The following is a 288,358-nucleotide window of genomic DNA, read 5'->3' as shown; positions in this document are numbered from 1 at the left end:
TCCCAGTCGTCAGAATACAAGTTAGCAGTGGAGACAATCACCCTGATTCCATCGTCTTTGTATTGCAGAATCATGATCTTCGTATGATGACAACTAAACTTGGTCGGCATATCTACTTCTATCATGGTAATGTTGCTACTTAATTTCTCACGATCCACCCGATCGCCGTACAGAATCATCATATCTGTACGTTGGCCAGCCAACAGATACTGCAAACACAGCCACCCGACGTCTACCATAAAATTTAAATGAAGACTGTTAACAATTTCTCCAAGACTCCGGTCGAGAATCTCAGGGAAAGTTATGGAAAACTGTTGATTGTAAGTCTCCCTGGAATTTTCCACTCTCGTGTAGAATAAGTGATAAGGTGCTGAAAAGGCATATTTTATCGCAAACTCTCCTGGTTCCACGACGGAGACCGTATACCCAGATTGTCTCATCATCTGAATGGCCTTTTTTCTAACTTCCTTTCTTGACTTTTCCGAATCGCAAGCTTCATACATATCCATGATAGACGTCCCACGATTTGCATCTCGCTCATTGTTTCTAGAACTGCTTTGAGTGTTGCTGATGCTCTGCTGACTATCCTTAGTGTGACTGCTGCTTTCTATGCTCATCTGTCTCATCTTCTTCGTAACAGAAGAACCAGTTTCTGTTGCTTCCTGACTTCTCTTCTTTGGCTACAAACAAACTTACATTTATTACGTTTACCCTTTATAATTTAATGTTCACAAACTTATTCTCATGTTCACTGACCTTTGTACTTTCCGAGCTCTCCTTCCGATCCTCGCAAGTCAAAGCTCTAGAGAGTGCCTGAGCTTCTGCATCCATTTGCTTGAGTTTATCTTGCCTCTTCTGTACAGCTGCCTTCTTATGTCTCTCTACTTTTTCCTTCAAGTCTTCTTGTCTGTAATCTTCTTTACTTGATGTAGCAGCAGACAAAGATTGTGTTTTAGAAGAAGATGAACTACTGGTTACAGACATCTGGTTGTCCTTATTTCTGTCCCTCTCCTTCCTAAGCACCATTTGCAGTACTTTCAATTGATCTAACAACTGCGAACGATCGTTACACGCAAAATGGAGCACTTCTGGTATTTCTATCGTACCATCCAGCTGATCCACTAGTAATTCCTCCACTAAAATTAAAGTGACAGCTATTAACCTTCAATAATTATATAATTCCACGTAATTAAGGAATACAGATAGTTACGATGAGGATGTGACATTTCACCGAAGTGAATCGGATTTTTTCGGTAACATTTCTCCATGAAAGGACAACGTTTCTTTTCTGCAACGTTAAATAAATTTTATTACTCCAAAATCCGGAGACTTGACAAGTAATGTATCTCTATAAATCATCACCTATTGAATTCATCGTAGTAAATGACTGTGAGCGAAGTAATTTACACAGGAAACGTTTGATTTCGATGGCACATACGAACGTCTAACTCCAGATTTCTTTAGTTAGGTTAGTTCTGTAAAAAAAAAACAGCGTTCTGTAAACGTATAGCGTTCTGTAATTCCAAAAATGCAATAAATGATTTCACGACATGTCACTCGTCCTAGAACTCCACGAACGTGCGTGAAAAACGTACTGAAGCGATACGCCATCTGTATTTTCTTTAGAGGCGGAACTTCGTAGTCACGGGGATGCTAAAAGCTATAATATGTTAATTGTGATATCGTTTTTTTGTCACTGGATTGTCGACAGTCGATAAAATAATGGTAATATCGTTTCTTCGTCGACAGTTGATAAAATGGAGAACATCCTTATATGGTTATCTGGGTGTATTTCGACACTTTATCTCCCATATAATTCTTTTTCCTATTTTATCAACTATCGACAATCCAGTGACAAAGAAACGATATTTCAAAGTATATACCTATAATATTTCGAAATTTCTAAAATGCCGCGAGTTTTCCGATTGTAAATCTATATAATTAAACGTATCTCCAACCTCTCGTGACGTCGTTGCTGATGCTGATGATGATGATGATGCCGCGATGTTTGTCATCCTGGGCGGCGGTCGCACTACCGTTTGTCATATTTTAAATACGAGAAACAATTCCATCAGAAATTGTTCCATCAAACGATCCGATATTTGCATCCCATAGGTAGAAAAATCGTGACTAAACTGTATATGGACTATAGTTGGACATGCTTAAATTAAAACGAAAGAAAACGTTGATGACCTAATCAGATTCGAGATGAACTCTATACAAATCAAAACATTTAATCATAGCAATTAAAAAAAAAAAACTAAGTTCTAAAAGGGCTTCCTTATACTTTATTTGAGGCTCAAGTTAGGAGTCCACCTTGGCCCAAGTTCGGAAAGCAATAATTAGCGTTACGAAAGGTTTCTCTATTATTAAATTCTTTTCTTTATAGGAACACCCGCCTAGCGACGGGAAAAGAGAAACTGCCCACGCGCGCGCGCGCGCGCGCGGATACAGCAACGTTAAACAGCATGCAACGCGGGCTTCCGGGTATCCGGGTGATATACCCTCAAAATGCGGTAAGTGGTCGCATCACTGAAAAAAATATTGTTCGTAATATTAATGAATGAAGCTCATTGACTTGAAATTCATTGATACAATGGACTTTTAATTGATAATATAATATAACATTAATAATTTTTCATTAACAAATAATTGGATTCATTAATATAACAAATCACTCTTTATTAATATACTGTACTCAAGTGTATCATAACTTAATGTAACAATTAATTAAACCAATGAAAAAGTTCATTCTTCCAATGAACGTGTTCAATGGAATAAAAAAACTCATTCATTAAATGTGTACCATAAAATTTCATAGAAGTGTTAAAATATAATACATTCATCATATTAACGTATTATTTTATAAATTAATAAAGTTTGTACATTGGCTCAATAACCAAATTCATTGAATCAATGTATCGAAATATCGAAGAAGGATTTATGATCTGTCCATTATATTAGTGAACTTTTTTTATTAAACTATAAAACTCAGTTTTTACTTAATAACGCATATGTAAATACAATGAATTCACATAATTATATTAACGTATTAGCTTTACCGGATTCATTTGGATATAATATCAATGTATCACATAATTTACTTCAATATATATAGATATATGAACATATATATATGTATGTATAGTCGCAGTTTACCAGCACAACGGCAAATAAATTAATACAATAAATAACGAAAAAATATTCAGTGTCTCACAATACTTTAATACAGTGTATTCTAAAGGTAAAATTATAGAGTCAAAAACCCTAATACCAAAATTTTGAGGTTGCATCAGTAGTTTTTGAGTTATGAGCGATTGTCAATGATATCGCGTAGAATTTACGCGCTTAGATCTGATATAACTATATAGATATACATATATAGGCGCGTACCGATCTGTCATATCTGTTATTGATTTCTACAAATCAGGTGATATTAATTTTTATTGCACAGCTGATTTATTGTTTCTATGTGCCTGTGTGGGTATTACATACGGCGGTCAACTAATATTAACGAGTTATAAATGTTGTACGTAAAATATTTAATTCTTTCATAAATAACAATGTAAATGTTTGATTAATTATTACATTCAAATAGAATTATAAAGTTTATATTTTGATACATTTAAGAAACAAAGTGTTTATTTTTATTTTTATCACGCGGAGAAATATTTGTGAAAATCAATTTATTTATTATCTATCTTGTAAAAATTATATATATATATATATATATATATATATATATATATAATAACAGATGACAAATCGGTATAAATGTAGTTACGAGCCTGAGCGCGCGAATTGTACGCAATATTATTGCACAATATTGTAGGCAAATTTTAATCACTAATTATAACTAAAAAACTATTGTAGAGCCTCATATTTTCGTATTATAGAATTTTTTTATTTCATTTTGCCTCTTAGTAAATAACGTTTATTAATTTGAAATTCATTGATACAGTGAATTTTAATTGACTTTACGGTGGTTACATATGATATACTGACGCTATAATTTCGAAGCCAGACACTTTTCATGCGTTTGCTCTGATTCACTCTGCGGTTGCCATGGTTTTCAGCGAATTAAAAGTACGCTGTTTCTCAAGCAAAACGTTATCAGTAAAATGGCTTGTTGTCAATAACTTGCTGCTTACGTTTCACTGTATACTCTTGCTGCCATTGTAGATGACGCTTTAGCGAAAATGTAAATATCCACGACTTTGGATTTCTTCGATATCTCGAACTGCACGAGTCACTTGATTTCTTCCTCGGAAAGGTGAAAAATGTCAAAATCAAAATCTTTCACGTGAAATAACCAACTCTTGCGCAGATAATGGTAAAAAAAATATAATTTATGTCGTAATACGTATAAATAATGTCTGACGAGAGATTCGCCATCGTCGCCGCGAGGCACGACTGCATATCCTCCATTCTGTCGATTGAAGATTATAAAAGATAGGTGAATGAAAAATAAATGTCGATAGAAATTTCCTGCGGATTGTTAAACTGAAATCGGGGGAAACGTCCTCTCGACGATCATAATATTCTACATCTCATGCGAGAATGAATTTCTTTTCGCGCGTGCCTCGCATTTTACACACGGTAAAAAAGTTTTGTGTAAAGTTTCAAAATTACCCACTATAATATATGGTTGTAAATTTCCACGCATTTGTAATTTTGCAGTACGGAAGGAAAAAGTAATTTTGTAACAGCAATAAAGCAGATTGTGTTCTTTGTGTACTTCTTGTGTACAAGACATTCTTTGTGTTTTACATCTATTTTTGGTGTAAATTTACAGACTTTTTCTTACAGTGCAGAGACGCGCGATTCCAACGCGTGACACGGTCTCGTTGATGGATACGCGATCAGACATGGGCGCGTTCCTCGAGAATCCGATGTTCCTCTTTGTGGACGACGCGGATCCCATCGTGCCGATCTTCCGATCCACCGTTTACAGCGATGCAGGCAGGATTGTGGAACTGGCGGACGTCGGCTGCGACACGGATACCACGTTTCCCATACATTTTCCACGCGGCGCGTCCGATCGGCGTCGCGGTGGAGCCGAGAGCTTTAAATCGACTCGCAGGATCGCCAAGTGGCTCAATGATAAACCGAACGAGTTTGCTCGAACAGCTGCAGATGTAAATAATGATGAAGTAAGCAAACGCGATCGCGAGTCAACAAGCCAACGCTTCAGATATCATTCTCGATTGATCATAGGGCAGAAATAGAATAAATTACGTTCGAGGAACAACGCGGCAAGATGATTACGATGACATGTACATCGACGACCTGGATTACGATGATTCGTATGCACAGAGCCCCTATAACAATCTCGAGCTGCCAAGAAACAACTTCCCCGTCGAAGAAGATGACTACTATGCCCAATTCGTTAATCCGCGAAATGCAATCACGCGTTCTCGTAGGGAACGTATACCGCGGTGTGACCACTCGAGAGATCTCGAAGCTTCGTTTACGCAAAGTATTCGCGTACCTCAAAGGGAGAGTACTTCTCCGCGATGGTTTGCCGAGAACGACGGGAAGAATATCCGTGAAATGCGCGGTACCAATGTTCATTTAAGCGAGCGCAGGAAACGAACGAAGATTCTTTCGAGGCCCAATAGAAGCTTTAACCGAGAGGCGGGTGCGTTTTTTTTTTTTTTTTTTTTACAGATGTTAAGAATTTAAAGTGATGCCAACGAAAGAATTTCTTCTATCGATTCGTATTAATTTGATCATCCTTTTCTCGCAGAATTCGGGAAACCTCATGAAACAGTAATGCACCGCGAAAGAGATAATCTTCCCAATGCCGCTGATCCCATTGCGCCTACGAAAAATACTTTCTGGGACTTTATTTCATTTGAAAACGATGCAGAATGTGAAGAAACAACTTTCTGCAATCCAACGAGGACGAAAAATCATGAGAAATTACAGAAAATGGCACCGCATGGGAAAAGATCGTATATCTTCGATTCGCCGCCGAAACGCGTAGATACTGTTGATTCGGAAGGAGAAGAAGAGTTTAAAGAAACGCTAAAAGAGGACCGCCGAGAAAACTTATCGCCTGAGATTCCGATAAACAGCGCGCGGTATCGAACTTCGAAAGGCGACACAGTGAAAGAGAAACCCAAGCTCTTGCGATTAAACACATCGAACGCGTTTGCTTCACGTGGTCAATCGATGAAGGCGCCAATCGACAAACGAATTTCGAACATGTATCTTGCAGAAAAAAGTAAGAATTGCAAAGAAAAAAATATTAAGAAATAATTTTTCTCTTTCTTTTTCTTCCCCTTACACTGACCATCTTTATACCGATGTTGTTTGTAAGTAGTTTACACAGCACCAGTAGATGTTTCAGCAATTACATAATTTATGCGTTTTACATCACATTTTCTTCAGCAAACATTGATCTGCAGTTATGAAAGAGAATTAATCAATCTAAAAATATAGCAAGAATATGTAATATTCTTACATTAATCAATTATTTCATTTATGTGTGTATAATAATAGAAAAAAATGCATTAAATATTTAATTATTAATTATTATCTAAATATACACATAATTCTAAATATAATATATTCAATCACATTGAAAATGTTTCTTCCAAAAAAGCGCATCCTTAAGACATTTCTAAATACGCCGTCAATTTTAATCTTATCTTGTATCACAAGACAGTATGATAAACGTTTGGCATTGTATTTGTTTACTTGCAAGTTACACGTTTCTTTTATTAGATTCAATTAACACGAGGCCGTATTCGGCGACCGAAGGGAAGAAGATCAAGTCTCAGACTATTGAAAGGAGAGAAGAAATCACGAGTGCTACTGTCGACGAGCATCGGTACCGCGACAAATTCGATAAACTTTCCAATAATCCTCCGAAGGAAACGAGTCGATCGACAAGAACGTTTAATCGCATCGCGGACTCGAAGAGCAACGGACGGATATACACGGCGAACGAAAAAAATAATACGAATCCTCATCGTGGAAATTCTGGAAATAGTAAAATAGACCGGATCAACGTGACTGTCTCGCGATTCGCGCCCGATGAGGAGAAGGTAACGAAGAACGAGAGGACATTCGCTTTGAGAATGACAGGTGCTTTTGCGCCGTGCACGGATTTGGAAAAGAAGAAGGAAAAGAAATTCTTCTCCAGATTACCCATAAGAACGTGGAAACGCTCGAGAACGAAAGAACCCGCCACATCGCGTCCTGAGAACGACGCGACGAACGGAGATGTTAACCGAAAGCTGCAGCAAGTGGAAAACGAGACTGCGAAGTCGAACGATCATTCGGAGAGGGTGGAAAACGATGACGTCCGCGTAAAAGATCGCGCGCCCGCAAATCGCAACGATGTAAAACGAAGCCAGGCTTTCGGAACAGGATCGCTCAGTGCCGATAAACCAGGATTGATTTCCTCCAATTTAAAGGGCGTAAGAGGGATCAAGGGCTTGAACACGGCGAAAGGGACGCACGAGCAACGGAAGAAGAAAACGAACGTCAAGTAGGAAAGGAATGAGATATCTCGGAATGAAACACAAAATATAATTTATACTTTCAATCAACGTTTGTATTAAAGATTTAATCTACTTATTTGATCTACGTTTCGTCGATTTATGTCACAAATGACAATCGCGCGTGCGGTATATAACTGAGAAAGATAAAGCGACACGATTTGATCGCCCTCCGCTGCGCTTTTCGATCGGTATCGTCCTGTCCCCGCGTCTCGTCGGAGTAAGAAAAAGAGAGAAAAAAACGGGTCGATCGAGAAAATGTAACCGCATAGAACGAGACGCGCACATAATTGTGCGCGCGTAATGGGGAGGGAGGGGGACCTCGTTGGGGGGTCACCTCAAAAGAAGACTCCCTCCCGAATGATACCAATTATGCCATCAACGTACCACGCGTACGTTCCCCCTGTCGACGGATTCTCTCTGTCACAGCACAGTCAACCTCGCCCGCATGTCACACAGCCCCCGCTTGCGTAACCACCCTAAAGTGGAGCGCCTCGTATAATACCGCGTCACGATTCTCGCTGGGGTCCGTCGCGCGCGCGATCTCCAGGATCGAGGCTAGAAGGAGGGATGGAGAAATATGTAATTGTCCATATTTACCCTTGCACCCGGCAGCGTACTCAAACAACAACACGAAACACCCCCCCCCTCCCCCGTACGGACGCGCGACGTCGATTTAATCCGGACACGCTCAAATATTTTCGTTCTGTCGCTTTCGCGACGGCACCACCCGCTCTCAATCTGTCCCTCCGGATTAAATATTATTTCCACTAATTTGAACTTTCATTCTAACTGAGGGAACCGACAAGCGCGACGATGATATCGACGGATATCTATAATATAAATTGCCTTCCATGTTTGCGATATCGTACGTAAAATTCGCTGAAATTATGCCAATCGACGTTCTTATTTTTTACGTTTCACCCCAATCGCTTCAATCATCCATCGGAGGGAGAGAGAGAGAGAGAGAGAGAGAGAGAGAGGAGAGAGGAATGCGAGGACGACGGCGCGGAGCGCCGAAAGACTGAGCGACGACAGGAGAAGCGCGCGCGAAAGGAGTCGGCGAGTCGCCCCGGCGCGCGGTGGCGCGGGCGAGCCAAGCCACCCAGCTGGAGGCGGATAATCAAATAAACCTGCACGCACCGTATAAATTATCAATCAGGGCGCGATTGTGCAACCCCAACAGAGGGAGCCATCCGTGTCGGTAAGGGTTGTTACATCGACGTCGCCCGCCGAGGGTGAGGGACGAAGAGGGGAGCGACGACGGCGTCGACGTGCGTGCGTGTGTGTGTGTGTGTGTGTTCGCGTCCGACGCTCGTCGCCGTCGTGTCGAATGACCCCGCAACAGTTATCTTCCCCGCGTGCGTGGGCGTGAGTTCACGCCCCGCAGCTCCGGGAGAGGAAGGCGGGAAAGGCGACTATAGGGAGGACGCGTGCACGTGCAAGGGAGAAAATCGCCGCCGCGTAAGGTGTTTTTGTGTTGCACGTGTGCACGAGATCTCCGGACCGCAGATACGCGGTCGCGAAGCCGAGAGCGGCGAGACCCGATGAGACGTCGAGTTATAGATCGTCCCATCGAGGGAGACGGATGCAGACTCGTCGCGCGAGATACGCGCATCTCGGATTTCACGTTGCTTTTTAACCCCTATTTGCGGGACTATAACGAACAGAGATGATACGAGATGATAGTCACGTCTCGCGCACGATCAATTGATCGCGCCGCGCGATCGTTCGGTTCTTATATACGATCGCACGAGTCTCCTCTGGGAGCTCTCCGTGTTGCAGCGCTCGCGCTCGGGTTCGTATAAAGGAATGTTTGTTACGTTGACGAGGCGCCTCGATCACGCACGACGGGAGCGAGAAACAAGCGTAGCCGAGCCCAATTAAGCGTTGAGGGGGATCAACCGCCCCGAGCGCCTGCGGCATCGACGTATCGAAATTAATCGGCGCGTCGGCTAATTCTCCTCTCAAGCTCCACCCGGGATACTCCGTTGCCGGCGTATACACGGTGTATACTTTAGATTCGTCATGGTTAGCTTCACCGATTTCACTTACTGATGCGCCTTTCAATTTCAAGCCTTTCCTCAGAGAGCATTTTTCCGCCATTCATCATCATTTATCACCAATCATCGATTCGGTACGTGCCGATTTCGCCCAAAGCGGAGGCATCTCGTCCCCGCGCGATTAGGGGGTGAGGAATAAATAATTCGGGTCGCACGTTCCGCTGTGCCGCGAAGCGGAATGCGCCTATTAAATGACGCGGCCACGCGCCCCGAATAGACAGAATCCCGGGGGAGGCTAAATAGTTTTCTATAGCCGCAGGCAAAGTGCGCGATTGTGCATCGGGCTGTGTGCTCGACTGTACGTGTATATGTACGTATGTACGATGGAACGAGATACCGTTCGCGTTCTCACGTTTCGACGTCAACGCACATGCAGATACGATCGTCGGGAGCGCGGATAGGTATGTATCGAGAGGAGTGCAAACACCTCGACGTACGGCGAAAACGATAGTGGTAGCAGCCCGATATCGAGTCGCGCCGATAAATGGCTCGATAAACGAGAACTAGAGGAGATTCAGTCCGCGCTGTTTATTTATCGCGACCGATATCGACGCGCCCGGCGGCCGTTTCGCCTTCACGAGAGTCGCGCGTAAATGGCCGCGGGCCTTTATTTAATAAGTTGTTATAAATTAAAGGGCTACCGCATATTAAACCACCCTCTCGGCATATTTATAGTCATTCTTAAGAGAACGTATATACCGGGCGTACGGTTATTGTAAATCATCGCCGAGACTCGGTGCGCCGCTGCGCGCACGCCACGCACACGCATACCGCGACGTGTATTCGGGGCGTCCCCCTCTCTGTCCTTTCCTTCTTTTTTTTTTACGCGGACTCCCTTATGAATTTATCTTCGGCGATGAAACGACAAACGGTTTTAATTGCCGCTTCGGGCGTCGCGCGCTCCGACGATCTGGCGATCTCCTTCGCGGTTACCGCGGGATCCTTCGACGTCGTCTCGTTATCTTCGCCTCGATTCTGGTCCGACGATAAGCGCACCTCCAGTTACTATTTCGAGTAGCGATTTGTTCTAGCAAAAAAAAACGAGTTCGTGTCTCTCGGTTTCCCAATATTAAGATAATTATACATTTCGGAAAAAACTCTACACACTATTGCTCTTGATGTTATCCTCTCAATTTGACAGATGCAATACTAACAGGCATCCAAATAGCGTATATGAATAATAATTAACAAATGAAAAAGGGGAAAAAGGTTTTTTTTTCATGGAATGAAGGAATCGAGCTTTTCTAGAATCGATCGTGCCACGTATTCGCGGCGATAATGATCGTTCGGCATCCAGATAGGGTAACGTAATGCGCTTAACCGGGAGAAGACGACGGTATCGAGGTATAGTTCGATAGTTCGCGCTAACAGCATTTAACCCCGGGGCCGAGGGCTTGTTCTCGGTTTGTTGGAGACGCTAACAATGCCTTATGTCGGCGTTTCGCTACTCGTGTCACGCGCGTACGCGAACGGCGGAACGTATTCCTCGTTCCTGGCGTTTCCGCTATAATCTGATCATCTCTTGGGACCCCGGCTCCCCGATCTCTCCCTCCCTCCCTCTCTCTCTCTCTCTCTCTCTCTCTCTTTCTTTCTCTTGCTCTCTCGCTCTCTCACTGCGAGAATCCACGGGCTCCATTGTCGTCCTTAGAATGGCACGCGGCAGGGTTTGGTACCGTCGCAAACGATACAAACGATCTAATTTCGCCGTCGTGATAAGGGGGAGAGGGTGGACTCGGGGGAAAACCCTTATTGTCTATAAACAGCATATCTCGAATTTGACTGAAAGCATCTTTGCGCGTACGAGAGACACGCCATCCTTCACCCAACACTTTTGGATCTTTCTTTTCTTGCCTCGAATCGTTATAATTCTGCGGTTTAATATAATCCCGCGCACACATGCGCACACACGTAACAAATACACGCGCGAGAATGGAGAATTTAAAGCGCGCCGCTCGTCGTAAGTCATCTCGAGGCGAGGAAGCGAGAAACGACGAGTATACGGTTGAGGGGGAAGTGTCCCCGAAAATCGTGAAACCCACGCGGCCAACACATAGTCGCGCAGTCTCTCTCTCCCGAGAGGTGGGTTAATATATTTTATCTACTGGCCGGGGATACGTCCTGCCGAGGTGCGGGCTTTTATACACCGCGTACCGGTATTTATGTGTCGCCGCCTTGCCTAAGCGTTTGATATATGAACTATGAAAGGGGAGAAGGAATGATATAGGAGTGGAGCAAGGACGAGGAGGACGGAGGACCGCTCGTCTGCCTTTACCTCGCGATATATGTTCTTTTGACAATGAGAGAGGAAAGTCCGCAAAGAAGAGGAGAGAGAAATATGTTTACCTAATACTCCGCGGATGTATCTGCGGAAAAAAAAATCACGTCGCTTAACTCTCTCTCACCCCCTCGTTTTTAACTGTAAATTCCTGTGATTTTCATTGTTATCTACTAAATGTCTCGAGAAAATATACTGAGGAAAAATCGCCGTTTCTCGTGACGACGAACGTTCAGGTGGAGGCATAATAAGGGAGGATGAGGCTCCTTCAAGTAGGCATCGTGAAAACTAGGGGGAGAAAAGAGAGAGAGAGAGAGAGAGAGAGAGAGAGAGAGAGAGAGAGAGAGAGAGAGAGAGAGAGAGGAACGGAAGCAGCGAGAGGGCGGTTGCTTGATTGGGTTAGTACTTAGCACCGTGATTGCCGTTTGTGACTCCTTTGCCATTTCGTTTCCAAGTACCCTCCGCTCGAGATTGCGAATCAAGGGGGACAGCCTCGATTATTCTCCTCCGTGTCCTCTTCTTCTCGCGCGAGTTTCGGGGAAATTTTCTGTTTGGGCGAGCCAATAACTTTCTCTTCGCGCGTCGCGTCTTACGCGAGATTTTCACCGATCTCCCCCCGCGACTTTCATCTCGGTCGCGATTTTAAAAAGAAGAGAGGAAACTCGCGGCCCTTCCCTTCTGAAGCCCGTCAATCGCGGGGTATACGCGCGCTCGCGCGTCCGCTCTCCGTTTCTCGTAATCAGCTATGCAAACGATCTTCAGGCGCAATAAAAATGGAAGTATCTATAATGGTCTCGGTGGGTTTTTGCTCGTAAACGTTTCCCCGTGAAATACGCACTTAATAACGGCTCGGGAACGGCTTCGTAGATGACCGGCGCGGCGTCTTGCCGCGGTGTACGCGCGGATGTACGCACGGGAGCATTAATGCCGTCCGGTGAGCGCACACTACGCATGGCGCTCGATTTCTCCGTGATACGTTAGAGACGTACGTTTCCGTTCAAAATGCAATAAAAAAACGGTATAATTCAGTTTTACTATGCTGCGTCTTACGCGAAGGGGCGAAAAGAATCGCGCACACGGAATATTCTCATCTCATGAGGGCGAGCGCGTTATCATCGGACGATATTAATCCTCCCGATCGTACTATATCGCCGCGTTACTTGGAACCGGGTGAAAACGAGCGACTCACACAGCAAGCATATGTTGTTAGTTGTCATTGCACCATAGTCTCGAGGAGCGCACGTTAGTTTCCTTATGATCGCTAATGATAATTGCGACATGCCCGGCGTCGCCTGATCAACGCGATTCCTCGCGAAGCCTGTTCTCGTGCCGAACTTTATATATAGCAACGGAAAGCGCGGTCTCGGAAGAAAGAAAATTAATAGGCAAAGCGAATTGTTTATCGTCCCATCCGGTCCCGTCGAGTAATCAATTTAAATTTCAATCTCCGCGCAAACTTCCTTCGCGCGAGGATCGCCGCAATTATTACTCGAACTCGTAAATGTAAAATATTCGCAAAAGGGTAATTTATCCCGTCCACGAAGGAATCCTTCTCGAACCTATATCTCCTTTCTATTATACAAGTATACGTATAGCTGCGTCATCAAAATCATCGACCGTTCTACACGCATGCATGTGTAACGCGTTCCACGTACGTGTTTGAAGAAGCGCGCGGTGACCACAAGAGAGGCGAAAGATAAAGAAAGAGAGAAAGAGAGAGATGGAGAAAGAGAGCCATAATAAATTACCTATAAATCAAAAAGGGAGTAAAAGGATATAGCGGCGAGAAGCGGCAGCCGCGGCGAGTTACGGTTTCGCGTTAAATATGAAATACTGCGAGTCCCTGCCCCGTAGTATATTATATGCACATACACGTGCATACACCATATTAAGTAGCTGCTTAACATATTTTAATTGACGGATTAAAATTTAAAAGGTCGCAAGGCGGCGTCTGCACCCCGGTTAATAGTTGCCTCTCTTCCGTTCGTAAAAGAAATCCCTATAAAGCCTAAGGTTACAATAATGAAGGAATGGCTGTTACAGCATACAAGACACCTCTAACTCTATTTTATTGTAGCACAAAAATCAAAAGTCCAAAGTTGTACGTCCAGGATAGACGTGCAAAATTTTTGTTTTGGCTGGTTCTCTCGCGAAGAACGTCTGAAAGAAGTAGTAGTGCGATCGATTACGCAGAGACTAGCCCATATCGTCTGTATTAACGAGAGACGGAGAGAGGGAGAAAGAGACAGGGGCATCACATAGTGATTTTTCCAAGTGTGGACACGAACGGAATGATATATCGCCGGCGTGTGAATAACGATAAACGATATTTCCGTCGATATTTAGGTACGCGCGGCTGCTCCGTTCCCGGCATTAGAAAAACCCCCCTGAAATCGTAACGAGTTTCAAAGGAAGGCGAGGATCTCCTAGCCGAGGGCTCCGACGGTTCCGAACATGAAGGCCGCGCGCTCGCCCATTAAAAAGGCCTTATTAATATTGTAATTCCCTTTTTTAATACGCGTAAATCTAGAATCAAGACAAGGCCACCTCGGAGATCTATTTTATGGCTGCTTAGATTTTATAGATCTCTTTGAATGTGCGCCCGTCCTGTGAGATAATGCTCCACATATTGAAACTGGCCGTCGTCAATCGACGGGATTATATACCAGCCATACCAGGGTCTAAATAATCGGTGAACAATTACTTAGATCGTCATCTCTGCTATAAGTAGTTTTTTCGTCCATTTTTTACGAATATGTATTACAGATATCGATCGATCGTACGGACATTGCTTCGCTGACGTGTACGAGACACTCGAGGTGTACAGAAAAAAAAAAGTGTTAAATCAAGACTTGTATACTCGTATATAAGCAAGAATCTATAATATAATCTTGAAATGAGATATAAATTGCGTTAAACGAAGAAAACTTGTTTGAATGAAGGTATTTATATAGTTTAATTAAAAAAAATTGGAATTCTCTTACAAGAAGATTATAGGTTCTTATACTTATATGCAAGTTCCTATATAAGTCTTGATTTAACACTTTTTTCTGTGTGGTACACTGAGAGAAAAGTATTTGGTATTTGCGACTATATGATTGCATATAGTAAAATAATTATGGTTGAGGTTCTTATTTTTATATAGTTATTATTGCTATAACATTAGTGAAAATAATCTTACATGTATAGATGTTTAAATTATGGTCATTTTCATTGTATATTTACAGTACGACTTACTATGCATAAATTACAGGTTATAATGTATAAAATCATATCATGGTTAAATGAATGCGCGTTAAAGCTATGACAACAACAATGTAATATTGAGTCAGCTCTAATTCGCTATGTTAAAATAACTATAAAAATGTGGTTGGCACCGAAAATAACTAAAAATGATAGTGAAATTGTAGTAACAACTAATTTGTTCTCTCGCACAGTGTATACCTATACATAAAAGAATTAATTGAACATACTCAACCAGGTAATATAACGCCTAATAACGCGTGATTTTTTGTAAGAATGATATCTCGCGGAAAGCGAAATCCCGATCGAGAGACGGTGCTGTGCTCGGTCGGGGGCACAAAAGCGGCGCGCATACGAGTCGATTGTTAAGTAGGCGCTAATTATCGTCGTCCGAGATAATAATCGTATCGAAGGAGGATGCGGGGTGGCAGGAGGTTGCGCCGTACTGAATCGAAACTACCGATCATGCTTCCAAATAGTGACCGCGACCGCGGTCAGCTTTCGTCCGTATATAGGCATGCCGCGCGTAACCGAAACGACGCGTATTCACGCGCATACGCAGATATATACGTATACGTATACGCAGGTAGGCAGGCAGGCCTGGCAAGGCAGACGGGCACACACGCGAGCCCCCGTCCGATCGCGTTGATGGCCCGGTCTCTCGCGGTAAAGGAGATAAATCGACCGTGCCATTCAAAGTCCGCGGCTGCCCGGGCCCTCTCGACGCGCATATCGAACCGTCGAACACCGCATCGACGGCCGAGAAGATCCGAGAAGAGACGCTCGCGTCTCTACACGCCGTATATCGTTTCCGACGATGTGGCTCAAGAAGAGACCGAATCGCGCGCATACTTTTATTATCGGTAAACACAAAAGGTTCGGGGAAAGGGCTCGGCCGCCGCCGCCGCCGCGAAGTCGGTCCTCTGATGGCCGCTGGTATGACGAAGTAAATTATTTATTCATCGGCGACTGCACGGGTGAATAATGGTTCCCACCTTCGGCGCGAACGGCACCGCGAGAGAGCCGCGCGTTATTGATCACCGAAATATCAAGAGTAGGCGTATCCATCATCCCGTGGTCCGTCGATGGACGCGGCGCTCGACTGTCGAAACGTTACATACTCTCGCGAGTTAACCGCGAGAGAGTACGAGCGCGGCAGAGCCGCTTATGGGAAGAATGCCTGCGAGAGAATGCATCGTGTATACGTATACACATATACGTACACGTGTATACACGCGTACGTATACACGTACTGACAATAAAATCGATTTTTCACACCGGACCGTTTATCATACGGCCGCGATAATGGGGCGTGCACGGAGATACGGGATAAATATTTCGAAGTAAATAATCGTTAGCTCTATGGTATCGGAGTGTCGAGGGGGCATTAATAATACTGCAATGGGTGCCTGTCTTTACGCTGCGCGCCACGTCCGAACCGAACCCCAGAGTCGGCGAGCCGCGCGCCGTTTGCGCTCCTCTCGTATCATTCACCGGCCGGCGCGACCGTTCGATCACCGAGTGCCCCGCCGCCGTTTAACCACTTCGCGCGATTCTCGAGTCGCGGTCGTTTGCAAAATTGCCGCGTCGATTTGACGGCGAACAACGCGAGCGGCGACGAAGAGCGGCGCGCACTTCGGGGGATTCGCGAGGATCCTAATATACTTCTTGAGAATCACCGGGATACTAATTGCGGTTCGATCGCGGAACAAATAAGACCTATAACACGTCGAGAGAGAACACATCGCGCGACATTGCCTCGTATATACAAGCCCGTATCCAGAAAATTAATTTTTACCACAAGAAAGTCGCCACGCAAGTTTTCGTGATGTCAGATCGTCGGATTTCGCTTACCACTTTGGACACTTCCCGAGCTAACTGTCCAAATACGAGCTCGTTAAACTGCCGTAATCCGTGACGGGATCAATGGACGGGATTGCAACGGAGTAAGATTAATTATCGTTGAAAATTGTCTTCTCGACCCGACGGCTGTCGACGCGATCACTCCGGAACGCCGTTCCTCCCGAACGAGAAAAAAAAGGGGGGAGAGAGAGAGAGAGAGAGAGAGAGAGAGAGAGAGAGAGAGAGAAGCGGCCGTTCCCGCAACGATGCCCGTGACAAATCTACGGCGATTAATCTCAGTTGAATACCTTTCCGTGTTGTACGCGCCAGCGAGCCAGCCCAGCCAGCACGAGTCGGCTCTCGATCGCGTTTATTGCTCGGTCCGCGCGGTAGACAGTGACCGTTTACAAGGTGTAACTATGTGCGGCCAGGTGGTCGATCGTTCGAAGCCCCGAACGAAAATCGACCCCGTCAGGAATGACCCCCAGCTGGGAATTCCCCCGGGCTCCTTATTTTTATTTCTCACCTCCTACGGCGTTACCTCTTCATCCTCGCTCTCTCGGCTCTCGCGCGCGCGCTGAGCTTATACCGCGGGCCCGAAATGAGCTCCGTTGCCTCCGGTTGCGGGCCCGGCGGCTCGCCTCGATAATTACGTGATCGATACGCTAAATACCCCGCGGGCCGATTATGTAAATAAACAGACGCGCGTAGCTAATTGAGTGACGCGCGCAAGCGCGCAAACGCGCGCGTAAAGGGAGGCACCAGCCGAAAGCAAACAGGTGAGAGTAACGTGAATTTCTTACAGCAGATACCTAACACTAAACAGATCGAAATTTTTCTCGTCAACATGTTGAAGAATGTAACGATGACGTAGAAGTGAAGGAAACGAGAGTTTTGTCTTTGCCTCCACGGAGAACGCTCTAACGTTATGTTAATTATTCCGATATCCTGGACTTTAGTATTAAGAAGAGATCAAATTATACTGTGTGTGCGTCCAATGATGTTATTACCAGTTACGTTTGCAGGGTGCGTTCGATCGATAGCTCGTTCGCGCCCGCAATTTGCACCGGGAGAGCAAAAGAGAGAATAACACACGTCTAAGTTTAATCTACTAATCTACCAACGTCGGACGCACACAGACATTAGCTGACTAAAGAGGATCGGGGATAAGCGCGCGCGCACCTTCGTATAGGGCGCGAGAAGGATATTCGCGCGAACCTCGGGGCTCCGCGCGCTTCGGATTCTTATTTCCTCATAAATAATTTTAATGACGCGCCGCGGCAGTTCAGGTATAAGGCCATAGGACCTATATGCAGATCCCCGTATCCGTATAGGCAGACTCCGTATTGTTATTTATTATGTTCGCCGTGCAGGCTCTCGTATACGGGGCCCCGCGCGCACGCGGGAGTGCCCGCCGACCATTTTTCACATCAACGTTCCCTCTACGCCGGGAGACGCTGCATCTCCCTATACGTGCTCGCGGTTTGTAGATTTTACACGTGTCATCGAGATATGTAGTTTAACTTTGCTTCTGCAGCGTCGACCTCGCGTCGCGATAAAAGCAGCTCCGAAAGGCCAGAGCGCGAGCGCGCCTGTCAATTCGCGAACCAACCCCTTATGTCCATTTCTATCAACGCAGATTAACTTTAATCTCGGTTTAATTTACCTTTCATCTTTTTCTAATTTTAAAAGAGTTAGATAAAGATAGAAAGTAAGTTAAACGGAGATTAAAGTTAATCTACATTGGTTATAGAAATGGACATTATAGGGTGACTTCGCCTAAATACTGATTAACTCCATCGGCGAATTTTTCAATTCTAAAACATCCGTCATTTCCTTATCTAATCTGCTTTTCCAAATGACTTAATAATTCAGTCCAAGTTAATGAGATATTGCGAGTTTTATACCGCTCGACAAGTTAATCGAGTTTTGGCCGAAATTAACTGTTTCCATGTTCGATGTCGGAGAAAGGGCCGTACTTCACAAGAGCAGGAAAGAGGAAAATACATATTTTATACGCGCGAATTATAATAATATCGATGGTACACACGCGTAATACGTATCATTTTTTTTTTTTTTTTTACAAATTAACGTGAGCACCGGTACGGAGTAACTGCCCCGAGGTCCGCGTTTCTCCCCCCCCCCCTCGTTTTACCCGTCGACGTCGTCTCTTTCGCTAGACCGATAGGCGAGAGAGGGACAGCTCTCTTCCGCGGATCGAGACAAGATCGCGGCCAATCAGCGCGACGCGGCCGCCGTGCCCCTATCACTCTCATCCACGCTGACACGCTCGGCGATTCAAGTGGGGGAGAGACGCGTGCGAATTGCGACCGCGTGGCAGCGCCACCTTCGCGCCCTCTCTCGCTCTCTCTCCTCTCTCGCTCTCTCTCCCCTCGCGGCGACGGTGGGCCGAACGCGGCCGGGCGAATCGCAACCACGGGGGTTGGTGCCCGCGCCCGCCCATCGGTGCCCATGCCGCCCATTCGACGACGGCGAACGTACGCCGTGCAAGGTAAAAACGGTAACGGGAGAGAGTGAGGGGGTTTACGATCGCGTACCGCGTCGCGTTCGCTCTTATACGCCTGTGCGGCGTACACAGCGTCCGGGCCGAGCGCGCGCGCGAGACCGCCGGGAGTTACGTTATTATAGCGAGAGGGCCCGGAGCGCGAACCGACTCTCCACCGTGTGTATATCATGGTGCTCCTCTCGCGCGTCGCTGTCGCTGTCGCTGTCGCCTCCTCGCATGGCGCTTAACGATCGCCGGTGCGGCTCGCGAAGTTGATAGCTCGGGTACCTCTCTCGCGGATAATTCTTCTTTTGTATATTCCGTCGTCGCGATCACATCCGTCCCGCGGTGCAATGTCGCAGACGTCGAAAAGTCGACGGCAATCGTGAACGATCGAGGGTTTGTTATCTGCGCGCGGCGGTGCATCCACGCAAGCCACTTTATACGTCGAGCCCTCGCGGAGATCATGAAGGTACGTACCGCGAGTACCGCGGAACCGTAAACGTAAAACAATTGTTCGATGCGTGGAGGAGAAGATAGAGATAAACACTGTGTTTAAAATTAAAGGATGAAATTTAAACTATTACCTGCTTGAGTTGAATAACAATAATGTTTTTAACTACTATGTGTGTCAAAATTTGTTATTCTAACACAAAACAGTATTATTTTAATTCCATTGATTTACAACAATGAAAATATTAATCGACTCTACTGGGTCATTATAATCGCCAAGACAATACGACCACGATTTGGTTCGATTATCGTCAAGACGCTCTTTTAACGCCATTGTTTTGCCGATTATAATGACCAATAGAGTCGATTAATGTTTATTATTTGACTGATAAAGTAAAAGTGATTTATTCCATTGATTTAGTTAAATTAACATTGTTTTGGTTAAATTAACGACATATTGAGAATAGGAATAACAGTAGCGATCTATAGGAAGAGTTAAAAATGAGTATAATTTAACACTACAAATTTAACAGTGCACCAGTGACTCACGAAACAATAATCAAATATACTATACACAACAATTAATTATCTGATTCGAAAAAGGCAATTGACGAAAGCGGCCTTTCAATATCAACATATAGGTACATATAAACAAACACACGTTTACGATCTTGCTACAGATATTTTTGCTTATGAATTTTCAACGGTAACAATGGTACAAAACTTCGTGGAAAATTATTTTATTGATGTACTCAATACCCAGGATAGATATCGGCCTGACCGTACCTATATAATAGAATTCGGAAGTATATTTATAAGTTTCTGATTTTTTTGAATATTTTAAAAAACCGGAAAGATCAAATCGCGTCACAAATTGTTCGTGATTTTTTTATATTTAGCGCAGTTAAAATGTTGAAAAAACTGTCTCTAATATATCCGTTACTCAATTATACTCCAACAAAAAGAAAGAAAACAGACGAACCAAAATGCAGTTTCATTCAAATTAACGCGAAACTTGATGAAGACGATGAACGTCGAATAATCAACATTATTTCGCATTTTTGCGTGCTATAGCCTTTTAAAAATAATCGTATGGCGAAGGCGAAAGCGAAAATCAGTAAACTAATTTTTATCCGAGTCGCGAAATCAAATAAAAGATCAAACAGATGCGATAATATCGATATCACGATAAAAATTACATCAAAATATTGCAAAAATCGAGCGAACAGGCGGTTGCGGTAAAATAAAATCATCGGCAACCTGGGATACCTAGACATCGAATTCAACGTACGATTACACCTGGACACCGAAAACTATGAAGCGCATTATCTGGATCCCGTCATCGGCAACCTGGGACTCGTGGACATCGAATTCAAGATATTAATACACGTAGACACCAAAAACTACGGAGCGCACTATGTGGACCTCGTCATCGGCAACCTGGGACACGTAGACATCGAATTCAACGTATTATTACACCTGGACACCGAAATCTATGAAGCGCATTATCTGGATCCTGTCATCGGCAACCTGAGACACGTGGACATCGAATTCAAGATATTAATACACGTAGACACCAAAAACTACGGAGCGCACTGTGTGGACCTCGTCATCGGCAACCTGGGACACGTAGACATCGCATTCAACGTATTATTACACCTGGACACCGAAAACTACGAAGCGCACTGTGTGGACCTCGTCATCGGCAACCTGGGACACGTGGACATCGAATTCAAGGTATTAATACACGTAGACACCGAAAACTACGGAGCGCACTATGTGGACCTTGTCATCGGCAACCTGGGACACGTGGACATCGAATTCAAGGTATTAATACACGTAGACACCGAAAACTACGGAGCGCACTATGTGGACCTCGTCATCGGCAACCTGGGACACCTAGACATCGCATTCAACGTACGATTACACCTGGACACCAAAAACTATGAAGCGCATTATCTGGATCCCGTCATCGGCAACCTGGGACACGTGGACATCGAATTCAAGATATTAATACACGTAGACACCAAAAACTACGGAGCGCACTATGTGGACTTCGTCATCGGCAACCTGGGACACGTAGACATCGCATTCAACATATTATTACACCTGGACACCGAAAACTACGAAGCGCACTGTGTGGACCTCGTCATCGGCAACCTGGGACACGTGGACATCGAATTCAACGTATTATTACACCTGGACACTGAAAACTACGAAGCGCACTGTGTGGACCTCGTCATCGGCAACCTGGGACACGTGGACATCGAATTCAAGGTATTAATACACGTAGACACCGAAAACTACGGAGCGCACTATGTGGACCTCGTCATCGGCAACCTGGGACACCTAGACATCGAATTCAACGTACGATTACACCTGGACACCGAAAACTATGAAGCGCACTATCTGGATCTTGTCATCGGCAACCTGGGACACGTGAACATTGAATTCAAGGTATTAATACACGTAGACACCGAAAACTACGGAGCGCACTATGTGGACCTTGTCATCGGCAACCTGGGACACCTAGACATCGCATTCAACGTACGATTACACCTGGACACCGAAAACTATGAAGCGCATTATTTGGATCCCGTCATCGGCAACCTGGGACACGTGGACATCGAATTCAAGATATTAATACACGTAGAAACCAAAAACTACGGAGCGCACTATGTGGACCTCGTCATCGGCAACCTGGGACACGTAGACATCGAATTCAACGTATTATTACACCTGGACACCGAAAACTATAAAGCGCACTATCTGGACCTTGTCATCGGCAACCTGGGATACATAGACATCAAATTCAAGCTTGATTCATAAGAATCGACTTAAAAATTCCCTAGCGGCACTTTCTGCCAAGCATAGAGAACCTACTTTTCCGTTGACTCAATATTTATTATATATATACCTAATTTTTACTTAAATAGAAATCTTCCTCCTGACCGATAAGTTTATCGACCTAATTTTGAAATACGCGCGCGATATCGAAACTGGCGATACCTGCGCCGCCAGCGTCGAAAAAGTGAAAGTGACGTTTCTCTGATAGATCGCGGCGTTAGGAGGAGGAGGAGGAGGAGTATCTTAAAAATAAATTTTCACATTTGGACTTTGCGTCGCAATATCTCCGCTCGTAAGGCACGTAGCGGAATATTATGAGAGAAACCCCCCCCTAATTGGACCCCAAGCTATCGATCAAGCCTACTTAGAACTTGATCCGTTCACTCGTTATCGAGATCTCAACATCTCGGGTACTCGCAACCCGTCGCGTCGCGTAAAAGAGTCACGGTCGGTCTCGCTCCGCGTGTACTTGGCGCGAGACACTACCGTGTCTCTTGATTGATATTGTACAAAATCAATATATCAATAACAAATTACATAATTCAGCGGTTTAATATTACTGTCCGTTTTCACTGCGAGCGTAATCGGCGCATTTATAAAAAGCGTTTTTCGATTTGACATTGAAGTTTTACAATTCCAGAATTGTATAGAGGTGACATGGATACCGCGCGCGATGTCCGTGACCAGGATACCGTTTATAGCTGAAATAAAGCGAAAAACACGATATGATCAAAACTTGCGTGTCGCACGCTTTGTCTTATTGTTATATAAGTACTAAATTATTTGCAAAGCTTCGTATACATTTGACCCTGTGGTTCACGAAGATTTAAAGAAACTTTGAATATAAAACCCCGGCATCACAGTCACTATCAGCTTATTGTTCACGCTGTCATGTTGTGCGATTCGAAATCGTTCGCTTCGTTTGCACTCGAATATGGAGTTGCTTAATTCCTCCGCGTGCCGTGTAGTCTTTCGCGAAATCTTGACATTCTCGACAATCGCATTTACCACAGCGAAATCAATACAATTTGCATACTCAATAAATTATATTTGTATATGAATTATAAATATATTCGAGATTTCATATAAACACAATTAACCCTCGGACTTTCTTCGCATCCTCCGGCTCCATTTCCGTCGTGTTGCGAACGTTACATTAGATCAATGTTATATATATTATATATGTTATTTGTTAAAATCAACGGAAAACCGCGCGGTACATGATCCTGATGTGTTGACGGTATAAAAGAGATTCAAGATCTTTATTTATATTCCCTCCTCTCTCCGCTCCGGATATAAGTCTGTCGCTAACTCGCGCTAAGTAACTCACGCCGATGAATTACGCATCCGGTTGTGGGTAGACGCGCGCACGAAACATGCCTACTCGCGAGCGAAACTGCGTAAATTCGCGTAAGATCACATCGCGGGGACAGTCAACGTCCCACACGCCGCGCCAAGGGGCAGTGCAGGCAATGCTGTGAATTGTTGCGCGAGAAGACGATCCTTTCAGGATCCTCGGCGCGTCAGGATCCGCGGCGCGCGCGCGCGTGTGGTCCAGTAAATTGTCGGCGTAAAGCGCGCAAAATGCCGCATCAGCCTGATCCGGAGTTATATGCAGGCTTCGTTTTTTAAACGTCTCTCTCTCTCTCTCTCTCTCTCTCTCTCTCTCTCTCTCTCTCTCTCTCTCTCTCTCTCTCTTTCTCTCTCTCTTTCTCCCACTTTCGCGACGAGCGGAGTAACGCGCGAGCGACGAATAAGAGACGAAGCGGGGGAGACGCGGGAGCGACGAAGGGGCTGCAGGGAAACGCGAAACAGCGCGAGTCGCGAGACACGCCTCGCTTTAGAGCGGATTTATCGTTTAGCCAAAGTTACGCGCGGCGTATAATTCAGGATAATTAATATTTTACCTGATGTATATTCTTTTCGCTATGGCATGCGCACAATCATACTTTGACAATACATAAATTCAGAAATTTGGCGGTCGAACGTCGCTGTATAATTTATATAAATCATTGCGCGACCCGCGACTCGGTCGAGTGGTGATAAATCACCGACGCCTATTTACCGACGACGCGATAACGTGAATCGGGAGCGTGGCCCGAAAAACAGCTCGTCTCGATCGCGTGCCGCGTTCGGGAATTTTGCGCGTTTTAAATTCTCTACGGCTGCCCCCCTTGCGGTCACTGCTAATAGATCGAACGTAAAGAGACTTTCGATGATTCTCGGCCGCTGCGCGTGTCCGCAGAATACAATCGGAGCGCGCCGGGCTTCCATTATACGTAACCGTCCGGGGATGCACGACACGGCGCACGGCACGGGCGTGAGCGACAACGTCACGCAAAGGCACTTACGCGCGCGTGGGCAGCGTGAACCAACGGGCGCGTCGAGCGAAAGAGCGCGCGCCATTGTCACGGCGCTTTCGACATCTACTCCGAGAGGCAACTCCGTCGGCGACCCCGTCGCGTCGGCTTCGGGGTGTTCCAGCGCGCGGGCAATAAGCGGTTCCGAACTAATCGTGAAACGAATCTCTTCTTTCCCTGCCGCGTCCCGCGGCACAATGCCCCGGGGCCAAGATAGACGGCGGCGACGGCGACAATGTGGCGTGCGAAACCAGAAATCGGATGGCAATTTAAATGGATCTCGAGTGGCCGGTCGGGACCCCACGTCCCCCTCCCTTCCGCCCCCGGACGGATCGGTCCCCTAGGTCTATTGTACCTGCCTGCGCGCGCGCAACGATCCGTTTCCACGGAGAAGCGCTCCTCTTTTACGAAGGCGTGAAAGAGGCTCGTGCCCTTCCCTCGCCACAGCGCCCGATGCCGATCGCGTTTACAAGAGGCCCCGTACTTGAGATACACAAAACCCCTCGGAACATTTATTTCCGATCGCTCTCGTCGTCTCTCGAAAACGGGAGGACAGTCGGAGCCCTGTGTAGTCGGCCACTTTGTCAACTTGTCACCTGGGCTCCGCGTAGACGCGAAAAGAACGAGCGTAGGGGGGCGCCCCGCTCGGGGATCGCGTCTCTCGTTCTTCCTCACCCCGGGAAGTCCCGATTCTTCGTCGCGCAACATTCCGTTCTGTCGGCATTTAACATCGCCTCCCTAATCGATGGCAGATAAATAGATCAAGTCTGCGAGAGAGGAAGAAAGCCACGCTCGACGGAGGAGAGAGAACAACCCGTCCTCAGCCCGTCCCGGTAACGATCGGTACGTTCGGAGATACGTCGTCGTCGACGCGAATATTCGACGTCCATAATTCTCGCGCTGTCACGCGCGCGCACACGTTGCGTCTATCTCTCTTTCTTGTCTGCCCCCTAATAAATTCCTCTAACGAGTGTCCGTGTGTGCCGGCAAATTCTGTTAGATAGTAACGCCCGCTCGCGCATCCAGCCAGTCTACTACAAAGTGTTCGTTTCTAATTAACGGTCGTGTTCATTAGCGACTGAAAACGAATTTGCGTTCCGTGTGTGTGTGTGTGTGTGTGTGTGTGTTTGACAAGATATAGGAAACCCTGGGGCACACGTAATTCCGGTTACATCCAATGCGCACGCGACAATCAGTTCAAAGATTGCAGCGTTCCATCGTTATCTTTCTGCATTTTTCGAATATCTAATATTCGCTCGTGCCTAAATAATGTATAAACTATCTCTGTCGTCGATATTATTATTTACAAATTTGAAAGTAATCATTTATACTTACGGTATGAGTTGACTGAAGCTAAAGTCTAGCAATTGTATATAAAAAGAGGAAAAAAAGAGGCATCGATCGTCGCGTCGGTTAACTTCGGTTTTACGGTGCCAGATCGCATTATGATTATTATATGGACGAATGCATACCTACTGCGGGAATGGTTTCGCCAGGGAAAGAAGTATCGATTTCAATGGACACAACCATGTGTCCCAGACTGTCACGGACCCCGCAAGGGCCGATGAAGGCGGGAAGCTTGTAGTTGGGACCCCTACGGGCCCCCCCGTCGACAGGCTTTCAGCTTTGAAAGTCATACCCAATGGTAGTGTCTATAGTTCGGGAAAAGGGACCTAAAACCGAAACCAAAACCACTCGAGTTCTATAAGAATAGAACCTCACGGCCATTCTAAACAGAGGCGTGCACGAGAACTCAATATGCTGGATACGAAATATACAAGTTCACCATGGGTCTCCCCTCCCCTCCCCGTCTTCGCGATACCACACTCGAGAGAGCTTTCTTCCAGTGAGAGTCAATAATATCGTAAAAGCGGGATTACCAGAATAGGTAAATCTTTAGATCCGATTATGTGGGATTGAAGGGTCGCCAATGCGCGTTAATACGGAGAAATTACATATCTATTACTTTTGAAAATAAAATATACTTGGTATAACTGGAATAATTGAAAATAGATCAATTGCGATATGTATCATGTATCGAGCCTACGTATGATAACAATGATAACAACAGATATTAAATCACTATATACTAATGTGTTCTCAAAAGCTTCCTATTGCCGTCAGTTTACGTAGCGATAAATCTGCAGAGATCGTCTGCGAAATAAAAAGAAATTTAAGGCAGTGCGGCCTCGAGTCTATCCAAAACTGGACTTTAATTATGCAAATCTAACTGAACTCTCGGCCGGCATCTCAAGCGCCGCCCGGTTCACTTTCGTTGCCCCGCTGCAAGCGGCCTTTCTGCGCGAGCTCTCTCTCTCTCTCTCTCTCTCGAAGGCACATACATACATTAGACGGAAGAAGTCTAATCCCGCGTTTTACGCCGCTTCGCGCTGTGTAACTCGAAGTTATTATTGTCACCTATGACTCTCCCGACCCGCGAACGTGCGCACGCATAAGCGCACGGATTATAACCGCTGATACGTTCGCTATCCCGCGTAACGCGAACAGCGGATAGCGTTCTCTCATGCTGTCCGCGGAGACTCGTACACGCGGCGAGAGGCACCGTTGTACGTACATTGAATGTACACCGATATAAATTACACACGTCGCAGAACTCCTTGTAAAGCGTAAAACGCTCGAACACGCGGAACAACATCGATATCGTATCTCCTCGCGCTTTCAATTATATCTTCTCTCGAGTCGCTCCGGACGGAAGGAGCACTATAATCGGATTTGCAATGTTGTTAAAACAAATTAGTTCAACCGTGCTGCATGCGCTTGAAGAATTAGAATTTATACGAATCGCGCGAGCGTCGCGCGCGGATCGCGTCGGGAGATAACGATTCTTACATTTATTTGACCGCGACCGGTTTATTTATCACCCGTACACTTACTCCGATATACCTCAACCCCCCCCCCGCGCGACTTCCGCGCGAAGCGACTCGCGGATCATGCGTATATCCCAGAGTCGTAAACCCGGTAAACGATCCGCCAAGGCAGCTGGTCAAGCGCAAAAGGCACCCCCCACCGCGTGCTAACGTAACCGCGCAGCGATCGGCGGCAGCCAACGGCACTCGATTCGTGGGTCCTCTCCCCATATAGTAGACGACACGAACCGGCGGCGCTCCGTTCCTTTTCAATAATGGTGACACGCGTGTCGGTGTCTCAACCCCGAGTTGTGCTGGTACGCGCACCGCGTGTAAATGCGTGTTCTCGCCTCGGCACCTCTCACGCCCGTGGTAACGCACGTCACACCCCACGACACATTCCCCCAAATAAGGGTACCAGGGAGGCTGCGGTAACGCGCCGATGGCACGCATAATGGCCGTCCGGGTTAGCCAGTCGCCTCCGAATCTCTCTCTCGGTCATTATGTTACCGGTCTTGTTACGGTAAACCCGGGGGGTGTTAACGTCGTCGGCTACACACAACCCCTCAGCATCATCGGCGAAATGACTCTCGAACGAGGCGGGCGTGTCCTCGTAAATCAGGCTTGGGGCTTTATATTTGACGTTCTCGAAAAAAATTGCGTTATCAGTTGCTTTATTCTTTGTATTAGATGCACTGATACCTACCGCACTAACACTGGCGAGTTCAGTACAGAGATATAAGAGTACAGCTAAAAGACGTCACAATGCTGAAAAAAATTAACAATAAAATGAATAAATAAAATTAAAAACCAATTTTATTTTTCAGTATATTCATTCTTTACTTTATTATTATATCTTTTAGAATAATGGATTTAATTTTTCTATAACACTAAAAGATTCTGAATGTTTGTTCTTAAAATGGTTTAAGGCTGTGAAAATCATTTCTTCATCACTGGTGAATTTTTTTCTACGCAAGTGGGACTTTAATTTTGAAAATTATTTTTAATTTTCAAGAGACCTTCTATAATCCAGAAATTTTATTTTAGAGTTCCATAATCATGAGAATTACATTTTTTACAATAATTATTAGTAGCCAAAAAATAATAATTATAAATAAATAAGAATTTCAATTTTCACAGTAACTAATAATTTTGAATATGTTAGTTATAAGAATTAGAAGATAATATTAATAAAAACAGAACGCTTTAATCAAGATTTAAATTAATTAAAGATTCCAATAACTTTGAAGCGAATGACTCAATCTGAAATTGAGATGTAATATGAAATACATTTCGCGCAAATATAACAAGGTATTAAAAAACCATGCGAGTAACGTACAGTTAATTAATGTGTTTTTAACATCCGTTATTCTTACGGATGGTCCGTCATATGTTTACGGACTGAATCTGGATTTTGCCGTTTCGTTGCAGACGGAAGTCGAGGACACGAGCGGCGATGGTGCGTGCGACGGCAACGTCGGCGGTCCCAATCTCGCCTGTCCCGAGGGCAGCAGTGGGCTGGTCGTCGGCCCGGAAACGTCGCCGAGCGTAATGGAGTGCGGTGGATGCGGCGAGCGGGTACGCGAGCGGACCGTCCTCTGCGTGGGCGGACGTACGTGGCACTCCAGGTGCCTGAGGTGTTGCGCCTGTTCCAGGCCGTTGCACGATCAGCACTCGTGCTTCCTGAGAGGCATGCGGGTCTACTGCAGGCACGACTACGCCCTGTAAGTCCTATACCATCGATTGGCACTTTCACCTGATGAAATAATACTCGCGTTACTCTTTTGCTTACGCGATATGAGTGGACAATTAAATCGGCTCAACGAGTTATACGCGAGTGTCAACAGAAAGAGGGCGCGAGAGAGGTGGAGAGAGAGAAAGAAAGAAAAAGAGAGAGAGAGAGATGGGGGGGGGGGGAAATAGCCGCTTCTTTTTGTTCGTGTTGCTGAATGAATAAGTAGAATATTTTTGTTGCTGCGCGATGCGCATCGATAGCGATGTAAGACGTACGGTCGTGGAGATCAAAGTCGACGGGACTCGCGGTGACTGGTCGATTGTACGGAAGGCTTCGGGCGCAGCCTGCCCAATGTGTTTATCCAACTGTCAATCAGTTACTTCAGTCACCTGGGTCTCTTGCACCAACCGGGGCCGATATGAGACGTCCGTGATATCCGATCGCTGGCGCGCCGCATCTGGCGATGGCGAACGCGCGGTCTGACGTTTGGTTTCATATTAAATTCGTACACGCGCGTCGTGTCGCGCGCGGCGTATACTTATAGAAATTGCGAGCGAGGGAACAAATCGCTCGTCGAAATAAATCAATTTTCCGTTCTCGCCCGCGAGAATTGAATGAGATATCCTCATTAATTACGCGAGAATAACGGCTCCGAGATTAATTTTCAACGCTGGGCTATAACTTCGGACGAGAGCCGGGGTCCGACAGAGTGTGCGGGAGGTCCGAAGGAATCTGCCGCGTAATTTTTTTGATTCGTGCTTTCTGCCTAGTAACGCTGCCATACGATGACCCGGTCGTCGTCGGCGGGATCTCGACGCGACCCGTGGATCCCGTATAATAGACCCGTCGACAACCGCCGCCGACAACCGCCTCCGGGAGAATCAGAAACCGTCTCTTCTCTCCCCCCCCCCCGTCTCCTTTCGCGCGATAATGGACGAAACGTACGAAAAGAAAAGAAAGGAAAATAAAGTCAAGCGGGGGATCTACGGAGTAAAGCATCGGTCGCTTAAGATTTCACTTCGCCTCCGCGTCTGTCTCCTTCTTGTCTCCTCGCATCGACGTGTTGTAGCTCCCTTTGTGGCTCTCCTCGAGAACCGGCGCGGCCGGCGGCGTGTCGCAATCGCGGACAAGAGTTGCTCGAAATTCAAATCCTTCCCTATAGCTTCCGTCACGTGGGCGTGACGGGGGATCACCTTTAGCGCCAGGACAAGGAATTAGCTGCTTCTCTTAAAGGACAATGGGATTGAGGCGCGCGTATCGGCAGATCAGAAAAGTTTAATCTCGCCGGACGCGCGCGCGATAGAATCTACATCGCGTCTCTTCCCTTTGTTCTCCAACTCCGGTCAAAAGAAGCGTATACTTATACACAGGATTTCGAGGACATCGCGATGGCCGGCGCGCGCGCCTCTTTCTGCGAGCGCAAGGTGAATAAAGCTATTTCTTCGGTGCGCGCGGAAGCGCGCTGCTTACCCCACCGCGATCCGGAGCAAGGAATTTTTCGGGCAATAACATCCGCGACGCGGGGTGCAGCGGAGGAAGTGACCACCGTGATAGTCGCGTGGCAACCCCAAGATATATTCGAAGCGCGCCGAATGTACGTCGCATCGGGCATTCGCAAACACAATCCGCATAAGCGCGATGACGACGCGGCGCGGCGCGGGGAGAAACTCGGGCGGGGTAGTATCGGGTCGGATGCACTTTCCGTGTTCATGAATATGATAATGGGCTAATGGGCCGTCTGGTCGTTGTTTAATTATCGGCCGCGACACTCCCGGCGACACGGGCCGGCCGTACCACGACCGTGCCACACGGCTGTGTACGGCCACGCCGAAGGAACGAGCATCCTCTCGTTCGCTCCTCATTGCGCGTCCTCACGCTGATGTAAGCGCGAACCCCGAGCCATTCATCCGGTCGTGCTCGCTCCGTGTGTCCGTGGCCGTGGTACACGGCTACCGTTTACGGCGTCCGGAGTGTCCGAACACAGCGCGCGGGGCACCCCGTCGTACGCACGAACGCGCACATTTACCACGCTGCGGTATTATTAGAATCGATCCGGCGGATTTACATGCGAGCATGCGATACACTTTATTAGAGATCGCGCGACTCCGCCGCAAGGATCTCGACGGTGTGCAACCGCAACCTGTATAATTCCGGCTAATTAATGCACGGGGGACTATTGTATAATTCTCCGGTCGCTTTCTCGCGCGCGCACAACCGCGGTTAATTAAAACGCAAGAGATTCGAGCCTCGGATTGCCGGCGCGCTGATACGCGCGCGCGGGTATTGACCGGAAGGCGCGAAGGTGTACGGATATACTTTGCTCGCGCGTTCTCTCGTATAGATCCTCCTTCCCGAAGCTCGCGGGAGGCGAGATGGAGGGAGGGCGAAGAGCGAGAGCCGAAGAAATAAACGGCCGCGAAACACGCGCCGATGGAGACCACTCTGCTCGCTCCCCGACACGAATATCTCTTCTCTAAAGTCTCTTTTCTTCTCTCTTCTCCTCTTCTCTCGGGATACCCTTCGCGCGTCGGCCTTCGCCTCTTCTTTTCCTTCTTCGCCGTCCGCCGCAGATATATTCGAGCGGTTATCATTACACCCCGTGTACTCGTTCGATCGAGTGTCGAGTGAGTCGGCTATATTGGCTGTCGTTATAACGTATATCGCAAAATAAATCCGAGACGCCGCGATACACCTATATGTACGCTTATATATAAATGATATACGTCTGCGGCGGTTCACGCTGCAGTTAACGCACTCGAGCGAGAGTTACGCTTCTTGTGTGTTTTGCAGAACTTTCGGCGCGAAATGCGCGAAATGCGGGCGGAGCGTGGGCGCCGGGGATTGGGTGAGAAGGGCCAGAGAAAGGGTTTATCATCTGGCCTGCTTCGCATGCGACGCTTGCTCGCGTCAGCTGTCGACCGGCGAGCAATTCGCCCTCTTGGACGCCCGATTGCTCTGCAAAGCGCACTACCTCGACGTCGTCGAGGGCAACAACACCTCCTCCGATGGTGAGAATGTCGCACACGAATTGCATACGCCGAGAGATATTAACATGAAATAAACATTTCGCCAAACTTACATGAAATTTCAAAAATATATGTATAGGATATAAAGTCTTTACGTTCCTGCGAGCAAAAGTAATTATTCCTTCGTTAAATTTATTCTTCAGCGTTAACCCGCTTCCTCAAGTAATTGCCGCAATAACGAATTAAATTAACTTGGATGGATAAAAGAGTACATACTGTTCGTGATCTCCTTCGTTGCGTAAGACGCGCTTCCGATCGAGATGGATCGCGTTACGGTGTGGGAGGTAGGTACGGCTAATTGGTACTTTCGCAGAAGGCGGTGACTCCGAGAGTGGCCACAAGGGCGGTAATAAGGCGAAGCGAGTTAGAACCACTTTTACCGAGGAGCAGCTATCCGTTCTCCAAGCGAATTTTCAATTGGACAGCAATCCCGACGGGCAGGATCTCGAGAGGATAGCTCACGTAACCGGTCTCAGCAAGAGGGTAACGCAAGTGTGGTTTCAAAATTCGAGGGCGAGGCAGAAGAAGCATCTTCACACGGGCAAGATGAAGGGGCAGCACGGTAAGCGAGACATCGCGCCGGACGTCTCTCCACAATATTTCCGCAAAGTGTTCGTCGCGATTGTATGTAATCGATAATAATAGTCGCCAATTATCAGCATCGAAGGAATGAATTTTTGCAGTGCACCAATCGCCACCAAATTCTACCGCCTCGCCCAACGATTTCGGTCGCCACATCAACTTGCATCTGACATACTCGTTTCAACATCAGCAGCAGCATCAGCAGCAGCAGCAGCCGCAGCTTAGCCCGGCCACGTGCAAGAGCCCGACGGGCTCGATTTATCACAATCATGGTAAGAGGTCGTTCGCAACATCCCGGTCGTACGCAACATCTCGGGATGAGCCTCGCGTGAAAGATCGTCGCCGCGGTCGAAGGCTCCAGAACGGAGTGATTCGACAATTGATTAGAGATTGGACGGGATCGGGTACACGTGTAATCGCGATTCCATTAACTCTGTTCTCAGGATCGGAGCAGTCGATGGACGAGCTCTCGCAAGACTCGATGCTGCTGTCTATGCCGAACGAGGTTTAATGACGATTTCGATTATATATTTGTAAATAATACATGGCGTTGCTTTAAAAAGCGTCGAAAGATAGAGAGAGAACCACGTCTCGAGGAAGCACCGCTCAATGCCCGGGTCATCGTTTTATTTAATCCTCAAGAAAAAGTGGAAATTCACACTCGTCGCGCTATTACTCTTCGATGACGCACTTTCGAGTTACGCTCGCAACATATATCTCGCGCTCTCGGTGTTATAAACTTAACTGGAACCATGCCAGTATTGTTCCGCGTTATACGCGCGAAGAAGTGTGTGCATGTATGCGTGAGTGTTGTGTACACATGTGTAACTTTGCGTCCCGCAATTTTGAATCGATCTATCTGCCTATAACCACTTTCCCAGTTGTATGTGATGATTTTGTATACTCGTTCCTCGTTCTCTGTCCTTCGTCTTTCCGTCTTTCTTTTCCCTCATGCCTGCAGATACAACCAGGAGGAATTCGTTTTAACGGAATTTTTAAAGCGAAGGTAGGCGTAAAAAGAGACGGATTCGTATTCTGGGCACTTGTTTATATGAATCTATTCGGGAACAAATCCGTTGGGAATGATTCGGTTTCTCGTCACTTGTCGTATATTAAATATATTATATATATTTAAGATTGAAAAATAACTTGAAGTATGATTATTTTAATTTATATTTTACTGCATATTATAATTTTTACTTTTTTATTATAATAGATACAAAATTGAAAAATTAAATATAAATATTTTTACTTACTTTGTCATTCTGTCGCTGCTGTTGACATTTAAAACATGTTTTTCAAGCTATGTTTGATTAAGAAATAGTCCGTTTTACACGTTTTAATTATTTTTATTTCATACTTGACGAGACATACGATAAACCGATTCCGTTCATACACTTCGATAAGAATTCATATATATATTAATCAACACGGACGGAATCGCGATCGGAAACTTGTGAGTCGGAAACTCGTATTTCCGATCGGAATTTCGAATAGTTGCATAATAAGTGCCCTCCGAACGTCATCGAAGACGTAATTTGCGATTCGCGTCGTCGACGGAATTTCGTTCTCGTCCCGTAGCAATGCTTGAAATGAAAGTATCTTTCGTAGTAATCTCAATAGTCGTGTAAAATCATTCGATATGAATGTCCTGTGATGTAAATATTGTAAACTAAACGTATATAAATATATGCGATTGCACACGTTGAACAAAAATAGTGGCCTTCGTCTCTTGTCCATCATGACCATCTCCCTTCGGATATCTCCCTCGCGCGATATTCTGTCTAATTGTATTATTTGTAATCGGAGAATCGGATAATAAATGAAGGATAATAATTGCGACAACGGCGGTTAACAATAAAAGGCGTTTTATTAATAACAGTACGGTTTGTAATATTGCAGCGACAAGTATGCGATATTAAGTTCTGATCTCTCCACGCTTCTCTCTCACTTCGCAATACTTCTGTATTTACCTTATAGAAGACACATATGTACAAAAGCTACAATTCGCTCTATATACAATCTCGTACTATGAATAAAGAATGCCTACGTCCAAGTTTCGAAAGACGGACGCGACAATCTAGAGGTTGCGTTCTTCTTCCCCCTTCATCGCCTAAGAGATTCTATTCACCATTTCGCAAGTAGATGTAAATCGTTACAGTTCGGAATAAATAAGCTTAATCTAACTTTTAAATATGAAAAACTTGTACCTTTCATACGTTACATATCGTACTACTGATAAACGCGCGCTTATTTTACATCTCTTCGGGATATATGTACAATTAATTTGCCTTAAGAATTCCGTCGTGTGTAATTGTTAATTCTTTGCACTCGCGTGATAATTCGAAACTGCCGTATCAGTTAGCTCGCGATACATTTCTCGACTTGATTTTTTTGTGCATAGAACATAAGAAAGAAATGGATATAGCGAGTTCGTGTCACGATTTTTTTTTTTTTTTGTATTATGTCTTCGAATTATCTGCAACTAAAAAGCACACGTACGAATGCAAAAGATCAATATCAATGGCTTCGTGGAAACATTCACGTCGGATTATCCTGCCGGATGGCAGAATTGGGCCTGCAAGTGGTTCGGCGTCGTCGGTGTGAGCGGAGTCAAAGGTGTGAGGGGCGTTAACGGGCTACCTGGACTCTCGCTACCGGCATTGCTGGCCTGATAACCACCGAGATAAGCGCCGACCACGTTAATCCCACCGGGATACAGATCGATCGGATGATGGTGCATCGGCGGCGAATGATGCACTGCAAGCACACGAAAAATATAGAGGTTTTGAATCCCGTATATAGGGACACTTAATTCCCGTGAGAGGGTTTACAAGCGGACGCGCTTACTTTGAGTCTTGATCTTGCCGCTGTGTTTTTTCTGCCTCGCCCGGGAATTCTGAAACCAAACTTGCGTGACCCTCTTGCTGAGACCGGTCACCTGGGCTATCCTCTCGAGGTCCTGCCCGTCGGGATTGCTGTCCATTTGGAAGTTGGCCTGCAGAACCGCGAGCTGTTCCTCGGTGAAGGTCGTTCTCACGCGTTTCGTCTTGCTGCCTTTGCCGCCGTGCTCGGAATCGCAGTCCTCCGACGACGAGGTATTGTTACCCTCGACCACGTCCAGATAGTGAGCCTTGCAGAGCAGCCGGGCGTCCAGAAGCGCGAACTGCTCGCCCGTGGAGAGCTGACGGGAACAGGCGTCGCAGGCGAAGCAGGCCAAGTGGTAGACCCTGTCCTTAGCCCTCCGCACCCAGTCCCCGGCGCCCACGCTTCGTCCGCATTTCGCGCATTTCGCGCCGAATGTCCTGCAAAAGGCGCGAACGGCGGGGATTTCTCCCGTGTGAAAACCGTCACGTGACAAATAATTCGCCGTCAACTTTCCAACGCGCGCGAGCGTTAAAAAAAAAGTTAATCGACGACGCGCGTAATCAATGACAAAGGGAGTCGATTTTGGCCGATCGGTGTACCGGTGTGTACCGCCCATTTATCACCCGCTTACCGTCATTCGTCATTCATCGATTCGCGCGAGTCTCTCTTTCTCTCTCTTTTTGGACGAGGCGCACGGTCACGAATGTGAACGCGGATAATAAACGCGGTTCTCGCGGCGCGTATCGGACCACGGTCTCGATCGCGCGGACATAGGCGAAAAAACTATTTTTATCCCGCTGTGACGGCAGGTTCATCCGAGACCTCCGAGAGCGCGAGGACCCGGCGGCAGTCCTGTCCTCATTAACATATTACTCAGCCACTCGATGTCCTGCCGACGAGGCGTCGGAGCCTCCTCGATTTAAGGATCGGTATCGCGATTCGAAGAGTAGATTACGTCGAGATTATTTCGATGTCTCAGTCGTGCGGCTTCCGATCTCTATACAAATGGCTCGGGCTCTTTGAGACCATGCCGACGAGACACGCGAAGTGAGGATCTAGAAAGGACTCGGGGAAAGAGACGGAAGAAAACTCTACGGAGAGATAATTAATTATTGGGGACAACGAACAGGGCGAAGGAAACTGAAATGTGAATTTCTGCGAAGGTCACGCCACGCATGTGCCACGGGAATATATCGCAAAAGGAGAAAAGAAGACGGAACGGGAAGGAGGGAGAACGAAGCGGAGGAAAAGAACTGAAGGGTCGATAAGAAATACAGACATATAGGAAAGAGGGAAAGAAAAAGGAAGAGAGAAGCAAGAGGAAGAGCATAGAGACGACGAAGCGGAGGAAGAAGTAGAAGAATGCATCAACGACCGATCGACCACGGCGTTATTGTATGGAAAAATATGGTAAGCTCGCATGGAGGGATTAGTCTTCGCGTCTGCATAGTCATCGTCGCATGACGCGATGTTTTCGGGGGGATATTATTGGTTATGGTGATCGCGCAAAGGGCACGCCTAGGAGCTAGCTCCGTACCGATCACGATCGTTTTACGATCCATGATCCATCTCTTTTTGCCCGTCTATCTTCTAGAATCTAGATCGTCGAAGTTTAACGAGAAGTATCCCAATAATTTCGACCGATTTTAAAAGCAGCGCCTGCACGGCTTCTCTTGTGGAATCCTTTTCGCGTGTTTTCGCACAAGAAGCGAGTTTTGCGACGCCGAAAATGTTTCCCCGAACACGTGGGATCTTCCACCTTGGAAACGGCGGATCTGTCGCCATTCGACGAATGTGTCGCTTCAGGTAAATAGTAGCGCCCGCTGCTCTCTCTCTCTCTCCCCGCTGCTGCCCCTCGGTTTCGTACCCCAGAAGAAGAGCGAGGACAGGGCAGAGGGCGACGAGGGGAATCATCCCGTGTATCCGGCGGCGGCGAGAGAGGACTGGGTATTGGGTATCTATAAATCTTCAGGGCTGTACGCGCGCGTCGGCTACCAAACGACCCCGCCCTAATTTATTCATTTGTTCTTCCACATAGGCGGGCCCTATAAGTCAACGGGGGATTAAGTTGGGTGCTCGCCGGTATACCCAGACACGCTGCGAGAGAGCATGATCGAATCCCGCCGGCATGCGGATCGCGATCGAAGATCGAGGCGAAGTACGCGCATCGGCGATCCAAGTTAATTGCGTCTCGGTAGCAGCGTAGAACAGCTCGTCATAATTTACGCAGCGATGCTTATACAGTATATTTTCTGGTAAACGATACCGAGGAAGGATTGTCAGTGTTCGTCAATTGTGTAACGTTATCGCTGTAATATATAACGCGTTATTTCAGTCGAATGAACGCGTTATTTGGTCAACTCAAAGAATCGCGATTATTTTGCTTCGTCTCGAACGGCACCCGGCACCCGCGAGGTATGCGGTCTTAAGTGCCGGCGAGGTGGAAAAGATAACGCCGCGATTACGGCGACAGGTGGTCCCGATGTCGGGGACATGCGAGTCGCCGCTTCTGCGTTGACTACACCGAATTGAGAAAACCGGAATCTCGTGGCGAGGGAAACCGCGCTAATAGAGCGATTTTTGCCGCGCGCGGCCCACCGAATCACTTCGACGCCCGAGCTCTTCTTTTTTCGGTCGAAAGCGACGAAAGCGGGGAAAGGATTGGGGTGCCCGGCGTCGAGAAGGACAGGGGGGCGCGCGGGCCCCGGGGTCGGGTGAATATTTATTAATTTCAAAGGCCACTCTATTTCTCTCTCTGTCTCACTCTCTCTCCTTCTCGCCCTCCGCCCTCCCTCGCTCGCCCAAAGAAAAGAAGCACCGCGCGCGGCTCTCGCACTCGGATGAAGGCGGGAAGAAGGAACGGTTCGAGGATCGCAGCTGGCTTCGGTGCCTTACGAGGCGAATTCCTCAGTCCTTCGGAACACTGACACTAGGCAGTCCCATCTCGAGTGACTCGGCACCCACATACACGTACGCCGTATATTTGGTATACGGAATCACGAAGCGCGAAGTAACCCGCTTTCGGGACATTGATAAATTAATGATAGCCGGGCGATTCCTTCCCCGCCAGCTATATCGTGTACCATCCTAACGTGTTATTTTTCGTATCGTCGGACCTCTTTCGGGGCCCTCTCTCTTTTTCCTCTTTTTCTCCCTTCCCCCCCTCTCTTTTCGCCCGAAGAGAATTGGAGAAATACTTTGTGAACATCGCGTATATAACGCAAAAGCTACGTCTAAGGTCTATAAGGTCTAGTCTATAAGGTAATATAAACGGATTACGCGCGTCTTAGGGGAGGGCAAAAATGGCGCGGCGAAACGTACAGAGGCGTAAAAGCCGTAGCGAGGGGATCTCGCGAAAGAGTCGGACGGGACAGAGGGTATTTATTTTTTTCCGCGTTCTCGCCGGCGCGCGCGAGACAGTGAGACGTCGAGACGTCAACGTGACTCGCAGCTCGTGCTGTGCGTGAGCATGCGTGATACACGAATGCACGGTGACGTGAATAGCCGGCTATACGTGAGGTCCGCACCGCATGTTTAAAAGGGGGGAGGGGGAGGAAGGAGAAGACGAGGAGAGGCAGAACTACATTGGAAGACATTAATCACCCAATGGCGACTCTCTCGCGGGCGCGCATCTCGTACACCCAATACGCGCGCTTATGGATGTCTATCGATGTAGAAATACCACATCCGTATGCCCAACACGCGCGCGGACGTAGCCACGTGACTCGGGGAGACGGTTATTCGCGCGATCGACGATCCAGGCCCGTGGCTCTTTCGCGCCCAAGAACAAAGGATCCTCGAGGGGCTCAAGGGGTCAACGGCGCGCGATACCGAATATTTCGATAATATACCGATTCGCCGTCGACGACTCTTCGACGTGGGGACATCGGAATCGAGCGGATTGCGGTATTGAATTTTTCTATATGTGACAATCTTTTCTAGGTGGACGGCGGGAACGGGGGTGGGCAGGGGGTCGCGCGGCCACGGTAGCCAGTCGCGTTCTCTTAAGCCGGGCTTTAGACCGACTCGATCTCGAATCTCGCGTCAGCGGGGCGTCCGCGTAAGTTGCCCTCGACGAAGCGGGATATTACTGGGCTCATCGATAACGTCCGATAATCCTTTCCTCTACCCCGCCCTTCTCTCCCCGTCGACTCGCGATAGCAGCACGCGGAATGCGGATCCGCGCACGGAGGACAGGTTGACCCCCCCTTCCCCCTCGCCTCCCGCGGATCGAACGGACGGCCCGTCGGATGAGATATACGAAGCGACGTTCGCGTCCAGAGTGCGCGGGAATAGATTTCCGGGATAGATGAGCGAATTGAGGGGCGCGCGGATTCTATAATTGGCAGTCGCTTGCCGTGAACGGCCGACTATCCGCGCGGCCGGCGAGAGGTGCCGGAGAATCGGACGAGGGCAAATTCGGCATGCAAATGTTTGCACTTACAGGGCGTAATCGTGCCTGCAGTAGAGCCGCATGCCGCGCAGGAAGCAGGAGTGCTGATCGTGCAGGGGTCTCGCACAGGCGCAACACTTTAGGCATCTCGAGTGCCAGGTACGACCCCCTACGCACAGGACGGTGCGCTCGCGTACGCTCTCCCCGCAGCCGCCGCAGTCCATCTCCATAGCGTCATATCCGTTATCGCTGCCGCTCTTTTTCGTCGCGACCGCGACGTTGTTGTTACTGGTGTTGTTGTTGTTGTTGTTGTTGTTATTGTTGTTATTGTTGTTGTTATTGTTGTTGTTGTTGGTCTTCGGGCACAGAACGCCGTCCGTGCACTCGGACTCCGTTTCCATTTCAGTCTGCAAGAATGTGGAAGAAACACGCATTAGCGGATATAACACCATTTTATAATAAAGAAATTATTGTGCGCGTGAAGTTGCTTTTCTGCTCATGTCGCACATAAGAGGACAGGTTTCCCTAAACGGTAATTAACGAGATAGTGCAGTTTGCGGTTCGCCGCAAGTGAATCTCGCGAGAGGAGAGAAAGTCGGCTCGCGAAAGACGTAAAAGATGCGGAGCTGATACGGAGCGTCATTCCCGAGTCGGTATAAGAGACACTCGACTCCGGCTAGGGGGGACTTCGAATCTGCCGATTAATGCTCGGCAAAGTGAAATAATGGACGATCCGCCGCTTCGGGGACCGCCGCCGGGGGCGCGCCGAGTGATAAATGATCCCCCGTGCCTCGACGACGCATATAATCGCGTATACGCGAATTCACGCCCGCGCGCGCGCGCGCGCGCGATGGTCTAATTATTCGCGGGTCCGTGTCGACGCGAATCTTGAAGCGAGCCGCTGGGAGACCCCAAAATCTGGCGCCAGGTTGTCGGCAAAATTTTTCATCGTTACACACATCTGGATCTTATCGAAATGAAGCATAAAACACCCGGCATCGATGCGCGCGAGACGCGTTATCTCGAGCCGGCTATTAGAACTACTTGGACGCCGCGATTAATAATGTTAATATCATCGTTAATATCATCTACGTCGGCGATACTCTTTTTTCTTCGCTGTCGCTGCCAAGTCGACGGCGACGGCGCTCATTGTGCGCGATGCGTCGCCGGAGATAAACGCAGAGATACCGTCTATCAGATCCGCGCGCGGATTTCTTTCGCCGAGCCCCGTCACGGCACGCGCACGGCACGCCGGCTCGTATGCAGATCATATATGATACCCGATAATATTAATTGACGCACGAGCGGCGCACAAGGGGTATTGTTCGCCCCGGGAGGTGTGCGATGAGTTAATTACCTCGCGCGACCGGCAGTACCGGCACGCTCATTCGCACGATTCCTACGCCGACGACCGAACGCGCGGGGAACGTGCGGGACGCCGAGAGAAACGATAAGCTTCCGAGCTGTTGGTAGAGTTCCTAATCAGAGTTTGGATACCTCGTTGACGATTTTTGATTGCTCCGCCATATGTTCCAGCCCAGTTCCAGCCGAGAAGTTAGTGAGAATGAGATAAAGCTATAAGTGGGAGTGAGACAAAGCTATATGCTAATTGATCGCTATATGCTTCAGTCAAGAAGTCGATGAGAGTGAGACAAAGCTAAACACGTGTCCAAACTATGATTATAGGAACTCTCTAAGCTGTTGGGAGAGCGGAGAGCGGCGGAGAGCGGCGGCGAGCTTCTCGCGACGCGAACGCGAGAACGTCGGGAAAAACGCACGAAAACCCGCGCGTCGCGGCCGTCAGACATCTGTGAAGCTGACGCGGCCGCGACGGCCAATTTCGAGGATCCTTCCGCTTCTCCCCCGTCTTCGTCCCCGCCCCGTCGCCGTCACGTTGGAACTCACGTTCTACGCACGATTCTACACGCGCGGGACCGGTGTAATCATTTCACGTGCACAACCGGACAGCTATTGATTTATGACTCGCCCGAAGGCGAAGCTGAACTTCCCACTAGTGATTTATGCTTTTCTCTGTCTCCTCTCGCGTGTGGAAACCACCTTCGCGTATACGCTGCTTCGCGTCGCGCCGCGTATACCGCGCGCGCGATACCTCGATTTATTAGTATATCGTCGCACCGAGCGATGAGTTTTAAGTGTCGTGCAAAAGCTCTCGAAAGGGGAAGCGCTCGAGCGCTTCCAGTCGCGGGCTGACCGGATGGAAAAATCGTCGAAACGAGTTATACGAATAACGGAAGGCAAATACGCTCGTACGGACGTCTCCAAACGAAACGTCTAACGTTGATCAAGATGGATTTATGCTGATTCCAAGCGTTCGAATTAACGAGCGAATGAGCGTGCACAATGTACATATTAACGGCAAATAAATGGCGGCTTAAGGAGGGAAGAGAATAGCGTGGGGCACACGCAATTTTCTGGAGTGTTAATGAACAGCACGGCGCCGCCGCTTGTTGTTAAATAAGGATGTCTACCAGAGATATATATACGCCAGGGAGTCCTTTTTGTGCTAGAATAGGCTTTGACCGTGGGACTTCATTTGTACCTGCCCGAATTTATGATCGCTCGACTAAAACCCCAGCCGTCCCCGCACTCAAACAGGTAATTTTTACAACAGCCTATGGAATCTAAGGCTTAAAAGCGTCCGTTTGGCCGCACGGCTGTCCGCAAAGGAAACGACACACAATATCGTTTTCTTTTTTCTTTCTTTTAATGTAATTCGAGGGCACAGAGAGTTATTTTTATCAACGTGATAAAATTCAAATAATAGAAACGCGCGGTCAAACTTAACGAATTTATTCTGGAGAATTCGCTGTTCATAAATTATCACAAGGTCCATGAATGCAGATACACGTAGCTCGCGCCACGTGTGTGCGCGCACCCTCTCTCTCTCTCTCTCTCTCTCTCTCTCTCTCTCTCTCTCTCTCTCTCTCTCTCTCTCTCTCTCTCTCTCTCTCTCTCTCCGTCCGTTTAAAGAAAAGATTAAGATCTGTCAAATATTCTCCCACGCGCGAATCCGAACTGACGAGTTCCCATGTTCGTGCGTCCGTTGCTCGTTTTGGAACAGCACTTTCTGCAATCAGCGAGCGAGAAAGAATAATAGGTTCCATTTTTTATTCGTCAACGAGCCGGGACGAGGTGGACGGTAGATGAGCTGACAAAGTGAGAAATGCGGAGGCAAAGCCGGGCCCGGGCGCGCGGACCTCGGGACTGTCGGACTACCGGACACTCGGCGTGCTACCGGACGTCCTTCCTGCGATCTTGCAATTTCGGTGTCACGTGTAGAACGATATACTGTCCAAGCCGAGAGGTTAATCCGACGAGTAAATGCAATACTCCTTTTAGATTCAAGCTATAATGCTATTTTTAATTAATGTTTTTCTTCACAAATCGTTTGTTTTTTTAAAAACAGTCTTGCCAGAAATAGGAACGGAAGAAATTCGACGTATTTATAGCGCACATTTGTAGACTTTGTACATCACCACACCACAATAAACTGTTCAAAAGAACTTACCTTCATAATTATGCCGTCGCGATTAATCCAGACGCGATTACGCGCTTCTTCTTTTCTTCATTTCGACCGTCGGATTGTAATTTCTGTTCCCACTTGTTACTCGCGCGATCTTGCCGTCTCTCCTCACCCTCCTCTTCGCATATACTACGAAATTCGCGAACCAAGTTCTCCACCAAGCTCTATCCCACGGATTTGTGCCGCGACTCGGCTCGCTCGGCCCGATCATCCGTCATTCGTTTGACGCAGATGCGTGAACTGCGGCTCTGGCAAAGAATCGAACGACACCCTACTCCGGTCGGTGCTAAGAGAAGACTGACATACTCGGTTCTGCCCCTACCACCGCTGCTCGATGGGCGCAGGGATGGGCGATGGAAGTGCAGCGCGTGGGGATGCAGGATGGTCCGGCACTCTCCGCACACTCACACGCGCGTGCCCAACGCTCGTGTGTCAATGACGACCGGACTGTCTACCATAATAAGAGTGCACACTCTAGGCGAGAAATATTGCCGGGATCCATTGCGCTTTATAATCGAAATTCTAGACAGACGTCGCCTCGCTACCCGCTACAATAGATAAAAAAAAAAACAGCATTGTGATACGGTATATCTTGCGCAGAAAGAGGGAGACCATCGGAACTGTCGGCGTACATCGATGCAACAACACGCAACTCGCGGGCTCGCTCTACATATGTGTGTCGGGTACAAGGGGGGTTGCGAGACAGATAGGTGGTGATAATAGGTGACAGAGCACGGACGGAGAGGATCGAGGACTCCGGCCAGGACGTTGGGGTGAGCGTCGGATAAGCTCCGCCCACCGTGCCCGCCCATGGTTCCCTCGGCGTGGAACGGAGTCCGCACGTTCACGGGAACGGGACGCGTGTGAGTAGAGACGGGATGTAGGTACACGTTGCTCGCGCGCGGCGCGGTAGACGGTGGGTCGCTTCGCGCGAGCTGGATGAGTACCTTATTGTCGGCGGCCCAAACTGCCGAATGGAATTTCGGCGGTGATTTCGCAAACTCCACAGCCCGAGTCTTCGCGCAAACTTCGTTTGCGAGTCACAGGGGCACATCCGATATATCGCGCCGCGCTCCGACGATGTATTAGGTCGTAGGAGTATGCGTGCGCTCCTGCACGTTTGCCGAGAGTCACCGCGAAATATCCTTCGCGAATAGAACCATTGCGCGCTATGCTCTAAATCTAAAACCTCTGATGTGACGACGTCGCCTACTACCGTTCGTCTCGTTTTCTCACAAAATTTAACACTTCAACCAACTTAATAAAGAGATAGCAACTTTTCGATCAAGCTGGATCTTTATTGTAGCTTAATAATATTTTTAAGAATGTTTTAGTATTTTTAAAAATATTATTAAGCTACAATGCTTGATTGTAAGTTAAGCCATATCTCTATTTACTTGAGAATCACCTATCGCGCGCGCGCGCGCGCGCGGTCGAAAAGTTTCACTAATTGTTAAAATTTCCACGAACTTTTCATCCCTCTCTCCCCTCGAGCGAGACAAAAAGGAAGAACGTTTAATATAATTTTATGTTAATCACGTATCGAGGATACGAAATGGATTCTCTCCTCTTTCGTCCGGATAAATATGAGTTTTCGAGGAAGTTCCAGCACCTGTTTGTATTTTCACCGCGCCGAAGCCCGAACCGTAAATCATCCCCGAATAGACCGGGCGGCTTTTATCGCCGCTGTCCCTCCCCCCCCCGCCCCGCTTATACTATTTTCTATCTCTACATGCGTTTTTAGCGTCACCACGCACACAGGCGCAACGCACGCGGCGCGCTGCGGACGCGCGTATTATCCACGTCCACGCCCAAAATGAATATGAATTTCTCGCTCGTTGTGGAAAACTGTCAAACGGGTTTTCGGGTTCTGTCGCCCGTGTGTTTTATTGCCGGGCGACCGGTGATCCGTGAAATGAAACGTCTCGCTTCTTAAGCGCTCAGCTTCTCTCCGGAAAGATGGACGATCAATGAACCTTGTATAAAATCGAACGGATCGTGTCCCGCCGCTGTATTAATCGTTAATCGTTACGTAATTCTACCGAGATATATCGTCGCACAAAGTATTGCGGTATCCCGGAGACATCCGCGTGCTCGATGCACACGGGGGATGCACGAGCGTGCATTTCCGCAGAGTATACGCGCCGCGGCGCCTTTATTTATTAACTCGAAGCAAGCGCGTAAAAAACCGTGTAAATTTACCTACGTGCGCCAAAGTCTCTCGTGTCGCCTCGCGCTCGCTTCGAGAACGGGCCATTAGTAACGCTTACCCGGCATAAAGCGAGAAAAATGGCGGTCGAATTATTCCGGTGGCGAAGCCAACTGTGAACAAAGGTCCTTCTTCGCGCGAGGCGCTCGGAGGATTCTCTCTCTCGTGGCGCAAACCCGCGGGGTTCCACACCCCGTCCCCCCCGTCGTCGGTGCCGAACAAATCGAAGGCGACAACGCGACGGTGTCCGACGCATCCGGCGATCCACGAGCCGTTCGTACGTGCCCATTAATCGACGCGATCGAGAGCCAAGCCCGTCGACGGTCACCGAAGAGCATACCAAGGCGATGCGGCAATCACGTGCACACACATCCACGGAAAAAAATTGGATAATTAATAACGTACCGCGTACAGTCGCGGGTATCTGGAGAGTACCAATGCCGCGACATTTACATATACATATAGCGATCCGTATATCAGTAGGCTTTTTATGTTAGTGCCAAGTACTCGGATACTACGCGGCGGACTGTAATACTGATGGGCGTGATTATTAGCTATGACGTCGCACAATATTTTGATCCAGATAATCACCCTCGTATTTTTTATCCCCTATTGACCGCCCCTCGCTCGCTCTCCGCATTTTACACGCCGAGTTAAAGAGGCTCTCGCGGAGTTTCCTAAAAATGTGTCTATGGAGAGGAGTCCCCGGTCACGAGGCCGGGTGTATATATAGGACACCTATTATTATCATTAAAATGATCGCCCATCGCGGACCTGTTCGCGTTCGACATCGGGCCGGGATGTGCTGCACGAGACCCCCGAGCCACGGAACCCGTGACTCTATTGTCGCCCAGGTCCCCGGAGTTTCTCGTAAAAGAATACAAATTCGAGAAAGCGAGCTAGCGTGTCGCTCGCACCGCTAACCACCTGCTGTGCAAACAGCGGGAACGTTATAAAAATCCGGTTCGCTGCCTCTCAACCGAAGACGCGAGTGTTTAACAACGCGCGCTATCTGTTTCGCCTCCGCGTTTATATGTGGATCACGACGAAACAGTTGCACAAGCGATAAGGACAAACCTGTAACAGCGCGGCCTTGGCCCGATAAATCTTGGCAGTTGCCGTGAAACGTCGCGACACACCTCGATCTTTAACCCTTTGAACATTTTCGCTCAACATATAGGTCTTTACGCGAAAGGAGTAACGGAATATCCTCGAAATAATCGAGTTCGAGATGCCGTATTCATCTTTTTTTTTATCCGCACAGAAAAAAAATGATGTTGTATGAACAGCATCAGTGTAAATTGAGATAAAACCTATTGATGCAACATCAATATTAATGAACAAAAAACATCAGATAATTGTGTGTGTGTGTTTTAATAATTTAAATATTTGGCCCAATAATATCCAATTGAATTAAATATCTATGTTTGTGGCAGCCCGTGACGTCGACGTTTAATCAAAGCAACTTTATTTTTTTTCCGTGTACGAATTTTCTGATTTGTTGAGTGTCCTACAAAAAAAAAAATTATTGGAGTCGCGAACGATCGGAAACCGCATGTTTTGTCACGAATTGAACTTCAGAGATACGAAATAAGGAGAAAATAATTCTCCGCGACAATTTCGCAGATTTGAAATTCTCAGGGTGTGCCTGCCGCGCAGCAGACGCGAGCGATTGCGACGGTAACGGAGAGCCGACGCGACGCGACGCTCTCCCATCCTCCCCGTCTCCGCATCCTACATTCAACTTCCTCCTGCCCTGTGATCTCAGAGCGCCAGTGTTTCATCCCTCTTGAAGTTGGCTAACAGCAGGATCCTGCACAATATAGTCGTGATTGCAAATCCGCTCGTTATCGCCAAAACTGATGTGCTCAACCCTTACGAAAACCAGCTCCGCGCCCTGCGAACTTCCTCGCTCTCTCCTTCCTTCTCTCTCTCTCTCTCTCTCTATACCTATTTATCTATCGTCTATTTATCTTTCTCTCACAATATGTGCCGTCGTTCGCAATTTCTTTGATGAAACAAAAAACTTTTTTCGCGTATAAATCATCGCCTATTCGGCGTCGCGAAACATACTCGGGGAAAACAAAAGGATATTTAGTTTATTTTCGGTCGCAAAAACTCAAAAAACGATTTTCGCGAAGACTGCACGCCCGTCAAGAGGATTTTAATTTGAGTTGCAAATGAAATATAATAAAAACACAGATTATTTATCGCTGAGAAACAGCAACACACAGTTGTCGAACGACGCGCAATTAAAGGCGGCCTTACGTACTTATCATGCGTTCGGTCGAGTCAAAAATTGCGAGGATAAATAGCATATTTACTTACACACGAAAGGCAGAATGTGTACGCCGTGGTGCAGGTCGAAACACACTTCTGTCAGCAAAGGCGATCAAATATTAACCGGCGAAACACTCCGATGATTGCACAGGTGCGAGAAGATCGATCTCCGAAATTATCGGCCCACGAAATTATCTCTGAATGTTATCGTCGAAATCATTGAAATCGAACGTAGCGTTTCTGTATCTGTATACCAGTTGGCGCGAAATCAATTGAAAAATTATATTAAATTCGATGGATCGTAAATCCCCACGTAGGCGCGAAACTTTTTTTGTATATACGCTCTCTTCGCTGCTTCTAATAATGATTCCGAGTTCGAGCTATGAGATCACACGCTACGAAGATCGCTATTCCTTTCGGTTCCTCGAGGATGATCGACGACAAGGGCCGCGGAACAATAACGGGTGAGTTTTGGTAGCGCATGCCGACGATTCCCGCTCACCTGTAATAGCACACAGGTCGTTTCGTCATCGAACGGGAATGCCGTGGGGTTTCGATCTAAGTGACGACGACGTTCGGCTCACGTTGCCTTCATTCCTTCCCCGGAGGACGATCGACCGAAGCTATATAACACGCACGATTACGTCGAACGTTTTGTTAGTCTAGCACGGGGGATAGATACCGAAAAAATAGCGACGACGAACGGGATTAAGACTAACGCGCTTATAGCCGCCAAACAAACACACGGAACACGGCGTTTCTTCTCTCTCGTCGATGTGTCCCTGAATTCTCTCTCACCCCGCATGCAGTTAAATCCCCGCGCGCATCCTTCGAGAGCCCCGTGTACACGTACGTGGACGGTGTTTCCTACGGGTGGCGGGACTTCTTCATGGGAACGCATCGCTTCCGCCTCGCTCGCAGGTGCATCGGGGCGCTAATAAAGCCGCTCCGATGATTCAGCGCGATGCGCGTCGGCTCGGCGCGGCGCGGCGCGGCGCGGCGTATACCGATAATATTCGCGATAATTAGCGACGCGAGAGATGCGACGCCGATAAAATCGTCTTTTGTCGATTGTCAGTTTCCATCGTGGGACCGCTAACTTCAGAACTCGAGTTATGCTGCATGCGTGCTGTATACGGGAAAACAATTCCCCTTATCATCCGTTCGTGTAGGGACGCGATCCTTTTTTCGCCGGGCGCGCGAAAGTAGTCGAAGAATAGAAACTTGTCCGGATATCGCGGGTTTAGTTCGAATCGTAAAGGAGGTCGAAACACCGCGCGCCTCGGGCCGTAATCGTATCGTTCGCCCTCATCGCGGATGATCATCGATAAGATCACAGTCGACGTGCTCGCGTGGGATCGCCCGGTCTGCGCGAGGCCGAAGTCACTGACGGTTCCAACGGGACGGCAAAGATCGCGGGACACCGCAGACAGGAGCGTGCGAGATCAATATTATATTATGTAATAGCGTATAAGGTCACGTGTCGGTGTTCGGAGCCCCGGAATGAGATTCATTTGGTCCCACATCGCCCGGATCTCTCGATTGTGTTGGGTGAGCACAGTGCTCGAGGAAGAGAGAAAGAGAGAGCGAGAGAGGGGTTCGACGGCGTCTCGCCGAGAAACGCGCCGCTACATCGTAGCGCGGTACACGTGGTTTCATCCCTCTCGAGTCAACGTTCAACAATGAAACGACCGCACCCCGCGCACGCGGTGGCACTGAGCTGTAATCCGATTATTCCTCTCGAATCAACGAACACGGCCCGCCGCGAGCCCACTTCCGCCTCGCGCGTCGACAATGTCTTATATTGTATGTATATTGTCGTTGATGCCACGAGATGTACTGCCGCTGCATCCTTTTTCTTCGTATGACAAAGAGTCAAAAGTGAACGTGTAAAATGAAAAATAAAAAAGAAGAGAGAGAGAGAGAGAGAAATTATTAATATTGCAGATGAACTCCTCTAAGAAAATTAAGAAAATGACCAGAAAAAATAGAATGATAATTAAATAAGATTTTAAAAAGTTGAATTTGAGAACAAAAATATATACATAATAGAAAAATAGAAAATGAAATAGCAAATGTGATATGAGCAATTGATGTCAAAAAGGCAGAGAACTATAGTGAGAGAGGAAGAAAAATGTTAACAGGAGAAATAAAATGTATCTACATATACGAAGTATATCGAAAACTCTAAACACCATGCATGCGGTCTCCTTATTGAGTCATTTGCATGGATCGGAGTCCGGAGATCAGCGATTACTTTGATCCGGGTGTGCTCCCGTCTCGTTTTCGCCTCGTGTCGTCGAGGAGTCGCGGATAAGGCCGTGGAGTAGCCGATCGCGCAATCTGAATAGGGCTTATACAACGCAGGCTCGTCCTGTATAAATGAACAAAGAGGAGCGCGCACACCGAATTAAGTATTTAAAAATATGCGCGCCGATAGATGCGGTTTTCGTGTCGCGCGCTCTCCGGCACCACCCATAAATATGATAACGCCCTGTACGGAGATACGCAAGAAACTATAATTCTTAACCAGTCTCTTTTAAGGGTCTAATACGATACGTATTCGCGAACGGTAACGATAGCGACCGCCCCCTTTTTTACTCGCAACCATGTTACGTCGACGACGGCGCGTTAAAAATTTATGCATTAACCCAGGTGGAAACTTCAAGCTTCGGGTTGCCAAATTATCAAGTCTCAATCCTCTCGCCCGGAATTGCCGGCCATACTTGAAGACGCGTTATATCGTTTAGAACGCAGACACCGACAAATTACAGTAGATTCCCATATAACACGACGGAAAAATGTCAATATTTGTTTGTTTTAAAGTAAAATAAAAAATATTTTGCTCTGTGTTACGTCTTTAATATTTATTTTATATTTTTTTATAGTAAACCATCTTTGATAAATGTGTTTCCATATGCGTAATTCACATATGTATAATCTACGTGACTCGTATATAACACGGAACGCATCCTTCTTGTTATATATGGGAGTGTAATGGCTCGTCTATATAATAGCCGTAAGAGTATGCAGTAAGACGTAAGCAGTAAGCTATTGACTAATGGGATTTTTACAATTCGAGAATAATCAACCGCGGTTGGTCAATAGCTTACTGCTTACGTCTTAAATTACTGCATACTCTTTTATATACGGCTAATTGTAGACGAGCCATAATAATGTATACAAATTCGCGCTCAAATCCGACTCCCGTAATTATTATTAGTATTATTACAACATTTCGAACTTTGTCGAGAACAAATTTGTAAAAATGATTTTCTTCCTTGTTATATAAACATCCACATAATATCGTCAATTGTGCCTCGCAAAATTTTGGCCCGCAAGATATTTACTATCTGCATACTTTACAGAAAAAGTTTACCCCCCGCCTGGCTCGGAATAAAGAAAAGTCCATGGATTATCCTTGTTAAAATATCGTGCGGAATCGCTCGATTCGCCTCGCAGGGATTCCGCCTCCTCAATCCTCTCCCGCGTATCAACCGGCGGAAAAGTAAAATGGCCGTTGGCGCACATCGGCCGTGCTCTTGTTGATCGATAAAAGCGTCGCGACGCTGGGCGTGTCCGTTCCATGCCGCCTCCGCCAACGCCCCGCGAATCGTCGCGAATCTCCCGGAAATTTTACGGATAAGTGGCCTCGGCGAGAAGGCTGGATCCCACCGACGACAAGGTGCCTTATTCTCTCAAAGGAAGACGTTGAGATCCATGAAGCTGACGAAGTTGACGCTTCGCAAAATGTCACGTTAATCGTATATATTCGTGTCATCTACATGACGTAGAGACACGATCGATTGAGTTGGTATCGTATACCATTAATTTCTTTCGTTCTTTAATTACGGATCAGAGAGCGATCCATTGGCGTCTCGTTCCGGATGGCAAAACGCTGGCGAAAGGACGATTCCTTTGCGTCTAACCGGCGACAAATCGCACGACGTCGGCATTTTCCGGAAAGCGGATATTATTCTCCTTCGCCCGCATTTAATTTTATCTCCATTGAACCGATATTCGTAGACGTTACCCCCACCCACCCCGTCTCAATGAAGCGATCCCTCTTTCGCCTCCTTCTCTTCCTCCTCCTCCCCCTTCTCCTCCCGTCCACGTTCCGCGTTTTCTCTTTATTTCTCTGTCAACGTAGCCGCGGAGACGCAGACGGCAGGATCCCGAACGAAGGAGCGTAAACGGATTAAGAGGGTCCTGCCGGATGACTAAGTTTTAGCCAGACCAGCGCCGGCGCCAAATCCAATTTGATCTTAACGTTAACTCGATCCCGCGTACGGTTACACGCTGAATTAACCGTCGTTGACAACCGTGAGCTGCTCAAAAGTATTCCTTACGGACCTAACGATGTGTGCCAACAAGTGCCATCGCGCATATCGATACCGATCGTGTTACAATCTCTGCGAATAATATATGGACTAGATTCACAAAAACGCGAGCGATCCGTAGCTGCGAGCTGCGACCGACAATCGCGCCAAGTCAAGATTAATCAGGCTCTGTTATCGGGGGAAAAGTTTTATTCGCAGCGATTAGAATCGAGCTAAGATTAAGACGAGTTAAGGAAATCACTTCCCGGACTGCACCCTGCACCGTCGATCGTACATACCTTCGTCGTCTTCGCGAAACGGGGTTTTCTTCGAAACGATTATCGGCGAAGGGAAGCGGATAGGCTGGAGGACCCGGCGGAAAATTGGGGAGAGCAGGATGAATTCGGTCCGAGTCCGGGTCCGGTTTATCGAGCTGGAACAACAAGCGGCAATCAGGCATAACTCGATCATTTCATTCTTCTGTGCCTTCCTCCCTTCGTCGCCGATGTTACGACGGTATACGCGACGCCCGCGAGATACACAGGCGCCGCACGTATAACCAATCCGGCAGCGGCCGAGGATTCACCTCCCCGAACAGAAGAGTGTCTCTCCCTCTGTCTCTCCCTCTCTCCCTCTCGTCAAGTCCCTCGTATATCCCTCATCCTGACGAAATCGAGAATTCCAAATCCCAAATCCCAAACATCTCCCGAGCGGAGCGCGGTACACGCGAGCGGAATATTTTTCGGGGGGGTTGCGACTGGGAAGGGTCGTTATTGAAGACGCTGCTGCAGAACGGCTCGCCGAATGCCGGCGCTGGTCGCGCACAAAGACCGGGATAACAATTCTCGCGGCACTTGCTCGTGATGCAGGCCTGTGCGTGCGGGCGCGCACACGTATAGATACGTCACATTACATCTTGGAGCGTACACAGGTTTATGGTATATTATTACAGGCGTTGTCCTGTCCGTATCCGCTAAATATGCACCCTCGACTGGTGCGGGCGATTGATCAATTTCGGGCGAGTATACATCGGTCGCGGGTGGACTAACGGGAGAAAAGTGCGCAGCCTCGTAATTTCCGAAAAGACAATTGCAGTCATCGACGGTGATTACGAGTAGGGTTACGATCGTTGATCCCTGGATAAGGCCAACGAGATTCAATTTGAAGCTTCCATTCAGATATTAAAGGTGCGATCCACTTGGCGCTCTTGGAAACATTTCATCCTTGTTGTTTATTAAATGTTAAACAAGGACAAAATAATGCTCTGAAGCGTTCGAAGCATCTATACTCCAAAGTTCAATGAGAAATCATGGTTGATCAAACATAACGATAGGGCACAGAGCCGCAACAAGGTGTTCGCGTTAAATTATTTTTATTTTTAACAGATATTGTCCAACACTATTAAAAATAAAAATAATTTTACGCGAACACCTTGTTGCGGCTCTGTGCCCTATCGTTATTGATCAACCAATCTCTCGTTGGACGGAGTCCCGCATAGAAAATTATCTGGGATCTGATTGGAATCTATTCCGATTTCCCCAAAAAAGATTGGATTCTGATTGGGTAATCTATGAAGATTTAAAAATAATTTTACGCGAACACCTTGTTGCGGCTCTGTGCCCTATCGTTATTTATGTTTAATCAACCAATCTCTCGTTGGACGGAGTATAATGGATCACATTGCACCCTTAAGTACTTTGGTGCCGTTTACGATAAAATTCTCACAAATTCTGTTCTGTTAATTTCTACTTCTTCTTTCCTTTACAATCTTTTTTTTATAATTATTTTGCGTGATATTCCGGATTAATTCAATTCCACCCTGCTCCAAGACTTCTTTAATCCTCGCGTATCCGCGCGACGTTAAATGAACTATCGACGATCGAGTTAGATGGATACCGAATGACCTCGGGCTTAGGATCCGCCACGATTCTCCTTTTACACGGTTCCCTCGCACCATGCAATATTATTCGGTCCACTTGTCGGCACCCCTCGGTCGTAGGGCCTGCTGCCCCTATGCCGAGCTTCTCCCCGCGCGGACGCCCCTCGTAATCCTGTTACCGACCTCCACGCACCTACGCATTCGCGTAACCCACGCGAGCGTCCCTGTTCCCTCACGCTTTGTGCGCCAAAAAATAGCGTGCCCTTGCGAATGCGAACTCTGCGCTCGATGTGTATTCATCGAAACGAATCGACGCGCGACGGGGTGACGAAGATCGACGACTCTTCTGTGTTGAAACTGAAGATCTTCAGTGACCAAAAATTTAATCCACGCTGCATATAGGCGACTCTCGTTTCGATAATTGTCTCTCCGCGTTTGAGGCCCGCGGTAACTACGAGACAATTGATAGACCGTCGTCGATGCGATTGGTAAAAAATTTGGAGAGATACGCGCGCGATCGTGCGAATCAAGCCGCGATCGGCGCAATGGCATCAAAGGGCGTCCGATCGTATTGGAAATTCATTGCATGCAAATCACAAGGAGAGAAATTTATTTCCTCCTTTATATCCGAGCGATCCCTCCGCTTCTCAATCGTTTCTTTCCCTGCCTCTCTCCCTCCTGCCCCACCTTCCTCTCCACTCTCCGCTTCTTTCTTCCTTCCTTCCTTCCTGTCAAACCGAGCTCGTAGCCGCAAATTAGCTGCTCACGCGGCGGCTAAAAGAAAATTAAAAGAGGGTTCCCGCCTCCCGGCAACCCCTTCCTCTTTCTCTCTGCCTCTGCTCTCGTTCTCCCTTGTTTTTAGCGTTCTCCCGAGAGAGGCGCGGCTTCCTCCTCGCGAAATTTCAGGATCCTACCACCATTTTTGCGTCGCGCGGCTGCCGTGCTCGAAACGTGGGTGGGGTAGGAATCGGACGCGGGTGAATTCATAACGTCGAATTATCCCTCGGATAATTCTGGATATCAAGAATTAGCAAGGTAACACCGTGCGATATGTACCCTTGATGATTCATCATGATCGTCCGCGATTCACCGCGACGCGCGACAATACGCGTATATACAGGCATAATTCACACGCGAGAAACATGACAGTAAATATATATATACAAAGGACTCTCGCAACGATCATTTTCATCTTCCCTTATCGCGGCGATCGAAGCACGTGTTAATTACGCGTGTCGCGACGGCGGCGGCGCAAGCACGAAGTCGCCGTCGCCAATGCCTAATTAAGTAACGCGAGCGACATGGGATAAAAGTAAGATCGCGTGAAGCGACCGCGACGGTTCGATGAAAATGACCGATTGTTCGCGGTCTCACATATGTCTCGTGCAGCGGTTTAGCTAATGCGAGCCGTGTCAAAGCGGAGAACACGATACGCTACATACACGAAGACGGGAGGAATCAAAGAAACCAGGACGGGGGGGGGGGACCAAAGCTCCGCGCGGGGCACCGATGATCACGAGGCCCGCGCGCCGATTCTGTCACGCCGATTCAGCCGGGTGGTCTGTTATTACAGTTGTAAGCGTCGAACTTAATCCGCTCCCGATCGTCATCCCCCCCCCCTCCATTGTGCCCCGTTAATCCCGTAAAGATGCAAATTCCCGCCGTCTCACAGTCTCACCGTCGAGCGGACGGGAAGAAGAGTAAGCGGACGACGTATATGTATATGCGCGCGTGGTCGGATTTAACCGCGGCGTATTCCGCGCTGCACGCGTAACGGGGGACGGGGGAACCAGGGGGATGAAAGGGGGCGGGCGCGGTCCAGAGGGAGAAGCGGGAGAAGGAGGAGTAGTTGGTAGTTACAAGCGCCGGGGGTTGCAGTCGGGTACGGGGGTGTAATGTGCTACCCACAGGCAAATATTCGCAGATGTGAGCCGAGAGCAACGAAAATTCGGCTTTGCAGCGCGCTCGTGCCACGACGTACCAGCTAACAGGATTTATTTGTATCTACGTGTACGTGCCGCGTTCCGCATTTCAAAGCCCTCTCTCTCTCTCTCTCTCTCTCTGTCGCTGTACCCGTCGGGGTGGATTATATGTGGTATATATAGCATAGCAGGTACACCCTGTACATCCGCAACATACATAGACACAGTTGAAATGGAGAGAGAGAAAGAGAGAGACGGACAGAGAACTGAGCCAACTAACGGGCTAGCAGTTCATTAGAGATCGCTAAACTCTATATGGGGCACCTCCCCTTCCCCGAAAAGGGGAATGAGGATTTCGTTATTACGCGATATGCGTTTTGTTCGGGACGTGAGAGACGCGGTCTCTCGCCGAATTTTCGCTAAGAGCAGAGATAGACGCCGAATTCTAGCACACACACACACACACACATACAAATTATACACCCCCGCACTCGAGCAGGTATTAGAACTACCTAAGGGAGGCAATATCGATTCCGTTGAATTGAGAGGATACGTTTCCTCGTACCAATATCCGTGTCGCACAGCCGGAAACGTCGCGAGCGGAAACAAGGCCCCGCATTCACGCGATGGGAGGGATGAATGGCGGCGAAGACCAAAGGATCATCCCGGAGGATCGATCGGACGGTTGTCGGTGTAGACTGTAGACGTCTATCGATCGAATGCCGATAATCTAAGGATCGGGCTCTCTCGGCCGGATGGCAGCGAGTTATTATGTAATGGGACAACGTACGCGCGGCAATATACAAAATCGGCTTCGTAACGTCGTGACGCGTCTCTCCGCGCGGCATGAGAGAGGTAAAACCTCGCGTACAATGCACGAAACGACAGATAGACGCGCATGCTGAGTGTATCGACCGGCACAAATAAATGATTGAAATCTTTGATACGTTGGACCACCAACGAATAGGAGATAGCGCGCCGTGCCACGGTACGGTAAATTAACTGTAAACAGTGCCCGATGTGTCGCGTCGCGCGGCTCAAACGGTTTTGATGAAGAGACCAACAAACACCAAGTATAACATGCAACTTACATGCAAGCTATAATTTCAATGACATACGTATTATAATTAAATTAGAATAAAGGCCATTTACGGTCCGAGTTTGGAGATCTTATAGTAGCCTGATAATATTTCTGTGTGTATTACACTTTTTTTTCAACCTTACAGCAAAAACTGCGCGCCGACTGAATTATCAGGCTTACAACACAGTTCCCGTTGGAGTAGTAAAATCCCCTCCCTCCCCCTAATTAAATCAATTCGATTTAACTTAGATGCTAAGCATCTAAAAATAACTATATAGAATAATATATTGCGAAAAATATAAAAATGACTTCAAACAGGGTTCGAACTTGGAACCTCCCTCGTTCCGTGAAGGGTACACGTATTATGTTGCATTTACATTGTTGAGTAGGAACTCTGATGGAAAAATGTCTCAGAATTTTTCATGTTATTAATCAGAATGTCTAGACAAATTTTCAGATTTCCTCAGAATGATTAGAACTTATCAGATTTTTTTTTATACATACTGGAACATTTTTCCCGAACCGGAACAGGAAACTGAGACAATAATAATAAAATATTTCAGATTTTTCCCACCAACACATCTTTGTGAAAATCTGAATAAATATGAGAAAACCTGAAAATCCTTATCTAATTATTTCTGAAAATATCTGAGAAATTTTATATTTTTTCAGAATTTTTCGTAAGTTTTTCAATTCTTATACTGAGAAAATATGAGAAATTTTGTTCACACCATCAGGGAAATCACAACTTGCATGTAAGTTGCAGTTATAATTTCTTCGTATTTGCCGGGCGCAGTCAAAACAGCTCGAATAAAGAATAAGCTATGCAATCGTCGGAAGACGCATAGAGACGCTGAGATTTTTCGGACGCTGGGAGACTCGAGAGCTTTTCACGTTTCAGCGAGAGCGAGACGCGAGATGGATCGGCGGTATTCCCTCTCGCGATTCCCAAGTCCGTATTAGGTCGCGCACGAATCTATCATATCCCGAAAGGCGTGCCGCAGCCCTCCTTTGAGAGGTCAGGATCCATCAATCCAAGCTGTATGCAGGCGCACCGGGACCACCGCTGGGAACGCTGGCGAACAATCTGCCGAGTCATCCTCGGCCGATCGTGTGGCACATTCGTCAACCCCGTGGCTCCGTGTGTCACCTCCTCGAGCTGACGTGGGAGAAGTCCGGTAACCCGCGTGTATTCGACACAAATCCGAGGCCCGCGCCCAATGGCGTAGCCAACCCTCGCGTGGAACTCCACCTCGCAATCGTACGTCGAATAAGAGCATCAGTTACATTACGTCTATGTTATAATGTCACAATCAACAATGCATAAACGTAATATAGCACATTGTTGAAATTATAATATAGATAGGGGGTAAACGCGGTACAGTTGTTGGTCACTCTACAATGATTGGCCTGTGGCCACATCTTAAAAAATTAAAGATTATAAAGAAATAGGCTATATATATTAAAATGTTTTTAATTATAAACACAAAAATATTATAATTATTAATTTTTCTTATAATTATAAAAACACTTTAATAGTATTTCTTTATAATCTTTAATTTTTTTTAAGTGGCCAATCATTATATAGAGTGGCCAACAACTGCACTGTTTACCCCTATAATATAACTAATGCTCTGTGACGATTGGGATATACTTCCATATTTCCCACGCTTTTAAAAAAGCGTCAATCGCAATTAACGGACGGTATTTTTGGTAGATTATTTAGACGCCTCTCTATTATTTTTTTCCGTGTCGCTCATAAACGGAATACAGTGTAATCACCGAGAATTGCTTTCATTTCGGACTGGGTTTTACCTTAATAAGAAGAACTCGAGGGTCTATCCTCGACCTCTGATGAATCCCCGACGTCGCGTCGTCCCGACTACCAGGAGGCAGCCGTCTGAAGTCTCCCCCCGGCGCGTATATCCTTTAACGATCGCATCAACGATCATAAAATCCGCGATCTCTGATTAGCCGAGAGGCAGCGACGAGAGGGATGGCCGAGGTAAATTTCGAGCTTCCGACCCTAATGACGACGGGCGCGTTTACGGTAGGTATATCCACTCTGTCGCCTAGTTTTTGTGCGGTTTTATACAACTTGCCCGCTGCTCCTGGATCCTCTTCGTTAAGCCCTGATTGCCATCAGGTGGCTATTGCGGTCGCCCTACTTGTCGTCCGCGCGCATCAAAAGATGAACACGCTTCTTCCGATATTGGAGAACACTCGCAGCGCCGATGCTTTTGCCTTGGATTCTAGCCAAGTATCGATACTCGGCTAGAGTGAGGGTCGAAGAAAGGGGTATCCTCCGTCTCCAAAACGCGACGATGATTTGCGGGCTCGATCGGGGGACGGGGCCCGACCGCCGTCGCCAAGCCTAGCTCGGACGGGCCCCCGCGCGCGAACTGAGATTATAAATCAGGTAATCAACCGCCATAAAAGTCCACCCACACGAGCGCGGGTGCTTTTTCTCCGGGACCTCGCGCGACTTTTATACACGGTATTCGGATCGCGCCCATCCTCGAAATCACGAGATACGGCAGCGATTCGCCACGCCGGGGGTCCGGGCCGCGACGACTGGATGTCCCCCAACAAAGCGTGTGTCGGTGGTCGTTGGTGATAAAGAGGAAGGCCGGTCGTACCGCGGCCTCTGTAATTTTCTATGCTGTTTACACGCAAAGATATCATTTTGCGTTATTTTTAATTTCGCGATATAAAGGGATATAAGCTTTCATAGTTTATGCACGACACATTTTCTTTTCTCAGTTCTTCATTGTTCTTTGATAATAATTCCAGTCCATCTCTATCACGCTATTACGCGATCCGCGATGGAAATGTTCGCGTAGCTTCGGCGCGAGAATAACCAAGATGTATTCTGATTAATATTCCTGCCGTCGTTCGGGTCAATCATTCTACTCCGCAGAGAGTGAGACGAGATGAAATAAAATCTGGAAATTCGGTTTACTCTGCTAGGGAACGCGGTGGCTTTATTAATCCAATAATGATCTCGTCGCTCTCTCTCTTTCCCTCCCTCTCACTCTCTCTGGCTCTCTCGCGAGTAGAATATGAAGAACGCTCTGCTTCTATAAAGGCTCGAGTTGTCGTCGACCGCTTGCAAAGTAATCCAATTATAGAGATACGTATAGAATGGAACTGATAACGTTTCCCTTTATTTTATAAACATAGTTCGAACGGCGCGTTTTATTACAAAAATAAGATTACAAAATGTAATTTCTCCTCTTAACGTATCGTGTAATTATTATGGCGCATATAGATGGTACTAATCTATTGTGATGCGATTATTGCGAAATTCATATTGTATCGGACAATCGGGGGAAAGCTTAAATCAGATTTCCCTCTTCGACTTAACCCTCATCTTATCATTACCTGCCGTTTACGAAATGATTATCGTACCTCTTGTATAAATTTATACTTTGATACTCCTCAGCCAAACGTTACATTTCAATATTGTATGTATATATGTACACAAATACGCTTTAAATATATAAAAAAATTTAACACGTGGCAAAATGCTGTATATATAGATCTCGGTAATCGAGAGCGTGTATCAATATATACAACTGTTAAATATTTGATATAAGATCGGCTATCAGCTTGAACATCTACATGATATTATATTATAATTGATATTTTATTGCATTTCTTTCCTCGGGAATGACGAATGGTATATAAAATTACGCTTCACGATATATCACGCATGTGGTCGTAACTCGGGAGAAAGAAGAAAATGATACTCGACATGTCGAGAAATCATTGCATCCGTATTCTTAATTAATAATTTAAAAAATTACAAAGTCTTGCCTGCCAGGGCAGCGGCTTTAGAGAGCACAATCTGGATGTCCATCGAGGGAAAATTCTAGACATAGAACATATTATTTTTGACATAGCACCTTATATTCTAATAATAATAATAATAATAATACAAAATATAAACACACATATATGTGATAAAATATATATATCTCACCTGCAAGAGTTTAACGTTTGTAGCAAAATCGCCGGCCAATAACTGGTCCCTCAGTAATCTAAAAATGCATACACATGTGTTGAGAGAACAACAAAGATTATTGCTGAAAAAACGATAAAATTTGTTTACTCACAGGATCATGGCACAGCAGATATGTATGAGGAAATTGAATCTGTTCTCATCGGCAAACAAGGAATCCCATATCCTCATAACATCCGGCAAGGGAAACTCTTGCGAAAGGAGAAGCGTCAACCATCTTGTTCACAGCATGGGAATAATGATAACAATGAGAATTATAAATACTAATGACAATCATATCATTATACAATACGTGACGTCATATACTATACCTAAAGCTGTAATATTGCGGACATAGCTCTTGCTGATGTAGACGCAGCCAAACCTCGGGATCGTTAGCTCGTACTTGATTGGTCAGCTTACTCATCATCGAATTAATTCCAAATTCAGCCTCATCCAACGTCTTTATAAAGAAATCACGTATTTCGGCCATCAGATTAGTGAAACAGAAAAAAGTGTCTGCCTCGGCGTGTTCTACGAAACGAAAGATACATATATCGCTATCAGCTGATATCGTTTATGCATCTCAATCGCTCTCAAATCGTGATACACACTTCTCCATGTAGGATCCGGGTCGCAAGCGAATGCATGATATATAGGTCCGACTATCTCGTTCATTCCCTGCACGTAACCTTGGCCGGGATTCAATTTGGCGTATATAAAGAGTATTCTTTCCAAAACTTCCCAGTGTGCTTCACCACCTTCGGCCAATGGCGCGTAATCTTCCGTAGCCTTTCTGACGGAAACCGCTATCTAACAGATAAAATATATAATAATGTAGCGTGATAACGCGAGTTGTACCGTATCCGCAAAATGTTATGAAACTATCTCACTGACACACTGACTCTGTTTACAAGAGCAAAATACAAAAATATTAAAAGGACTTTTCAATACTATCTTAGATAGAACATATTACTTTACTTGCATCGTCTATAATACCTGCTGCTTTCCACGTCAACGTAAGGGCAAAGACAAGTAAAATCTATTAATAAATTTAACAAGGAAATTAGCGACGGAAGCTTTGATCGTTTGCAGTTTTTTACCTTGGTCACCCCTAAGCCTTTCCTTTCAACGTTCGCGCTTTTCAGAACCGTGTGCTGAACTCTGTGATGTAAACGCTGACCATTAGCGTTCACTATTTTCTGACATGGATAATCGGTGCCTTGTTGGAAAAATGATATGTCTGGACATAGCCGCCTGTGTAAGTAAAATTTATTTTGTCTCAATTTTCTGTTTTTATCAATGCTTCAGAAAGAAAGCTTTCAGTGTTTACACGATTCAATTTACTCACCTAACATCTTTATCAATCTGAAGTAGAACCTCGTTATCTTTAAAGTACGTTTGCCACTTGCTGTCTGGATTTAAATTGAGTGGATGATCGTGCAACGTCACGTCGACTCTTTCCTTGTCGTCGGCATTTGATTCTCCAGGATTAACAATGAGATCCTCTGCGAAAAATCGCCAAATACAAAAACGTCGTACACAAGTTTCAAAACTTCAGTCTAAATTATCTTCAGCGAACAAACGGTAACAAAGTATCCTCTCACCGATGAAGGTATTGTACAACTCCCTTTTGCGCTTCAGAGTCTCTAACCAACTGGACTTTGTCGGTGGCAGGTAGTTCAACAGCAGCTTCCAACACAGGGGCCTCAGGCCGCCAGGCTCGTCAGGTATGCCTGAAACAAGAAAAGCTGCGTCGAGAGAGGACCAACGAGAGAGAGAGAGAGAGAGAGAGAGAGAGAGAGAGAGAGAGAGAGAGAGAGAGAGCTCGTAAACAAGATATCAGATATCAGAATCGTCTCCGCGAATGAGTGGACGAAGCGGGGAGTCGATCTTACGTGGCGGACTCACCGTGGAAACATATTTTACTGAGGCTGGCCGTATCTATCTCGTCCGCGTCGAAAACGTCGTCGAACTCGGTCAATCTGCAATCAACCCACGGGTAAAACGAACGATCGAAACAGGCCGCAGGCGTCGCGCGCGCGCGAACACCTCACTTACTTCTTTCGCAGGATGCTCATTTTCCTCGCGCGTAGCCGTGGCACACGTGAGACACCGAGAGCGGGGATCCAGCGGCGTGGAATCTAACCGCGGCCTCTTATCAGCATTCGGTGGGCGGACGACGCAGCGGCTGCGGTAGCGCGGGCGGGCGGGCGGGCGGGCGCGATGCGGCGATATCCCTTTTTCTCATTATTGACAGCGGCACGTCGGCACGACGCGCGCGACGACCGCCATCGCTTTCGAATCGCTCCGCCAGACTGCCAGACTCACGACCAGCGACCAGCTGTAGCCGGCGGCGATGGCCATTGACTCCGACTACTCCGAGTACTCCGACGCGACGGTGGATGCGTATCGATGCCTCTCCCTCGGCCTCTCGATATCTCGGCATCGATGCTCGCCGCAGCCGGGGTGAAAGTATCGATACTCTCGCGCCGAGACAAGCAAAGCAAGCCGGAGCCCGGAGCCGCTGCTGGAGGCAGGAGCAAGCTTTCCCGTCGAACGCCGGGAAATACCATTATACCATTATATCGAGAAGGCGAAAAGTGGACCGCGAGGCCGAACGAGTGCTTCAAAGAGGAATTCGATGTTCCGTCTGATATCGGCTGATAGCAACTGATATGGATGCCGATAGCGGAGTCGCAAATTGCCAAAATGCACACGTATATCTCGCGTGCGTGACGTGACGTGCCTCGCCGAGTGGATGTTTACCCAGGGGAGTGATGAGTGTACGGTATTTTAAGACATCGGGTGAGTGTGCGCATTGCTTGAAACGTGTATCGTTATCTTGACTCGTTGTCACAACGCCAATCTGTTGTTGCGACGCTTCATTCGTAAATCGGAATCGTAACCCCACTTTGCCGTAACGCCGCGAAGTGATTATAATCGTTAGTTTCTCGGAATTTCTTAACCTATAAACCTGCTGTATCTTGAGACCTTCCTCGGATCGAATCACGTATTATGTGTTCATCTGCCGTATTTTTTTTTTTTTCAGCTACTTCGCAGCTGCCAAAATGCCATTCAAGTTCCACTTGAAGAAGAGCAGGCAGTACAACGTCGTGTCCAAGAATCAGTATGTGATCTGTGTCGAGTTGTTGGACGCCACTTCGATAGAATGCACCCTCGGTATCGACAGCGTTGGCCAGGAGTGCCTGGACAACGTGACGCAACGCTTGGGCCTGGGACAGCCCGAGTATTTTAGCCTGCGCTACGTTTGCCGCAGCACGTCGTCGCTTAGATGGGTAGACATGGACAAGCCTCTGAAGAGACAGCTTGAGAAAGAGGCTAAAAGCCTTACGCTTTATTTAAGAGTTATGTTCTATATCGTGGACGTACAGCTTATTCAGGACGAAATGACAAGGTTGGCTTTATCGTTTGCTCAAGTGAGATACAAGCCTCTTAGCAAATATGGGGAATATAATTTCGCGTGTCTCTCCGTTTCTTCCACAGATATCATTATTATCTTCAACTGAAGAATGACGTGCTGGAGAACAAGATACATTGCAATTACAGACAAGCTTGCGTGTTAGCGAGCTATTCTATGCAAGCCGAGTTTGGAAATTATAGCCCGGAGAGACATACCCTGGAATATTTCCAGCAGTGCACTTTCTTCCCAAATGTAACGCCAATTGTCAAAGCTGCGTTACTCTAATTGCAAATGTCGTACAGATCTAAATTTGATATTTCTATATTTAGGATGTAAGCAAAACGGACCCAGGCGGGCAAGATTCTCTTTTACACGCAGCAATATTCCAGTACAAGGGTTTTGTTAATATGACGCAAGCTACTGCGGAAGAGCTATATATTTCGCTTGCCGTGCAACTAGAGGGATACGGCACCGAAACGTTTACCGCCAAGGTATAAATAGCAGAGTATTGATGGTAGAGTAGCGTGATAACTGATTAATTCTTATTGCTTCAAATGTTGCAACTATGGAAATGTATTTCAGGATAACGGTAACAACAAAGTTATACTTGGAATTTCTATCAACGGAATTATGGTGGCCTATCCTAATACACAAGCAACGCAATGTTACAGGTTATTTTACTCTTTACTTTACTATGCGTGATTTTAGATGTGATCTAAAAATTATTGCGGCATATTAAAAATGAATTAATTTATACGTTGCAGGTGGAAAGACATCAATAATGTCATAAAAGAAAAGAAAACGTTTATAATAGAGTATAAATCGGAAGGAGCGAAGCAATTTGTATTTAACGAGTCGCGCGATACAAAATATATATGGAGATTATGCATAGCTCAACATCTATTTTATATACAGTATCAAGAACGCCATCCGCAAGAAAGATCTAGTGGCTGCTGTGTGCGTAAATTAACACTTATTTCGTTATACATTGAAATATGCACATATGGTATTTTATGTAATTAAAATTGTTAATGTATCATTTCAGGATCATGATACAAACGATTCTAGTGAGCAAGCAGTGTCCGTGAATTCGGATAACTTCGCACATCGGACATCGGACACGCCGCATACCCGGTGGACAAGCTATAACGATCTTTCGATACCGTCACCGTGTCCCGTTGTGTCTGTTTCATCAAGCGATATAAATAGCTTGCGCGCGTTATTACCGTCGTATAGACCGGCGCCCGATTACGAAACGGCGGTCCAAATGAAATATAACGGTGGAAACGCTTCTCAGCCTTATTATGCGAATCAGTCCGCGATAGTTGGCTCAGATATTTCGTGCCTGCTGGGTGTAAATCGTAATAGATATTAACCCTCCATTGCCCTCGTTCGCCAAACGAACGTCAGTACCCTCGTGTTAGCCCTGCGCCGCGCTTGTATGTTTGTCACTGTATTAAGGTGATATTGCCACATGGTTGTCTCAAATCAAGAGCCACTATTTCTAACATCCGTTAAACTCGAACCAACTATTAACTTTTCAGAATAGTCAATCGAAGTTGGCTATTTTGAAAGTTAACGGTCGATTAGAGATTAACAGACGTTGAAAATAGTGGCCCCAAGCAGTCTTGTAAGAACGAGAGGTTGAAACAACGATCGGTACATCAATCTAGTACAGTAAAACTTGCATTTGGCTACAGCAGTCGCATTGACTCGGAGTATTTGCTCTTGACATGAGTGCTGCGCATAGATATACGTTAGATATATACGTTAGTTTAGATTAGACTTTTCAAGTCTAGTCTAAAAATTATATCAACGAAATTTTGGAAAATAATTGTACAAATATAATCTAAAAGGTTGTAAATGAAAAATCAAAATGTTTCAGAGTTAACTTATATGCCACATCTATGTAATTGAAGAAATAAGATGTGATGTTAGCGCTCGCCTAACACGAGGGCAGTGGAGGGTTAAGTTTTAATGAAATACATAATCGGCTAATATTAAAAATTCTACTGATGTTTGTGATATACAAAATTTAGACTAACATGCAAAAAAAAGATCATGTATTATATATAATTCATAAATATTACATATAAAATATTTATAATTATATATAAATATATTTTTTTTATATCTAGATGTATTTGTAATTTATATAAAACGTGTATTAAATATATATTATATATATATATTTAAAAATATATATTATATATTTTATATTATTTTATTTCAAACGACTATAAAATATCTAATATTTTATTCACAAATATATACTATATTATTAAAATTACTAGCAATATAATATATGGATGTACGCACAAATTTGCAAGATTTGATGCTTTTTTATCAATGCAATTATTATACGTATGTTATAATCAGATTTTCTGAGTAAAAAGAATAAATGTAAGAAAAACACCCAGATATTAATCCCAGTCAAAATTATAATTATGAGAATTACATATATGTACATGTGTAGGCACAATTTTATTACATACATATCTTTACAGCTCTCTAGAATACTTATCCTTATTATATATATATATATATATATATGTATATATATATATATATATATATATATATATATATATATATATATATACATTATTTACACAATTATTATTAATAAACACCGCGCGCGTGAAAACTGGAGGAAAAAATTATTTAATTAAGAAAATCTTATTATGAAAAAAAAAATAATATTTGAAACATTTATATGCATTAAAATGTACGTGTTGCAAATATCAATATATTAAAATGTTGACAAGTTATGTTGACTAATACATATTTTCATGAAACATTCTCACTTAAATTTTCCATAGTCTCGGCAGCTCTGATCGCGTACATCAAAGCTACTGGTTCAGGCTTGTCTGCAGTGGCACACACATTGAAACCAGAATTAATTAACGCATCTCTCGTTACAGGTCCTATGGCTACCGCTTTTATATGTTTGATATTATAAAAATATCTCTTTAGTTGCGTTTTAATATGTTCCACTGTAGACGGACTGAAAAAAACAAATATCCTAGGACATTTGTCAATCATCTTTGGCAGCTCCTGCTCCAGCGTTTCGCTCTTTAACGTCCTATAAACCACGATCTTTTCGATTGGAATCCTATCTTCGACTATACAAGATATACTATCGCGCGCAATTTCACTGCACGGGTACAATAGTGGTTTTGAATCTTCCTTCATGTCAAGAACAATCTTCTCAGCCAGTCGCTTCGAATTACCGGAGTCGCTGCCCACGCAATGTAGCAAATTAAGTTGACTTCTCGCAAGAGAGTCCGTCGCGGGTCCTATGCAGTACGCTGGCATCTGTTTCCAATGATACAGGATACTAGGGTCTTCTTTTGCTGCCAGTGCAACAGCTTCCACCGTACGAGGACTCGTCAATATTAGACCTGCAATAATGTACATACAAGTAACATGTAAACTTAATCGTGTTAAAAGTAATACTATAGGTATTACCAGGTAACGTATTACCACTATATCCATCAGCTACTGACAGACACGCTCGCAGTTCCAAGACATTCACAAACTCGAATCTTAGAGTTTGTAAACATTCACAACTATAACCAGCCGATTCCAATGTTTCACGATATGTTTCCTGCCTGTCGCTCTTTTCGGACAATCCTTTGCACAGTACTACCATCTTGCCACTTCCGGCCATTAGATGGACAAAAGCGTGTTGCGTCAACGTGTGTCAACCTAAAATTCTGGCACAACAAGGAAGAAAAAGAAAAGTAATTCTGCCGTTAAAGTTAATCGCCGATTAAGATTGGAATTTGATCGAAATTCGCTCCAAAATATTTTATACTCCGATTTATGTGACGTATCTTTAAATTGTGCTTAAGATATTCTGCCAAACACGTGTCAAAAATTGTGATTGCATCATAATAAGAAATTGTTCAATCCTACTACAACCGCGATCTGCTATGCTATTGACAAGTCACCGTTGATGTTTGCTCGCATACCATCACATACTAATTGCGTGCACATGCAGGAAAAAAAGTGTTTCATTGATATATTTTCTTTCTCTTTGGTACCTATGTCTTTTATGTTAACGCTTCTAATGTTAGTGACATGCCTACACTTTTCTTTAATTAATTGGAGATCTATCTCAGATTGAGGCACAGTACTTGCACACAATGCACACTGTTGCACACTGTCACGAGACTCACGACTCACAAGAGTCACAAGCTTTCGATAGTTGTAAACATACTCGCGGCGTGCGTGTCGATAAAAAAATCGCAGGTTGCAAATTTAAAACAATCTCTTTGTGAAGTCGTATACGAAGACCTTCGAAGTGTTAAAAGTATATAAATTCATCCAGAAAATTTTAATTTAATTAATTTTAATTAATTTTGCACTACGCAGCTAACCGATGACGCAGTTATAAAATGAATATAATTTTTATGTGAAATTATTCGTATTTTGTATGAAGAGTCACAAAGTGTAATCGAAAGGATTTGACAGTCATTTGCCTAATTTAAATTGTAACAAATCTCGACCGAGTCGGGGTTCGGAGTTGCAATTTGCACAAATTGCAATCGACGCAATCGTGCCACGTCATGCACGTGCATAGGATCTAGGACCTCGCTTGATTTTCAGTTGGCGCCCCTGCACAGGAAGTGGAACACTAGGGAGGGAGGAGCGGACGGCCGGAGGAGACGGCTTTTCCTTTAAAGTCGTGGTCTCGAGAGGTACGTATCAGCCGATTTGTTGTCTTTTTCAAATCCGCTCGCATCTGGCTCATCGCCGAGATACTTGTTTCGCGAGAGACAATTTCTCGAGTAAGAGGTTTCGCGCGGCGACGCGGACGTGAAAGATATCGCGTCCGTTCGCGAGAATCGCCGCGAAATCGGGCGAGAAGCGCGGGGCATGACGCCGACAGGTCGGAGGCCGTCGCTGGTCTCGAAGAGAGTCTGTTGTGATCGGCATGTTTGTGTTTTCAGGACGCAATGGGTCGTTACTCCCACGAGCCGGTCAACCAGACCAAGTCGTGCAAAGCGCGCGGCTCCAATCTTCGCGTGCACTTCAAGGTAAGTGTGCTTGCCCTTCGAGGTGGTATAACTTCAAACGCGACATTTCCCTCTCGGAGATGTTTACAGCTACGTGGATACAATCCGTCGTCTCTCATGCGTTACAGAACACCCATGAGGCTGCGCGTGCTATCAAAAGTATGGCCCTGCGCAGGGCGCAGAAGTACCTGAAGAACGTCATCGAGCACAAGGAGTGCGTTCCTTTCCGCAGGTTCAACGGCGGCGTCGGCAGGTGCGCTCAAGCTAAACAGTTTGGCACCACGCAAGGTATGTCGGCACGCAATTTTTATGTATACCGTTTCTAATGTCCATTTCTACCAATGTAGATTAACTTTAATCTTGATTTATTTATTTTTTTATCTTTTTCTAATTCTTAGAACTGGAAAAAGATCAAACGTAAGTTAAACCGAGATTAAAGTTAATCTATATTGGTAGAAATGGACATAAGTCGATTTGTGGAAAACATTGACGATCAAAATTGAACTATCGGAAAGTTGGAATCTAACTGAATAAAATTTAACGTGAAATTTAAATTTTAGGTTTGTGACAGCTACTAATTACTAACTATATACTCTAATTACTTACTTTCTAGGTCGTTGGCCCAAAAAGTCTGCAGAATTTCTGCTGCAGCTTTTAAAGAACGCAGAGAGTAATGCTGATTACAGGGGACTTGACGTGGATCGTCTTGTAATCGAGCATATTCAAGTAAATCATGCGCCTTGTCTTCGTAGAAGAACATACAGAGCTCATGGTCGTATAAATCGTAAGTGTTTATAATTTTATAACAAGTTCCAATGCTTTAAAAGTGCATCTGGGTATAGCAGAGATGCTCAGACTTATAATTCTTTACAGCTTACATGAGCTCGCCATGTCACATTGAAGTGATACTGACAGAGAAGGAGGATGTTGTCGCGAAAGCTACAGAGGAAGAGCCGTCAAAAAAGAAACTTAGCAAAAAGAAGCTCGCTAGACAAAAGGAGAAGATGATGAGGGAATAATTTCATACCTTATATGGACGTATACCGTGAATATATCGTGAAAAATAGATTGCTTGGTCTCTTTAGTTTTACTTTCACGTCTTTTACATCCTATCCCGAACATCGTCAGATCAGCATATATACTGAAATGTATCATATTATAAATGAAATATGGATTTCCGAAACGGATTACTATTTACTTTATACTTCTTTATTCGTAATCTTCAACTTTTCAATTAATCTCATAAAATCGAGACGTATATGGGATTAAAATTGAATTTGGAACTCGCTGACTATGGCTGCGGTCCACTTGACGCTACAAATGCTTCAAAGCATTCCTCTTCTCTTTTCTTTCAATGAAGAAAGAAAGAGAAGAAGGACGCTCCAAAGAATTTGTAGCGTCAAGTGGACCGCAGCCTTTAAGTCGATTGCTCTTATACAAAGCTCCCTCCTATTATAGATGTATCATATATTTTGTCTGCTATTTGGATTCAATCTTAATATAGGGGTAGAAAATTGGTAGAGTATCAAAAGCTTCGAGGAGAATATGTTGCTTTCTTTTAATTTCTTTTTACATCAGTACGTCAAGTTACGTTCGTTGCGACATAAAGCGATAACAAATTTATTCGTTCTCGATCTTCAATCGAGACTCACAGAGAATAGGAAAATATATATTTATTTATTATATATCGCAATTATATCATGTATTTAATTACTTAAATACTGCTATTAATGTCAGTACATGTATAAAATTCGACTAAGGCACCTAATTTGTGTATCATGTATCAAACTAGACGTTACGCTCGTTTCATCGCTTTCGCTAAACTCTCGCTACAACGTTCTACGCTTTCTTTTTTTTTCTTTTACCTATAATAGGGATTATTATAAACAGCAGAGATTCTAGTTTTCTACTTGCAAAATGAGAATAATTTCGAGCTTTCAATTTCTCTCTGCAACGCTACTGTGCAATCGTCGTGTGATGCTCAGGATTCAACGACACTTGTGCGTGTTCGACGAAAGTAATATAAATGATAGATATAGATGATCGATAGCCTGTTTGCCCGATTGGGATGAATTTTTCGTTGAGGTCAGGAAAGTGGTTCGCGCGTTGTGTTCGGTAGGAATAAACAGAGCAAGCCTCCTCCTGCAAAATGAAATATGAGAATATAGAGTGAGAAAGTTCAAGAATCGAAATTAACGAAATTGAAGAAAGATATTAGACGCGCTTACCAATCAGAAGAGCGGCCACTATGAAAGTCGGTGCCGGACAATACATGTCCAACAGTTGGGCAATGACAATATTACCAATTATCCCGCCAAGGCGGGCGGCGACCATCGATATGGCGATACCGGTTGCACGCAGCTGCGTCGGAAATACCTCGGTGATGAGACAATCCAACGCCGCGTTGCCGCAACTTATCGCGCCGCTGAAGATAGCCGACACGGTCAAATTCTGATATTTGTTGTACACGAAGTATAAGCCAATTGAGCACAGTCCTGATGAAAACGTGCTGAACACTAGAAGGAAATGCATATGTATGAAATAATGTTGGAATAAATATTTAAAAAAGGTGTAAGATGCCCACATTTCGTCGCGATAGTCTGGATTATTTTCATATTAAAATAAATACCTAGAAAGAATTTACGGCCAAGGCGATCCATCCCCAAAACAGCGACGATATTGGCGGGTATGGCGGACGCTACCGTGATGAGGGACTCCATAAATACGGACGCTCCGATTTTGTCGGAGCAAACGTTCTCGATGCTGTGCGAACCCTTGTTAACGACATAATCGGTGACCTGGCATATCGAGGCCACCACGCCCGGTTGATCGCGATGAAACTCGTCGAAACGGTTAAACAGCTCCGGAAACCACATCATCAGACCGTAGTAACCGATATGGAAGGTGAAATTAATAATGATCGATATTATCGTGAAGCGAAGGATGGGCGTTACGAATAGCAGTCTGCTGTTCTCCACGATGTCACTCAGCATAGTCTTGCATTTACTCTTTTCTTCGACTTCAGCCTTTATCGGGTTCGATTCTTGATAGTCATCGAGGATCAATTCTTTTACCTGTTTAACAAATTAGAAACTTTTTTTAAAATTAATTTAAAAAGCTTTACCATTTACACAATGCCGATTGCGTTAACCCGTAAATGCTCGCGTGGGGATCAATTTGACCTACATTTTAATTTATTTATATCTCGTACATATAAACACAGAATTTTTAATTTTTATTTATAATTAATTATAAATCGAGATGTTTCAAATAAAATGATAAAATTTGGAAGCATTAAAAATGTTCATGCGTCAATTTGACCCCAAGGCGAGGCACTTAAATTTCTTTAAGTTAAATTAGTCGAAATCTAATTACCGTGTAGGTGTCTTGTGGCTTGCCGGTGTTAATGACGTATATCTTACGAAAAATTTCGAGTGCCTCCTCGTATTTTCCGGAAGACAAGAGGTACTTGGGGGATTCGGGGAGCAGCAGAAGCAGCCCCGTTACGACGAACGACGGAAAAGCGCAGATCAACAGGAAGATTCTCCAGGAATTGTACGTGAACGTTGAGCTCGTGAAACCCAAGTCTCTCGGAATGATCAACCATGCTAAGCCTGCGGATGAAAAATCGAGATTGCAAATATGTTTGGGCGTACAGAGAGAGAGAGAGAGAGAGAGAGAGAGAGAGAGAGAGAGAGAGAGAGAGAGAGAGAGAGAGAGAGAGAGAGAGAGAGAGAGTAGGTATATATTTGTCAACAAAATACTGAAACTTTTGCCTTACCAGCCACGAAAAGATTCCCCAACGTCCAGAACGCCGCCATGAACGACAGCATGGAGCCGCGTTTGGACTTCGGCTGAAATTCAGCGAAGTACGACCAGATGACCGGTCCGCTACCACCTAGCCTGGAACGTCACTAAATTATTCAACTTTTTCGTTGCTGAGCGAGCACACGTAACGCGGCTACGTCGCGGCTGCGGTCGCGATTACACAATTAGATACACTTGGATACTTACGCCGCGCCATTCAGGAAACGAAACAGCATGAAGAGCTCGTACGTCTGGCTGAAGCTAGAGGCGACGATGCACAGGGCGTTCATGAACGAGATGGCGATCAGGACCTTCCGACGACCGAGAGCGTCCGCTATGGAGCCCCATGCGTACGCCCCGGCCATCATCCCGATGAAGATAATCGAGTTGAGCCATCCCTTCGCTTGGGTATCAAGCTTCAGGTCACATTGCGCACTCGGCAGGATGAAGGACATGGAGATCACGTCCATCTCCTCGCTCGTGCTGACGAAGCCGCACACCGCGAGTAGGAAGTAATGAAACTTGCCATATTCTGCGAAAACAACGACAATGAAGCGACATAAAACAAAAAGAGGCGCTTCAATGCGAATAAAGTGAACTCACCGCTTAGTTCGATGGCCTTCTCGAAATCAGCTTGAACATAGGCTCCCTTCTCTGGATCGAGTGTTTTGCCTTTTAATCCGATACCTATCCGATGATAACAAAAATAGATACAATTAGTAACGGTAGATTCAGCATGACTACACAACGGAAAGACCGTTTTTTTCTTTAATTTCTATCCCTACAGGCAAGTTCGAGGTCCTTGGAACCGCAACCGTTCAGCCGCTCGTCTTTTACATCACACTCTGCAACGTGAAATTGAGATTTCGGTTAAGAACCTGACGCAAATTATCAAAAGGAAGCCTAAGGAGATATTTTACGGTCGCACGTACTGATATTGCGCTTTGTGTCGGGTTCACCTTCTACCATTCTACGATGTCGGCGCGGGTGGGTGAAGCTGCCTTGGTTAAAACAATCAGATATCGAGCCTTTGCGTTCGACAGGTAGTTTCGTCGAGTGTCAGGCCGGCGTGGTCGAACAGTGGGTCCGGGTGAAGTCTTCCTGCTGAATCTGCGCTGATCTGCTGCTCGTCGGCGGGGCTGGGCTTCGCGCTCGCTCGTGAACTGAAACAGATCGACGCGGCAATGAAAATTTTTTTCAGCTCGCGCAGGCCTCTGTCGAGGAAGAGCAAATTTGTCCTGTCCTACAAAAAAAAACAACGAAATTCCGTTTTCATCCGGTTCTCGTCGCTACGTCGTGCAACGACGTTTATTCGTAATGGAGCTCGGAGAGGCGAGGACGAAATTGTACGAATTCATCTAACAACGTCGAGTGTGTGTGATGCAATATTCGTAAAGTACTAGTTGTTAGTTCGACACACACAGTGGGTCGACATATTCCCGCGTCTGAACCCGTAATTTCGCGACGAAGCGTTATCGCGTGTTGTCGTTAGCGCGAATTCGCCAGCCTCGAGATTAGCCTCGAGCGAAATTGGATTAATCAGGGTAAATAGGACCTCGGTAAATCCGAACGGTGACCTAGCGTTAGATCTATACGAATGTGCCGAACGTCCCCCGGGACCAGTGGCTGCCTCTTGATCCCACAGCCTCCTTCCTAATGACAATGTTATCAAATAAGTTGATCCCAGGATGAGCGGCGCGTTCGATTTTAAGTAACGTTTACATTTTTTCTTCAAACGCATCTCTCGAATTGCGTACTTCGTTGGTGATTATAAGTCAGCGTTATTTTGCATCATAAAAATCTATAAGTCATTTTGCATTGCATTTATTTCTTGCTCTTCGCCGTTGCTGATCGCGCGCGATATACGTTATTATTGCGAATAATATTACCACGTTCGAAGGCGATTATTACCTTTGAAGTTGTACTTCGAGTGTCCTTGATGCACTCGAGGGAAAGAAACATTGAACGCGTTTTAAATCCGCGCTGTTTCGCGATCTCGTTTGAATTATTTCTTAGTTCCCACAATTCTATTATGAACATAGCGTTACAAGCGATCGCACGTAACACCTCTCGCGCGATTAATCTGTGCTTGGTACACATAGTCAACTGCCAGTAGTGGTTACTGCGGTCATTAACTATAGACACGAAATGATTGATGGCGAACCAGAACGTTGTAAATTTTGAGCGAGTCACCATTGTGGAGAGATAGCGAAAGGATGAAGTTGCAGAAGACGATCCTAGATATAGTAATGTTAAAATGTTTACGACGGAGCCAATTGTACAAGCGACAAAATGAAACGAATCAGTTTGTTCGAAGGACAGAAAGCGCGCGAGCATCAACGCGCTCTTATCAGAAGGATGAAAAGCAAAAAATATAAAAAGTAACGACTTAATTATCCGATAATTTAGAAATTTAGATTATTCGATACACGGAATCGTTCGACCATCGATATACGCAAGTAGAATACGAAATAAAAAAAAAAGAGAATATTTTGACCGTGACAGGACTCGAACCTGCAATCTTCGGATCCGAAGTCCGACGCCTTATCCGTTAGGCCACACGGTCTCGTTGAAGGGTTGTTTCCCAGGACAAGTATTTCATATAGCTCGGCATTTCAACCCCTCTGCCGTTGTCGATCTGATTCGGATGTTCGATAAAAGTTGATGTTCGAATTTCTGGAGCTTAAATACTTTTGCGTAGCGAAAGTAAACGAATATTTAGGTATAAAATGTATGTACCACGTTTACTGATAACGACAACTTGTGCGCGATACAATTAAACATTTTATTCATTAGAGAAGTGAGATATTTATTGAGATCTTTATCATTCTCGCACGCGCGCGCATATTCTGACTCATTAAAAGACTTATTTAATATACCGCGTACGTAGACCGTATATATCTCTTCAGATGCTTTAATGCGATAATATTGTATGTTTAATGACTGTAGGGGAATTGCATTTACTCGAGGAGTTTGGTCAGCCGTTTAGACCGCCCGATCCTGAAAGAGAGGAGCTCAACGATGTAATTGCGAAGGAGGCGTTTCTCGGTTTAACGCCATTCTAGAAAACGACACGACATCCTGACTCGCTGATGAACGAACATCACGCGCGTTCCTTCGCGACGTTCCGCTGCGGCACAGAATCGTTTCCTCCGCGATTAAAATTGGCTCTGTTTGCGAGGCTGGCTATTAAGTTCGCGTTGAAGCTTCGGATTACAAAAATAGCTATTTTTTTTTATAAAACAGCTAATATCCAGTAAACAGAATATTTATGAGAGTGTCCTTTGCAATAATTATAATGAGGCTATGTGCATGATTATCACACTAATTCATCTTATATCATCATACATCATAATTATTATCGAGAACGACGAGGTTACGATCGATATATATAATTTACATTTGATTGGAAAATAAAAACATGTATATGCATGTAGAGAAACTGTCAAGCCGGATGGCCTTTTAATAATAGATTCTTTGATTAATTCAAAATTTATTTTTTCTTGGCGAAAATGTCGAGAAAAGCCATCGTTTATTATAAATTTTCAATTTTTGCGTCGTGCATTTTTGTAACTGAGCTTCAAGAAATTCTATTAATAGAAAAAACTTAATCATAAAATAAGAAGTGGAAAACTCTTTTTCAATATATCATTTGCAATTTAAAAGTCGATTATCGTTTTTGTTGACGAAAAATTGAGAGGGTATTCGATGGTGTTGAGCCACCTTATAATTGCAGATAATTGCAAATGTAAATTATATCAGAAATTGCTGTCAATTTTGAAATTATATTTGTAAGCCATTAAGCAGCAATGTAAAACGCAGTTTTACTAAATATTACTTGAGTCGCATTAAATCATTTACTTTTAAATTGTTATTATAGCGATATATGGAAGAGTTAAAACACAGATAAAAATATTTAAACGGCCAATGACTAACTAAATGACCGAAAAGGTAGAAAAGAGATCAATTATGTGTGATATAAATCCTCTCGGTTATTCGATTAACATTGAAACGATATTTATGTATATTGCAAAAATGGAATCGGGTCATTACGAGCTGTTATTTATGAAGAAAGATCTCGATACGAAATTAGAAATTATTATTTACATTTTAAACTCTCTTTAGTCTCTTTCAATTCTTCCCTCGCGATAAAAAAAAGTTGATAGTGTTTAACGCATTTCTTTTTCTCTATTTTTACTTATATTATACATATATTTATATTATATTATTTATTGTATACTATATACGTCTGTTTATACAGAGCTTCTGATATATTTTAGATTTTTTCCTTGAATATACTTGTACGATGAAGTGTTATCTTTACGCACGACATACAGGGGAGAGTGGGGTAATTGTGAACACGGGGTAAACGCGAACGATTACTATTGTTGTAAATTAGAATAGTGATATTCTCCTACTTCTCGGACCCAGCGATAGTCCGATATATACGCTCAGTGTGGTACGAGTACGAGACGTCGGAAAATATCACTTACTATACAATACAATAGTATCGTTCGCGTTTACCCCGTGTTCACAATTACCCCCCACTCTCCCCTATGTGACTAATACTGCGCGCTTATTGAAAATACAAGAGACGAGGGATGAAAAGGAAATAGGCGTAATAATGTGCATTCTTTGTATCTTACAGTCTAAAGAACAAAAAAAAACATTTAGATAGTGCAAAATGGATGGAAAGGATTTTGTCCTTCAAATTTTGTATGTGCTTATAACTAACTCATATACTTATGATACATATACTTATGATACATACAGTTATGTGCAAAATAATAGCACCGGCTGAAAAAAATGAAGAAAATTCTAAATTTTAACAAAATTCCATTTTTTCATTGCTATCTTTTTGTAATAATGAAATGAGATGTTTTATGTTTCTATATATATATATATATATATATATATATATATATATATATATATATATATATATTAATTGATGTATATTTAATAAATAAAATAAAGTAATTTTTAGTTAATTAATTTTAAATTTAGAATTTTCTTCGTTTTTTCAGTCGGTGCTATTATTTTGCACATAACTGTATACTTATTGCGCGTTGCGCATGAATTAAAATGTGCATTATCGCCAATACAAGCCAATACATGTTTCAAGATAGTTACCAATATTTAAATTAATTAAGATATTATTATTTAGTGTCTATATAATGTCTGTAAATATTTGCATAACTTATTAGCTTGAAGAAAACAAGATGTGCTTGTTTTTCCTCTTATAAAGATGCAGTTTATAATAATTTATTCTTATATATCGGTATATGATCTATATAATGCTCAAAGTTTGGTCATATCATAAACGTATATAATAGACTGAATTGGAGAGCTCTTTTCTGGCAAGATCTGCTTGCGGGGGCACTTTCTTTTTCTAATTGACACAATTAGAGAAGGAAAGAATGTCTCCGCAAGCATATCTTCTGTCCTTCAGATCTGGCTAGAAGCAATCCAACGGCAATGTTTAATCTATTATGTACGTCTAATACGATATAAACCAAACTCTGAGCGTTATAACGGTTTTAATATCGGTTTTAATAGAAATCGATGCTTTTAGAGTGAAAAGACGAAATATGTAAAAAAATATTTAATAATCTTAGCGGTATTTTTAGCAGCAGTTGTAGTAGTTTAGTATTAGCAATTGTAATATAGTAGTAGTTTAATATTTTATTTAAAAAAAAGACAAAGTAACACATTAGTACCCAGGTAGCACATTGAAAAGTAGGAATTTTAAATGTCTTTATCATTAAAACAAAACGTTTCTATAATAGTTTTTTAAACGTAATTTTATCAGAAAAGAAACGGTCCGTCGCGAACATTTTTCGAATGGACATTTTTACTCATGAGAAACGTTTCTAGAAATCGCTTATAAGACGTTTCGGAAAAACGCGGCTTATAAAACATTTCCGAAACGTGTATGTGCTATCTAGGTATCTTATTGTTTTCGCACAAGATTATAAAAAACGAGTTATTAATTTTTAAAAAAATTTCTTTTGAAACACAAAAAAAAAGATGAAAAACTTGGGATGTATCGTTTTAATGATTATTATATAATAGTAACCGTAAGAAAATACGTTTTATTTTATATAAGGCAAACTTTTTAGCGCACGCATTTTATGGTTATACATTTGTTAAGCAAAGTCCCGAAAACTTATATCGAAAGTAAAACTGCGTCTTATATTTTGCGTCAACATCTTCGAGCTTCCGGCTAATAATACTAATTTTTAATGCTAATAATACGCGAAGACGAAACGAGGTCGAGCCCGTTCTATGCAGAGCTCGAATTGGAGTCATGCACATTAAAGAACGTTACACCAAAGGATCAAGTGATTCGTAATTATCGTCAATCTCAATCAAAAATGTCGTGGTCGGTTTTACATTGCCGACGATATTCCGACGATCGGCGGAAGGAAGCGCGCGGAATACTTGAACGGCGCAAAACATCGAAATTTCTAGTAATTATTTATTAATTGAAAAGTGATTGATTAGATACCTGTGAGTTTGTATTTCAATGTTATATATGGACACGCGAGAATGATATACGTTCGCTCTTAAAAACTTACTTCAATATGGCGTTTGCAAGTCTCGCGCGCATTTATCTTCCCTCTGAAAGGATTCATTGGGTATATGTCCTTCCGTAAAAAAAGGACGCTTCTTATCTCGAAGGGCTCTATAAATCGTACAGATGACTTTTCCTATATATATGTTACCTCTTGCGCCAATGTTGAGTCCGCGACACGTGTTTCAATCACTTATCAATTCTCGCGAATTTTCGCCGTTTTGTGTGAAAGACGTCTCATTTCACTCAACTTATACTCGAGCGTATTATAATTGCGAAACATTTAAATATTCCTGGCAATGCATCGTTCACTTTTCGCGAGTTATTTATGCAAAAATTTTTGTTATTGATCAATTGCGGTCACAATTTGTCGGCAAGCGAGAAGATATATGCAATACTCGCGACGGTCCTTACGACAAATATTCGCGATGTGTTCCTAGATCGACGACGCGAGGACGCACCTGGGATGCATTTGCGAGATGTGACGGTCGCGCGGGTGAACCACCGAGATTATAGGATTTCGGGATGCTGGCTCAACGCTCGCCGTTCCTAGTCCGATCGTGTCAAAAGCGAGACGATGAGTCGAGGCTGCAAGTCGGCATTTGTGCGTCGGTCGCGGAAAAATGATGCTCGATCCGCGATGCTCGCCAACGAAATGAGTGTCGGAGCGTTGAAACGCTAAAGAAGAACTACCTGCCAGCTCCCACTAATATGAACCAATATAAGTACCCGGCGGTAGTGGCCATCGTCTTCCGAGCGCGGCGTACCGTTGGAGGGGCAGACGACGCAAGGATGAGCGTATCCTTCGCGGGGCTGCTGAGTCTTCGGAGCTTGGAAACTTTGCGGGCGAGCGCGAGCTTATTTGCGAAATCAATATCGTCCAATTACCAGTAAAGCAGCTGGCGCTTTAAGAGAACTCAAGAATGACCGACGAGCGGTGTGCGCAACCGATGTACGACGGACGACGACAGTCGTCGTGTAACATACCGACCTCGCCGTGACTGGAGCAAGGATCACTACTCCTCGGCGAGATCGAAGGTTATCGTAAAAATACCGGACGCCGCGACCCGATATCTACAGGATCAAGGCATCTGAATGTAGAAAAAAAAGGAGGAAAAAAAGGACATAACGAATTACGAGAGCGTGAGAGTTGCGAGCGTGTCGCCACGCGCGCGCATAAGTATAATCGAACGGATTATTGTCGCGAGCGCGATCCAACCCTCCGCGCTGAATGATATCAAGATCCTCGGAAAAGCGGTTTTAACCGGTTAACATATAAACGCCGGGGAATAAACTATGGCGGCGGTTTCAACCGGTTACAACTTAAAGAAATGAATCGTCTGCATCGCCTCCCTCAGGGAGGAGGGGGGAGGCGGGAGGGAGAATCACATGACGCGGTCTTTCGGCGCTGCAATCTTGTTTGCGAGACATTTTTAGATTTCCATGCTAAACGAAAGGTTTTCACCTAGGACTAGCGCCTAACGCGTTCGGTCAAACAATCGATGTAAACGCAGCCGGCGAATGGTCTCCGAATAAATGAGGCGACACATTATACTATTAGTATTTTCGACCTGTTTGATAGACCGCAGCTTATCGTTTATTAACCTTGCCGATAAAGAAGTGATTTGATTGGAAAGGTCTATTCACCGCGTCTATTATTGACTACTGTGCCTTGACTAGTATTAGCATGGCATGTTCTCCTAAATTCAATGTAAATTGTAGACGAAAATTCAAGATTCAAAGAACTCGTATCTTTATTTTAATAAATAAAGAATCGCGATGTCAATAATAAGAACTGGGATACCCGAAATTGCATGATAATTTTTAGATAATAATTTTACATGTTGAAATTTTTGTCATAATCGTAATAAGAGAGAGAAACTACAAGAGATTACAATAAAAATTCTAACATTCGAATCTTGTCAATTGTGAAGCGGATAACTATAAAAGTCCAAGCATTATTTAATATAACAGAACGATATTTTTGATTGGCAGAGAAAGCTCGATCTGAGAAAATTTTTTTTATATATGTAGTATAATTTTATATGTAGGGTAAAATATATGTAATTATATATGTATAAAATAAATTCATACGTGTTTTTCTTTCTCTCGTATAATCTCTGTACATACAAGAAAAATAATAACAAAAAGAATTAAAAAATAATTAAAAGAATAAGTTTGAGGAAATGAGAAAAAATTGCCTATATTTAATTATACATAAATGTAGTAATTGTAAATTATTATAAAATTATTAGATATAAAAATTATTGTAAAAATTATTATATATAATCATATATAGAATATTGTATAATCTGATCACAATTTTACTTTTTTGTAAAGAAACATTACAAAAATTATTTTTCTAATTATTTTTCAATATTCTTTTTATTGAAAGAATTCTAACGCTCGTTATAAGCTAAACTATATGACACACACAAGAACAAAAGCGTATAAATAAACTAGATTTTTTTAAACCCTACATCTTTTTTATTGCTCGATTTTAGCTGATGTCCTTTATCATGGTCTTCTTATTATTTTTCGTATATTTACGAATAGAGATTTTACAAGAGAAGAAAAACACATAGACATATTTTATACATAATTATATATAAAAATTTTTTGCCCGGACACAGTTGTCTCGGAATCCTTTTGAATTCGTCGTTCGCTGACGTATCTATCATGGGCGTGGCGCGTTTTAAAATTAAATAATAACGAAATGAGACTTACAGTGAGACGAGTTGCCAAGCTTCGTGAAGTGTTCGCCCGAATTGGGGAACTACCAAGGTGACACGAGAAATCACAAAGCTTATATAGGGTGGCGTTAAGACACATCGGGTACCCCCACTCGGGATCACAGCAGAATACACAACAGAATGATCTTCTATCACGCGTCATGTCATGTCGCAAATAAGAGAAGAAAGGAGAACTCGAGACACACTCTCGCGAGTAGGGTGAATCTTTTATCCCTCGAGAAAACGGGAACGTTTTCGCGCGTTGCATCGACAATTAAACGTTGATCTTCGATAAGGATGGCATCGTCCACAGAGATTCGCCGAATTTCATTTCGGACGGATGAATAAACCTGGTGGCGAATTATCAGGCCATCCCGCGTAACGTCATTTTATCGTCGCATTCGTCGTTACGTTCCGCGGTTGACGAAACGTGTGCTCCACGTGCGTGGACGCTCGTGCGTGACGGCCCGTGTTAACGGGCCTAATTTCACGTTTCCACTCTTTCGTTCTATTGCGCAATCCTTGCATCCCGCGAAGACATCCCGCGTTCACGCGCAGCCTCGTATTGCCACACGCACGATGACACACACGTGTAACGATATCGTCGTAACGTGCGCGCGCGTATGTGTGTGTGTGTGTGTGTATTTCGTGTGTATGATAACCGCCGCCGTTCGTGTCGATAAATTAACACTTGAGAAATTAATGTCTTCATCTGCCTTCGCCAAATCTCTTCGCTTATATACCTTGGCGAGCAATTATACCAGGACTATTCCATGTACATAATATCTCTTTGTGCTTAAAATTTATTTTCTAGTATAACTAAGAGTAAAACGAGAATATAACGCACAAAAGTTTTATATATGCACATTTTCTCACGGATTCGTTTGATGTAATGTGTTTATGGATATGTGTTCATTACCATTAAATGCACATATCATCACGCATGCATGGTGATATTACCATCGTATCGTGTTTTTGCTCCTCTCGATTCTCTCGAATAAACTGCGCCGCCATTTCATTTAACGAATTGCTATAAATAGCAAAACCGAAATAAATCAATGATAGCGCTTGATTAAGTGATTACATCGTATTTACTCCGTACGTCGTCAGAACTGCGCTAATTACTTCACGTTACCTCACTTTACATTGCTTTATATTTCACGTCTCTCGCCGCTTCTACACGTCCGGTTTAAGGAAGGCGATTTTGTCAGTTTGTATATTTACGAAATTCACGAGTTTACGCAATTCACGTTGACAGAAACAATTACAAAGAGCGTCGACAATTATAAAGTAATATCTCTTCCGAAACTGCATATAGCGCTCAAAACACGCGAGTGACGCTCGTGGGAAAAAAAGGAGTCGCAAAATACGGACAACTAAAATTTTTTGCTGCGACAGCTATATATTTTTAGCAACAGTAGCAAAACCTACTGTTGCTAAAAATATAGCTCTCGCGGCAAAAAAAATGTCGGTTGTCCATATTTTACGACTAGATTTGCTAATACGGTAGTTAATTTCTTTTCCGTGCTATTGATTTTATGATATCAATTATACGATAGGAACGAAGGAAAAAAAATGTGAGAATGAATTGAAATCTCGGAGGAAAATACGTAGTTAATTGCGTGTGCGCAGTAGCGGCATTATAATCATCTACGTTTACCGACTTTAAACAGATGTATGTTGATACGAGAGATTCGAAGGAAATCGCGATAATTGCGCGAGTGTTTGTCGTACGTCTTAACCGAGAGCGAAGCTTAACTGAGAGAGCTCAGTTTCTCGAGCTACTTCTTTGCTCCCCTCGTGAATCACGATTGGTTTTATAATTGAAATCGCGATTCACGCGCGAGGAAATAGGTTTAAGGGATTCTTCTTACATGGAGTGCGTTCGGCAAGCGATTCATCATCCTGTTCATCATCGATTGCATATCCGATTGCATTTATAACATATGATTACAATCGTCTTTCTCGATTAAACGACTTTTAACTCGCGCATTCGTTCGGCAAGCCAAGATAATGACGCGCGTGAAAATGGGTGCTCTTATCTCCAGAAAATTTCCATCAGACCGAAATTAAATACAGCCTCGCGAAATAGCGCTGAAAATCACGTCAATCATCAATTGCACTGTTTACCGTTGACGTCACGTGCTGATTGATATACGACAGTCGCATAACCGATTGTATATATATGTATAACCGTCGTCGTCTGTCGTTTTTCTTGTCGCTAGAATATCAACATACTCATCAATCCCCGTTATCAATCCATGTACGTATATCTTCTCCTCTTACATCCGACGCGTCTTCCGCGGCGTGCATCCTTCTCTTAACGTTCTCGATTCACGCGATTCTGCATAAAATCATAAAAATTATATCACCGGCATGATGAGCGGAAAGATCTCAATTTGCAATGTAAAGATGTCTATTTACAATGGCGTTATATAATAGATAGCGTATTATGGATGCAGCGTCTATCCTTGTTGGTTGCACGCGCGCTCTATAAGGATGTGGCGCATGAGCACGATATGCGTACGGATTGATACTGCCTCCCTATTTAAAAGTTCGCGCGAAAACGTGAGAGAAAAAAAGAGAAAGTGAACGAAAGAGACATTATATCGCTCATTTGCTACAATGACATAACTCAGAAAAGAAAATTTTTACCAAAAAATGAGTTTAAATGTTTTGAATCATTAAAATTTATTAATATTACTTTTAAATGCGATTTTGGTGCAATAACTGATTGTAGAGGAACAAAAATATCTAGTTATGTATTAGCTCTTCATTCGGTGCATTGAATTTTCACCCTTTTTTTGCAAACAGTTCAAAAATGACAATTTTTAGTTATGTCGTTGTTGCAAATGCAACAAATGAATGAGATATATGGATAGATGATTCGCGGCAATGCTTATCCCACATCTTCACGAGAGTAGATATTAAATAATTTTGTATAGCGGATCAATGCGCGATCGAGCTAAATCACACGCTTGACCACGCGCGATTTTCTCGCTTAACCGCCTTGTCCTGAAACGAGGAGAGGTTTTTCTCCTCGTTATACACCTCATCGCGCTTCGGTGCTGTAAATAAAAAAATATATATCACACGTGTCACGATAAAAGCGGCCGTATATCTTGCCCGGAGTCCCATCGTCGGAGCGGAGATATCGGTACGCGTCCACGTCGTCGCTTCAGCTGAAATCGGAAGAGCGCCTCGGAGGGAGAACAATCTGTCGCGAAGAATCGCCGAGATACATCCACCGACGATTTCCGTCTTCCCCATACTGCGTACGTACACGCGTACGCGCGAATACGGACCAAATTATGCGCGCATACAATCGTATATGTTAGCTCGTGCTGCGCGAATTAAACGCAATGACTCATCCAGAATGCTGACGTCATCATCGGCGTGCTCGAGGGGCAATCAACCGGCAAGAGATGCAAAAACGTGTTGCGAATCGAGCGAGCGCCGCGTAAGTGCCTCTCGCGCCGTACCATCGCGTGGGTATATCGCTGTTGATCCGCGAGTAGGTGCAGGAAATTCCTGGCACGGCGAAGAAGAGGCGCGCGATCGCCCGCGCGAGACGACCCGCTCGCGAGCACCAAGCTCCAATAAGGGGGCTCGGAGAGAAACCGGTGCTCTCGCGCACGTTCGCCGCGCGCGCGCCAAGACCGTGCGCCACCGTTCTTTGTCCTCGGACTTTGTCCTCTAATTTACTCGCGTTTTTTTTCGCGGATATAACCGCGGCGAGCGGTGTCTCTAATTGCGAGCAGCAAATATTTGGACTACCGATTTCACGGCCTTAACCATCTATCTAGAACTGAAATAGCTTTGTCATACGTAATTTTGTTCCGCTTAGCGAGGAGCGCGATGTCGAATGCCGTTACTAAAATTGCCGCTCGTTTTGCGTCTCCATTGAGGAGAGAAAATATGTTCGCCTTCTGTCGTAAAAATAAAATTTACGGCGAAGATTAACAAGAGCGCAGTCAAAGTGCCTAATAAAAATCGAAAAAACGTAAACAGCAAGCGATATCTTCAGAGGTACAACAAGGAGGGTCGCGAGATATTAACGAACGGACGACTTTTTGTAACAAAATATCTAAATTCTAAAAGATCTTTTTTTTTTAAGTATTAAATTGATTTTGAACTCTCTTTTAAAAGCTCCAAAATGATTCAATCACGTCCCGGAAACCACCGAAAAATATATACTTTACGGACAGATCCAGAGACTTGGGTTTCAATTCTTGAGAAAATGTCAGGCTGATATACCGCCCAAAGTCGACGCAGAGCATCAGTTACATCACATCTATATGTTATAATTTCGTATTGAACAAATGTAAATTTAACATATATTATGTTGTTGTATTACATTAACATTATTGAGTGCGAAATTATAACATAATAGACGCCATGTAATATACCTGATGCTCTGTGTCGACTTTGGGCGGTATCAGCCTGACATTTTCTCAAGAAGAAAGCCAAGTCTCTGGATCTGTCTGTAAAAGATCCAAGGATCTGTCCGTAAAGTATATATGTGTTTCGGTGGTTTCCGGGACGTCTTGGGATCTCGTTGCGGGGTATACCCGAGATTATGACGTATACAAAACGATATGGACTCACCTAATCATAATATCTCGAAACGGGACGACGTCGAACCAGCGGAAGCTCATTCAACGAAGGAGATACACGAGCAGGCGTGAGATCGGGTCCTCGGTGCACCTCGTCCACCGCGTCGGTTACCACTTCTACTTTCTACGGCGGTGTCAAACACGCGCGACTTGACGACGCGTCCATAGAGACGTAACTAAATCACGGAGGGGTCAGTTCGCGGTGAGTATGTCTGCCAATCTTTCAGCAGGGTTAGTACTACCGTCATCCCAGGGACGTCGAAATCGGGCGGACCAACCTCCTACCTTGCGCCTCGGCTGTAACCGAAAAATTTCCCGGGCTTTATTCGCAGTTTAGATGCGATTAAGAGCGAGCATCTCCTGGAAAAAAAAAACAATTCGCCGGGAAATAAATGTTTTTACATCGCGAGATGCCCGGCGCTGGTTTGAGAACGTCGGTCAAATCGAAGCGATCGGTTATACCATTCGGCCCTCGTTGGATCTTCGGCAGGGTCTCGGGGTGCCATCGATAGACGATCGGCACTGCGATCGACGCGAGAAATGACAAATTTATAAAAAAAAATAAAAAAAAAAGGAGAAGAAGACGTGAGCGAACGAGAATGGGCCCGGCCTCTGCGCTCCTGCGTCCTGGCTCGTGTTAGATTGCTGTAGAAGGCTTTATATCCACTTTAGTCACCGACCGTCAAGCAATCATCCTATTGCCGGATTGTAGTATCATGAATGACAGTAAGAAAACGCTTACCGGGAGGCAGGCGATCGCCACGCGAGTTCCCCTGGAAATATTGCGCGCCGTTCACTCCGCGCCCGTCGTATTCCCACGGTTCGTTCCGCGCGATGAAAATCAACGACGACGACGACAAAGCGCCAATTCAAAAGTTACTACGATAATAATAATAATAATTTATCATAGTAACGTGACGTGTGAGCGATAACCCTCCTCTCCCCATTAGAAGTCGTCGTCGAGTTCACATTCCCCTCCCGCCCGCCCACTGGTTTACCATCGCTCCAAGAAGCGACACACGGAAATAATTTGGCCCTATCAAATCTCATTTACGCTCATGACTCATTTCGTCAATTTATTCGCGTCCGGTGGCGATATTCCAACGTCTTCGACGCTCCGCTATCCTACTTCGCGATGTGAAAGGCGCTTTTCGCGGCGGAGAGACGCGCTCCGGATCGCGTCCCGGTGAACCGCAGACCCGGAGGATCGATCTTCTTCAGAACTCTTTGCAGACGCGTCGCGATCTGTCGCCAGCGATAATTTCTCTTCCTCTCTCTCTTTCTCTCTGTCTCGAGCAGTTCCGGAATCGAGCCGCTCGTTACCGTAATTAAAATGGGGAATAGCGTTTAGCTGTTCTGTAAAGGGGCGGAAAACGATCGCGGATACGGTACGTTAGTCCGTATCACCGGCAGCGATCTGAAACTGGTTTTGATCGACAGCGGCGCGGAACTTTGACGTAGAGTGTCGCGACGGTGACGGCGGCGGCGGCGGCGGCGGCGACGGCGGCGACGGCTCTCGCGTTTTCTTATACTACCTATAGTATGCACACATCCGGTCGATCTGTACTCCAGCAACTTTCCTACTTCATTCATGGACGCATTCAGTGGCCTTTGAAGGTTGCACCGCGGTATAAGGAGTGGTGGGCACGGGTCTCTCCGCGCGGCACGGCGCGCGGCATGGCGCGCGGTGAAGCGGGCGCAGGGACGTAATTAGGGGGGAAACTTCGCGGGAGAGGAGTACTGCCAACGACATGCATATGTGAGCGCGTATATGTGAGAAACCCGTACGCAGACACCTTCGTCGTACGCGGAATTCAGCGTTCACGGGCCGAACAGCCCCGCACACGTTCGCGGGAACTTTCCCATTTGATGCAACCACGTGAAAAAAAAAAAAAAAGATACAGACGAGAAAGAAAGGTATACTGGCCGAGCGGGGCTCGCTGCGCGAGCCAACGGAACGCTGGCTCCGCGCATTCTCTTTACCGATTCATTGATAACCCCGACACGGGTGCGCGCTCACCTGGTTACGTCACTGCCCGGCGCGGACGACCGGCTGACGACGCGGACCAGTTTCAGCATAAGCTTTTCGTGGAAATGTTACCGCGCTCGCGGTTACATTCACCGAATATGTCCCGCGTCGTCTCATTGCGCGTATCGCGTAGGGATGCGCCTTGGCTTGCGCATGCGGAATATATGAAAATGAATACATATATGTGCATGACACATATGGAAGAGGTATAAAAACCACAGTGGTGTAAGTCGAATTTTTAAAAATATTTTCTCGTGTGCATAGATGCAATTTATATATTGTACCAGATTGCATCTATGCACACGAGAAAATATTTTTAAAAATTCGACTGTGGTCTTTGCTTCTATATAATACCGATTTGAATCCAATTCGAACGCAAGAGTCGCTTCGTTATCGATACTCGAATATCTTCAATTCGCTTCCGATTCGAGGGACGACTCGGGGGAACAATTATCTAGCTATAGCTTCGTTGTGGACGATTTTGTTACTCGCAGGGTCCACGGTAACCGCGGCCGAGACTTTCACCGTTTCTCCGCGCCGCTCCGGCGAATAATGCATCTCTCGCGATATACGAGCATACGTGCGAGCGCGCGAGCGCGATCCTCTAAGGAATTCAGGAGGGAGAGAGGGGCGCGCGGAAAAGCTGAATGAATACAAATTTCTCGACGGCCGGTTGCGCAAGCGACCGGTGACTCGAAGCGAAGGAGATAGGAGATACCGAACCGACGCTCTCCAAGCCTGCAGCTCGCGAGCGAATGCGATCCCCAGGATCGGCGTTCGCTCCGACATTTCGAGCAACAAAGAATCTCGCCATTCATTCGAAGCTCTCTCTCTCTCTCTCTCTCTCTCTCTCTCTCTCGAAATAACTCTCGGCCGAAGTAATAATCGCGCACCGAGATGCCGCTCGAACAAACTCTCGGCGGTTCCGTCGAAAATTCCATTCCTTCGCACACAAGCGCACCGCGCGCGGATAGAGCCGCACGCACGTGCATGCGTGAGAAAGAACGCGCACGCCAGAAAGGGCCTGGAGCTGTCGGCGAGCGCCCCGGCGAAGGAGGAACCGAGACGCCATGGGCGCGCGGCGGCCGCGTGTGTATGCACACGGTGCACGTGTCGGAGCGGCCCGGTGGTGGGGCGGAAACGTGAATGATCCATAGAGAGTCGCTGCGCTTGTGTGCGATGGTGTAGCGCGCCGCGCCGCGCCGCGCTCGCGAGAGTGCCGTCGGCGGCGATCGCCCGGCGCTGCTCCGCGCTCACGCGCCACGGGCTCTCAACTCTCTCGACTGGCCCCCGCGCGCTCGACAAGCGCGAGGAGCCTGACGCGTTAACGTGGGGCGCGGTAATCGATGTAACGTCCTTCAATCACAACACGCGCATACGCAAAATCGTTGTTATACACGTTTCTCGAGCAGGCTATCAGAGACATCGGGTCGAGCGTCGTCGCGAACGGAACAAGTAGACCTTCCGTTCGGCGAGTCGGCTTCCCCGGCTCGATCGTTAACGCTGAGAAACGCTGAGCCATGTCATACAGTACTCGGCAATCGGCATTTTATGCGGCGCGGTGGGGTAGAGTCTCGAGATAAGCGGTAGTGGTAGTGATGTGAAACATTCGTGGGTCGGGGGGCTGGTTGGCAACGTCGGTAGGCAGGCAAGGCAGGCAAGAAGACAGGCAAGCAGGCCAGGCCGAGGGAGCGGTACGGTACAAGTTGGGTGCGAGACGCGGAGCAAGAGCGGGAGGAAACGGCACGGCGCGGCGCGGTTTCGGCTTCTCAGCATCGGCTTCGGCTTCGGAAATGGCCGCGGGAAAGTAGAGAGCGGAGCGTTTCGTCGCCGGGGCTGGCAGGCTGGTCGCTGGTCGGTTGGGTTGGTTCGGTCGGTCGGTCCGTCCGTCGCTCGGTTGGCCGGGTTGAATCGGGTCGTCGGTCGTCGGTCGTGGTCAAAGTTTTTTCGGAGCACCGCGCGCTCGTTCATCCGGCCGCACCATCAGGGGCGCGCGATCGATTCCCACGGCGTCGGACGATCTCGGAGAAGACCAGCGTGAGATGTGAGAGCCGACGGCGTCACCCGGGAGACCTGAGGAGAGACGTTGGGAAAACGGAAACGACCTCGACGCGGAACGGGACGGAGAGCAGAAACTCTCGCTCGGTCCGGCCACGGCGAAGAAGAAGAAGAAGAAGAGGATGGCCGGCGACGACGGGACGACGACGAACAATGAGATCCTCGACGCGGAGGGTGGGGAGGAGGGACAGGGTACGTCAGCGCTAGGGGAACTGCATTCCAGAGTGGGCGGCATTCTGGAATGCGATCCCCCCGGTAACAGGAATTCGTCGAACGAGCGAGTCGCTGCCGCCGCCGCCGCCGCCGCTGATGCTGCCACTGCCACCGCCACCGCCGTCGCCGTTGCTGTTGCTGACAACGAGGACGGTGTCTGCCGATATGCGGTCGGCGCTGCTAACCGCGCTATGTCTTTCTTCGAGATGTGCCAGGTATCGTACATCGGCGGTGTAACGGCTTGTCGGTCAACTCGCGCCGGTCCGATTGTCAATGTCCGCGATCGTTGAAATCGGTTGAAACTCCACTCGCGAACGTGCGAAAAGCTTCGTACCGGACTTCCGCTTATAATTTCGTGTTTCACGACGTGACTTTTGCGACGATCGCGAGAAAAGGAAAATCCGGATCAGTGTTTCATTAAGAGTGTCTTATCCTTTTAGATTCGACTCCAGTATCTGTTCCCGCAACTGGGTCCACCCCCGCGTTACAATATCCACGACGACTCCATAGAATCGACCGCGGAGATCCTGGCCAACGACGTGATACGGTACTTGCTGAAGGAGGATATCTATCTTATATCCCAGGATCCGGTCTCCCGCAGCATGAGGCACAATGTATATCAAATGCTCAACAAGCACAGCATTCTCTTCACGAGTATGGTAAATCGTTTGAACGTCGTCCCGGACACCGCTTATGAAACATTCATGGGGGTCGCCAACGAGCTGTTCCTACACGGCGTTATCACATGGGCCAGGATTGTCTGCTTGTACGCCTTCATGGGCAGATTGGCTTTGTGGGCCAGGGACAGAAGAATGCACAGTCTTAAAAAGAAATTGCCGTTGTACGTCTCTAGATACGTTGGTGAAAACATAACGCACTTCATCAAGGGCTATGGCGGATGGGTAAGTGCGCGCGATCGTTAATTATTGTTAAAAATGTTTCGTACGAGAGATACACAAACCTAGCGTTGCCGTTTTGCAGGAACAATTGTGCGTCGAGTACCCCGTGGCCGAAGAAGTCAGCGGCGCGGTTTGGCGGAGTCTGTTAATGACGGGCGCCACTCTCGGTTTGATCGCCACGATCTTATCGGTGACTTCTTGATGGAACCTCAAGACGGGATCGTGCGACTTGAGTACGTTTTGTTCGAGAAGCCTTCGCGTACTTACGTTCTACGGGAACACTCTCGAAAGAGATGCGTACCAATTTTTATAAACGTACGCACGACGTTGTTAACGTTTCACCCACGGACATCGGAACGATTCGATCCAAACGGAGCGCTTGCTACGTCTATACGAGAAACATGGAAAATTAACAAAAGATACATCAACGCGTTGACGCACATAATTTTCATATCAATGTCACTCGGCTTAGAGGATCATCCTACTTTTTATATAACTCCAGCGAGCATACATAGCATGGGCGACAGACAATGACGCTAGTTTCCTATTTACCTTATAACGGACTAGTGAAATTAGTAGACAGACTATCTTATTTAATTCTACAAGAATAGACATTTTATATTAAAGTAATTCCTAATAATAATACTCAAAATTGAAGAAATTCTTAGAAATTTACGGAACAAGAAACGAGAATCTCGAAATTATGTTGAATTTAGGTAGACGCAATCTATTTATTTATAATTTATTTTAGGTAGAGAATATATTAAATAATAAATTTTTTTCGAGTATCTTTGGGTCGCATAAAAAACCGATCGCAACCACACATTTTTAAACTTTAAGGCATATATGTAATACCGACGAAAAAAACGATGGCTACGAAGCTATACCGTCATGTATATTCAAATAATGGCTACTTTTTTATATGTTGATATATTCTATTACACTTGCAAAAATTTTATAAGCATATTCAGAATAAATACTTTTATAAAATAACGATCGTTCTCCTGTAATCATTACTGAAACAAGAGAGAGATTTGAAAAAAATACCTACTACAAAGATATAATTATCGATCAGTTTTCGCAATTCCACAGAAAATTTGATTTCTTATTTGTCGATTCCCATTTAGTATTAAAATACATGTAGGTATGCATTATTCGTGTTTGCTACAAAATTAATAATTTCTCATGTACATTATCGCGTATCAATGGAAATTTACAGGGTAGAGCACAAGTTACCGTTATGAAAATTTAAACTACAAATAAAAACCGCTCATAAAATAATATAAAGACTTATTTACAATGGTACAAGTACTTTTGTTTTCTGGGAAGACATCGAGTCAACATCGTTAGAGCATCTTTAAATGTATCATAAATTATAAGCGATAAGTATCAATATACTGTTGCGTATCGTGATAAAGGGGATCAGTCTTAATCACTACGAAAATACCATAAGCGACGTACTTTTGATGTATACGTTTGCAAATAATCAAAAATACTAACTTCATATAAAATAACGTTATCCATTCCTACTTGCAGTGAACACAATCCTCCTAACCGTATATATGTAATCTAAAACATTAATTAATGAAGAATAATAAAAAGATATTGACATTTGACATTCCATTCATATTAATAGCTTGAAAGTAAGAAATTCTTTTCTGTAGAATGTGTTAGGATGTGGTACAAATTAACGTTTTCGAATATCATAAGTAGCAACATTTGCATGCGGACAGTTTTGTTTAAAATAACACACCTATTTTAAAAGAGGCTACGTTGTATGTCAGAACTGCGGCTTATCGAGCCTTTTGTACGAATGTACGAATGCGGAAAACGATCTAAACTATAAACCTTTTTGTACACGATAAGTATATTGTATAATAGGGTGCTCTGGGATAATAACTTGCCTCTCTTTATTTCTTATAACCAAAGAGGAGGATACATTTCTGCCAAGGAAGTATATTAACTGTCGTTTTCAGCGTCGAAATCTCGTACATATTTTCATATCCATGAGACTACTGAGATCTAATTTCACTTAAGATTTACAGTGTATGTATGTATATATGTGGATGGATGTATGTATATGTATATATATATATATATATATATATATATATATATATATATATACATATATAGTATTTACAATATATATTTATAATTATATACGTTAACAAAAGGCAACACCGAACAATGATTAGAAATCTATCCCTAAGGGTCTCGTAAAGATGATGATGGATGATAATGTACGTATTGGTTTATAGCTACAAAAGTAAAGTCACGATTCTTTCTATATATTACAGTTCACTAGTAAAATAGTTTATTTTATTATCGTATAAGTTTTACCGTTGAAATACTCATAAATACTAAATATGAATGGATAATGAAATCCTTGACACAATATAGTTTGCAATTTATTTCAACTAAAAACCAATGCCTTATGGTGCTTTTTCAGATATGTCTGATAGTTTGACAGCTAAACATGTTAATTTCATATATGCACACATTATTTTTTAACGAATACAAAGACTTGACCTAGAATGCAAATTTGGATCATATACAAGAAATTTTGAATATTTACGAGTTTTTTTATTTTTATACAAGATCATCAAGTTCTTTAATACACCGTTACAGTTTACGAATTGAGTGTGAATATAGATTATAAAATCACAAACTAGAGGGCGAAATCTTGGCGAGTATATCTAACAATTTTCTTATATCTAATCAAATTTTGCGACTGTACAGAAAACAACTGCGTTTCAACTTTTATTTCAGATCCTAATGTGCATAATAGCAAGAATCAACAATTTCGGTTTAATAAATTTTCAAAATTCTCTACTTTGCTATTATCGATATTACTATATTTAATTGTATGTATTATGCATTTGTGTTGTGTGGATATATATACTATATTAACTGTACAAACGGAAAACTCATTTCGTCTGCCACTTTATTTATTATTGACAATTATAAGTGATTATTATATTTGTAGTCAACCTTTAATTAGTTAGCTAATTAAGCATATCGTCAGCGTTATGCAAATGAATATCAATCAGATCGAATAAAAGAAATAAGAAACAATGATAAAAAAATAGAATGACAGAAAGACAAGATAATAGATATTTTCAACTAATTTGAAAAACAGCTGAATAAAATTGATATAGAATTATTTTCATGTACTTGCCACATACAAATAAAAGTATTTAAAAAGATATATTATTGTGCATGTGTGAACAAAACATGTTAGATATGAATTTTTTACTATAATATATCTATGTTTAAAATTGAGACACAATACGACAAATGCAAGAAAAAATATCGTATGCAATTTACAACATATTCAAAATATTAATTTACGAAAAGGAGAAGAATGGTAACGATATGAATATTTTCTTTGCAAGTTGACAATTGTAGTGTGTTCTACTTTTACATGCAGAGATGGAATATGGTAATATGTGAAGGATATCACAAACTTGGCCCCCTTTAATCTGCACAATGTCAGTATGAGCAACTAACCGACATTTTATATAAATTTATCTGTAAAAAAAAAGATAAAATATACATGGGAAAAAAATGATATTCCATTTTCGCGATATTGAAAAAGATTAGTATATCTAGCTTTCTTGAAACAGTACACACAAGGATAAAAAAAGCTCAACTGTTAAATATAAATACATAGCACTGACGATACGCATGTAGATAATTTAGCGTTTCTTAAACATTGGCAGTTGTAGCCTGGACGTATTGTGGTCCAAAATAGGGTAAAACAATTGGGATGATCCATTTGAATTGTACCTGCCTTATTTTAAACAGCTGTTCTTAAAATTAAGGGGAAGAAAATAAGTCCTCGGGAAAAGCTTTCAATTCGACTAACGTCGTTAAAACATGATAATTAAAATAGTAAATTTTTGCCAAGTCATTTTACATCGCAACATGCTAATTGTAAGTACGTTGCGAATAATGACACATATCTTGCTCGTCTTAATGAATATAACTTTTCTTAAGATTTAGCTAAAACAATGGGGCATTTCCATTAAGAATCAAGAATCTACAATGATGATATAACACACAGCAAGCGCAAATCAAAATATTGTCCAATCTTGTTAGTGATCGGAATTGAATTTTAATAATTTGAGTTCAGTATTAATCATAAACGACATTATACGTGTTGCCACAGAGCATATTATGTATAAAGTGCATATAACACGTTTATCACTTTGTGACATGCTACATTTTTGTCTCTCGTTAACTCTTTCTTGGTTTATCACAGCTGGGGCAGAGGTGGGAAGGAAGAGGACTTGTGTCACCCCGAGAAATGAAACTAGCGAACTCCTCTATTCCTTGTAATCCCACCATTCCTTCTCATATCCTTCATGAACATGTTCTAAAAGCACTTTTCTCCGACTATCGCAGTATCTTTAAAAGCAAAAAATGTAACGTTATTTTAAAACATAAACATAACACAAGCAAGATATTTAATTTTTCTAATAATAATGCATAATCCTTACCTATATTTATCCTGAACCTTTTGCTTAATGTCTGCAAGATTTTCGCTCGTGATATCCCTTTCAAGATATTCAGAGAGGCATTCCGTAGCACTCTCCAAATCCTTTTGGTTATCCTCAAAAATCACAGACTGATTGTTCTTTTTCACGTAATAAGCGAAAACGTAAGTGTACATGAGAGTCTGTCTACAGGAACACAAAATGTCAACTGCTTTCTTTAAAAATTGTACCTGAAAAATATTGAAAAATAATAACAATGGTACATAAATTTGTATCCAATAAACTTGAGAAAATTAATTTGTAATAATTATCACCGTACCTCGATCCACGACATATTATGTTGCTGCATTTCTTCCATTTTCTCCTTCACGCTGGCATACAATTTACTTTCAAACTTTAGTGATTGCATGTGATTCATATATCTATTGCAATAAAATAAATATCTTTGTAAAGCTGATCTGGATTTTTCTTGCGCGTCCCTTGCCACTTTTGCTTCCTCCTCATCATAACGGTTACAATTGTACCAGCTAGAACCATGAGGCTCCCAAGGACCAAGACATACCCAACAAAATTCAGTTTTGCAATTCTGATTCTTGCAAACCATATGATTACATCCGCCATCTTTTTCGATCGTAACATTACACTTAGGGCACTCCTTCGTATTGGCAGCGATCCAGTTTGACGTTTCGGAATCGTCGTCACACTTTTTGATCCACTTACGGAGCAAATGACACTTTACAGGATCGTGCCAGTTTTCGCCACAGTGGAAACAGAAGGTATGTCCACATTTGCAAGTAACTGGTCTTGCTTCTACGTACTGCACCTTAATAGCATTGTTGCAATCGGGGGAAGGACACCATCTCAGTAACCTATTGCACTATACGAGGAAAAGAAATGTAACAAACACTTGCGACACATCCGATAAATTAAATTACTTTAATCAAATATTTACTTCGACAAAGCTATTGGTGATTAAGTGTTGATATTTTAATTTAACTTTGGAATCCTTGACAAGTCGCATAACGCTGGCGTCGTCGACTAAAATGTCACAAGCGTGAGCAGCACACGCTATTGTTTGTCCAACTCCTTCTTCCATGATTTTGGTTGTCAAATATTCTCCCCAGCACCCGGTGCAGAAACGATGCCCACATTCCAGACCAGTCATCATCTAATGGTGTTGTTATAGGTTCATTTCTTTAATATATTCCACTTCTATATATTACTACTCTTTAAAGAAATTTGATAGATAAAACAGACTCACTGAGGATGGCAAGGTCATAAAACAGATTCCACATTCCTCTGTTCCATTTGTCGGTCTTTTCGGCTGTTTAACACAACACATGTAATATATAATTCTTGCGCTAACTCGTCAATAACGAAATACGGTTAAAATAATTTGTACACGTACATTTACCAAAGAACTTTGAGAGGATCGATTCCTGCTTATCAGAGGACCCTTTCTGAACGGATTAATGACGCGTGCCTCGGCAAACAACTTTTCTTGATCACCATCGTAAAATCGTTCCATCAGTTTTTCTTTATCCCATTTAAAATGATTTAATAAAATACGTGTGGTGGTAGCCGGTATCTGTAGATTAACACGTGCGTGTATATATATATAACATATCTCCCTATAGTTTATCTCGAGAAACTACATCCTACTGATAAGTTACGAGGCTTACTTCAACAACAGTATTGACTTCCTTTATGGAGTCAACCATGTCCTGTACGATCTCTTCTGTGGAAAGCACTTCGAATGGATACTCGTCGACGTCGGTGGCACGCTCCCGTGGATTACCGGACTCGATTTCCATAGCGAAATCAACGTCGTCGCCACTCGACTCGTTGCCGGAGTCGACGTCGTCGTAAAGCGTTTCCTCCTCCGAATCCATCGTGTGTGGGTGTGCGTTGAATCAACAAACCTCTAAAGGGTTCTACACTGGCGCTTCTCTTTCCTCTCTCGGGCGGCAAGTTTTCCCACGCGCGATCAGATCGCACCAGCACGAGCAGCTTGCAGGAACGTTGATTCGCGCCGCGTTCACTCCGCTCAACGCTTCGTCCTGGATATGATTTTATACGTTAATACAAAATATGTGCAGAATATCGACAATCGCATCGGGGATTTAATGCATTTTAACGCGCGTTCGGCGGATTTACAAATTTACTCCGGAACTCGGATCTTTTCGGAGAGACACGAGGGGACGCGGGTGGTTCGCGTTACCGAGGGACTCGAGGGACGCGCACCTGCTGCGAGAAAACGGCTTATGTTTCCGTACGTGACGTCATCGTTCCTCGATGCTGCCCGAATAAAGCATCCGGAGCGACGGACGGTCTTCCGACGGGCACAGAGGCGCGCGATCCTGAGACGCGTCGCGATACCGATCGCCGCGTGGCGTGTCCGATCCTCTCGGCGGCGCGCGCGGAGGCTCCCGGAGAATTCGCCGAGGTTTCCGTTTACGGGGAGAGAAAAGGGAACAAAGTCAGCTGCCAAAACATCCGAGATGAACTCCGGCGGCGGGCGCGGCGAACGGCTAATCCCACGGCGGAGCGAAGACGTTCGCGCTCGGTCGGCCGATTGCGACGATCCCCCTCCTGGCTCGGGCGGACGCGGACGATGCGATTGACGGCGCCGAGCTGGGCCGAGCGACGCGCCAACGCCGCGTGCACGCGCGAGAATGACGCTCTCGCGTCCGTCGAGGTCGACCTCGGCGCGAAATTATCGGCGGGATCACGCGGCTATGCCGAGGCTGAACGAAAACGCGCGCCTAAATGCGGACGCGCCTCGGAGGAGTCGACTTCGATTTTGCATACGATATAAATATACGCGCGAAGGACGAGCCTGATGCGTACGCACGTGTGTGCGTATGTACGTGCGAATGTGCGCGCGCTCGCGCGCGTGTCGCAACTCGGATCTCGGAGATTCGCTAATTAGCACACGCGCGCGCGTTTATAATAAGGCGCTGGACGAGACACGTTAGTTCAAGGGCAATCGATTACCACTCGGAGAGACGAGAAGACGAGAGACTCGCGGCGAGACTGGCGGCGCGGGCGTCCCGTTGCAAACCGACTCGATAAAATTTCACGCGTCACGCGTCACTCCGGCCGCGCGGGAGGATGATAAACAAACCGGAGGGCACGTACGGTTGATGTGACGCCGCCGTTTATCTATCCCCGTCGTTGAGGCTGCGTTATATCCACGATGGACGGGGATCGCGTGCTCGATTTTTTTTTGTCGGGCAACCTCGTGTCGGGGTCGGTATATAGCTTTCCAACGCGTTTCGAGATGGACGATGGACGCGCGGGGAAGCACGAGACTCGGAGAACGTCGCACACTCGCGAGTTACACCACCGTACACTGGCCACCGAGGCTTTAACGAGGTCGGGTCGCGTGCAGCGGGCGTTTGTCCTCGCCCATCGCGACGGCCGCCGCGTTGTTGCGAGCGACAAAGAGGTTTTGTGGGTGCGCGATCACGGAGAACGCACCGTTTGCCATGAAAGGAAGCGACAGACAGAAAGAACGAAACGAGGAGCAAGGGATGCCGGATGGCTAGAGAGTTAAAGAAAGAGAGAGAGAGAGAGAGAGGTGATCTCGAACGAGTCTATAGCCCGAGCACTGCTGCCACGTCTGCGACGACGCGCGACATCGACTATCGAGTCCCTCGACGATCGAACGACGAGCGTGGCCACCGCTCTCCGTCGTCGACGTAGGGCCGTGACGCGGTGGCCGCGAGCCGTGAGGTCGCACCCGAAATTTCGCGAAACAATAAACAATCCTGCGGGTTACCGGGTGTCGGCGCGCGAGCGATTCGACGAACGGCCGCGAACTGACTCGGAATCGGAAACCGAAATCCGAAACGAAACTCTGAAGACCCGCGACGAATCCGTGACGCTAGCCGAGTCGCACCGAGAGTGATTCAGTGATTCGTCCCACCGCCGCGAAGTGAGCCACGCTCGCGCGCCGTATCGCGCGCACAGCGCACAGCTGACGGACGCGCAGGACCGTTCCGCGCGTACGTTCAGTACGTACGCGCGACGCGCGGGACGTGCCGCGTGCCGCATTGTTTACAACGGGCAGACACCTAAATCGCGAATATCGCGATACGGCTCCGACCTAACCAGGCCGCTGCGTCTCGTGCTCTTTCTCTCTCTTCTCTCTCGGCAGAGACGCGACGATTTTTTGCGGCACGCTGACGTCGAATCGCGTCAAAAATCGGAGTCGTCTCGATCGCAGTCACTTACGCATGAATCGCTTTAAGCACTTTATTATATTTTTATGCCGAAAAATCACACTCGATATATGCACCGAAATAAAAAATAAAACTGTCTCGTTAATCCTATATGTGCTCCGCAATAAATGTCACATTTTGTATAATTAAAAAGAAAAGCGCCGTGAAAAAAACTGCGCAAGTTTCCTTAACCTAGATAAAAAATCTCACCTATCTTCTCTCCAATCCACTTTCTCGACAGCGATATCAATTTATTCGTCGTTGATAAATTTCTGCCGATTACGCCTATGTGCGAGGAAACGTGCGCACGAGCGACGAGCGACGTTAAAAGTATCGTATCATCGTGTCCACCGTCCACCCTTGCGACGTTTCGCCGCGAATGCCACGTTGAATTAGCGTATTTCCGTTGGAAAAATGAGTCTACCTAACGTGAGAGACTATTGCATGCTGGAAAAGATCGGCACCGGAAGCTACGCGACCGTGTACAAGGCATTCAAGAAGGTAAGTACGTGCGGGGATTCTCGGGGGTTTTTTCTCTCCCGTTCGAAAAGATTCCAGGTTAGGTTTGTTCGACCGCCCCGAACCACCTATCAGGCATCGATCGTTTATTTGTCACAAAAGGAGACACGAGACACGAGCGCTCGCTCACGCGTTAAATTATACGTAGTGTTTTCTCTCACGCTTCTTCTCTTCCTCCCCCGCTGCCCCCCCCCATACACTCGCCCGAGGGTAAATACGCGTTATCGCCGGAAACTCGATAGCGTTTACATCGCGCTCGTGTGCAGGGTCGGACCTGCTTTCTCTCGTGCCCTCAACTTTAATCCGGAAATAGACACCGGATATTTTTACGTAAACGATCATTTGTGAGATAAACTTTATATTCCAGTTAAAAGTTATTAATTACATATCGTATATTATTGGTTGTTCTATATAATTTAGCAGTATTTGAGGATATTATGATTTCTAAAAATTTAAGATATTAATTAATAAAACGCTTTTATATATATGTATATTAAATTTTTTTTCGATGGGATTGCATATTTGAACGTTTTTAAAGGTTTGTAAAGAATAGTTATTAACACTAAAACTACTAAGGAAGTAAAATGACTTGACATTTTTTTATTACTTATTTTTTAAACATTTTAATTTCTAAAACTTTCCCTAACTTTTATTGAAATATACAGATAATCAATTTTATAAATTTATATTTTTTATCTTTCTCTCTTTTTTTAGATTTCTATATAGATACCTAGATATACCCGGATCATTAAAAAAATGTATATACACAAATATACATTTGTTTTTCTTGAATATCGTGTCTTTTCGGAAACGAGTCATTTTTATCCCTTCGGCAGAAATGCAAATGCAATGTAAAGCTATAATAAGTATATATATTTAGCGAACGAACAGCGAACGCAAACGTTCGGACACTCGCGTTTTTGCTCCTAGGTCGGTTCTTTTTTCTTTCGATTGCACCAAATACTAGAATTCGACTAGATTCGGTGTTTGCTGCATGTAGCAATTGGAAATTTTTTATTACGTCTGTTGAATAATGACAACGAACGTTTACGTTTGCTGTTCGTTCGGTGTTCGTTCGCTAAGTGTTATTACCCAGCTTAACACATGTGTTATATTGCAGAGTCGGATTTGCTTTTCCTTGAGCCCTCAACTTTAATCCGGAAATAGCCACCTGATATTTTCACGTAAACGTAAATGATTATCTGAGATCATTTTTACATCCTACATAATACATTTACATAACACATGTGCAATATAATAAAAAAAAATTACATTGTTGAGCAGGAAATTGTAACTTGCATGCAAGTTGCATGTTACTTGGTGTTTGTTGCGATAATTATTATTTCGAATTTATAACATAAACTCTTATCACGCTTTATTAACTTTTATAACGTAAACGATTACAATGGTAATAAATAAAAATTCGCCAGTAAATAAATAAAAATAATAAAATCCGAAATTAAGCGATCCAACTGGCCAGTTCACATTTATTGTAACTCACAACGTTTCAACCACAATCTGATCCTTCTCAAGTGAGATATTATAATTTATTACGCAACATTAGACATCATGCGTCACCAGACGTTGTATATGTAGTTAGGATACAACGTCTGGCGACGCATGATGTCTAATGTTGCGTAATAAATTATAATATTTCACTTGAGAAGGATCAGATTATGGTTGAAACGTTGTGAGTTAGAATAAATGTGAACTGGCCAGAGTTGGGTCGCAATCCTTCGTTGGTAACGTCTTTTTCGGCACATGTAACTGGTAACGTCGGGTCGCTCGTTTGCGACGCCTAAAAAATACTTTAAAGTGTTCTAAAGAAATTTGAAAAAATTTATGTTAAGTTATTAACTATCCTACTTTAAGGATCAATCGCGATATTGCCGATTTTTTCATTTGTTTAAACAATATATTTATATAAATAATTTCGAAGTAAACGATTAACTAAGGCGATTTCTACACTCCAGCAAGTTTCAATAAATTGGTTACAAAATATACAGGTCATAAACTCTTTCTATTATGCAGGTTGAATCGCAGAATAAAAAGTATATAAATATGGATGCCAGTCGATAAAAAGAACTACTCTGTGACATGAGTTTTATTTTTTCGACGCTGGGAAAATTACTCCAGTGGGTCTATTCTGTAACTTTTAACAGTTTCGTTATCGTTGTATTACCGTTATATTACCGAGCTTTTTTATCATATATAATATCTGCCCAACGCCAACGAAACTGTCGTTAAGAGTTACGGAATAGACTCACAGGTGATTATTCTCGGATTAAGATAAATGAGGGTAAAATCCCACTCGAAAACTAGATCTAAGTAGCCAGTCCACGGCATCTCGCAGATGCCAGATTCGTTTCCGAAAAAAAGTCTTTTCAGTAGAAATAAATATATAGCGAAACACATTTCTGATTTCATCGAGAGAAAGAACTACGCGACTTTTCTGTAGAGATTCTACGCTAGATTCGAAACGCGCTCCAAATTGCGAAGTTTTCTCAAAGTTTATCAACGTTCTTTGTAATAATCGTTCTCAGGACGGGAGCCGAGAGGTAGTCGCTGTTAAGTGCGTGGACAAAGGTTCGCTCTCGAAATCGGCGGTCGACAATCTCGTGACGGAGATCAAGCTGTTGAACGTCCTCAAGCACGAGCATATCGTGGAGATGAAAGATTTTTTCTGGGACGAAGGGTTCGTTGAGATTTTATAATATATACTATACTGTAACGTTATCTCGCTAAGCGTGAATGAGCGAATTAGAATAATCGCCGACGACTGATCTGATAAGAAATCACTTTCGATCGACGTATATATCTCTTCTCTTGAGAAACCAAAAATGCATACGTACATATGCACAACAGGCACATATACATCGTCATGGAGTACTGCGACGGCGGAGACTTGTCGAGCTTCATAAAGAAAAAGCACAAGCTGCCCGAAAGCACGTGTCGCAGATTTCTGCAGCAGCTCGCGTTAGCGTTGAGATATCTGCGCGATTACAATGTCTGCCACATGGATCTCAAACCGCAGAATTTGCTGTTGATGAGGAAACCGCAACTAGCGCTCAAAGTTGGAGGTTGGTAACCGACGCGTCTCATTTTCCGCCCTCTTCCTTTTTTCGAGGTGACTTCGCGGTTCTCGCGTGCCTTGACCGAGCTATCGCTCTCTGATGGCGAATCACGATTCATCTCCGCGCCGTTTCAGATTTCGGTTTCGCGCAGTATCTCTCCAATTCGGAGCACAAATTCACGATACGCGGCTCGCCTCTTTACATGGCACCCGAAATGCTGTTGAAGCACAAGTACGACGCTCGCGTCGATCTGTGGAGCGTCGGGGTGATCATGTACGAGTGCCTTTTCGGAAAAGCTCCCTACTCCAGCAGTAGCTTTCAGGAACTAGCAGAAAAGATCAAGGAGACTCGGCCAATAGAGGTGATTCCGTGTCGTTATGATTTGTTTTACTTACGTTCTGTAAATGGACCCGGCCTAACTTTAGAGGGGTATTCTGAAAGGGTTTGAACTATTGAATGGTCGTAAAAAGAGATATCTTTCCGGAATTTTTTGCGCATTAGGGAAACGAGAAGAGCGAGTAACGTTAAACTTTGCATGTTCTTTTAGCCTTATTTTAAGAATTTATATTGTCTTTTAAGTAACAAAAACGCTCTTCTTTTTTAAGTTATATCCTGGTCACTTAGAAACTCACAAGAAAACACGCAAACCAGGAAACATAAAGAAAAAGTTTTTGTTTCTTAAAAAAAAGGGAATATATTTTTAAAATAAAACTAAAAAAACATGAAAAGTCTACAAAAAAATTTTTGAAATATATTTCTTTTACGACCTTTCAAACCAGAATACCGCCTTAAAAAATTTCGACATAACTTCAGCAATTCTTTTTATTATAAATACACGAATCATATTAAGTTTCACGATTTTTTGCGAGTACTTAATGTTATGACTGTCGCGAGATAAATAATTCATTGACATGCAAAGATCGTTAACTCGGTGACGTATAATATTACGCATGGCACTTTAATTCGCATTCGAGTTCAAACGTGATCATGAATCACTTATAAATATTAGTATTATTCGCCGTAGATGCCGAAGGCGGCTCATGTGTCAGCGACGTGTAAAGATTTGCTTATGGCTCTGCTGAAGCATAATCCTGCCGATCGTATAACGTTCGATGAATTTTTCGCGCACGACTTTCTGGACTTGGAGCACGCGCCCACGAAAGAAAATTACGATAAGGCAGTCGCGTTGGTGCACAAAGCGATTGAAATGGATACCGAGAAGAATGCAAAAGAGGCATTTTATCTTTACTGCGAAGCGCTCAGATATTTCATCCCGATTTTGACAAGTAAGATCGTTTTGTAAATTTCTTTAAACGGTCAGATATATGTCTGGATTTAGATTTCTCGAATCTCTCTATGAATGTTTTATTATAATTATGTATCATTCAATTAGACGAAAGTGATCTAAAACGAAAGGAGGTGTTACGTCATCGCGTGAACGATTACATAAGGAGAGCAGAAACGCTTAAAGTGGCGTTTATAGATGAAAATAATGAAAAGCGTCCGGCGCCCGAAATTAAAGGAAATGTTACAGCCCTGCAAAGGATACCATCTTTAGAGAAAAGCAGCTCGGCATTCACGTACAACGAACTACGTTTGTATCGTGTCGAAATTTCTAGAATAAAATGCTTACCTCAAATAAAGTGTTACATAATCGCTTTTTATCATCTACGTCCCCCGGTGGAGAAATGTCTCAGAATTTTTCCTACTGTTAATCAGAATTTCTATAAAAATTTTTAGACTTTCTCAGAATGTTCAGAATTTTTTCGATTTTTTTATTGGAACGTTTTTCAGAAAAACTCAAACAAAATAAGAATAAAATATATCAGATTTTTCCCGCCAACATATCTGTAGAAATCTGAATAAATATGAAAAAATCTGTAAAATATTTATCAGAAATTTTCATACATATGATCCATATGATATGGATATTTAAATGCTCCGAAAATTATCATCCAATTATTTCTGTGAAAGTATCTGAAAAATTTTATATATTTTTTCAGAATTTTTCACAAGTCCCCCAATTCTTACAAAATTTCTGACGAAATATGAGAAATTTTTTCACCAGATAAGCTAAGGACATTTAAAATAATAAGCCGAGAAGCGCCAACTTATAGATAAAACGTAACACACTCTTTGTTTATTGATAGGAATTCTTAGCAAAAGTACCACGAGCATGGTGGACGCGCTTGAAATAGGAGAAGCTGCTGAGCAATATCTCGCTGAGGGCAGCTATGCTCTGGCTCTAGAAAAATTTCAGTCCTGTCTAAGTGTACTTGTGCCTTTGTTGGGTAAGGAACCGATAGGCCGAAGAAGAGATTTGCTGCATAAGCAGGTGATTGGACGAATCAGAATATATTACGCTAAAGTGTGAACTCATTTCCAAAGTCTCTCTCTTCGGGTGTTTTTCTGCGAATTTTAACGAAAATAAACGTATAGAAAATAAAATAAATTATTAATATAAATGGATCGCGTACTGAAAAATATGTCTAATGTATGCCAAGAGACTTTTGCAATGATTCGATGCACTAATAAACAATTGTAATTATTTTTTAATCTACGGATAATTGCGTCGGACAAGTCGACTTCGTCGAAGGGGAAGTTTGCTGCGCAATTGCTTAAAATGGTTTTACGCCGCTGTCCCTTCAAGGATATCTTCTTGTATACTTTCACAACTCAAATAGCCTGAACGAATAGCATAATAAGAATAGTATTGTACAAACGTGTAAAAATAGTATTGTACAAAAGGCTCGAGAGAAAAGCTCCCTGGAAAGCGTGTATTAATCAGACGGTGTGATAGATTCGTGAATATGTGTATTGTGAAAATAAGACGGAAGCATGAGCAGTAATTTACCCTGAGAATATCGCACAGTTTGAACGTTCGGCACACGTTACCCGAGGCGCCTGCACGAGAGGCGATCACTCGTGAGGCGCCTATATACTAAAAGCATATTTACCGAAGGGTGTTAAACTGCCATTACGTTATTATTTTGTCATTTATAAATTAAACTAAAGTACGATCAATGTTTATTGAAATTTTTACACGAGCATTCTAAGGATATTTTGATTTTTATATTGTTTTGTTGATCTTTCGAATCGATATATAGTGCGTGTTTGCAACAAAAATTCATAGCTCTCTGTTTTCAATTAATAGGTACAGATTTGGATGAAGGAAGCCGAAAGTACCAAGGGACTCTTGGCTACAAAGGATATAGACTCCTTGCAACGACCGTCCGACGAGCAATGTATATTACAATAATTAATGACTATATACAATTGGTGGCGTAGAATAATTATTTTGGCTGTCGATAGCACTTTGCACCATTGTACAAACTTTGCCATTCGTCACTCTGTATATCATGCATCATTTAATCAGTCAGCTAATAAATAATTTTATATTTGTTATAATATGAAGATTAATTATTACGGCCAATTAATTTAAGATATCAATAGTTCGGTTGCAAATAATAGTTCTTTCAACAATAAGGATCAATTAAAAGATCAATATTTTCCACAAACAAAGATGGACGACGATAAGCGATCGAAGCGACGTTTCCAGACGTTTCCCTCAGTTTCCCTTGCGGCAGACGAGGGCGCCTGCGTCGCGTATCGGCTTTACGATTTCCGGCATGATCACGTGACCAAAAAACGGTCGCCGCTGTTCCGACATTTCATGGAAAATTCCCATTTCTGAGCTGGAAACCTCCCCCCCCCTTTTTGTGTGTATATATATATATATATATATATATGTACTCCCCACCCTTGGCGTGACCCCGCCACGCCATTCGTCGTTCGAAGCGCAAAACCCCACCACGTGACCGTCGGCGCCTATATACTTCCTCCCACTCCTTCCAAATTCTCGGCCCCCCACCACGCGGCGATGCGATACCGGATGTGCGGCAACGTCGCAACCGTTAAGTACATAAGATGAAATAGGGGGACTGAGGGGGGCTGGGGGGAGAGAGAGGGAACGAGAGGGGACGAGCGAGGGGGAAGAGGAGAGAGCATGAGAAAGAACTGGCAACGTGTGCCACATTCAAATCTGATCCCCGGTCCCGGTCGGCTTCTTAGCAAAACAGTAGAAAACGAGGAACGAGAGAATCGCGAGCGAGAGCGACGTGTTGCTTCGCGTGTGGTACGCCCGTAACTATGTGATATCGCACCCGGCGAGGAGACGCGAGACGCGTAGTGCGCATCATCAACAGCGACATCGGCGGTGACGGCGGTGTCGAGGCGCGGCGTGTGGTATGTGAACGTGTGAGACGCGCTTGGATGTGTTAGGATACGTTCGGACACGTTGAGACTTGTTTGTGGCGTCTCTCCGTCTACATTTTCTCTCTCTCTTTCTCTTTCTCTCTCGCTCTCTTAATGTCCCTCACTGTCCGTCTATTACACGAGCTTAGTAATACGGAGCATTCGAAGTAGTACTTAACAAGATACAAGGAGCGTGTCTCTACGTATAGTGTTCCCTCGCGCGTGCTGAGGGCGACGGGGGACCCTGGCGCGACAACGGCGGCTCCTTCTTCCGGTTCCTCCGTACGAATTTTCGCGCGCGTCCGAGCCCGCGCTCGTTTGCTCGTAACTATCCAATTTCATGTAAATGTCACGGGTGCGCGGTAGCGTGGTGGCCGTGTCGCGAACAAAGTTCCACACGACGACGTGGAATTATGTGCATGGATATCCAGTTTAACGAGAAGATGGGCGACAAGAGCATCGACGAAGACGTACAGATCATCGAGGCCCGCATATACAAAGGTAAGCTTTGAGGTTAGGTAGATGGCGACCGTAGCGGCGGCGGCGGCGACGGTGGTGGCGGCGGTGGCGGTGGCGGTGGCGACGACGCCGACGGCGGCAATGGCAATGGCGACGGTAATGGCGGTGCAGGATCGCGCGTATCTTTATCTCCTTCTCTCTTCCCTTTCCTCGCTCGCTCTTCACGCGGGATTTTACTGCCCTCGTTCTTCGTAGCGTATCTCTCCTTACAGTACGATCTCCTTCCACGACTGTATCGTACTGCTCTCGTTAACGCTGGTATACCCAAGAACCGTCCACCTTTTCCAAGACGTGGTTTTCGCCGGTTTTCGCGCGGTACCGGCGAAACGTGGCGGTCAACCGTTCGTCGGATGATGACAAATCAAACGTCTGTGTCGTAAGGATGGTCGAATCGGAATATGATGTGTTGATATAGCAGCTGGGCACAATCTGCTAGAAACCTATGCATAAATATTAACGAGGTGTCACAATTGATGGCGCTATTTAATGAACGTAAACATCTTTGGGAACGTAAACATACCTAAAAAAATTTGTAGTTTCTAATACATTATCCATTTTTTTTCATTCTCGCTGTATCATTTTTATTACTTTTACGTCAAATCGCGCACGTGCACACATACACATAACACACGTGTGCGTATGCATATTTTTGATCTTAGAAAACAGTTTTTAAAAAATTGCGAAAACGAAAGTCTCTTTTTTATAGAACATTTTACTTGGACAATTAAAAATTGATTTGTGACGTAAAGGCAAGTAACACGTCGCGTGTTGTCAATACCTACGAATCAGATAGTCTCTTCTCGATTATACGAATTCACGAGACGTTGATAACGCGAACACGACGTCTCCTCAGAGATATTAAAAATATCGTTGATATTAAAAATGAGGAGGGATTCTCTAGTGTTCGAATACTGAAAGTCGCTGATAATATAAACTTGTCCACGTAAGAACTGTCCATTAGTTTATCGCGATTATGGAAAGTGGTTAAAACGATGTCGCAGTATTTTTCACGCCGAATATTTATATCTTATCTTATGTTGTTTTACATTCTTCGGGGATACTCGACTTATCTAAATTATTTCGAGCTACGAATAATTGCATTCGGAAGTTCGGAACAAGATCGCGCATTCCGGTTTGCGAAATATCATTTCCAGAGAATCATTACGTACTTCAATATTGATATCACTATCCGTATCAAGTGAATGCATAAGCGATCATGCGAAAGCGATCAGCTGGCCGTTTATTTTCGTTTTTATTGAGACGATGCGTGAAAGACAACGTGTAATTACAATCTCTGATTGATCACATTGATTTCTATTTGCATTCGAGTCTATTGATTGATTCCCCACATCTGTTCCTAATCTGAACAAGTGTGTTTACCTCATTGTTATTGTTGCATAGTTTATCTTACTGATACGTGAATTAAAGTACTATTCAAATATTCCGGGCATTGTGTCAAAGGTACATTTAGGTTACATTTATCATTTAAGTGTTGTTACATTTATTTCAAGGCAATCTCTTTTCGATTTGGCGTACTGCAAACTATATTCAGATATCTTTTTCTCCAGGTTACTTACAAATTACATTATCTAATTAATTGGATAATGTATTATTAATTAAATGGTAGTAAAAACATTACAATATGTACTGTTTTATGTGTCTCTTGGATTTTGATTCTTAATAACTTATTTTAAGGAGAAATTTGCGTCGGACACTTGAATAGTTTCCTTAGTGCTCTTTTTGTCATTTTCCTCGTATCTCGGATATCATAAAATCTTATCCCTTTCAACTATTTTTTATTTTACGAATCTTACAAATTAAAAAATCGCAAGGACAGAGATCGAAGAGAACAGATCGAGGAGAAAGAGACCATCGTATTATCAATAATAATAAGTGAAACAAGATCGATATATTATACAATCAGAGAGAAAAACACCATTTTACGATCCGGACTCGATCTTGGTAGTCTAGTAATAATATTGTATGAATTATGTATACTTTTTTTTAATTCAGTAAACTATGCGCCGATTTTTTGTCAGCCCGTCACGGGAAGTGCGGATTCGAACTTTGGCCGAGGTGATATATTTTGCAATAAATTCTTTACAGTGATTTAATAAGGACGTTTATTAAGCATACAAATTTAAATCGATTATCGATTTAAATGTGTGGATTTACTTTTTCAACGAGGAGCTGCGTTTTAAAGACTGATAAAAAAATCGGTGCGCATTTTATTGAATTCGGGAAAAGTATACATAATTCATACAATGTTATTATTAGACTATGAAGATTGAGTCTGGAACGGCGTTTTTCTCTCTAAATTGACAGTCATACGATATTTTTTGTCAAAAACTGACAAAAGGTTAATATACACGCCATTTTTTTTTATTCGCGAGTTATCGGCAAAAAGTAACACGGCTACAGTTTCCCACGCTCTTCCTTCGTATTCTCCTAGCTCTGTGCTTTTTCTCGCTCAAAATCGAAAATGCAGCTGAAAGAGAATAGATTTGCCGGATATCGAGATTAAAGTAAATTCAGGCGGCTCTTTCGCAGAAATAAGAAACAGGAGAGTTCGATAATATAATAGTTTACAGCGGTGGGGAAAACATTTGGAATCAATATATTTGAAATCAAAGGATGGCAATTTTGAAGAAAGCTGCAGTTACCTATAGTTCTATTCTATAACTCTAATGACAGTATTGTTATCGTTATATTGTCGTAGCGCAGCTCTTTTATCATATAGAATACCTGCGCAACGGCAACATAACGATAACGACATTGTTATTAGACAGATTAGACGATTATTAGACAGAATTAGGGCTACTGGTAAGTTTGACCTAAAGGATGATGTCATGATTTATTTCAATCAATCCGTAAGATGATCTTTGACTGCATAGAGACGTTATCGCGTCGTTAAATGTAATTGTGATATTGGCAAAAAAGGATCTGGACTTCAGAAGAACTTTCTGAACTCCCCGAGAGAAGAAAAATATAAAAATCTTTAGATTGCATATTGTACCGGTATATATTTTACATACATGCACGCGTATTTCTTTATGTGTTTGTGCATCGGAATCGATGCATGAAAAAATTATATATATTTTTGGCACATTTTTCAAGTAAAGAATCTTACACACACACACACACACACACACGAAGTGGAACACTCTAGATTTTGGAATATTTTAGTTGAAATACTACGAAACTTGTTCCATATTAATAGTACGATGGTAGGCAGCGCGAGTATGGTGTTGCAGAGTGACATAAAAAAATATGGCGCGTTATCCTGGGGAATATGATTTCCTTTTTATATTTGTCATGTGGAGTAAAGCGCAGATTATCGTTTTTAAATTTCGCCTCCCGCGCTATTATTACGAAAGCATGAATTTTCCATACGTCGTACCGCTTGGCCGTTAAATCGTGTCGCGCAGCGCCTATGTCTCTTTATGTAATAATAATAATGCAAACATGCGTCGGGGACGCGCCGCGCTTATTTGTTGTAACCGCGCATCGTGTAATGTGGAGCTCGGGCTTGTGCTCGCCGCGAGCGCGCCTATGTTATCCATCAACCAGCTTGCTCGCGCGCGTATTGCACATATAACGCGCGCTATGTGTGCGTTATGTACCACCGAGCGAGAGTTGGGGGGACATGTGCGGCCCCGCGCGCCCGCGCGCGCGCACTGTACATAATGTATCCGCTCGTATGTACTACATAAGGAGCGAGGAGTGATGTAACAAAGGGGCAAACTTCGCCGAAGAGAGCCGAGCGTCGCCGAGGGCAAGCGCGCTTATGCCTCCTCGCGCAAGTCGCACGCGTGCTTTCGGTGCCGCGTAGGAGCGCGCGGAGCCGCATGAACCTCCTCGTCAGCTGCTACAACTGCACGGCGCCATATGCAATTTCGCGTGAGCTACGCGAAAAAAAAAGGAATTACGCGTGCGTAAGGGACGGAGAGACGAATGGTGGCGGTCGCGACATTCTGCGCCGGATCTTTTTCACTCCGGCCACGACCTCTTTGCTCCCTTTACGCTCTATTTTACTTATTCCGCGATCAGCCTCCCCCCCCTCCCGCGGGAGGAGAGAAACGGGAAAGCGACGCGAGCGGCGCGCGTGACCTTCATCTGGTCTCGCCAACTCTCTTTGTCGACCGCGACCAAGAAAATGCGTCTTATTAACGCGTTCGGTTGCGAAATTTGTCCGTCTTGTATTCGCGCGCGTACTAGGGTGCCCGCGTGTTACGTAACTATCGTTCGTCATGGTCATACTTTCGTAAGCTACAGGAAATAGGATGTGCCACTATCGCGCGGCGATAGAGGACCGGGGAATGCGCGTGAAAGAGCGAGCGAGAGAGCGGCGACACGGAAGGGAGATAGGGGAAGCCGGAGTTATAGCAGAACGCAGATAGATTGGAGGAGAATATATATTCGTTCCGCCGCCATATTGTCCTTTTAGTAATTCCCCTCCTACCCCGCTCGCCGCGCACCACCTATACGCTCGCCGATCTTTTCCCCCACTCTGTTTGTCCCCCACCTATCTTTACCCCCTCCCGAACCGAATATGCCTTTTGTTCGGCATAGCAACAGCAGCGTTAGAGGGCTACTATAAATAGATCGCTACGACTTTCCAGCGTTGCCAAAACGACTGGCCCAACGTGCTGCGCAGTAAAACTAGGTGCCATTAGAGCCACGTCGCAACGTGGCAACGTCGCAATGCTCGATGTGATATGACCTAATCAACCAAGAATTTCTAACGTATACTCCACAACTCGATCGTTTCTTACATAAGGGGTTTCTATAAAATGTAACAAACTCGATATGCGTGTGCGTTTAATAAATAATAAATGCTCTCGTATCTGAGTATCGCGCATTTGCCAAATTTTGGAAATTATTCGAGGATGGATTCGACGGGAGTCATTTATTTGGATGGTTGGGAAAATCGCGTATAATAACCTCTAATTTATACAATTACGCGTGGAATTGCGCGAACAAAGGAATTCGTTATAGTAATTTTTTTTTATTGCAAGTTTCTCAAGTATCGATCAAGCGACGTTGCTTTTCCGCGCGCGCGTTTCTATGTATTCGCCTATGTGGCTGAAAAGTGAGCCGAGAGAGGGAATGGGCGTGCCCCCGGAGCGCGAGAACCGGCAACGCCGCACTCGTAAATCATGATTAAAATAATAAGTATAATACATATGTAGTACATAGGCGGCCGACGGGTTTATATACGTAAGAACTGCGCAATGGCGCGAGCGGGAGCTAACGTCTGGCTGGGTTCTGCGCAACTTTGCTCCCACTTTCCCCTATGTGCTCCCCCACCGTCCTGGCGAAGCCCACGGGTGAGCACCAGGAGTTGATGGTGAGCGACGAATCAACCGCGGGCGTTGGAGAGGGGCGGAGGGGAGGGATGGAGGGAGGGACGGCGAGAAGGATGGGGGGAGTCGGAGGGCGATATCTGGAAACCATGGACTATATACCCCCGCGTTTACCAATCTTGGCACTTTGCCTGAAAGAGCATATCGACCGTGCGACGTTGTCACATCGTCCGCGCGATCTTACGCGCCAGTCCTGGCTACTCTTTGAGCGGTATGTACCTAGCTCCAGCAACCGGTCCATGCTACACGACGCGCCGCGATCCGAGATGGGCGGTCGTTCAAGTTTAGCTATCCACGCATCACGACGCTATTGCGCGTCCCTCCCTCTTCCCTCCCCTTCCCCTCTCTACCGTCTTCCCCTTATTTTCTCAGAAAATCTGAGGCCTCGTGATCAAAAGTGAAACGTTCGCGCGTCAAATGAACGGGGTCTTTTTTTTTAGGGTCAACATATGCCGAATGTTTAACACATTTACTTCAAAATTGGCGAAATCTCATTCAAATTTTTATCGAAGTAGAGCCAACGACATCCATGAAGTTAGAACTGAGTTAACTCTATAGTCGATTTCCAATATCCTGTCCAATAATCGCTTCTAATGATATATATACATAAAATTGTCATATATGTGCATGTAGGATTGTCTTGTCATTCTACTTTTCTAGTTTTTTCGTTTCTGCGTGCAAAAAACGAATTTTGCACAGCAACGATTTACTCGTGTATACGTTATACATTGTCGTTAAATTTTACTTCTTTGGTAGATCATATACAATACTGTACAATGATAGGTACACAAATACGATCGTGTACAGTTCTATTATTATAGGCTAATTATAATTTTAGGCATTAGAAAAAGATAAAAAGTAAATTAAACCGGGATTAAAGTTAATCCGCATTGGTAGAAATGTACATAAGTGGTCAACCAGCTGTATTTAATGACGATAGTGTCATTTATCGTAAAGAAAAAAATCTTTAAATTTTAAAACGAGGAATTCAGTCACGGAGATATATCTGTATGCGGTGTATGAGGATTATAGGGGAACATTTATTTACTGGTCACTCGAATCGTTGTCACAGAGTTCACATGCTAATTATCCAAGATTAATAGGACCCGCATGAGATTGACGAGATTCGGTCTCATTCCGCGCGTGCTTTCCCTGTTCCATATAAGGCATTCCGTCTCGCGAGTCTCACGATTTACGCGAAATCTATCGATCGCTCGGCTCTATGCGCATCCTTCACCGAGTGTGCTCGTTTTGAACCGCGTCCACGCGCCTCACGGGGCAACAGAAAAAAAAATAATGGAAAAAAGTCTCGGGTGAGCGTCCCGTAGGCATCCTGTACCCATTCCGCGTATACAGGGTGTCGCGGAATCGGCGCGTCACCGGCATCACTTCCGGCCATGGACCGGCCACTCATCGATCGGCATCGCGTCTCGCGGGTCGAGTATCACATCCGGAGTATTCGAGCCGACGGCACCGCTCGGCGAGGACGTCGCGCCGACTGTCACTGCCGACTGCCGCGTGCCCGAATCGCCGACCGCGAGAACTGAGAAAGGCTCGCGCGCTAATCCTGAGAATGCCGAGGCCAGTTTGAGTGTGGCCCGCCGAGGACGACACTGGCGAGAGTGCGGCGCGGCGCGGCGCGGCGCGGCGCGGTGTATCTAGCGCGGTATAGCGCGGTACACTCCGCGCAAAGAGTATGGAGTATCGCGCGAAACCGCTCCCGCGTAGACGTGTATACAGCGGGGGGCTAGGCCGCGGAGATGCCTAGTGTCTCCGCGGAGCCGCGAGCGGTCAGCTCGATCCGGCTGCGACGACATCGAGGCCTGAAATCGAGGTTTCGCACCGAAGACCGGGAACACGTTAGCGCGCGCACGCAATAGTATGGCGCTGTCCTCGTTCGAGAGTGTCGCGATTCTTGGGATAGCCCCGGCGGCTCGCGGAGCTACGCCCGGACGACGAGCGTGTACGTAGTCGGCGGTGGAGCGATACCGTCTACGTTATCCCGTTCTTCCCCTGTTTTACCCTCGACGTATCGAGCGCGGCAGTGGCGGTGGTGGTGGTGGTGGTGGCGGCGGTGGTGGTGGCGGCAGCAGCAGTTGGCGGCGGCGGCGGTGGTGGTATTGGTGATGATGATGATGAGGATCTTTCGCGCCACCTGGTATAATCGTGTCGGCGTACAAAGTGAAACGTCGTCGTCGTCGTCGTCCTCGTCGTCAAGGGAAAGCGTGAAAACTGCAAAAGTCAGCGCGAGCACCGACTAGGGGGGCAACTTTCCCGTGTGCCGATCGCATCGCGCGATCGTTCACAATTCCGCTGATACGTCATCCTCGTCTTCGTCCTCTTTCTCCCGCTCCTCCGCCCGTCGTGTAACATGGATCGCGCACGGTACCGTCGGCGGTGCTCGTAGGTGGACGGGCTGCTGGTGCTGGTGCTGCTGCTGCTGCATGCTGTAACCTCAACGGGAGGAAACACTGTGGCGTGTCGGAACGCCTCAGCTGTGCCGCGAGATGTGATTCCGCGCGACCTACCCAAAGGCGAACCCTCTCGAGCGTCGAGGATGAGGAACGGCTTCACCGACATACCGGTCGCGAGTGCCGACAGCAGCACGGACGCCATATGGCTCGAGAAAAGCAGTCCGTCGCGGATGGCACCCGAGCGAATGTCACTCAGTACGTCTCTCTCCCGTATATACGTTGCGGTCGTCGCGCGCGAGTCGCGACGAACTCGGGAATGTCGTACCGATTTCACGGCCGACGTCTCCGAGCTGTTGACAGCTCGGCGCGATCGGCACGCGGAGATCGTTTCGTTGTCGATGAGCAGAGAAGAAATGTCGCGCGTCCTTTCTGTTTCTATGTCCGCGGGATTGGAAAATTGAGCTAGCTGTCGCGATCGCGATCGCTCGTACCGATCTCCGATGTCATTCCGGAATCGTTGGGCGAGGAGGTTCACCGAGCGCGCGAATTGACGTTCGGCGGCGGCGAGTTGACGTTGTATGACATCTCGACGATGGAGCCTAGGAATGTTTACGTTTACCCCGTTTACATTTTACATGTCGCTAATCGCGTCAACGCGACGCAGCGCCGTATCATCGAGCGCGCGCGCGGGATCGATCGAGGATCCACGATCGAAACTCGCGTCACGTGCGCGACGATTTGGCTCTATCTACCTGCCCGCTTTGCCTTTTGACACTTCAACGCCTGGGCCGGCGTGTTTAGTTACGCAGCACGCCGAAAATTCTGGCTTATTTTGACGCGCCTCGAACGGGCTTAAAATGCGTCCGACGGATCGATTTAATCGGAGCGAAACTCGATGAATCCGCCTGCCCTTCGATTGCCGCGCGGCGAAAACACTAATCGGCTTGTACGAGGAAAAAATGGTTGCGCTAAAAAATATTGTTCTTTTTCGAACTCTCTGTCTTTTATCACCTGATTTGAATGTGCGCATGTATTGTGGAACTTTACGGAATGGATTCCGATCGGAATTGTTTAGTTATTTTCTAATTTCTATTGTGTTATCAGGGAATTAATTCCCAGGCAGCACACATGTCTAAAAGATGTCTAAGATGTATTTTAGACACGCATGTCTAAAAAATGCCTTAAAGATATCTTTGCGATATCTTTTAGACATGCGTGCTGTCTGGATTCGGAATAATTCAAATAGTCCGAATAATCCGAAAAGTTCTATAACACGTGCCCAGATTTGATTTCTAAATGCGCGTAGTTCTCGGTTGAGGTATACGTAAAAAGTTGATGATTACTGAATTTTACTAATTTTTATTATCTAATGATTGTGTATTACGATTAGTTTTATGTTAGTTGACGTAATAGTGCGGACTAAGCAACACAAAAAAAGTTATTTTTGTACTGGCGCGCGAGAAATCGGCCTACATACTAAATCGATTTAGAATTTATCGGATATATTTAAAGATGTTGTCGTATAACGATTGTTAAATTTATGTGATAAATAATCGGGAATAAGATTTAGATGGTCTATTATTCACGTTGATCGGTCGATTGAATGTAATATTTTATAAACAGCACAATCGCGTATGTGTTGACAGAATTTCTCTTACGCAATGTTTATTATTGTAATCAATTTTCTCGACTTTCAATATAATAAGCAACATTAGTTTTCTATGTACACATTAAATTTTTTTTTATTCCAAATGGTCTCTTCGAAAGTCTATTTATGTATATCTAACGTTATTCTGTCATTGCCACGTGGCAATAATTAGCAATGCATAATTAGAAACTAATTGTAAGCGTTAAAAACAACTTTCGAGAATACGAGGCTTATACGCTTTTCGTTTTTCAGATTTCGAGAAAGTCGTTAAGCAAGAACGTCCAGACGATGCGGAAATCCGTGAACTGGCTGCCAAAATGGTGGAAGCACACAAGGCGAAAATGCTGGCGAGCATGCCAGCGGTGCAACAGCAACAACAGAGGCAGCAGTGCCTCGTACCGCAGCCTAATCTACCCGGTATTCTTGGATACCTGAACAAACGGCCAACCGACGGGCAGTCCGCTCCAAAACCGCCGACGGGTAATTTGGAAAGTAAAGTGCCGACACCCGACGACGATAGTCAGAGAGGACGATTCGGTTGGACGAGCTTCGACGAATGTCACATACCTTATATATTTCGCTCCGGCGAAAAGTATTGCGCCGTACGCATCCTAGAGTCTAAGCTTCTCAACAAGTACCTGAGCTTTCTTCATTCGGACATCTACAGTTGCACATGTATAAGGAGTTACTACATCACGGAGGCCGAGAGCAAGTTGTTCAACGAGATCAACACCAGGCACTGCGAGAATCAGTTCGGAAGGGACGCGTTTACGTGCAAAGACCTGGTGGTGCGTCTCTCGGACGCCAAGGAGTTTTATACGTTTCTCGATGTGTGTTACACCAAACTGACCGCCGGTACCAATCCGAGTGTGACCGGCGGACGCAAGGCGGAGAAATGTGGTTTCATACGAATAAACAAAGAGTCCGTGGTACCTTACACGGTAAAGGACGGTCTACAGTATGTGCCGCTGTTTTATTTCGAGGGCGAGACGGAAAATCTCAAGCTGAAGGCGGAAAAGCTCGAGGGCTGGGATTTGTCCTACTTGAAGTTCTGCTGCAAGGTACAGGGTATACGTAACGAACTGTTCGCGAGTGAAACGTGTTCGGTGATTAGTCTGAGTGATATTAAGAGTTACTTTCCACCGGGTACCGGATTCGAGGACTACTGGCCGACCAAGGTTATGGACTCGCAGTTACTGGTGAACAGCAACGGCAGTGGTTCCGGCGGTGGATGGACGAAACAACCGCCTACACCGCCGGCGACCAAGCCTCCCCCCGTGCAGAGCGCGAGTAAAGTGGTACCACCTTTAAACGCTCGTGCCGCCGTACCGATGCCTAACATAATGCCGCGGGGAGCTGTCGTCAGCACGGCACCGCAGATGCCGCGAATAGGGCAGCCGAGACCCGTGTCGACAACGCATCCCGCGCATTCTTCCCCATCGGGACTTCCCGTCAGTAGATCGAGCATAGTGTCGCAGCCTATGATGAATAACGTTCAAGGTGTGGTGAACGGCTGGTCGGGTCTCGTCGGCGGTCAACCTACCTTTCAAACGTCACTCGGCTCTCAGGCTAGCATTATACGAGCGACTCTGAATAATGTGATGCACAACGTAAGCTAATCTTCTTGCATTACAAATTATAATATGCGATGCGAAGTCTTAACCCTTAATGTGCATACGTTTTTTCGGTACCTTCTAAGTGCATACGTGGGTATGTCGCGTCCAACGCTATTTTTCCCTACCTTAAAGTCTACATCTAAAAAAGTATTTAAAAAAATATATAAAAAAAAAATATTCATGAAACATCTGTCTGCATTGTAGACGATTATATATAGTCATTTTGATATATAAACATCGTTTATTTAATGTCTTCTGACAGGCTTGCAAGTTTTACATTTACGAGCAGATTCACTTTGGCTCGAACGCCGTAGACCCACGTATGCATCTTAAGGGTTAAATATAATTTTTTTGTTACAATTGTAGCTTTATGTTTTTATATCACATATCAGACCAAATGTACAACTTTTGATTTTCAGCAACAAATGACCGCTGCTCCCAAAACCTATCCTCAGCAGTCTAGAAGTAGAGCGAGTAGTAGTGGAGCAGCAGCTCAGTATCCTGTATACCCGACGACAACCATGCCAGGGGTTGTTCAAGCCCAACCACCGCCTCTTATACGAGCAACTGTTCACTCCAATCTGTAAGTGTCAATAGAGCTTTCTAAAACCTTTCTGATATAGCTCAGTATGTATACACGTGTTATAAGCTTACAAAGCTTGAAATAATTTCAAAAAATATCATTGTTTTTCTTTTATCAATAGTTTTCTTGGCAACAATGTATTCTTATACTGTACGCTTGCTTATGATAAAGCAAACCAATTAGCATAGATTGTACGTAATATCCAATTAAACGCACCTACTTATTTTGTATGTGTATGGCGTTTGTGCTGTTTGTGAAAATATAAAACTCATATATTGTGAAAGATAATTTTGGTTTTTAGAACAAAATAAGATTGATATTTCTTTTTAATCAAACAAACTAATCTGTGAAAGTAAAGTTGTGAGAGAAAGAATTTCCACTTTTCGTATACGGCACATTAAGCATGAAATATTAGAGCATTAGAGTCATGTGCTTATTCTAGCTTGAAACATTATGTTTACATACATAAAGCGTAATTATAATATATTTAGAGTATCTGCACCATAGCTTTCTGCATTTGTACATACAACCTATGATTTTTTTTGTATAGTTATCCCACCTATGGGAAGGATGACTGGTGAGTCCTTGTAACATATATTATCGTCATATAGATTATTATAAGAAATAAGATAGCATGCATAAATTTATATTTCTATATATGATAAATCATATAGATAAATTTAATATTAATATTTATAATTAATCTACATGACTTACATGACTGTCCTTAAAGCTTCTTTGCGTGATAAATACATTGATTTAGTTGTGAATCTACTGTCACGTCGTAATTTATTAATGTTACTTATGTTTGTCACATATAGTAGTCATATATTCAAAAATTTATAATGATTAATGTATGATTTATTATACTGTTGTCAATGTATAAACAGAATAGTCCTGTATGTGTCTAGGTATCCAGGTCAGAAATATTTGTTACTTGAAAAGCTCATTTTTACCTGAAAAGGTTTTTTTTCACCTGAAAAGGTGTGACCTTTCAGGACGGGTGGTCCTGTAAAGACCAGGCTTTTTATCTCAGAAACTCAAATTTTTAAATAATGCAATTTATATGAAACGTTATATAGGTTTTTGAGGTCATTAAGTTCAATTCTAATCTCAGATCTTCGACTCGTTAGAGCAGTGCACAACTTTCTGCGCTACGATCGCAGAATAATAGAAAAACTACTTTAACACTATTCATGTCATTAGCTCGAGTATACGAAACAAGTTAAACGTATCCCGTTCTGAGCAAATTTATTATTTCAAATTTTGTAATTATAAGGTTATATTCGAATTTAGCGAGCTCAAAAACCTATACAAAATGAGTTTCACGCAAATTGCATCACTATTTGAATATTGGGTCCGCCATATTAGATGTTAAAATTTTGGAATTGCAAGGCCAGGCTCGTAAAAAGTGGGACTCAAACTTTAAGAAAACTATAGTTTTAATATTTTATTCCTGTTATATATAGAAAGCCCCCATTCTGAGAGGGTTAATGATCTCTGGTAATATTCAGGTAAAGACCGAATGCTCATTATGCGAATGGGAAAAGTCTCGAACAATATTGTATCTTAAGAGGATAGTCGATGGTTTGAAAGGTCGTAAAGAAAGGTATTTTTCAGGTATTTTTTTGTAAACGAAAAAAAGCGAGCAAAAATGCTTTTTCTTCTACATTATATCCTGATCATTAAGAGTATCTGAAACGCAAAAACTAAAATTTTTTTTATTCGGGAGAAGTGTGGCTATCGTCTGAATTAGAAACAAACCAATATTTCATTCTGGATGGAAATTTCAATTCTGGCCGTTAAAAGGACGCAAAAATGCTGGCTTTTTTATTAAATAAAAATATTATAGCTTTTCTCAAACTTTCGTTAATATTTTATTTAAAAAAAAAAACCACTAATAAATGTATAATATTTATTCTAGTTCAGACAATAGTCACACTGAATAAGAAAATTTTTGGTTTTTGCGTTTCTGATGCCTAGAACAGCTACAACAGAATCATTTACACCGTCTGTCATTCACACCTTCTAGTGACCAGAATATAACATAGAAAAAAAAGAGCCTTTTTATTACTTAAAAAATAAAAATATATTCTTAAAATAAGGCTAAAAGAACATGCAAAATTTAATGTTATTTGCGCTTTCTTCGTTTCCATACAAAAAATTCCTGAAAAGTACCTTTTTTCCATAACCTTTCAAACCAGAATATCCCCTTATTAATTCTAACGTAAAATGATGTGCTATATAGAAATTATTTATCAGGATGTCTAGGTAAAAAATATTCCGAGTAGTATAAGTAAATTATCTGAGATGCAAGTAATGGATGAAATAAATGTTGACAGCATTATTATAAATCTATTTGTAAAACTGATTTTTTTATTGAATTGATTAATAAAATATGTTTATATAATATACAGTGTCCAATAATAGGTGTAACATCGCTTGTGGGGAGGTAGAGCGGGTTAAATTGTATAGAAAAGTTCTTTTTGTGATTTTCCTAATAATTAATAAGATATTAATTAATAAAGACCAGTATGCATCCGTGCGATTGTAAGCGCGCGACCGCAAAAGGCCGCCTAACGTTATGGCGATTACGGTTGCTACGCGTGCAGTAAGGCATTGCGAGGAGCGGGCTTCTAGCAACAGCCAATGATGCGTAATATTTATAATTGGGCTAACTTTTACTGTATGTTTTTTAATCGCACAGATGCACGCTCCCTCGCAGAGTTTTATTAATTAATTTTTTATTAATTATTGCGAAAATCGCAAAACGGTAGAGAACTTTTCTGTTTAGTTTAATCCGCTCTACCTACCTACGAGTGGTGTGTTACATCTATTATCAGACAACCTGTATACACGCACATAGAAGTTATTTTTATATATATTTTATTTTTTACTCTTACAAATTAATAATGCAAAAGAATGTATTCATTAAAAATTAAATTATATTTTGTTTCATTTGTAAAAGCATAAATATAACAATATGTAATTTTACTATGACTACATAAGTTTTATATTGTTTTTGTGCGATGTATTAAATATTTTATTAACTTATGTAAATTTATTTAAATGCAACAAAGATGCAACAAATAAACGTACACGCAGAACAGACATTCATATTTATTGCCGAAAAGGCTAGAGACTTTAACGACAGAATAAATAAATAAATGATAAATTTAGTAACAATTATTTTTAGAAATAGTGAAAAATAATAAAACTAATTTTTGTATTTCAGGGTGACCACCACGTATACAACACCTACGTTAGGTGTACCTAACGTCACAGCAACCACATATCCACAGATGCTTGGTTTAAGCGAACAAGTCCAAGCTTTAATGCCAGTACCTACATCAGCGCCAAATTTATTACATCCACAAAGGCATACACCATCTGTGCATAACACATCTCATGCAAAATACCCACCTCCTCTGATACCAGTCAATGGTAGCAGCGGCAGCAGCGGCAGTTCCAGGTACATATTCATTACTTATCATTATTTTAAGGGAAACAAATAAATAAATATGGGTTGAATGGAGGTTTTTTGTTTCAGCATTTATAAATGCGCTTGATTCAACTAACAAATAGCAGCGTTTACGTTTAAGTTATTTTTTAGGGATTCCCGAGGAAGGAAACCATTGATACCAATATCGGAACCACATATATCTTCTTGTCATGTACAACCATACCAAATACAAAAAGCGCTAATTGAAGAAAAGATGGTACCCTGTATTAATTTCAAACCTTACATCTATACTGAATTGTTGATGACACTTCCCGACTTTGTTTCCAATTTTTTTCCTGCCTGTGACATCGAAAGTTGTAGACAAGTCCTTACAGATGTGCTACATATAGACTTATATCAAGGAAATGGGTAAATATATAGATGAATAGGACAATGATGACTAATAGATAAATAAGATAGTGATGATACTTAGCTTGTCATATTCTATGAAATAATCCATTTATATATATATAAAATATAACTTTACAGACTACAAATGAAGATGTTAATGGAAGCAGGCAAATGTTCTTCGCATACAGAAGATCTACCTTTAATCCAAGTTAGGAGTATAATGAAATACATGCCACAATTCAAGTATATGTTCAATAGAGGAGATATGGTCATGCCTTCCCCAGCTCATTCGTCTGAAGAGCACCCATCCAAAAAGCGTCAACGTACCAGCTAGGATTGGCTACAGCCTTACTGGCCTACTTATGATTATTACCATTCGGCATTCTAAAGCCGATATCGATGGTCTCATCGATATTCCCGTCATCGTGTTTTGGAACGTCTTTAAGAGAGATAGGCGTATCTAAAACAAAAGATAATTCGCGTATGATGCGCGATAAAACGTACATTGACTGATGCTTCAAGTGTAAAGTGATAGTGGTGAGCTATTTCTTTCTCCAAAGTGTATCGAAGAGGACACGACTGTAAATAAAATTAAAACGTGTAAAATTAAAATATGGTTGACAATTCAGATCTGCTTTCTACGTAGAAAGATTTATTTCAACGGTCGACATTAGATATGAATAACTCTGTCAAATTTTTGTATCGACTCTTACTATCTCCTTGCATCTTTTATAACGAGCCAGATGTGTGTAAATAAAAAGTGTGCTTTATGCTCGGAAGAGGCGATACGTATACGATAGAATTGCTATCTTCTGCCAAATTATCATCGAATTTTTTTTCAGTGCGGTCCTTATTAGAATAAAGCGTCTTGATTATGCGTGTCTGTCGGTTGCCAAGATGCGAGCAGCAAGGATAGTGAACGTCGACACGAGAATCGGGTCGAAAGTTTTGATGCCGACCATTGATTTATTTTTATTTTTGAGAGACCTGTTACATAATATAAAGATCACACTATATTGTCGCAGGATAAAATAGACTTAAGATAAAAAATGATCTTATTTTCAAGTTAAATGTATTCCATCATTCCACACACATACATACTTCACATACGCGCGCGCGCATACATACACACACACACACACACACACACACACACACACACAAACAAACACGCGTGCAACATAACAAATATTTATTTCTACCTCTTTGCACAACGGTGAATACTATTCTTTTTGACTTCGCGCTCTATAATGTTTCTTGTTATATATTAGTATTTTGCGTATATGAAAAAAAGTGAAAGTTTTGTTTTAAAGTAAATTCGGAGAAAGAAAATGCTGTTATCCCATTTGTAAATGGGCATAACGTGCTATAGAGTTATTCATAATGAATAACCTATTTTGCATATTAAATGTATATCAATAAAAAAGCGAAAAATGGAAGTAAAGCTTCTTCAAGTTCCTAGCTATTATTAGTGCGCATCCTGATAACTAGCTACAAGCTAATTTAAAAGCGTTAGGCCATTCATTGCGATAATTTTGCGTGAGTTTTTGTACGATTTTCATAAAACTTGTTAAAAAGCGTTAAGGTAATTTATTGAACAGTTTTTGTTTCGAGTGTTTAAAAAGAAGTATATTGTACACAGAGGAATGTGGTGGACGTATCGAATGAAAATAAGGAAGTGGAACAAATGCCTACTTAATGTGAAAAGATGTCAGTGAGCAATATCTTATGGACTACGTCTTTAGAAGATACGAATAATGTACAAGATCTGACTTTGACAGAATTGACAAGAAAATGAAACTGACATTTACTTTTTACATTTCTTTTTAAATATAATTATGAATAGTATTTCGCAATATTGCTGCTGCATCTTTCTGATATTCGCATTGTAAACTTTTGCTTTAGGCAGCGAATTTTCCGAAATTTGTTACATAAAGGTATCTAAATTTAACAATTCTTAAGCCTCAATGAAGACCAGTATCTCGTGATGGGTTTAGATGAAAATTTACCAGTGGCCCTATTCTGTAACTTTTAACGACAGTTTCGTTATCGTTATATCGCACAGCTTTTTTTTTACCATATATAATATCTGCGCAACGCGAATATAACGATAACGAAACTGTCGTTAAGAGTTACAGAATCAGCTCCCGGGTCGGATAAAAAAGACAGCGTGTGATCGAAATAGGAGCATACAAAGTGCATAAAAGTGTACGACAAACAATATTTATTCATGCAAATGTGTTAATACGCATTGAGAATGGTAATCGATAAAGATCGTGATGAAAAAAGTGATGTAATCTAACAAAGGAAAGGCGGTTTTGCTTAAAGCGAAGGCCAGATTCAAATGTACAATTTGTGACGTCTCTAACCCACTTCACAGATACATTAAATTTATGTACGCATTTGAAAAATGTTCAACCTATGTAGAAAGCTATTCAAATATTTATATATGAATATAACACGAAAATGCGACAAAAAAGAAAAACATTCAAATGGTGAAAAGAAATCTGGTTGATATTTAAAGCCACGTTAAAATAGTCTTCCACACGAGCGATTCATATAAATACGTCACAAATCAAATTTTGTTCAGTTCAATAAATTTTCTCTAAATATCGACATTATATTAATGTGTCTTCGATAATTGTCATTTATTTCCATTTACAATAATAAAGAATGCAGGACGCGATAGCGGGCCTTCCAGGGCAGTGTATAAAATGCTATTTTATCTCTTCTCGATGGGACGGAGGATTAAAGAGTTATCGACCAGCTATATATAGGTATATGTATGTATGTATGTATGTATATACATATACATATATATATATATACTTTCGTCACTTACTAATTTTTAGTGTAAGAAAGCTCTAAAACAAGTGTACATGGCAAACAAGTGTATATAAAGAGATAATTATAACGACTGATTCACGTCGAACGTGGATCTTCCGCGTAAGGCAGATATTGTTTGGATATTCTGTCGTAGTGAATATAGTGTATTATTTATGAAGCGATATTTTGTGGTATTACGATTTGAAAGACACCTTGCATTGCGCTATCGAGAGACTTTGGACTGGTATATCTTACTGTTACAAACAAAAATGATACAAAAAAATGTAGAAGAAATCCGAGGATGGAGAAAAAAAGATGCCTGGCGATTTATTATTTAAATAAAAACATTTTTGAGAGCGGTGATATTATTTCATTTAATCGACGTTAAACGTCTAATTTTAGTTTTTACATTCTATATTCTGCGTTATGTACACAAACGGCCGATTTAGCGGATTTATTGTCCGAAATAGTACACTTTTTATTTTGCGTTTCGTTTTTTATTTCGTTCACGAGTACGTGTAATTATATCGAACAATGCTATAATTTGCGGAAGGATTTGCACATATGTATACGTGCGACGAAGGAAAGTATACGTCGACTTTACTTTGCGATTGTTTGCCGCGAACGGAAAAAAGCGTCTGTTGGAATTTTTTTCAGTTATTTCAATGGGAAACGCGTACCATTTTATTACTTCGTAAATCGTGTTGCGTGCGCGATTTTATTCCTCTCGAGGTAAACGCAAGAGATGGCTCCAGTCCAAGACGTATACTATCATTTTTAATATATTAGATTAGCACGTTTATTTGTTAACGTTTGTTAAAACTGTGTATTATACTTTATCACGCTATCATTTTGTACATATAGAGCGTAAGGAAAATAGGACTATTAGATATTTCAAAATAAATTCATGATACACAATCAATGGAAGCCAGTTATTTTTTTCGCGTCCTACGTCCTTTGTGCGCGCGCGCGCGCGCGCATTTTTTATTGCACATACGTTAAATTATACAGCATGTTTGATAATAGGTACAACACCGCTCGTGAAGAAGTAGAGCGGGTCAAACTAAATAGAAAAGTTCTGTATCATTTTGCGATTTTCTTAATAATTAGTGAGAAATTAAAATTAATTGATCTGCGGAATCAACGTGCATCCACGCGATTGTAAACACGCGGCGAGGCATTGGGAGGAACATGTTTCTAGCAACGGTAGCCAATGATAATAATGCTGGGTTGTCTTTTATCGTACGCTCATTCGTAGATCTTTATTAATTAATTTCTTATAAATAATTGTGAAAACGCAAATGAGAATTTTTCTTATTCGGCTCCATCTACCCACTAGTGCTGTACACCTATATAATAATCAGAAATCCTGTATAATTTATTATATGTTAATATATTTATAAATATAAATATAGATAGGTTCAATATATAAATTTCTTGAGTAGAAACTTAAAATTCCCGCGCTTCTCTTTCCCAAAGTTTGATCGATCGACTCTTTTGATTCTGTTTCGAGTTTTGATTTCTTCCCAGTCATTTTGATTCTTTTAAGGAACATAATTTAAGCAACGACGAACCGAAAGAAGTTAATTTAATTAAAGTCGTTTTTGCTGCGGGAAAATTTGATACGAAACTGCAAGCGATAGACCAACGCTGTGGATGGCCGTAGCGATTTCTTGCCAACTTTTGTTGTTCTTTATAAAACCCATTGAAACGCCGAATTGTTTTACAACAAAGAAAACATCGATTTTTAGTTTTTGTTCATTTTTGTAATATAAACATTAAATATAAAACTTGAAGCATTAACAACATTTAGTTGCTGAGCAGTCGTTGATGAAATAAGTCGAGTGCTTATAAACGTCTATAATAAATTTAAGCTGAGTGCCTAAAGACATCAGTAGCAATCAAATGATTATAAACTTAGGCACCTACAGGCACCAACAACGATAAAAACGGTTGATAAAGGTTAGGATGGGTCAGAACGCGTTATGCCCGTATCACACTAGCGATTGCCGATTGCGTCTACGTTTGCGTTTACGTCTCTCGACCAATCAGAAAGTAGCTGCTGGCGATTGCGATTCGCGATTTTTATTCTGATTCGTCAAAAGGCGTAGACGCAATCGTAAACGCAATCGCCAATCGCTAGTGTGATACGGGCATTAAGGCCTGGACACACGAATCGACGGAATTCCCCTCTTCTTCCCTCTTAAAGAGGGGAATAGTCGACTCTGATTGGTGGATTTCCTTACGATTTACGTCTTACGTCTTCCGTCGATTCGTGTGTGAAGGCCTTTACAGCTCGGGGGGCGGAAGGGGGGGGCTTTTAAAACCCATTTTAAACCCGTCACGCGCGCGCGCGCAATGGCCCGTAACCTGTAACCACAGCTGCACCCGCGCCGGAAGCACGTCACCCTGAGAACGTTTCGACCGACGTCGGCGAGATGGCGCCGCGTCGGCGGCGAAGTGCAACGAGCCCGCACGAGTGCGGCCGAGGCGGCTGATCGCGGTCGCCATTTTGTTCGGGTAGTCATCGGAATCATCTTGTCTCTGTCACCACGGTTATTTCGTCCGTGTCTCGTTCGGACGGGGTAAAAAGCCGCCGACTGTGCCCGCCGTACGCCGTATACGCGCCGCTCCGCCCGTACGTCGCACCGCAAATGGCTTGTCTGAACACCCTCAAGCAGGAAATCAAAACGCTCGAATCCGTCTTCCCCAAGAGCCATGAGAGGTTTCAGATAATGTCTGCGAGCGTGGACGAGCTCAGCTGCAGATTCGTCGGTAAAAATGGGAAGAAGTACGAAATACACGCCAATATCACAGTAAGTGCAGCAACACACGCGCGCGCGTAACATGGCAAAGGATGGGGCGGGGGGGTGAGGGGGTATCGCCGATTGTGCCGCTCTTGGAACGATCGTTAAGCATCTATCTTCTGTGAGTGAACGAGTGGAGTGCGTTGAGTATATACCGTATATACGGTACACGTTCGTTTCGTTTCGCCGCTTCGGTCCTCGTCTCGTTCATCCGTTCATCCCCGTTTCGGGCCGGCCGGACGGACGGACAAAGGAGACGACGACACTCCGACGTTTGTTTGGTGGTGCCGCGGAACGGGATCCTCGCCGCCGAGATCGCTCGATTACCTGATATCCCTCACGTCTCCCGTTCTCGATCGTCTCGCCACGCCGTGCGATCGATTTTTTTTCCCTCGCTCCATTCTCCTCCGCGAGGACTCCGTCGGCGGATTAACGGCGCGGATCGAACGAGACTCGATGCCCGTCCCCTCGCGCGGGGAGTATCCAATGTTCCGGGATCTCGCGGGCATTGTTTTTTTTTTTTGCCTTACACCGCATGTCAGATGTCAGAGACAAAGGTAGAGGAGAGAAGAGAACCCGGGGGACAAGAAGATCTCGCGCCTCGTGACGTTCCGCGTTTAGGAAACGCAATTCAATCGACGGCGCGGTCTTTTTTTTCCTCTCTTTCTCGCAACGTCGAGGCGCAACGGTGCCGCGTTTTCTGTCTGATGTGTACATACATACATGCGTGTCCGCGATGTTAGCACGAGTAACGAACGTCGCAATCGAGCGCGATCCTTTTGCAACGCGCGTATAAGTATTTGCCTGTCGTACGATTACATCGTGGGTATTTCAGCATCATTGGCCGATTACGCGACAGATGTCGGTGTGTGCGAGTTTTATTTTTTTTTTCGGTGTTTTTCTTGCGTGCGTGTTTAAATGTACATACATACAACGTGCGCGCTTGCGTGTCGTGTATGGCGAGAGGTACGGTTCTCTGTGTTGAAAGTTTGTTATCTTTCGTTTTACAACACTCTCTCCCGGGGGTTTCTACAATCCTTACAATACGGTCTCGGTGCAATTGAACCGCTTATGTTGTCCCGCGCGCGTTAAGGTATATGAATTGATTTTTATTCGTCCCATCCATAATGCTGCATCAATATATTAATGGTGTTCACGTAGGAAACCTATCCTTCAACGCCGCCCGTCTGGTTCGCCGAATCCGAGGAGACTAGTGTTACGAACGCTGTACAAATTTTAAGTAACACGACCGGCCGCGACAACCATGTAATCAACCAAGTTGGTATCCTGCTGAAGGAGTTATGCAGACTACACTCGTTACCGGAGCCGCCGGACGTCGAAAGGCTGAGAACCGCCTTGGATCCCTTACGTTTAGGAGGATCGAACGAAGCTGTGGCGCAGAGGATGGACGCCGAGGACCTAGACGATATCGACGAGGATGAAGAGAGCGAGACTGAAGAAGACCTTCATCTGGATATGGACGAAGGAGACGCTAATTCTAAGAATAAGGTAAAAACAGAGAAAGTTACACAATTGATTTTTACTATTGCTTTAGTTACCGCTGTTGTTAATCTTTGCCTAATTGATCTCAATCTTTAATGATACAGAGCGAAGAAATGGACTTGGAACACCTCGCGACATTGGAAAGGTTGAGACAGAATCAGAGACAAGATTATTTAAAAGGATCTGTTTGTGGAAGTGTACAAGCTACTGACAGACTCATGAAGGAGCTGCGTGATATATACCGAAGTGACAGCTTTAAAAAGGGTATGTTAAAGTTTGTGACTACAATCAGGCCAAATTTTATTGATTATTATACGTGCATCATATATATAATATACAGTTTGAACTATACATCACGTCACATGAGACAGTTCACGAGAAATATCCTCTACCTGATTGACTATAGACAATTTTGAGTTCTTTATATATCTAGTTACAATTAAAAATGAATTAGATGCTTTGTCCATATATTTTTAATTCTTGTGAAATTATTTGTTGTGAAATTTCTATTGGACTTTTGAAAGAATATGGCAGTTTATGATCTGATATGTCACTGTTTGTATTTAATCGGAACATATTTTGTGAATTATGACTTGTGCGATTCACTAGATGCTTCAAATGCTTCAGAGCATTATTTTTTTTTGTTTAACATTTGATAAACAACAAGGATGAAATGTTTCCAAGAGCGTTTGGAGCACCAAGTGGATCGCACCCTTGATATTAGTCAGATATTGTCAGTTTAAAATTTTGTTGTCGAATCTAATATTTCAATGACAATTTTTATTCTATGAACTTTCGGTTTAGTTTATATGAGTTTATATGAACTTTTTTGTTTATTATGAGTTAAAAAAATTTACTTCAGAAACTTGTCAAAAGAATTTTGAAATATCCTACATGTATTTGATTTTTTTTCAGGAATGTATAGCATAGAACTAGTAAATGACAGTTTATATGAATGGAATATCAGATTGATGTGTGTAGATCCTGATTCACCACTTCATAGCGATCTCATTCTTTTGAAAGAGAAAGAGGGCAAAGACAGTATTCTTCTCAATATGCTTTTCAAGGTAACTTACTTGTATATAATTAAACTTAAGATTTTAGCTTTGAATAAGATGTATCTATTAATTTGCAATTATTAGCAATTTTATCTAAATTTTCTTTCAGATATTTTATTCTAAATTTTTATTATCGTAGGAAACTTACCCATTCGAACCTCCATTTGTAAGAGTCGTACATCCTATCATATCTGGTGGATACGTTCTCGTGGGAGGTGCCATTTGCATGGAACTACTCACAAAACAGGGATGGAGTTCGGCGTACACGGTAGAAGCTGTTATAATGCAGATTTCAGCGACGTTAGTGAAGGGGAAAGCGCGTATACAGTTCCAAGGATCAGGTGGCGCTGGCAAAGTGTGTGGTGGACAAGGTCAATACAGTTTGGCACGTGCCCAACAGTCATTCAAGTCTCTTGTACAAATACATGAAAAGAATGGTGAGAATTTGCTTGTTTTATACTATGTTAATTCGTTAATTGTTACATCGTTCAAAAAATATTTCGACAGGTTGGTTCACACCTCCAAAAGAGGATGGCTAATGAAGACCGGATTGCGGAAAAATACCGAAGATATGATACATGCTTACAGCTGAGACTTTAATTCGGTGTGTGCCCAACAAGTAATTGTTATGATAATGATTTGATACACAAACACAGCAGTAACTATAGGTAACTTAAGATACTGAATTAATCTAACATATAATTCCTTTGATGGCTAAAAAGGCTGCCGTACACCTTGGTTATGTATCCATATTTTTTTCGGTCATTAGTAGTTAGATCGCGAATTGTATCGATAAATGTAAGGTATCATTTCGCTTGAAATTGATTCTTATATGTTTCGAGAATCCCAGTTATTACTACATTGTGGTATAGTAATTTTATGTACTCCTTGAAGGTACATATGTTGTACGTGCGAAACAGTGTAACTATTCTGAAAAATTGCGCAATCGTGCTTCCTGTCTCTTTCACGGGAAGAGATTATGGTCGACGTTTTAGATCAATATATGACTGGACAAATTTTAAAATTTTTCCTTTTATTATTTTATCACTTTCCTTATTTTCTATAAATTATGTTCTGTGCATTTCAATGACGAGGCTATATTTCTTTGCTGTATATGCCGTAAACAAGTAAAAATAATGGTAGTGAAAATGCATCTCTCGAAGAAAAATGTATATCACTTCTATTCTTGAAATCCTTTGCCAGGCATCTCGTAAATGCTATCCAAAAATTACGTGAGTACACACAACCAAAACATTTCTAAAAAAAAAAAAAAAATTATGCGCAAAGAAAAAAAATGGCTAAATAGAATATAAAAGTATAGTTTTATTATCGGGAGGCTCTGGAGAGTACGATCATAGAAGTTACAAAAGTCTCTGCAAGCTTTTCAGACTTGCAATTAAGTATGTTTTGTAAAACTAATTTTGTCTATATCAATATTAATCAAGTCAGATTTTTGACACGAGAAGCGATATTTTTTTACATTCGGCGAATAGTATATTTCGTAGCGTTATTGGATTAGATGAAACGTAGATCTTACAATGTTTGTATTGTATACGATGCAATAATTAATATGGATGTTTATCTTTTTGCATAGAACGTAAGAGTGAGAGTCAGATGCGAATATATAGATGCTGTAGTAGCATATTTTCGTTTTTAAAATAGTAAATATTACAAAAGTTTATGTTGGTCTTTTTTCTTTGCAATATTATCGAGACAAACGGCTTATAGCGTTAAATAATATACATATATATCCCGTTGTGTGTAATATTCAATCGAATATAAGAATTGTATAGATGTATATAATGCAAATACTCTTTAGAGTCTTTATCGGAGGGCATAAATGCAGTAGAAGCTTAAAAGTTTTGGTTGTGTGTTTCATCTACAAGTCCATTCTAAAATCTATTCTCCATTATTTTCTCTATGACACAATCTATAAGATGTAAAATCATATATTGTATATGCAAGATATAATTTTTTTAACAAGAGATGCGCGAGCTAAACATTTATTCATATGGAATTAATTCTTACGTGCAAATTTGTTTTCGAAGAACTGCGTGAGTTTCATGCAAATGTTAAGAGTTCTAGTAATCGCGAGAGGTAATTTTTTCAAGCGATTTACACGCACTCGGTAACAATCGACTATTGTTCGTGTAAGCGATAAATGGCCAAAGTGTTACGTACGCACTTCTAAAGCGAATTTGTCCATTAGAATTAAATGTAACAATATAGTAATGTTTATAACTTTAGTGAATCTAATTTTTGCTATCAATTATACCTGTAAAGGTATATCCCTTTTTCATAAAAATTGCATATCTGTTATCGGTGAATATTTCTAACACGGCATTGAAGTTGAGTTGCCGAAATTGAAAAATTACGTTAATTGATAATCTTCAGATTTGTATCGCACTTCTAAGCATTTATAATGCAGTTTGTTTCGTACATACATACATAGATACACACGTCCTGGATTCATAGGCTGCGTTCGAAAACTTTACTCGGGTGCACACCGCGTCATTCTATTTTTGTTATTTACTAAAAGTTGAACGAGGACAGAACGACGCTGGTGTGCACCCGAGTGAAGTTTTCGAACGCAGCCATACATGCATATACCACATACACATATATACATACGCATTCTGTTCCTTATGCTTCATCTTCCTACGTAATTTCGAACGCGCAGTTTCTGCGACCATCATGTTCATTTGCAAACACGTCAAACGTGAACATTTATGATTATATATCGATTAAGAGTAGTCATATTATTTTCATAAGAGTCGAGGAAATCTGTCATTTTCGTTGTAAATATCGTCAATCAAAACAACCAATTATGACGGCCCATATAACTGTTATACTTCAGGGATTTTTATTTCAGACGTATTACTTTTTTTATAATATTATGTTAGGGTAACGTGTCTGCGTAATTATCGTGTTTGCTTTCGTTAGAATGAATGAATATACCTGGACGCCTATTAATCGTATGGAGATGGAGCAGTACATATGTTATTGGCAATAACGCATGTACGATGTATCGGTACACATGATTATCGGTATAACTGGATCGAGTAGCGTGGGTCACTAGGTTTCGTTCGCGGTACAGTTAAACTCGTTTGTGAGAAAATCGTCATATGAGCAGTATCGTCATATAAATAAATAGATTTTTAAGTATAGGTGTGCGATCATCGAGCTCGTTGTCAACGGGTACCCACGATTTGTACAGCCGCCACCCGTTTGACACTGAGTACTGGTTGTTCGACGTCGTTAAACGTTATGTTCTTTGCCAAAACTTCGTGTCGTCTGTTAAGTTTTATTATTTTTTTTTTTTAATGTAATAATTGCGTATGATCGCGGGGAGCAACGTGACATGTGTATTTTTGCTACAAATATCGTTAAGACTCTTCGTTTTTTTAACACGACATTCGGCCCTCGCCGAATATTCGTGACGATTTCAGAAATCTCAGAGTCTCGATGTAAGGTTGACATGTCGCACGCGATTAGTTCGAATTAATTACATTTAATAAACGAGATAACTACGATTGACGAGAGGTGCGTACTAAGATAAGATAATAATTCCGCGCGGAACGTACTCGGGGTTCGTTCCGGACTAAACATTTTTGACGAGAGAATGTGAGCCTAAAGGACAAGTGGAAGTTTTGAATTAGTCGGTTATTACATGACTCCGGGATGCATTTCTCAAATCTTTAGATTGTGTGCGGTAATGTAGTTGTCAAATTTTTGTTATGTATTCGAGGGTAATCTTTCTATTTGAAGACTGAATAAAAGTAGAACTTGAACATACTTTTCTTCCACGTTACATGTGTAAAGTGTGTCTTTCACGCGATGGTTGGAGATTCGCGAGCATGAGAATAAAAGATACTCGAACAATTTATCCGCGTCGAATGGGGGACTTTCTACGTACTTGTGAATATGGAAACATGAATTATGAAATTGTGATTCTTGAGATTTTCGTACGAAGGCATTAAGTGCCAATTGGGAAGGTGGATATACATATCCCATTCCGAGATGTATTTGTGGCAAAAATAGTCGTCTAAAGTCTCTTCCAAACCCCAACTCATTTGTTTCCAACTTTTCACGTTTCGCTAATGACGTGGATATGTTTACTATGTGTTAAGTAAATGCGAATAATTGATTAATGTAATGACAAATTATTTCTTTTTGTTTAAAGGGAGAGCACCCGGTTCACGCGGAACACAAATAAGTGAACTGAAGCGACTGTAAAAACATGATACAAGCATATTTATGGAAATTATTACATCCACGTGTACCTGGTTACAGATCCGCATTCTTATCAAGACAGAACGACAAGTAATAATCTGCGTTTCGCTTGAACCGTGGTATTTGATCGTATCCATTTGATACTCGGGATGTAACGACTTTGTGTATCGTGTTAAGTATATGATATAACTTAACTCTCATATTATAACATTTTCTGACGAGGGTATAGACTTCCGGATTGAAGCAGTGTGTGTATGTGTGTGTCGTACGCGTCGAGAGAAATCGCGATTAGAATTTTCTTTATTTTTAGTTCTTGTCGCAAATCGTCCTCTCCACTTTTTCCGCAAACGTTGTCTTGGGTGTCGTTCTTTTCTCGACGTAGACGCGATGACGATCCCCGAGTCTAAACCCATAAGTTAACTTATGTCTCTACTCTGTCTGCGTACCTATTTGCGTAATTAACTCATTGGTCAACTGAGAGATCGATTAATTTTTGTTAATCGGTCGCGTCGTCTTATTGTCAATATCTATAATCTTAAGAGTACTCTACGTATCTTAAATCTGCTCCACTTGTATATCGTACCATTACTGATTTGAGTGAAAGTTTCCATAATTCTAATATATCGAGCATTATACTTTCTCTCTTTCCTCCTCTCTCTCTCTCTCTCTCTCTCTCTCTCTTCTCTCTTACACCACAATTTCACGTTAAGTTACGTTAATTATTGTTTAGGAGAACGCTACGAAACACAAAAAAATAAAGATTTTAATAAAAAAAAACTTTTGAATTGTGTACATATACATACACACGTGCACCCTTTTTATATTTACAGATACATTGTCAGGATATGACGAATGATTAAATTATCGCGCCGTATTACTGTCTCCGATAATTTCCAATTTAATTTTCAATATGTAATGAATAAGAACGCTGGTAAATTGTGAAATAAGATACCGCGTACCGACGAAGGTAAATAGTGGAATATATACGATTCGAATCGTGGCGCATAAATGAGATGCGCGAAACTTTTGAAATTAAGACTCGGATCTACGTTCAGTACGCGTGGAGATCAGCGGCGTGAAATCTGGAGGATCAAATCGATCGAGGTCATCGATAGACGACTCGGCGCTACGTTCAGCACGCACTACGCGCGAAGATCCGCGACACGACAGTAATGTCGTCACTCGTCACATTCGTCACGACCTTCGCGAGTGGCAGATCGTCGGAGGGATACGCGCGTCGCCTCGTCGCGATAATCAAGTACGTACATTACATCTGTCGAAAAATCGCTGATTTAAAAAGAAGTAACGTAAGCACGCCGGTGAAAGAATTATCGTCACGTTTTGTGCCGCGTTCGTGTCGCGACGCGACGTGACGTTTCGAACGTCGAAGGGACGACGGAAGTTTCAATTCATACTTAATGAATGCCGCGCGTTCGGCCGGCCGTGTTTAACGCGTTTATCTCGCCGACTCGCCGTTCTCGCGCATTTTATCTACAATATCGGCGTTCGCGACCATCGAGCGAGCATTGTGTTTGATAAATGATTCACGGTGGCCGTCGAAGCATCACGATTCACGTCAGATGCGGTCGGATTAAAACTGGCGGAAATGGCGGATATGGCGATCGGTAAGTTACGTTCGTTTTTTCGACTCGGCGCGTGCGCCATTTCACTTGCGATTAATTAAGAGCGCAATCGGGATTATTGATTGAGCGTGTTTTACGAAGCGATTTAAAAATTCTTCATCTTTCGCATTAATTTATTGATTTCGCGAGTAATTATATATACGAGGTCTGTCCGGGAAATGCGTCCGAACTTTTCAAATAAGAAGTCTCACCTTCCGACTCACCTAAGAGCTATTCAGCCTTATCGCCTTCGGAGTACCGCCCCTTCATTCGGCATGCGCTGCTCCAAAACGATGGCCTTTTAATGCACTTCACATAAATTTGTTGCTCGTGAAAATCAATCGTTTCAATCAACAGAAAAATCGCGCGCGGAGCACATGTTCAGTTCGCAACATCCAATAAAACACAAAATGACTAACCGGAAGTAACTGGTATAGATTTCACTGTGCGAGGTTTGCAGATCTTGCCGCTGGAGCGTAGCACACAAGCTGCGTCTCACTAAAGCCGTGTTTCAAAATTCACTGCCAGTGTGCTGGGAATCTACAATACACGTAACGTATACTATATATAGGTTTTCAGCGTTGACAATCAATTTTAGCCCCTATGGTGCTTTCCAACCATTAGGGTATTTGGCTTATATACTTAAAGGGCTCTGTGTTTCAGCCGTATTGTAAGGCGTTAGGGTCTATCCCGACAAACTTGCGCAAGTGCATGAGCATATGCATAAGGAAATAGATTGATTCATTTCTTTATGCACGGTATATGGACCAAACCATTCTCTTATACATGGTCATGCACCTATGCAAGTTTGTCTGGATAGGCTCTTAACGGAGAGCAACAATTAAAATAAAATTAGAACTAAATCTACATATATATATATATATATATATATATATATATATAGAGAGAGAGAGAGAGAGAGAGAGAGAGAGAGAGAGATTATGATAGTACGATCACGTAAATACATTGTTGTTTGTGCATTACTATGTAATGCTTAAAGAGAAATCAGGCCTTTATATTTTTTATAATAAAAAAAGAGACTCCCACACAACTTACAGCGTTGGTGCGCTATTTCAAAAGTTAGGGAATTTTCCAAATAATTCTCGTGTATTTATAACAAATGAAAAATTTATTGAACGATTTATTTCTTTAGTTATTTTATCAATTTTTTCTATAATCTTAATAATTATTAGTCTTGATTTTATCAAGATTTTATTTGGATAAGATGGATTAGTGAAAATATTTTAATCAATTTTAATGACACGATGGGAGAGATGAATTTATAACAATTATGGTAATTTAATAATTTATAATATGATCATGATAATTTAATGATGATAGAATAATGAAATAATTTTCACGTAAAGAAATTGCTCGATTAAAACATTTTTCTACAATAACGAATGCATTTTGGCAATGTCTTTTATAATTGACGCCTATAAGGCTACGTTTCGATATTCACTGCCGTGCTGAAAATCTATAGTATACGTGACGTAAACTATAGATTTTCAGTACTGGCTGGTGAACATCGAAACGCAGCCTGACTATCAAACAATTTTTGTAATTATCATGAAGTAATCATGTTCGTTTGAGATAATCATAATCATAATTCTAATTGTAATCGATTATCATTTGATACACCTAGGATGAGTAATGCGTGAGTTTTCTATATTTATTATACGAAGTAAAATCGATTGTCGCTTTACGCTTTATACGACTGGGTCCAGATCAAGTGAACGGAGTGCGAATCCGCGATGTTCGCATTTGATTACATTGCGATTAATCATAACCATTCATAACAATCGATGCTTAGATTTTTTCCACTGAGCCAACCAATCGAAAGGTTCTATATTGATTTTGGCAATTATGCGAACGATTGAATGCCATTTGTTCGCATTCACTGAAGCAAGCTGTTCATCCGTGCTCGTTCGCTTCGTCCGGATCTAGTTTTATCCACGCAAACGCGCGACTACACAATTGATAATACCAGAAATATTTGTAGAAATAGAACGTTCGACTTCCGGTACTTGAGGGAAAAGAAAGTAGCGCGAAAATAGGATTTCGTTCTGGCTATCGAATTTTTACGACATTCGCGCAAAGCCTGTTTACAGAAAGCATCGTGCTGCTTTCGAATCTCTCTTATCTCCCAGTTTTCACAGCTAGTGCTTTATTCAGCCAACTAACGTCAAAAACAGTGTTATAAAACAGGTTGATCGGACGGTCTCTCCTCTCTTTAATTAATTATTTAATCAAAAGACCGATAAGAGGTCTTTCAGGCTCCAATATACTTGTATAAAATTAACTTACGTAAAACTCGTGTTAATCGGGATTAGACTGATTGGCCGTAGAGCTAAAGGAAAAGTCAGATTCAGAACATAAAGTTTTCTCGCAAATCTTTTTCTTGTACATACATATATACGATATATACACATATAGAAAAGCGTGTAAAAATATATTAAAATTATAATAAAAATTTTTATTCTTGTAAACTGAATTCTGTATCATAATGGATATTCATGTAACATTGATATCGGGAGAATATCTTTTATGAAGAATATATATATAATATTTTAATTAATGAAACATTGATATTACTGGGTTCCGTAATCTATCGAGAAAAATATCCCGTGTGGGAAAGGGGATTTCAAAAGTGAACTGCATTTAGCTCACGTAATTAGTGAGTCAAGTTCGGCGAAATTCCGTTTCGACAAGGTTCAACAGTATTGCCTGTTATATACGTGATCGCGCGTTGTTGTTTATGACGTTACGTTATTATGGATAGAACGTTGCACGTCGAAAGATTCGCACATGCACGAATACGCGATACGCTCAAGTAGCTCGATCGAGCTAATTTCCTCCGCTCCAATTCCCTAAAGAGAGAACGAAAATTTTCGGTTATCTCTGATCGCAGCTTCTATAATTGCTTGAATTAATTCACCGTGAATTGCTTTATGCGAAATTAATTAGCTCGACGATCGCGATGCACAGAGGGATCTTGAAGTCTCAAGTTTTGAACACTGAATGTCTCTGTGAGTAAGCATCAAGTTAAGATTCCATCGAGACGAGACCTGTTTGAAAATGTATAGGATTACACAAATAGGAGGAAGATTTTATTATTTATTTGCCAACATCGCGAAACTCGAAACCCATTAAGCTTATTCTTCTTTGCATGTAACTTCACTGTTGATTCTCCGATATTTTTGACAAGGAAGAAACTGTTTTCGGCCTTTGATAAAAAAATAACGCTCCCTGGCATCAAACGCGTCTGTTGTTCAAGACTCGTGTAAAGATAAAGGTAACGCGTAAGGAAAGGGCGCGCGACTCTCTAGCCGGAGAAAGGGTCGGAAGACGGCCGTATACTTACATCCGACCGTTCGTAAACAGTTTACGGATGCGTGCTGTGCGATGCGTGTTTAAACGCGGGCAATAAGAGCGTAACGTGCTGAATCACGAACAAAGGGTAATAGCGCTCGTAACTCGAATATTAACAGGGTCTTGGCTCGATTCAATTTAGCGCGGGTTTGCCCAAAATTAGATCTCTCAGTCGCCGACGCGTCGATCCTCGAGTCGATACCCTCTGTACCGATTCTCGTTTCCGTCCAAGGCGGCACCTTCGCCTTGCGGAACCGCGAGGACACCGGACCATCAACCACGGGTGCGCAAACAAGTGTACACACGTTGGAGAACTTACATCTACACGGATGCCCGGCCGCGCGTATCTGTTAGTCTGGTACCTTCGCCACGAGCTAGGCGAAGTATCAACAGGTGCTGTCAGTCGGTTGTTTCGCTTAATCGGTTTCTATTCTGCCCGAGACTTCTAAGCTCCGCGCTTGGCAATTCGTGACACTCCCCGGGGGAATCTTAGACGTTACACTCCCCCGTTCTACGCCATTTACGTAGTCGACCCCCGATCGTGCGCCCCGTTAAGGCTACAAATCGCGCTTAACCGATTACAAGGAAAAGCTGTTCTCGGGATTGCAGGGCGGGATTCAAAGAGCGACGATGTAATCGTCACGATATTATGATGTAATATAACGAGTTATTTTCCGCAATTCAAGTCTTATAGAACGATAATCAGATAAGTCTGGTATTTCGAAAGTTTCTTAATTGCTATGGAAAAGGAACCTTCAACTATCGTCTGCCGATTTTGTTTTTTACATTTTTCTTTTTTTAGAACCTCGATTTGGACCTCTTCTCCGTATGTACTGCCAAGCCAATTTTATACCGCTCGATTCAACGTGTAATTGAAGATACGTCTCTAACGTCCAAAATGAAATAACAAAACGCATCGTAAGCGGTCGGCAATGAGATAAGTTTGGCGTTCATTTCGCTCGCCGGTGCCAAGCCCATTCCGAGATTGAATCCTACAAAACTGACTGCGTCACGGTGTTATAATTAATTTATAATACCTCTAATTGCCGCGGGCCCATGTATAGGATGTGGCTGTCCCGGCATTTAATTTGCTCGCTAATTAAACAGGCTACGTTTCCCCCCCGTTGGAGTCCAGCGTGCGACCATTCCGCGCTTCTCGTCTTCCCCAACCGCGCTTCTTCCCGCTGTGGCTGTCGCGCTATACTTTATTACTCCTCCAAAAAGCCTTGTAATAACGCGGGAGATCCAAGTGTCCGCACTACATTTCGCAGCTGTGTATACAAGAAACGTAGCAGCGAGACACGAGCAGAAAGATGAGGCGCAGTGATTGAAAAAAGTTCCGAGATAATTTTTACTCTCTCTCTCTCTCTCTCTCTCTCTCTCTCTCTCTCTCTCTCTCTCTCTCTGCATTATGCCGTCACTATTCCAAATACAACCTGAGTTTCTTATTTAGCTCGAGTCTCATGAATATTTCTCATTTCTACCAGCAAAATTACGTAAAAGCGATTCTATCATATCGCCGGCGGATACGCTGTTGCAGCTTGCCGCTCTGTCACGTTTTCTCACACCTGCAGTTCATTACATCTTCCGATGATTCGCGAGGCATCCTGATTCGTGCTTTCACCACTACGTGTTCAGAATAGTTCAGCATAGTCGAGGGGGAGACGTAATATGTTGATAAAATTGCAGTTGTCTGAGCGCTGGCCATATGAAAATAGCGCGCGCGGCCAGAAGTTATTCGCGCTTGAAATAACGACACTCTTTTAAAATAAAACTTCATAATGAAATAAACTTTATCCGTGATATGAGTTCGATGCATGAGCGGCGCACTTTATCGCATTATATATAAATTATCTGTATTAACGCGCGATTTTTGTAACGTGCCATGCGTGCGTGCTTGCGGGGCCGGACGGGATCGTCCAAGCGCCCTCGGGTCCGATATCGCAATTGCCGTTGTACCGGGGAGTGTAATCATTTCATACGACGCGTAATCATTTTACGAGCGCTATTAGCACATTATGCAATTATTACGGAAGTCCGGATACGAGCGACCGCGCGCGCAGCACATACGGGGATGATTATCGACAGACAGGTAACGATATGTTGATGGGCGATTGCCGACAGCACTGTCCGATAATATAGCGATGTACAGAAGTATACGCGCGCGCGCGCGTGCACAGGATCGGTATATATATTTTGGAGGGACAATTGGCATATGTAAAATGGTAGCCGCGCGCCATTATTGTATTGTACTTACAAAATCAAGTAGAACTTCATTTCGAGAGCGTGCTCGACGTTCCGACATATGTATACGCTCATGGCCTAATCCATTAACATTTGCATTCGATTTATCGTATCGTTTTCCAAAATGGGAAATGGCGAATTGATGCAAATGTTAAACTTTTGTGCGCGCATGTAACGACCTAAAATTTTATTTTTTGGCGTCGATCACGCGCGCGTTTCTCTTCGCGTGTATTCATTGTGTACTTTACATTAAATGGTTTTACAAGCAGGCGCGTACAAATATTACATAATAAATACTTTAGCGCAAAAATGGGAAGCGAATCGCGGAACGTGAAAATTCGTGTCAAATAAGAAAAAAAATCTACAACTTGTTATTCGATCGGGAAATCGACGGTAAATCGGTGAAGCGTACGACGTGTCTCCGCGGAAAAATGATGAAGTATTTAATATAAAGTTAACGTAGCTCGCGAGAACGGAAGACTTATTGATCGATGCCGGTCATCAATCAGTCTGGTATCTATCTTGGGCAAATGTGTCATTGATTTCGTTATGTTTTATAAATCCTCGCGGTATACGCGTGAAAAAAGGAAAACGCAGTTGTAGTAAAGTTGGCGATACAATTGCACGGATCGACATCAGAAATCTCTATGGAAATATATGTATCGTTATACGCCGATTGTCAAATGTAAATTCGGCAAAATTACATCATTTTCTATCATTGAGGAATTGCCTTCGCTTTTAGGATGTAAAAATCACATTTAAGAACAGATTTGTCTCGGGAATAGAGAAATATATTAGAATTAGAGAAACTGCAGATTGCGCCGCGCCGCCGAATAATTTTGGCGCGCTGAATTTTATATCCCGATACGCGTCGTTCATTTGTTCGCCGGCCCGCTGGAATCTGCTACCGATGTGGCGGGATGAAGGGCGCCTGATGACATCACGGTTATTGCATAATTATGCAAATTACGAGTTCCACCGACCTACGATCACGCGGATGTTTCGATTGGCACAAAAGTATTTGATACATTTGAATACCCGGAGGGGCGAAAATATGAAACGGGTTTAAATCAAATTTATCCTCTTTCGAGCTGCAACATTACCTGTCATACCCTGAGAGCGTGACGTGCCAGTACAGTTTGCAGCATACGAATCAAAATGCGTCATATCCATAGAGCGATAGACCATCGAGTGTCAGTACACTTTGTCGGGCATTTAATTTCGGCGGTCTTCAAAGCACCGTGCTTGATATTGCTCTTTCGCTTTTTACAAATGGTTATACCTCGCTAAATATTTTACCCACGCAACTCGCAAAAAGTGACAAACGATCCTTGGTCCGCTTTCAATTGATTCACGTAACATGATATTCCATGTTAATATGATAGGAAAAATAAAAAAAGAAAGTTATGAGCAGACGAGTTCGGGGTATAGTATAACAATACGCGACAATAAATATTTCCATTCGTTATACATCGGACGGTTTAACATTTTCTTAACCGTTCGTTGCAATAACAGTCCAAACACCAATAATCGACAGGCCGTTTCTCCACAGGCGTCGTAATTGCTGCCTATTATGAATCTAATCGCGATCTATTATGCAATCTCCCTGCATTCAGCGGGGAGAATTAACGCGATATCTAATGACACGCGTGATAGCCATTGCACGGAAACGATCGTGAAAACCGCGTGGTACATCCGCGATGGGGCATCGCCCCGTGTCGGCGTCCGTGTTTTACGAAGTCGTGAAAGCAAGCACGGGCTCTCACGCGTGAAGAACGAGTGGAAAACTCGTCGGTGTGGGTCGGCATCGGTGGCTGCCGCAAAGCGGGGAGTCAGGCCGCGTATATAGGGGGTTGCGAAAGGGGTAGATGCGTCGGCGTGTTGCGCCGTAGCTTTTGCCGCGGCGCCTGGCAGTCCATTGGCGAAGCCCTAACGAGCAGCGGCCGAGAGCGGAGCATTCCCACGGAAAGATTCATAAGAATTCGAGCGGGCGAAAGTGGACGTGCTTTTTTTTTTCGCGCGCGCATCGATATGCCGTAACTTCCTTTTCTTTTTTCTTTTCATATACGAGCCGCTCCGCGTTGCCGGTCGCGTTGCCGGTTGCATCCCCGCGTATTTTTTTTTACGCGTCGTGTCGACGGTAAATAAACGCGTCATCGCGCAGATAAACATTATTTTGGTGACGAACTTGAGGCGACACTGGTGAAGTGACTCGCGTCATACGCCGTACCACGGAGAGCCGGGCGAAAAATTTGAAAAGCGGTGCACTCGGACTGACTCGGGTGAATCCTCGATGAACGAGTACCGTGAAATTTTAGTGCTTCGGACTTCGGAGTCTGTCGGCGACATGTGATCGTGCGCGAGGGAGAAAGAAAGAAAGAGAGAGAGAGAGAGAGAGAGAGAGGGAAAGATAAACCGCGCGTGAATTCGCACGCGATCTCGGACGCTAATTGCTCTTTCGCGTATATCGGCTGCTGCGATTCGTGGAGTGATCGTAGAAATCGAAAGACACACAGTAGGCCGAATATCGCTTTCCCATTTTTTATTTTCGTTCATACGCGAACGTAACGATTATGGCACGGGTTAGCAAGTTTTAAGGAAAATGATGTAGAAAGGCATGAAATAGTTAAAGAATTTCTTCACGTCGTTCCCACATAATTTCAACGAGTTTAATACTTCGATCAAATCTTGGAAATGTTTGATGGAATTTTATATTTTATGTAAAATCTGACGTGCGATAGCGCGTCACATTCATCATGCACGATATGAATGGCAAAATTGGATGAAATTATTAATGTGGACTTATCGCGAAAAGATTTATACAACGTGAGAACGAACGAGTAAAAAGACGATCGGTCAAAATCACGATTGAAATTTCTATGGTGACAAACATGCGAGTTTTCTTTTTTAGCGTGTGACATCGCGCACGCTAAATCTTACCGCATCGTGTCACGTTGTTAGTTTCGGATTAAAAACTATATACGCCGGTCACTGGTAAAAGTAGGGCACGTCCGGTCCCGCCCTTCGAGGCATTACCTGATCCAGCCCGAAGGACAAAGAGAGGAGATAGATGGAAAAAAAAGTAAAACGAAAAAATGCACACGAAATTACGCGCGAGGGAAAAAGAGGTCGTATGAGCTTCATGACGTGATTCGCGCCATCGATTGTGCGATGGAATTGACATTACGAACGCAGAATTTTTCTACCCCAGACGGCGATAGATTTTTTTTTATGACTTTCGCCGAGACCTGTGATTTTTTTTACGAGGAGCAATCGGAGCTGATCTGTTAGTTAAATCGCGATTATTAAATACCGATAAAGAAATATATACATTTATCGAGGATTTTTCAGTTGATTGACGACCCGACGATATTCGAGCATTTTTACAATATTTAATTCAACTTGATCCGATTCAAGTTAGGTCAGATAATAGTTACCTTAGAGCTTTATGTTTGCAGAGCGTTAATATTGTAAACGACAGTCAATGCTGCAGCTCTCTCAGAAACACTTAACGTGCTCCGGGCCGTTTAGAACGTGAGCGGAGGACTACAACTTACGTAACGGGAAGAAATGGGGAAATTTCCTCTCTGTTTGTTATCTCCGGTCCATCGACCGTTATCTTTTTGTGTACACTAAAACGTGTGTACACGATTGCAGTCTTCTCTTTTACTTCAAATAATGGCGCAAGGCATGAAACACACAAAAATGAATTGTTTTCTTCCGCAATAACTTTTCGAATAAGAATGTAACAATTTTTGTCCGATAAATTCAGCGCCGGACGGACGATTGCGCGTCAAGAAATTCCCGCTCCGTTCCAAGCGACTGATGTGCACGTTCGCGAAATTGCAGGTCGCGGCGGTGCGCGGGAATTGTTTCGACACATCGCGAACTGTGATTCCACGCGAATTACTCCCGGTCGAGCGATACTCCCCTGCATGTAGCGCCCCAACTCGCAGATGTATCGCGGAGAATCCGAATACGCGTTCTCTGATCGACCGTGGATGACCATTACTATACTTGAAGCAATATTGCCGAAATGCTATGGCGCTTGCCGCGGAATAGATTCTGTTTCACGGTGATGGCAGCGTTTCGCGCGGGTGAATCGTAAGGTGCGATTCCGGAGAAAGTAGATAATCGTATGATTTAACCGTTTTAAGCGGCGATGAAGGAGAATGAGGGTTGGGAAGAACGGTCGTGTTAGCCTCTAACCGCGAGATTCTTCTCTTCGCGCGGTGGAAAGTGCGTCAATACGGGGGAGAGCTGATGATTTTTGACAGAGCCGGTATCAGTGAGGTTGCATGAAGAGAAACGAACGGAGTAACGTGGCGATAAAGCGGGGCAAAAATAGAGCGAAGGGAAAAAGTGAGAGACGGAAATTCGTGAAGCGGGATCGAGACAAATTCGTGAGCGGAGCGACACATCGTGCCGCCGCATAAAGAAGTAAGTATACATCAATAGCAATCGATCGATAATTATTATCAATGCCTGTACGCGCAGTTTATTAGCGCGTTTGTGTTTCCCCCGGCGTGAATCGATAACGCTGATTTACATATTTTCCGATAACGCCGCATACTTCAACGTGGCGCGTTAGAGGTGTAATCGCATGTAATTATCGTGCGTGCGTGTAACGAGCTCGGGGGACCGCTTCCTGATCATTTCAATGCTTTTAATTTGCACTCGATTTAAGGCAGCACTTCGACACGTTTTAATTTTATCCGCCGAGCGATTATTCGTCAGCGCATAGATTCGATGAGAACTGCACATGTGTTTCGTGTTAATTGCATTCATCATAGATTTAAAATGTGATAGGTTATTACGCCATTTATACGCATCCTAATTTTAGATGCAAATAGTAAACGGTTAACAGTAAACAGTTTGTCGTTAACAGTTATCAAGTTATAAAAAATTCTATTAAATGTAATTCCAATATCCATACAATTAAATATAATTCCAAATGTATGTCAAGTATAATTCCGATGCATAATTAATTAAATTCCGATAATTCATATATTATATTCACGTACTTTGGAATAAATTACACGCGGAGTAAAAATTGGCAAATTGGTTAAGCCAATTTAATTCGCCACATCTTGCCTTACGGCGTATAATGACGATTTATTTATATTATATTACTAATAACAGTGTGAAATATTCGCCCTTTGGCAATTAATGGGGTATAAAAGGCGATGCAATCGCGATTTTACAATGTGGCATCTGTTGAAATAAGTTCGCGCCTCAGCATACCCGCGGTTTTATCGCTCATCCCCGATTTTCATTACATTCCTCTTTCTCGTGGAAACATTTTAGCGCGGAAACTAAGACGAGATATCCCGTATAATATCTCGTGATTTGCATTTTCACGCTTGCGGCCGTCTCCACATTAGAGAAGAAACACTTTCCTATATGCATTAATAAACGAGATTTGTGAGAGCCATTCGTTTCGGTGGGAACAGAGCGTATAATACCGACGGTATCGCGAACAGATTGAATTTATTCATTGCGCATAACGTTGCGGAATTGTTTCTTTATACGCCTGATAGAGTGGATGCATCGACGAATAAGTAACAGTAGTCGGCTAAACGAATATCGTTAAATTGAGCGATAAATTTTTAAAGGACCAATTATTTCTTTCCGCGAACATTATAACGCTACCGTAACATAACTGTGACTGTATTTGCGTATAATTAGGAGGGAATTATACATATATACGTATGGGTTATTTCGCGCGGGGAGATGAGGTGTCAGATAAATGCCATATATTATAATATGGTCGTTACGTACGTACGTGCATGACGGGCGCCTTAGCCAACTTGCATGCGCGGGATGCCACGCTTGTGCGCCACGTAAGGTGAAAACGGGTCAAGAGAATCCCGTCATAAGAAAGTTAATACCGCATATATGTCGCAGCTTGCTGAGCGTGAGGCGGCAAGAAGAGGCCACTTTTAAATGATAAATTACTTCTAATGGCATCAGTTTGCTGGCTGGCGCGAACTTTGATGAGTTTTTATTCGGGCGGGCGGTGCGTCTACCGCTCCTCCAGGAGTCGCGTCTTACGTCTGCCTAATCCCGACGAGCTTAATCTTCGTGACGCCCAATTTTTGTCGCGTCCAATCTTCGTAATCGATACGCCGGATTGAAACGGACGAATTCATTTAACGACACGCGCGACTGATTTCCCGTTTTTACGATTTTACATTTACGTGCAACGTAATTCGTGTTTTCCTCTTCGCTATCATCTTCGCTAACATTAACGGCTTCCTCAAGAATGAATTGCCGTTCGTGTTCCCTCAACGAATGAATCGCGTCGACGACGCGCGCTATAGGATTCCCTTAACCCGATTTACATCCGGGTAGCTTAATTGGAGAAGCGGGGAACACGTTACTAGAGAGTTCTATCGTTCTATACTAAATTCCAATCAGCGTTGCGACGGCATTCTCACGGTTGCCCATGCACTGCGCCGATTTCATTCTAATCATCGCCTTACCTTTGATATAACGCAAAACGTTATTCTGGGTGATTATTTCTCATTCTGCAACACAGCGCAGCCACGTTCAAAATATCGATATATACGCCGTTCATATTTCACGAGACACGTCGTGGCATGCCTTGCGGCAATATTTGCACTTTAACGTTCCGGACGATTATATAAGTAATTGTATCGCGACGTTATCGGTAATGATATATTCTCGATGTATAATGCGACGGGAAATTATATATTCTCCGAAATTGATAAATGTCAAGAGAATTAATCAATTATTTAATTAACTGAAGCGTTAGATTGCAGCTGCGGTCAACGTGGAGTAAAAGTCTTACGAATGTAAAAAATCTGTGACGTTAATAATAAAAATGTAGCGACATGTATTAGTAATATTAGTCAAACTCTTGTTTAGGGGAGGCATCTCCAATGATCTTGTCCTTCACATATATTATACATAGATGTTACCTTCTGAATAACCTTTAAGAAGTTATAAAAAAATTGTAAGTATATTTCTAGGGGCTTCGCCCCTCACCTAGAGATGTGCGATTTTTAAAATTGTGTATCGCGATTGCGATCTTCCTTTAAGAATCGCAGTGAATGCGATCTATATCGCATTTCAATTTTTATCTTATATTTTAAATTGTTCGTAATTTTGAATCACGTGTCATTTTACATCGCAAACACCATTATTTCCCCCGTTATATTATGTAATTTTAAATTTTACGATTTTTGAAAATTTTATTATACATTTTAATTGTTTTAAATTATAAAATTTAAAATTATATAATGTAACGGGCGAAATTTAATATAGTATTCGCGATTATAAAATAACGCGGTTCAAATATGCGCTAACAATACAAAAATTATAATAAAAGTTTTACGAATTAATAAAGAGGAGCAAATTTTAAACAGATTGGTTAAACCATGTCTAGTGTTAAAAATAAGCGCATTTATTAATAGGAACCAAACGTATATTTATAAAATTTAAATCATTTTGTTTTACCATTTTTTCTTATATAAATATTTAATAAATAAATACTTTATTAGAGAGAGAGAAGTGCAATTTTGAACTGTGTTTGCGATTTTAAATCGCAGGCGCGATTTTATATCCCGTGCGATTTTGCGATTAAAAATCTGATTACATATCGCATTACGATTCAAGAAAAAAAAATCACGGTGCTTTAGCGATGTATTGCAGAATCGCACATCTCTACTTTTATCCCGCCCAAAAATATACTTACAAATTTTTTATAACGAAGTTTATTATTGCACGATTTGCAAACCCATGGAACCATTTTATGTTAAGAGAAATAACTTTTTTTTATAAAAGTCGCTAAAAAGGTATACTGTCACCGTAATATATAGGTTCGATTTGAGTTAGGTTTTTTTTAGAGTGAGGGTGCAAGGGAGGAGCGGATCCCCCTTCTTCGCTTATATATGTACTATGTTCATATACACATTAGTCATTTATGAGAATAACTGTTATATTTTTAAACTTTTTTGTTAGAGTGTCACTCATTATTTTGTTCAACTCTTTAATAAACAATGAGTGACGGTTAAAACTTTTTAAAGGTTGCTCAAAGGGATGATCTTTATAATATGTGTGATAGACAAGCACCTCTCACTAAACAGGAGTTTTACCATAATGTATATATATATGGATATTAATGTGACTAAAGAAATATTAATTATTCCTTTTTAGCACGTTTATGCACGTTTTTAGCACGTATATTTCGGTCTCGTTGTATCTCACGACTCACGAAAGTTCGGCGAGACGAGAGAAATAAGCGGCAAGTAGCGCGCCAAGAAATAAGTGGCATTAAGACAACTAATTAAATATTTTATGGCAGAGTAGCAACAACTTTAGCAGTAAATCTTGCGGAAAGAGAAATCGCATGGTTCGTGAGGCAAGGCCCGTGTTACAAGGCTATAATATAAATTGTAAAAGTGTTCGCGTAGCTATCTCGTACAATGCTTGACGCCAGGAGCTATAGTTAAACACTCGGGATAGATCTTCGTCGATGTTGCTATTGTTATCGTCGATTTAATCGCACAGTTTTAATTCCGCAATCCGCGTCTCTTCTTTTTCCTTCTCGACTATCCGACATACAGACGTTTTTGATCGCGGATTTGATATTCACATTTGTCGGAGTTACTTGAGCGATACGACTTTTCAGATACTTACACAGTTTTATGCGTACTCAGCGATCGCGACCCAATAGATACCCCGCGTGAATCCCACCTCGCGCAAGGGAGAGGCTTATTACCCTCGGTACCGTCGATTTATTCGCAAGGAAATATGTATACGATCTTCGTCTGGTTATCTCCTCTCCCGCGTTGGTCGTAACGTGGGCCGCGTGCTGAATGTAAGCCGCATTGCCGGCGACAGCTTGATCGCTCCTTAAATTACTTTACACACCCGCGAGCATTGCTCGTGGCGGCGGAACGTTTATACTTGTCTTCATTGTTCTCCTTCCCCTTGCGACATTCTAGGAGGTAAGACGCAATCCGTGCACTCGTTTAACTCGCCGGTGTTTACTGCATCTCGCGAGATTATTATACTTCTTTATAATGATTATACAGCAGGGATGGAAAAGTTACTTTTTAAAAAGTAGCTAATTAATGTTACTCGTTACCGAGTAAAAAAAGTAACTAGTTACGGTTTTTAGTTTTTGATTCTCAAAAGTAACTCGGTACTATTACCGTTACTTAAAAAGTAACGACTTGTTACTTTTTCCGTTATTTTTTTAATGCTAAAACGAAATCACACAGACTAAAAAATTTATTTTTGTATAAATATTTTTTGTTAAAATATTAATAAAAGGAATAAAATGTTATATTTTAAATCGCAAGATCACAAAAAATTTAAAGAGAAAGGTTTTATAATGCTCAAAATGCAAAAAAAAAATTGTAGTTTTTATTCAATTTATAAATACAGCCAAAGTTATGCTCTTTTGTACTCTTAATTTCGTATTTAAAAATTTAAAAACGAAAAAACGCAGCGGCGAGAGCGCGCGGTATCAAAACATTCATAAAATTTGTTCTTATATACTAATACGGTTCTGTGATTTTTTATATCTTAAAACTATTTTCAAGACGAGTTACAAAAAGAAAAAAATTACGTGTGTCGTTGCCAGTCCGTTACCAAAAAAAGTAACTGTGTGTAACGGTGTAACGGCGTTACTTATTCCTAACTCTGGAATACACGACAACGAATGTTTAATAGGATTGCACAAATAGAAGGGCTACACGCATGTGCCTATGCGTCTCGACTTACGACTTCGTCTTAAGGAGAGCTCTTCCTCGATCTTCCTGCTTCCTCGTCCCCGTTATCGTTACCTTCTCCCACATCCCCATTTCCTACATCGCGCTATGCTGCAAGCGATACGAATTCTCTCTCGCTACAGCGCTGGCTCTTACCCTCGATACGCTCGTAAGTTGCTATGAAATGTCGTCTTGGGGCGAAAGTTCGCAGCCGCTGTAATTGAGCCGCCATATCGCTCGCAGTTATCGACCGCGCGAATCCAGGATTGCTACGTTATACCTTTGAGAGTGATTTCCCGTGGATGTCGGGCGCAGACTCGCTGCTATACTTGCGGTGCTCGCATGTAGCCTACTTATGTTCTGGCAAATCGCGAATCGAGCTAGCGAGGGAATGATACTGCAACGATACGGGGGTAACGGAATATGATAGCGTCGAGAGCGTTCTCGCACGATGGAACGAGAAACGCTTGTCTCAGATTATCAAACATGTAGTGATAACAAGTATTAAAAAAAATTTGCTTTTTCGCTTTTGTTCTCGCAAATATCCATTTTTCATCGCTACGATTTATTATTGCTAATTGCTTTCAGTCGCGCCTAAGTAGAGATTTCTCGTTCCGACGTTTTAAAAATATGCCAATCTTTTGGAATTCTAATAGTTACTAATGATGTAGTTTTATTCCACATCAATCTTAAAGCGGCTATGCAAACGCAATTAATCAGCCGCTCTCTCGCCGTTTTTCCGATAATACTTGTTCCGCATTTGCTTATTTACAATAGCATTCCGGAGTTTTCACTCTAAATCCTGCGCGTTTCTCAATAGAAATCAGCTAGGTCAATATATCGAATGTAGGCAGCATTCGGAATGCTTATTTTCGTCGTACCGATTCGATTATGTTGGTTCTCGAAGGATCCGTCTCGCGACCTCTTCAACGTTCTTTCGGATGCTCGTTCCAAGAGGATTAGGAAGCGTTCTCGAATGCGTTGCAATCTACTCTTGATTTCTTGTAATTTAATGTTATTATCGACAGAGAGAGAGAGAGGGAGAGAGAGAGAGAGAGCCGTCGGTCCTGTCGATGTTCAAAGAAAAACGAAAAAGAGTTTCATATCGTTGAATCTCAACGTATGCATAGCCGACTTATTTTATACGGGATGCTCTAGCGATTGAGCTATTTTACGATGTATCGAATAAGGATTATGCGATATATAAAACCTCCTAGAAATAAGGTAGAATATGTTTTACATTCCTCGTATATGAGCTTGCAGAAAAATTATTCATGTATCAATCTGCTTTTACAACAATATTTTATGTAAAATAAATAGAGAACTTCGTTTAAACCGTTATTTTTTTGGGAAAATTCGAAATAAATCCGTAGTCGACGGAAACGTAGCGAAGAGTGATGAAGGAACCCGCATAAAATCGCGTTTGATCAAGAAGCTTATCGCCGAATAAACTTTAAGCTCGATACAATTTCTTATACAATGAACTTTCTAGAAGAAGAGAATCTAAAGTAGAGAGTTATACATATATTAACAATGTCCTCGGTCGTATTACATTCTTGCTCGTACAAAAGCGCAAGTTGACTCCCTCGTTACACTCGTAAAGCCATTAAATTTACATAAAAATGTGCCCCCTTGAGATCGGGCCATTCGGTGCGGGCGCGAGAGGTCGAAGAGGCGAAGTTTATCTGAGGGCACGGCTTTACACTGTCAGATTAAGGAGTTCGAGTTTAACTTTTAGCCCGAGATTAACTGCTGGCTGATGCGTTAGTGTGTGTGCGTACGTTTCTCGAATAACTATATAAAGACGGCAGGTTTCTGGCGTTAATGGCAAAGGTAATCGTATATAACAGCCTCTTTCATGTTGAAGTAAATTGACAGTACAATAATGACATTGTTTCATGAATATTATAATGAAAAATCTAGATCAAAAAGGAAAGATATAGGACTGTCTTGATCTATGAATTTCTCAAAGTAGGCACTTGGTGCTCTCTTTTTCCTTTTCGTTTCAAGTTTTTAATTCGAATCCGTTAATTTCACTTAAAACAGAAATATAAGCAGCCCTTATATCAAGCATGCATGCTTAATTTTATATCAGATAAAAATTAATGAACAGGAACAATAAATTTCCGAAGTTTTCTTCCTCCGATACTGCCTTTCGATGCAAAGACCCATTATCCATTACCCCATACCGTCGTTAATGACAAAATAGAGGATATATTCATGGCGATTCGTATTTTCACTTCTTTTCCGCTCGTTCCGGCAGTTGGACAGAGAAGAAAAGAAAAAGAAAATGGTATATCCGAATCTCGGGTCCCAGAGACCCATTAACGCGCCAAGGGAGAAACTTTCCACGCGAATAATGCAAATTATCCTCGAAACGCCCGAAGGTAGTCGCACGTCGCACTTTGTCTCCCCTTCCGCTCGTGCCTTTCTTCCTCCTGGTTCCTAGCCTTGTAACCAGCCAGTCTCTATCTCGCAACACTCCGTTCTTCTCTTCGTCCCCCCCCTCTTTACCTTCTCGCTCGCTTACACTTGCCCTTCCCCTCATTTCCTACTCCCTTCGCGCGAGATTTAATCCTTCGCACGAAAGTCCAACCTCGCGACCGAAACGAGTTAATCCGTTTACGTTAATGCGAGTAGGAACGCGTGAAATCTACTTTGAAAACGGAACCTGCGCCTGTTCGCGGGGATATCAGCTATTACTTGACGTTAGAATTTTTTGATGTTCCCTCTTCTTTTTCGGGAAAAGAAAGAGCATGAGTAAATTTGCTAACATAACATTTTGGATATTCGGGCGAGACAGCGCGGTACATTCGGCTAAGACAAAGCAATACATCTCCAATTCTTTATTATAATTTTTGCGTAGCTTATTCTGCTATTAGCTTTCGCGATGTTCGGATGTATATGCATCCTAATTACGAAATTGCCGGATTGCGTAAATAACATATATGGGCTTATTCCTATGCAGTCACTGGGCCGCTTAATTAATTTCAGAAAAAAATTGCTGCGACGCGAATCACTGCGGCAGCTTCGAAACAGCTGTCGTAATGCTTCATGAGGTTGTTTTGTAAAATGGAAATTTAGTTACACACGTTCCTCCGTAATGTATCAAATATCACGCATTTTTTTCCGTTACAACACCGCGTGGGACCGTATGTCACATCCAACTAATTAAAATGCTGCCAACCCTGACAGATTTTTTTTTGCTTTTAATTCTTTTTGCAACGCGTATACGGATATATATCCTATATCTGCTAAAACGTTTTACGTGAAATAATGTTGCGTTAGATCTCATAGAGCAGCTCGCACATCATAACGTTCATTCGGAATATATAGCGCAATCGTGCAGCCAGCACACGTACATTATTCACTACGATTTTTTTCGATACGAATATCGTTCATACGGTATAGAAAATATACCATATTTCGTGTCGTATTTCCCACGTCGTATTATGTTTATTATATTTTTATAAAGTATATAATGTTTCATATCCTACGTTATATTACCCTTATTACACAATGCAAAATTATCAAACGATTTGCATATCGTAATATATGTGCATATTTTACGCGCATGAAATTGTACACATTCCCCAAATTATGCTAATAAGAAGAACGATGATTTTAACAATGATTTTAACAACGGCAATCGCGCTAATAGAAGCCTATATAGGTGAATGCGGGATCATAGTAATAGAGAAACGTTACGATCGTTATCGCGAACGTAAACGAAAAACTCGCTTGCGAGATGATACGTGGCGAATTGGCATCATTAATTCAATTTGCGAGAGCCGCATCAGCGGAGAAGTACCTCTAACGCAAGGGCGAGAAGAAAACCTCTGCGCGAAATGATGGCCATTTGAGATCTTATCGGAATATGTCCGTCCGCGCGGGCATCGCAGCCCATCAGCAGTCCGACTCTCTTCCTCCATTTTTTATTCGTAGCACCGCACCGGGTCGGGCTATAAATTATTTTCCGATTCCGAGAAATTATGGATCCGCCTCGATCGAGTTCGATATGTGTACCTCGCTTTACTAATTCTGGGAGCGCTTGGCGCAAAATACGTCATTTTTGTCGCGGCTCGATGTAATCGAATCAGCACTCTCGTTAGAATTTTGTGAAGTTAGCCCTGCTTTTTTCAAAATTAAAAAAAAAGAAACACCTCTCGCCAACAGTCCTGAACTTTTCTATTGATTTTAGAAAAAGTTCCGTGTTTAAAGCTATGAAAGCACTACTTGAAAAACCGGGAGTTTAACTTTTCTCTCTTCTCTCTTTAATGACACTCTTCATTAAAAAAAAAACTGCAATTCTTTTTCGAATTCTAGGATTTCGAATAGTTTTAAAGAAGTTTTTTTTTTAAGAGTCTGCCCGAAGAATCTCCAAAAAATTAACTCCGGAAAATATAACGGAGTCAACCTTTGGTTCTTTGAACTCTTGGGGGGAAAGCATCCGAAGTTCTAATAATTTCTTTTTAATTTTAAACAAGTTGGGCTAACTTCACAGAAGTATCTTATAACGAACGCGATTACTTATAATCAGTTAAGCTCGTCTGTATAGACGAGTAACACACACCACAACGGAGAGACGAAGAAAGTTTTGTGGCTTTAATATTTAAGGCGATAAATCGAAGAGCATCAATGTTTATTACCGCAGCTTACAATGGCTAACAATGGACCAATTATTTGATAGCCTTCGAAAGTTGCGATATAGATAGGGCGGAAATTTTCTAGTTTTCGCATGCGTTTCGACGAACGGTTCGATATATAAAACTAATATTTACGAGCGTGCTTCCGCGGCAGTAATATTTTGCCTGCGAAAACCGTGGAGGCGAGGTTCATATTGGGACACGAGGGAAAAACGTTGTAAATATCGTTTCGCATCATTGATCTATAAATATACTGAGAGATAAAAATAAAAAGTCATATTTCCCAGATTACTCGATTAATATGCGCTTTTCGCTCGATATTAGGTCGACGATTAAAGCTTGAGGTATTTACCAGCGCGCAATTCTTTCTGTGGAATTTCAAAAGTTTGTTGAAAAGCAATTTTAATCGCGTAAAGTTAAATATACATGAAAGATATTTACTTTTTTCATTTCGGTCACCGTATATACGTTGCGGTTGCTAGCTTGTATACGTGCGTATAAAAAAATTAAATCAGATTTTTTTTTACCTAGAGAAAGCGTAATCGTGTATAATAGTATTACGATCTGACAAAGTACTTGCGGCTCGCGTGAATCGATTCGCTGGAAACCAATGTCGTAAGCGGAGCGTTTTCTGGTAAAAGCTTTCGTGCCGTGTATCTCGTGGCGCAGCGACGAGCATCCGATAGTAGTTACATCATAATAAATTAACATCGCTGTGCAATTAGCGTCTCCATTTGGCAGCAGATTTTCGTATCTTCTAGCGCAAAAGCGCGGAATGACGGCTTGAAAAATAACGGTATTACTGCGCATTATCGATGCTGATTACGATTTACCGTACGTCCATACGTAGGTATATAAATTTCATTCCAGTCAGCTCATATTCCATATTCCCAAGACGCGATAAATGGAATTAGTTCAGCCGCAAAATTGACCTGTAAATTCAGCATGTTGAAATTGCGGCGAAAGTGTTTGCCGTGAAATTATATACCGTTCTCTTTAAAAGCGAATAATCACGAAATGTTTGAAAAACGAGGGCGAACGAAGGACACTCGTAAATATACTCTATGAAATGAAAATGTTATCAATATTAAAATTTAAGGATACACATATAGTTGAAGCTGTTGAGGGAGTCTACGAGTGGTATTAATAGCCCCATGGGGGGGCCCGTATTCATGAGAAATACATGCAGTTGCTTTCGGTCGATGTAAAATTGTCGGATATAAGAAAACTCGGAGAAAGGGCGTTTGTAAGCAACGCACGACGTTATCGGTACAATGTTTTTCCGATACTTTTATTGATTTCCTTGTTGAGGTACAAATACAACCCATTTTCTGTATCAGTGGATATACTAAAAGGATATTATTTCATATATATGATTTCCTTTATGTCGTCGCAAATATGAGATTAAAACGTACAATAAATCCGATACGTTTATTTAAAAAATGACAGACTACAAATGCTGCTTTTAGGGCATAATGTTTATCCATAGCTTTCATCGCGATGTCCTGGCAGGATCGCGTTATCCGGTTTACGATTTAAAGATGTGATTTATAGTGTCTTTCCAGATTCAAAGTTCTTTCCCTAAGTTATACCGATCTACGGAAGATAATTTGCATGTCCCCGAGTGTAGGCGGGAAATCTTCAAGTTAGTCGAACATCTGGGAAGAAGAGTTTCTAATAACGAAGTGTTTTTCAAGGGATAAGAACCCGGAGTGTCGGACAGACTTTCTAATAATGAAATATCCTGCAGCGGAAGGAGAGAAATGGAGAGGGGGATAATTGGAATATCCGACGGTCCCGATAATGATATATACGTCTCTGCAGGGCGACGATCCAAATCAACTGATTCGCTTCTTTTCACGGGGGTTAGTCATCCGCGTACCTTAACGACGCCAGCAGCATCGCGTGTCACGCGGCCGCTTCGTCGGCAAACTTCGAACTGATGGCTCGAGGTTGAGTAATCAGGCCATGTGGCTAATTAGGTCGTTAATGAACAGATCGATGAATGCTGGCCGTTAGAAGGGTCCTCTTTGACGTTGCCCGACGTCGCGACGGTACTGTCGGTGGTCGGTGCCAAACGACGACAATGGCGGCGAACGCGACGAAAACGTTTGGGATTAATGTTGGTCCGAAGTTCCATCGCGGAATCGAGAGCGTAATCACGAGTTGCGGGATCTGAGGTAACAAAAAGAATAATTTTTCGTGGAATTCAGCGAGAAAATAGACAAGTGTAAAAAGCTTAAGGGATACGTATCCCCTTCTATACACATATATATACATGCAATATACATAGCATGAAAAAATTATCCCAGTCGTGCCGTGAGTTACCTGCGCGATGATTGAACGTCTGAAACTGAAGTGCCGTTAGTTTCCATACGATGTCTTGCGGATGGAACGATGAATCTGACGTGAAATTACTCGGCGCTATGTAACAAATCGTTCTGGAACAAGCTGGCGCGCGCGACCTACACGCATGCCTGTTCGCGAGATGTGCTAATATAGACCGAGCGCAGTAAGGGGGCACCGCCACGAATTTATTATGCGATAAAAGCAGAGCATATATTCGAGCGTTAGATAAGAATATCGTCATCAAAATGAATAATCGTACACGTTGAATATCGTTACTCGACGCACGTTACTCGAAAATGTTTTCTTCGGAAGGAGAAATTCGAAGTGCACGAATTTTCGGTGTACCGAAAGCTAGCATGTCGATTAACTATTGGAAGGATCGTGTTTAGGGCGATGGGAATCGATTGATAGGTGCTGCGCTTCTCAACACAGAAACCCGCTCCGTTTAATCACCAAACCATCGGTATCGATCCTGTATCGCATTAAGTACAATCGCATTAGTTTCGCACCAAATCCTTTGCAAGACGATATCCGTCCATCGGCCAACGTGCGTGATGATCTTATCTAATATTACTCGCGCGCGCTGGGTGTATCTATATATTTCTCCCCCTTCGCTTCTAACCGAATAAGAACGACGTTTCATGTGTGTGTGTGTGTGGCCTCGTTTCACGGTAATTCTCTCCGATCGTTCTTCTATCCGCGATCTCGGTAAATAAAAACAATCTTGGACAAGTCGAGGATACATCTATTCATATTATACGATATTTTTGTTGCCGGAAACGAACTCTTCTAGCGATTATTATATGCATTGGATATGACTTTTTGAGCAAAGAGCGTGTGGATTGAATTTCAATTGTAACGTTGTACTCAAATTTCAGGCAGTTCACATGAGGATATTCCGTATTTACCTGCGTTTTGTTTTGTTGCCTTTTCGCTTACGCTTACACGCATATGTATAGATAATACGATTTCGCCGCAAGCGTGGATATTGCGTATCGGATGATATTGTTTAAAAAGTTTTCGTTTGTTTCGATGCGCTACTCTCTCTCTGTCGAACGCTCTCTCGTTTCCGCCAACCAACTAAAACTTTAAACATCCCTTTTATCATCGTTCTCTTTTTTTAGTTATAGGCACAGAATCAGCTTGATGAAATGGCGTACAAATTAAATGTTTTAAAAATTATTCTTGCATATACAGTCGAGGTTCGCGAGTCAATTTTTATACAAACCGAGAGGGAAGAAATTCATGCTGGGCGTTTCTTGCGAGCCATCGTCTGGTCAAGAACGCGGCGCGTTAACTTTAACGCGTAACGCGTGTGCGCGCGAATTAGCGCGCATACCATTATTATCGTACATTTCGCACGACGTTCTGTGCAATAAGCCGAATGTTGCTGGTCGGCTCGCGCATTATCGCGTAATGCAATATTAATTCAAAGAGCCTTTGAATGGGGAATAAAGCGAACGGAAACGCGCGAGAAAAAAGCTACGTCCTCTTTACATAATAAGCGGGCCACCCTTCCCGTTCGTTTCTCCCTCGCGTTCTTCCTCGCTCGTATCTCTGCCGCTTCGTCTCTCGTCAACCTGCTCGTCTACTTCTCTCTCTGCTCTCTCTCCTCTCTCTCTTCTGCCACGGAAATTTCTTTTCTTCCATGGTTCTTCGTTTTTCTCTCGCACCATCGCCTTCCTTGTCCCTGTGCTTTTCTCGCGTTGATTTTTTTCATCCTATCTCGGCTTTATTCCTACGTTTTCTTCGCTCGGCGACAGCGGGGCGAGGTAAAGTGAGAGAAAGGGCACGATAGCGCATGACGTTATGGAAGTTATCTGTGAAATAGGAATCTGCAGTCGAGAGAAAGACGCGCGCGCGCGCGCGCTCGCGCTCGCGAGAGAACTTTTCTGAAGAGAGCGGGGGGGCGAATCGAATGTCGAGCAAAAAGAAAAGAAGAAGGACGCGATGTTGCGCGCGTAATTAAAATCTTGCTTCAAGAGAACGTAGACATTTTACGAGATGGGATCGCTGATGCGCGCCGTGACTCGTTTTACCAGCTGCTACTCCCTGCTGCATTAGTTTTTATTAGCCATTTTATTATAATCAACGCCCTTTTTCAATCTTTTTCTGTCATCTGCCGTGGTAAATCGAAAAAAATTTCCCGGGCAAGGACTTACTTTGGAAGAATTCGCATCGCGCGTGAGGACACGCGGAAGAGAGGGCGCGATATATCTGATTTACTGGTCCATAAATATTCCTAATCTATACCGGAGGCATAACTCTTTCGCCTCCCTCCCTCCCTTTCGCTTTTTGTCTATCTCCGTCTCCTTCTCTGACCGTCGCTGATTCGCGTTGCTGCATCCCTCATTCCGTATCTATAATTGCCCTTTCTTCTTTTTGTTAGCCTAGTTCTTCTTCCGCTCTCTGCATGTTCCGATGGAAACGAAGGCAATGTATGTACGTTCGTTGTTTGACCAACGAGCTTGTCATAATACAGACGATACGACACGAACTCACAATTTCACTGAACCTCGTTTTGTCACAAGATATTTGGACAAATATTCTAAAGATATTCGACAGATATTATAGGTAAGATATTTGATAGATATTCGAGAATTTCTTTTCTTATTTCTATTATGCTATGAAGTAATGAAATTATACTTGTTTCAAAAACAAGATCGTATACGCGCAGCGTTCTTGGGCGAACATTTGACCGAAACCAGTAAAATAGAGTACCTCTCGTAACAACAGGATGCAGCTATTTACAGTTACGAGACTCGACGCACCTTACGAGCGACCATTGTCTTACGAGTTACCATTGCCTGACATTTGCATTGTCATAAAAATAGCGCGATATAAACGTAAATTTAAGTCTCGTGGAAATCCAGGCGTCTACGTGTATGTATGTACGTGTACGAAGGGAACGAGAATGGGGGGGATCGGTCTCCTCAGTAACTTACTCTATAAACTAAAGGAGATCGCCGACAACGTGCGGGCGGTCGATAACACGATGTCATTACCGTGTAATTATGAAACTTAAATTTCTAAGTAACATCTTACTAATTAACGTTAACGACGTTCACTTTTTGTCATTTGTTAGGTGATCTTTTGGATATTATCGGGGGGTCGCCGCTCTCATGAGCTCCTCGACTAGGAAATTAAACGGACATTTTACCCTTATCTCTCTAAATAATATCGAAGCTCGTCAGATCGCGTAAAATAACTGATTTTTGCAAAGAATGACACCGTAAGTAATTTATTTTTATATACACACAAATGATACAATGTAGACGATACTATTTGTTGAGTATTTCCCCGCTTCGTATTTGATTTTCCTTTTTGTCGATAGAGTGAGTCGCAGTAAGCTTTTCCCTAGGGACATAGTGAACTTTTAGTTATAACAACTCTCTAGGTTTTATAGAATATATGGGGAGGTCGCTCGTGCGACGAGTTCAGTTCGGTTCAACAAGCCAATACGGCGAGTCGTGTATAATCCGTTCTTTCGAGTTTTGTCACAATAAATTGCTTAAAATAATTTACGTCTACTCTTCGATATACCAACCAACCCAAGTCCTTAACACTATTATTTCTTTACGCCACACACGTAACGAACATAAATTGATGTAGAAAGTTTGAAGTTCCGAGTTTAAAGTATCGTCTAAGCATTATACAGTTTCGAAAACATTGCCGAAGGCCAATTCGCTGTCTTATGGTTTCGCCCTATTTCTCTCCCGTGCGGAGAAGTAGCAGTACCGTGGTTGACTTTCCTAGCTGTTTGCCGTACTATCGAACTTTAATTAAGTCAGCCTCCTACTGCGTAGAGTTCCGTTACGGATGACGGAATCGCTGAGAGAGAGAGAGAGAGAAACTCAATGCTTACATGGAATAATCACTACTGAGATTGGTGTACGCGCAATTATTTATTACTCTGCATCTGTCTGCGACAATCCGTCTACTCAATGTTGGATAACGAGAAATTAAAATTACTGGTATGTTTGAAACATTTTTCTTGTATCGCTACGCGAAATTATCATACGTTTTGAATCATCCGGGAAGATTATGCATCACTGATATCTCATTCAGTTCGCATTTGCGCTTGTTTATGATTTTGACAATTGCAAATATTGGCGAAGCGCGCTTCTCGTATAGATTTTATCCGATATCAACGTGCACGAGGATCGGATATAATCTCGTATTTGCAAAATCGCGAGAAATATCTGCGCGCTGTATCGTTCGCCGTCGTGTATCGCGTGGTTTTGCGATACGACGGGATCTCTTTGTCTTTTCTGGCCACTTATTGAACGATATCGAATGCTGGATCGTTCATCCACGTATTATCCGTAAACTTACAAAGGCACTTCTTCGTGCACTTTTTTCGTCCTCATTGAATATTATATGGAACGCTGCGCGCGTTCAGTCTTATGTGTCGTACACGGATAATTATGATATGTGTTCCGATAATATCGAAGGATTAATAATGTGGTTTCCATATTATTCTTCAGCTATTTTATTTTCAATATTAACTTATAGGTATTTATACTTGTGGGAGATAGTATTACGATATATAAAAAATGCATAGAAGATTACATATTATAGAATATTATAATATTATAGAATAAAAATGTTGGCAAGATCTCATGGGATGTTAATTATGAAATATTCCGCACGTTTTCCACGAGTCTTTTACTAATTTGTCATTATTGTATGTTCTTGCTTTATTACAGGCAAGGTACACGACAAAGTATCGACAGTTTCAAAGTAATATCGACACTTGTTGCTACCAAATCAGTAAAAATGTCGATAACCTATTAAATTTAAGCATCCCTAGGGTGCACGTCGCGTAGAAAAATGATTGCTCATTCTATTCGTTCGTTATCGCAGCGAGCAGACTATCGCGAACCCGTTCGGGACGGTACGATGATTAATTGGCGAATTTCGTGATGCGACAACAAAATATGGCAATGTAATGCTTTCTGATTCCACTCGTTTGTTGACGCGACTTTTTGCATTGCACGTTTAGAGAATATAATGGATGCCTGGACAAGATTTACAGATTCATCGTAGTTCGGCGGGGAAGCGATTTATTGCCAGCGTGTATCGACGTTGAATACATAATGAAATTATTGATCCTCCACGGGTGTGCATTAGTCATGCTGTCTATGTACCAAACAATATTTCTGGGAGACGAATTTACGGCCCATATCTGCATACCTTTGAGCGCGAGTCTCCGTTTTCCTTCGATTTACGCTAAATAAACCTATTAATCGAACGTTCGCGCGCAATTTACAGGACATGACGTTCGCACGTGAAAATAATAATCCGCAAATAGCCTGCGAATATCTGCGTTGTCAAAGATACTCCGATCAGAGAAAATCGAAACGCGTGTACGCTCTCGAGCGGTACGGCACACACATCACTTAATGGGTTCTTCCATTACACACGTAATGCGAAATCGCATTAGTATCCGGGAAATGCTCGGCTAAGTCGGAAACTCGGTATCAAGGACTGGATACTGGAGGTTTCTAGAATTCGGAAACTCGGTGGCGATTACGTAGTTCCGCGCGAAACAACGTGCACATACCTATACCCGCCGCTTCTTCGTTACGTTAATGAACGTATGGTAATCGGATACGGTGGTCATTGTATTTAAACGTCCGCGTCTATGAATGCTACGCGCGTAGCAGTTATTATAATCATTCTTGTTTTGGTTAATGACTCCTTGTGAATTGCACGCGCTTCCTCCTTTAATTCAATCGTTTGAAAGCAATATACGTGATATACGACGATGATTGTATATCTATCTATCCTCTATGCAATACGTGCTGCATTATTAGAATATATTTCGCAGTATATGCTATACGCAGTGTGCATCGCAAGAAAAGAAAGAAAAGAAAAACTGTATAACGACTATTATTATCTTGGAAGCTTGGGCTTGCAATGGCGTATCTCCTGACACACGTATATTCTGATCAATTCCGTCCCGGCATCATGGAAATGAGAACTGCAGAGTCGCATCGCATTGTCGATACAAAGAGATACTGTATACATCTATTTTCTGTCGAAGCTTGTCGGGACAGAACCTACGTGCAATTGGCCGGTACATTTACGAGAAAAAACACTCGCGTATCCGACGGGAAATAACGCGAACAAACTGAGCAAACTGAAAGAAAAGCATCGTCAGGGAGCTATATCGCATTTATTCATGCATTATATTTATTCGTGCATACATGATATAACTGGCGATTTAAATGGTAGCCTAAATCAAATTAACAACGTTCGCATACTTGCGTATACATGTATACGGGCGTGACTGTCGAGAATATTTATTTAGCATTTGTACCGACCGATTTTGCGTGGACAGCGTTTATGAACATTAAACGTCGAAAATTACAGTCACGCAAGCCGATAATCGAGTAACACATTCGCCCCGTACGGATCCAGCGACATCATTTTCTCTTTGACAAGTATTTTCGCATTGCCAGCGACCGAAAAAATTGTCTCTTTAGAAAAAATATGGTCTTTCTTTTTTCTTTTAAAAGTATTTAGCAAATCCAGGGGAAGAGAGTGAGTAGACCGTATTTATCATCACATTAAGGTTGGATCTCGAACTGATCGTACGAGAATTAACACGCACCGTAGCGTATAGAAGCGACGTTACGGAACGAGTCGTAAAATATCCGCGCCGACATCGGACAATTCAGTGTCTCTGAATATGTGTAAACGATTGCAGGCTGAAACGAATGTCTCTCCATTTCTATCGCAAACACGCAGCGCGGATCAGCCTGGTAATCGCAAGTACGAATTGAACGACACGCGCATCAGTTTAATAGAGGCGAATACAAGAGCGTGAATATACAAACGCGCAAGTGTATGTATTCGTACGTGCAGACGTATACACGTATACGCGAGTGCGTATATACACGGATGTATATATGTATCAACTATCAACGTACTGTTCCGGTGTAGTTTACCCGCGGCTGACGCATTGTGCATAGGGAGATCACATATATTAGGGATGCAGATGCATAATAACAAGGCGTGTAAACGCGCTGCCTCAAAGGAGCCGATGAATCGAACTTTCAGCGTGAGTTTGCAAGATTACATTATGCGTGCGAAATTTTCCAGGAAACGCCGCGAGATGCGGTTAACTAAAATTTCGCTAGTTAAAGGGATACACGACATTTAATCATTATGAGCGAGCGGTGGGGAATCGACAGGTCAACGGCATCATTTTACGAATCCTAATTCTTCTCATGCATCGCAAAGCGGATCGTTAACCTATATCGCGAGAGATAACTCGACGGAGATAATCGAAACGGTAATTGTTACCGTGGCCGTTAACGGATCGGTGTTAAAGGGACGCCGGCGGAATATGCGCATACGCGGACGCATCAATGGAATTGTGAATTGACAATTCCACTTTGGTATTAGAGGAGCGCGGGGAACGGTTGTGAAGGCTCCTTGCTGAGCTGCTGCCGGCTCAATGGTGCGTTTGATGAATTTAAGCTATCTCCTCCATTCGAAGAGCTTACGCTACCGTTTAGCCGCGCTTTTGTACGCGTAATAAACTGCGCTCTAAATTGACAACGTGCATGAAAATGTCAGCATGATACTCCCGTGGATTTCCATTAAAAACATTTTTACCAAGTTTTTTACCGAGAGCGTTCTTCTCCGAGTTTTTGTAGTTTTCCAACTCAATAAAGTTTTTTAAAACGAAATACATCTAGGACTTTAATTATCTTTTTTCTACTAAGTTATCCAAGTTATTCTTCATTTCTACTTTTCCATATTTTTTTCTTTTCACTGCACTATATATCACTCATAAATACGCCGTGTATATGGATGTGTGTGTATATATATATATATATATATATATGTGCGTGTGTAATATTTAGTTGAGCGTCCGTAGTGTGTTGAGCTCGGGTCCGTGGGTTTGCTAAGCCCAAATGACTGATGTGCGGATCAGTCATATCCCTGCGGAAAATCCGGAGAGCATAGCTTACAATACGGCTTACATTATCACTTTGTTATATATTTCGTTATATACGTAGTAATCTTAATAAAATTTTAATGTGAGGCACGTGTAACTGGCGAAGGGGATATAAAAATTTTATTTTGTTCCATCAAACTGTCGTTAGGATGTCTTTATGGTATAGCTGCGGTAACGGGCATTTGTCGAGCTGGAGCGCAGTTTGTGCATTTGAAACGCGATGGTCGGCAGCCAAATGGAGAAAAGACCGCGTTTGCAATGCGCCCAGTGCTAGGGTATTGCGATATAGCGCAGTACATGCGTTGCGCATTTTGTTGATTCTACTGTTACGCGTTATCGTATATTGTAATGTATCGTCAAAGTCGCGTTAGGAACGATCATTGTAAAAGTTCGCGAAGGAAAGTGCCGCCATAAATTCGCATGAGCGTCGTACCCAACGGGGAGTAAAGTCGTATCAATACATTTAAACGCAATCAAATTGTAGCTGTCACTATTTCTTAGGCGATACGCGAAGCTCGCAGTAAAATGAAAATTTCTCTCAGCGATGCTCTCTCCTCCACGAAGATTTTTTTCGACACAAATTTATGCAGTCTACCTTATGCCCACGTTGGCACGAGTACGGTTGCGTTCTACGTGACACGGCCGTGTTGTCCGACCACGACACGCAGCTGTTCGTTCCACCTTTATCATATAGGGTGGTCCATTGTAGCCACAACTACTTCATTGTTGTCATCGGACATCAAAGCGTCATCGACAAACAACGCGTCGTGACCCGATGCAACTTTTTACCCGGATCCGGATCTGCCCTCAAACTTTCTATCGATCTGACACGTTCCCTTCTTTTCTTCATTGGAACTTATCGCGATACAAGAATACTACTTCTGACACGAATAAAATAGCTGGAAATGAAGTATAATATTAATGAGACAAAGTTTGACTTTAAAATGAAATTCATTTCCGCATACTGGGTATGAAGTGTGCATACTGGACATATTGAGCGTCAATGTTTCACGCTATTTTAAAACAATGATATACCATTCTATTTTTTTTTGCTTTGTACTTTCATAAGGCAATTTAAATCTGGGGTTCTCGTTGGCTTTTGGGAAGTTTATTGAGCAAACATTGGCTGAAGTTGCGATTGCGGAATGTCGTATTGTCAAAATCGATCGCCTCGAGTATGGCAGAGTAACGATAAAGGAACAGCCATTCGCAAGAGAAGTGCGGTTGGGCGTCGGGTACAATTTTTTCTAAATTTTTTTGATTTTTATTTATGTGTCAGTGCACATAAAGTAATCTCTATTTTATATTTTCAAACGAGTATCGCGGTATAAATTGCATTGAAAACACGCAGGAGGTTTACTCCTAGTTTAGGATGATCTAAGGAAGCGCTCAAACTCAAGAGTTTCCCAACTTACCTCATAACATCGATGTTATTAGATAATTTTCGCGATCGATTGATCACTTGCATACCTTAATAAAGTTCCGAACTTTAATGGAATTAAATTGTAACATTGACACGAGTACGAAAGTTATACACCTTTATTGTAATCAACGGCATATTACAGCGAGAAAGTTATTCGAGAGAGGGAAAGTCAAACATGATGAAATATTCTCTCTTGTCGCGATGTGGAACGCTTATCAGTGCGCTGCCTACTATTACTGAAATTCCCGTGGTTCTGTGTTTTTACGTTTCGATATCGTGATACGAAAAAAAATATTATATATGTATATATATATCAGCGCGCGAGAAAGAAACTTCTGGAATACGGATAAAAAGAACCATGATGTGTTTACAGCGTGTTTTTCGGGTGCAGTCTGATCGGCTGGCGATCGTTTCGATTGCACGTACGTTCAGTTGCCGATTGCAAAACGAGAAAATTTGATCCTCGTGCTCCGTTCATTTCGTCTACCGATGCCGCGATAGTATATACTGATCACTTCTAGCTCCGGTTGGCGCTCGCAATCTACGTGTCGTAATTTGCTCAATCGCTCGATCTCTTTCTGGTCCAGCGGGTCTTCCCCTGCCCTGCCAATCGGCCGGATCGCACTATCGAATGAGCGGGTAGAACATTAGTTACCGGTAACAAGCGCGCGGAACAAGTACGTTACAACGTACCGAGGGCATGTTCTACACAACCATAAAGTACGCGTCACACCATACTATTTGTGCAAACCTCGCGGCCTATAGGCGTGGATTTGTTTATCGGTTTGCGGACAAGGACCCTGGAACAGGGTTCGTATCGGCATCGAATCGATCGCGATCGAATTTTCGAAATATACGCGCTTATACCCCCATTATTATCACCGACATGTGAAAACGCGATTTTTTATGGGCTTATTGATAACCGAGTGAAAAATAAGCGCGTGACGAAAATAAAAATAAATCGAAAATGTTTTCATGTTGGCAAAACACCGTTGTTGAATTACCAAAAATAATTTCTATCCGGTCATTCGCTGACGCGGCTAACCTGTTTTTCAACGACGCGGCAGCGTTTACCTTCGTTTTTCCGGCCACTGAATCCCCCACAGCCGTCTCTCCGACTCGCTTTTCGTACCGTTGATTCGCGTACGTAGTTCGCAGTTTGTCTAGTACAAACAACGACGAACAGTTAGATACGGGAGACTTTTATTTGCTGGCGCAAGCGCGGCGCCGCGGCGCCGCAACTCGTTACCGGTGCCGCGGCATTTGCGCCAGATGGCGAAATAATTTGAAACTCGCGAATAAGCGACAGGTCCTTCGGATTACCGGGTTTCAGGAAAACTGAAAATTGCTTGCCCCTCCTTAGTTCCGCGAGCACGGAAGGCGAGGATCGTAGAGGATATAAAAGACCCTGTCCTTTTTCAGTGAGTGGCGAATCGAAAGAGAGGATATACACGCTGCACGTGGAAAGTGACAGCCGGTGAAAGAGCTGCCGCGGGGCTTGTAGAAATCCCAAACTTGTCGATAGATTCGTTAGAGCAAACCGACGCTCGGCGCTCCCTCGCTCTCACGCGCGGAACTGTCGGTCGGGCCGCGCAACCGTGTTTTCCACCCCCCGAACTTCCGGCCAAATTGAATCACGCGAAATTTCGCGGTAACAATCTTCTGTTTGACTTCGAGCGACCGGTTGATTCACTTTGTGTTCGGGATCCGCGCGTCTTCATAGTCGTCTCGGCCATGGCGACCAATGCTCCCCTCATTGAACGGGTTCAAGCTTCTTCAGCGTATAAACTCGATCACGACGTACATTTGAAAAGATCGCGCCGTAGGGACCGTATCACTGCCGAGGGCTAACTTCTTGTTCTGTAAATATTTGAAAAAGTAATACCGACACGATTTTTTAAGAAACTATTCGAATTTAATAGGGGGTTTTATATGTAAAATACTTATATTTAATAAAAAAACACAAGTATATATCTTATATCTTACGATATATTTCAATGTATCATAATGTTCATGTAACAAATAACGCAATGTACAGGCATCGTTAGATTATCTTAAATTGCCCGTTTTTAAATCAAATTCTACGAATTAACAAGAAAATGTAAACAATGTAATTTTTATGCCTTTTGCGATGCAATTATGATGTTATAAATAATAATGCACGCGAATGTATAATTTGCAACGCATATCTTCGAATTAAATTAGGATTTCATCCAACGTTCTGATTTTCGTGTTCTCTGTTTAAAGTGTCCACGTTGATTTTTCAAATTTGCCCGACTTTCGTATTTACTGTCGCAATTAAAAATTTACATATGCTCCACTTTAATTATTCTACTGCGGTTTTTCTAGAATTTCAATTTTTATGCGGTACGTCTGAGATTTCATATATTGTAGCTTTCATGTATTTGTAGCTTATTCTCGAAAAGACGCGTACTCTCTGCGTATACGCTGCATACATATGGCAGTGATTTCTCTATTGCGAAATGTTCTGCGTACCGCGAGTAAAGCGGAAGCTTTAGGGAAAATAGGAAGTTGGCTCTGAGATATCCGAAGGGATCCCATTTGATTTGATAGCAACATCCGGTGTTCAAGCAAATCGCTATTTAATGTTGTTTGACGATTTCACTTTGTGAATTGTAATCTTGTTAATTATAACACATTGTGATTGGTTGTCATTTTACACGCTGGCGTTTTTGTATACTCATAACATTAGCGTTGACGATTAATTCAGCTGAAATTGCTGCACACGTTCATTACTTTTACCTGTTTCACAATATAAAATCTTTTTGCTAGAATAAGGATCGTAAATTAAATAAATATTTGTTTCTTGTGTTTGCAGATAAACAATAGTGCTGCCGCGTACGCAACTTTGGGAATAGAAATGAGTTGAGGATCGACTACGATGTTGAGTCGTCTTTCGGCCGTGGTGGCCTCCATCTTGGTTCACCAGATATATTTTCTATGCACTGTCAACACGTTAGGTAAATTATAAAATATTATAATATTCATATGATGTTGTAATGGGAAAACAACCTCGTAATCTTTATCGTGAAACAGATAATGTTTCTTTACTCTGTGTTTAATGCCACGTAGATAAAACTAACACAGTAGGATTAAAAATTAAAAAAAGAAAGTATGAAAACACGAAAAGCGGATTTGGTGTATACGTGAACGAAATTTTTGTACCGTTATTTGTTTTTTTTCTGGCTTGCTCGTGGAAAAGCTAGTCTTTGTTGTCAGTGAAAAAGTGTTCAGGCATAGTTGTCGGAAAGGAGAAAATCAGATTATACTGAATAACGAGCTATGAGCTGAACGATCGGTACCTTAGACCTTGTCCTATAATTTTCCAATTAAGGCATTGGATTCTCATAAATCCACGAGCGCAGACGGCTTCCATAAATTTGACGCCGTACCAAGCGACAAACCGCGGTCGATCCGACGTACTTTTAGATTCGAGGCGGCTCTTACAACGTTTGGATGAAATGCTGAAATTGAAGGGAAGGAAGAACTATGAGAATCGTGCAATTGGTCACGATACTTCCCGAACGGTACGGGTACGGAAGTCTGTTTTCCTTTGACAGAAATAATATAGGGCACTTTCGAAGCGTATTGGATCTGGGCGCGACTGCTCGCTGTCTTTGTGCAACGCGAAAATATATTACAACAAGGCGGCTTGAGAATTCGTCGACAGACGTTTACTTTTTTATTTTTATTTAAAAAATTTAATACGTAAAAAATATGCGTTTTCAAGCTAATTTCAATGATGGTGTCCCTATTTCCATTCGATACACCTATTCGAGGATATATTTAATAACATTTAATAATATTTCAATTGAAGAGTTTTCAACTGTGACTTCCTTTGTCCGTTATTCTTCCAAGATTCATGTGGATTCACGCGCGACAATTTTTTTCACAAACTTTCTGATGTGTCGAGACATAATCCGTGCTTGCAAACGTACTTATCTAAAACGAAATCCTGACCAGTATAACCGGGCTTATCCCTACCGCGGAGATTGTGCTTCGTCTTTCTAGCGGATATTAGAAGTCCGTTCGCGCCTCATTCCTTTTCCAAGGTGTCTTTCTGCAGCGAGAGAATTTAACTTGTTAGATTGGGGTAAGTGGGCAGGTGAGGGGGAAGGTCCTTTGCACGCTACGTTAGTACGTTGCTAAAACTGATACATCTCTCGAGGATAATCCCATCTTTGTACAAGAAATGGTTAGGTCAAGACCTTGGGACGAGGATAGAGAAATAGATAGAAAGCAGGACAATTCGTCAAAGCGAGGTGAAAGAGAGGTTGCTTGCGCACGAGGACGATCAGCTGGGAAAATAATTTCGAAGTGCATCTTTCACATAGTTGGGATTTCTTAGATCCTCGTAAGATGAGAAAGATCCTCGGCAAAGTTTCTCTGACTGCCGAACCGAATTTGTTCGCGAAGCCGGCCGCGGGGAAACCCTGCAGAATCGTTTGAATCGTCGAATTTGATAGAGGGAGATATTGCCAACCTCTTGCGTGGTCTCTCCGAATTCTATTGCGGTTTCCTTTATTTTTCTGCACTCTGCTTGTCTCTTTCAACATTGCGGGCTTTACAAGAGACCAGATTGCCCACAGTTTCCCCGGTATCGCCTCGAAAAATGCTTGACGTTGCTGGGAAACTAGCTTTATTACTTTTTTCTGTTCGATCTGCGCGCGTACCGCGCCAAGCTATAGAAAGCTATGCTTATAAGATGTTTGATGCCTTTGATCACGGATGAGAGTAGAAAAGATGACGCAGTTGCGAAAATTCTATCAAGTAGCGTTGAAATACGCGTATATAAAATGCATTTTATATACATATATATATTATCATTAATTCTTGCCATTATATTATATCGTTTATTATAAATAGGTCTTAGATAATTAACTTAATTTCTGATTACATTTTAATCTTTAACATCCGAAATTCTTATGTTTGCTAGACAAGTTTGTAACATGCATATTCATTACTTCGCGAGAATTTTTTATTTTTTCCCATTACGGGTAAATCCGTTTAGGCAGATGCACGTATAATACGCGCATTGTTTGTAAAACATCTCGTAACGGGACGTTTACTTTTACTATATGCGCCGTATACCTCGAAATTTCGTAGAATTATTTATTCAGTGCAATGTAATAAAAACACGCCGATGCCTGCGGATGCATTCGCGTGCGTCGAAACTATTCCTCGCTTTTGCGTTTCAATGTTGAGATACATGGTTTTGCGAATTTAAGTTTGTTTTCGGTAAATATGGTCGTGATGGTGTTTGTTTCTTCCCTTATTACAAGCAAAATATTTTGTTGAAATAATTGTGAAAAAACTTCTCTCGCGATTGACTTTTTCTTATAAAAAAAAATTTTTTTTTTTATTATAATCCTTTCTTGCATTTGAGACGTGTGGTATATTGAGAAATCCGCCATTGGTTGTGCAACTTTATAAGGAAAATATACTTGCGCGTACCGTCTCAAGAAGTTACATAGTCGCGTATGCTTCTTGCTGATAAGGCCATTCAAGATGTCGGCAAGTGCAGGGATTCGCTCTGTCGTTGTACATCGAGGTGGAAAGTAAAATCTTTTCCGATGTCGTACATGCGTCACGAATAACTTTTTCTACCGTAAATTTAATATTTCGAAGACTTTAGCAAACTTAAAACGATATTATAATTTTTTTTATATCTGATGACTTCGTGGACATATTTGCATTTAACTTTACGTATACGTAATGGAAAATTCGATCAAGAATTAATTATACAGAATCCTAAGATGTCTATTGTTTTAATAGAGATAAGTTTAGAAAACTTTGTTATAACTTATATATGCTATTAGAGCTATAAACAATGTTTTTCTACTATTTATAAGTAAATATAAATATCAAATTTTTTTTTAAATTTTGTTGCAGGTGGAAAGTCATTTCCTGGGTTTGAAAACCTGCCACGCTCATTTTGGCACGAACTTAGTTCACCTTTCACAGAGGTATATAAGTCGCACATTATTAGATTTTCGTAGTTGCAGTTAACTTAATACATTAGGATGGACTATTTTAATGCATCGCCACAAATATTTCGGCTGTTTTTTTATTTTCGAAAAATTTTAAGTAATAGTTTTACACTCTTTAGAAAAGAAATATAATGTATAAGACAATTTTTGTTACATTTTTTAAATGAGATATTAATGTTATCGAAATTCTTTTTCTATTATTCTGTCTAAACTTGGAAGTTACTTTTAAATATTTTATCGTAAAACAAACAATAATTAGAACAATTAAAGTGATATATTAAAATGGTTCACCATTAATAATATTCAAATTTCGTTTTATCTCCGATAATGAATTAAATTATTCATTTTGTGAAAATGCAATGTTAGTCTACTTGCTTAATTTTTTAAATTCAGATGGCTTTTATCGTCGTTCACCGTTTGAATGTTTCATATTCACCATTTATTGTATTTCGAATAAAATATTACTTGGGATTAATGGCAGTCGCAATTATTTTATGTTGTTTTAAGAGACTACGGTGTGTTTCCTTGATTATTATTATAAACACGTTAAATAATAGAAGGAGCGGATGCATTTTAGCTTTTATCGCAGGTTTACGAGGTGGAGAATTTCGTGACTGAAGCAGGTGGTACTCCTGAACCAAGGCCATTTTTCGAGGATCCAGAAAGCAACATTACTGTACAGCTCGGCGCCCAAGTCTACATGCACTGCAGAGTACAAAATCTACAAAATACTCTTAAGGTAAGTTATAGTACGCTCCCATCTTCAAGAATTTTCGACATAACACACAAATTTATCGACAGCCTCGAGTCTGAGCGATTTATACAGCTTTTACGTAGACATACCAATATAAAACGTTCTAATTTTAAAAATTTAGGATTTCTTACATATAAATCTCTTCATTTCTTTACAACTTCAATTGTCATAGAAGGTACGAGAGAACACTGTGTTAAAATATTCTACAACGTCTCCGTATAAGTGTCTCTTATAAGAATATATATAATAAACATAACATTTTGAATGTATATGCAATATTATGTTATCTTCTAAAAGCCAAGCACTCCGCACTGTTTTATGTAGAGACTTTGTTGATTTACCCGTCCCCTTTCCCATGTGCAGCTACTATGCAGCACTTAGCTCATCCTAATTCTCCCAAAGGAAATTCCGCGGATAGCGGTAGGATATTTTCCTCCTAATTTTGTGGCTGTGCTACTCTATTATTATGACACAAATGATAGTTATGATGCGCGAGTCTTCGTACCTCTTGTGCAAGCATATATTGTGTGTTTATTCAATGTAAAATTGCCTATTTATCAAACACGCGCGAAAATCTCATATAAAAATATATTTTTATAATATGCAATTTGTATTTCTATTTTGTTATTTATTTATAGAATAAAGTTTTTAAAATTCACGTAAAATTATTGGAATATAATTCAATATAATTATAAATAGCATTTTGTGGGAGTCTCTCTGCATGGTTTTTAGGATAATATAATATTGCTGGTGGAAAGTACAACGATTTAACAATATTATTAAAATGGGTTCTCTGTATTTTTTCCCTACGCTCCCTACGGGCGATTTCATCGATTTTAATGATTTCGACGTACAGTGTATTGTTAAGAAGGATATGGCTCTGAGCAAAATTCAAAAAATTTTAGTCGTCGTTTGTTGTTTATTAAAAGGTTATTAACAATGAAAAATATAACCATTCTCTCCGATACTTCGGATATTAGGCAATGTACATTTCTTTATGGATTTTCGATTTTATATTAAAAAATAAAAGGCGAGAGAGAGAGAGAGAGAGAGAGAGAGAGAGAGAGAGAGAGAGAGAGAGAGAGAGAGAGAGAGAGAGAGAGAGAGAGAGAGAGAGAGAGAGAGAGAGAGAGACAGTCAATAAATTAGATTAAGATACATTATGTCATTGATATCTTTGCGGACATATATTTGCCATACATTTGTAGTACAAGTTTACTTTATTTGTTAATATTTTTTTTATAAACAACAAAAAGCGACGCCTAAAACCTTGTGCCACGTTCTTGATATCAGATTGTTGAAATCGGTCGCTATACAATGTAATCTTATCGTATACCTTCAAGTTTTTACTTAAAGTTTCCGCGATCCTCTAATACACTTTGACGTATTGTTTCTTCGCACGGCATTGTTTCTGATCGGTTATACGGTTATACAACTATCGCGCTTAAAGCATCTAATCCTTAACGTCAAGATACAATGAAAGCATTCAGCAGAAACTGATAGTTGTGAGCCTTTGAAACAGTTTCAAACTTGATATTGCCGAAGCTCTTAAGACAGTAACATTTTGTTGCCAGTAAATATTGATATTGACACAATGCGAATGATTTTACTGTCGCGTTGCAAGAAAGAGAAGATTTATTTGTATACTGATGTTATCTCAGTTTAGTTAAGTTTCTTTTTTTAATCATACCAATATTAACGTATTTTTCTTTGTAGATATGTTTCTGATGTAAATTTTCGCTTCTTCAAAATCAAATAATTTAGAGCTTTATGTAAAATTCATTAATGATGAAAACATTTATCGCGCGTTCGCTTACTTGAGTTACAAACTTGCGTTTATGAAAGAAATGTATGTTCGTCGATATCAGTTGTTATAAAAGAAAATAGGAAAGAAGGAATCAGCATCGTTGCATTTGCGATGTATCGCGATCAATAAATCGTTGCTGAACTCACCAATCTCTCGAGCAAAACTCGAGTCGCATAGGAAGCATTTACAAACAGTGTACCAGAACATTTCGCTGGTTGCGAGTACTTTGGAATTCAATCTTTCTAAGTAAGAGTGCGGTGGGGTTTTAGTGGAACAAATTGTTTCATACAGTAAAATGAGAGTTGTATTTGTTAGCATTCTTGCAAACGCGTTTTTGAACTCAATTTAAGAACTGATTTAAAAATCTTGAAAATTTTTTTCAATTTACTTTACTATATACCTATGTGTAAAATAAATTTTCATTGATTTTACACGGTTGTTACGCGTCTGTTGTAATAACGTCATGCCAAATCGTGCCACGTGAGTAAAAATATATTACACGAAAATTCCGGTAAGCATTGTACCATCGATAGACGAGCCTAAGTGTTCTTCCGCATCAAACATGCCAAATATTTGCGAGAACAAGCCAACGTGCCTTAGGAGGAATTTATGTTATGAATAATATTTTCGGCATTTCCATATTATAGCAAATTTTCTATGCTAACAAAGCACTCATACCTGATATTTATCAGATATTATTTTAATTAATGTCTGCATCTAATATTACTTTTCAGTAATATTATATTACAAGTACGCACATTATATCTGTTTATATGGCGAGTTTAAATATATCTTATATTTCCTCTTATTTATATTATTAAGTTATTAGTAGATTTACATATATGTGTATCTACGTAGTAGATATACATATGTATATATATATATATATATATATATATATATATATACATTATTGTTAAATATATCAGATCAGTGAAACATTTTCTGCTTCGTAACGAAAGTGGAAGGAGATTATTTGGTTTATTCCGACGGATACAGGAGAAAACTATCGAACAGCAACTTCATTAATAGTAACAAAAGACTTATTTCTTGTTTCACGATCAATAATGTTAATAAGACGGTTGCTTGAACTACTCTCTAATGCAGGATCCATGAGTTTGCTGTTCCAGTTGTTTATTCTCAGTCGCCCAGTGTCGGACGAGTACGAAGAATGATTGACTTAAACTACTTAAGGACAGTGCCCATGCCCGTAAACACTCACCGGTTGCTTGATGAAATAATCAATTTATGTAAAGCATCTCGGCGCGCATTATTTTAAACACGTATTCTGAATACATTTGTTTCGGATTATCGCTATCCTACTTTCGTTTTAAAGTAGGTATCGAACTCGCATAGGGGAAAAAAAGTCACGCCTAGAAAATCTGTTGATAAAATGAGAGAGAAATCTCTTTAGGAATTGCTTTACATTCTGTAGTCGTTTTTTATTATCCACTCCGTATAATATGATATTGATTAAATATGAACTATATATTATTTAGATCTGTATTATTATATGTAAATCACAAATGAGAGGAAGAAAAGACAGTATAGAGTATATAGGTGCTCAAAATTACTGGAGCGATGCAAATAACCCACGGTTCTTATAAGTTCTTCCGTATTTCGAATTGTCTCGAAGTCATTACGAACTTCTTCCTATTTTCGCGACTTTCCGCGCATATAACGTGCACATCGGACGACTTTTAACGGTGTTTCCGTCTTGTGCCACACTCAAGTTTATACCTGTGTAATTAGTTTGACGAGGACTCGTTACTACATTAATTATAAACGAACCGAGACTCTCTCTATGGTGATACGACGGTAACGTCTTTCGTTCCGCATTGCTTAAAACAAGTATAAGTTGTATGTTGAAAAAGGAAATTTCGAACTTATGTAATGATATATTTTGAAGATTAATTAGAATTGGAAATTTTGAAATATCAAAATATCGAAATTAAATCTTTCACACTATGAGCGATTAATATTATCAATATTAACTGATTGTTATAGCGTATTACCTCTATGTAAACAAAACATAAAATCAGATGGTCAAAGTGTCATCTGAAATGTGAAATTGATAAACAGATGACATTTAATTTATAGATACATCGGTGTGTAAACACTGTAAACATGCACCAAATATGCACGAATTGGATTTTAATATCCATTATCGATCTGTTTGAAATTATTTAAATAAACAAATATAAGAGTGAATTTAATTAGTTAATTACAATTTTTGTTTGCGATTAGGTTTGAAATCAAGTTAGCTCTCGAGTTTCGTATACGTTTTATTTTTTTCTCTTCTTGCGTGTTACACGGTAGAAGTTGCACAGGATTGTCATGTAGATCGAATAACTGTTGAATAAGTGCTTCTCGATTGCCCGACCGCACTGATTCGTTGTGTGCATCAATTCTAAAGGAAATCGTGTGCCGGATTGTCTTTCCGCTTGTATAGCAGTGCAATACTGCGATGCATAGTGATATCGCTTTCTTAAATTTAATCGAGTGTAATTCTAGAAAGTAATTTATGCAAATTAAAAGCTCTCTATAAATAATATCAGACGAATTAAAACCCCACATTTCAACATCAATTCATTAACACGTAATTACATGTTAAAATATTTATACTTAATTGATACGCGTTAATAAACGTTTAGGTTAATAAATTAACGTATACGTTAATAAACATATTAAAAGCATACTATTTCATGTACATACAATAGCGAACTACTGAAATTAAAGTGGTATAAACGAAAATTTGTGCCTGAAAGGACATTATATATTTTACACGTTTTGTATTCGATTTATACCCAAGTTAATTAAAATCAACATGTTACATATGTAACAATAATTAACGAACAAAATGGGATTTTACATTTTTGGTATTTTAATATTAAATTACACAATCAAATTTCATTATTGGACGGCGATCTGTTTATTATTTTTTAATTATTAAAATTTTTACTGTTACGCTTAATACAAACATATCCCGACGATCACGCGCTGTTTATAATATTTTGTTATTATATTGTATTTTCTACGTAAAACAGTTATCGCGTATTAAGCGAACCCTTCTACTGCAATCTACTACGATCTACTTACCTAAATCCGCGCGAATCCTGAGTTATAGCTTTCTAATGTGTCTCTGCATACTCCGATAGGCGTGGTTAGAAGTTAGCAGTGTGTACCTTCGCATTGTAAATGCCATAGCTAATTGTACTGTTAAATCTATCATAATAATTCTGCATAATAATTTTGCACAAGAATCTCCGGTAAAGCTTCTCAACATAAATTTTATCCTTTAACGTATTAAATATTTGATTAAAATTCGCGAATATAAATTATTAATATAATGTGACATATATCGTATGTATTACATATCATCAGGTTCTGAAAAATTGCTTCATCAAACGTAATGGAAAATCGTGACGAGAATTATTTCGTCAATTCACTGTTATTATCACGCTAGCAGTAATTTTAGAGTCGGCCCCAGCACTCCAGATTCTCCCTCTTACTTCCCGTCTTGTTTTCTCGAAAAGTTTTAAATTTTCGGAAAGTTATTATTTCATTTTGCAGCACGAATTCAACTCCTTTCCAATTAATTATTTTCCATCTTCCGGTTCGCGCTTACTTTGTCCATTATCCTGTTTAGCGCAACACGGCTGAATTCCGATGGCAGCTTCCTCCGTCCATGAACAAAGTTTTGCCGCATCTCGTCAATAAGTGGTTCGAAGACTAATCAAAGTTTTGCAAACATGACTCTCACCGTTGCTGTCCCGACAGTAGACAATAAAATTATTTCCCTTCGTCATTGTCGAAACATATGCGAGTTTGCATACTTCGTGTCAGTGCGACGTCATTTTTCAACTTTTCGCACGGTTGTCGACGACAACGACGGGTTCGATTGCGGTTCGGTCGATGGAACGGCGAATCCAATTTTCTTACCTTTGAGCCCGCGGACCGAATTCCAGTTAGAACTGGCTTTACGAATTTCGACAAGCGTCAGAGATCACGGTTGCCCGAAACGAGATCACTACTGTTGGAGTTGCGACCACACATAACTCTCGTGAGTCTCGCGGTGATGTAAGAGGCTCAGCGCGTGATCAGATCGGAATAAATTTTGGAACTTTTAAATCCATTCAATATATTTGATATCGTCAATTATTTAGGGGTATGGTAAACATACCGGAATCTTGAAATTTATTATTTAAAAATTTTTAGAATTTTCTCCAGATTGAGACGGCAGAATTAAATAAAATTTCGATTCCAACCTGTATTAAAAAAAATTTTCCAGTAATAAACAATAGCGATATTAAAAAATACCTGGAAATATTCAGTTAAAAACATTTAGAAATTATGACTATCAATATTGAATGGTTATTTACCACAGAGAACACAGCGCAAAATGTAATATTTTCAAAACAATTTATTTATATTGATCATACATCGCGCGCTGTTTCCAGATGCAGCTTGTGTTTTCGCTTGGTACATCAGATGGTTTCGTGTTATTAACTTCGATAGAGGAATTTACTGACGCGCACACGGATATTTCCAGTACATTCCTTGACATACACCTGTATGTGAAATACGAACACGTGGGCGATGCGGCTGATGGAATATAAAAGAGGAAGTTGGGCGTATAGTTGGCATATCCGCAGTAAATGTTTGCTCAAAACGCAGTAAATAAACAAACAGTACATTGCCCTGTATTGATCAGCAACCGAAACATTGAATGCATAAATTGTTAATTTGGCGAGTGTTCGTGCATGTATATGCCCATGTGCAGTGCGCGCAAGTGCATCTATAAATGCTTTGCGAATAATCCATCAACTGTGTGCGCCGAAGCTAGGGTAATGTGATGCTTTCATTAGACACCAAAATTTTATATCAATATATCAGAGTCGCTGAAAAGTTTAGCATGAATATTTACTGCATATGCATTTATTATATGCTTTGAAGCATAATTTAACGCCGAGAACTTGCGCAAAGTCAACGCGAAGTATTCGCGAGAGTTTACAAATTAAACAAGATACATACATCTCAAATAGCGATCTTAATTACTGTTAGTTTACGATTAATGTCGATGTGAGTATTAGATCGGCGGTGCAATTATGGCAAATAATTTGGCGGACAATGACCGATCCGACCGCGTATAATTACCGAAATAACGTTGCCGTTGCTGATGTCTGCGCCGCTTGTTGCAGCATATAGACGGACTCATGTGCTGCTTTGACGTTTGGTTTGCGGCTCAATTTCTACGTGATAAATGCACCGCCGCCGCGGATTTCGGTTTGGCCCCGCTTTACGGACGACATAGAGCGCGCGCGGTCTTCTACGCGCACGAATGCAAATTCGAAATTTTGGTTTATCCCTTGCGGTGACTCCGTCGGATGACTAGCGAGCGCGGTCTATCGCGGCGTTTACACCAGCGCGCATGTTACACCATAGCGTGCTTATTACGCCCGAAACGATATGTGATTAAAGCTAATCTTGAAAGCGAGCGAGTAGCGTGCGCGTATTCGTGTATATCGTATTTAATTTATATATGTATAAATAATTTTGCCCTAGTATTTGAGTAATAACGCGTAATTTAACTTGTCCGAATGTAAATGATACGTTACGAAGCGTCACGTGGAAATCAAGTTAAATGCTGCACAGGCAACATATAGACATAAAGTTACTAAGACGTAATTATTCACTGCTGAGTCCTTTATAATAATGACAAATGACTATGCCTTCCGCTCGCACTGTTTTCTATTTCGCGAACCACTCCCAGCTTCCCCAGCTGAAATGGCAGCTCCTGCAACGCGCGATGCCTAACGATTCTTTAACTTCTCCGTTATCAAACTTTCGTATATGCCAGATCATAAGTATCGGAATAAACTGTTCTAATGCATTATCGGAGAACGGCTTTTATGGTATCGCACCTGATCTCCAATTTATTATGATCCTCGGCAGGAGTAATTTACGTATGATGCACCAAAAATGCAATTAACGCTCATGTTTATTAATTGAAATTAATAAACATGAGTAATATTAATTAAAATTTATAAAGAATGAGTTATATCAGCAGCTTGCTACGCTGCACATTGAGAACATGTTACGAATAAATTACGGACAGCGTAAAATCGTGTAGTGACAAAGGTCAAGCTTTTGACGGACATTTTTATATCAAAATTACAATATTGAAATTTGATATTGCATGGGAAGATATTCTGCTTAAATCAGCTCCTTTTTTCGTATCTCTCGCAATTGGTTAAAATGTCATCATTTTATTTGTCTGCTGATACATAATTTATTAATAGAAGGACCTTCTCGATAGAAAAATATAAAGTAATTCGTATCATTTTACAAGCTATTTCGTTTTTATCGGATATCATTGAAATTAAATACACCTTAAATAAGCTTGACTTTGTATTTTCCTGGTTAAATTGAACTATACTATTAATTTTAGATTTAAACTAAATTTTTTTTCGGTAGAAAATAGTTCAACAAAATTCTCCGTTATTTACACGTTAATTCTATACGTTAATTCTAATTAGTGGTTCTCTATTTATTTTGTAAGAGCGTTTTTGAATTATATATTATTTTTTATATAAATATTTTCCGATAAAATTTGATAAAATATAATATAAAGTTAATGGAATATTATTTAAAATTATAAAATATATAAAGCATACACAATAATACAACATTTTTAATATAAAACACATTTAAAAATGATCAATTACAAGATATTTATAGTTAAGAAACTAATTAAGTTTTGTACAAGGCGAACAAACAGTTAAAAAAAATTTATTAATAAATAAATTTCTCAATTATATGAGGCAGTGCTTTGACTATTAGCACATTTTGCTTTCTAAAAAAATCAATTAAATAGAAAAATAGACAAAACCTCGATGTTAGCCAATCACGGAGATTAGTTAGCCAATGATCAAATAAATTGCGATCTAAAATTAGTCGATAAGCGCGAAAAACAAACAAATCGATGATATTTGCAATGCGCGCAATTGCAACATAATTTTTATAACGCTAATTGGTCGTAATTATTTTTATACGCAATAATAAATATACGATTTGATAAATATTGAGACGGCTTTTTTAATTGCGTGTTTTTGATACGCATCAAATGAATGATTGATCATACACGTAAAGCTTAACTTCTACTTTTGCAAGATTTTATGAATCTTAAAAAATCACAGGAAAGTTGAGTTCCTACCGCGTTAAATGGAAGACAATTCGTCCAACAATTTGACCAAAATCTAGGCCCATCCGTTTAGTGGCGCGCCGGTTAAGAGCCGACATAGAGAAGAACGATCTTTAAGATGGAGAGCGAGCTCAATCTGCTCTGCTTCTGTCGAATCTCATGGGTTCGATCAATAAAGGAAAGTTAAGCGAGCTGTCGAATGCAAGGAGCTCCGTGCGTGCCATGGTAGAAGTGAACGAATCTCGGATTTTTTAGATTGTTCCCGATAGTAGTGATTTCGGCAATGAGTCAACGACAGTTATTGTTTCTTAAATATTTGCACAATAGTAAGTATTATGCAATTTGCGAATACGTTTGTGCGAGAAAATATATTCTTCTATTATCAAGAGATACATTTTTTTTTAACTGAAAAACATATGAATAGAATGGTTTTTACGGAAAAGCGGTTTGAATAGCGGTTAAATATTCAAGAATAATGAATATTTAAGAATATATTTAAGAATCGTCTGTTCTCTCTCTCGAGACGAGTCGAATCCGATATCAGCAGGTTTTTGAAAAACTTAACGCAGATTTTTCAAATATTTAGCGAGAATTTCTCAATTTTCTATGGTTCTTACCTATAATAATGTGATATGATTGTCGTTGTTAATTTATCACTAAAACAATTGATTCGGAAACCCATTAAGAAAATGCGAGTTTAATTCCGACCTTGCAATAGAATAGACCCTCAGTCTTCAACGGGCGGTGTAACTAAATTAAGCGTTGCAGATGAATTCAATGAAAACTGATGAGAATAACTCTTCATGATAAAAATTATTTCAATACCAGTACCATGTATTCGCTAGTGTGTCTGACACAAGAAACAATCATCGCAGCCTTATCATTGAGACAATGATCACAGGCAAAAATATGGAAAAAACATGATATTAATGGCTTTTAAGGTACTTATGTATATAATATAACTTAGGAATTCTTTATTAAAAATTTAATAATTGAAATACATGAGAGAAATTTGCAAATATATTTAATAAAAAATATAATAACATCTTGTTTCGCAAATTTTGTTTGACCTGCAATAATCTCAAATCTCGCATTTTACACATTTCTGATTCTGCAAAATCAAAAGCGCGGATATTAAATTTTGCAAGTAAAAAACTAATATTTGATCGTTGACTTAATATACCGAGTCTTTATTTTACAATCTTATTTAATTTTGTATTGAGAATTTTCCAAATTTATATCAATCTCTTGATATCGAAGGTATAAGTTATTAAAAACTTTTGATAATATTTAAATACGAATGCTTACCAAACGCGTGAATTTGGAATACGTGCTAATTTTGTATCATTAAACGGGTTTGTATATAATTACGTAGTTAATATCTTATACAATTTTTTTAACATATTATGAAATTAATATTATACAAAATATAATAAAATATAATTACATTTCTAATTATATTCACTTTTATAGAAATAGTGGAATTATAAAAGTAAGTCATTTTTAGCCGTAAAATTTCACATTATTTCAAGTCCTTTCAGCTCAAAATTTATGTTTTTGAAATAAATTTAAAATTGTTATTATATTTATTTCTGCTATTCATATATATTCTATTTAACCTTTTCTTATATTTTTTTGTACTTATTTTTGTACAGTTTTGATTTTCGTATTATGATTCTCTATAATCCTCTATAATCCTAAATTGAGCTTTAAATCTCGAGCGTGTGAGTTTTTATTTAGGACGTTAATTTGCAAGCGATTGAGATTTTGATTCGCGAACAATATATAGGGATTTTAATTCGACAGAATATTTCCGTCTCCGTGCAGTGTGATTGCGAAAAAATATTGCAGATCTATCCATATCTCTTTCATACTTTGCTTGGAGTTGTACATCAATTTACCTTGTATAAATCCTCTTTTTTTCTGGCTAAATAAACCTACCTTTTATTGCTTTTGGTCAATATCCATTCTGGCTTCATATCACAGATCGAAGGAAAGAGAAATACCCCTTCTATTGCCGGCTAATCATTGCCGACAAATCAATGTAAAAAATTTATGCTTCTATATGATATGCGAAATACAAAAGTGTCTCGCGAAAAAAAAGGGGCCATATTATTTAAATTAATTAAAATAATTCGAAATTAACAATACACATCCATTAAATATTAATTTCACATTTCGTTATATATGCATTTATTTAGCAATTTTAGATCAACAATTAAAATATATATCCAATAAGAAATTTGTTTGAGTTTGTGAAAATAGTTTTTATATCAATTGCGGATTCTGATTCGAAGAGACTCGATCACATTTTGCGATGGCGTTTTGTTAAGATTTTTACATTAAATTTTACATTTTAAATAATATGAACAAAAGAATTCTGAAGTAAACGAATTAAAACTACTTATTCGACAGAATCTAAAGCAAATACATGAGTATTTTAATCAATTTGAACGATCGTTACTTCAATCGTCTTACCGCTGAATCTCATCTCAATAATATGTAAAGATGAGAAATTCAGAATGAATAGCACGAGATCCTAAAAAGATAGTGAATTTTTCTCCCTTGCTATTTTACATCAACTTATATAATATTTAATTCTGAAAAAATATTTAGGAATAGGATAGGATAGGATGTGTGTGTGTGTGTGTGTGTGTGGAAAAACTAGTAACGTATTTGTTACATGGAAACAAATAGTTTTCTATTTCACGTTTTACGGATAACAATTTCATTTATTTATATCATTTATTTTATTTTATTTATTTTATTTCACTTTTATATATATATATATATATTATATATTTTATTTCACTTTTATTTCATCATATTTTATTTTATTTATTTAATGTATAAATCCACAAAAAATAGGATCCAAACAGGATACAATTCTATCGCAAGAAGAAAAGAAGAAGCATAAAAATATAATAATCTTTTATTCTTTTTCTTTGTTGTTTATGAGATTTGGATACCATGAGTGAACTTCAGTAATATTAAATTTAAAAGATGTTAATATTATAATTGTCATATAGTTTCATTTTATCTATTATGTTCTGCGTTTTCTTTATTTTTCTTTTTAAAATCATATATTATATATATTTTTTGAAATATGCATGCACGAAAATTTAATAAATATTGATGTATCTGAGTCCATTGCTCAAACAATATTATTAATTAACATAATTATTAATGAATAATATTCGATTATGTCCCGAAGGTATTCCCAATTTTCTAAAAAATTTTGCCTTTGTATACAGCGTGCGAGTTACATCTTCGCGTACGTTAAATCAATCAATAAATTCTCTCAATGAGCCAAATAATAAAGATCCAGGATTAAATACTTATCTTAATTTGTTCTAATCCATCTGTTTTAGGCACCGGATATATGGAATGTTATTATCTGCAACATTTTTATATCACATTATTAAATTGATGCATATACATATACATCTAGGTATATGATATGTATATGTAAAATTATCCCTTATAATAATTCATCATTCACTGACTTGATGCACAATAGCGAAAATAAGGGTAAAATATAGAAGTAATATGTTATATTTACCAAATAAGTAAACGTTATACTATATAGGGTTTAATATGTTATATTTTTAAAACAAAAATAAATTTAATATGTGGACTATATCTCAACATATAACAAGAAATAAACTAAAACGTTAAACATAAGCAATTAAATATTGCATATATATTATATTTCAATTGATTATTTTTATGAACTAAAACATTTTCAAATGTTTTGTAACCAATCGAACATTTTTAACAAACTTAGTATTTTTTTATCCAAATCAAATAGCTTATAATTGGTCGGAATATTTGTTTATATCACGAGATAAATATCGAAATTACTGTTTAGAATAGAATCAACGTTGGCCGATAAATAATATAAATAGTGATAAATATATTGTTTATATCTGACATTGATTCGTGGCTTATTAATATGGCAATTTATAGCATGAAAAGAACGAACGTATATGATAAAGTACTGATGACGTGACAAAAATGACAAATTACAAATCAACAGAAAAGCTCATAAGTTAAATGAAGTTTGGATCTGTTACTCAGTAATATTCAATCACAATTATTATTATTATTATTATTATGCACAATTAATATTATTGATGATGTTCGATAGAAAATGACTTGAAATCCCTAACCAATAATCTCCCGTATAATATTAATCTATTGTGATTAATTTTTTATTCTTTGTGACATGTTTATGATTTATCATGTTAATATAAATATTGTATTAAGAATATATTATCTACTAAAATTTTCTCCAATATGAGATACATTAAGATTTATATATTTCAATATTAAGTATTTTAATAGATAATACTGACATATAATATATTATTTCCAAAATAATCTACATATATAAAAAATTTACACAAAAATATTTGTACCGCGATTAAATATTTATTGGGTTGTATTTATACTTTTATTTCAGATTATATGCATAAAGCCAAATGATCAAATAAAAAAATATAGATAAATTATATGAGATTAAAATTGGCGCGCATCATAAGAGAATAAACTAATAATCATTTTAAATTAAATTAATTATAACACAATACCACATAAAATTTATTCTCCTGTTTTCTATATGTGTTTAATAAGTTAAACAGATAAAAAAGCTTTCTATGTTTCTTTTTTATACTAAAATTTATATAATATTTAGGAAGACAAAATGTCTGTCTGGAAGACTAAATGCAAACTTTAAACTTGAAAGATAGAAAAAACTCTATTTTTAATCAACAACATTTGGCAATGTCGTGACAATCTGACAATTCGACCATTGCAATGGTTTTGGTCGGATTAATCGTCACGTTTCGACCATGGGTTTTGGTCTTTTCTAAATTGACCAAAACCCATGGTCGGAACGTGACGATTAATCCGACCAAAACCAATGGTCGAATTGTCACGACATTGCCAAATGTTGTTGATTAAAAATAGAGTTTTTCTCGTTAATCACTTATTGGCAGAACAAACATATACTTTTCTGTTATTTGAAAGATGTTTGGGAAAAAGAAATAATATAAAATAACATACTTAAACATTTCAACATTGATTCTCTATTCTACGGATGATACCATTTATGACTTTATTTATTGTTTCTTTATTTAAATGTGTACGGTATAATAATTATTTTGCTCCAATTCTTCATCGAAGAGATATGAACATTATGAAAGAAATAAAATTAAGTAAAAGTTTTATATTTATATTTAAAAAATATTTATTGTTTTTTTTTTTTTTTATTATATTCAACATTTTATAAACTTACTTGCAGTTTTATTATGTTTTCTTTTATTTTTCACTATTTACGGAAACATTGGATTAAAAAATTTAATCGATTACAATGCAATGATATTAGAATTAATGTATATATTGTATCCTTATAACATCCTCTTAATATCGCATTACCTGAAAATCTTGTCTGCGCATAGAGTCTGTTTGATAAAAAGTATAAGGAAATATATTGAGTATCTTTATCATTTGAAGATAATTTTTCTTTTGCGAAAATGGCTACGTTACTACTTTTATCACGATATCACTTTTTGTCAAGTATATAACGAAATTTCTCTCTACGATAAATATATATATATTTACTTTTTTGTTCATTTGTTTCTATAAATGAATATTTGCTGTACGTTTTAAATAGTTTGTTGTGTGTGTGTGCGTGCGTGTGTGTGCGCGCGCGCGCGCGCGTTTCACGTAATATTATCACTTTATTGCGTAGACTTCAAAACGTATAAGTGACCAAATCGATACGATAATTTATTTTTATTCTGTGAGCTTTATATATATATGTGCATTCTTATATGCGCAATGAATAGACGGACAATATTTGTTTTAGCCCATCCATTTTAAGGCAACGGATCTGTGGAATGATACATTTGACTATAATGTTCACCGATCCGTTACCTCACTTTAAAAAAGAAAGATACTCACCAATACGACACTTTGCCAATGAACCCGATGCCTCCAAGGCTTCGTCTTCGTATCGCTTCCTTCGTTCCGCATTCATGGAGAATCCTTTGCGGAAACGCGATCCACAGTGAATTGATTATCATAATCGCGATACCTTCTGAGGTACTTTCGAGATAACTAACAAACGCTTTACCTTCTGCTACATAAATTCAACGATTCGCCGGGATATTCGAACGTCGACAATTTCGTATCGAAACCGCGCAAATACAACGCGAGTCGTATCAGCAGCTAATTGAAGTGCAAGCGAACCGTCCAAAAATATATAATCGAGATATACACACTTGTGATATAATACGGACGTAAATTCCGCGGGATACAAGAGCTATCAAACAATCGATGTATCACAGTTTTTCGTTATTTAAATCACGCGAGCCGGATACTCCGTCACGCATTAATCGAACAATTCGCGAAATACTCCGCGCTCTCGATGCGAAAGCGATAAGCAAATTACTTCCAAATTGATATACAATCCGAAGCGTGACGCAAAATGCATTCGAATTCCTTCAAGAAATAATCATTGCAAGTCGTGATGATGAAACATTAATTTAAAATTCTAATTTTTCTCCCGCTATATGATTCGTTTGAATAAATCGCGCAAGATAACTGTTTCGCAACGGACGCGTCTTAACATAAGTCGTGAATCGTGTGAATCGTATAAGATTTTATCAATTGCGTAGATGAGTAATCCGATGTGATCAACAGAGAACGATGATATTGTGTTTCTAATAGCGAATTCGATTGAATGCACTCTCAGTGCGCACTGGTGCATATTAAAGCCATTGCACACTGATTTAACATCTAATCTTTAAAGTAAAATGCAAATACCTCGATCGATAAAATGCCCAATACATATTTTACCAAATAGTACGACAAAGAACATTAAATCGTGATTTGACCGGTTTATATTAAACATACACTTTACGTTGATTTGTGCGCGACGGCTTTAATGTGCACCAGTGCGCACTGAGTGCATCCAATCGAATTCGTTATTATATTCTGTGATATTCTTCTTGTTCTTATTGGATTATATTACGAAATGTAATAATAATACGCACGGAGCGGCTGCCTGTCGGTTCGAGTGTCGGGATGAGAACGATAGCGCGCAACGATCGTTTTGTAAACATAAGCGGCGGTGTACGACTTTCAGAGTGTCGGTTTACAAATGGTAACTTTGTAACTTTGTGTATGTAACAAAAGGCCAAGAACGCGCGTCGCACACTGTAAAAACAAATACTAAGGCCAAAGCTATCATTATCTTGAAATATTTAATATATTTCGTAATAATATATTTAATATTTCGAATAAATTTACCGCGAATAAATAAATTTTTATCTACTGAACTAATTTTCGTTATCGCTAAGTATTTAAAATTCGGAATTAATTCTTGTTTCATATTGAGATACGTAATGTATAATATCTTATAAACTAAAACTATCTCGAATAAATTTTTACGTTCCAAACTAATTTCGATAAATATGCCTATCGTTGCACGTTGAATCTAATGCTATCAATTGCTAACAATTTGTCTTATTTGTTTTTGAAAGAGATATGTAAGTCGGATTATTATCGTTATTTTGTGCCAAAAAATATTTTTTGGGTAATTGAAAAAATTGATATGCAACTTTAATATATCAGGAGATTTCTTTCGTGGTTTTAATTCGTGAGAATTGTCGATTTATTATAATCACTAATCATTCAAATATGATTTCGTGCACTGTAGAGAAGTTATGTAAAATTACATTTATATACACAAATTTGTCAAAATTATGCGATTTTCAATGAAAATGTATTTAATTTTATTTAAAAAAGATATATGCGTATATGCAGCGTTATATCTCGAATATTTATCTCAAATATATTCTTGTATTTCAAACTAATTTCGAATATGCTATTGTTGCACATTAAATCTAATAATCGAAGAGGAAAATATATTTTATTTGCTGGAAAAGATACGCGTAAATTATTGTTATTGTTACTTTGTACCAAAAAGTCTTGAATCCGATAGGAATAAAATTATATAATTTTAATATATCAAGAGATGCCTTTTGTATGATTTTAACAAATCATGAAAATGAAATTATTGATTTATTATGCCATTAATTATTCAAATATAATTTCGCGTACAGTAAAAAGTTATATACAATTAATACAATTATATGCACATTATAAGTATTAAAATTATACAATTCCCAATGAAAATGTATGTAATATCATAAAAAAATATGCACGAACAACAAATTTAAAATATAAACATGCATCTATCGTATACATTTTAAATTTATATTGTGTAACTTTACATACCTTTGTACGACATCGAACTTTGTTCGGCAATTCGGCAATATTAATCGTGCACAATGTTTAATTCCACCAAAGCATAGAAAACATTATTAATAAATGTTTACATAATAAATCACGTACAGCATTCTGTTATTTCACGCTTTTTATACGTACAAAGTTATTATAGCTGTGGAGAAATTACATTTATATTGGTGAAAAGTTTAAAGCGCGTTGCGAACATGTATTCGAGCATCGTTAAGCATCGTTAAAGAAAGAATAATTATTTAAAATATAAAAAATTCCTATTTTTAATGATATTTTTATTAAAAAAAAAAAAAAAATCGCGCAAAATATCTGCTTTAGTATATCGTCACCCCGATACATTAATGGTAGATTAATAGCAAATTAGTGATCGATTAGTAATAAAAGGAAGAAATTAATTGAATACATTGATAGTCGTAAATAAAAAATGAACGCGTGAAACGCGGAAAAATCAGCTTGTTCGAACATCGGGGTGCAAATCGCGTGATGGCCAGCGTTCTATACATATATTTGTAAAAACAAACACCAAAACTGAACGCTAGTTATCTCGAAAAATGTTTAACTTATTACAAAATAAATTTGTGCAAATATTTAATTTTTTGCATTTTAAAACAATTCCTGGGCTATCGTACATTAAATACCGTTTATTTGAAAAGTAAAATGTCATTTGATGGAAAAAATAATTTATTATTATTACTTTAAAGCCAAATTTTTGCATTTCGAGAAAATTGAAATGCATAATTTTCATAAATTAAGCAATTTTATGAAATAAAATACAAATGTCAATTAATTACAGTCATATTAATCATCAGAATATGTTGATCAATGCGCGAGATTTTACATAGAATTCTCATTAATTAGTCTTTTTATCACATTTTGTACCAGAAAAATATAGCTTTGTAAAATTATATTTTCAAAAAAGTAAAAAGGACGTCAAAATATCTGGTTATTAATAATAATTTTTTTCCAGTCCAACAATTTTTATGCAGACAGTCAGGATATTACACCAAAGATTGTTACAACAGGGTCAAGTTTTTCCTATTAAATTTTTTTTTACTTTTAATAAAAACTATTTCCTTGATTATGCATACATATGTTATAAACTTAATATGGATCATACTTTCTTATCATGCCTTTAAAAATTCTTCCATCTGAAAAAATGTATATTACAGATTCGATTATATTAAAATATATAGTTATAGATACATATTCATAAGCGCAAAATATACAATATTTATATGTATTTTATTGGATATTGAAGCATGGATCTCTCTGTGACAGAATTTAATTTTATACTTTACATGAGCTTTTTATTCCCAGTTGACGCAAATGTTTAAAATCATAACTTTTATTAAGAAACAGGTTTAAATGCATAAAAAATTATATGTATATATAAAAAATATTTCTTAATATGTTTTTTTTCAGTATTTTCTATTTTATTAAAATACATATTAATACAATATTTTCCGCCCATTTTTTTTATCGAACATGTGCACGTGGCGTGATTTTTTAAAACTTTTTTAAAATGTTCATTGATTACTTTTCTGTCTTGGCACGACAAAAGGAATTAATGCCAAAAACATCTTGTGAGTTTATCTGCTTGACTAAGTTTATCGAAGCTGTCAGAACTCTTTTGCGCATAAAGCTTCCATTCGTAATTTAATGAATGGGGAACGATACAATCGGTTTTAAAATGCGGACATATATTCGCGTCAGATAACAGCAGTTAACGGCATAACTTACTCTGATTTACGGGCAATACGGTCGTATTTTTATGACACACTGTTCCATTAGCTTCGATGTGCATGATTTATGCAAAGTGTTCTTGGCACTCTCTCTCTCTCTCTCTCTCTCTCTCTCTCATTCTTTCGCGAAAGGAACAAAACTACTTTTATACGTTCACTCACGAAAGTCGACCGCGTTATAAATATGCCTTGTCTGCACTCGCTTGTACATCGCGTGTAAAGTTCAGAAGCGAGTAGCGACATTCCGGAGTCTGCAGTTAATAATTTTCGGAGGTCACCAGCAGCTGACCAGGGGAAGAACGTGTCGATAGAAATGTGTGTTTTCTATTTTATTACTTTAACTAACTGTTAATGGAAAAGAAGAAAATGCTCTACATTCCTTATTATTTTACTCTATTCTTTAATTAAAAGTTTCGCGGGAAAAGTTCTGATGGACCGCGTCATGCGCTGCTCTCTAGCTCTCTTCTTTTTCATTACAGGTATCCTGGGTGCGTAGACGGGGAGAGGAGCTTCATTTACTCACCATTGGCCTCGACACGTACGCGAGCGACTCGAGATTCTCCCTGGCCTTTGAGAAGCCTAATGACTGGCGATTGCTTTTGCGCTCAGCTACGGAACGCGATGCCGGCCTTTACGAGTGTCAAGTCAGCGCCCACCCACCATTAATCAGAACTGTCCATCTAGCGGTGTCAGGTAAGTGAGCGCGTCATTGCGTGTGTGTTCATCTGACCATCCGGGACTTGGCAACCTCGAAGCAATCAGGAATTGCTATTTCCTACTACTATACTAACGATATGCACTTTGATCTGATGACTGCATTGCGGCTCCTAAATCACCGTGTTTGTACAGGTCGTCTTGAAACCGCGCGTCCCTATTACCGCCGGAAACTACGGATATTAAAAATCAAAAAATACGAAAAAATATATTATTATTATATAGGTATATTAGATTTGTCGACAACTAGAAGATTATTTAAAATCGAGTGTTAAACAGTTTTCGTTAAAATAATTCCAGATCGCGCTTAAACGATTCAATAATGAGAACATGCGGAGATACCCTTGTATATCATCAATTGTGTTGTAATTCTTGTGTCATTCGCGAAGCTTTCTATTTTTGGTATAATCGCTGTGACGTTTATTTCGGGATCGCGTAAATTCGTAGGTATTCGCATTTTAACGCGAGAGAGGACTAATTACGCTAATTATGCTAATGGTAAAGATGAAAGGCCATGTGTGTGTGCATTATTCTCTTAATCTACTCTTATAAAGTACTGCTAAAGTAGAAAGTCGCTCTTTGTAGATACATAATCCATGTGACTCAAGTGGCGCGTTTTCGCTGGACCATAAATCACGGTAGCCACGTCGTTAGGGTCGTCCTCTTCGTGCAGGCATAATGGCGATCTCGATGCTGTAACGATGTTCTCGTGGCACCCACGTCCCACGCCACTTAATTGGAGTCCCATCCCTTACTCGTATCCCTTTCCCTCGTCCCACCCTTTCGCTCTTTGTCCGTTCGCGCGTGTCCGCATTTTTCTTTTATTATTGAGAATGTAGTTGCGCGCCAGTCTCTGATATACGAGTTGCACGTACGTTGAACAAAATCAAGAATACCGAAATACGTCGAACTATGCTTCGGTTACGACAACACTGTCTTACTTTAGTTGCAGTGCGTATAGGATATTTAACTTCAATAACCGGAGTGTAACTTGTTCTAACGCGTGGTAAGCTCATTATCATCTATCATCTATGCATAACCGGCTTGCACCGCCGCGGATAATTCGTGACTGACTCGGCCGACTATCAATGATTGATTGATAGCGGGCAATATCGCGGTTGTCAGCTATATTTGATTAATAACGGACGTAAGACTAATAGACACTTTGAAGCTCAAATTCGGGCTTTCATCTACAACGTCCGATGATATCTCTATAGCCTGACGGTTTTAGCTCCTCAGTACGTATAGTTGAGCGAATAGTTCGGCCGAGATTAATGAGACCGGCGCACGCTGAAAAGAGAACTTGGAACACTTGCAGTTTCAAAATTTATATATTTGAATAAGAGCTATTATATATATATGTATATATATATATATATTATATATATTTATGCACACAGATTAACTGTAAATTAATTACGGTGTCACGAGCATGAGTGACGTATGTCGCAAAGTATAAATTTATGATGGCAAGCGCTTCAAAATTTACTCTTTTCAGAAATGCGCTATTCCTTTTTTCAGCAGATAGTTAAGTTTCGCGTCTTTATTGATCGATACAAGAAAACTTGTTCTTTCCTACTTTTTTAAAAAGTTTTTATAAAACTCAATTATAATCGGATCTATCTGTACGACGGTGGACATAGTTAAACCTTTTGACATATGCAAAGAGGAAGATATACATTTAATTGGATATATGATGTATTTTAAAGTTTCGTATACATACTTTACCGTAGTCTTGTACATATATACCGGTAAAATCTCGATTTGACAAATCGCGCGCGCTTGTTAGACTGCACTACATCGGAAAAGAAACATGATGATAAGAAGTACGTGGCGAAAGATGGAGAGATGGAGAGAAGACGAGGGTAGAAAAGAGACAGAAATAGCAGCGCGAGAGATGAAATCAATATAAGTATATGCAGATATCGAAATATTTTTCAGTCACCGTAGCTGCAATAGAGGGTTATGAAATATCCTGACCGAAATACCAGGTACAGAGCTGAAATAAATTCTGTGTTCTGTGAAATAAACGGAATATTTCGCGGACCCAACTGGTGGAACGAACGATTGCGGTGTATTATTCTCCAACATATCGTTCGGCTTTCGCTTTAAGTTATAAAGTCCGTTCAAACGTATCATATTTTCCATAACTTTCGGCCGAGTATCGATATGGCTAGTGAAGATCTCTCTCTTTTGTACATTGAGAATCTCTCGAGAAGTTGGATTTGGAATACGCTGGAACAGCTTGACCAAGACATATTTTCGTTCCCTTTGCCAATATGATTTTCTAATACGAATCTCTTTCCATGTGCATTCCTTATATTTTTATTCTGTGATTTACGCGTCGTAAAACTTTGTGGCACTCTCGCTTCGAATCTTGCGCGGTATTACGACTTTTCTCAATTTTTCACTTCGTTCTTGAACAAATAAAAAAAAAATCACGAGTAATGATTTCCTTTGAGAACGTACCGATGCGTTCGTTAGCGAACGAGAATTCCCGACCCTTTCCTTTTTTTTTTTTTTTTCATTTTCTCTCGCGCATTTCTACATCTGGCTTACTCGCCGTTCTGCTCTTATCGCGTGCAAAGATTTCTATAATGACCCGTAAAAGTTGCGACAGGCAGCGGCATCATTTATTATCGCGACTTTACTTTTCTCTTTCATTCTTATCCTTCCATTAATCAAAAAATCATTATTTTCTCCCGATGAGCTATTTATGTTATCACGCGCGCGAGCCAAGACAACGCGTTGTTCATTATTAGGTATATAGCGGCTTTAAATGCCGCTTCAACATCGGCAAGCAGGCTCGCGCTTATACGCAGAAATAAAGTTGCGTTACGGAACTTAAGAAATAATTCCTGGTCGACGGCACTGTCCGGGGGGGCTTTATTTCTGGCAAACGTTCAAATAGTTAGGAACTTAAATTCCACGAGCGATGGCGGCTTTTCCGAGGGCGTAAACTGCTTGTGCCAGCACCCAGTCTCTCGTTTCACTGCCAGTCTACATTGAGCTTTGCCGTTGTGAATTTTACGAGCCTCGGGCCACATTCTAATCGGATTTCCATAATGGCCCATCGATTGATGTCGGCCCAGTACAAAAAGAGCGCGAAATTAATACGAGAGAGAGAGAGAGAGAGTTTCTTCGTCGTTCCGGTTAATATACGAAATGGAATCGCTTGTAAAATAAAACGATAAAGAAGATTTCAAAATTTCCTCGTGTCTTTTTTAATGCTATCATCTAATTGATCGCCTGTCAGCGAAGAAGCTGGTGCGCTACGTATTGCACCACGTTCTTCGCGAACGTGGCTTTCATTCTATATTCACTTAATATCCAAGAAAGGATATGCCGATCCTGATGTGGCTTAGAAATGGCGAAATTTTCGCATAGATGCGATATGTATTGCATCCGACTACCGAGAGGCTGCCATGCCGGGAAGAATATTCAAGCGATTAGATCGGGAACGAAGTCGATCGGGAACGTCGCTTTCCGAGGGTTGTACGTGCGACGCGGGATTTTTGGGATTGGTCTTTCTACGACGACGACGACGACGACGACGACGACGACGACGACGACCACATTCGCAGACGAACGTTCCGTTATAAAGTCGAGAGAGCCAGGGAATATAGGGATTCTAACGGCAGCTTATGCAATCCCACGCTTTTCGCGACCGGAGAAGAAAGGGATACGTGTACTCGACTACGGGTCGCCACCCGCTTTCCTTTACCGTACACGTTCCGACGCTCTCCCGTCTCGGTTGGCCGGAATAAATCAAGGCTTGCCAATACCGGGTGCTATCGAGGTCTTATTACACAGTCGCGACCGGTCTGTAGGTAACCGTCACGTTTATTTACAAAGAAAAGTTTACTTTACTCCCCCAACAGTCGATTCTTCTTTCTTCGTTCTTCTCGATCCTTTTCCCCATTCTCATTATGGTGTATCCAAAAGTCGTAATTCTCACTAGAGTGGAGAGCGGATTGCACTAAATTTTCCGTTAGCCCAGTGTGATATTTCGATATTTCGTCATATTTCTTCATCAATAATAGATTCTCGAATCAGAAGCTGTTGAAATGTTAAAACTATACGCTGCACTTTTTAAACGAGCGATTGTAGCAATCGTGCTGGAGAAGGTATTAAAGAATTGTAGTATCGATTCTGGTGTTATATATCCTATTCGCGTGCGAAGTTTGAATGGCGAATATGATCGATCGCCATAATAATCATACGATCTCTTATCGGTTCTTATTCGCTGTGAAATAGCTTGGCTGCGTTCATAGCCAAGAATCCGTCATAGTAATATTGCCGACGACAAAAGAACGCTTGCGCAAATTCCAACCTGTCGCTCTATCGCTCGCGCGAAATTACATCGACGAATTCCTGGCGTGGATCTTTTAGCACCGAGATAAGGAGAGAGAGAGATATGTATATACATATATATATAGAAAGAGAGAGAGAGAGAGAGAGAGAGAGAGAGAGAGAGAGAGAGAGAGAGAGAGAGAGAAGAAAAGGACGGTGAGCGGGGACATTATCCTAGTGAAACAATGAGTTCCTCCTCCGCATCAGGCGGCAACGTTTTTCTTACCACTTCGTAATAGCGTTAGATTATGCTTCGTAATGCTGTATAAATGACGGTAAATTTTCGTCCTCGGTCGACCGCGCGACAAGATCGAACTTTAAGTAACTGAAACCACGGTTTTTCACGCAAGGGAAAATCCAAGTCTCGATAAACAGCGTCCTAACAGCGCTCGCAATTGCGCTTGTTATACCGGGTAATTTTCGGATGCCTTAGTACTATCGCGACGCGGACGCTTTATCTTTCCTAATGGCTGTTATCGTTCTCTGCCGCTTTATCGTATTCGATGTTAGGGATTTTTACCGAGAGTCGTAGCGCGGTAAACTCGGAAAGTGCTTACATCAGCGGGATTATTAACGCGAGCGTCCATTGAAACGGCAGACGTTGTAGCTATATAAGCACGCGAGCTTGCGATTTTCCGTTTGGAATTTTGTTCGACTGCACTGTAATTCTCGCGGGAAACCGGTTATAGGTGCATTAGCGTTCCAAATAAAGAGGAATGCGAGAACATTGGAAAGCTCATTGCGACGGCGCGGCGCGCGCTGACGAGTTCGAGCAGTTTTTGTGTCGGCGCAATTTTATCAAGCCTTCGGTTGAACATTTCACGCCAGATTTCTGCGCGTTAAAATTTCCCGCCTCTACAGCCCCGTATATAGTATCTTTGCATACGATATTAAAATTGCAGTATGCAAATGAGACGAAGCGGGCATATCAGTATAGGCAAAGAAAAAAAAAGAATTATATCAAGCCTCAGCGCACAATTTATTTTCTTCCGAAGGAGATATGCATTAACAACGATATATGTCTTCAAATCTCTTTCCTGCAAATTTGTTCATTCAACCATTTTGTATGCGCATTATTCAATATTCGAACGCGCGGCAAATCGAGTTGGCAAATCACGGAAGATTGAGATTTGGGACGCACGGCTAGTTCTCGAGCCGCGTAATCTAGATGATAACGTGCAGATTAAGTCCGACGCCGAAATACCGAGAGTTAATCGCATTCACGGGACACGCAGCGTCCCAGAAGCGTATAATTATCGCGCCCAAGCGTTTAACATCGAACTGACTGCCTCGGAGGGATTCCTATGGCAGTATACCGAGGATCCTAATTTCTCAGGGGCCAACGTTAAAATATATCCTAATTCGCTGACTCGTGGATACTGTGAAATGAGTTTCGTCTCCAGTTTGCTTCTCCTCCACCTTATACCGCTAGATCTATTACCGAGCTTGATAGTACTTTTTCATTGTGGTAAAATGAAAGACTCTGTTACTCGATAATCAGGAAGAAAGCAGAGGTTTTAACCGAAGGGACTAAATTTTTTCTGGTGATATAACAAGTCTAAATATTAACATTTTGTTCGCGAGAATGATATTTTTTATTATGATAAAATAAAAGATTTTGTTACTCGGTAATCGTCCAACAAGAAAGGTTCAAAACGAAGAAACTAAGTCTTTTCTGTGTATAATATGACGAGACAAAATACGAACGTTTTATTCGCGGGAAAATGGAAATAAGATTAAAGGATCGAAAGGGATATAGCGTCGAGCTGCGAACTACAGACAAACCGATCGTTAACTATAATGGTTAAAATACACGGGGGTAACCGCCATACTCATGTATTTGGCGACAGCTTTGCGTGTGACCGCTATCATTTAATATCTCGTTAACGTTGTCGCACGTGGAGACGCTTGATCGCGCGCGCCAAATATAACAACCATCTATTAACGCGGCGCCGATTACATGCACGGGCGTTACAAGTGCTCGTACCAGCAGCAATGCGAATTATCAATCAGTCACTTCTATCGGCATCTATTAATTAACAATAACAAGATTAACGAGAGCGGATTTTCTCCTAATCAACAAACTCATTCGCATTGTTCCGATTTATTTAAGTGCTCCTCTCAGAATTTATCTCTTTGTTATTATTACGCGTATTAATTAATTTTCTTCGTTGATTGCCAGTCACTAGCAACACTCTACAACTGCCGGCAATCGATGAAAGTAAGTATATTCGCGTAATAAAAGCGCGATATAATCAAATTATCGCGCTCATTATACGCGGTTAAAATTACGTTAATATAATTTTACTCTTGAACTTGTCGTGATGCGTACGCACATACAAAATATCTCTGAACTCGCGGATCTCGGGAATATCTAACTTTGAAAGTTAGAAAATTAATAACGTCGTTGTACGTTGTTCAAGCTTGAACGCTTTCAGCGATATTGCACGTCATCGAATTTGTCTGGACAATACTTTACCTTATATATCATCAAAATATGCTTAAAAATACAATATATATTCCATTAAAAAACAATAAAAATCATTTAAATATATATTATATTTCATATATAATTTCTTTAGTAGACGTGTGTAGATTGTTTTAAATATTTTATTATAGATAAAATATTTTATTTTGTTTATGTTTTAATAGTTATTAAGATGAATTTGATGACATATGATATATCGTTAAAATTTATTTTGATTACCTAATAAGTCAAAAATAGTTTACAAAGATATTGTTAATCTTCTGATTCTTAAAATTATTCTTCTTGAGAAAGTAAAGTATAATAAAAATTTTGTTCTGTCTTTGCAAATAACTTCTAAACAAAAAATCACATCCTTTTTCAGGTGCACCATCAAAGGTTGTATATTAAAAACGTCCTGTAGGTATACATATTGCGATGTATCTTTCTATTTTACCTCATATTGGACAAAAATTGAGAATTCTTAATGCAATAAGTGCAGGGATTAAAGCAGGGGTTAAAGCAGTTCGGGCTGCATGCAAGCGGAAGTACTTTCCCGCAAATGCAAACAGCAACCGCAGAGTTGCTCTCCACTGACTGAGAGTTCGCCACGCGTATGATATATATGGCCGCGCGTATTTGCCGTTAAACTGCAAAAGTTGCGTATGTAAATTGAGTCTTCTCTCGTGGCGATAGCTATGTATGTCGTTCGGAACTAGCGTGATTTTGTCGTGGCGTCGCGCATCTGGCCCGTCGACTCTCCGGCATCTTCCATAAATATAATGCATGAGCGCGCACGCATATGTACGAGATGCGAATATGATGCATACACGTGTAAACGGGTAGGATATATCGCGCATTCCTAACTCGTTCGTCCGTGGATTGATAGCGTTGTCGGTATAGAAACGCGTCCGTGTAATGGTTGAACGGTGCCGCGACGATTACCTATCTTTTTGTCCATATTCTATTTTTTTTCGCATTAAAAACGCATGTGTACATACATTGCACAAACTACATTTTTTCCTCGTATTGAATCACATGTACATATGCATATAGATATTCTTTTGTAAAGGGATAGAAATATAGGTTTGCAAAGAGAGTCCCCCGCGTACAGAGAATTGTTTTGCATTTTAACTTGATTTTTACTCTAGATTCCGTAAAGCGCATATGCGCGCATTTATCTGTAGCGTACGTAACGTTTACTATAGAAAATGCGTACATATGCGCTTTACGGCACTCAGGGCAATAAAATTAATTCAGTTTTACAACGTGACAATGTGGCAAACAATGGAAAATATATACATATTTACTTTTAATAAAATTCATTGAAATACACGAATTAACAAAGTTATACATATCTTCAGATTATATACTCGGAATATTACATTTAAACATATAGCTGAAACAATCAGTATGCATCTGTGCGAATGTACGGTACTCGCTTACGCTGTGAAACTACGATTGATTCTCGTGGGAGATGCAACTACACCGAGTGCATTGTTAATACTCTCCAAGGTATAAACGAAAACAATATGCAGAGAAACTACGAAGAACAATAGTCGGGAAGAATAATCGACCGTGCTAGCATACTTCGCGAAGTAGATATGCCAGCTATTTATTACGAGAAGTGGGGGATTATGTTTCTCAATAATGAGAACACGAATATAAGTTATCAGGAGAGCACAAGATAAATTGGAAGATGAATAACTGATGACATAGCAATAAATTCAAATTTGATTCTACTTGCAACTAATTTTTGTGGTGCCTTTGTCTAGATATTCCACACATTTTTCTACATCGTACAATATTTTATACAATATAATAGAACATTTTGGAGATTAATTAAAGTAAAAATTCTTGATACAAAAATGTTGAGATCGTAAGTTTTTGAAATATAAGTGACCAAGTTAATTGTTAATGTTGTATTTGTTATAGATTTTTATAGTATCGATAATATTCATAAATCAAGATCTCTAATTAATATATTGGTGACATATTATCGGAATTTTTTTAATACAATACGTTAATATTATATTTCGGGATTATATCGAGTATTTTTTATATAAATATAACTGAATTTTTTATGCAACTGAATATAAATAACTGATTAATTATTTCAGAGATAATTTATAAAATATTCTGTTTGCCGCGATGAAATATTTATTGATTCTTACTTCATTTTATTTTATTTTAAATGTTGCAAAGTGTAATTATCGATGGAAAAACTATAAAAGATTAAAATCAAGTTAGCACATTATAAGAATACACTCAATTAATAAGCATTAGCGTAATTTTTATTAAATGAATTAAGAAGAATATAACATGCATATAGTTATAAAATATTTCTTATATTTTTATCTGCTTTTAACACATATACATTGAAAAGATAAATATTTTTAAACAGAATAATAAATTTATTTTGCCAGTGAATAGAATAACAATTAAAGTAATTTAAATCGACCGTAACTGGCAATATATAACGTCTTTACCGATATGAACATTGCGATAAATATTACCACAGCCCCAGTGGTCGAATTGGCACGACACCCGCACGGTATATACGCGGGAGGTTCCACAGGTTCAAACCCTGGCTGGGGTAATATTTTTTCGCAATAAAAATTTAAACTATTGAATTTAGAAATTACATCAACTGACCAAAACCTATGGTCGAAGTTATATAATGTCTTGATGATGATCTGAAAATGTGCTGTGTGAATCCGACAAACCAATTAGTTGGCTCACGGTTTTTCAATGTTCATATCGGTGAAGACGTTATATATTGCCAGTTACGGTTGATTTAAATTACTTTAATTGTTATAAATATTTTTATTGCACTAATGTGTATACGTTGAACTCTGGGAAAATTGAGCGAGACCAAACACGGACCACAAATTTTGTTTTAATAATATTTAAGAAAAGGAAAATATAAAATTATAAGTTTAAATATTAACAATTTTTTTCTATCGTATTTTATTTTTATTTTATAAAAATAAATACGTCTGTTCTTGAGAAATATTTGATATTTTATCAAATAGATTTTCTGTTCTCTTTATATTTATTTTTCTGTTCTCTTTAATATATATATATTTATTTGTCTCACATATAGATATGTACAAAAACCGTTTAAATGTCCATTTTCCTCTCTTCCATAAAATATGAACATTATTAAGATATTTAAATACAAATTTTATATTTTAAAACTGCACTCTGTGTTTGTTATAATTTTATTTATTTTCTCTTTTCTTTTATTATATTAATCTGAAATTGAAAGTTAAATCAGTTGAATATATTTGCCACGCTAAAAATGCTCAAGTAATATTATTAATTTATTATATCTTTGTGATGCTCTCCCAATTACGTATTGTCTGAAAGGCTCATCTATATATAGTCTGATTATCCGAAAATGTAAGAGATAAAAATATTTATATTTTTTTATTTTTATATCAAGGATAAAGCTTTCAACAACAATAAATACACAAACAAAGGCAAGTAAGAGCTAGTTCGCAACGATGGTCGGGCGACCATATATTTTTATATTTATATATGGAGATAATTTCTTTTTTATAAAAATCCAGAGTTAAATATTAACGATTAAAATTAATCTATTTAATTCAAGATAATTTATTTTTTTATTCTTAAAAACTTGATATTTATATGGAATCTACGTACATCTTAAATCTTATTTTGACACAAGAAGTCTTCACACACAGATCCACTACTTCAGGTTAAAATAAAAAAACTTTTTTTTTGTTAGTCATGACTGATACATTGTGCAACAGCGGAGTTGCAGTAAATTACGTTGAACTACATACAAAATGCAAATATATCCGAATTAACACACACAGCGCATCGAAAATAATTAATATTTCAAAATATAATTGCGTACATGAAATAATAATAATAATAGACAATAAACAATAACAATTAATAAAATAATAAACAATTAATTCGAGCCTCAGCGTGTGAATGATAGCACACCGACCTTAATATTTAATACTTTATCAAATAGATTTTCTGTTCTTTTTAAAGTAATTATTAATACATAATCGCGATGTGTTACGACTCTACGTTACTGAAACGATTTGATCCGACGATTTGTACATCACTCCCGCTCTCTCAAACAGAAAAAACGTTTAAATCACAGCGAGAAAGCTGCACGATGCTACAAATAAAAAAAAAAAGGATTATCGCAATGAAACATTAACTGCTTTAATGAACGATTGTCGACCTGATATTTAGCTGATCAACAGGAATAGTAATTGCTAATTTGTAGATAGGAAAACGACAACGTTCACTTGTCGCGACCATGATACGAGGAATAATATTGCCGCGTAACAGACGACATCCAGCTTGAAATTTGTGGAAAACAAGTATCGAGCTGTTTTCCACAGACAATCGTATGTGCGTAAACAAAAAATCGCCGCGTTGCTGCGTATCAAGACGGCACGTTATCATATGCGCGATGAAACTCGCGGTATTTCTCCTGATGTGATGGACACGAGTAAACGTTACTGTTTCTCATGTACAAGTGACAATTACCGTCCAACTCGATCAATTAACTGCGTATCAAGGCAATCATTTCAATCAAAGCAGGTATTCCGTGTAATTTATTTATTTGTTATTGGAATTCAAGAGATTCGAATCGGTTAGATAGTGATGCGAGCAATTTCTCGTGTCGCGATATTATCTCTCGTAACATGGTAACGACAAAATGAACGCTATCGTTTCTTATCTACAGCAACAATTCATCTTCCTCTTAATTGAAAATCACATATGTTGATTCCTCTTAATAAAAAAAATTTGTAACTTGCATTTTTCTCGATATTTCTAATTTCGAATTTCGACTCTAATCTCCAAGATACATTATTAAAATATCATACGGTAAATGTAGGGCATTCTATAAGTATAATATATTCGTATACTCTGAAAATGGTTAATTTTTAAATAGTATTTGAGAAAGACTGTATAATACGTGCCAGTAAATTTAAGTGATTAACCGTGTAATAATTAGTAGACTTTCCAAAGTTTGTTACATTTTAATGAAATAAAATTCAAAGTTGGAAGCAAAAAGGGCGTTAATATGGTTAAATTAAAAATTAATAAACTTTTAACGTTTAACATGTGAGTTTTAATTCCATTTAAGTTCTATTAGCCACACCTGGTTGGCTTTAACGGAATACTAGAGAAGGCAACTTTCTTTATTATAGCTTCGCGTCGAAAGTAACAGATATAATTAATATTCTCCGCGGAAAAAATACGCGGGACACGTGATTATAGATGCGAATAGCGCATATGAGGCGAATATTGCAGCGGCGCATACAAGATGTAATTATCTGAATTGAATGCCGAGTTTCTGATACATGATGCGCAATACCGCCGATATCGACGTATGAGTTTTCCGCTCATGCAGTGAGTAGCATTTGTGGTATTAACGTCAAAATGAAATATAACAAAAATATATAATATAGGTAACCGACGCGAATTTCCGCGATGATGTTTTTCTGGTCATACCGGGAGCAGCTTGGCGCACCGCACGGCGACGCGCATTAGATCTTTTCATGGTGCAACGACTTCAGGCAAAGCTTTTAGCTCGCCAGGCTGATTTACGAAATGGCAGAAGGCCCTTTCCAGCAACGTTTCACGTCGCTCGTCTCGCGGTTGGCCGGCGGCGTTGTTCTCGACCGATGCAGCAACCGGGCTCTCTCTCTCTCTCTCTCTCTCTCTCTCTCTCTCTCTCTCTCTCTCTCTCTCTCTCTCTCTCCCCCCGCGACTACTACCTCGTTTTTCTCGGTTTCGCTCCGGTAAATAACGTCGGAGTAGGTTTGGGCGCGGTGAGAAAAATTAATGCCCGCCGCGGGCCTAGTGGCTCTTGAAGCTTTGCTGGATGGTTAGTAATGGCATTACCGTGCTACAGGCTGCGCCATATTATGCAACCGTCTCCGCGGTGATACATTGAACGAAACTTGGTGGTGTAAAACTGCGAAGCGAATTTTGTTAATACGCAACGCTGCGCATATTGTCGATAAAATCCAATGGGGGGCGCATTGTTTTCTTGGCCGATAAATTTATTCCCGAGAGGTTTTTTCTTTTTTATTAAAATTTTGAAGCATATTTAATTTTAATAATATTACGCAATACCGATTTGATTATGTTATTAACTGGTATGTGCTCAATCAAGCGATATTATACAAGCTTGATGCTATATTATTTATATTCATTGTATCGACGGCTTAATACGCTGTGCTACATAATATTATATTTGTATTATTCATGTAAATTTATGCATCTGATGCACGCAATCACGTACATCAGCTATTTCTTGATACTTTATTCATTTTGACGTATAATGAACATTTTGACCGCTCACAATAAGAATTTCGTAATTAATCTGCATTTATAATTTTGTTCAATGCCCCTCTGAACGAGTAAGGATGAAAAAAAATTGTCAATTAGTTTGATTAAATTCGTAAGAAGTTCGAACGAACGATACTGTACGCGTGACGTGGAGACCGATTGTGGAAAGCGATGCGCGTACAGCCAATTTTTAAGATTCATGGCTCGGGGCGGTCGGTGAAGTTCCGATTTGGCGTCTTTAGAGCGTCGACGAGGTGGATGCGTGTGGATCGGTACGATGCTTTGGGACGGGAGGAGAGCTCGGCGGATGCTCGACGAATAGACGAGAAGAAGAAAGTAGGAAATAGGAGGAAAAGCTGGAATGCCGTGCGCACCACGCGCAGTGTCATTCGCGAAGATAGTGCCTTCTATTACCGAACTTTTAAAGGCGTCTTTTGCGCAATATTGTCTTCGCGGTGCAAGATGGAATGCCACCATTTCGCCTCCTGCCTTCCTCGCAGCCTTCGCCGTTTCAGCCTTCGTCCCCTCACGCTGCATTTCTCCCCGTTTGCTCCTCGTTGCGGCACATTCGCGAGACAAATGGATAAGATCGTTCCAGAGGAACGTCATAATCTCAACTCTACTCTGCAGATGAGACTTTTTAAGTATATATTACAGAATTTATTAAAAAAACTTGCGAGTTAATTGTTTCTCTCAACATCTTGTTTTCAAGGCATCTCTCATTCGGCACAGTAATTTACACACGTAACATAAGACATCTTTTAGAGCGATAGAGTTCTAAATCAAATTTCCATTATAGGGGGATCGAATTTAGGTTAATAAAATAAACTATAACGTTAAATTACAATAACAGGATTGTGCCGTATTTATTACCGTATTTACTAAAAGGGATTTCGGTAAGCAGCTCGAGTTGCACTCAGCACTTTGGAAAATGTTACATTACCCACATGTTAGATTACCTCATAGAAGTGACCTGACCTAAAACGTGACTCAAACAAGGGTTTATTCCCCAGCAAAATTGCACTGCACTTGTAAGGTGTTTGTTCCGTGCTTAGTTTTATCTTTTAACATATATATGCGCTTCTGAGTGATTCGTACACGAAAAATGCGCGTGTCTGAGATAGAGAACAAGAAAATCTTTTTTCGGGGGGGGGGGATTTATTCTCTCTGAGATGAAAGTCTACATATATTATTTCAACTTGATCTTTCTATTTCTTCTTACGGTTTTTTTCCGATTCTCGCACGCACTTGCTTGTTGTGACGATTTGTAAATGTAAAAGCTATATTGGAAAAGTGAGGGATTTTTAATCAAAACATTTCTCTTCGACCGTTACAGTTTTATATTATTACAACGACGGTTTTCTTAGCTATTGATTACGATGTTCTCTCGGGAATATCCGGAATATAGATAATCGTACAGTTAATGACCTCGACTTCGTTCAACACGACACCGATCATTTCCTAGTAGGTGATAAAGGTTACGTCCTATTGAGATAAACGCGTCGTTTCCTGAATGCTGATCTTATCACAATCACGTGCGGCTACAATGGAAATAAGAGTTAAATCGCTAAGGGGGCGGGAGCGTATTTTTGTTCTTCTTCTTATTGGCTCAAGCGGAGGTTGTCCTCCTGCTTATCGAGGATTTATCTTCTGAATGTGTGCGAGCCATCGATTCCTCTTCCTTACTGTGGTAAGGTTAAATCGAGCATCCCTCGTGAGCGCTGTCACGCCACTACCCTTCTCTACCAAATACGACTTTTATTTTATCCCGAAGCATTTTTCTTCCATACTCGCGTCGTCCCATGGAGACGAAAAACAGATACGGCGTCTCAAGAGGTGATAGAGTTTATCAAGACATCTCTTTGTTTCCGCTCGAAAACTATCTTGTATCGCGCCTGGTTTATCTCCGATATACATTTTGTTCGTCGTCGGCGAAAATTACGCAAATCAAATGCAAATGCGGGCTTATACGCCAGACTGATACTTATCAGTCTGATCATTAGGATCAATTAATTGAAAGAAACGACGGCGATTGTAACAGGTTGCATCTCGGATCGGGCAGTGTGCGTCCATCGTTTATACGACGTATCCTGATACCGTATACGTGTATAGCGTATCAATCCCCTGTATATATATATATATATATATATATATATATATATATATCTTACTGGGCGATACATCCTACGCGGCAGCCACGGGAATTACGACCCTTTGGGGGTTGATAATTCTGTCTGTCCGCGTGCGGAGTTCAGACGATGGATGCTTCATTGCAGAGAGCTGTACACCGTTCTTGAATCTAACTCGGTATGAGCGCAAGTGCCCCTGAAATTTATGTTCCTATTGGGAATGATCGTTTCTCTTGCATCGTTACGTTTGCAGCGTGCATTCGCGCGACCCGAATGGGGCATTGACAGTTTCCTTTGTGCAACTGGCACTCACCTTATCTCTCTTGGTCCATTCGTTCGCTTTTGCAGTTACGAAAAGCAGTCTTTAAACACTTTCGTGAAGTAAACGTGCGTGAATGCTACTCGTAAAATTGCAGTTACAGACACAGACGTACGGCGAGTCGTACGGCAGTGCGTTACTATTATACTTTGACGTTTTCTAATGTCAACCACGGGTGTTGCGCAAAATGCATTAATACCTGAGTGTGTAAATTCCTTTCATCTTCTTTCAGGCACAATCAGAATTATTAATAAGTAGGTTGTAAAGAATTCTGCCTGCAACTAGAAAAATACCAGTGATATATTTCCGTGATATTAAACCCGAGAGAGATTGTGTTGAGAGTAACAATTTATTTGTTTTGTAATTTTATAAAGTAAGTTATTGGAAATGCGTAATAAAATCGCGGAATGATCGGTGATTGAATTTTTGAAATGTTTCCAATCTTTATAAAAAAAAATATAACGATTTATTTTATATATATATATATATATATATATATATATATATATATGTAGGTCTGGAAGTATGTTCCGGGACTTTTATTTTTGATATCGGTATATTCCGGGACATTTGGCAGTTTCCAGGACTGTCCTGGAAAAAATTGATGTCCTACGGCATTTTTTGGGACAGTTTTTTGAATCTGATTACATATATATGCGTTATATTCCAGGACTGTACATTTCAAAAAACGTAAACAGTCCCGGAACATACCTCTGGACCTACATATATATATATATATATATATATATAATATAGAGAAGACATTGTTGGATTTGAGATATAGAGGAGACATTGTTTCACTAATTTTATCTTTTTACTGATTGATTGTAATTAATATCGTTAATACATTGTTATTGATAAAAGGATTTATTGTGATTTTGTTGGAAGCCTCAGTATGAGATTTAATTAGTGCCGACATAACGATAATGCGATATAATATTTGTTGAAATACCAATTGTTTGAGGTTCTAATTAATATTTGTGATATATGTAGATATATATAGCGAAATATTATATCCAAACAGTCGGTTGGACTTAACTAAGATAAGATTTAAAAGTTAATAATTTCTGCTCGTTAAATCTATCCGTCTTGTTTGCGCGACGTGAGACAAAGATTGGTTCATCAAACGTAATGATCGGAAAATAAATCATGCCGAAGCAAAATAGCTCGAGGTTCGGATAACATGAGTAATGCTGCAGTATCACGCAGGGAATCGTGCGTTTCGAGCGATAAACCGAATTCAATTTGCAGTTCGCATCAGCAGTTCGCCTCGCTGATGTACTCGACTTCGGGGTGCGGAGGCAGATGCATTTTCGCCGTGCCGACGTCGGTATGTTCGCCTGAGCGTCAGGAATAGAGCCCTGGAATTTAGATTAACGATCGTGCGTGACTTCAAAATTACCGTTGATCCCGGTATCCGGCGCGCTCTTCTCTATTTTTCTACGTCTTCCCCCACTGCGTTTTCCATTTCTCCGTTTTGCACTGTTCCGTTTTCTCGGCGCGCGGGAAGATGTCGAGTAAGTTGCGCGTCGTTATCCGCCTTACTGCGAAAATTAGAACCGTCGTTAATGTGTGTGTGTGTGTGCGTGTGGATAGACGAAGCGGGAAAAATGCTGGGTAGCTAAAAGCGCTTGGAGAATTTGCTAAGGAGCTGTAAAATGCACACGATAAATACGAATATTATAGCGCTACCAGAAGTTTATCTCTGTGTTCTCTGCATATACTTATACTACTGCTTAGCTGTACGCTTTATTTTACCTTATATTCCTTAAATTACGCGACTCTCTTCACGTAATTACGTGACTTGCGTAAGATACGAAAAGATGTGAGTGTACGAAATAATTTCATGAGCTACGTAAATTACTTTTTTTATAATTTCATTATAAACATATTAAAAATGGATTCTTGCTTATTATTCTAGCGCACCCTGATGAGATAATCCATCGCGCGATACGCTTCTTGTGTAAAATTTCCTTGAATATTCTCAATTTTTCTCCTCACACACGTCTTTACGAGTTTCTCTTGCACTCTGTGTCGAGTCGCGTTCAGAAATGAAATGTATAAAAAGGAGCGATGCGCCTCATTTACAATTCCGTTGGGCCATATCGACACGTACGACGCCAAGATATTTTCTATCACCTCCAAAAGATAGAAGCGTGTGCAGAAACGTAGGGCCTAACACAAGCTGTCGTCGCGAGGAAAAATTTGAAACGAGGTGTGCGGTATATAAACAGAGGAACGAAGACGACGAGAACCGCGGGATAATAGCTGAGAGACTCGCGGCTTCATACGGAACACGACCCAGATCTTTCGCGATGTAGCGACTACGCGACAAATCACTGTCCAAAATCGCGAAATCTTTTTACTAACTTTATTGCAGTCTAGTTCATTTCGTTTCACGATTCTCGAAGCTCGATCTGACAATAAGAAGAATTAATCCTCAGATACGATCAATGACATTAGAATTTAACATTATGTTATTTATTTTTAATATTAAAAATAAATTAAATATTAAAAATTTAATATTGATTTTTAAATATTAATTAGAGACAGAAAGTTGAAATTAATAATTTACACTTTATTTGAATTATTTTTCATGTGTCTGTATCCTGTTGTTTGTGCTATATACTTTAAAGTAGACGCGATTATTTCTGTTTGACATTTGCTCTGTCATATTGATCGATGCATCTCTGTCTTCTTCAACTACTTCTACCTGTTATATCATGATATATTATGCTGGCCCATAAAGACCACCAGCTTTATACATTGATCGATAATGTCTTATTTCCGTACGCTACCTTGATGACTTCCGGCACGTCGGAAGTTACAAAGTATCGCGTCACTTACTCGCTCTGTCAGATGCAATCGACGCTTTATCGCCAGTGTAACTAGACGAGTGTAAGAACAACGAACTATTTTACAAGAGTATCACTTACGCAATGGACGCACTTTTATTGATAAAGGGGAATTTTAAGCAACTTTTTGAGAATGTTTCAATTTTAATTGTATATATATCTCCGTTTCCTCTTTTTTTTCTCTATAATGAAAAAACTAAAATATCGGATTTATGGAAAGTTATAACCAATTTAGTTGCAAAAACAGTTAATAATTTGCCTTTGAAAATGTTTATATAACGTTTCAAAAAGAGTTTGTAAAAAAATTGTTAAATATTTTTATCAGTTGCTCGCATATAAAAGTTTTTCAGTCGATTATATCTGAAATCGTAAATTATCGTTGTGTAGAGCTCCACCATGTGTGTTATCGCGAAACGTGGCGTTTCGCTAATCCGGCGACTTTTTACAAAGTGTCTGGAATCTGTATATGAAATGGCGTATATTCGCGATAAACGTTACAGCGACGTCGGGATAATCTCGCGCATGACAGTACCGACAGTAAAACGCACACGGTACGCGAATGCGAGTTTCGTCGGAATGAAGAAGAACGACGAGAGTCCGTCGCGTTGCATCGTCGAGCACGCGAATTAGGCAAATTTATACGAAAACCATAAATCCTTAATTATTTTCTAGCCGCGCAGCGTCCCGTAAGCGTGCCGAAATTTGCGATTCAAATTGCGCAGGCCTCGCTATTAAATCGCCCTCCACAAGCAAGCCCGCCTTCTCTTTGCTAATATTTACCCTTGCCTTACTCGCGAGTTGCCCGTTGTCGAGACAAGCTCGAGGGTTACCAAGCGGCGGAAGATGACCCCACGAGTTATACTTAAGTGCCGCCTTTCGGTCTGCTATCGGCAAATAGGTGGTTTTAAGAAGCTTGTTTCATCAAGGGCCAAATTCTTTCCATTTCAAGAGCTAAATTCCTTCCTCCTCCCTCCCTCCCTCTCATGAAATTCGCGTGTTAGCTGTCTGCTGAGCAAAGAAGGAGAAAAGGGGATGAAGTGGAATTTCTCATCTCCAAAAATACTTTACGATTCATCAACGTGCGTATCCGACATGTATTTTTTTTCATTCGTATATCTTCTCTTGACACTGGAGATTTTTTGCAATAATATTTCCCTTGCGCAATAGATTATTGTTTTTTACACGCTGCGTTTTTAAAGCAATATATACACATAATATTATTTTGATTATAAAGAATTTTTTAAAGAACTTTATAATATTGTTGTATAAAACCATAACACATTTATGGGTGAGAGGGTAGTTTCTAGCGATTAAAAGCGTCTTTTTATTTTATTCTTTCATAAGAAAAAATTGTACAGATACGCTTTTTTTACAACGAATTTGATATTAAAGTTTTATCCTCTCCTCCATAGCGATTTATCCTGCGTTTCATCGAGAGTTGTCGTTATGCTTTCGTTTTCGCCAGCACGGCTTTAACGGGTGAGTTATGTCGCGTCAACTAGCCGGTAATAGTTTCACCCAGACGGCACACTAGCCGACGTAAGCCGTTTCGATATAAGACCGCGTTTTATCACTGAAAGTCTATTATTGCGACTCATCCCTTCCGACCATTCTTCCACGGCGCTTGGTATGTAGGAGGGTATGTAGAAACTATGCATTACTTGCATAATTTTAAATTTATACCCCGAGGCAAGGCGTAGGGCTGGCACGGCTTTACTCTAAGCAATATCACGGAGAACTCTGTGGGGAAAAGTAGAACCTGGTACCACGAAAGAACCTCGGGTATAGAGACTGGCGGGCGGGACAAAGTGTCATCAACATTGACTCTTCCACTTATCGTAACTCTGCACCGTAGAAAGATACTTTCGTGGGATTTCGTCGTATGAAGTTGCGTTCCATTTCCACGGAACTCTTCGGAATCGCGGGATCAAGTTTTAATGAGGCGTCCTCTATCGCCGTACTTACATCGCGTCCAGTCGTTCGGAATCCGCGCAAATTGCGCGAGCGCTTGAAAATTTTCAAGTCCGCGACCCCACGGTTATTTATTCAAGAGTTTCTCGACGGAATTTTTTCCGTGAAATTTTACCGATCCCTTGTGTCAACAAACGTATTACGTCGGGTTTAATACGATATTCTTGGTTTCTTCGTTCATTCGTATGTGCAATCGATTAACTTAAATGCAAATGAATAAAATTATTTTATTTTATTCATTTTATTCATTCGCGAGAGAATTTATCTTTGTTGCGTAGTAAATTAGTAGATGCACTTAATCGATAAACGTGAAAAGCTAGTGCGCGGTATTAATCAACAAGAGTCAGGAAATGTCTGCCGCTGGTTACTCGTTAGTTACTCGTATACCGTCAGGGTGATCGACGATGCGCGATTAAACTAATGCAGTAATTGCAATTTCATTTAATTCGTAGTGGGGCGATCAGTTTTCGCGAATAGACGATATTTTTTGCCGTGAGATGAATAGACAAGTCGACTTAACGCTATCTTAAAATTTAATTTGATTAACATGGCATTCGATTAGCTAGCAGTTTTTAAATTGCTACTATACAGTGCGTAATAAAAAGACATCAGTAATAAAAAAATCAGTTTGTGACGGATATATTTATTGACATTAAGATCGATAATGTCACTCCTTTCGCAAGAAATTATTGCAATTCTTTACAATAAATTTCAGAATATTTCATTTTACTGATTGCGTTTTCGTAATACTAATTCTGGACGGAGATACACGGATACAGTTTCCATGACTAGTCAAAGTATTATTTGCAAGCGTAAATAGTATTCCGCGAGAATGCGCTTGGCTTATTTCCCAATAATATTCGGTTTCGTGCACATCGCATTTTACGCTCTCATTTACCCGAGGTTTCTGCGCACTTCCAATACAGTGGATTATTCGTCACGCTATCAGCAATCGATTACCCCCTGCGTATGAATGGCACTTAGTCATCTCCTGTGTAATTTGCGTCTAATTAAATGCAGGAACGCTACTGCGATGATTGGTAGATCGGGATTAAATAATAGTTTATATTAAATATTCCCCTCGTGTAATACGCTACTTTTATTCTACGTCATTTTGTTCTACTCCGTAAATTGCTTTTACGATAGCGATAATATTACGCTGTTTGTGTAAAAATATAAAGTTAACTTATAATCTGAGAATTAGAGAATTACTATCTCGCACACACGCGCAATTACCTAATACGCAAGTCGTCTAAGGTGTTGACCCAAGTATGTGACAGATCGCAGCAGAGCTTAGTAACGTTCGGCACAGGTCAAGCGCGTTGCATTGTTAGGTGCATACAATGGAATAATAAACAACGGATTGTTATCATATGCGATTGAACCGGGCTAAGCTGCGCGTTATTATCGATTCGAACGGGATGCATTACTTTCGCATCGGGATTCCATATATTAGCGCGGTGCGTCCATTTTCGTAAGAGATCGCCTTTGTTCAACCATATCGCTATGCCTTTTGTGTTTCATGTGACAATGAAATACCTCGCGCTTGTTATATAAGATTTATCAAAATTATTTGAGCCATAGATATTACGTAAGAAAGCTCCGCAAGTATCGTCTTCCAGATATTAATTTTCAAACTGTTACGTTATATTTAATTATTATTGTTACGTTATATATATTAACCCTCCGTCACACCTGTGGGGCTTTAAAGCCCCAAGCGTAATTCTTTTCTTGCGTTTTTTCGTGAAGAGAAGGAGGCGGTGTTTGGTATCTCACCCCTCCCTAAAAAAAGTTGACAGAAAGGTTTCGCTGCCGCGGTGACGCGACGCCGGTTTCCGTCAATGAGTGTTCGAGCAACGACCCGGCAAAACTAAAGTGCTCTAATAAAGGGCCGGTTGTTCCAACCTGTTGGTAAACTAACTAATAGTTAAATCAAGTATGTCTTTGTTTTTCCTTTAAATTAGACAAAGATAGACATATAATTTAACTATTAGTTAGCTTATCAATAGGTTGGAACAACCGGCCCTGAACAGATGTGTGACAAAGGGTTAATGATATGTTATATATTATTGCGAACGACGAAGTGAAATACGTTTATTATACGCACATATGCGTGCGCGAGAGATGTTCCCGATTAGTTAGCTTCAATTTCTTCTTATCGGATAAAGAAAGTGGCGGTTTCGCTTGATGGGTGCTATACCATCCGATCTTTGGGTCGGTTAAATTCGCCGGGACTTTTTTTTCCGTTCGCTAAAACATCAGCCGACCGTATCTAGATAACGGTAAGCTTTAGAAACGATCGATAAAGTCATCTCCTTTTCTTACCGGGTTCTTTCAGAGAGACTCGGAATAGGAATTTATATGTTCTACCGCATAAAACGCAACCTATCTGCCTTCTTCCGCGGCTTGTCTCTCGCTTTTATTCTTTTGCTTTCGTGCTTTTTTCCTTTTCTTTGTATTCCGAGTATTTCCTAGTTTGCCTACGCGCTTAAAGTACATTTCTCCACATTTAGAGAGACGCATCCGTGGAGTTTTAATTTTATGGAGAATAAAACGGTATTATTGTAACGGTAGATAATATCTACTGAACTTGTCACGATACATTACAGTTATTTATGGTTATTATAGCTCTGGTAATTCGTAGTGTATTGTTAAGCTGTTTTCTTAAGAGATTGGCTGAAGTTGACATTAATAAAGAAAAACTTGGAAAAATATATATATATATACATATACACGCGAAAGAACAGAAGGGGATGAGCGGATAAAAAGAATAAATTAAAGACTATGTAGAATAAATCAATAAAGGAGGGGTTTTTGCCTATCAGGGTCGAAGGATCGATTCCATCGCTCGCAGTTAAGCGTTATTATCCTTGAGCTGCTGAATCCCCGCGGTTTACTGAATACTACGTTCAAGTAAAGCTTGCCTCTCTGATCCGAGAAATGGCACTCCGAACAATCCACCGTTTGCCCGCGCGATCGTGCATTCTCGCCAATTGAGACCAACCGCTCGAACTGAACGACGAAAGGCGATCGAGAATTCGTATTTACGACCACGTCGAAACGTATATTGACACGCAATAATATATCCGTTAATGTTACGTGCAAGGACACACACCAGACACCAGATCCCGCGAAGCGTGAAATCGAGATGACTGGCGAACCAATCAGTTAACTAGACCGAGTCCAGAGTAGACTAATGAAGATATGTACCTCGTGCGTGCGTTCAACGGCGCGTAAAACGCATCGCGGAGAACGAGGATCGGCCGCGGAAAAAATAGTGAATTTTCCACGAAAATCGGAGAAGAAGAATCGTTGAACGTCACTCGCGCGAACGTAATTATTTGGTCTGGTTTCTTTCACGTAGGTATACGAGCCCCGGCGCGCGATCGTCGCAACGTGATGCAGCCATCTGTATATAACCGAAGCGTAAAATTCCAATAAAAATCGAACGATGACTTGTTTGATAAAGCGGGTAACGGGCGAAGTATGGTTAAGATTATCTGTTTGATTAACGGTGCTGTTAAAGCGCGCGGAGATCACGCGCATACGGGATTTATAACGTCGACGTAAAAATTGCAGAACGAATCGAACGCCGGACGAGTCGCGTGTACGAACGCGGATTCAAAATACGCTCGGAAAGGGGATTTAAAAAAAGGATCCATCGCGCGCGCGTTGCACATGAACGTGTAATAAGCGCATTTATAGTTATCGGGGAAAAAGTGTAGGATAATATTGACGATAAATATGGCTTTGGCAATCGTCGCGGACGTCGTGGATTTGAGACGTTATTGTTCCGCTAACAGTAACGAGTCTCGGATTTGAATTCATTGTTTCAAAGAGCCAGTTACAGCGGATTTTCACGAGCAATATATTATCTGTTATTATTGCAGCCCCACTCGAAGCCACAATGGCCGGCTTTGCGCGCTCTGATCTCCATATTTTAATTAAAAGCTCTTGACGCTGGATACGTACGTCTCACCTGGGCAGAGAAGTCAATTCGCAGTATCACCACTTTCGTAATGTAGTTGTATGTTAATTCGCAGCTGACGGTAATTTAGAATACGCCATTTCATACTGTGAAAACGTGCGTCGCTATAACGAACGGTCTTCCTTTTAATCTAATCCATACATATAACGCGGAGTAATTCTTGTATTATCGCTCTCAAACGAACAATAATATTATTAATATTATACGATATACGTATATTACAGATAATTAAAATGTGCCGATAACGCATCTATATTTTATAACATTATTTTGTAAGTGACCAGGCGCACCAGACACGTACAAATATGAGCGTAGATTGAGAGGCACACTCGCTTGACATTACGCTGACGCATTTGTTCCATGTTCAAACAAACGCATTTAATTAGATACGCTTCTTTTTTGACGTCCACGAAGGACATTAATTCTGTCGTGCAGTCACGTTCGTTCCTGTCCCGCGGCTAAACAGAGCAATTTGTCTGTCCATTATCGCGCGGCGTAACACAAAGGCGAGAGGCAACTAACTTCGGTATTGGACATCGAACACGCGATGGCACGCGATGTAACCGACGAGTATATACATGTATATATATATATATATATTGTGTATATATATACGTAGATATACATACATCGGCAAAGGGACAGGTGAATGGAGAGAAAACGAAGGAAAAAGATAGCGCGCGGGCGGAGAGATAGGCAGAGGCGTAAAAGGAGAAAACAGTAGTAGAGATGGGAACAAAAACGTTAAAGAGGATTATTTTAGGACGATGCGGTTCGAATCCCAACGTTCGGGCCCGGGGAGCAACGTTGGAACCGGTGGTTTATACCCGCTGTAAAATGCGACGGGAATGTTCCCTTCCTCCCTATGCGAAAATAGTGGTGGTCGTAAGACTACCGCGCGGCGGCTGCGGATGGTGAAGCGCCAGCGATGTGGCGGCGAAGCCGCTACGCGCTACGGCGACGGCATGTGCCGTATAACGGCGCCGCTTCACTCGTATATCAACAACGTGATTCCCATGCATACCGCTCACAATCTCGTCGCCCGTGGGGAGGGTTCGGGGGATGCATATGCATACACGCGTGACCCCGGGTCCTCCGCGCGTGCATATGTACCTCCCCGGTTGTTTCTCCCGGGGGACACGTGTGTGTCTCCGCTCTCCGTCCGGACGCACGTGTGCGCCCTGCTCCCGATCCCGATGCCCGCCTCGCGTTTGTCACGCTCCCAAATTCATGTTTCGAGGTCGCGCTATACGTCGCGCACGCGTGTCACTCGAGGGGGTTGATAGGAAAAGACAGTTTCCGCCGTTTTCACCGCATCCAGTGCACTGTGTAGCCGTTCGCTGTACAACCAAAATGTCTCGCTATACGCTTGCTGGGCTCGAGCCGTGAACGGGTTGCGTTGATTTAATGAGCTGCATTAAGATAATTAAGAGATATCAAACGTATCTTTAAACACGTACATCTAATTGACACTTGATTTACTAAGGAAATATCATACTTGAGAGAAATCTTTCTTAATTAGAAATTAGTCGACTATCACGGTCTTTGAAGATTTGCAAAGAAATAATTTTCAAAGGTATCGCCAATTAATTAATTGAGCCGCCTTTATTAACGATTCATTAATTGTGCTTCATTGAAATTCATTAAATTATTTCTTCAATCGGCGCGCAATATAACTATATAATAAAATGTATATAATACAAATTGAACGAGAAACTTAAATTACATATATAATTTCGAATGGCGATATTGCTTACTCGTTCCTCGCGGCGTCTAGGATCGCGTTAACGTTTCAATGATTTCTGATAACGTGCACCCGGAACGACGTATGCGGGCAAGATATATTCGCGAGAAGGAAGGTAAAAGTTAGACGCGTAAACTTGAGATTGGTTGCTTGCCGCGGTCTCCCTATAGGAAATCCTGATACATCGCAAGTTTCACGCCAAACTTTCCGAGGAACGCTACTTGGCTCCGCTCGCGCGCGAGGTATCCTTTAGTTTTTCCGGTTTCTTTCGCACGCTACACCACGTATCTTTCGTTTCTTTCGCGCGTTACGTGCATACCACGTTTTCCTCGCCCGTGCAGGTAATTTTGTCGAGCATGTCGTATGGCTCTTCGTAAACCACGTACCAACGATGAGTTTCGTGTTCAAAGTGCTTGTTTGTAATTGCACGCGGCCGTTTGTGGGCGCACAAGGGACGCATGCTCGGCCCGCTCGGGACGTGAACGGTGAAATACAAAGGACACCCCGTAAAACGTAATCTCATTGTTTCATCGTATCATCGCTGTGTTATAAATTACCTCGAGTCAATTATCGCGATAATCTTTCGATGAAAGAGAGTTTAAGCCGTAAGAAACTACTTTGAGACAGATCCGTAGATGTATTAAGCTTTATTAAGAACTTTGAATAATTAATTAATGTACCAGGAAATACACGACATATTTGGTATTTACGTTAAACCGGATTTAGATTAAGCGAGTGAGCGCGAACATGGAATCATGATGGCGTTTGCACTCAGCAATAAGTAGCTCGTTTATGTCTGTTCGTTTGTTTGTTCTAGATCCTTTATGTTCAAACGCTCTTTTTCAGCTTTAATCAAGAAGTGTCTGATACATCGTCGGATTAATTTCAAAAAATGTTGAGAAGAGTATTATTAAATCGTGGTCAGATAAAAAAAACAATCTGGTTTTTTCTCGACACACATTTCACGAGCAAATTCAAATCTGTTCCACGTTAAAATATGAAATGAATTTCATATAATTACATAAGAGCAGAGTAGACGCGAGTAAATGTACAATAAATTTTTTTCATTTGCTCACACAATATATACGCGTAGGTATATTTACTTTTAATTTCAAAGTTCGTGATTTATATCAATGTTTCAATTTAATACACAGTCATATATATACACACATACACTATATATATATATTTTTGTAGTTAAATTATATATATAATATGTATGTATATATAGTTATATATAATTTAACTACAAAATTACTATAACTTAACTATTAAATTACAAAACTTTTCCACGTTGGTGGAAATATTGCCTGAAGTTCAAGAGTGCATTCACTGCTAGCGATATTATTATTTCAATTTCGTAGCAGCGAAATGTTTCTAGAAAGTTGCGAGTGGAAGAGATTGGCGTTGACTAAAGAATACGTATTCCTTTGATTCGGTTAAATTTATTTTCGCCTAGAACTCCTGCCGACAGGATACCGCGGGGTTAAAAGCAGCGAGAGATAGTAACGTGAACGTTTCTTTTTGCGCTGAGTAAAAACAGTGTGGAGAAAGAGCAAAGAGCATATAGCGACGCCGCGAGTCACACGAAAGAAAGCAACTCTCAAAGGACGCGTGCTACAAGTCACCCTCAAAGGATGTATCCGGAGTATACCGACCGCAAGGGAGACACGAGACTGGGTAACTCGATAAATAAAAAAGCAAAAATGGATAAATCGGGAACGAGTCGGCCAAACACGGCTCCTGTTTCTGTTATAAAAAAAAAAAAAAAAAAAAAATCTCGGCTAAGCTTTGTCCTTGGTTGTTTCAGTCTGTTCTAACGGGTTGTCTTTTGTTTCCCAACGGGCGTCCCGAGTTTTATAGTGGGAAAAAAGAGGATAGGAAAGCGGTTAGTAATGACGAGGAGCACAATAGCGGATAGTTAACGCACAGATGCGTCGGTTGGGCGGGTGGGTGGTCGAACGGGACGCTTGTTGATGCTATAACGACGCGCGAGCGTTGCCTGGGTGATACAGAATGGCGAGCGACATTGGGTCGCGAGCGAAGCGTTGAATTGTAAAGAAGAAAGGAGACGGAGATCAGTTAGTGGCCTTCATTTCGGTGCAAATGGAGTTTTTCCTAAATGGACGTTTCGAAAGTTTGCCGCTGTCAGGCATTGTTTGGCCGGCCGCGGCGAGCGGCAAAAGGACGAGGGAGGAACGGGACGCGAGAGCGAATGCAATGCGGAATCATCAGTCTGCCAAGGCTTTGATTAGCTGGCGTCACGAGGTCAAAGGCTCCCTCGATTGTTCGCCTCGTATTTATAGTTGGTTCGTTCGTTTTTCTCATGCGATTGTCGTTCTCCTGTTTCTTGTCTTTTCCGTATTTTTTCGTCTCTTCGTCTTCTTCTCCCTTTTCGTTCATTCCTCTTCACATTAGGATCGTATTGCTTTTCTTAAAGAAATATAAAAAAGGCGAATTCTGTTTTAATATAACTTTACATGTGTTACTTATCTTGTGATTTTATTTAAAAATTCGTTGATAATCTAACAAAAATCTTTCTAAAAATCGTTCCTCCTACTATTCTTTGTGTTGATTCTTTCTTTTTTAACTTCAATTTTGACTTTTTTCACCTTATTTTTCCTTGCATCAAGGCGAACCATTGTTGATTCAGCTCCACCGTCGTACAGTTGATTATAGATAGGCCACGCCACCGTTTGTTTTATTGCGCTGAAACTCTTATCTTGGAAAAAACTTACTTAAAATAAACACAATTAATCGTACACTTATTATCTATATGTCAGCTACTTGAATAAAAATTGTCGAATAAAGACAACGTGTTATGAAAAGACATGTAATGAGAAAACAATTCTGCCCATAATTTCGTGATATACCAAGATTATTACAAAACTGTTGTTCACTTTCCTTTTTATTTACCTACGCTTGAAAATAGATGTTTCGCGTGGAACACGAAAATCCCTGAACGAGATAAATTTCCGAGGCTCAATCGGACGTATATATCGGGTACGTGATCGAAACACGAGCGACGGACACTAAAAGGAAAAGCAACGATTTCCCGTTGCTTTACGACAGTAATTAAGCGCGACTTCGCTTCCGAAACCGCAACTAATGCTTGCCTCCGTTCGATCCCGAAGCTTCATTTGCTTGCGCGCGTCCAATGACGCGCCGTGCCACTTTGATCTCGAGTTGAGTACTTATACGAAAGTGAGATCGCTCAATCTACCTGCGTGCGTTAGCGTTTATTTACCATCGAATCATCAATTCACTGGAACGCGTTTCCCGAATAAGTTGAAAAGCACTACCAAATAGCAGTTTTACTGGGTTCGATTTAAAAATCACCGTATGTGTATGTGTGTGTGTGCGTGTGTGTGTGTGTGTGCGCGTGCGTGCGTGCGTGGTGCGTACGCGCGCGCGCGTTTCGTAATTTCGTTTACGTTTACGTTATAATTAAATCCAATCGTTCCTCTATTAAGGTATGCATACGAAATTACCTAGTTTCATAAATTTCTGTGCAGTGCCGAAGGTGGAAATAGTGGATGAGCATGGCGCTACGGCTGGTGACAAGTTCTACAAAGCGGGTAGTACAATAGAGCTGAAGTGTGTAGTCAGCAATATACCGCAACCTACAGGCTATGTCACGTGGCGGCACGGATCTCGTACGTTAAATTACGACACGACTCGTGGTGGCATCAGGTAAGCAATAGCAGACATAATATTTTGGTGTACTGCGACATCTTGAACAATGCAGTCGGCAATATACCAATTTGTATCGAGGAAAGCATCGGCTTTGACCCATATGTGTACATATAGTTCGTCATTACGTTATATATATTATCTATTTGACGTGCAGCACATAGCAGCAGTGCGCTTAAATGTAGCTAGTTAACATTCTGGTAATTCGGTCGAGGACTCGATGGTTTATGCAACCTGCATAGGCGGGCATTCTAATTGCCTCGATAAAGAATGGTACGTTCGGTGAATTTTGAAAGGCTTCTATTAAAGTTCTAGGGCGACGGTCAACAATTGCGGCGGCTTCTGGCCGTGTGTGACCTAATTGGTTATAGATATAACAACATTCATGAATTTCAAATAGCGTTTCAAACAGCATTTGATGTTGTCGGTTTCATATAGAACGATTTTTCAATCAGCGGTTCATCGATAAAAACAATATCGATTTTTTTCTCAGACATAGCGCAATATAGTCCCTTTGTCTTATTTATTTGATGCACCCGCTTCGTTTATTTTAGCTATAATCGTTTAGCTCACATCACATATTTGACATCAGTTTACGCGATAATAATAGCGATACTTGAAAAATCTATGAGAAATTAGTAACAATATATCGTGATCGATATGGCACCGGGTGAACCGTTGACAGTTTAATCACCCTTGAAAACGCTTCAATTATAGTGAGCCGATGCACATAATGAACGAGCTCATTGCTTGTGCCAAACGCAGGAAACGGGCTTTGAATAAAACATACAAAACTTTTAATTAGAAATCGGGTAACAGGTACGATTAGCAGAAATTAGACCAATCAATTGAAATTAGCTGCGGAATTTCAAAACCATTAAAAAACGTCTGGAAATTATTTTTTTATTTTTTCAATAAAAAATCGGCATGAAATATTTAATGAATACTAGACATCACAGACGCGCGCTTCGCGCGCGCTATATTTAGCTTTAATATTACACACAACTGTAAAAATATGCTATGACAGCCGTTCACGAAGTTAGCGCAGCAACAGAATCAATCAGCATCGCGGAAAAGAGCAACAAAGCACGTCGAGACTTTCGAGAAGACTTCGAGAGATGCGAGTATCGATTTAACATGCCTTTTTTTAGAAAGGATTTGACGAATATTTGATAAATGAAAAATAAATTAATAGTGAATTTATTTTTTCAAGTTATTAATTGAAAATCTAAAATAGTTGACCAATGTTATTTTAATATTTTTTTCCAATGTAAACAATTAAATTGTTACAACAAAAATCAAATTGTTACAACAAAATGATATTAACATTTATGCATTAGATCTGCGCGGGAAGATATTACATGTACATTTCGTCATTTTTAATAACATTGATCTTTTTATAGAATTTTATATTTTTGAAATTTGCGAAAATATTAGGCGATTCAAGCAGGGCTTTTATAAAAATTTTGAATACGATTACATCTATATACAAAAATTACGTCTATAAATTACGTATAGGCAAATTATAAGATGTTTTCCTCGCCGTTAATATTATTAATTTTTTTATAAATTTTGCGCAAGATTTTGCATTTATAAATTAAAAGTCTATAAATGTTACGTGGGCGGTTCGTAAGACGCAACAATTTGTTTTTATTTCGGTCGGATTGATGTGGCATAATGCGGAACAGCACGTAGAATGCGTATGCGTGCGCGCAATTTATTGAGAGCACATTCTATTACCCTTTGATTATCGCCGCGAAGCGTTTTGCGAGATTCGTTAAATCGAACACATCAAATGCCGTGCTGCAAATGAACGACATTCGATCACGCCGTCGCGTCGTCTATTGTGATTACTGGTTCACTCCAGTGAATCCATATTATAATGGCATGCATCGGCTTGATGAACCATTATGAAAAGACTGTATCATCGTATCTTACAAGTTGCTCTTGATATAACATTTTCGCAGGTATTCCGTGGATCATATACGCATACAGAGAGAGAGAGAGAGAAAGAGAGAGAGTGAGGAGGAATGATTGAACTTCACGCTATTTATGATCTTATACATAATCTTCGTGATATAACCGTAGTTGTTGGCTAAATTTATTATTTTACTATGCCTTCCGACGTAGGAAAGTCTCTGTTTATCATTCCCGGGTATATAAGAGTAAAATATATCAAACGAAGAAAAATGGAGCGTTGAGCCGTAACAAGGTGTTGGTGTTCATATATTCTAAGTAAAGAAGTAACGAATTGTAATGTACATACTGCACATATACATATATTCCAACTTAATAGACTGCGCGTCGCAAATTTGGAATGAGGGAGGTTCCAGGTTCGAATCCTGGCTGAGGTAATATTTTTCGCAATAAATTCTTTACAGTTTTTTAAACAATTAAACCGCGTCGATTTAATTCCGGGGAGGGAAGGGTATTAATGTTCCAAGATAGCTGTGTTTCAAGTTCGACAAATTTGCGGCGCGCAGTCTATTAAGTTGGAATAAATGTATATGTACAGTATGTACATTACAATTCGTCACTTCTTTACTTAAGTATAGAATATATAAACACTGACACCTTGTTATGGCTCAACGCTCCATTTTTCTTCGTTTGATTTCTAATCGTGTGAGCCTTAATTATTATTAAATTTATATATGTTGGAGAGTTTCTCACCTCATCAAACTTTATAGGCTTGTATTGCTATCTACTTGTTGATGCGAAAACTCTCACTGGCTTAAACGTCTAAAGATGCAAGGTTGATATAGATAGTACATCGGTGAAGTTAGTTAGCAGTATAACGTTATTATGTTCCGCACATAGTGTCACACTTCACCGTCTCTAGTATCTCGTAGCTTGCCGACCTCCTGTCTATTACTCTTCACCTTGGGCGTTCTCTGTAAGTTGGTCAAGTCTGTGAGTGCACGCCTCAAGCATGTATCGCCAACGCGGTATTAAGCTCGGCATAATCAAGCGCGCGATTCTGGTAGTAGTTGGATAATAGCAAAATATCGCGATGCATGACTTCTAATATAGCGACACGAAATTAGGGAAATTCTTAAATGCTGCACAGACGAATTTTTGAAATAATATCGATACTGTTGCTGTTAATTTATTATTAGATGCTTGGTCCAATCACATAAGGTATCAATGCAATAAACTTGGAATATTTTTAATAGTTGATATTAATTAATATTAATTAATATTGCTTTTTGTAATTTAACGTTACTCACAGCGGCTTCAGTTTCACAATATTCGAAAATGTTTGTAGAAATGTTGGATCGTTAAACTTTATGAAATTATTAGTCTTTAACTATCTTTAGAAATAAGAGATGAACAAAATTCAAGATCGAATGTTTCTTTTATTAGCATAATGATGGATTTCGAGTTAATACGTTATTAAGGACGATAAATATAAAGTGAAATATATTGCGCGTTGTATGCAATGATATCGTATCATTGGTCGACGTCCCGACACTCCCGACGTCCCGACGCTCGTTTTGGCTACAGTGATACGGCGCGGGCTGATCCACTACTCGGCAAATCAATTAGGACACGGGCGTCGTAGCGCAGAAAAAAAGCGTGACGAAAACAAAGCATTTAATCGGATTTTGTTTTATCGGTCGTACACGTTGAACCCACGGCGGCAAATATTTCATGGCAACAAGGGGACACTGGTGCTGCTCCTTTTTTTTATATCAGTGTCCGCGATAAAATAGGCCCCATATTTCAAAATTCTATTCCGGTCACGGCTTTTTGTCATCCTCTTTCCGAAATAACGCTGCCGAAATGTCGATATTATATTACTCGGCCTTCTGTGCGATACCTGAAAGATTTAAAGAAAAAGTAGCACAAGTGGACTATACTACCTATATATCTACACCGGACTTCTGGATATTCCCATTTGTTAACATCTCTCAACATCTCGAACGTTGCGGAATTGTTTCCGTGATAAATAACGGTTTCTGATAAATGTAAAATTTTCCTACGGATAATAATATATATATGAAATATTATATATGAAATAAATTATATAAAAAACGAATAGCAAGATATAGGATTTACATTTATTTAAATAGGAATTACATTTTAATAATCGTTCGTCCTCGAGCATTAAACAAGAGCGAAATGAAGGGGATGCACGTACGGACTATATGAACCGATCCTCCGATCAAAAGTTTGTATCTGCCGTAAACTTTTATGAAACTTACGGGATGACTTCTTCATGGCTGCTACCCGGAGTGGATTGTATATGCATCGCGCGAAAACGCTGCGACCGTGCGGGAAAACAGAAGTGACTGTACAGAATATGTTATAAATAAATACTGCGTGTTCACGAAGTTTTTTCCCTGTTAGCGCCCATCGGCGTGATACAACTTTTAAGTTGCCTCTATTTTCCAATATCATATTCCATATTGCGTTCAAATATAAGAAGATTTCCCGTGAAAAATGAATATAAATCCCATATGCACGCGCGCTGAGTTTATCGATTTTCAAGCTAAAAGTAAGGTGATAAAAAGAAAGATGCAAATTGCTGGACGTCGTAAAAACGTTTCTTCTTGTTATCATATTTTTTCGCGATATAATTCTTTGAAAAATGATTGGGTTTTATACGTACATACACACTATTTCAATATTTCGTTCGTCGATGTAATACCTACTTAATTTTAAAAGATTCGTGACCGTGACCGGATAAAAAGGTTATAGCAGGCGCTTTCCTAAAGTTAGATCCGTTTCTCATTAAAGGCGGTGTTTATTGGAATTGTTATGCATCCTTCTTTGCATTTTTATAGATAGTCCTTGGCAGTAACATGGGCCCGTTTTTCTTACTCTGCATCGTATTTTCACGTTGGCAGATATCATTCGCAGCGCAATGAGCCGCTAATAAGAATCCGAAATGAATATTCATTACTTGTAATAAAATGTTATGATCCTACTTTTCAGATATTAAAAAAACCGCATTGTTTGCATGCATTTCGTTAATAGAATAGTCAACGATATAGAAATCCAGGAAAGTACCTATCTCTATGTAATAAAATAATTAAGCACGCTTAATGGATTTAATTCCACGTGACTACATATGCAACGCGATACTGCACGTACTGCAATATATGAATATCCGATAGATACAAAAAATAACTTGCGTAACATTAGTTATTTTATGCCGGACGTAGGTACACGTATGCCAGTAATATGCAAATTAACTCTATATTGATTTATGCAATTATAAAGAACAATATAAAGCGTGCCATATTGTTGTACCATGCTATATTACATGATTTTGTATTTTCTCTCTTACGTGTCTTTTATATCGAGATACTATTATCCAAAATAGTAGGCCTTTTAAAAACTCAATTTATTAGATTAGAGTAATTAGATTAAAGTAACGTCTTTAATTGTAGCAATTTTTGACGCGAATAGATTTATTTCTCTTTCCTATTGTAAGTTACATAATTCTTCAGTTAAACTTGACAACATTCAAATCAACTTACTTAGTTCAATAATTATGACATTGTCTTTATTTAAACGTTAATAGTTATGGCCCTATAATAAGTCATGCATAACGAAAAATATTCTTCATTAACTTTTGATATTCTTCGCTGAACGTTTTGGCAAGGCTCCAAAGTAATCAGCAATACTTTTTTTTCGTGCGAAGTGGTTTCAACGACAATATCGCGGATATAGGTATCGTTTATGGTTTTTTTCCATTTTTGGTACCGTAGACGATAAAGCGATACGAATACTTTTTGCATACACTTTCTGTAATCGTTTCATAATCAGTCCAGAAAATTGCTCGAATTGAATTTATGATCATTACGTTGACTAATTGATCTCGACAAGATTAGCAAATTAAGAGTGAATAATACATGTGATTATTATGCCAATAACCTCACCGATCTACACGATTAATTTTTCACCTGTACGATGCATGTTTTAAAGCAATAATGCGACTTCTATTAAACGCATGCAGGACTGCAGCGTAGCAATCAATCAATATACCAAGTTGCTTAATGAGGAATACAAAATCCAATCCGAACAATAAGTTTTGCCCCGCGTGCTCTGGCACGTTATAAAATTCCCACAAACAAATTACGGTACGGTTAAATTGCACTGTGTATAATCGTGTTAATGCTTTGACGGTTAACGACGACATTGATTAACGTATGACGCATTCATGGTTTTACTTTTATTTTGTCCCATTTTGCAAGCGGCTCTCGATTAATTATGTTTATAATGTATCATGACATATAATATAAATGCACTTGGAGTGACGTGTCAATCCTCATGTACGTCTTTCAGTTGCGTGCCCATTTTATCGGAAAAGTTTATCCCGTATACCTTGGTACGGCTTTGAACAAGAATTCTTTGCCTCTCTTACCACGTTTATCCAATTATTGTAAGGCAGCGTTAAAATGTGATGAAACACTCAACCGTGCCAAACATTATTGGTTGCGATGTAGCTTTAACGAAGGTGTCTTCTTATTCGCGTAATATTATTATTCATGCTGCATTTCGCGCTAAATTTAAGCGCTTTGTGTCCCTTGCGGAATTAGCATGGAATTTCTCGGAGAGAAGTCGGGGCTTGTCACTACCTTCCGAAATTCTCGGAGAAGGTGGCAATTAACGAGATTTACATACTCCTATTGAGTAATCGCGTTATCGCGTTGTCAGCGCGAAGTATTCGTCGTTGCGCGTTTGTTTCTCTTCCTGTCCTTCTTTATATTGAAACGACGAATACATTTTTAAGCTTTCACGTACACAGTCGTGCCACCGTTCTCTTACTCACAACGTTTTTATAAGTAAGAGGAAAAATAGAACGTGCCAGAAGTATCCTAGACGCGAAAAGAACTACGGGTGCACTGCCTATGCAAAGTGTGAAACACATCGCTTGTCCGAATATTCACTGTAAAATCTCCCGTCACTGTACACGGCATTCAATTATGGACTCGAGTTCAACATTGCCAGAGGATTTGCCACGGGAGCCGTGTTACCTTCTATATAGCTGTAAGTCAGGCCCCGTATATCCGTTTGATTGATCGTTACTCAACGGGTTTTAGCGGATCGATACCTTGCACGATGTAGCAAGGACCGCAGCTTAATCATGATGTAGTCGGAATAAAGCGCCCCCGCTATCATCGATTTTTTAAACGTTGGCATAGGCATTAAGTCGAGTTTATTACTCGATGAATATTTAGGTGGAGCGCAGGAAAATCGCGTTTGCGTTTCGCGTTAATTCAAGGCGTTGGCCACATTACGCCATGTTACGTTTTTAAAATACGTATTACATCATCGAGAGTGCGAATTTTGCATTGTTCGAGAGTGTAAAATCGAGCGTTTTTGTTTTTAATTTTAATTTTATGTCAGGTAAACACGGCAACGCAATTTTCCTCCGTGTCGGCGAGGTATCGCGATTTAACGCCGTTCAAGCGACTGCAGCGCGCGACACGTTATGTCGATTTCTTCAATATTTTTCCTTCACACACGCGCGCAGTTCTATATCTTTGTATCGCCGTAAGTTACATGCATATTTCGTCGCTGAAAGCATATATGTATATTTATGCGAGCATATTTGCCAGAGGAAGAACACGGCACTCGCGCGCGTCGTACGCCCATTTACACCGGGGGTGAGCTCGTTGTGTACCTTACTCGGCGTCGCACGTTCGCCGGATGACTTTCGAAAGATGGAACGGGGTAGGAGCGACACGGATGTGTAACGAGGGAGCGAAGGAGGCGCGAGTGGGTGACGAGGGAGGTGGGAAAAAAAGGAGGGGGAAAAAAGAGAAGAAGAAAAAAAAAAGAAACAACGAGTACATCTTTTCTTTCTCGACTTCCCGGGGCGTATACCGTGTGTATCCTCTCTCGAACAGCGCTCAGGGAATTTAATTCCATTTTCAATTTACCTAAACCCCTTTACGCAAACTTTGCTACCGACGTCGAGTACTTTTGGACTTTTTCTACCCTTTTCTGCGTGCCTTCTATTGCCGTCCACCCCTTATTCGTTCTTCTCCTTCTCCACGGCACGGCTTCCTTCCATTCGAGTTCGTCGAGCGACAGGAGGCACACACGTTTCCGCCACTTCTTGCCTCCTTTACGAATGTTGCATTGCGAATCTTCGGGAGGGTCTTGAATAAAGCCGCTGAGAAGGGAGGGGGGCGGACGAGAGGGGAGGGGGATTGGCTGAACAGATACCAGAGCCACTTGGTTTTAACTGCCTTTTATGCAGAGATGCCTTCGGGGATCCACATTTCGAGCGCGTCCACTTAAATTGGAGTTTTATCCGACCGCGGATTTCCACCTTCTCTACACTATACGGGGATGTCGCGCGTTAATTAATTCGCGGTTCCTCTTTGCTTCGGCAATGATCGTTACCGTTCCACCTTCGTTTCTTATTCCCTTTTGTTTCCAAGCCCCTTTTCACGTTCAGATATATCTCAAGATCGGGTTCAGCTACATGTACACACAGCTGCATTCCTCGTTAACCGTATATCGCTGCTAGAGGGCGCATCGCGGTTAGTTCGGCACGCACGCACGCAATTACTCGAAGACGTCGACGAATCTAACAGGTCCTCGACGAAGATAGCATTTCGAGGGCTAAGCGTCTTACGTGCCGAGATACACGAACGCGTCCGCCGATAATGCCGGTGCACAGTTTGCGAGGGCATAACCGCCTTCGTCTGGCGCAGGAAACGCGTCGTGCTTCGAATTTTCAGTAGACCTGTCGGCTGATAGATTTAAAGAGACTTCGCGAGCGGGAAAGTGGGGGAAAGGGAACAACGAGCGTCTTTCCTATACAAAAGGGACACGTAACGGCGCGCAGTCAGACGACGTGATCTGCGACAAACGCGTATATACTAACTGTAAAGACGGAGATTTATGGGCGAGCTTGCGAGACGAGCTACGAGTACCAGGACGCGGAGAACAGGTGCTCGATAAATTCACGAGCGTCGCGGCGCGTCGTTGCAGTTACCCCAGCGGGAAAAACTTTGGTAAATTGTATAGCGGATATTCCATGGTAAACTCGTTAGACCGGTATACGATACCGGTTTGGCCTGCAACGCCGGCCATTATTGCGCCGAACGGATAGAAACATACGGTTCTTTTAAGCCATTAATGGCTATGGAATTTCCAATCGAGCACGCTTTCTGTCAAGGATGTTTAACGCGGCCATTCGCGAATTTCGTTTCGCTATGTCGCCTATTTTTACGGGAGGGTCGTTATTGCATCGCGCGCGCCGCGAAAGAACGCGATGATATATAAATATACAAATGTCAGCGCCGACGCGGGGCAAAATAAATTTCGCCGACACCGCGCGAATAAAAAGTTTCCGTCCGTTGGACGTTGGACGCGTGATTTGATCTCCCGTGCAAAAACACGAGCGGCTTTCGGATTGTTAAGTGACATAAATATTCGCGATAAATGTCTGATAAGTGATATTACACCGCGCGCGCACCGTTTCGCGGCTGTCACGCTACTTACACGCCATATTGCATTGTTTTCTCGATCGCACGCGCGCGCTCCCTCGCTCTCTCGCGCACTTTACCGCGCATTTGTGTTGCGCACATAAATAAAATTTTATTATCTCAAAACGTATATACGAATTATAGAAGTCGATAACGGCGCAAGAGGTCTTTTCCTCTCGTAAAAGGCTCTCTCTTGTTTCTTTCCTATATTCGGCAATAAACATCTTTATATATAGGGAGCGATGAAAGCTCCGTTATTTTCCCGAGAAATAATCGCACTCGCTCGCGCGATCATGCTGCATTGCTTTAGGAAGTCTGACACACCGGGAACGTAACGGCCATTATGGCCGCGTGGTTGATGCGGGACAAGTTTTATTGCAGTTCGCGTTTACAGGCAGCGACAACAGGCGAGATTAAGCAACTATGAGCTATGAGATTAGATGCCGAATACGACCTGTCGCGTAGTTTAGCGCTCGTACCATTCAGTTATAATCTATGACATTATTGCGCATGCATGCATATATGCACACATATGTAATCGACTGCAATGCAAATAAGTTTATATATATATAAACTTATATATATATATAAACTCGAATATAACTCGCTCGCATAACTCGCTCGCACAATATCTAATCATTTCCTCCCTCCATTTGCTTTGAAAATTTGCAGAATCCGACAGTCGAAATACGGCATAATTTGAATAAACGATTCCAATATTTGGGGATAGATTAGTTTGCAAATAATAAATTAACATTAAGGCGCGTAACGTTTTTCAACATCAGGGTCACGTTTGATCAAATTATCGACTGTCTAACGTCTAGTTCGATAATTAAGCCGATGAAACGGTGCTCGTCCGTTTAAACCAAAATGACATCGAGTGGGTCCATTTAACGGGAATAAACTGTTTCTTTCGCGAGTGGTTCGCTATGCCGGGGGATCGTTAGTCAGATAGAACGAGTCGCGTCTGGATTGCTTGGAGTAGACACTTGAGACCAGCCTAGGTATCGCCGGGCCATGGGTCAATTGTTTCCCCGTTGTAAACAGGTCAGAAATAAATCCCGGCTTAACGCGGAGCTTAAAAGCTCTTAAAGCGGTACTCGCCCCCCCCCTCGCCTCAATTTATCCCCTCGTCCTGCTATCGTCGATTTTCCCCCCACCGTCTTCACCCCCCGCCGCTCACCCACATTTGCCGCGCATCCACTGATTCTCCGTGCACTCGAACGCCCTTTTTCGCGGTCTTTGGCTTTGTAGCGATCTCACATGCAACTTCATCAAGCACATTTAATCGTAGTATTACATATACGAAGGCGGTATCTCTCCCGAGTATAGTCCTGTGTGAGATCTAAGTAAGAAATATTGTTCTCCATTGGATATAAAAGAGCGTTTAAGCGCAATCATGCGTAATCTCTCTCTGATATTTCCACATCCCCGTAATTTGGCGATCATTTGTTAAAGAGAAAGGCCGCGTAATAAATTAATCCAGCTATTATTCACAGAGAGAGAGAGAGAGAGAGAGAGAGAGAGAGAGAGAGAGAGAGAGAGATGCATACGTCGTAACTCTGTTAAAATAACTACAGCGATATACGCGGTTATGCGTGGCGGATGGATGTGGGATGCGGGCTTTGCAGCGGAAAACAAGTTATGCGTCCGCGCCGACTTTTAATATATGTAATTTAGCTGCGCGCGCGTTCTGTTCCTCCGTTATTAAAAGAGTAGGTACGAGAAGGAAGTATGAAAACCATCCATCATGGACAATAGAGCCTGGCGTGGTGCCACGCACCGGCCAGAGACGTTTTAACGAGGCTTCAAATTCAGGGACTTTATTTGCCTTATCGCTGTATTTTTTTTTTGTAACTCTGTTTTTTTCGTTGTTGTTGTGCCTTTTTAATGAAGGGACAGCGCGGAAAAATATGTCGCGAGAGAGAAACTCTAACTGCTCCAGTTCTCGTTCCCTTTCACAGAACGCGCGCGCTTTCATGCTTTGTGCTCTTCGATAAATATCTGACACGTACAACTATGGTGACCCTAACAAACGTCTAACAAACAAATCCATTTGAAACAGTCCTGTGTTCCGGCACAGTGGCGTGAGATTCTTCACTGATAAACGCGACAAAAGGGTCGTCGCATAATTGACGAGGTGCTTTATCGAAATCGCTCGCGTACTTACTTGCAGGAGACAATTTTCCCGGCTGGTAGTATAGCGCGGATTAAGCTGAGAAATACGCTGATTCTACTTCTAAACGCGAGAACGGGGGGATCGAGACAAAGGGGGGGGGGAGCTGATTGTGAGCTTGTGTATCTTAATTGTTTTCGGTTGCTGCGCTGACATTAATGTCGTTCGTAAACAATGCACTGCTTTCCGCGCTATCGAACTTCTTGTTTTATGCCGCCACCCACGTGTGCATTATGATCCACGTAACCGTTTCGTTTTTCCTTCCGCGCCCGTACTTAATTCCTTCGCGATACTTTTCTTTTTGGTTTACGTGAGATGTATAGCGGAGATCACGGTGTGATTGAAATTTTAATGAAGAAACTTATAATCCTCTTTTTTTTTAAACCAGACAGGTAAAGGTATTTAGCTCTTGAAGAGAGGAATATATTTCACTTTCAGCACGTACAATATCCATAGATGTGATTTACATAACATTTTATAAAATATCCCATAATCGTATATTATATACAGCCTATACAGATCAGTGTTCCACAACTCGCAACCGTAATTTTAATGACATACATATGCCTCAGTAATCGAGTGTTGGTACGACACCCTTCCACGGAATGTGAGAAGTTCCAGGTTTGAACTCTGGCTGAGGTAATATTTTTCGTAATAAATTAAATTATTTTTTTAAAAAGTATTACAATTTTGATATTTTTGTTTTATTACTTGCTTCAGGAATATGTCATTAAAATATGGTCGCGAGTTGTAGGATACCCTGCATATCTTATTCTTAATTATATATCACGAATATAAAAGAAATCGTTTTTCTGTTGAAATGAAATACTGTTAATCCTTTTCGTGGTCACAGTTTAAATAAATTATTCCGTGTAGAAGAGAGAGAGAGAGAGAGAGAGAGAGAGAGAGAGAAAGTATAAGAGCGAAACATTTAGTGGACACGAGTATAACTTACACAATAGTACATTTCGCGTGTAGAATACGTGTATTCGCGTAGCGCACCGGAGGTTCCATAGAGCTCGACCGCTATATTATGCGGCGACTTAATCGTCCGGGCTCGCAAAGTTTTTATGGGCTATAATTCAAAGTTTTCACGAGATATTCTTCTGCGTGTAAGAACGGGCTCGGGCTTATATTTCGAGAGGCTTCCTGTTATTTTATTGTTAAAGAAACTATGTATCTGATTTTACGTGCTCGTGCTTCCCCCCCCCCTCCGATTTTCCATCTGCGGTCGAAAAATTCGTACGCGTTTATCGCTTTGAGACCCTCGTATCGATTCGGGTGCCCGATATAAGTTCGGTTAACGAAACTGCAGCTCCCGCTTCTTTTTATGCAGCTTTAATGGGGTGACACCAGACTTCGTTTCATTTTTGCGCTCCGGAGGAAACCGGATCTCTACTCGGCGAGCTTTAACTGTTTCCTCGACTTTCTGCTGTGAATAACGACACGATTTCTCCGAGAGATTTCCCCAACACACCGTTGCGACTGTAGGCGTCGCAGTTGACCCAACGGATTCGAACGACGTGGAAACTGTCGCGCAAAATAAAAGTTGGGATCAAAGGCAAAGGATGGACATCGCGCGGGACGAACCGAGTTTATTGCTTTGGGAAAGAGAAGTCGATATATATATATATATATATATATATATATCCTGTTTTCTTGGATATTCCCCTTAGACCCTGATGGCGTTTCGGTAACACCGGCTGTCGTATCAAAGAGTGCGAATTCAATCGGAGATTGAAGTAGGCAGAAATAAAAAAGATGGTCAGTCTCGAGCGATCGCCACGGGAAATTAAGACGCAGAAGAATTATTTGCTTGTCAAATCGCTTATAAAATATATTTATAGTTATATATTATAGTTATATATATATTATAATAATGCACAGAAAAAAAGAAGTGTTAAATCAAGACTTATATACTCGTATATATAAGCAAGAATCTATAATCTTGAAATGCGATATAAACTGCGTTAAATAAAGAAAACTTGTTTGAATGAAGGCATTTATATAGTTTAATCAAGAAAAAAACGTTGAAATAAAAAATTGAAATTCTTAGAAGAAGATTATAGATTCTTGTTTTAATAAACATTATTACAAGAATATAAATCTTGATTTAATACTTCTTTTTTTTCTGTGTATAAATAATGTGCTTGTCTATGGATATATTATACATATATTAATGGCGAAACATTATAATTTCATATACGTTGCACGATTTCTTGGCGCGACGTAATGCGTGCCTCTGAATGCGAAATCACTTTCTTCTCATTACAATTTGGGATGAAAAGCGGACGGTCCGGTGCGCGGTGGCCGCCGCACTTAACGATTCAATTATTCTCTCCGCTGCGGCGATAAAAGTCGTGGCATTAATTATTATTCTTGCGCTTACCCCGGGCGCGGTTCGCGATATTTCAATTTTGCTCGTCGTCCAAGCTGTCGTCACCCCTTTTATCGGTCCCGACACGGAAGCGCCAGAACGGAGGCGCGTTTCGGGGGCGAAAAAAGAGCGAGTGATAATTCGTCGCACGTGTGCGGTCAGGAAAATTCCCGCCACGGTGGAGGATGTGCTCGTCACAAACGCGCGGAGTCTGGAGCGTATGTAACGATTTACAGTCGGAGTTTTTCTCTCCGTCTCTCTTTCTCGCTCTCTTTCTCCCGGACACTTTTGTGCACGCCGATAGGTAGACGTGAAAAGACGGGAGCATGAGAGAAAACTTGGATATCTACGATACATGCAGACAGCATACGTATCGAGTTGCATACAAAAGGCTTCTAATATCATCCTCGCCAAGCCGCGCCGCACACGTATATTCTATATATACTTGGAATATACAACATTTGGAATTCGATGCCGCTTCCGCCCGTAAGCTGCCATTTTCTCTCCGTGCTGGTCATTGCGGATTCGCGGCAAACAAATCTAGTAGTTTCGCCTATCGTAACATTATGTATTAAAATGATACGCGACATCGCGTGAATATGCTGGAACCATCTCAGATATTTGTATTGCCTGGCGTTATACGTGGTTATTAATTGCAAAAAGTTCTTTTATGGAATGCAAGCGAAATAATTAAACGTGTAAACTAAACTACTAAAAATGGCTATTTTTTTTTTCATTGAAAAGTTAGTTTTGATATAGCACAATTCTGCACGGTTTTAAATCTTGTCAAAGTTTTCGTAACGCAATTGATCCGTTAGACGATTAGTGACTGGTATAGGAGATTCGCTCACTGTATTAGAAGGTTTGAAAACAGCGTTTAATGGATGGTGGCTTGCCGAACTATTTGCACAAGGTGCAATGCGGAGGAACAATGTGAAGTCTCTTCTTTACAAGCTGACCTCCCTTGATGCGGGTGCTAATTTACCGCTGTGAACATTCCAGGGGTTTGCTCGATGTGGTAGTATAATGTTTCACAAAGAACCGGTATAGTGTATATCGTTTTTACAAGAAGTTATTGTTTGTGACATATGTAAATGGATGTAATATATGCGAACAAAACTTTCCGATTCATAAGAACACAGGACGGAAAAACGTAGAAGAGATAGAAGCGGAGGTGGAATTTATTTTAACTGGAAAAAAGGATTACGCGCCACGCAAATAAACGTGACAGGAAGGATCTTGCGGAAGAAAATTGCGATAGTTTTGCGGCCATCGTGTAAGCGCTGTCGCACAAATAATGCCTTTGATGTCTATGAAACAACGGCGCTAAGTAACCGTTTCATAAAAATCAAGAGGCAAGAAATTAAGAAACCGCGCGTGAAGTGCCACGCGTCAATGAAGCGTAATCGGAAGATACGGAAAAGCGAGGACGGGCAATAAGACGTCGCGACGAAAAAATAGAAAAGTGCAAAGCAAACGGAAATGGCGGCGGGGGTTCAAGAGGTTCATTAGAGGTTATTTTGCGACGCTTATTCGCATCAGAATGCGAGACGCGGTACAAAGAACGCGTTATGTTCGAATAAATGGAGGGCGATGTTGCTCCGAGATTATTTATTCATTCGAGTGAATCGCGCCGAGCGCTATAGGTCGCTAATAATGCAGGGAAATCGCGACGCGTTTACGTCAGTCTAATGGCCCGTCGCGTCGAGGCGACAACAGGCCCTTTAACTAAAGACAAGCGATACATCTCGGGCGTGCTGAAGCATACAAGAGATTTAGCGCGTAATGGAAACTTCTTCCTCGAGCAACATCGTTTGCTCGACGAAACTTCTTTTATAAATAATCTTTCGCCGCGTAATTATTCGCCAATTCAGTTTACGATGACATTTTAATGATTCGTTTTTAGAGAATACGCTAAATGACATTGAGAAAGATGTATGATCTTCAGTTAAGTAATAGCCTGATAATTTTTTTGCTTCTTAATAAGGAGGTAAACGAGTGAGTTATTGCGTGCCGCTGGTATATTGTATACCTATACTGACAGAGTGACGGATGTCTCGCGAGCTCTTTTTGCTTTGCAATTGTTGTCGCGTGTTGAGGGAATTACGACGCGAACGAATCGTGACTTGGTGCTTTTCCTATGAGCTATTACGGTTTATTGCGTTACGTGTAATCTTATTAAATCTTACAAATTATATATTTTTGTTAAGCATCGAGACCTATTTTATGGGATTATACATGCGAAAAAGGATCTATAATAATAGATTTTATAATGGAATAATATGATGTCACACTCGATGAGGAAGTTTTAGATCGGCATGAAGCGGAATAACGTTATCAAACATGGTCATGAAATATTCACTCGAACGTGATTTGCCGTATGATCTCCATGCGAAAAATCGCGCGTTGTGAAAATCCCTTTCTCGGTAATAACTTCCTCAGCACGGGGCGGGATATTCTCAGTTTAGTTGGACACGGCACGATATCTCATCTCGCTCGTATTATGGCTGGCCGGCGCAATTTTGCGCAAAAAGGTCCTTCCGATGGGACGGCGGAGAGACGAGAGCGGATTACTTAATCATGCCTGATGCTGTTTACCTCGGCGCGGCGCTTCGAAAAGAAACGCGGCGCGGATAGCGGCCTGGCGTAAACGTGGCGGACAGCCGGGAACGATGCGCGCCCGCGCCGGCCGTCCTCCGGAACTGTCAGACTGAAAAATCGACCGTAGCCTTTTTCTCCCAGACATTTCTGGAGCGTCGCAATTGCGGCGCCCTGTCAAATTGGCATGCCGGGGATACAGCTACAACCAGATGCCGCGACTTCGAACAGTCCTCCCTTAATTCGAGCTTCCTGCCGGCGACTGCCGTGCCACGCCGCGTCGCGTGACACGATCCCTCCCCCTGCGTTATTATACTACAGCCGTTGCAACGTGTGTGTGTGTGTGTGTGTGTGTGTGTGTGAGCGTGTGTGTGTGTGTGTGAGTGTCTGTGAGAGTGAGTGAGTGCGTGTGTGTGCGTGTGCGTGTGTGTGTGAGAGTGTGTGTGTGTGTGTGTGTGTGTGTGTGTGTGTGTGTGTGTGTGTGTGTGTGTGGTACTTTAAGCGTTAAGTTAATTCAAATTCTGTGGACGCATAATATTCTCTACCAGCTAGTAGAATATTATAAGCGCGCTCGTTAGCCAGCTTGCGGTTGCGCGATAGCAACTTTTCGAAAAAACAATATTGCTGTTTAGTTCTATCTAGTGTTGGCGTTATTTCCTCACGATTTGCAGATGAAAACGGAAGATAATCAATATGGAGAAATAACCACGTATTTACGCGTCAAAGTGATTGAAAAATGCACGTTGCTCGCATTTACACGTCGGCAGTATTTCAATCAGTCACAGGCATTCCTTTGTCGGAGAAATATTGCTTTCTATAAGCGTAAATGTTGGAAGCACCAACGAATATAAATGGTCGTCGCACCTACTCATTAATTGTCCGGATTTGTATGTGCGTAATAGAATCGAATTACATTCATCCTATATAATATTACATTTATTTGTAAAACATTTTATAATAACACGTATTATAGCTGTGTTTTTCAGAATTGTAATTATTATAAACACATTTTTTAAAATTTATTTTCGCATAATATATGAAAACATTATCTCTCCCTAATCTCTAATAAAAACTCTTTCAATTCATTTGCTAGAACACATTAAGTATTTAGCGCTTATTATTTTAATTTTGCGTTTCTTATCGTAAACAGGATATCGGCATTTAGATTACTCATTAAAATGTGATAGATCTATTTAAAGATAGAGAATTGCTATCAAGAGCATGATTGACTCTTTTTATGGCAGTTTAATTTGAAAAGTAATTTTAAATTGAAACGTAGGATGCAGTTGTAAAATATAAATGCCTGGAATCAGGTACGAGATTACTTCCATAGTTAAGACTTTATGAAGAGGTCGCCGGAATGAGAAAGTTTTAGTGCTTACATTTTGGCATTGCGCAAACAAGAATAAGCAGACGAGGAGATTGGCATACAGAAGTGCACTGAATTGCTTCCTGATGACGAAAGTTGCAAAGAGATGGAAAAACGTAGCGATAAAAAGCGAGAGGATAACGGGATGTATATTAAAGGAATCGCGCGCTTTTCGGTTTTATATTAAAATATTAAAATATTACTTCGGTGTCACTTATGTTGATTGCCAATTCTTCTGCGTCAGAATGCTCATTAAAAGAGAATTAAACGTTATTATCTGTTTCGTCAATTTAAAAAATAAGTAAATAAATAAATGTCGAAATACATGAAGCAGAGAAAAAACCACTCGATTATTTTCTTATTTCCTGCATTTTATCACCGTTTTTGTTTCACTTATATACATATTTCAATTTACATATAATTAGCAAATTTTACCTTCGAATGAGTCCAAGTGCAATCTAACTTTGCAACTATGCACTATTTTACAGTTATCGTAAAATTTTTGTATTACGCGAAATGAATTTTTCGTAACGGGTACCGCTCTTTTAAAGCCACGTCCTGTGGGAGTAATTCGCAGAACGTCGCAATCATATATTCGCGGTGCATTTGTTCTCATCTCCAAAGTTTTACACATTAAATCGCAGGACCACGCGGTAAAGGTTCAGCTAATGCTGTGAGGTAATGGTAGGTTATTCGTATCATTTGGGGACGAGTGTATGATCCGCCTGACGAGTGTATATGAACTCCATGTCGACCAAGTACGGAATATTCATGGCCTAACGAAAAATAGAAATATTTCGTGATTTTATTTTAGGTCAATTGTCACAATCGATTACCTTCGAGCATTCATTATTTTGCATTCCTATACATTTTCCCATTGATGTAATCGTTTTGTCAATTCCTTTCGTTCGAAGTATAGACTGTGTGGAGATCGCAGGAGAATTTCTGTCTTAAGGGATTTAAGAGCGTTAAAAATCAATGAGATATTGACAAGGTACATTTATAACGCGTGAGACTATATCCGATGTGAAAGCAATTGCACATATAATTTGTTGCATACAGATAATGTATTAAATACTTCTAAATCTTCTAATAATATCTTGGACAATACAATTTGCTATATAATTACATGCGATTTATTAAATCCGTCGATTACTTGATAACTTATAATAATTCAAATTTAATTCATTTAAGAAAAATAATAATTCTGTGACGAGTTAAGAAAAATAGTTGCTTAAAACGTAATTGCTGCATTACATAAATTATATGACTTTTTATTAAAGTTATATAATTGCTAACAGTATTGACGGAAGTTGACTATATGGGAGTGGCGCGAGATGAGCAGGTGGAAAAAGATCGAAGAAGACGGGAGCCGACGAGCGTGAGCTCGAGTTTCGACGTTGTCGCAGGATATGTTATAAGTCGGCGTTATGTAGTCGGCGAATGCCGAAAGAAAGCTAGAGGAGGAAGGCAAGCAGGTGAATAGGTAGATAGGGTAGGTAGACTCGGTTGGAAGGCAGAAAGGTAGGAAGGAAGGAAGGAAGGAAGGAAGGAAATACGCGCAGCCCAGGACGACATATCTGAGCTTGCAGCCTGCAACTTTTCCCATCAGCGCGCAGCAAGCCCTGAGCTTGTTATGCGAAGCTTGAAGCGCATGTAACGCCAGATGCCACATATTGGCTCGCACCTGACCCACGCCATCCCCATCTGAATCGCCCACCCTCCGCAACATACGAGAGACCGGACGAGGCTCGATCCCTTTTCCGTCCGTCTCTCTGGTGTTTTCGATTTCACATTGCACCCGATGAAAGGCTTGACTCTGCCGACCTGTTTGTCCACGCGTTTCGCGATTATTTCCTCTCTCGGAAGCCGTATTTCTTGTATCGAGTTGTCATCGCCCGGAACTGCTACTTCAACAACCCAGGAGAACCTGAGAATTGTGACACAAAGGACGGTTCTCTTTATAACTCAAGTTCTTACGTTAAAAGGGGACATAATTGCATTCTGAATGACAAGATAAGATATAAATTTCTCTTAATAATATTCCATTTAGTTTTGTTGCTAAAAAAAAATCTCAACGAGAATTGTAATATCTATAAGACTTTTCTTCGCGTGCCGAACCTCATCACCGTGCAATGTTCTGCAGAGAAAGCACGCATATATCGAAAATAAGGTCAACGAAATTTTTAAGTTCAGATGCTGTTATATCGATTTATCCCCATTCTTCCAGCTTTTTATGGATAGCGTGAAATATTACTATCGTGCCATATGTATGTATATATATATACGAGAAAATATATCACATTATATATATATATATATATATATAATCGTAATAAATCGATCATTCTAATCGACAATAAAGAGTGTTATAAAATTTTTACGCTAGTTCTTACGGCGCTCATATTTTTTTTTCAACCGACAACCGACCGGTTCCCATTTTTCCCATTAATTATTTCCGTGAGTTTTCATGCTGGCCGCTGGTGCACAATTACCTGTACATATGTTGTAGTGACTCCAATGATATAATCGCGCATAGCCGGTTTAATACGGTAGTGCATTCTTTGTAAGCTTAAATTTAACGCATTTCCCTCTACACCCTGCAGCACATTTCGCTATTTCCATCGCAACGCTTTGTCTTTTCTTTTTTTTTACAAGAGTTAATTACCCAGTATTCGCGGATGCAATTACGCAACAACTCTCACTCAGCTTATTATTTAGCAGCGAAAAAATCTTTCGTCGAGCAATATGAGTCATGGTCTTTCCGACGAGAAAATATATCACAGTTTTATTTGTTCTTAATAGCCATCTCTATTAGTCATCTCTTCATACATAAATGAACTTACATATTGCGCAACGCATAAACAGTTATATTTATTACATTACAAGTACTATATTTTAGAAAAAGTGAGACTCTCTTCTTTGCTTCTTTTTTTCCGCCGAGATTTTTTTCCGAGAAGAAATTCGAAAATCGTGACTCGTGACCCGAATCTTTACGACGTTATGTCAGAAAGTTTGGTTCCTCCAATAGTACGTACGCCGCAGCCTTCGCGGAAGGCTTTTTTACGTGCCTTGATCGGAAAAAGAAGTCACGGGAACGATAAGGTATTGCGCCTCCTTGCGCGCCGCAACGGCAAATCCGGGATAATCCGCTGAATTCCCGCGGAGACAACGGTAGACAGAGTTTCGTTTCTATAGGTGAGCATATGTGGCCGCGTATTCGCGCGATATTCTTTGCACCCCCTACAGTCTTACCCCGCCCCGCCGCGCACGTATTTAGGTTTACGGTTTACGTCGCGTAAAACCTGCTCGACAAACCCGCTAAACTCGAAGGAAGAGCGGAGAGGATTTTTACAGGCTGCCTTCTTCTCTTACCTCACACGAGAGGGAAGGTAAAGATCGCGGGTGCGTCTAAATTTACGAACCGTAAACTTATAGCTTGGCTGAATGCAAAATCTTGGAGATAATGAAAAAAAGCTCTCGTCGACATTTAACTTTCGTTTTACACGCCCTTCGATTTCATGACTCAGGGAATTAGCAGGTTTTTACCTGACCAATTTACATGGGCGAGAATCATGTAAAATTGCTGTTATATTATCATGACAATTAAAACGCTCTCTATTTTTTAAAATTTTTTAAATAATTTAATTTATCGTATAGTCTAATAAAAATGCCAAAATATGAGTGAAGGATATTTAATTAAATTTTTTAAAAAGTTTGCTTTGTTTAGTTTTAGATACGAACGATTAAAGTTTATACATTTACATAAAATAAAATAAAATAAATTCTGTAAGCACTCAAGTTTTGTTTGAGCAAATTTGGTAAAGCTATTAAGCCTCGATTCGTCGCCATGCACGATCGTTGCGGGGATCGTGAAAACTGTTCTTGCCAAACAGCGCTTTACATTCGGCTAGCCTGATGAAAAGTTCCAAGTAAAAGTTTGCAATGTCTGTCCGGCCGATTCGCAAAATCCCGACGGAGGTCGGTAGGAAGGGAATAACAAAGAAACTTCGCAACTCCCTTTAAGTCAGGAAACGAGGGAGGGGGCTGCGCGACGCGAGGTTCCTCGCTCGAGATCTACACAGACCGCGCGCTTATATTTCTAACCATTAAGAAGTCCACCGAGCGACCTATTTTTTACGAGGAAAAGTGCGAGAATGATGTGTCCGCTATAAACGACTGTTTTCGCTTACGCAAAAATCACGAAAAAAATTCGATACTTTACGATGTCACAAAACGTTTAATTTTTAATCAATTAATTTTTCTAATAAAGCGTTAAAGTATTAAAAGATGACTTTGAAATACAATTGAATATAAGCTTTTTTCTTGTTAAGTATATTTTTCTTTTTATGACACATTAATCAATCAATTATAAAAACGAGAAAAATATCACTTGGCACGGAAATTTTTGCGCGCAACCAGAGACCGCCCGAGAAAACATTAGCGATGCCGTCTAACGTATTACAACGCGCTAATCTCGGAACTGGAAATTTATAAATATATGTAATAAGGTATCCCGGATGAAACAAGTGCAAAGATAAAAATCTTTTGAGCTTGAACTTTGATAAAATTGCCCCGGATCTGTTGGTTCTCGGAGCTCTTTTCCACGTTAAAAGGCATTGAAGAAAAGAGTACTTATTACTTAACATGAAGAATGGAAGAAGAATGGTAGGAGATACTTCGTCCATATAATGAATTCAGTTTGAGGGTGCAGGCTGAGCGTGCAAAGATCAAGCAGACGCTGCTCCTTTTATCCCCTCTATCGAGTAAATATGATCTATAATTTCTTGGCAATAAAAGTCTCTTGTCCGAATATAAGAAGTCTCTGTATCTTCTGTGTGAGATTCTTTCACGGATAAAATAATTACCGGGAAACAAAAATCATTCGTTGATTATCGAGTGGAATCGTGCGTGTACAATAGCGCCTACTCTTGCGCAATGAATCGCGAAAGTAGATTCCAAGCTGTTTTTGTCTAGCTCGTTGTGCATTCTAGTGGGTAAATTTTGCGCCACAACTCTTTTACTATCTTCGTAAAGCCACGCCGTTACCCCACTGCTTCTGACATTAAGAGATGTAACGTAAAACGGTACAAACGCGAGCATCGCACGCGTATCGTTCCACACGCAACGCGTTGCAAAAAGGAGAAGAGAAGAAAATAATCAGCGAGAGAAACAAAATATACTGGGAGCTCTTAAATTTCTCTACCTACTCGACTGCCGGTGAAATTCACTGCGGATCCGTAAGCGGAAAAAAATTTCTAGGTCGAACGCGAAGGAGGTGGAGCTCGCGAGTCGCGCATAGAAGAATTTGAGGATAAATTTTGCGCTCTATGCACGAATTAAATTCCACGGTATATGGTGGAAAAAAACCCATGTCCGGCAAAAGGGAAAGAGAGGAAGACAGTATAAACCGAAATGGTTTTCCATCGGAATGGTTCAGTATTGCGATAAGCTGATGGCTCATCTTGCGAGTGTGTGCGCACTGAAAATACGATACAAAATGTTACATCGACTTGAAAATGGATTATATTGTGCTTGAATAAGACTTTGCTCGTTTTGATTTGTCCGTCGCAAAAAAATTGTACATTAATTGCTTCTTGAATTATAAATGAGATATGCCAGCAACGATAAAACGTATAATATGAGTAATTTAATAATTATTTCATTTAGTCTTGTAAGATTTAAAACATGTTGAACGACAGTTGGTGGAAGACGAGCGATTCTACCGGCGATTCGTTCATTAAGCGCCAAGTGATAATTGAATATCTGAGGGCACATATCTTCATAGGGATTTCTTGTTCACGAATACTTCCTATCCCCCAGATATTCCGTGCAACACGGGCGAGCTAAGAACAGTGCACGAAATTAAATTCTTTCGAGTATATATAGAGAAGCTATGCGGGTTTATTAGGTACAGAGAAATACCATTCAATGTTATTTTTTCGCATAACAAGTAAAGTCCGAACGCAGGACGCTTAAAAATTCGAAAAATTCACGGGAAGAGTGAATTGCCGTCGATTTTTTCGCGCGGTACATATTTAATCTCCCACATCACTGATTAACCCTTTCCGTCCCCAAATGTGACTGTTGCCGTGCGCGAGCAGCGGACTCATTGACGTTTTCGTTGGACGCGAACTGAACAGCGATGTGTCAACAGATATCGGGGACAAATTCGAAAACACATTTCCGGTTAAATGAAATATAATAAAACAAGTGTTTACGACCCCCTATACGACCGCATACAATAGCTGCGCGATACGCAAGTGGCGTGACGGATGTCTATCCCCGCGCGCGAGAGGGTGGTCGTGCAACGGGCAAATGGCATGTGATCTGTCCCCGGATGCCAATCGTTGGAAAATTTTGGTCGTGGTGGAATGGCTGGATCAATGTTTCGCGAGTTTCTGCATTGGCCTTCTGATGGGCAAAGCGACCGCTTGCGCATGCAGCACACGAATCGCCCTGGACATTCCACTCGCTAACTGTCGGAATGCATTCTTTTCTCTCGGTAAAATGTTTGCGTAGAATATATTTCTACCTTGCTCTTTCTTTGCGTCTTTCTTTCGTTCTCTCTTTCGACAAAATATTTTTTAATTAAAAAAGATCAAGATTGCCAATGCACATAAGCACTAAAGACCCCTTTAACCTTTAAAGAAATTGCATATAGAGTGCATATTATCGGACTTTGAGCATACATGCTCAAGTTGAAAAAAGCTGCAACACGGCACGGTTTTAACGGTAACGACAATGATGTGGCAACAAGTGCTTTTAACGTTTCTTAATAGTAATGCTCGTTACATTCTTGGGAAAGCACTCGACATGCTACTCTCAAAGGACCTTGCCGCAACAGTTTTGCGGAATGATGAAGCACGATGTGGCCCGTCGGTGAGGGCGGGAAGGAACAAGGAGGATGTCTTGCGGTGCCCGGATCATTCGGATGAATTCTTAAAGCAACCTAACGTTTCCTTTGTTTGTACCGCATTCTTCTCTTCTACCTTTCCCGGCATCATCGGCATGTCTGTTTTCTTAGCATCCCGCGCTCCGATTCTTTCTGTACGCTATACGCAGACGCAATATCTATACGTGTAGTTCTTTACTTGCACACGTTACTTTCGTCACTCCTATTTTCTTTACGAGATCTTTCTACGAGAAACGGATGTTGCGTGAGACATACGTATAGTATGTCTAAAACAACCATCACGCATCGTTAAACATTCAAAAATTCAAACTAGAGACAGCTCGTTTTTTACATCGCGGCGCGGCAGTTTTCTTTCGCCTTTAGTATATACCTTCGCCTTTAGTACCTTCCGAGCATCCAATTTTTCTCCGACATAACATACTTTGAGCCCGGGAATTGGAAATTCTTTAAACTTTCACGCTCGCAACAAGTGAATTTCGTTTAATTTTTGCGCGATATTTTATGCAAGCAATATCTCGGATGTAATTCGTACAAGATAACGCCATGTGAAATTAATACGAACGGCATTACCGCGTGGGCGTATATGCAACGTACGCCGCGTCGCGCCGTTCTCCATTCTCTTTCTTTTTTGCCCGGGATCGGCGGTATAAGAAAGCTCGGGAGGAGTACCCGATCTGTCAAGGCCAGCTGGCTGTAGGGCGAACTACTTGATTTACGCCTTTCTTCCATCTTCGCTCGCGGAACATCCTCTTTGCCTTTCTCCGCCTTTCTCTTATTCTTCCCTTGAATGCCCTATTTCATCAGCTTAATTCGCCAGAGACGTGAGCGGTCCTAAGTGTTATAAGCTAACTTTTTATCCTACTTTTTGCTCTTGTAAACAGGTTTAAATATCACGGCGCCGCACCGTAAAGAAAAATGTAGACCGGCAATTTTTTTCATTTACTACGAAAAGTTTGTCTATCTTCTTACGCATCGAAGTAGTAATAAAGCTTGTCTCGAGGTATGAAGGTTTCGAGTGATTCGTTACCCGCATAAGCTTTGCCTCTTGAATATTTCCCCCGTGGATCTTTAACGAGTTTCTGATTCCTCGAAAGTTTCTCGGGAATGATTATATTCGAGGCTTGTAGTTGCAAAACTCGTTAAATCCACTGTAAGCTATTTTGAGCAAGGACAGGAAAAACTAATTGCTTGTGTCTATAAATTAACCAACTCGGATATTTATATATTAAATCAGCACGCTTATTTTAATATTTACCAATTAAACTTATATTTTAAACTGTATTTACATTTATATATACACTGTGCGCCCGTGCTATCCACACAACAAGCCTGATCTCTCTTTAATTATTTCTATTTATTATACATGCATATGAATATTCTCAAAGCGATAAATAGATCTGAGGCGTAAATTATATTTCACAGGCGTACATATAACTTTATGAGATACGTTTTTATATACGTTTCAGATAAGCTTTTTCTACGGGGAGAGATTTGCGTCGTATAATTTTTTAGGGGTTACACGGAGAGGGTGGTTATTTTGTTTGTCTGCACTGGTGGTTGCGAACTGCGGAGCGAATCTGTTTACTACCCAGTGTTGCGGCGTTGTGTTAAAAAAAAGTTTTTCGTCCGCACAGAAAGAAAGATGATAAATTTCTGAATATAAACTTTGCCCTCGGTTTCATATTCCTTCCTTCGCAAGCTCTTCAAGGCCATTGTTGTTGCCACGTGCTATAGCCATTAATTTATTGTCGTCTGTCGTCAGCTGCGACATTACTTTTCAACGCTGCCAAATTATGTGTGAATATAATTTAATATACGAAGTAAAAAAATTTAATTAATTAAATGAAATGTAAAGATAGGAAAAGATTGCGTTCAGCTTTGCATATATTTTGTTTTGATCATCTTTTTGCAAATTCCATCGCTCGTTCTATTTCTTTCTCGTACAAAACCGTTTCGAAAAAATTCTAAAAAAAGCACCAATTTTTTATTTTGTTATATACTTCGTTTACATTTCACTATATTTCGTTATATTTCTCCCTTGAAAAACCGCGTCGAAAAAATTCCAAAAGAATGTTTGTTCTTCATTTCGCGAAATGTGCGCAATAAACGATACCGTTGTCAAGGCTCATCAGACGGAGCATTCTGCTTTCTGTTCCAGCGTCAAGACGGACATGGGTGCAGCCGGTGCGGTGTCTAGGCTCTACATCGCCAATGCGAATAAAAAGGACAGCGGGAACTATAGCTGCGCTCTGGCGAACGTAGCAGCAGTCACGATGGTGTCCGTCCACGTGCTAAACGGTACGCTTCCGCTATGAATATTTTCGTATTTCTACGCGCGTTTCCATACATCGGTGACGCAACGCGAGAGAGAGCGAGAGAGAGAGAGAGAGAGAGAGAGAGAGAGAGAGAGAGAGAGAGAGAGATGAGAGAGGTAGGGATTGAGTAGAGAGATAGCGGATTAGCTGATCATATCTAGTCTATATAGAGATAGATCTCTCGTCTCTAGCATCTCTCTAGCTATCTCTCTAGTTCTCCTGTTCTTATTGTACATATTTATAATTAGAAATATCCACATCCATGGCATCTGTTAACTTTTTCCCCGAGAAATATACTTTACGGATGTAAACGGAAAAAGCTGTTAGCTATTTTACGTAAAATTTTACGAGTAGAGAAATTAAAATCACAGCGGGAAAGTTCGGTGTGTTTCTCCGGTGCGAGAAAACCATTGTTTACGCGCGGTTCGAGCGCCTCGGGCGATAATTCGTGTGTGCGCTGCGCGTTCTCTTATAATTGTGTATCAGAGAGAGAGTTCAGCCTGCATCCAAGCAATCAGCCATACTCGAAATCACGGTTAAAGAATCAGTCATCTGCTCGCTACCGATAACGGCGTGGGGAGGTCTGCGACGCCTATCGATATAATTTTCCACCCCTTTGCACGGTCGATAATTGATTTTCCACGGCTTTTCAACGGCGCCAATGCCTATTACCGGTCTCCCTTTTCTTTCCTTCGCCGCCTCCCATTTCTCCGGCTTGCCGCCCTCGTCCGCCTCACGCTCCAAGAGGTCGGTCGCTCGGTCGCGCTTTCTTCTCTCTGCACATCTTCTTGCGCCAATCGATCGTGTAGGAATACAAAGCTGTGATTTCATCGGGGTAAATAACCGGCGCCGGACGCGATCGAGACGGAGGCGCTGTCGTTGACGGGTCGCTCGATCGCTCTTCGTGATTTTCACTTGGGTCTCCATTTCCGTTTTGTCAACGAGTTTCTTGCGCCAAATGACATTCTTGACTGTATTAATAGAAAATAGTCCGACTGTCACGATGCAGAGGAGAAAGATTGAGAATAGAACTCATATATTGAAGTCATTAAGAGATGCTACTAAATGCTGTTTTTATTCTTATGCCGTCTCGCCCGTACTTATTCATACCCTTTTTGTTACTCGTTCGTGGGTAACTTGCGCTGTTTCGTGTGTCCCGCCGACTGCCGTCTAATACTGGCGCATGGCGTATTCATAGAAAAGTTCGTTGAGAATATTCAGGTTGACCCATTTCTTTCTTCAGCAAGCCGAGCTGTCGCAAGACTCTTCTTCCTTTTATAATCCTCTTCATTCTCGCGGCATAGTCAAATTAGCGTTTAAAATGAACATTATTTCTGTAGTGTGCTTAATTCTTATGCTTATAATTTTGTTATGAAAGCAATGTAAAGGGAGGGAAAGTTTTATTGCGAGAAAACGGAGTAGAATTATATTATCGTGTCGATAGATATAGTTCATTCATATTCAAAGTTACAAATGGCTGTGTATAATTTTAATGGAAAGTAGATACAAATACGATCATTTTTACGATGGAATTAGCATGGATAAATATTGATGCGATTTCGTTCGAGTTAATCGAATTCGATTAAATGACTGAATGCATGATTGTACTAATTTATCGATATACGGATCTCTCCGCGTAATCCAAAAAAAATGCCTCGGATATATTTAGCTCGATCTGTTTTTCTGTTTTCGGCAAGCAATTTTCAGAGTATTTCTCCCCCGCGTTTTTGATCTACTGCCGGATATGGCGCGGGTTCTCGCTGTTTTCTCCCTGGTGCTTCTCTCTTTTATCTTTCGATGACGTAAACCACGAAACTTTCGTATCACGACGAAATAGCACGTAAGTCGAGTCGATGACGCGTGCTCTTGTGGGAAATGCCGCTAAACACAGGCTCTATAGTGGCGGATGGGCGGGCGATGCCACTGCGAGGCGGTCGATACTGTGCGGGGTTTGAGGGGAGAACGTCTTTCGAACTTATGGCAAAGAAGCTCAACGAGTTTTCACGGCGGGTTTTCGTGCTCGGGGCAGAGCGGCTCAGAGACGCCGCATCTATATAGGTGATGTGCATTATTTACGGCGGATTACCTTAAGTCGGCCCAATACGAGAGTTCGATCTTCTTCCGGTAAAGTTTGACGAGAGAGCTGCACTCAAGAAAATGCTTGCTGGCGACACACGGTTCCGGTATAATCTGCGGTTCTGGCACCTTTTCGGCAAACGATGTTAATAACATCAGCCTTCTATCTACTCCATTTTGCTGCGAAAGCTGGATCGGGAAGTTATGGATTACGAGACGCTCGCGAGTGTTATGTCAGGCGCTTCATTTAAATTCGCGTGCACGCGCCCTTTGGCACTTGCTCTTTGGCAAACGTACTTTCGGCAGTTATATTCTCTAGCCAAACGCGTTCGATCAATGCCAGCTACGACGAAATTCTTAACTATGCTCCTCCCCCGTACAGAAACATATATTGCCGGCAAAACAAGCGTCTTACTACCTATCTCGCGATACGAGGTATATGAGCCAGGTGAAGTTAGAGTTAAGCCACCATCGCGATGAGTACGCGGAATGCGCAAGTCGGAGAGTTATTACCGCGGGTGTTGTGTGCCAGTAACTACAAGAGCGATCATAATACTGGAAGTAATGCGAATTTGCTTGACAAGTAGTCGGACGCTCGAGGCTTGCATTCAAAAGTAGTTTGCCGTGGCGAGAGGAGTCGATCCACGTTTCTGAAATTTCGTGCAGTTCTATATGCATCGCGAAATGTTTCGTACTTCCGCGGCTCGTCTATCCGTTTATGCATGCGATTTTGCCGCTAATGATGTCCGTCGGACTGGGCAATTTGCGAAACGGGGATTGTGGTCATCTTTGATCATCGTGACACGAGCCGCATTCTAATGCCCTGATCAATCGAGGATCGAGTCTTTGCGCCCCGTGCTTCGCATGAAATGACTACCAAATTCCAAATGTTCCCTCTTTACCAGTAATAGCTATATAATGGAAGCTTACAGCCATTTTTGGCTACAGTAAGTTATATTGCGTATATATACATCTCTATGTGCCAGATAAAATAAATATTCGAGATATTACAGTCATCTTATATATTATTCGCGCGAAACAGACAGAATATAACGTTACAGTTTAAGTGTCGTAATATTTAATATTTAAATAAACTTTAAAGTTCTTCAGTTTAGTATGCAAATTTAAACCGCATTTGTGTTGGCGCTGAGAGGATGCGCGCTGGGTATAACAGTTATATAACAAACAAATGAAAGCCGCTGCCTCTGACGTAGAAATCTACGAAAATGAAAAAGAGAACGCAATAATTTTGGTTATTCTTTTTCAGCAAAAAAAGGGTGACGTAGTTATACACCTTTCTCATTGTTTCTTTCCAATTAATGTACCCCTTTAACGATATAATGGAAGACCTCTTTACAATTAATTATTCTCGAGATATGCTCGTGATTATTAATTAAGTGCAAGCCGGACTTGGAGATGAAACACCATTACCTCGGTACTATCTCATCGTGTTCGCCTGAAGGGCTTTCTCGCACGACACCTCTTTCTTCCTCTACTTCTACTTGATCTCTTACTTTGTGATCTTTTTTACTTTCGTTCTCTTCTCATAGAAAATTAACGTCGATAAGGCTGTATTCCGAATAAGATAACTATATCCTCTAGCATAAGCACGCTTCGCTTTGTAGAATAAAAAAATTTTTAATGATAGAAAAATTCACGTAAAAAGACAGGAGAGTTATAAGACGGTGAGACACTATTAGAAAAATAGAAATAAATGTGAAACGATAGAATATGGCCAACGGATTGACCGGATAAAAGTGATCGATGAAAAAAGCTTGAGAAGCGCACGAGTGGCGGACCGTTCGCTTTCGAAAGCGAGTAGTTCTTGGCCTAGTTAATGCCTACGAGGAGACAAGTGACTCGGAGTTGAAGCGGTAGTTGGTCGGTTGGTCCTGGCGTATGTATGTGCGTTTTTGTGTGTACGTGCGTACGTGTGTAGAAGCGGGAGTAGAGAGAGGTTATTTCGCGGGATGTCACGCCCTGCCCATTAATAATCGTAGCCGCAGGCTCCAGGAGGACTACACGTCGACCCGCCTCTATCCTTCCTATGACACGGAAGTCTGCCTTTGCCTCTTCGGCATCACTGCGCTCCGTCTGACTCCCCCCCTCTCTCTCTCTGTCTCTGTCTCTGTCTCTGTCTCCTCATCTCCGCATCCTTACGTCGTCGACGTAAGGCCGGGCGTGAGGAGTTTGCAAAGCTCTCGTCGCAAGATGTAGTTAACAGGCCCGCTCGTTCGCTCGCGCGCGCGCTGCCATGTATAATACGCAGAAGGAAATCTCCGGAGGGCGCTTGACAGCTCATTTCACATCCGCCTTTTTCCACCGTGGCGATTCTTTAAGTCCCGACTCGAGCCACCCTCCCGGAGACCGTTGGAAGACAGAAGAAACTGATATCTCTCCGAGTCGCCGAGTGTGTGATTGATCGCGCGCGCGGTTACGTAGAATATTATACAATTCTCGAGTCGGTGGCGCGAATTAAAATTTACGCCCCGTCCCCGAGAGCCGAGATAGCGAAACGGCATCAATTAATTTTACTCTACCCGAGTAAAAGGTTGTTGCGATTCGAAATTGAATTTAGTTCGTCGACCTAGCTCCTCTCGAAATCTGAGCAGATATGTTCACGTCCGAAATAACGGGAACATCAAACAAAGTCCCGTGTGTGATCGGCTTTGGTAAATTTATGAAGGTCCGAATATCATATTGAGCAAAGTACTTGGACGATGGTGCAACGTGATTAGTGAAGTCAATGAAATTATGCCGAATTTGCACGCTACATTATACGTGGTATTGTGTATATGTATGCGTGCGGCATACGAGTGGTCGGCCGATTAATTCGTAATTAAGCAGAGGTCGAATAGCGAAATACTCTGCATAATCCGTGTCAAATGAATAGATTTTCGCCGATTATAGATATAAACTACTATAAATATCCTACATAATTTAAAATTTATTCGTATCTTACTAAATATATTTCGTTATTTTTGAAAACTGAAATCAACTTGTATATGAAATTGAATATTTTCTTCTAACGGTTAAAAATATAGTCCAATTGCGCTTTGCCGCATTAACAAAACATTTTCCATATAAGACGAGACATAAAACGAGACGAAATATCTTAGTCAGTGAGAATTCAGACGATTCAATTAACGAGACGAAAATCCGGGATTAAGGGCCGGTTTACCGGCGAGAGGCGCGTAAACAGAGTTGTAAATTTTTCTCCTCCGGGGAGAGCGTTTAATTGAATCTTGGGAAGAGATCGTATGACCAGTCGTTAAAACTTGCTACGCGGATAGCATGTTTTTGACTTCGGAAAAAACTTCGGAATCGATTGTGCCGAACGTTCGATTGTGCCAAGGAAGCGAAGATGAATTATAGAGTTAATTATGGAGTTAGTAGAGGGCAGAGAGAAAGAAATAACATGCGCGATAGCGAATCGATTAATACGGTTGTCAAATTCCGTAATGTGATTTAGTTGTCAAATATACGTGCCTTTGGCACTGTAACCACATAAAGCAATATAATATTACACGTTATAATATCAAGTGTATCAAAACATGTATTATTATCATAATTGTATTCATAATTAAACATAGTTACAACTGTATCGTCGGACTGCTGTAGCGCGGAATTGCAGAGAAATTTGCTGCGCGTATACCGTGTGCTGCACGCATGTGGAATACCGTAAAATCTAGATTCTAGAATATGTTATCAATTGGAATATATGAAGCTTAAGATTAATACATATTAGCTTCTTTTGATTATAAATCATATCATTGGCTAAGGCTAAGGTAAAGCAAACGCGGGATAATTCTTTTTCAAACACGTCACGTTTCTTTTATATCTGATAAAAGAGAATGTTTTTCCCGCGATTGCGACAAACGGTTTCGATCAGCCATTTACGAAATTCGTGCAAACCGCAATTCTTGTCACTTTTAAATGCGACAGCCTGCCGTGAGATTGCGTCGCATTTGATATTTTACCACGGATTTTATGGATGACCGATTCCCGTTTATATTTTGAATTTTTGAACAATTCAAAAGCCAAATACTGGGCATTGGCAATCAATGTGTGTGTACCAATCTTTCGGCTTTTATCACGGCACCCATATGACAGAACAAATAAAAGGATTGAAATGTTATTCCATTTGGAACGTTACGGAATATGTTTCCGCTTGTTATAGCGGAGAATAGATTGCTTACAATGTATATATAAAGTACAAGTATTCTTATATTTTTTCAGTCTAATTACTTTTAACCGTTAATTACCAGACGTATTTTTGGACGCGGGACGATTTATTATTCGAGTCTCCTTACGTTTTCCTTGCATTCTTAATAAATCGAAACACTTATAACTAAACGAATATGAATATACATATACATTAAGGCATAGCAAAGCAGGCCAAAAGCAGAGGTAATAAAATTTCAACGATATTAGCGGAGGCCAATAATTTCAAGACACGAAAATAAAGACGGGAATGTGTGTAATTTAGAGACAGATAGAGGAAACGAACAAATGAAACGTTGTAATAACAAGACATTTATCGATTAGGTCGAAGTAGAAATATTACTCTCTGTTATTAGCGGAGATTTCACACGTACAATTCATGTACCTCTTTTAAAACCTTTTCTTTTTTGTTTTTTTTAGAAATCTCTCCTGTCTTTATTAAATTTTAAACTGAGAATATACAGTTTGTTTTCTTTATTCAAAAGATGAAACTATTACCTTAACTAACTGTTATCATAGAATATAACGAATTGTGTTGTTTTATTTGAAGGATGCTGATTTAAATAACGTAAATTTTGCCAACGCTCAGTATTCAGTCTCTCGTAAGCCGCAATTCGCATGAAATATAATACTAGTTAGAATACGTGGGTTGGAAAAATGATGGCGGACTTTAATCTGCCCACGTTCTGCTCGTGATGCAATATCGGAGCTACGGGCGACGGATTTTTCGTAAACATTTTAAATATTTTTGAAAAAAAATTCGAGACCTCTGCGGTCTCCTCCTGAAATTTGATATACTTCCCACCGCAAATGGAAATATGAATGAAGGAAGGAGAATGGATTACAGAACGCGTTAAATTAATGACGTTTACCTTGCCTTTTGTTGCAGGAGAGAACCCAGCTGCCATGCAACACGGCGGTACTACGGCCCCGAGGGCGACCTTTATTTTGACCGTTGTGATATCACTATCATCGCTCTTAAGGTGACCGTGATGACCCCGGTGCATTTTGGACCTACGATCCGAATGGTGCTAATTTTTTCTCTTTTCCCATGGAGACCCCGCGCGCCCGGAAGATCCTCTCGAAACGGACGGAAACTTTGGGGCATTAGGCCCTCCTCCGCTCCCTTTCGAGCGTGCACGCCGCACACGCGATATTGCCGCGAATTACATAGAACGGATATAGATATTCTCGCGCGAGACGCAAATACGACGGTGTGTGTACGTATACGCGGCAACGCGACGACGGAGATATCATCCCGAATCCGTTTCGATCGTGGACTTTAACTTTTGGACAAGTAGCTTTACACTGTGAAGCGCAACCGCGTCTCGCAGTTTCGTCGCACGACGCGCGAGACGGCGTATATCAGTTTCCACGGAGCATTTTCGAGCATCTCTCGAGAAACTTGACTAATCGCTTCCAGCGGCGATCAATGCGGGATTTTAGGTAAGAGAAGGACGAATAGCGCTCGCCGTGCGCTCAGAAGCGCACGCTGTGAATTTCAGGAAGAGAGATAGAAACTTATACGTCTCTCCCTCGCGTGTTTGAGCTCTTGGTATACTAACGTGTTGACGCTGCATTGTTGATGCGTATACGTTATTTACACGTCCGCAATGTTCAAACGCGGATACGTTAATTAAGAGAATTCCGTTCGTGTGACATGTAATGCCCGACTCTATGGCATACGTTCGTGCTGATTGTGCTGAAAAAATATAGCCAAGCGATGATTCGATCGATTGCGATCGAAGACGTCCTCGTTTTATTGTGTTTTATCTTTATATCGTAAAGAATTTTAAGATATATAGGTAAATATATATTTTGTTTATTATTGATTTAAATGCGAATTAAATTCAGGGATGTATCGTTCCCGCATTAATTTTAATATATCATTTTTCGGAGGGTGTAACAACGAAAAACTGTCTATTGATCGAAAGAAACGAATCTTGCGAGGGTAAATGCGTTATAAAATTCGAAGATTTTTGAAATGTATATATATATATATATATATATATATATATACTTATATATATATATATTTATTGAATTTATATTCTGTTTGTGTAAATTGTTATGTATTTTTAGAATGAGATTGTTTATAAGATTTTTCAAACGACACCGTCCAAAGAACTCGGTACTGTTGACTGCTGTGACTATAAGTTCGAATGATCTTTTCTGTTGACCGATTTCAGCAGTTATACAATATTATATCTCTCTGTGCTGCTCGCAGAGTAATAAAAATATTTTCATTCGTTTAGCACCAAAATTTTTGATAGCTTCGAACTAACTCCACGTATATCTACATATCATCATCTACATTTTTATTTTACGTTGTAAAATGCAAATTTTTAAACAAATCAAAACTTATCCACTTACAAAATTAACAGATAATTGGAATTTACGTTGTAATTTTGCAAAAAAAAATTACGCTATTAATGAAAAATTGCTGAAACAAAACATCGATTTTATCCACATAATGTTATATTGTTGTTCGATTTTATCTAGATAAAATATGGAAGCAATATTTTCGAGGCTCGCAATGGTTCAAAGAAATCGACGCCTTTGTCGAGCATAAAACAACGATTGCGATGCATCGACGTTGTTCAGTGGTAGTTTTCGTGCTCGTGGCGCGAAAAATACACGATGAACGTGGCCGATGAGGATCTATTCATCGTTCGTAATTCGCTCAAAACGCCTGACGTTGACGAACATCAAATAAAATCCGTTAGTTATCAAAAGATTACATAATCGTCGCGGGTGTAATAAATGTTATTTGTGAAAATTTGACACGGCCATTTTTCTTTTCCAGCTAGTTGTTGAGTATATTTTTATCTACCCTACGAATTGCTACGATTGAACGATTCGAAAAGTTCTAATGCTTTTTACATTTGTATATTGTGACACTTTTTATTTCGCAATATATTCTTTAGAAAATGTAGAGAGGAATGTATACATTTCTATATAAAATTTCTTTTTATATATAAAACTATTAAAATATTATTTGGATTACTAGATTTCGAAACAAATTTTTTGTTTTTATTTGATTTTATATTACAATAACACTTAAATTTTTTCAAACGCAGATAATAATTTATCAGTCAACTTAACGACAAAAAGCGGGACAAAATTATTTTTATATACATATTACGGAAGATCTATGCAATTTTATAGGAATATAATAGACAAAAGATATTAAATTGATTCGTATGAAATAGTACTAAAGTTTAATGAAACACAACTGGGGAAGCAATAAACGAACAGATGTAAGCTAAATTCAGAAACTTTAAGTGAAATCTCAAATAACATTTGCATTTTCGTAAACACAAAAACACATGCAAATAACATTTGCATTTTCGAAATTTTATAACGCTCGCACGCTATATAGCGGTGGCAAGTATACGAATTGCATGAGGGATGTAATGCAGATCGCTCGGGCGGCGGAATTGTAATGCGCGGGATCGGAACGTGTGTGGCGCCGTTAAAAGCGCGACAAGTCGGACAAGGATCGATCGGGCAACAAATTACCGATCGCGCCGATGGAAAATGAACCGTTTTAAGCAGCCCCCCTCTGGCCTGACAATGACGTACGGTTAGTTTGGCGTAAATCAGTAGTTTCTACTCTCGCGGCAATGCTCTCGTTCGCCGGCTGTAATGTGATAATTTAACAGAGGCATTATTGCACGAGCAGGTGCAAAATATTTCAACGAGGCGCGTGCGGCCGCGCGCGCGATCCGTTACGCAAAAGCCACATCCGCGCGTAACCCAGCGCCCGCGATAAATTTAATTATTATTTCGAGCGAGAGGTAGTAGCCAGAATCCAAAGCGAGTATCGGGATGCATTGAATCGTAACGACGGTCCGAACGTTTCGCGGGAACAAACTTTCCATTCAGTTGTGCATGTCTGCCTCCCCCGCGCGGTCGTCTCTCTCACTCCCTCGTCCCGTGTATAGCTCTTCAATTTATCGTCGGCTTCTTTCGTCGCCGCGCCGTTCCGCTATCTCTTTAATGGAAGTTTCGAGACGACTGAGTCGTCTGTTCTATTCGCCCTGTTTCTACGCGGCGTTCGCGACGGTCTTAAATCCGCGTGAGCCCAATTATGCGAATTAACGTCAAAGCGTGCAAACTACGACTGACAGTTTTATAACTACGTCGGTGACGCAAACGTAGATTTTACACGCGAACTATTCGCTGTCGCTCGCCGACAGGCACAACGCGACCGAATGTCATCAGTTTCGATTGTTTGCTCGTTCCACGTTTGCTATAGCGCACGGAATTCATTTTCGAAGAATATAAGAGAAAGCTTTTAACTGCAATATCGTCGCAGCAAACATCATTTATTCTTAGAAAATATTTACGGTCTATTAAGAATATTTTTTTTATTCCATTTCTCGTTTAACTATTTTAGTAAGTAACCATTTTAGTAATTATTAATTATTAAGTATAACTGTGGTATTAAGTTCAAGACCAATTACCTTGTATTAAAATTTCCACCCAAACGAGCCCCGAAGATATTGCATGATATTGAAGTATTGATAATAATACAATGAGATAATGGACTATGGACATTACATTTCTATTGGTGAAACATCGGATAAGATTTCCGTTGTTAAAAGTTATTGTTTAAATAAATCACATATTAATACAAGATATATATATGTGTAACGATTAAAAACATTTATTCCAAAGATATATCGCTTATTTACCGAATATTACGTAGGTTTAATTTGTGAATATATAACTCGTAGGTTTTGATATCAAAGCGAATTTTTATACGCTTATCTGGCACACACCCCGCCTTTTAATAATCTTCGCTCAGAACAATTCTGGCGTTTGGCCTCGCTAATCTTCGAGAGATTATCTCTAATTAAAAGTGGCCCTCCGGAATACAAGCACAGTTTTGTTTTTAATATTTTCCCTTTGGTTTTTTTTTTCCCTCGCCCAGCCCAGTATGGCTAGCCATTGTTCACTGTTCCGCGACGATTATACCTTCCGCGCGAAAGTCTTCTGGATAATATCGTACGTGGGCGTTGTGTGTATACACGTCTGTGCGCAGGGGCGCGAGATTGCGAGCGAAATAATCTACGTGTGTTCGATAATGTAATTCGAAATTAGAAGTTAAACCGCGGGCAGAGCTGTATAATTTCTGAACGGTGCGAAGGACGTGCGAAAGTGTGCATGGTGTATGTACCGCCGCGTCATGCCGCGCGTGAATTCGCACGCGCGCATGAACGTGTTCTCCAATATATTCTATCATCATTAATCATATTTCATCCCCATGCATCCATACTAATATATCCACGATAATGGTTAAAGCAAGTCTGTAAGCACATCTGTACGTTATTGGTACTACTATATCATTATTAATGCGATTAAAGCGAACAAACTCACGATGCCCAGTCCATCAGCAAATGCAGAGAGAGAGAGAGAGAGAGAGAGAGAGAGAGAGAGAGAGAGAGAGAGAGAGAGAGAGAGAGAGAGAGAGAGTGACAGAGAGAGTGTGAGAGAGAAATAGAAAACTCATTCAATGTCGGTATTCACTGTTCATTATTTATAAAGACTCGAACGCAGGATACAATAAAATGTATAGTACTTAATCACCGAGTATTTACTCATTCCTCCTTCTCGTCACGGCGATACCGTTTTTCACAAAATAATTAAAGGGGGTGTTGTGTATATATGTTCTGCGTCCCGGCATTGAAATAGCTAATTGGCTCCGAGTTTTTTCCGTCGTGCGCATTAATTCCGTTACGAAAAATTTGATGAACTTTTATTAATTTAAATTATATGTCCGTGGACTCGCGCGCTAGAGAAAGGAGAAAAAAAAACCGTCACCGGGAGAGCATTACTTAGTATCCATTACGAAGAGATACCCGCATTAATTCAACTCTATTGCATTCTTTATAGCCACTTTATTTCTTCGAAAAGAGAAACTGCTCGCGACGCAGGACGAGAGATGACCTTTTTAATGATTGTCCTTGGCATGATTACGGAAATTGATATACCATGCCCGGAATGCGATCGCTCGTGTAATCTGTATCGATATTCGTTCTATCATTTATGATACATTCCTTCCGTATTCGCCCCAAAAGAGTGAAACGATTATTCCCTTCGACGTGTTGGTTGAGAAGACTTATTCGAGGGTTTTATGGCGGTCTGGGGAAGCGACACAATGATAAACTCACTGGGCGAGTCGAGCTATACGATAAAAGCCGCCGGAAGAGGCTTCGTTGGAGCACCGAGTGCCGGGCGAAAAATTGAAAAAAACGAAGCCCGCGCGAGAGCTGGCAGAAAAAAGAACACACACTCTCCCATTGCCATACTCCGGGCAGACTGGGTGCGTTAAGCGCCGCGGTTTTTAATAGCTCCCTTTTCAGCAATACACCGTCCTGGAAAAATAACTAAATCAGAATGTTGGCACTGACGTTTGCTGTGCGAATGAGAGAAAGAGAGAAAGAGAGAGGGAGGGAGGGAGGAGGGGAGGTTGGGAGGGGGGAGAGAAAGAGAGAGAGAGACAAGTACGGACAGATGTAAAGTATATTCTTGTGACGTAAATGATGTGGTGTGCAACATCGCGCATGAGTGTGTTTCGAATAGTTATTTTGTTGCCCATAATTTATTTTCGCGCAACCGTCGCGACGTACCCTTTCTCTCTCTTCCTTTCCTTTATATTGAAGAATATTGTAGGATGTAAGCAATACACCCGGCGCGGTATTGAAATAGGCTAATAAATAATCGTTAAGAAACAATCGACTTTAAATTCATGAAAAACATAATCAGCTAAAAATTCATTAAAATTCTCTCGAACGATGTCGTTGCAAAAATAAGAAAAGACAGCGCAATTATATGTAAATTAATCACAACTTATAGAGACACGTAATACCGTTAAACACGTACGTTTCCCCTTTGTGCAACGTTTGTGCGCACTATCCTTGATTAAGGGAAGTACAGGGAAATATCACCGTATACGTTGTGATGCCAGGTATTTCTAAAACAACGCCGGTGAAACAAACCGTTTTATTTCGGGGCTAGCTCTCGACCGTGGCTGTTGCGTACTTCCCCGTGCCTCCATTGTGTCGTACACCGCTCGCATGAGCAGCGTTTCTCTTTTTGCGAGGTGGCAGAGCAGAGAAAGACATAAACCCTTTGTCATAATTTCGTATACTGCCGCGGCACGTAGCGGGATGCGCGACACGTGGAATCTTCTGGCGCATACCGTTGGTGAGCCATGCATCATCTCGACGCAGTCAAGTTGCGGATGCTCGAAAAAAAGGACACAGAGACAGTGCGCTAGTATACGGTTGCCCATAAAAATCACGCCGCCCAAACATTTTGGGTTACGATTGTTCTTCCGCTAAATATACATCGCCGTACCGCGGGGTAATATTGATGGATTAATAATCCCGTTTTGTGCATTAAAAAAAAAACGACGTTTTGTCGAAGATGTCCGCGAGATGCGAAGTGTCATATCAGAGAAGCGTCTACATATGGGACTTCAGAATGATGATGAGGCGGACAATAACCAATGCAAGAACGATTCACGGCTTACGTTACGTCAGTACGCATCGTGTGCAGATACATGGTGTATGTACATACAGGGGCTTACGTACATACAAAGCTAAATGCGTATTGGCAGTCACCGCGTTGCCTGTCGGCTTTGTGTACGTACCATTACAATGTATGTGGCTTGGCCAGGTCAACACGCCGACAGAGAACGTCCATTACTTCATCAAACCCTGGCCATCGTCGACAGATCCGTCCACCGCCAATTTGCCAACAATCGCGACACTCAGTCAAAGTATAAACAGTTTGGCTCTTTGACCACGGCAAGTGGGACGGCTTCCACGCAAGGATACGCAGTTCAACACCACATGCAAGTGATTTAATTTTAGATAACGTGCACGTCCTCTTTTGCTAATTATTTCATAAAGGGTAACGCGAGTACACGCTGCGCATTGCGGTTGACGTAATAATGAAAAGGGCAAATTTTAAATGCGTACATGTAAGAATTTAACGTTTGATGTGATGCGTGTCACTTTTCTAATTGTAATCTTAATACCAAATTAGAAAACGGTATCGCGATATAGCGATACGAAGATCTATTCGTACCTGCCTTCGGGCATTGGATATTGTTGCAGCTTGTTGATTCGTATCTCTTACAGAAATGAGAATATAGAAAGACGATGCGGTCGCTGGCTCGGACGTCCGGCGAACCTTTGGCTTAATTGTAGCGTTTAATCGCGACGGGCGGGTCCCTCGATTAATTATTTAAACCCCCTTAGGCTAAAGTTGAATTAATGGATGTGGCTCCGCAATGCTACCGCGGTATCGATAATTCTGCAATTCTGTGAGACCCCTATTAGACCGTCGGGTGCCAGGAACACGTGCCGAATATAGATATAACTCGTTTGTACATCTCATGTTTACGATTGCGCTATTATTGCCGTTGCTATTGACGGCTTGTTTTCTCGGAGAGCAAACCTTTCGGAGAAACGGATAACACAGGATTAAATTAATCGAAGTTCGACGGATTTTCTGAAAATGTTTCTCTTAAATCGTCTTCAACTGGGACGATAACATGGTTTACTTTTACGATTTTTTTCTGTAATCCTTTTGAATACACCGCATGATTTAAAAATAGCGGATATGGTTATTTTTCGCGTCAACTTTTCCTTCGCTAATGGGATTGCATCAAGACGATACCGACCCTTCGAATAGTCGATATCGTTTGACATTTTCCAATTTCGACTCCCGTCAAAGTATAGAAGGTAATAACCAAAAATGTTCACGATTTTCAGGGCAGTTTGGAAAAGGTGACGACCGGGCGCAAAATATCACGACATTACAGAACAGCGACATCCGCGCGCGTGTCCTAGATACTTCAATTATTTGCTCTTTGCATAGTAAAAAACTTTAGTCAGCTTTATAATTATAAATTGCGGGGAACGGGACAATATTTTTGTCAACAGTAATGGATTTATATCTGATTCATGATTCTTAAAAAAAAAAAAAAAAAAAAATTATGCGCGCGTTACTGTTCGAACATTACGAGGAATATCCGGTGATCAAGGAACAAAGCACTATCATGATTTCCTCGCGGTGTCGGGGACGCAGCGATTCGAAGCGATTCGAACTGAGCTGAGCGAGCCAATCGTTCTCCTTCCATTTGCAAATTAAACGGTCACGTTCTTGATTTCAATTCTACAGAAGGCGATTCCCCTGAGTTTCCAATGTAACTTGTCTTAAACTCGGGCGACCAGACGTTTAATCTTAATCGATCTACCGCCTTATCGCGCGGCCGATGTATATCAACATTTTTCCATTTCCACCGCTGACATCTCCATCGACTTTCCCACCACTTTCGCCTCTATCTCGTTCATCCCTGCCGTCCTTCCTCCTTTTATCCGCGCGTTCCTTTTCTATATTCTACCATTCTCACCCGTTATTCCGGCCGTCAATTTCTTTCCGATCCTTCTCGCCCCCGTTTTTCCGTTTTACCGCTTTCCCCACACAGCCTTGGCTCTGCTACGATTTCTTACAGATTCCGCAACTACTCCCGCTCGAAAACGCGGGCCTCCCGGCCCTTTAGCCGCCTCGAAGTCTTATCTTAATGGCTTGCCTTGGCAATCGAAAGTTTAGTTATTATCGCGGCCGTTGTCGCCCCGCTTCGCGAACTGTACGCTGGATCCGCGCGGAAGCATTTTAGGTGGGTAGATAGAGAGACCGTGGAAATTATCGGTTTGACACGTACGCATGACTATTACGGGCGAAGACAAACTCGGTCTTTTACGGCGAGAACTTACAGACGCACGATCGTCAGCAACTCGGATCACTTGAAATGAGAAAAAAACGTTAGCAAGATCATTCCAATTCTTTTTCTTTGGTGTGATTCGAGCAGAAGACGGTCAGAAGTAAACTACGAACTTTCAGTCGATTGTAACTTTGAATTGATTGCGTCGTTGTAATTATCAGTTTTCGCGTTTACTTCAAGGGACACGCCTGCCCTTTATCAGGGACAGCGTTTCAAGTTTCAATGATCTTTCCATCGTTCACATCGTTAATGAGACCAGACCGTACACAATTATAATTGCTTCTCTCGCGAATGTGCCACTCCTTCAGTATTTAGTCTCTCCAAACAGGCAGTAATGAAATGTTCCCAGTGTTACCGCAACGAGAATATACCGTAGATCTGCCGGTACTAACGTCGACTCATTAAGAACGTCTCATTACTGGCGGTAACCGGGTCAATTACTCATAAGTTCACTCTTAACGTTCAAGACGTCCTATGTGATCCTATGCGATTCTCATGGTATGCATTATACATTTAATTGCTATTATGTTCGACGTATTTCTGGAAAAAATATATATAAAATTGTGGCCAAAATGCAATTTTGAAGCTATTTCCTCTATTAATAAGTTCTGTTATCTTTCTTTTGATAAACGAAGATCGCGTGCGTGTTTCGCATAAAACTGTCTTCATTATGAAATGACTGAAATGACAAAGTTTTAGGTTACTATATTTGAAAAAAGAACAATGCGGAAGTTAGAGTTATCAAAAAAGGTAAAACATGAGTAAGAAACGTGCAATAAATATTGCGCTTGTTGGTCGCCACTACGGAAAAATTGATATCGAACGAGTGGGTAATGCATATGAAATCGAGCGATAAAAGTGCCTACGTGTGTTTCGAGGATTTCCACAGACAAAGCCTTTTCAGGTTTCTTCAGCGATCCACCACCGGGTCCCTTCGACGTTTATCGAGAACCCGTAAAATTTCGTGAAGATGTTGCCAAAGGGCGCCAGATTCTCGGTGCACCTCCTAATCAATTATTCGAAAAGAAGTATGAGCGAATTTTTGAAGGCGAGGCACTCACGGAGCAGTGGCGCGACGAGGCGAAGCAACGGGTATGTATTTATAATAATATGAGAAACTACGGCAAATCGATATACTTGATCATTTATTGAAAATAAAACGCTGAGGAACTGAAAGTTCGTGCGTAGGGGGTCTGTTACTGTGTCAATTAAGATTTAAACTTTAATTAAATCCCTGTCAGAGGAATTTATACCCTTCCTTGGAGAATATCGTTTAATAAAGTTTAATTATAATTTTTTAAGTGTGCGCTGATCTAGCCGAAACTGTCCAATTAATCAGTTGCACTTGATTAAGTAACCCGTAGAATACGTTGTCAAATTTTTCTCGTTCATTTCACTTTCATCTTGTATTTGTTTAACTATATATTAATTTAATTTGCTTATCGTATTCGGTTTTTGCTTACAAGGAAAAGAATCTTTATTATAGCTTTGATATACATCGAGTAAAATTTTACGATGCATACATTTCAGATAAAAGATGAGAAAAGGAAGATTGGCGGTCGCATGTTACCGACATCTCCATCGAAGAAGCACTCGACGCCCGGAGACTGGTATGGATGCTTCGCTAAATCTTCTTACTTCAGTCCGCAGTTGAAAGTGGAAGCGAGAAAAAAGACGCCGGTTCCACCTAATATGAAGATCAAGCCCAATCCGCTTGGTGGCCCAGGATACGCGGATATTTGCTTGAGTCCTTATCCATCGTACTCTCACGAGCCTTACGATCGCGTCGGAAGAGTAGTTGGTAAAAGTAAGTGCATCTTCGTTATATACCGCTTTCGATCTGATCTCCACTTCCTTGAACAACCATCGATAAATTCGAATGCAATAATTTTTTTAGTGAGAATGCATAAATTTTTTAGCGATACGCTGGGAATGGATGCCTTTGAGATATGCTTCAAAAAAGTTAAACGTTTTTACGTTTTCACATATTGGAAACAGAGCAAGGTCTTGCTCATTCGTAACCTTGATAAAGATATTTATGTTAGAACGAGTTTATTTCGATGTTGAGTTGAATATAATGAGAACAGGCGAATCACGCGTGTATTCGCACCATCGTCGAGCAAAATTCTTTCTCTATTTTCTTATTTTACATCGCACGCATTATAAGGCACTTCAAAATCTATAATTCTTTCACGAAATATTCTTTACGAAATATTTTACGGATCGAGAAACTTAATCCAGCCGTATATATACACCTCATTTTCGTTCTGAACATTTTTCGTCTCTTGTCCCTTTTTATTTATACAATTTCTTGGTTGTGATTGTTTTGTGATTTTTTAAAAGAATTATATATAAATTAAAAGTATTTTTTAAATTAAAACAACAATTTTTAGATAATTTATATATATATATATATATATATATATATATATATAAAACGGCAGCGAATATCACTAGTGTGTTTATTTATAGTAACAACATGAAATTTTTCTGCCAATTTTTATACAGCCAATAAAAATGCCAATAAAAATTATTTGATAAAGTTTTATCGTTTTTTTGAACTTTTCTTTAATTATCTTACATATATGTATACGTATAGGTATAATGTACGTACATTGTACAACGTAACATGAGAGAATTCCCCCAATTACAGTAAAAATATAATAATGAGGGACTGGAACATAAACGTAGATTGGATTTTTTTCAGAACACTTCCTTCGTTTTACATGGTAGCACGTAATTAATTATAGTGTTATCGTAAAAAAGAATTACGCTGGCTTTTGAGGGAAACGCATTTTTAACTCTTACGTAAAATACCTTGGAAAAAGCGTTCGGTAGCAATTAAATAAAATCTCAATTAGTATCATAAATGTTTGAAATTCTTCTCACAGGGAATTTCTTAGGAGGCCATCGCGTTAAAAGCTTCTTGTAGATTTTCTGTAGAATTGGAAATTTCTCTCAACTTAGTCTTATGTACAAAGATTCTTACGGAAGATTTTTAATAAATCTATGCAAATTATATATGCGCGTGTTAATTTTCGAACAGTTTTATGCGTTTAGCAAAATATTCGCGTTTTTCTAATTGTCGCGTTTACAGTTCTTTCCTTTTTTGTTTCATTTATATTCTAAATGTAAATCATCACTTTGGGTGGAACAGAAGTGGTGTCTGAAGGCCGATTCTTGACGACTAGTGCGCCGTTGGATTATTTCCCCCCCAATCCTTACGGGGATGAGGAACCAGGGCCCACTTATGTCCGTCCGGTCGAGATTGCGAGGAAGACACTCGGTACGGCGCGATTCTACATCCCTTTCCCCAAGAAACCCGGCGGAAGTCACGATGGTTGCTTCAGCAAGTTTCCAGAGTACACGGGCGATCCTTATGTTAAAGCTAAGGGTAGAGCTGCCGCTCAGCCCAAGTTTATAAGCGGCGGGCCATTTCTACGGTCGAAATATACGAACAGTATTATCGCGCAGATAACGAAAATATCGTGCAACGCTCGAAATTATTCGGAATATCGGGAACGAGCGTATCCTACGCACTGAGACAATCTTTTTTAATTGCACGGAAATTGAATTCTCTCAAACTTCTCTTTTTTTTTTCACTATTAGGAAGAAATTTTCTTCCGTAATTATCAGTCGTATACGGAAGTTAATTAAAAATAACTAGATTTGATATTACTCTCTTTATCTTTTATTCACGATGCTGTATGTACAGTCATTGCGTTTGTACAATATCGTTTAAGTAAATTACTTATAAACAAATTAAGAATAAGAAAGAACAAATCAAATAATAATGATGCTGAATTTGTGCATATTTATTAAATTGACTTTAAAAATTCAAATTGACAAACTTAGATTTCATTCTAATTTTTATTCCGTAGAACTTATCGGAAGGCTTTGAATATATTTCTATTTTATCGCGTCCGCAATGCACATGCAATTTTGTATTAGAGGAGCCATCACCTTCTGCTATCGCGCTTCCGTCCCTACGATGTTGAGTCGATAAATCGCTTTTCAGCAATGGCCAGTGGCCAAAGTACAGCTGCAACAACATTCAAACGCGCGGGTAGCCGAGCTCTTTCAAAGCGAATCGCCTTGACGCGTTCGATCTTACGGCTCTGATGAAATTCTAACGAATGTTCTACCATCGTCGGAGTCCACTCTCGGCAATCAGCCATTAAATAATTCCAATAAGCATCACGTGTGTCCCGCACGACAAGACCATTAAGGTCGACAGCCGATAGAAATCGCAGAAAAGACTGGAAGAAAGAAAACAAAGGATGCACTTCGTGTTTGGTTAGGGATAAGCAAGAGCGCGTAATTAAAACGGGATGTTTTACTTGCCGCGACTAAAGAAAACATTTCTTTTTCTTGACAAGGCTAATATTAACATTTGGCCAAACTAGGCTAAATCAACGTGTATAGGTAATATCATATTTTGGATACATTGTCATTCTTGAATGTGATGGGTGCATTTTATATAATAAGTTGTCAGCGCGCAAAGAACGCCTTCCCACAGAGAAGGAAAAAGTCATCGCGTGCAGCAAGCTTTAGGAAGTTTATTATTTTATATAAAAATTAGAATACATAAAAGGCGTTTCAATTATAGCTTACGATATATACTTCCGCAACGAAGACAAGACGGATGGTGAATTTTTCTGGCAAATGAACTTGGTATCTTAAATAAGTGTCTTGCGCGAAGTCTCTCGCGCGCCGCCACGTCAGGCGGTGCTACGTATAGAAATGCAATAAGCGTTTCTGCCTCTGAAAAATTTCTCGTGGAGCACGTGGCAGACAAGAAATGGCAGCGGGTGGGTATGATACCATTAGATTTATTTCGCGGTTGAAGCCGACCATTTCTCCGTGCCGTGTCGTTGCGCCGGTATTAAACATTCCAGGCATTGCGATGCCTCTCCAATACTCACTGGGTCTACGTTGAAACCTAGGAGCATTGTACAAGACTCGGCTCGAAGCAGTACAACTACGTCCACGCGATATGTACATCGATATATGAGTATACGTATATATATATATAGTACATATAGTATATACACTTATTATATATATACACACATATATACAACTTCGTGCTCATCGGTATGCGCAATTTTTGAGACACTTGGGACAGTCTCAAAAGAGGATTGTAAAGAAAACGTTTCTCTGTTTCACACGCAAGCTATATACAACTTGCAACAGCCTAACAAATTGAAAATTTTTCTCTCTTCGTGAGGAACTCGAAATTATTTGAATTTTTTTAAAAATAGTACCTATTATATTATATAATTTTTTTATAATATGTAAAGGACATTAATGCCCATTTTCACCAACGTTGTTTAACTTGAATCTTAATTCAATTCACTCTTTATCTTTTTCTAACAGTCTCCCTTAGAAACAGACAAAGAGTGAATTGAACTAAGGTCCAAGTTAAACGACGTTGGTGAAAACGGGCGTAAGACAAATTAAATGTATTACCAGAAATGCCACTTTTATTGATATTTAGTATAAAATTTGAAACATTAACTTAAAATAAATACAACAACATATTTTAAACACCAATTAATAATATTCAAGATCTTCGAGGAAAGATAATTACATGTTATGCAGCTTTAAATCCAAATATATTATCATAGCTCTGTTAAACATGTAAATAAAGAGCAGAACTTTGTATTGTAGAAGACATGCAATTTAAATATTTGTTTATATAAATTACAATCTTTCTTTATTGTTATAAAGAAAATTAGCATTTCCTGTGCGTTGAATTCGTTTTAATGTTTCTTGCAATATTATTAAAAAAATTATATAATGTTAAAAAATCAAAATAATTTTGTTTTTTTATAAAAAATAAAAAAAAAGATTTTTTAGATTACAAGTTATAACAGAAAAAAATAGATATTTTGTTACAATGAACAACCTGTATAGACACATACATATGTATATTGTATGTATTGTATATATGTATACGTACATGTTTACGAAAAAGAAACGTCGGAAAACGAGGCGCATTAGCTGAATCAGGCAAAACGTGTGGCTTATATTTGCGTGTGAATGTAGAGAATCCAATCTGAAACCGTAATAATGTTATGTATAATAATAAAAAAGTAATAAATAATTAATCAACATCAAAATAATGAATCAAATATGTTGGATACTGTGTATCTTGATGTAATACTTTTTACTTGCGGTGAATTACATTAATTACGTCAACATTACTTTTAAAATCAGGATTACAGAAAATATTCGTTTCTGCTTTTAACGTCGATAATTACTTTCTCGTGACAATAACTGCAGATACTCCACAAAGTATTCAACAGTTTCTTAACAGGCACAAATTGCAGATTGCATTAACAAATTGCGCGTATCAGCATTTCTCAGCAAGCTTCATTTAATTATTGTCGGAAGTGAATGGATAATTATACCGCCGTCGTTTGATTATGTGTTATTAAGATCTTATCATTAAGAGGTCAACGAGATTAAAACAATGCTCTTCTTTCCGTGCACGAAGTCTGGCAGACATCTTTATCTCGGTGTCCGCTGAGGAAATACGGGAAACGTGATTTGATTTAGTGTAGAGAAAAGTCGTCGTATGTACAATTCGTACACACCGTGATTCTTATTTCTACATGGAAACACACACACACACACACACACATACATATATATATATATATATATGTATATATTTGTTTACATATATATATATATATATATATATATATATGTATAAACTCGGAAAAATTGTACGCTGTATGAGAACGAATGCATCGTAAATAACGTGGCCGTAGCCGCTCCTAAGATTTATTTTCACATGATTTCAATGCTTCGATATCCGATAATTAAAGAGCGCGGCGATCATACAAGAGATATTCATATTTTAAACCACAGCGGGGCTTTTGTTAAAGTATGGTCACTGAATTTTCATACATTAATATAAAATATACAAATTTCGATACGCGTGGTTATTCGAAAGGTATTTCATATGGAGATTTTATCATGGCAATATGCTAATACGAATAAATTGGTCCATAAGGGACTATTTTGCAAACAATCGTATAGAAGCGAGGGTATCGCCGTATAATCGCCGTATCATGCCAATCGATATTTCATTCTTACAATTAGATAGCGATGCGAGACGTCCGTATTATTTTCGTTCTTTTGTCAAGTTGACAAGTTTGCGACTCTTAGCTATTCTTATATATCTGATTCCCTATTTGTTGATTGGGGTGTGGGTGGATGAGACGGCACGGAGCCAAGAGGCGCGGAAGCAATAAACTGCAAAAGAGAAGAAAGAAAAGGTGCAAAAGATCGCGCAAAGAGAAAAAGCGACGACGGAGGAGGTCGACGACGATTTTGTGAGAAGTAAAAGAAGGAGGAAAGGCGAAAGAAGGGTAAGAAGCAGGAGGAGAGAAAAAAGGTGGCCGATACCCGGCCAAGAAACGGTTCAGTTTTGCCAGCTTGGTAAAGAGACAAAGAAGGAAACCACGCACGGGATGAAGGAGATATAGAAGTGCATACCTGCGTACGAATGTTTGGGCGAGGTCGAGGAGGATGCCGAAAAGATAGGAAGCTTTTGGAATGGAAGCAGGACCGAAGGAAGGCACAGCCGTATGCGAGTGAGCTTTCAGCGCGAAAGCTGCCGTAAAGCCGGCCGTTTCAACGAATGTTATAGGAATATCTATCTTCACGAGCTAAATCCAGCATACACATTGTAAGAATAGGTTGAATGGGGATCACTGGGTGGGTCTAAAGAATATCGAATACCGCGTGCTACATGTTCCTCCGACGTGCGCTGATCTTGAGAGCACACAAGAGCTCTTTTTCTTTCACACACTTTCTCTCTCTCTCTCTCTCTCTCTCTCTCTCTCATCCGTTTATATAATATCGCCTTGCTGCACTTTCGAACTTCTGATCCATCCGCGCGGATCCGGGGTTCGGTATCGCCGAATCGGTGTCGTGTCTTTTCGAAGTCAAAAGCCTAGGTGAGAAGCGGTTTTATCGCGCGTTTGATGGGGTTCGTTGAAAGCGGATACCACCGCTTCGACCCGCAAGACCGATACCGCTCCACATGCTTTTATCGTAGAGCTTGTCATGAAGACGGTCTCGAGCACCTGCGTCTCGTTTTGCTTTTCCCACGAGAGGTTTATTACTTAGAAACTTAGATACGTTTGTTACTTCGGTCACGTCGATGATCGGAAATGTATGAGGAAAGAAAAGAATACGCAGCTGTACGAGATTACGCGTTAGCGATTAGATTTTGGTGCGACCGTGTGCGCCAATCGTCTGTTACTGACACGTCTATCATTCGTCCTGAATTCCTGGCGTTCTCTCAATTTATGAAGAAAGTTTTAGACAGCTGTCTTATTCCTGCGCTACAAAACAAAGTGTGAGCGCTCCATCGATCTCCCGCATAGATGTTCGACCTGCCGCGATGCGCGATTAGGAAGTTTGCGAGCGAGCCTGCTCGAAATTTCGACGATAGTCACGGTGGGCACGTCAGCCGTAAATCGTCGTTACTGAAATTGGAACGCGTTTTCACGCGGTCGCAGAACGGGTCAAAATGGGTTAGGTGGCAAAGCCCCTCTGTCCCTCGATACAACGATGTCCTACAAAAGTATGGAAAAGTTTATCATACACACATACACATACACACACACACACATATGTATAAATGTATTATATACATAGCGTATTATGCTGCTCCGCGTGCTTCATACATATATTTAATACATATGAAGCGTTTTTCTCGTTTTTTTCTTGATAAAAGCCGTGAATTAATACATTAATTTCTTAATCACGTTATTGCGCGGTCTTTCTGTTCTATTGACGAACGAATCACTGTCACTGTCGGACTTGAATTCAAAAACGAGTTAAATTGGAGTTGGACGTGTGACACGGTGCCTTGTCAAGGGAATGACAATCTATATTGCATTTGAGTTTTATTCGGGGCGTTACCATATGTCTCTATTCTTTTGACGCATTAAATTTCGCAATAAAATATTTTTTGTCATAATTTAATTTTTTTGTGCTGAATTTAGAAAGTAAATTTTTGACGACTCTATGTAAAATAATGTTTCTATATTCTTTATTGATTATTCTACATCAATATATATATATATATATACATATATAAATTATTTGATTGTTTAAAGGTAGTCGAGTTTTCAATTTTTTGGTAACATTGGTGATCAAGTTTGGTAGTCATATCATGCTTTTCAATTCTCAGAAAATTTATGTCTCTACGATATCTGATAAACAGCAAAGAAAATTGTGTAAAAAAGAAATATGTCGTATATATTGAAGAACTAAGAGCCTGGAAATAGTAATGGGAAGTGGAACGATTGTGCATTATGTTTCCGCTGTCGTCTTTATGGAAGACAGAAGGTATTATGCGATTGCATAAAGTAATAAGATATTACCTTCCTGCATTTATATTTTTATATTTTCTACAATTACGCATACAATTGCGACGGAGAAAATGATCCTGGAGAACAATTTGTCTTTGATTGCGGTATCGTCGGTGTCATTTTTCTAGAAGATTAAGTTCGCAATTACGTTGAAAAGAGTAACGACGACTTCATATACATCCACCCTCTGAAAATTTTCTAATTGCTCTATTATAAAAACCCAACTATATCTGTTGAGGCAAAAAAAAGTATATCGTGGGTTTTACGCTATAAAAAGAAGAACGAGGAATTTAGCGAACGCGTTATTGATCAAGCCAACATCTATCGCAGCAGGAACAAATCGCGTGGACCGAAAGTAATTACGGCTATGGACTGTCACGCAAAAATGTTCCGCGAATCGTAACGGTTGTCGTAACCTTTCAGAGTTTTCCCCGCATTTCGACTCTGCTCTCTTGAATTCCCCTTCGGAGTCAGACCGAATGAAATTAAGTTTCCGGTATCGTTCAAGCTTAAACGAGCTGTGGATTTTCCGCACGTTAGTTCTTCTCACTCCTGAAAGTAGCGTGTAGTAGAATTGTTTCTGAGAGATTCTGACTTTAGCGTTATATGGATCTAATTTAACGTTAAATGGAATTACATTTCATCGAAAAATATTATTAACATATAGAAATTATAAATGGTCTTACGTATAGGATAAAATGTATTTTTCGAACGCATGTAAAACGCGCATCGTTCATCTTATTACAATCGTAAATTGTACTTTGCACGAATTATCAATGCAGTTATAGCTATTATTATCTAATTGCATGCAGGTATCAACGATGGCAAAAACTTTCCCCCGTATTTTCTCTGACAGGCATTCCCCTCTCTCCCTCGCTCTGACAATGATATCAATTGTCTAAAAGACTTTTCCCAGCTTAAACGAATCGTAGATTTACTCTACTTGTCCGCCCATTCGCGCAGCTCGTCTCCTTCTATCTTCTTAATCGGCTAAGTTGACAGTGACAAAGTATCGTTAGAGATTCTAACGCAGTGAAGATGAATATTGCTTCATTAAACGTAGTAATGACAAATTAAAGCTCTTACACCATATTTGCAGTATTTATGTAATCTCTCACAATTATTTCATATTAGAAGATAAAATTTCACTATTACGGAAATCTCTACGCGAGTGCGGTCTTCTGTTTATCCCGGTTGCCAAGCGACGAATTAATGAGGGATACGAAGTAAGAGCAATCGGATAATAACTGCAGAAATTAATAAACCAAACATATTTTCGTCCCGTAATCCACTTATCTGCATACTTCTATATTTCCCGTGAGGAAAATCCGGACTTTAATTACTTAGCGGAATCCTTCTCTATATTGCACCCTTCGCATTGTTTCGCCACGCAATCACGTTTAATGTAATTTACCGATGATTATATATAAAAAAAACCTTGTAGATCGAAAATCGATACTCCACCAATAGGTATACGCGCAATTTCGCCTGCTTCCTCTCGCATTTTATAGATTGTACTCTCGCAGCACCGTGAATGAATGCTCTTTTTTACATCAATCTTGCATTACGATGACATCTGAAAACAAGCTTTGATGACTATAGAATAATACGTGATTTTTGGCAGAGCAATTATTACATCCGAAATCCGGACTTTAATTACTTATTGTTAGTGAGAGCTTTCTCTGCATCAAACCTTTTGCATTGTTCCCCCACGCAATCACGCTCGGTACTCTTTGCCGATGATAATTATAAAAAAAATAGAATGTAAATCGAAAATCGATGGCTTTGTCGACAGGAATTCGCGCAATTTCATCTTTTTCTCTCGCACTGCACGGCTTAATTCTCGTAGTACCGTGAATTTAAATTTTTTACATCAGTTTTGCATTTCGATGATATCTAAAAGCAAGATTCTCGACTACTGAGTAGCACGTAACTTTTGGCAGAGCAATTATTACCTTAATGGCATTGGAGAATCGCGTCAGGATTAGAATTTCTAGCTACACGTACCTAATGATGTAGTTTAAGCCCACAGCTGATCCTGCCATCAGATACTCTCGAGGTATACAATGCAATATGCCTTGTATCCCTAATCCTTGGAATCGGACCTGTTCACCGAATCTGGCTATATGGTAGTTGGCACTCTTCAGTTGACACATAATTCGCTATTCGCAAGTGTCGTTCGAACAAATTGTCTAGTGTAGCTGGAAAAAAGTCACTTATGAATTCTTAAAAATTGCATTTATAATGCATTGTAAAAAATGACGCGGTACACTAGCACGGCTACAAACGTCATTACTAGACATCGGATTTTTTTATATGCAGAGATTGGTGGAAAAAAGCAATTAAATAACTAAAAGATTATGTTATTTATAATGTCTAACATATTTATACTTAACATATGTTGCAGTATAAAGATGTTGGATATTATAAATAACATAATCTTAATTATTAATTGCTTCTTTCCACCAATCTGCATATAAAAAATCCGATGTCTAGTCATTACGTGAAATGTCAAAAAATATGTACTTTTATTTCTATAGTACACTTATTTACGACTGAACTTTTCCGATACAGACACATTGTTAGTCAAATATAACGTGTACCAAAACGCGATTCTTGTTTTGTGCGAGATATTTGCAAATATGTATTTATTGACATTTTCGGCACACAATTCGCCGGTGCACCGTACGCCACTCGGAAAGCTGAAGTGGAATTTTTGTTTTCTAAAATTGAAGTTTGAACATGCGGGGGGATATTAAAAATAACCAAGGTGTGAACTGGAAACCGAAATACGATCAATATGAATTTAATTAAAATGCAGTCACTCGAAGTTTACCGTTACTTTCTTCCGCATGGAGCGTTTCAATATATTACACGCGCAGATATATCTCCGTGCCAGCTTGGCCAAGCATGACGATATGTATGACGATATATCCATTTATCGCTCGCAGTTATGAATGTTCGATATCCACGCGCGGATGTATGTACGAAGATAACGTAAGGCTTGATAGCTGTGGCGATCCGTCTAATTTTATGGAATCCCGCTGGCACGTACCGATTAAATCTGTCTTGGTAAACATCGCCTGTCGAAGATTACATGTTCGTTGTTAAAATATTATATATTTTTTTGTCATCGCGTCAGTTCTACGTTTCAGAAGTTTTATTCAAAACTATTACATTTCAAAAAAAAAAATAACAAAACAAATACCTCGTGGTTTTATAGATGCTAAATTGACAAAAATATTTTGTTTTCTTATCCCATGCGTGAAAACTTTCCGTTTGGAGAAAGTACGGCGTTGAAAAATATGAACCATTTAATTATTTTTTTTTACGCGTAGATAGTTATACGATTTTGTCGTAAAATACGTAATGTTGTAATTTTTAAAAGAAATATTTTCTTGCGGTATAAGAATTTTTTTCACAAAATAAAATCTTTTAATTTGAGAAAGTTATCGCTTCTCGTATTTCATAAGATAATTTGAGGTGCACTTGAGACAAAAGCTTAAGTGTGGCTAAACTGCAACTCATCAGTATTCTGTTTAAATAATTAATGCCTAAAAATACTTAAAAATCGTTTCTAAAATTGTTCCGTTATTTACAATTCCACGAAAAATAATGTAAAAATAATATAAAAATAATATTGATACTTTTTTCTTATTATTGTAACGAAGTATTTTAACGTTTGGAGATAAATAAAATTGGCTCTATCAGTTTCAAACACGTTGGAAGCGGTTGAAGAGTTTAATTTGTATTTTGTATATATTCGCTCCGTGCGTTTCAGCGCCATCTACCGCTATCGCCATGCAATAAAAGTGGAAACAACGATGAAATATGAGATATGTTTATTATTATATGTTGATTATTACCAAAGCTTCTTGTGCAATAGATGCAGTGTATTTTTTTAAATTTTACTGTTAATAATTTCGGTAAGTAAAAATTGCTATACGCGCATAATCTATGATTGTTACTATATAATTGGAGGTTGACTGCACAGCGGTATTTATGTCACTTTAATTACTGGAACTCCTATTTTTTATATCAGAAAACAATAAATAATAACTACTGTTAATTAAATATTGCTTTAAAAAATGTCAGTAGTAAAAAGTAAAAAATGACGCAACAACTACGATGACCCATTTTTAATAATAATACGTCTAGTTGAATAGGAAAATATTCCACCCTGAGTTCACTATTCTCTCACCCGAGCGCTTTCGTAGCTCGTGCTGTCCCCTCCCAACCAAACGCACAGAGCGAATGAAGTACTGTTTATAAATATTGAATCACTAGTAACATTAATGTGATTTTCTCTGTTTTCGACGTGAAGCTTCTATTTTGAATTTGTACTGCATCGCATTTATGTGAAGATGCAGATTTAAACGATTTAAAAATGTTCTTGCAGCTGTTGAAAAGCACTCATCTTTTATGCATTCCATGCTATTAATCCTTCAAAGTTATTAAGCGCTGGATAAATCGTAATAAAATTTTCTGTTTGCAAACTTTATTTGCGTCCTAATCCGGATAACTCGAATTTCCATAATTAAACACACTTTTCGTAAATATTCATCTTTTCTCGTCAAACTAAGATTATAGTTATTGCATTTGCATTCTATATCTTTATATCTATTTTAATTAAAGACAGCATTGCAATTTTGCACTATTCATAAGGCTTGTTGCATATCTATTGCATTAGAAATTTGATTAAACTTGTTTGTATATTAATTTTCAAGAGAAATATAAATGCTTTAAAAATGTAATAATAAATTAAACAAGTATTAAGTTTACAATCCGTATAAACAACATAAGTATTTATCCCATAAAATAATTCTGTATATTTACGAGCTTAAAGTGTGCGCCTCTCGAGGTAGCGAATAATTTTATCTTGTTCGCTCATATTTCGGCTATTGAATAATTTATCGGTTTCAGAAATACGCGCACGTATAAAATACACGAAATGGTTTTGTTTGAAGGATACATCCTGTCCGAGAAATTAAAGAATGATATATTTCAAAATTTTTCGTTGGTCGAAATCACATAATTAAATCTAATTTAGCATTTGTACACTTTTGTGAGAGATCTTGAGCGAAAAATGATATAAATATTTAGCAGTCTCAGACATCCATCAAATAAATATGAATATAAATATCTATTTTTTACTTATTTATTTCGATATAAAAAGAATTTTTAAAAAACCTCCATTTCCGCGAAAACACGATGAAGAAATGGTTTTGCTTCTGTCAAATTAATCAAATCAATTTTGGGCACGTATGTACGTTAACGGTCGATAAACGAGATTTTGCAACATGCAGAGGTGCAAGATCGGTTTAATGGCTTGTACTCGGCTACCGCATTGCTCGGCGTAGTTTGCTGTGTGTTAGTAGGCCGCCCCAGCCTTCATTTTGCTTGAGGAGACAAATGGTGCTCGGCAATCTTGTTCAGCAAACGTCATACGCAGAGAAAATTTTATTTACAGAGTAATTCTTTATATTTGCACTCGCAATTTTAAGAAATAACTTTCGTGTCGTTGCTGGGTCTTTTGAAAGGACTCCTGTCACGCTCTTTTCCACACTGAACCTTGACTCACACGATATTCTACGTTATTAAAAAAAAAAAAAAAAAAAATAGGAAAAATTGCCAAATACCGTATCACAAACGTGACGATAAACAATGCAAAGGAATGAACGGAAACAATTACGAAGGGTAGTTAGCTCGCGGTTTGCGGCCAGGTCATGGTGATCTGCAAAGATGCAAGGCCGCACAGAGTGTACGGCTTAATAGCGAGTAGCTGCGGCTCGTTTCGAGTTCGTAGTCGTGGGAGGCCAATCCTGACTACGGTACCAAACTTGGTCTAGAATTTAGCCTCGGGAGATAAGTGGTCCTTGTCGGGTTCACAAGGTAAAGCGGCGCGTATATAGTTTGCCCGGCAGGGTCATCGCCAGGAACACACCGGTGCTTCGCTCAAACTCAAACTATCGTCCGGGCAAATCGGTTGTACGGCCGACACCAACCATCCTCCTCTCATTCGCCATCGGGCTGTCATTTCCCCCCCTCGTCTCCCGCCTCATTACACTTCCGGGTCTAAATAGAGCGACGCATTACGCTGGCTTACCTATCATCATTCCTATACCTACGATATCCGCAGTTCTGATACCGCCCGAAAACTGACCCGATCTCGTTCATTCATACATAGATACGATCATCCGATCATATATAACTATCTCGAAACCGATTCTCCGAACAACTGTTAATTAAGCGTTTGAAATGATCTAGTTAAATTAATGTAGAACATTATATCATAGACGAATAATTATTGTGAACTTTTTTATGTATCTATTTGATGGCATCGTTTTTATTTTTACCTTTTTCTTGTTAGATAATATAATTGACCACAGTATTATTCGTAGATGTCAGTTAACTTTAACTAATTATTTATTTACCATTTATTGACAAAACATTTTAATTTTTAGAAAAAGATTTCATACAATTTTCCAGACGTAAGTTTGAACATGAATAAAATATTATTCGTATGCTCTCTCTCTCTCTCTCTCTTTAAATAATTATAATTAATGTTTCGCCGATTAAATCTGTAATTTTAGTAAGTTCTAAAGAAAGAAAGAGAAAAAGAGAAATGAGAGAGAGAGAGAATGGATTTAACAATTAATTGCAATGCTACTTACGTAAACTTGCTTTAGTAATTGTTCATGCTTCTAGCAACCTGAGAATTCTGAACATATTTTGCTTTACTTACTGACGTACGTTAAACAAAAGGCAAATCTTTGTCTTTAAGGTATTCCTTTCACGGAGGAGCGTATTTTGTAGGCGCTTAAGCAGGGCCTCAGCAAACTCTTGTATATTGCATTAAACTTATATAAAATCAAGTTATAATTGATTGTTATGTTTAATTATAAGAAAAAAGTGAAAGTATTATGTGTATTTAAAAATTTTTCATTTTTCGGTAAATTTTACTGTCAGAACAATATGGCAACGCTGCGCTTTTCAGGGCGCCGATTGTAAAATGTGAAGTTGATAACAAAAGTGTCAATGTAAGTGTCAATTTCATCAATCAAAGAATATTGTAACATTTTCTTTTTATCAAAGAGATATTTTGTAATAATAATGTGTGATAAGAAACATAACAAGTGAGGAGTAATGTGGGCAAAAATAAGGGACAATTTGTAAAAATAAAAGTTGATAATAAACCGTACATTATATGAACTGAAGTGTGACATGAGCCACAGCTTGCAGCGCCAGCGTTGCCAAATAATTTCTTGAAAGTCGCCATAAAAAATATTAATCTGTAAACCACATTTCAAGTCAACTTTTAACATAAATATTTTGTTTAAATATTCGGTGACTCTGTATTTTTATCGGCACTATCGAAAGTATAGAGTTTAGCGAATATGCAGCGCAGTTAATATTTAATATCTTAAATCTTAAAATAAACAAATTATTACATAGAAATGTAGAAAATAGACTTTTTCGATAACGTCACATATAAAATATCAAATTTTCAAAGTCATAATTCTTCTTTATATGTTCGGTAATGTGGTTTAATTTTTTTCTAGCGTAAAGATATGCATTTTAACTTTCTCGTACCAAAAAATCAGTTAATTCTTAAGACTTTGGTGTCATGAAAGGAATACCTTAAACAAGTTCA

The 288,358-nt window shown here is 41.1% G+C and overlaps 16 protein-coding genes, 1 long non-coding RNA gene and 1 other non-coding gene across 41 annotated transcripts in view; 10 read left to right on the top strand and 8 right to left on the bottom strand.

The window, feature by feature from the left end:
* Positions 1-1,614, bottom strand: part of Gkt (tyrosyl-DNA phosphodiesterase glaikit) — a 3,246-nt gene extending 1,632 nt beyond the window's left edge. Inside the window, exons 1-5 of one of the 2 annotated variants that reach the window (XM_077422206.1) lie at positions 1,596-1,614; positions 1,363-1,475; positions 1,211-1,288; positions 757-1,136; positions 1-680 (exon numbers count right to left, since the gene is read on the bottom strand). The exon at positions 1-680 is cut by the window's left edge and continues 15 nt beyond it. In XM_077422206.1, coding sequence (XP_077278332.1) covers positions 1-680; positions 757-1,136; positions 1,211-1,288; positions 1,363-1,375 — 1,151 coding nt within the window. In that variant the 5' untranslated portion in view covers positions 1,376-1,475; positions 1,596-1,614. The other variant, XM_077422205.1, reaches the window with a different exon arrangement.
* A 3,203-nt stretch (positions 1,615-4,817) lies between these two features.
* Positions 4,818-7,505, top strand: LOC143906095 (uncharacterized). The gene is made up of 4 exons (XM_077421901.1): positions 4,818-5,153; positions 5,218-5,641; positions 5,750-6,229; positions 6,733-7,505. Exons 1-4 carry the CDS (start codon positions 4,851-4,853, stop codon positions 7,503-7,505), a joined length of 1,980 nt encoding a protein of 659 aa, XP_077278027.1. The 5' UTR covers positions 4,818-4,850.
* A 12,003-nt stretch (positions 7,506-19,508) lies between these two features.
* Awh (LIM/homeobox protein arrowhead) lies at positions 19,509-35,013 on the top strand. 2 transcript variants are annotated; one of them, XM_077421853.1, is made up of 6 exons: positions 19,509-19,912; positions 29,399-29,691; positions 32,493-32,710; positions 33,045-33,290; positions 33,412-33,582; positions 33,754-35,013. In XM_077421853.1, the coding sequence occupies exons 1-6, from the start codon at positions 19,907-19,909 to the stop codon at positions 33,819-33,821; spliced, it is 1,002 nt and encodes a 333-aa protein (XP_077277979.1). In that variant the 5' UTR covers positions 19,509-19,906; the 3' UTR covers positions 33,822-35,013. The 2 variants fall into 2 exon arrangements, with proteins under 2 accessions (XP_077277979.1, XP_077277978.1); XM_077421852.1 differs by having other exon boundaries at positions 19,510-19,912; positions 33,042-33,290; positions 33,754-35,010.
* Positions 35,014-35,178: 165 nt separating this feature from the next.
* On the bottom strand, positions 35,179-44,666 carry LOC143906064 (LIM/homeobox protein Awh). The gene is made up of 4 exons (XM_077421851.1): positions 44,101-44,666; positions 40,623-40,978; positions 36,161-36,615; positions 35,179-36,070 (listed from the first exon to the last, which is right to left on the bottom strand). The coding sequence occupies exons 1-4, from the start codon at positions 44,104-44,106 to the stop codon at positions 35,862-35,864; spliced, it is 1,026 nt and encodes a 341-aa protein (XP_077277977.1). The 5' UTR covers positions 44,107-44,666; the 3' UTR covers positions 35,179-35,861.
* Positions 44,667-60,939: 16,273 nt separating this feature from the next.
* Positions 60,940-64,179, bottom strand: LOC143906177 (TBC1 domain family member 13). Its single transcript, XM_077422049.1, has 10 exons — positions 63,870-64,179; positions 63,720-63,793; positions 63,416-63,544; positions 63,160-63,316; positions 62,912-63,065; positions 62,423-62,621; positions 62,141-62,342; positions 61,924-62,046; positions 61,791-61,848; positions 60,940-61,679 (listed from the first exon to the last, which is right to left on the bottom strand). The coding sequence occupies exons 1-10, from the start codon at positions 63,887-63,889 to the stop codon at positions 61,611-61,613; spliced, it is 1,185 nt and encodes a 394-aa protein (XP_077278175.1). The 5' UTR covers positions 63,890-64,179; the 3' UTR covers positions 60,940-61,610.
* Positions 64,180-64,191: 12 nt separating this feature from the next.
* On the top strand, positions 64,192-67,800 carry Pez (protein tyrosine phosphatase non-receptor pez). Of its 2 annotated transcripts, none has more exons than XM_077422047.1 (7): positions 64,192-64,616; positions 64,861-65,226; positions 65,316-65,484; positions 65,562-65,723; positions 65,815-65,903; positions 65,997-66,189; positions 66,278-67,800. In XM_077422047.1, the coding sequence occupies exons 2-7, from the start codon at positions 64,880-64,882 to the stop codon at positions 66,605-66,607; spliced, it is 1,290 nt and encodes a 429-aa protein (XP_077278173.1). In that variant the 5' UTR covers positions 64,192-64,616; positions 64,861-64,879; the 3' UTR covers positions 66,608-67,800. The 2 variants fall into 2 exon arrangements, with proteins under 2 accessions (XP_077278173.1, XP_077278174.1); XM_077422048.1 differs by having other exon boundaries at positions 64,616-64,753.
* Positions 67,791-69,589, bottom strand: Uros1 (Uroporphyrinogen III synthase 1). Of its 4 annotated transcripts, none has more exons than XM_077422051.1 (3): positions 69,210-69,589; positions 68,704-68,951; positions 67,791-68,636 (listed from the first exon to the last, which is right to left on the bottom strand). In XM_077422051.1, exons 2-3 carry the CDS (start codon positions 68,903-68,905, stop codon positions 68,023-68,025), a joined length of 816 nt encoding a protein of 271 aa, XP_077278177.1. In that variant the 5' UTR covers positions 68,906-68,951; positions 69,210-69,589; the 3' UTR covers positions 67,791-68,022. The 4 variants fall into 4 exon arrangements, with proteins under 4 accessions (XP_077278177.1, XP_077278178.1, XP_077278179.1 ...); XM_077422052.1 differs by having other exon boundaries at positions 69,282-69,589; XM_077422053.1 differs by having other exon boundaries at positions 69,327-69,589.
* Positions 69,590-69,865: 276 nt separating this feature from the next.
* On the top strand, positions 69,866-71,324 carry Rpl17 (ribosomal protein L17). The gene is made up of 5 exons (XM_077422056.1): positions 69,866-69,938; positions 70,191-70,277; positions 70,385-70,544; positions 70,870-71,040; positions 71,130-71,324. Exons 2-5 carry the CDS (start codon positions 70,197-70,199, stop codon positions 71,273-71,275), a joined length of 558 nt encoding a protein of 185 aa, XP_077278182.1. The 5' UTR covers positions 69,866-69,938; positions 70,191-70,196; the 3' UTR covers positions 71,276-71,324.
* A 465-nt stretch (positions 71,325-71,789) lies between these two features.
* On the bottom strand, positions 71,790-88,241 carry LOC143906173 (synaptic vesicle glycoprotein 2B). 3 transcript variants are annotated; one of them, XM_077422034.1, is made up of 10 exons: positions 87,981-88,241; positions 74,996-75,226; positions 74,849-74,908; positions 74,667-74,750; positions 74,271-74,595; positions 74,038-74,159; positions 73,632-73,870; positions 72,886-73,330; positions 72,485-72,772; positions 71,790-72,398 (listed from the first exon to the last, which is right to left on the bottom strand). In XM_077422034.1, exons 2-10 carry the CDS (start codon positions 75,030-75,032, stop codon positions 72,343-72,345), a joined length of 1,656 nt encoding a protein of 551 aa, XP_077278160.1. In that variant the 5' UTR covers positions 75,033-75,226; positions 87,981-88,241; the 3' UTR covers positions 71,790-72,342. The 3 variants fall into 3 exon arrangements, with proteins under 3 accessions (XP_077278160.1, XP_077278162.1, XP_077278163.1); XM_077422036.1 differs by lacking the exon at positions 87,981-88,241 and adding an exon at positions 83,368-83,515; XM_077422037.1 differs by lacking the exon at positions 87,981-88,241 and adding an exon at positions 81,102-81,307.
* Positions 76,557-76,629, bottom strand: Trnar-ucg (transfer RNA arginine (anticodon UCG)). Its single transcript has one exon. It is a non-coding gene; the product is annotated as a tRNA-Arg (tRNA).
* A 3,038-nt stretch (positions 88,242-91,279) lies between the features above and the next one.
* Positions 91,280-94,803, top strand: LOC143906178 (uncharacterized). Its single transcript, XM_077422050.1, has 3 exons — positions 91,280-92,503; positions 92,729-93,190; positions 93,270-94,803. The coding sequence occupies exons 1-3, from the start codon at positions 92,198-92,200 to the stop codon at positions 93,387-93,389; spliced, it is 888 nt and encodes a 295-aa protein (XP_077278176.1). The 5' UTR covers positions 91,280-92,197; the 3' UTR covers positions 93,390-94,803.
* A 270-nt stretch (positions 94,804-95,073) lies between these two features.
* Positions 95,074-101,611, bottom strand: Ari-1 (E3 ubiquitin-protein ligase ariadne-1). Of its 5 annotated transcripts, none has more exons than XM_077422041.1 (8): positions 101,474-101,611; positions 99,372-99,749; positions 99,098-99,277; positions 98,951-99,013; positions 98,642-98,857; positions 98,009-98,566; positions 97,693-97,919; positions 95,074-97,600 (listed from the first exon to the last, which is right to left on the bottom strand). In XM_077422041.1, the coding sequence occupies exons 2-8, from the start codon at positions 99,579-99,581 to the stop codon at positions 97,519-97,521; spliced, it is 1,536 nt and encodes a 511-aa protein (XP_077278167.1). In that variant the 5' UTR covers positions 99,582-99,749; positions 101,474-101,611; the 3' UTR covers positions 95,074-97,518. The 5 variants fall into 5 exon arrangements, with proteins under 5 accessions (XP_077278167.1, XP_077278166.1, XP_077278164.1 ...); XM_077422040.1 differs by lacking the exon at positions 101,474-101,611 and adding an exon at positions 101,173-101,302; XM_077422038.1 differs by lacking the exon at positions 101,474-101,611 and adding an exon at positions 100,831-100,969.
* On the top strand, positions 101,601-108,916 carry Aduk (unc-51 like kinase 3 homolog Aduk). Of its 3 annotated transcripts, XM_077422044.1 has the most exons (10): positions 101,601-102,416; positions 103,149-103,285; positions 103,555-103,624; positions 104,978-105,129; positions 105,300-105,514; positions 105,643-105,869; positions 106,533-106,794; positions 106,902-107,102; positions 107,659-107,843; positions 108,663-108,916. In XM_077422044.1, the coding sequence occupies exons 4-10, from the start codon at positions 105,104-105,106 to the stop codon at positions 108,765-108,767; spliced, it is 1,221 nt and encodes a 406-aa protein (XP_077278170.1). In that variant the 5' UTR covers positions 101,601-102,416; positions 103,149-103,285; positions 103,555-103,624; positions 104,978-105,103; the 3' UTR covers positions 108,768-108,916. The 3 variants fall into 3 exon arrangements, with proteins under 3 accessions (XP_077278170.1, XP_077278172.1, XP_077278169.1); XM_077422046.1 differs by lacking the exon at positions 103,149-103,285; XM_077422043.1 differs by lacking the exons at positions 103,149-103,285; positions 103,555-103,624.
* A 567-nt stretch (positions 108,917-109,483) lies between these two features.
* LOC143906172 (uncharacterized) lies at positions 109,484-129,509 on the top strand. Of its 3 annotated transcripts, none has more exons than XM_077422032.1 (7): positions 109,484-110,263; positions 119,962-121,319; positions 121,745-121,908; positions 122,459-122,485; positions 125,144-125,380; positions 125,522-125,779; positions 125,900-129,509. In XM_077422032.1, exons 1-7 carry the CDS (start codon positions 110,176-110,178, stop codon positions 126,093-126,095), a joined length of 2,328 nt encoding a protein of 775 aa, XP_077278158.1. In that variant the 5' UTR covers positions 109,484-110,175; the 3' UTR covers positions 126,096-129,509. The 3 variants fall into 3 exon arrangements, with proteins under 3 accessions (XP_077278158.1, XP_077278159.1, XP_077278157.1); XM_077422031.1 differs by lacking the exon at positions 109,484-110,263 and adding an exon at positions 117,020-118,316; XM_077422033.1 differs by lacking the exons at positions 109,484-110,263; positions 122,459-122,485 and adding an exon at positions 117,017-118,316.
* A 1,566-nt stretch (positions 129,510-131,075) lies between these two features.
* Positions 131,076-138,809, top strand: LOC143905941 (ubiquitin-conjugating enzyme E2 Q2). 2 transcript variants are annotated; one of them, XR_013259384.1, is made up of 7 exons: positions 131,076-131,403; positions 132,556-132,903; positions 133,002-133,161; positions 133,813-133,964; positions 134,095-134,392; positions 134,463-134,559; positions 138,139-138,809. XR_013259384.1 is itself a non-coding variant. In XM_077421617.1 (6 exons), exons 1-6 carry the CDS (start codon positions 131,242-131,244, stop codon positions 134,492-134,494), a joined length of 1,152 nt encoding a protein of 383 aa, XP_077277743.1. In that variant the 5' UTR covers positions 131,077-131,241; the 3' UTR covers positions 134,495-138,809. The 2 variants fall into 2 exon arrangements, 1 of the variants encoding a protein (XP_077277743.1); XM_077421617.1 differs by having other exon boundaries at positions 131,077-131,403; positions 134,463-138,809.
* Positions 138,810-138,997: 188 nt separating this feature from the next.
* LOC143905942 (zwei Ig domain protein zig-8) lies at positions 138,998-267,089 on the top strand. Of its 7 annotated transcripts, none has more exons than XM_077421622.1 (9): positions 147,336-147,708; positions 149,584-149,866; positions 174,402-174,543; positions 177,476-177,549; positions 178,163-178,312; positions 197,888-198,101; positions 227,815-227,992; positions 255,042-255,181; positions 262,388-267,089. In XM_077421622.1, the coding sequence occupies exons 3-9, from the start codon at positions 174,465-174,467 to the stop codon at positions 262,483-262,485; spliced, it is 933 nt and encodes a 310-aa protein (XP_077277748.1). In that variant the 5' UTR covers positions 147,336-147,708; positions 149,584-149,866; positions 174,402-174,464; the 3' UTR covers positions 262,486-267,089. The 7 variants fall into 7 exon arrangements, with proteins under 7 accessions (XP_077277744.1, XP_077277750.1, XP_077277748.1 ...); XM_077421621.1 differs by having other exon boundaries at positions 147,336-147,727; XM_077421619.1 differs by having other exon boundaries at positions 147,336-147,941.
* A 1,225-nt stretch (positions 267,090-268,314) lies between these two features.
* On the top strand, positions 268,315-275,139 carry LOC143905937 (cilia-and flagella-associated protein 96). Its single transcript, XM_077421613.1, is given in 4 exon segments — positions 268,315-272,165; positions 272,168-272,395; positions 272,834-273,110; positions 274,461-275,139. Coding segments are annotated over 4 exon segments (996 nt in total). The 5' UTR covers positions 268,315-272,060; the 3' UTR covers positions 274,847-275,139.
* A 5,345-nt stretch (positions 275,140-280,484) lies between these two features.
* On the bottom strand, positions 280,485-284,306 carry LOC143906073 (uncharacterized). Its single transcript, XR_013259440.1, has 3 exons — positions 283,541-284,306; positions 282,712-282,905; positions 280,485-282,280 (listed from the first exon to the last, which is right to left on the bottom strand). It is a non-coding gene; the product is annotated as an uncharacterized LOC143906073 (long non-coding RNA).
* Between the last annotated feature and the right edge of the window lie 4,052 nt (positions 284,307-288,358).

This window comes from Temnothorax americanus, unplaced genomic scaffold, assembly GCF_048541705.1.
Source record: "Temnothorax americanus isolate GAGA-0224 unplaced genomic scaffold, ASM4854170v1 Scaffold7, whole genome shotgun sequence".
In the NCBI taxonomy this organism is placed as follows: domain Eukaryota; kingdom Metazoa; phylum Arthropoda; class Insecta; order Hymenoptera; family Formicidae; genus Temnothorax; species Temnothorax americanus.
The sequence above is the reverse complement of the archived record's forward strand: the minus strand, read 5'-3'. Positions and strand labels throughout refer to the sequence as shown.

What these genes read in the sequence shown, in the direction of transcription:
- LOC143906095 (XM_077421901.1), top strand. Translation starts at nt 4,851, where the DNA reads ATGGATACGCGATCAGACATGGGCGCGTTCCTCGAGAATCCGATGTTC. An exon ending in AAGCTTTAACCGAGAGGCGG is followed by an intron (nt 5,642 to 5,749) that starts GTGCGTTTTTTT and finishes CTTTTCTCGCAG; the next exon opens with AATTCGGGAAACCTCATGAA. An exon ending in CATGTATCTTGCAGAAAAAA is followed by an intron (nt 6,230 to 6,732) that starts GTAAGAATTGCA and finishes TTCTTTTATTAG; the next exon opens with ATTCAATTAACACGAGGCCG.
- Awh (XM_077421852.1), top strand. An exon ending in TGCAGGCACGACTACGCCCT is followed by an intron (nt 29,692 to 32,492) that starts GTAAGTCCTATA and finishes TGTGTTTTGCAG; the next exon opens with AACTTTCGGCGCGAAATGCG. An exon ending in CTCGATTTATCACAATCATG is followed by an intron (nt 33,583 to 33,753) that starts GTAAGAGGTCGT and finishes CTCTGTTCTCAG; the next exon opens with GATCGGAGCAGTCGATGGAC.
- LOC143906064 (XM_077421851.1), bottom strand. An exon ending in TGCAGGCACGATTACGCCCT is followed by an intron (nt 36,616 to 40,622) that starts GTAAGTGCAAAC and finishes CGCCTTTTGCAG; the next exon opens with GACATTCGGCGCGAAATGCG. An exon ending in CGGCAAGATCAAGACTCAAA is followed by an intron (nt 36,071 to 36,160) that starts GTAAGCGCGTCC and finishes GTGTGCTTGCAG; the next exon opens with TGCATCATTCGCCGCCGATG.
- LOC143906177 (XM_077422049.1), bottom strand. Translation starts at nt 63,889, where the DNA reads ATGAGCATCCTGCGAAAGAA. An exon ending in ATGAGCATCCTGCGAAAGAA is followed by an intron (nt 63,794 to 63,869) that starts GTAAGTGAGGTG and finishes GGTTGATTGCAG; the next exon opens with ATTGACCGAGTTCGACGACG. An exon ending in GTTGTACAATACCTTCATCG is followed by an intron (nt 63,317 to 63,415) that starts GTGAGAGGATAC and finishes GATTTTTCGCAG; the next exon opens with AGGATCTCATTGTTAATCCT.
- Pez (XM_077422047.1), top strand. Translation starts at nt 64,880, where the DNA reads ATGCCATTCAAGTTCCACTTGAAGAAGAGCAGGCAGTACAACGTCGTG. An exon ending in CCGAAACGTTTACCGCCAAG is followed by an intron (nt 65,724 to 65,814) that starts GTATAAATAGCA and finishes AATGTATTTCAG; the next exon opens with GATAACGGTAACAACAAAGT. An exon ending in AAAGATCTAGTGGCTGCTGT is followed by an intron (nt 66,190 to 66,277) that starts GTGCGTAAATTA and finishes GTATCATTTCAG; the next exon opens with GATCATGATACAAACGATTC.
- Uros1 (XM_077422051.1), bottom strand. Translation starts at nt 68,905, where the DNA reads ATGGCCGGAAGTGGCAAGATGGTAGTACTGTGCAAAGGATTGTCCGAA. An exon ending in TAGTGGTAATACGTTACCTG is followed by an intron (nt 68,637 to 68,703) that starts GTAATACCTATA and finishes ACATTATTGCAG; the next exon opens with GTCTAATATTGACGAGTCCT.
- Rpl17 (XM_077422056.1), top strand. Translation starts at nt 70,197, where the DNA reads ATGGGTCGTTACTCCCACGAGCCGGTCAACCAGACCAAGTCGTGCAAA. An exon ending in ATCTTCGCGTGCACTTCAAG is followed by an intron (nt 70,278 to 70,384) that starts GTAAGTGTGCTT and finishes CATGCGTTACAG; the next exon opens with AACACCCATGAGGCTGCGCG. An exon ending in ACAGTTTGGCACCACGCAAG is followed by an intron (nt 70,545 to 70,869) that starts GTATGTCGGCAC and finishes CTTACTTTCTAG; the next exon opens with GTCGTTGGCCCAAAAAGTCT.
- LOC143906173 (XM_077422034.1), bottom strand. Translation starts at nt 75,032, where the DNA reads ATGGTAGAAGGTGAACCCGACACAAAGCGCAATATCA. An exon ending in GAAGGCCATCGAACTAAGCG is followed by an intron (nt 74,596 to 74,666) that starts GTGAGTTCACTT and finishes TTGTTTTCGCAG; the next exon opens with AATATGGCAAGTTTCATTAC. An exon ending in TGGCCGTAAATTCTTTCTAG is followed by an intron (nt 72,773 to 72,885) that starts GTATTTATTTTA and finishes ATTTCCTTCTAG; the next exon opens with TGTTCAGCACGTTTTCATCA.
- LOC143906178 (XM_077422050.1), top strand. Translation starts at nt 92,198, where the DNA reads ATGGCCGGCGACGACGGGACGACGACGAACAATGAGATCCTCGACGCG. An exon ending in CTTTCTTCGAGATGTGCCAG is followed by an intron (nt 92,504 to 92,728) that starts GTATCGTACATC and finishes TTATCCTTTTAG; the next exon opens with ATTCGACTCCAGTATCTGTT. An exon ending in TCAAGGGCTATGGCGGATGG is followed by an intron (nt 93,191 to 93,269) that starts GTAAGTGCGCGC and finishes GCCGTTTTGCAG; the next exon opens with GAACAATTGTGCGTCGAGTA.
- Ari-1 (XM_077422041.1), bottom strand. Translation starts at nt 99,581, where the DNA reads ATGGATTCGGAGGAGGAAACGCTTTACGACGACGTCGACTCCGGCAAC. An exon ending in AAGTCAATACTGTTGTTGAA is followed by an intron (nt 99,278 to 99,371) that starts GTAAGCCTCGTA and finishes GTTAATCTACAG; the next exon opens with ATACCGGCTACCACCACACG. An exon ending in TTATGACCTTGCCATCCTCA is followed by an intron (nt 98,858 to 98,950) that starts GTGAGTCTGTTT and finishes CAACACCATTAG; the next exon opens with ATGATGACTGGTCTGGAATG.
- Aduk (XM_077422043.1), top strand. Translation starts at nt 102,330, where the DNA reads ATGAGTCTACCTAACGTGAGAGACTATTGCATGCTGGAAAAGATCGGC. An exon ending in AGGAGACTCGGCCAATAGAG is followed by an intron (nt 105,870 to 106,532) that starts GTGATTCCGTGT and finishes TATTCGCCGTAG; the next exon opens with ATGCCGAAGGCGGCTCATGT. An exon ending in ATTCACGTACAACGAACTAC is followed by an intron (nt 107,103 to 107,658) that starts GTTTGTATCGTG and finishes GTTTATTGATAG; the next exon opens with GAATTCTTAGCAAAAGTACC.
- LOC143906172 (XM_077422031.1), top strand. Translation starts at nt 118,205, where the DNA reads ATGAGGAACGGCTTCACCGACATACCGGTCGCGAGTGCCGACAGCAGC. An exon ending in ACCTATGGGAAGGATGACTG is followed by an intron (nt 122,486 to 125,143) that starts GTGAGTCCTTGT and finishes TTTGTATTTCAG; the next exon opens with GGTGACCACCACGTATACAA. An exon ending in GGCAGCAGCGGCAGTTCCAG is followed by an intron (nt 125,381 to 125,521) that starts GTACATATTCAT and finishes GTTATTTTTTAG; the next exon opens with GGATTCCCGAGGAAGGAAAC.
- LOC143905941 (XM_077421617.1), top strand. Translation starts at nt 131,242, where the DNA reads ATGGCTTGTCTGAACACCCTCAAGCAGGAAATCAAAACGCTCGAATCC. An exon ending in TTCTCAATATGCTTTTCAAG is followed by an intron (nt 133,965 to 134,094) that starts GTAACTTACTTG and finishes TTATTATCGTAG; the next exon opens with GAAACTTACCCATTCGAACC. An exon ending in ACAAATACATGAAAAGAATG is followed by an intron (nt 134,393 to 134,462) that starts GTGAGAATTTGC and finishes ATATTTCGACAG; the next exon opens with GTTGGTTCACACCTCCAAAA.
- LOC143905942 (XM_077421618.1), top strand. Translation starts at nt 174,465, where the DNA reads ATGTTGAGTCGTCTTTCGGCCGTGGTGGCCTCCATCTTGGTTCACCAG. An exon ending in ATGCACTGTCAACACGTTAG is followed by an intron (nt 174,544 to 177,475) that starts GTAAATTATAAA and finishes ATTTTGTTGCAG; the next exon opens with GTGGAAAGTCATTTCCTGGG. An exon ending in TTAGTTCACCTTTCACAGAG is followed by an intron (nt 177,550 to 178,162) that starts GTATATAAGTCG and finishes CTTTTATCGCAG; the next exon opens with GTTTACGAGGTGGAGAATTT.